Source organism: Ischnura elegans, chromosome 8, assembly GCF_921293095.1.
Source record: "Ischnura elegans chromosome 8, ioIscEleg1.1, whole genome shotgun sequence".
NCBI classification, from domain to species: domain Eukaryota; kingdom Metazoa; phylum Arthropoda; class Insecta; order Odonata; family Coenagrionidae; genus Ischnura; species Ischnura elegans.
The window spans coordinates 82695030-82958537 of NC_060253.1; the positions used below are offsets into that span (position 1 = coordinate 82695030).

Below are 263508 nucleotides of genomic sequence, written 5' to 3' on the forward strand. Positions count from 1 at the left end.
ATTGGTGTTATTTTATCATATATCGAAAACTCATACATATACAACAGGCAGGGTAGACAAGATATACAATAGACATATATCGAATTTCCAGAAAATTAAGCCTGAAACAAACTTATGCGTATAGTTTTGGTAATAATTCAAGCTAAGTTTAACGGTATGTATTCTAACTAACCCGCCAGTGGAATTTTGCGTCGTAGTTAGGGGATGTAATTTTTCGGTCGCAGTTGTCATCCTCGCCGTGATAAATGTGCGAGGATTCCCTCCTGCTGCATTTCGGCGATTCCCGGCCTGCCTGTCTCCTGATGCGCCCCGGCGTCTCCGCTTGCAGTTTCACCCCTCTCCACCGGAACGTTCGCCCCCCTTTTGACTCGGATGACGTCACGGGCACGATTCGCGAATATTTCCGCTAACGGAACACGTACATTGTGGTAACAGCGCTGTAGGAGGCCTTATCCAGAAAAAATTCGGAAGAGGCTTTTCCTGGTAAGGGGAATGTTTATACATCTGAGGTGTTCAATTTGAGTGGGTATACCTTCAAGGAGGTCATGAATATCTGGAGGAGCTGTTTCCGAGTTTTTTGCCTTGGTCACAGTTCCGCCATCTTTGTTTGACAATTTTTGGACTAAGTTTCCGACTGATATTTTAAGGTGGCTAGGTTTTGTTTTAAAAATGAACTACATTAAGTGAAAAAATACTACTATAATCATTAGCAGTTCACAGGTGATTGTCATATGATTTTTCTCATCATTCGCGTTACTTCTATTAATGTATAAACTCTACGTCCCGTTAGCCACTTTACTAGTGGGGATATCCTTGAAAATATACTTTATTACTGCATTTATTAGATTTCCGGTGGCTGTAATAAAATTCAATACCAGTATAAGTGCAGGGAAACGACTAGTTGACTCTCGTAGAATTTTATTTTCAGCTGAGCTGGTTGTAGAACGTAACCGTGGTGATTGATAGTAATTTTTCCCTGGGAAAAGATGTTTGAGTGATAACTTCGCGAAGTCTACCAATGAAGCAAGAAAAAAATGTTTACAGTGTGGGTTCCATATTTTATTTTAATGTATTAACGAGTTGTGACCAAATATTTCACCAAATAGTAAGCATTGACCCTTTTGGGATTGTCAATGTTTTGGTCAAAGTGGGCGTGGCTCGTCCTACCCAAGCATCCCCATTCCGGCCACACTTCGCTCCACACTCGAAACCTGTGGTGCCCCCTCCATTATATTTACAACCTCCTGCTTCTATGGGATGAAGATAGGCCTTCTCAATGTAGTGTCTTTGGTTTTAGCCTATTAATTCTTTCCTCCCTTCTACCAAACCACTCGTTATAAAAGACCATACAGCAGGCACGTATACAAGGTGGAGACAAATTGTATCACGTAATTTTAACCCTGGATAGCTGAGGCCGGCAGGGACCAAAATTACTATTGATATTTAAATTTAAGTAGAAAACGCACCATTTGTAAACTACGAAAAAACTTTCCTTGGATTTATCGCGATCTCTGACAGGCAAAGTATTCGAAGTCCGTCAACAGGCAAACTCGCGGCCAATTAGAGCGCTTAGCTAAAAAAATATGTGGTATAAAAATGGTATGTCTTCGACCTAAACGTAAATAGTAATTTTGGTTCCTACTGACATCAGGCTCCCACCCAGGAAGTTGCACCCACCTAATATTCCCAACCGTTGCCATTAGACGAAGTTTCAGTTTTCATACAAACTCAAGAACTAACCAAATACTTGATAAAGGATTTGGTGCTTTCCCGGCGAATCTTGTTGATGAAGTCTTCTCGGGAAATCGGCCGGGTCAGGATGGACATTGCTGCCAACGTTTCAATGGCCCTCTCTGCAACCGAATTCGCCCTGAAGACGATGGCAGAGAAGGCCATTGAAACGTTGGAAGAAATTTCCATCCTGACCCAGCTGATTTCCCAAGAAGACATCATACTCAAATACTTAGTGGACATGGAAACTTTAAGGCCGTTTTACACGGTACGCGGAATTGCGCAGGCTAGAGCTGCATTAATTTCTAAAATGGCGTGGAATTGCGCGAATGCATGAACGAAATTAGAACAGGGGCTATTTTGCCGTCTCGCATCCACGCATTCTCGCATGTGTTCTAGCAATTCACCGCTTTACACGACGCAATTTTGATTGCGCCTTCGCACGTACGTCAGATTGCGCAATTCCGTGTACCGTGTAAAACGGCCTTTAGAGCCTATGAAAAGAGAATTAAGAAAAGGGAAGGAATGCACTCAAAGAAAGAAGCATTTCAGTGCACCTCTTGCAGTGCCCAGCGATTGCATAATAAGAGTTATTCCTAGCAATATTTATTAATTTTTCTTTCTGGTGATTATTTTCTATCACTATTATATCTATTACCCAGACATAAAAGTGAATGAGACCATATTGCATCCACACGCTTGCCGCGTCGCCGTACTCTCCGCCGCCGCCGGCCAGAACCGGAGTCGACCGCACGCTCGAAAAAACGAATTAAAATTCGGGGTTTCAAGTTGGTACAAGGTTTGTCTTTAGATCCACAATTCAGAAGCTTCATAAAACGACGTGGTATTAGTCACTTGGCTGAAGTCCGTGGCAATATCTACTTTTTCTCTACGCTTATTTAAAAAAATGGGCTGAAAATATTCTCCACCATTTTGTTATATATCTATAGTTATTGATGAAAATAAATCTTTAAAACCCCCTAAAATGAAATAAAAAGAAGTGTCGATTACGATTGTATAACATTTTTGGTCATAAAATTATTCATGAAACAACTGCACGAGGATGAAGTTGGCAATTTTCAGAAACAATCGAGGGTGGTCGTTTTTCGCTAAATTTGTTCAACTTTGACCTCACATATATTGTTAAGGTGAAAACACAGGAAAGAAATAATCTGGAAAGTTATGAACAATTTATTTGAGAATATGTATACGAAGTTTCAATTTCCTAGCTCAAAATAATCGTTTTTGAGGTTTTGGCCAGCTTTTTTCGATTCTAGCCCACTGTGCGATAATCTGATCTCTGCATTTCTCCAGGGTTTTCTTCCGCGTCAGCTTATTTATAGACAACAGTTTCGCTGGCTATCCTGCCAGCGTCTTCAGGTCGAAGGTCATGTATTATTTTATTTTTCTGATTATCCGATTTTACTAAATTTATTAACTTAATTAAGAATTGTTTAGTTTTGAAATAAAGGGGGACTAAGCTAAATAATATGAACCCCCAAACATGTCAGTGGCGTAGCCAGGTTGGGGGTCCGGATCCTCCCCCCCCCCCCCCGAAATATGAAAACATAATTATTTTCCTTCACAAAAGAAAACAAAATATTTTTTTAAATCATGAATTAACAAAGTATTTTTAACAGATGAAGTTTTTTCGATTATTAAAAGTTTTTAAATTAGTTTAAAACCCATTACTTAGTACCCTGTTTTTCAAAAATTCTCCCCCCTGGTTTTGGACCCCCCCGAACAAAATTCTTGGCTACGCCACTAACTAATGTTATTAAAGGATATACTCTGCCCACCCTCGAGTATAGGGGAGCAGTTAAGGAGAATGAAATAGACTGAAATGCAGACTTTACATCTGATAACATTCCATTCTCCTTTTTTTACATCAGGCTAAAATTTCGTGACAACACTTTCTCCATCCTCATATGGCTGTACCAAGCGTTCCACCATCCAGGCATAAACAGGGATCACCCATCTCTAATCCTAAATCCCTACTCCTTCCCACATCAAATTCTGATCGTTGTGCGAGGGATTGCAAATTTGCCATCCGCCCCAGTCAGCGAAAACCCATACCACGCCTCAGCTACTCGTAGTCTACTCTTGACGGGGGGATGCCCTTCGAATGCCCATACTGAGAGAAACGGTCACCTGCCACACCCGTGAATGATCACCAAACTGGTGCTCGTCCATTGACCACGCCCACCCACGCTAGACCCTTAGCACCACCGTCGCCGCATTTCACGCATCTCGCTGACACGCGCGCCTTTGAGTGACGCGTGGCCGTGGGCCGAACTGCATGTGTCCATCGGAAGGAGAATTCATTCCCGTGAAACGCAATGGTCTGCGCCCTTCGAGAATTCCTCACGTCCATTTCATGATTGATTCCAAGCAGTAGTCTTTTTAATATTCTCGGCGAGTGTAACACAGCCTGAAGACGGACTTTTGTAGGGCACCGCATCGTAAAGGATTGTACATTGTCCGACGGTCGCATGAATATCATCATGGAGAAGGGATGTATCTTGAAAATCGTTGGATACCTCATTTTATTCTGTGGCCAGTGAGAATAGCTGCTTGAAGATTGGTGATAAACGTATTATTTGCAGTAAAACATACAATAAATGAGTAACTCCAATTTTAAAATGATTAATTATTGAGTTTTGATGAATGATTCAAATCTAATTTTTCTCAAGCCAACGGAACAAATGTCATATTTTCAATTTCCGTGCCATTTTACAGCCAAACAACGCATAAAATTGAGAATAAGAGGCATATAGATTATCGCACGATTTCAAAGAGGATAACAGAACGTAAATATCGCATCATGAAGTTACATGAATAAGAGCTACATAAATGTGAATTTAAAATTATAGCTATTTCTAAAGAACTTTTATTTACAAAAATAACTGTCATGACAATCTGTTATCAATCCTGATAACTACTTCCAGCTGAATATAGTTGGTATAAAATATTATGAAATGACGCATGATAGTTTTTTATTAATTGTTTCCACTGCACAGCAGTTAAAAGTCTCTAATTGATATTCATGTGCTCGTATAATGTTTTTATTCTTTGATTTTTAAATGTCGACACTCTCATAGTAATAAATAAGAACTAATATTACAATTCTAAAGGCATAAAGTAAATTACCTGTGAATTTAAAGTTATGGGAATTGCTTTAAGAATTTTTAATGACAAAAACAAACATCGGTGAAAATCACTTACAATTCCGATAACTACTTCCAGTGCATGACAGATGGTATAACACTCGTAAATATAAAACAAATGTGTCTTAGTTTATTAATATTCTTTAAACAGCAAAGCAGTAAAATATATATTAATGATATTTACATGAGCATATAATGTGTTTTGAGACCTTAATAATGTATTTATTTACACTAAATTACCTAAAATACTCATACTCATAAAAACAAAGCAATCCGTAGTTCACCACTAAAGCTTAAGGGCTTCTCAGCAATTAATAACATTTAAATATATAGTTTACTAGCAATTTTTTTCTTATTTTCTTTCATGAAATTTCTGCATTTTCATAGGGGCAATACTGAGGAACTAAAATTGCACATTTTTTACTTCTCAAAATAGAAATTCTCCCGCAATGTCGGGCTCTTTTCATGGCATCAATTTCTATGTAGTAATTGTGACTCCAGACGGTCTTTCTTTTCTGAAGCGATGCATGCAACAACTTCTCAACGTTCTTCTACTTTTAGGCTTTGCCCCGTCCAAGGGAGGATTCAGTCGCTATCCGCCGCAATCGTGCAGTGTGGTAGGCGAGCGCCTTTGAGTGACGTGTGGCCGTGGGCCGAACTATTGCACTCGGGAAAGACACGTGTCCATCTAGAGGAGAACTCATAGCCGACAAATGCAATATGAATCTTGCTCTGTCCTTCAACGTCTCCTCTCTCCCCATCTCACGATTGATTTCAGTGCGATTCAATGTGTTTTTTTGACCAGGTGGACTAGATTTGTGAACAAAAGAGGACTGGACACACGGAAATGTAGGCCAATGACGATAAAACTCACAATATTCCTTTATAGCAGCAAAGAAGTGTACTCATTTAGCTAACTTTTCTCTATTACGTATTTCATGCCATATTTAGCGGAAATTCAGGGCTCAGAAACGAGATATGTGGATATCTTTTTTTCAGAATTATACTCTACGAGTACTCTTTTACATTTCTCTTGCTTGTACTTATATATTTTTGGCGTTTAACCGTTAATCGGTAAAGAATACAAATTTTGAAGCGAAAATGTTATTTTACATTTACGTATACTAAGCACAACATTATAAATAGCACATATTACCTCATTTTCAATAATATCGATTGATTAATAAATAATGCAAAGTATCTCCTTGGATACATTGCCCATTTTTCCTGAAAAATCGAGTTGTACTGGTGAAAAATAAATTCAAAAGAGATTCCATGATAAAAGACAGTTTAATGATTGCCTCCGCATGTCCATAAAAAAATAAATAACATTGCAAAAACTCACCAGTTCGTGATCTGCTCACCGCCATGTTGAAATTGAAGGAGACTGCATAGAGTAGGCGCAATTCCATACCATAGAAGCATGATTTCTGTTTTTACTTCGGTCGTGTTTTAATAGGTTTTGAAAAATTTTTGAATCACTGAAATATTTCTGCCGTCGGCATTGGAACCCGAGCCCACGGAGTGAGATGCTATCACTCGGTCCACCAATCCAGCCCCGTGTATCGGATGAGCATACACTATTAGCTCCGTTGGTGAAAATTCTTGTTCTCTTGCCCCAAATTTTTACTTCCACTTTACATTTCTGCGTTTGTGTCAGCCGGAGTGCACCTTGGTAACCACTCATTCCTAGAAGAGAGAGAGATGATCTGTGAGATGCGCGTGCCCTCGCGTCATTTGTTTTTTTTCGATTTGATGTCGTAGTCAAGTTGTTTGTGGTGTCTAGGGATGCTGCTCGCGTAGGGAAGAGAGCAGTGAAACTTTCGGCCTAAAATGTGACTGTGATGGACTCGCGAAATGTTAAAAGAAATGTTTTTCACTTTTTATTAGTGGTCCCACAAGTTGCATCTTCGCTTTAAAAATTCGCCTTCATGTTCGCGTCGAAAGAAAGTAATTCATCGGGAACCTCTCCAAATTCAAATGCACTGCATAACGATCATATGATTGGAGATGCTTGGAGTATGAATGGGCACTCGTAGTTAGCATGTTGGTACAGTAGTGGATACAGAGAAAACTCAAGGGGGGGCGCAAAAGATATCTTGAGTTACATTTACTTTTATCGTAATGAAAAATAACCAAGTCATATGCAGAGCGTCAGAAATTTTTAATGAATGTGATCATACGCATATTCAAGACAGCTGAAACGAAACTCCCAGGGCGGACTCGCGAGGCTGTTTTTGAATACTGAAAGACATAAATAATTTTAAAATTAAATATTGCAGTAGTTAAGGCACACTTTTCATAATTTGGTGACGTCATTTTAGCCTCGGCTCATTGACTCGTTAGAGAGAACTGCTCCATAATAAAAAACCGACCTTCGCATATTGATTTTGTCTGCTATGACTTCTCAGAGTCAATTTCATTTGATCGGCTAGTGTAAATTGATCAAATTGACTATTTTACCCGCGTCAAGAATCTCAAGCAGGGTTTATAGAACAACAAACTCGTCCAAAGGTATTACAGTCCACCTTCGGAGAAAGCCGACAGTCTGAAAGATAATGGTCTTTATTCTCATCTATTTTAATTACAACGGGAGGCCGAATCGGGGTGATTCGTGAAATGCTCCATGTAGTCCTATCATCATCATCATCGCTAGCCAAAAATCTTTGGTTTCACGCAGCTCTCCATTTAATTCCCCTGTCAGCTAATCTTTTCACACCTACGTATTTCTTTTCTTCCACATCCTTCTTTACGTTCTCCATATATTTCATTCGAGGTCTTCCTTTTCCGTTCTTGCCATCTATTTTTCTGTTGCACCACATTCCGAAGGCCTCTACCCTTGATTTCTCCGCTGCTGTCATTGCCCACGCATCACTTCCGTAGAGAAACATACTCCTCGTCCTGCCTTATCCGGTTTAATATCTTAAATAACAAAAATAATTCCGTAGGAATAGTAGGAATAATGACTTTGCTTTTTCCATATGGTAATTTATTGAGACCGACCATGGTTTCGTTACAGCGTAACAATTGACATTGACAATCTTAAGCCTGAATCACACGATCATTTTCTTTCGTCGCGAAAGTGATCACTATCGCGATCACTTTTCCCGTCGTGAAAAGCGATCGCTCTAGTGATCATTTTTCTGAATCACACAGTCCCTCCCGCCATCAGCTTTAGCATCACTTCCGATATCACAGCTCGTGGTCATAGGACCCGCATCACGAAAATATATAGCGTGTTTGTTTATCTATGTCATTCCCACGATTGTCAAACGTTGCGCTGCAATCGCTCCATACGGGCATGCGTTCCGATTAGTTGATATGGGGTTTTAGGGACGGCTTTAGCGACGGAAAATGTGACCGGATGAGTGATGAAAAACAGCGATGGGAATCCTCATCGCGATCGCGAAAAACAATTGCCGGCAACGATCATTTTGCGAGTGATCACTCTAGTGATCGCGATAGTGATCACTTCCGCGACGAAAAAAAATGATCGTGTGATTCAGGCTTTACGCTGCAACGAAACCATGGTCGGTCTAAATAAATTACCATATAGAAATAGCAAAGTTATTATTCCTTCTATTTCTACGATAAAGGATTTTCACAAAGTTACGCCCGCTACTGTTAATTATTAATTAAAAATAATTCACACCCCCATATATTTCGTCAATATTGTACAAAGATGAGCCTGGGAAAATAAAAATCATAGGAATGTCATATTGCTGCTCTTTTTCCAGCCTTTATATCAACTCACCAACCTGTCTGTTTGTTTGTCTGTTTGTCTGGTACAAATCTTGTAACTCAAATTTGACTCACTTCCTGTGAAGCAAAAACGCTGAAATTTTGCACACTTCTTCATTTCCGATGACAATACATGAAAATATAACTTTTTCTCTCCAACCCCCCTTTAACCACCCCCCAGTCAACCTATAGCCCCCCAAAACATGTTTTTGATCTAAGAAGTTCCAAATGGTCGATTTTCGTGTTTTGCGACCACAGTAAAAGTTATCCACTTTAGGCATATCCACATAGTAGGCATTTAAAAGCATAGGGGTTTTGAAACATAGGGGGCTTACCATTCACTGAAAATTTAATAAATATAGTGACTTTTTTAATACGTCACTTTTGGTTTTTCGGGGTCATTGAGTTTTTTTGCTTTGTGTCATATATAAACGTTGCTCATCCCCTGTAATCTAAATATAAAGGCTGGTTTTTTAAAAAAAATTTTTTATAAGAGCTTATTCCTCTTTTTTTCCCTTGAACGGACCTTATCGGACGGACCAGTCGCCCTCCACCCTGTTTTCACTTGAGTAAGTTACTCATCTCCTGGCCTTCCTCGACAGACTTTCCTTTCAATTTCTCCCGCCATGATTTTTCTTACTTAATCACTGCCCATGTGATATCACCTATCCAACATCCATGAAGACCTAATCCTTCTTGTCATATAGTTCTTCACAGTTCCCATTTTTTCCCTTTCGAAATGTGGTGGTGCAGAAGAATGATGAGGATCAAATGGATCGACCGAGTTAGTTGTGAGAAAGTCCTAAGAGGAGTCGAAGAACAGAATAGAGAAGTCTTCTTAAAACCTTAGGCAGAAGACGGGACAACTTAGTTGCGTCAAACCTATCTTAGGATTGTTGGCCAGTGATGATGATGACATTCCCACGGTAGTATATACTATGCCAACTGTGTGTAATATTCAACAATTTTGGATCAATGAAAACGTGAATTAATAACGGAAATCCTTGTGTAGGCTTTGTCATAATTGTATAGGCTTTTATAAGGTATGATAAATAATGGTATTGGCCCGTTTTAACGCTAAGACGTAAGTATAAGTCGTTGGTAAAAAGATATTCAGCATGAACAATAGGCACTAAGTCCACAGTCATCAGAATTTACTGTGCTACGATTTGAACAAAAAACATGAACTTATTATCATTGAATTTTTTAGTAAATAAATACGTGGGACAATAGATTTTAGATAGCTAGCTCAATTAAAACAATATTAATATTATTTTTCCATAAAATTTACACCTTTAGGCGTCTCTAGGAGAAGGGAAACTAATACTGAGGGAAATTTATATTTGTTTGGTGTTGCACGGGAACGTTACGCCGCGCCGCTAGTCAGTTGTTTATTGGGCGTCGTAGCATGAGATCAGACGTTCGCAGGCTCCGTTCGAGTGTAGTCGTATATTACTTTGCCGCTCGCTTTTAGCGTGAACTGCGCCCAAATAGAAAGGCTGGAAGGGCGTAACGGCGAAAGCATGTGATGCACTTTGGCCGGAATGGAAAGGGTCTTTGCCGCTGGCTGCTTTGATCCCTTGATCGATGGAAGCGAAGGCTTGAATATTAAATTGAAAAGTTTTTTAATATGAATGTATCACTGAGGTAATGACTTTACAAAATTGACGGATTTAATGTTCTCCAGATGTAAAAATGGAATTGAGAAAGGTTTTATTTTCCCTTGAAAATGTGCCCCTATTTGGCAAGGTTTTACAACTTGAAATTTAAATTAGCATTTGGAAAAAAGTAATGGAGAACGGAATCAGATGAAAAAAGGATGTTTCATTTTTTAAAGTATGTATTGAAGGGAAATTATAAATAAATGGCTAGGTTATTTGAATATTACATGTTATATTTTTAAGTATACTTATCTTTCTAGCTTTTAAAAAAATCTGTGGGCATTTTACAATTTTCTACCATTGATAATTTTAGTTTTCTTTTTCATGTGTATAATAACTGCTTCAACAACGTGTGAATAAAGAAGGCGTATTGGTTTTATTTCCCATCGCTGACTGAACGATGATTCAAATTCATTTGCTTACCCAGTGCTTAAATCATTTCTCAATATGTTATGTCTCATTGAGAGCTGTAAAAAAATTTATTCTGACAAATATAATATTTCTCCGGACAGGTGTAAAAAAAAAGTTTTGAAAAAACTTTAAAAACCTCTAAAAACATTTGTGGTCAAAATATTTTCGTCCTGCGCATGCATTATATCTACTGAATTAAAAATTCGCACAAGCTTACTGAAGTGATGGAACTGCGAGAAACTTTGTAAGAAAGTAACATGGAAAGTGTGTAATTAATTGCACATTACCCATCCGTACTCCGAAAATTTTTTTTCTAGGCATAGTTAGCGACTTTATGAGTGACATTTCAGCTGTAAAATGTCACTCATTTCATATTTTAATTTCAATTTTTTCATATGACTTTCATTAAAAATTTCATCCTTACTGTTTCGAATTTCTTTCTCCTTCTCAATTTGATTTGAGTATTTTATTTTCACGCTTGCGTTTATTTCTGCCATTTTGCTCAGACTCACCGCCAATACGAGGTCATGCTCCAGGTTTATATTCTCACGAAATACTTCCGGGCATGTGCTCCATGCAAAACTCCTTTACCAATGAAAAAGTTCCTTTATTTGCAGTCATTTTTATTTTCCGCCTCTGGTGATCGTATTCCCCTTATATAGTAATTTATTGGAACGTAGTCGATGTGTATTGCAAATTCGGGACTCAAGTCACCGATGGCGGCGCTGATGTCATTTTCCAATATGGCCGACGCATCGAAGATAGTGTCGTGATCACAAATATTGCAAAAGAGGATCCTCAAGTCGGTCTCTAAATTTTTTGTAAACCACCACGCTTTAAAAGTGTTTACAAAAGTTACCACTCGCGTCGATGACAGACAAATTGATCCAAGTTTCACATCGAAATAAGGTGTAATTAGGAGTAATAACCGAAATTTATACACATGATGGTGTGATCTACCAAATGCATTAGGTACTTTTCAATGCTATTCCTCGCAATCACAAACATTTAACTGCAAAATATTGTGGATCGCATAGCACTCATCACCGCGCCGCGGACATTTTTGAAAAACGATTAAAATGCGGCAGAAATGGCAACAGAAATGAGCCTTCTATGCGATGGAATTGGGCCTCCTCTACGTAGTCCCCTTAGTCGTGATAATAAAATTGGCGTAATATCCGTCGAGCCAATGCGAAAAATAAAGTGAAATATGTCAAGAAAGATTTTTTCTCGGTTTTGAGGAAGTATTTCGACACCTAGGGGCATGGACTAGTAGTATTAAAGATTCAGGAAGTAATAAATTATGGCTGAAATATCCGCTACTAGCTAACGGCGATTACTCATGGGGTTCCTGATGACCATAAATGCGTGATTTCGATAATAAACTAAATTATTAGCAGGGTAGATGAGAAAATGTGTGATACGTTGGTTGCCTTAAACGCCTTAAACCTAAAGCCCACCGACACAGTTGATGATGAATTGTGGCTATGAATGACAATTAAAATACATATAAATTAATATGAATGCATAAAATATATTACTTAGGACGCCATGATAGCTTAATACCTACAAAGTCACAAGAGAAATCAGAAAATACCCATGAATACCAATAGAGATTAAAGCTAACTTTTTCATTTTTTCCTAGGCTAATACATTTTTTTGAAATCCGAATGAACTTAAATTACGAGCCAGGCCAAATTGCTGCTATGGCAACCTCATAACATTTCATGATCAAAAGAATATATCACGCGTGTATTGTATCATAGCCTAACTTTTCTTGAACTAAAAATATATCCGATGGAAAAGTTGAAAATTTCCCGAATACTCTAAATATTTCACATTCATTGGCGCCTAAAGCCGACCACGGAAGATGATGCATATTCACTCTGATATTCATTTAGATGTTGGAATGCGTATCCTGTTGATATTTTAAATGGATTATGCATCTACCATTTAGAATGAGTTTCCTTCCTGTTCATTTATAATATTTGTAGACTTGCTCTTGAAATATTGACCGATTTCCTTAAAAATTAAAAGAATAAATGTGCATTATATAGTGTACATGCTTGCGATTTTTTGTTAGTAACACGAAATAAATTTCAAACGAAATATGTGGAAATTTACCGAAAGATCCTTATTTATTCCGACCATAACTTTTGGCATTTCACGAGTAATGTATTCATCTCTAATCTTCTATGAACTTTATAGTATATTTAATTGTTCTGAATTAATACCTCTACTCTTACTAGTGTTTCACATTAATTTCTGGTTCGTGAGATTAAAACTTTAACTTAGTGAATCCGAATAAACTTAAACTAACACTCAGACGATCTTACCGATAGGTCATGTTGACATGTCAAATGTGTAGGTTTGATGGAAAAGTGTCAGTCTATGAACTGAAGGGGCCAGAAGCAAGGGTTACAAGTGATTTTTTTCTCAACGGGGTTAGGTACAAAAATTGATGGGAAAAACTTGTTGGCCAAGGTATACGAGTGAGTCTCTGCTCTGCGCTGACATCGAGTGGTAAATCAAATGCTATACTAAAGAACTAGCTGATCTCGTCAGCTTTCTATACCAAATTTCTATGCATGAGTTTGCTTATTAGGTGCGCAACTAATTTATCGCTGTTTTTTCAAATGAAAATACAAATATGTTGCGAAAAATTGTTAAAAATAAATCATTCTAAGTGTTTACCATCGCTAGCTACAACTTTTCCTCATCATTGTTGCAGAACTCGAATACGGTTACGGTAAAAATGTTCATCTTTTGAGGCAATCCAGAATTCAAGCCATTTTTTGTTGTCTTCGTATGATAAATATTAATAGAAAAAAATCACTTTGTAACGTTTTTTTATTTCCTCTTCAAACTTCAAAAATGTTTTTATTACACTTTGTAAACAAACTCGGGAGCAAAGAGACACCCGCACGCACAACTATTACAATCCAACTCCCTTTACACTCCATCCCGCGCCGTCAACAACAATTGCCCCACTCCACCTCTGCTGCTCATTACTACCCGCTTCATTTTCCTCCTTCTATCCATCGTCACACCAACATCCATTCCAAAACAACTCAAAATTAAGTATTACAACCTACTAAAAATGATGCCATGGAAATTTTCCTGATTCCAAATAGTTTTTCGTGAATGTGCTTCAGATAGAGTGCAACGAGAGATATGGTAGAAGGATGGTGGGAAGTGTGTGTAGGTGGAAACGATCCAGGACGAGGAAGACGTTGGTAGGTTCGAATTCGGATGCAGGCACGTCCCGTGATTCAACGAGTGCACTTCACCCAAGAACCCATGTTCAATGTACGGTGGAAGAGAAAGGCCTAAATCCCTCCCACGCCGTAGACAACGGGGCGCACACATATATCACACAATTCACGGCCCTGGAACACCGCCACCCAACTCCGCATTCCTCGAACGCTATGGAGAGAGATAGATGATTTGTGGGACACGGATGGCCGAATCATTGAATCGTCGAACGACAATGGGATGGTTCGCATGACTGGGCGCTTCTCATCAATGAACGTGAACTGAGGGCTTACCACGCATAGATACATTTAAAATTTCACCCCCAATAGGGTAGTTTACTTCATCAAAGAAAACGAAAGGCATTTATTACGATTCGTTACCCACCATTAGTGTATTCATAATATACAAATTATATGGTTTTCGAAATCCCAGTTTGGACGAATGGCAATGGTCAATTTTAACCGCATTTGAAAAAGGCCAGATAGGCGCCCTTGCGATGCCACTCCACGTGACGTCACAGGGACCTAGATGCTATACGAATAGTCAGGAGTTTTACATCGTCTGAGTTTACCAATGCGTGCATGTGACACAGAGCTCAGGGAAACATCTCTTAATAATCACCTATTTAAACTGCCTATGGTTGGAAAGTTTCCTTCGTTTGATAACATATTTATAATCCTTATTTAAGCCAAGCGCTGCCTGCTAGCAGGGTACTCTGCGCTACCGCCATGCTCGGCAGCAAATAGCCTGCATCGAGCGGCGTTAATTTTCTCGCACCCAGGTGGCCTCACACAGCTGCGGCCAGACGTCACACGGGCTTTTCCCAGCATTCATACATAGCCGTTCTGTTTCGTGCGCTTGAAATTTTTCACTTTTCATTTTATCGCGAAAAATAGATATCGATATTAAAAAATCTAAAAGCGTGAAATGCGTACTCCAGGAGTAATAATCTTTCCGTTTAGGCAATAAAAAATAATAGGAAACCACCCTATTACACCGTTACATATATAGTTTATTAATTACCACTCATTTTAAAGTTTTCATATCGATCATCATCATTACTGGTCTATTATCATAGGATTTGTTTGACGCAGCTCTCGCCTTAGTTATCCTATAAAGTACTCCCTTATAACCTACGTATTTCTTCTCCTCCATATCCTTCTTTACCCATTCCATACATTACACTTGAGGTCTTCCTTTTCCGTTCTTGCCAACCACTTTTACCTCGATGATTGTTTAAAGTACACCGGGACTAGCCACGGTGATAACTTATACGGGAGTCACCCGCAATACACAATCGTGCGAAAGATCCCGTGGCTAGTCCTGGTATACTTTAAACTAGTCAAGAGCGAACACCTCTATGTGTTCTATTTCCCGGCCTGCTCTCTGGCTGTGGCACCGTGCGTACGATTTGGACTGCTTGTGGCATCATATGCTCAGCAGTCTAGCAACACCTTGCCCGGTAGTGTCCAAAAATATCCACAGGGAAGATTGACGCCTCGGTAGCTTAACTGGATAAAGCACTCGACTGGAAATCGGGGGTTGCGGGTTCGAATCCCGGTCAAGGCGGATGATATTTTTCTCTGTGGATCTTTCGCACTCGATGATTGTCTTCATGAGGCAATCATGTCTCAAAATATGACCCATAAGGTTGTTCTATGTTCTTGTCAAGGTTTTTACGAGGCTTCTCCTCTCTCCTATTCTTCTTAGGGCTCCCTCATTACTAGCTCAATCGATCCATTTGATTCTCATCATTCTTCTGTAGCACCACATTTTGAAGGCCTCTACCCTTGATTTCTCCGCGGCTGTCATTGTCCATGACTCACTTCCGTATAGAGGCATACTCCTGACAAACTTTTTCCTTACTTCTGTGTTTAAATTTCCCGCTTGAAGTAGGTCTCTCTTTTTGTGGAATGCTCTCTTCGCTTGTGCTATTCTGCTCATAATTTATTTTTTGCTTCTCCCGTGGCTAGTGATCCTGATTCCCAAATAACAGAATTCATTCACCTCTAGTTTTTGTTTCCCTATTTTAATGCTAGCATTGACTTCTCTTCTGCTGCGCACCAATGACTTGGTTTTCTTCATGCTAATTATCAGCTGATATTTACCCATTACACTACTCATGTTTACCAGAATCTTGGTGCGAAGGCTTCCGCGGTGCGCTGGTACAGTAGGCAGCATTTTCCGGGTTTCACCGCGTAGTGGTTGCGTTGGTGACAACAGTTTCTCCTGCATTCCAGCAGGCGTCTTCAGGTCGAAGTGCCTTCGCCTTCACTGGAGAAACTGTTGTCACCAACGCAACCACTACGCGGTGAAACCCGGAAAATGCAGCCTACTTACCAGAATCTTTTTCAAATTCATCTCAGTCTCTAGTACGATGGCTATGTCATCTTCAAATCTTTTTTTATATATTTTTATCTATGTTGATATTTTGACAGAAAATTTTTTCAAACACCCTCAATAGTTCTGTTACCATATCTTTAACTCAGGTATCAGACCAATATGGAACATCCGGTTCTATGATTGTAACAGTACTGATCCTTTATTTTGGTTTTACGTAATTTTTTCCTGTCATTCATTGGCTCATCTGCCATTTCTTTTCTATTGCTCTCAAACTCAATTTAACAAGATTTTTTTATGCTTTTTTTCGAAAGGTTGCTAACGCGTCTTTCAGCATTGTTAACTGTGAACATGCGTTTTTCGTGCAAGTTTCTTGCCTTTGAACGACAAAGTTAGTGACTTTTTGGGAATTTGAATCGCTTATGGACTCATTACTAGAGCACACATGACACAACTACTTCTCTATCCGCATTACTGGACCCACTTGAAAACTTCAAGTGCTTAAAAACTCTTGGTATTTTATTGCTTCCCTTTTTTGAATGCCTAAAGATATTTGGGTGAAAGGAGATTAAAGTGGTGATTTTTTCATTAGAAAATTTGGAGCGCTCGTTATTATCAATGTCTATGTAAGAAAATGACAATTTTAGATGAATTTTATGATGACGGAGAAAATCTTCAATTTCAAGTATTTTAATCCCTAATTATTCCGTTTGTTTTTCAAATTTACTAAAGCTGAAAACCACTGCTTTAATAAAAGATCTTTTTGAACATCTCAGATTTTTAACAAGTTCGTACTTCCATGCTTTACAATGCTTCATAAACTTCGGTCTCTAACCACGTTTAAAGAACGTGTGTAAGTACAAATATAAATTTTAACTACGTATATAAATGAATGTAAGATGCCGGGTGTGGAATGAGGTGTTTATCGCTATACCTTTCGTAAGTCACCGCTCCACCCTCTAGCATCGAATTTTGGTGTTTGTAAGTCATTTGTCTGTAAGTAATATCCAGTCAACAAAATGATAATGGGGCCATGTTTTGTATGCAGGAATAACAAAAACAGGTTGTGAACGGATTGAGTAAATATTTAGGCAGTAAAAAAAATATTCTCGTTTTTCATGTTTTTCTTGTGATCGCTTAGTTAGCTACGGTTGAGCGTATCTAGGGGGGATCCCCTGGAGGAATGAGGCTGTTAATTATTCATTGAGAGGATGTGTATGACTTGGCTCGATGTAATGGTCGAATCGGAGAAGTCCTTTGCCTTAAGTAATTTGATAATATTTACTTGTAATTCATCTATCTTTGTGGTTGCTTGTTCAGGTGCTTGCTCAGAAAGAGAATGTTTTCTCTACCGGAAATTAAGTTAATCCGTGGATTTTTGATAGTGAGCGATCTCTAGACCCATCTTCAAAATATATTTGTTTTTAGTTTATTAATTGGAATGGCCACGATATTTATGATAGTGTTTTTATTCTTTTTTTAAATATATCTAAGTCTATTTCTCTAAAAACAAAGACCCCATTTTCTTAAGTATATTTTTTGCAGCTAGGTGACCCATATATGCAACATACTAATATTTTAACTGACCATGATATTTATATATATATTTGTGAAACTCAACCCTTATATTTTTAAGTAAAGACTCTGCCTTTATTTAAGCAGACTGTGGCACCATCAAACGTAACAAACGTGTTATGACTGATGTGCATTAACAATAACATTTGTGTTCTCGTAACTCAAATTGTAGGCCAGTGATGAAACCTAGCCTTACTTTAATCATGATTATTATGGTTTTACGAGCATTATAATTGCTTTTTGTTGATGTGGCATTGGTATCTTTGCATCAATTGGTATTTTTTTTGTTAACTAGGATCATGAACGCCGTAAAAAATTATTCAATATGTGGATTTTCAAAGCGAAATGAAAATGTAATAGTTGACATTGAAAAGACTATTTTTTGTTTATGATGTGACAGTTAAAAATACATATATTTATCCAATTTATCTTTCCATCGCAATTTTAACTGCCAAAACCCCCATGTACCTTGACTATAATGGCTGGCGACTCTTCAGAAGACTTAGAAAAAATAATTTTCCGGTCTTTATAGACAATATTGATGGGATAAAACTGGTTAACCTCTCACTTTACTCTTCAATCTACGTTATTGCGTTACACCAAATTGATTCAGACTCTCTTGAGTGGAAATATATTTATCTTCAAATAATTTTATATCTTAATTTATAAGAGACAGCTGCGTGCCTTTGATGATAAATGCATTGATAGTTTTGTTAGGATGAATATTTAATGCATATATTTTCTGATAAAATCCGAACTTGGCACACGCGTTGCCATTATATTTGTTCCCCGTATCGAGACAGTGGAATCAATCGTAACTGTTTTCCTTGGAGAGTTTTTGTGGCCTCCTTTAATCAAAAGATGGAGAAACACTATATGAATTATTCCCCTGCTTCACAGAATTCATGTTTCATGATGCGATATTAACATCACAACCATATTGAAAGACTTTCTGTGGCTTTGAACTCGAACATGGCAGACGCCGCCGAGGATATCAATTCTTCGTGTGTTAAGCATTTCCATAAGTTCATTTAAGGTCGTTGTGCGGTTGCCATGGAGATTCAACATCGTCTCCACCTCCTCCGAATGGACCAGGAAATCAGTAGCGTCTCAAATCGACGAATTCCTAGAAATTTATAAACTTAGGCATTCAATCGAATGCCTCTTTGAATGAGGTGCGCGAGGCATATTCGATGACGAAAATTGAGATTTATGAAGCTGGTACCTCAATTATCAATTAATTATAGTTGACGTTGGCGCAAAAATTCTGCTGAATGGCGTGGGATTTACGTTTGCAATGATTTTCTGGTTTGAAGATCTTATCAAGAAGTATATGATCCTTTGGCCGCTAGATCCTTCACCAATTGCTTAAATGCTAAACCGTGCCGAATTTTCAATGGCATCTCTCGAAATAATCAGACCTATTTCTGTTGATAATTTGAGAAAAAAATTCTGAGATTCCCAGTTTATTTCACATTATTGCGATTATCACAGTGAGGAAAAAATAGATTTGCTCACAAGCGTGTGAAAAACAGTGAAACGACGTGAGCAGGTACGCGAAGCCAACGAGTTAGAAAGCCAAACAGCCAAAGCTAGAAATCGATGACCCGCTTGGCTGAAGTGCGTGACGTCATCAACTTATCTTCGAAAGGGATAAAGGGAAAAATACGGGTTTCTTTACCCCTCAGCGTTAGTAACAATCAAAGAAGTTGGTACGAGAAGATTCCCAATATCTACACTCCTTTTCGACCCAACTTCTCCACCTCTTATGGCCGCATTGAAAGCCTTTATCCTGTCTTACTCTCACTAGACTCCGTTGCCACTTTGGCATTATGAGACCTCACTGGAATCCCGAAGGTCTCTCAGGCCGTACTCCACAGTTGATAAGTGGAGTCCCAGCTCAAATTTGTCGTCTTCGGTGGGGACGGGGATAAGTCCTCGTCTATCATACCCAAAATCGTGACATCCAGTCCCATCTGGGTAGGTTTCTCCTATCCAGGACAAAATGTCCGCACCGTCGCAATTCCGCGCTATTTTTTTTTAATATCTCTCGCAAAATTTCTTCTACGCGTGATATTGTTCTCCAGTAGCGCTAGTTTTTAATGAGTCGTGGGCCAAGATTGACAAGAGTTAAATGCAGGGGCGCTCTGGGGTGATTGGGGGCCCTCGGCTGGGGCTCGTGATGGGCCCCACCTTACCTGGGGGGGATTTCGGTGCTCCCTCCCTATATAAAGACATTTATATGTTTAAAGTTTATGAGATATTTAGTCCATAAGTTTATAATGACATGTCTAAAGAGCTGGATAAAAAGTTACAAAGATTACTTAATTCATGTGTAAGATATGTATTCAATTTGAGAAAGGATGTTCATGTATCACAGTACAGATTCAGCCTTTGTTGGCTAAATCTTTGTAACCGAAGAAAATATCTACTCGGTGCTCTTCTTTTTAAGATTTTCAGAGAGAGAATCCCTAATTATCTCCGGGAAATCTTTATGAACAGATCAGTAATCACTCACATGTCATCTCGCAAAAAGGACTATTTATATTATCCTACTCCACGTACAACTACCGACCAGAAATCATTTCTCGTAACGGCATCTAAATTTTGGAATTCTCTCCTTGAGGATCTAGAACAGAGGGGCTCCAACCATGCATTTAAATATAAATTATACATGGCTTTACTCAATGAAGAGCGAAAATAAACTCCAACAGAAAATACAGCCAACATATTCCGTGTGATGTCAAATTTCAATCCATGTTTACGTGTCTTTTCTTTATTATTTGTGTATCAAACAACTTTATTGTTATTACTTTATATTTTCATGAACTTTATGCTTTTGATGAGCCAATTATTGTAAATTGTGTTTTGCTCTAAGGGTATACCCAGAGCATGAATAAATATCTATTCTATTCCCCCCCCCACGGAAAATGTTTACGAAATGCATGCCTGGAAATGGATTTTGACGCTATTCTGGCACAAAAAAGCCAGATAAAAGTTAATAAAAATAGCACTTTCTTCAGAAATAAATATAATGAAAAGTGAGAATTTCACAGCGCATAAAATTTAGTAACGCATTATGGTTCTATTATCTATTATTTAGCGTGTTTTTTTCTTAGAAACCGTGCTGAAATCTAAAAAATGCTAAAATAGCCTTTTCGAATAATCCTTTCAAAAACGCACCAAGTTCTCTTTTATCTTTTGACACCTATATTTTATTTTTTTATATAATCTTATTACACAGAGTATGTCGTAAATAAAGGAGCCAAGGAAACGTAGGATTTTATAACGGCAAAAAAAACTTTGGTTCAAGTACTTTTGGGTCTTTTTATTACACTTTTCATACACGCTTCACGCGAGGACGCGATATACGCGAGCGTTGTGGGGGCCCCCTTGGCTCGGGGCCCTCGGCGATCGCCGACCTGGCCAGACCGCCCTTGGTTAAATGATTGATTTTTTTGTAAATTTTAAGAATGAACGCTACCACAATTACTCCTTCTCAAACGATTTAAGTTGGATTTTAATTTCTAACATACGAGCTCTATCTCAAACTCAACTTGAGTCTGAGATCTGAAACAGCGAAGTAGAGTGAGCACTCTAGATTGAGTCAGGTTCTGACTCCTCATTGTCGACAAATATGAGGACACATCACTCCTTTACAACAGGTCGACTTTTCGCCATCATCGTGACGTATTTTACACGCTCTTTCTTACCTTGCTTCGTTTGTTTGTCCATTTCATCGATGGAATCTTGTAAATGATTTTTAACCCTCTTCCCACGGAGGCTTGAAAATGTTCATTCCGGCATGCTTCTGATGGCAATGCAATATTCAACTTTGCTCTATTGTGCTGTGATTAATAAAGCCTGAATAACACGATCATTCGTTCCATCCCTCTTAGTGATCACGCGAGCGTTCGTTTTTCGCGACCGGAAAAGTGATCGCTCGAGTGATCATTTTTCTGAATCACACGGACCCACCCGCCGTCGCTTTTCGCATCATTTCCGATATCACAGCCCTTTGCCGAAGGAACTGCATCACGAAAATCTATTGCCTGAATCCTAAAATTTTAATATCACAAATATGTTTCAAATTTGGGATTGCCACCATGGATGATTTACATCGGCGTAGACTGATTTTGGCCGCAGCAGCAGTTATATTGCATCGGCGACGAAATGAACAACAGCGTCGTAGAATATGGCCGAGAGAATTGCAATAAAGAAGACGTACTGGCTACAGACTCATCAATATGGTGTATTTTCAAATATCAATGTTAAATGACTAGATTGCAAATTAGATGGCAGTCAATGGCAATGGCAAGATGGCCACTGCCAGCTGAGCGCATTCGTATTGTTGGGCTAATAAATGAGCGTATTTGATTCGGTGGGGAATTTTTGAGCGTTTGTGCAGTGGAGGCATTGAGTTCATATTACTATTACAGAGTGGTAAGGGAGTATATAGAGTATTTATGAGTGGAGGTATCACTCTCTTCAGCAGGTTTGCTATCAGTGGCGCCGACTCCATGGGGCCTGAGGGGGCCCGAGCCCCCTCAAAGATTCGTTTGGGGGGGCAGAGCCCCCTCAATGATTCAAGAAAATAATTTAGCTATATTATGCTTTGTGGAATTACAAAAAAAGTATTGGTAATTTTTATTTCCCATGTTTGACGATAGTTACCTTTTAAAATAAATTTAACCATGTGTTAAAACAAATAATTATAAGGTTAAGCAGGTTAACTGAATCAAGTGGTGTGAATCATGAAAGTGTTTCGGTGCTGCGACACACTTTGAATTTAACCTCTTCCCGGGGCAAGACCTCCGATATGGGCCCCCCCAATATTTTTTATAAGTCGGCGCCCCTGTTTGCTATTGTTTACTTCTCACAGTCGGGCGTGTTTATGTTTACGTATGTCGTTCCCACGATTGTCAAACGTTGTGTTGTAATCGCTCCATTCAGGCATGCACTCTGATTGGCTGATATGAGGTTTCAGCGACGGTTTTAGCGATGAAAAAAGCGACCAGACGAGTGATGAAAAAAGTGATGGGAATCCTCTTCATTGGAGACGAATGCGAACAACGGTTGCGTGCGACGATCAATTTAGACTCAAGTGATCGCTGGAGTGATCACTCGAAAATTACGATAAAAATGATCGTGTGATTCAAGCTTTAGTTTACCACGAATATAAACTTTGGTTTACCGACGTCGTTACAACTAATTTCTCCGTGGAATTAGGTACGCTCTGCTTGTCAGCGACGAAAGCGGTGACTTTTATGAATGCGTTCAAATGCGCGGTGGATATGAGGTATTGCATTCTTAATATTGGTATGCTGCGTGTGATTCGTGGCTTCACGGTTTAATGTTATTTAGGCTTAAATTAAATTTAGTAAGGAAAATAGTTTTATTTTCTAGCTCTCAATGGGAGACTTTAGTCATGATTTTTTACAGAAATTTCCCAGACGGGTTTGGTTTAATCCACTACATGACTCGCTAGTAAAAAGCAGAAAATAAAAATTAAATTAAAAAAGCATACTTTAACAAACATGCTTTTTTCAAAAACAGTGTAAAATGCGCTAAAAATTAAAAAAAGAAGATTTTCATACCTCGGAGAAATTTGTGTTGCATAGGTTTAGGTATTAATATCGCGTGCCTATCCTTACTCACCTATCAATTTCTTCTACATTCCCTTCTAATAAATCTAATCATAACTCACGCTCTATTCTCCGATTGATGAAAAGCTCATTTGTGCAAAACTTACCTAAATGTTATGAAATGTTCACGGTCCATAGCGTGTGCCTACCCCATAGCGACGCGTAGGATTCGGAAATACTTCCGAATCCGACTTCGCGCTCGCTTTGAAGGAGCTGTTCAGGAATATTAGAAAAGAGGATCCTCACGTCGGCCTCTAAATGTGTTGTCTTCCACCGCGAATTTGAATAAGTTTGCAAAGGTCGCCACTCGTGTCGCTGATGGACAAATTGATCCGAGTTTCACGGGAAGATGAGGTATAATTGGGGGTATATAAATAAAAGATAGCTGCACTTTTCCACAATATCGTGCTTAGTGGAAATATTGTGGAAAAGTGCTAGCATATTTTATTTAAATGTGTTTAAGTTCCGCCATATAACGCCTGAATCTGTTGACCATAATTCGGGGTATTAATCGAAACTTACTCAAATGATGATGTGATCTATCCAACTCATTACTTTTCAATACTATTCCTCGTAATAACAAACATTAAATTGCAAAATATTGGATAAAAAAAGATCGCATTGGACTCGTCGCCGCGCCTCGGACATTTTTGACAACCGATTATAATGCGACCAAAGTGGCAACAGAAATCACCGTTCTATGGGAAGGAATTGGGCCTTCTCTATGCTGTCCCCTTGGAGCTGTTCCTCTCGATTGGTGATCCTCGTCCGTGCTCATTTCTTCATTCGACTGTTTCCATATCGCACGTGATCCGACTCTGATGATGGACTACGGGGACGTCGGGAGGAAACGATCGTATACCTCTCACGAACTGATACGTGTCCAGACATATCAGTGAGGTGGAAATGATATGCGGAAAGATTTGTTGAATTTTTTTCGGAAGCTCTTTGCGTAAAAATGTTGGAATCCAGAGCTTTACTTCAAGAGGGGGATCGGGATGGTGTGATGGCTAGAGTGCTTGCTTCCCAACCCGTGGGCTCGGGTTCAAGTCCCGGCGATGGCAGAGAATTTACAGAGATTCCTGCTTGAGTGTTTTGTGGCGGACAATTCAAGTTCAACATTCCGTCCATCGTATGGGACGTAATATCGTGCTCCCCTTGTCGCCTTTTGTTACGAACAGGTTAAAGCCAACGACGCCGGATTTCACTCTATACTTCCTTTTTGATATGATTTTCGCGATGTCGATCATTTACCGTGCTTTGTGGGTCATACTTAAGGTACAGCACTCCATCCGTCGGATGGAGCGTTAAGACGTGGCGCCTTTCGTTAAGAACTGGCTAATTCAGACGCCGGGTTTCTCTCCATCTTCCTTCCATAGCATTCCTTCATGGCGCAAATGACCACAGCTGTCGCGTCGCGACCCGACAGCTGAGGCAGCAATTTTATTTGAAGAAAAAACACCTTAAATAATGCTGCATACAGATGGCTATACGATCCCGTTATAAATTGTGGTTCCTTGCGTCATTGCTATCTAGCAGGTACGTGTTATTGCTAGCGAGTCAGCCACCGTCTGGATATAGGCGGAGGGTAGGCAATCTCAACGCGTGACTTTGCAGCTGCATAATATTTTTATAACTTACATAAACTTTGTAAAAGTTAGCAATCATGATGAAGCATTTACTTGCGGATATCGCTACACCTACGGCGACTTTATTTTTAAAAGTTGCAAAACTGACTTTTGTCCCGCTAGATTAGCGATTGGGACCACTGTGCGTCGGTCGTATTCTCAAAATACCATACATTCACCGTAAGAGGACGTATCTCTTCCACTCGACCAGTCCTATTTTGTCTTCTTACTTTGAAGCTTGCCCGTAGTTCCTTCTTCCACGATGTTTGGTCTATGAGAGGATGAACTTTGCTCCTGGTCCCTCATAGCCCGTGACTCCGCCACGTTGCCCAGTTGGCTAGTGTCAAAAGGGTCTGCCCTATCTCCCATGAGTATACAGGATGGAGAAAAATTTTGTCACGAAATTTTAGGAACCAAAATTATGGATGATTTTCAGGGCAAAAACGCGCAATTCTTAAACTACAGAATCTTAGAGGCAAGCTCTCCGATTTTCCGTGAGCTCACTCTGTTGTCGGACGATCTGGACAACTCATGACTTCGCATTATACGCCTGCCGTAGATCGCGATGTATGGTAATAAAATATACGTATTAGAATTTAAAAACACCATTTTTATCAACAATATCCCACTGATATGATATATTTTGTTCAAACAAAGGAGCATAGGTGAAGTGGATTTTTTTTCGGTTGTCATTTTATTCATACATTTTTCCAATTTATTAAACGAATGCTGTTTCTTTATGCGTTTAGGCGGATTACACAATGAAGCTCCAGCAACCTGGAATGAACTTTCGAAGATATCCACATCTGCATAATACCCTGCGAGCCACCTCTAGGGTGTTTGGCAGGGGGTGATCAATCACCAGTATGCAGCATGCCATCGGACTCCCACATGCACACTACATGGTCCAAAAACGACACGCACACTAACAAATTATACTACCACATGCTGTTAGAAATAATAATTAAATCAGAAACATGCATTAAGTTATACAAAAGTTAGTAGGCTACACTATATGTCATCTAATATATTTGTGAGTTCTAACGCTGCCGTTATCACCTCTTCTTGACCGTGGAAAAAAAGACATTCAGAATCTGTCTGTTCTACATTCTATCTCTCTTATTTTATTTATATGACCTGATCTTCTATAGTATATTGGCGTTCGTAATATATGGCTAACTACGTTAGGAAAGAAACTGCTCTTTAATTTATCTAAAAGGTTTAGTCTATCTTTCAATCTACGGTCTGACAGGGATTCCCATCCGAGTTTATCTAATAAGTCAGTTACGCTAACAGGACTATCTAACGACTTTTCACGTAACAAATTTGCCGTGCCGATTGCGGTGGAATGTGTACTGTAGTGAGGACCTTGTTTCTATCATTACGATAGATTGTGTGATTGAGAAGGGTTGTAGGAGGTATTCATGATAAAAGTGAGGCAAAAAATAGGCAGCCCCTATTTCATTCTGAATAAAGTTCCGTCGGGTATCCAAGCTCGTGAAAGACCCTCTGAGTCGATGATTTCAGTATTCCCTGAAGATGAGGAACAAACCATGAATCTTCGGACACTATGGATGTAGATAGACACGACCACCTGAGAGAAGATCCAATAAACTGTATGTAGTGTATCCATGATCCAAAATCGTTCATATATTATGGTTGCACTGCAGTAAGAATATCAGGGATATAATTGCATATTGTTAATTAGTTGATAGGAGAATTGAGTGGAGAGCTGCGTCAAACCAATCTTAGGATTGTCGACCATTGATGATGATGATGAATTTCGTTAATAAATAGGAGGTTTATAAAATTGATAGAATTGATGAGAGGACTTTCGTGTTATTGCATTAACACTAACAGGAAGGAATGGCCCATACGTCATGTTCAAAATGAAATTTAACTCTCATTTTCCATCTTTTTCTTCTGGATTTCCAAAAAGCTAATTAAAAATGTTCTAATTTGCTTTGAAAATCCCATTTTTTGTGAATGATATTACTGTTTTCGGTCTTGAAAAATACACTAAAAATGGTAATTGAAACACTCAATTATATAACTCCACTACAGGTCATGGTTTCAACACCCTAAACCTTTTTGAGGTGAAAAAAATGAAAATGAAATTTAGTCTTGAAATTACATAGTGTCGAAACCATGGTCGATAGCTCAGATATATATTAGTGTGTGGAAATAACCATTTTTTTTATTTTATCATGGATATATCGCATTTCTACCATGTCAAGTCTGAAACGATTCACTATATAGTAAGTGTGTTATGCATAATTCATTCATATATTATAGCGTTTAAATTTGTCTGTGATCAATCGCCCTCCATCAAAGTTGTGCATAGCCGTATTTTGATAGCGAGTGACGAGGCGTAATCCTCTTCCATTTAACCCGACTTGTATGCCGAGAGAAACTTTCTATTCGATTTTGGTCATACATATCAGGACCCATTAGACTAAATTCGGGTATCGTAACGATAAACACGCGAGAAGATTGCTTGTAAATCATACTGCATTGACGCTTGTAACGCAATTATCATCCCACGGAGAAACGGATGGAAAATTATCATAAGTGACAAGTACCATGCAACCTCTTTTGCAAACACCTTGATATTGCGACCGATCAGGAAGAAGTTATACTAGTTATGGCGGTTGTGGTTGAACTGAAATTCCACAACGAATTTACTTATGGTAGTTTTTGACAGAGCTGGATGCATCTCACGTTTTAATCCGTAAAATTAAGCATAAGTTTTTGTTGAGGAATTCTTCTCGGGCTTTACCCCAGGTTAATTCAGCCGTATTGCCCGACGTTTCGGAAACCGACTTGTCTTCCATTTTCAAGGCGTTTAACTGAATGAATTTCACATTGAATCGAATCGATCGTTTGGCGTATACACAATAAGGCTCAGGTGTCGTCCGATGATCTTTTTGAGTTCTTTATGCGCTTCCCTTTTGTTTTTAATGCAACTGATCACAGGTCTCTATGTATTGCTAAGATGAAATCCAGAAATTTTTGAGATTGAGGCGGATCTCAATAGCTTTCTTAATTATGCGGTCCTGGTGTAGTTCCCGAGAATATTTCCTAAAAATTTGCGTATTACTAATTAGCTGATAGGAGAATTGAGTGGAGAGCTGCGTCAAACCAATCTTAGGATGGTTGACCATTGATGACGATGAATTTCGTTAATAAATAGGAGGTTTATAAAATTGGATAGAGTTGATGAGAGGACTGTCGTGTTATTGTATTAACACTAACAGGACGGAATAGCCCATACGTCATGTTCAAAATGAAATTTAACTCTCATATTCCATCCTATTCCTCTGAATTTTCAAAAGCAAATAAAAAATGTTCTAATTCGCTTTAAAAATCCCATTTTTTGTGAATGATATTAGTTAATAATAAAACGTTATTGTTCTTTTCCACACGATTTAATTAATACGACCGGTTTCGTCGCAGAGGCGACATCATCAGGTACAGAATCCGTTATAATAACAGTTATTTTGTTCTTGTTTATCTGGTTGCTATTACGTTGGTAGGGGAGGGTTGCGTTGGGGTTGGAGCGTCACTCAGCTTCAGGGGAATCTCCAAGAGCGGGGAATAGTTTACAAAAATATTTTCATTTGCTAAAATTCCATTTTTTATATGCTTCCTTATCTCCAACTCCTCCAAGCAGTCCATCCTTCTTCCCTTTCCCTCAAGGTGGAGAATTTCCGGAACAAAATTGCTCCTGTGGTCACTCTCCCATAGATGTTTCGCAAAATGCGTTTTTTCTAACTCCCCGTTTCTCAAATGCCTTCCGTGTTCCTCTGCTCTTACTCGGAACGAACGTCCAGTCTGGCCTATGTAATAGGTCTCACAGTCACTGCACTTGAGCCTGTAAATGCCACTTCTATCATTTAAGTCAATTTTATCTTTTGTATTGCATAATAACGCCCTTAAATTAGATGTGTTATAATATGCTATTTTAAAGTCCTCTCTGGGAAAAAGGTTTGCGGTTGCCTGTGAAATATTTCCATAATAACTCAGTTTGCACCAGCGTTTCTTATGCTCATTATGAATGGATGAATGGTATATCATTTTCTGTGCCCGGAGGGAGTATTTCTTCCTTAACAATTTATCTATGACACTTTCTTCGTATCTGTTTTTAACTGCAATGTTTTTGATGGTTTTGATTTCCATGGCGAGGTTCTCGGCAGAGAGGGGGATGTTGAGTGCTCTGTTTAACATGGCATGAAAGGCGGTTAGCTTATGAGAGGGGTGGTGGCGGGAGTCGCAGGGGATGACATGGTCGGTGGTAGTCTCTTTCCTGTAGATTTTGAAGTCGTAGCCTTTTTCCGAGGTTGAAATAGTGATATCGAGAAAGTTGATACTATGGTTGGATCCTTTTTCAAATGAGAACTTTATGTTTTTGGCTTGTGTATTCAGTTTATTCAAAAATATGTCCAGTTGCCTCATAGTACCAGTCCATATGGCAAACACATCGTCAACGTACCTGTACCAGCAATGGATAAAATTGGCGATAATAATAATAATTGGCGATAATTTAATAGCAACCAGATAAACAAGAACAAAATAACTGTTATTATAACGGTTTCTGTACCTGATGATGTCGCCTCTGCGACGAAACCGGTCGTATTAATTAAATCGTGTGGAAAAGTACAATAACGTTTTATTATTAAGAATGGATTTTCACAAAGTAAAGCCAGAAACACTCAAGTTTAATGATATTAGTGTTTTCGATTTTGTAAAGAATCGCGAGCAAGGAATATGAGACTAAAGGTAAAGGTGGGTGGGGAAATACTTGATCAGTTAGAGCACTTCAAGTATTTAGGCAGCACGTTAGAGGAAAACGGATACAGTAGCAAGGAAATCAGGAAGAGAATTGCATTAACAAAGGAGGCGTTCATGAACAGGAAGGAGCTTATGAGAGGATCATTATATAAGACTTTTATGAAAAGGTTCGTAAAGAGTTTGATCTGGAGAGTAGCGCTTTACGGTGCGGAAGTGTGGACATTAAGGAAGGAGGACGAGAGAAGACTGGAGGGGAGGGGATGTTGAAAGCAGTGTTAGAGGGTAATCAGTCGATGGAGTACAAATGAGGACCTTAGAAGCCAAGAGGGATAGGTACATGCAATTTTTTAAAAAATCACTGCACCTTAAAGTATATGCTTATCGGTGATTCACTTGAATCCGTTTGCCACAACAATATTGTGTACCTCACCAACCATTATCTGCAAACGGTGGTTTCCTATTATTTTTTATTGCCTAAATCGAAAGATTATTACTCCTGGAGTACGTATTTCACGCTTTTAGATTTTTAAATGACGATATCTATTTTTTGCGATTAAATGAAAAGTGAAAATTTTCAATCGCGCGAAAACGCGACGGCTAAGTATGAATGCTGGGAAAAATCCGTGTGACGTCGCTCTGGTTCCCGCTGCCGCAAGTGAGGAGCCCTTGGGGCGAAGCTTTGAGCGCTGATACGACGCAGGATGCTAGCAGGTTGCAGAGTACCCTAGTACTAGACTAGCGGTTAAAATTGACCCTTGCCATTCGTCTAAACCGGTATTTCTAAAACCAAATAATTTGTACATTATGAATACACTAATGGTGGGCAACGAATCGCAATCAATGGCTTTCGTTTTCTTTGATGAAGGAAACTACCCTATTATCTCCAAAAATAAAAAATGCACTTATCCCCTTGGATTCTAGGGTTCTCAAATATTGGAGCACATTAAGAAATAAAGAAGGCTAAAGAAAAGCGAAGTCCTCTAAAAACCTTGAGGGGAAGACGGGACAACTTACTTAGCCACATTACGAGGCCTGATACAAACGATCGTAGATGGGCAAGTGGAAGGGAAGAAGGGCAAGGGACGGCCTCGAATAGGTCAGGTTATAAAAGATGTGAAAATAAAGAAATAGGTCTCGATGAAAAATGCTAGCGGATAGGAGTGAGCAATGGAGAGCAGCGTAAAACCAATGTTAGGATTTTTTACTGATGATGATGATGTGGAATACTTTTTAGGGTTTTGATAATCTGTTGCAGTCATTTGTCATTTTCCAGAGAAAAATGGCGAAGAAATGATTAAAGCATGTTGCAACGATGATTGAAGTTTAGCAAATGGCCAAATGCGACAGCCGAGGGGAAATAACTATTTTTAAACTATGAAATCTTATTAAAAATATGAGGGGCAAGTACTTCATTCCTCGGGCCAACATCCTTAACTGGCAGAAGTGCTTTTATAATAATATAAATAAAATTCCGTCTTTCTCAACTACGCAGATAGTCCTTTGGCTCGCGGGTGCGGTTTGCATGTGATGGTCTGTGGACGCTACTCCACGGCTACCATCAGTTTTTTTATGCGGTGACGAGTTCGGGAAAAGTTCATACATATTATTTTTCGGACATACGGTTGCAGGACGTACAAAAGATAGGTTTTTCAAATCCAATTTTTTAAAGTTGATAAAGGCTTTGATAATCCAAATTTTTAAATAGTTCTCATGGAGGTATTTAAATTAGGGTACGAAAACATCTGTAGTATTTTATGGCCGTAAGTCGATGTGGTACAAATATGGGAGCATATTACGGAATGAAAATAAAGTGAGAAAAGAGAAGTCTTCAATAACTTAAATGACTTAAACTTTGTTTTCCCACAGATTTTTTTTATCACGACCAAGGTTTCCACGGTTTGACTCATCTTCTGGTGGAACTTCTAACTAACTCATCTTTCGTCTAACGTCATCTTACGATCAAACGTCATCTTTCGTGGTCGTGAGTCGATAACAATGATCGTGAGTTAATAAAAATTTCGGTGGAAAAATAAAGTTTAGGTTATTCATTCAACTCGCCGGATACCAACAACTTTTCTAAAGCGAGTAATAATTATAATATGGTTCGCCGCCTAAAGTTCCATGGTTATAATCGTGCTCAACGGCCTTCTCAATTACTCAGATGGTCGTTTGGCTCGCGGGTACGGTATGCATGTGATGCGGTCTGTCGTCGCAACTCAATTTGACGCGCCTCGCTCCCCCGTTCGCGGAGAAAGACGGACCCCTGCCTGCTGCTGCCTCCCCTCTTCCCCCCTCCTCTCCTCCATCGCCCCTCCCCTCCAGGCGTAAGCGTAGGTTCGCCCGTAGTCTCCTTTCCAGTCTTTCTCTCTCCTCCGCCGAATACCTCGACCGCTCCGCGCTCCGACCCGCAGTTGTTTCGCGAACGCCGTCAAGACGGGTCAGAGTTCGCATTCGTTCGGAGAGCCCCGCCCCCGCCCACACGAGACATCGTAACTTCTTTCGCCGCGTCGGGACGCGCTTTTGATCGCGGAGACCTTACCCACTTCACCGCAGAAACTGCTGGCCCTGATGCCGTATTCACTCAACGGACACCCCGCTAGCAGCCGATACAATGGGTCTGTGGCAGGGGATGTTAGGACACCTGTCGGAATTCTAGTGGCGCATTCGTGAGCTTCGAAGATTGCCGACTGATTGATTGAATAGCATACTTTTTGACTCGAACACTTTAGCTAGTGATTCGAGAGATCATACATGGGGCCGTAGGTAAATGGCTGCACTGCAGAAGGAGATTGTCCTCTGAACTGTCTGTCCTTCCCTTTTTTCCTTGGTCTTCTAGGAAGGGGAAAGCACAAGTTTTGAATCATCAAAGTCCCAACACTACATCAATGTAGTGATCAGAGAATTCAGAGCCCTAGCAGAATAGGACTGAACTGTGGCAGAATTTTGTTTTTTGGAACTCTTCGATGTTCCCTTTTTTCCTTCGTCTGCGAGGAAAACATAACTTTTAATTCATCAAAGTCCTAACATCAATGTAGTGACTATAGAATTCAGGGGCCGTGTTGAATAGGACTGAACTGTGGAAGGAATTCCTCTTCAGGACTCTCTGCTTTTCCATTTTTTTCTTCGTCTACAAGGAAGAGGAAAGAACGCGACGCAGGGGCAGACTTCAAGCGGTTCTTCCCACGCCTGTGTCCGTCCTTGCTCGTGGAGCCCATTTCTCCCGGCCAGCGGACCACCTGTTCCCCGCGAATTGAAGGCTCTGTCGCCGCTGGCCCTGAGCTGATCCTACCCGGCCCTGGAAGAGGCTCCGAACGCGGTAAGTAAATCGTCCCATTTAAACTCAAGTCGACCTCTAGGAGCATCATTCAGATTCAAGCCGTGAACCCCTATCTTAAATCAAACGGTTTAATTACCTGGGGTTGAAATTTACACGCCGTACATGTTTGTATGTGATGGAGCCGAAGCAAATCAATGCTCGCCTTATTTTCCAGTTTTCTTCCCAGTCATTGCATTTATAAAGAGTAATAAGGATTTCTAATTTCGTAGCGGAGTGTGAGGTTTGAGTCGCGGATAAGCCTCATCCTTATTTTCTGCGGACGAATGCGCCTTATATTTTGCCCTAATTGAATGCTACTCTGTTCAAAAAAATGATTCCGTTGGTTAGGGGTTAAATTTATCCAAGAGTTTCAGGAAACATCACCAGAATTAAAGGAAAATTTTTTGCCGTTGAAGTTATGGCTGTTTACTACCGAAATTTAGATTAGGGAATTTGTGTGGTGAATGTTAGTGACTTCTCTTTTGTAATTTATTGATGACAATTACTAAAATTTTTTTTTCCTTTTTCTACTGGGGGCGCATTTTATCTCAAATGTTGCGTTAGTATACTACAGCAATTTTATGACAGTTACTTTTCCGATAGGTTAATGCCTTAAGGATCATACCAAGTTTAAAAATAATATTATTCCCATATTTTGTATTGTTTAAAACTTTAAATATCGTATTTTTCACATCGTCATATTGCATCGTATCACCTATTACGGTGAATCTACTGGAATGTTAGGTAAAGTGTATCATTATTATTGTAAACAGATCGTGCAGCTAAAGGAAAACGACTCTATTCGTACGAAATTGCACACAAGTGACCTTTATTCTGAAGGTGTGAACGTCTTACGGCGCTTTTTCGGGCCTTATTCCTCGTGAAATTACTTAGTTCGCTATTTGATGTGTATTTTGCCTTGCAAAAATGCTTTTCTACAGCTTTCAAGACAGATTTTGTGCATGTGAAACTCTTCACACGGACTCTTGTTTAGACCATCTGTTGTCCTGTACTGTAAAAGCTCTGCTAAAAAGACACTTTCCTCAGGGCCTGAGGCTTAATTCGTCCTTAAAGAATATTTTTTTGTTACAAACTCCCTGTTTGTAAGTGAATTGCGTCAACAAAAGAGGCGTTAATGAATTGGGAGGAGATAGATAATGAGAGGACCGTCACGTAGAGTTTTAAGAAAAGTACTCCTGTTTCCAACTAAGGCTTGAGGCTATCCATTTGAGTCCGATCTATTTTTTGTGCTTTGCGGTGCGGAAACGTGAACGCTGCGAACAGAGGGCGAGAGAAGGCAGGAGATGTAAGTGTGAAGAAGAATGGAGAACTCCAATGGACGGAGATGATAAAGAACGAAGAAGTGTTGGACATAGTGGGTGAGGAAACTTTAGTGGAGATTTGGAGGGCCTGGAATCAGCGAGTATTTAGACGGGAGGGGATGCTAAAAACCGTAACGGGGAGATTGTTTGGTAATTAAGGGGTAGATGTAAAAGAATTGGAGTTATAGATGAAAGGAATTAGGCCTTTCTGGGAATTGAACTGGGAAGATCAATTTAGGGTTAAGTTTGAGTACAGGTGATTCGCAAAATGCTCCACATAAATATACCTTTATCAGTAAAAATATTGGATATGATACATTGTCGGACTCGGTGGTTGTGGGGATTAGTCCTCGACTACCATACTGAAGGTCGCAGGTTCGCGTCCCAACTGGATAGGTTGCCCCTTCCAGGACATGGGCTTGTGTGATCGTCTATTGTTTATTGTTTAAACTCCCGATGTAAAGGCCTCATTGTGCTGTTTTCGGGGGTGTTTGAGATAAATCAATTTAAATTGAATTAAAATTGAATTACCTTTACTCTCTGTTTTCGATGAACATAGTAGAAATTTTCGTCGTATCTGCAATTCATATGCGGAAGCACCTACATAGTAGGAATGGGGTTGGTGTGCTCGGCGGAGTGCTGGCTTTTCACCCACCTTGTGGGTCCGGGTTCAAATCCCGGAGGTGTTGGAGATTCTTTTCAGTGACTGCCCGATCTCGGCTTGAGTGGAATGTGGAGAGTACTTTGAGCAAAACACTCCGTCTGTCGGATGAAACGTTAAGCTGTGGTTGGCACCTTTTGTTAAGAGCAGGCTAGTTCCGACGCCGTGTTTCTCTCCATCCTTCCTTCTTGATATGGTATTAATGATGTCGATCCAAGCGATTGCTTCATAGGCAATACCTCACGTACAGCACTCCGTCCGTCGTATGGGACGTAAAACCGTTCTCCCTTGTCGACTTTCGTTACGAACAGGCTAATTCCGACGCTGGATTTCTCTCAATCCTTCCTTTGTTGATATGCTATAAACGATGTTGATCATATAGAGTGCTTTGTGGGGCATACTTAAGGTACAGCACTCCATCCGTCGGGTGGGACGTTAAGCCGTAGCACCCTTGGCGCCTTTCATTAAGAGCAGGCTAATTTCGACGCCGGGTTTCTCTCCACTCTACCTTCCCTACCCTTCTCTCATTCCGCAAATGACCTCAGCTATCGTTCGCCTCGTCCAAACACCATTCCATATCAGGATTACTGACTCCCGATGCATTTTATATAACTCCACTAGTTTTTGCGAAAGTGGCGAGTGCAAACATAATGCCAGCATTAATCATCTCAATGTTTTGCTCAAGTCTCTGAAAAGGCCGCTCCGTTCGAACATTTTGCGAAACACATCGTAGATTTGGAATGTGATTTCGTGATCATTGGTTCCGTCAACTACCACGGCGAAAAATCCACAGAGAAAAAATTATTTGCCTTGACCAGGATGATTTTTTCCTCTATGGATTTTTCGCACAATTTGTGCATTGCGGGTAACTCCCGTAAAAGTTATCACCGTGGTTAGTCCCGGTATACTTAAAACTACCACAGCGTTATAATGAATGGTATCGTTATTTAAGAGGATTTCAATAGCTCTGGTTTACGTTGATTATCTTCTGATTATCAATTGACTCTTTATCTTTTGAAAGTTTTCAAAAAATGCTTGACCTCTTCCTAATTAATATGGTGTATTTAATCCGCACATCTTGAGAGTTCTTTTCGTTAAAGTTTTAAAGTAAGTGTATTCAGTATTTTGAATCTTTTTCTCTTCACGATCACATTGTCTGTCGTTTAAGTAAGGACGTTATCTTTATGCAAAAACCTACCGTTAGCATTCAGTATGCTATCAAAAGATTATGCAAAGGAAAACACTCGGTATTTATGTTTCAAAACGTGCTGTAAATGGATTTACGTAATGTATTGCAACTACTATCAACGATGAATTGAAAGGAACCGTTAGAGTAATTTATATTTTGTGTTAATTTTGGCAATTTCTAGGACATAATGATCATGTCATCTACCTTTTGTTCACTCACTCAGTCCCTTAGATAAGTTGGTTTGGGTGGGTGAGGATGCAGCTCACCACCAAGTAAGTCATGGGCGTGTGAATTCCATGCAATTGGGTTAAGCGAAGCAGTTCTGTTCCCTGGGCTTCCTTACGCTGAGAGAGCTTTTTTCGGAAGTGTTCGAACCCTAGGCCTTCCAATCAGCATTCAACGCCACTGAGTTCCCAACTTCAATCAGAGTCAATAAGATATATTTCAACAAATACTTCTTATATTACCTGCCTGGAGATAATAGCATTTCATTTACTTTTCCTCGTTAGCCAATTTTCATATCACCCCATTGATTTGCGAACTGACGTTATTGGAAAATTATCTAGCTCCTGAAAAATGCATATTATTTAATTTTCTTATTGTTAGATTTTTCATTTATTTAAAACCTGTCGAAGAATATAGGGTCATTTGAATCTTTTCCTCTTCACGATCACTTTAAGCTTAAAAGGACGCTACCCACACAGAAGGACCTGTCGTTTGCACCAAGTATGATAGGTTAAAATTTAAGGGAAGACGGTCGGCGATTTTATTGTGAATCATCGTGTATCCACGTCTATTATAACTCTTCCGCTCTCGCGGCAATTTCCACCTTCACACCCAGAAAGCTCAAGCCCGATTCTATAAAACGTCAGGCGTTACATAGACAAATATCCATATAAAAAATTCTTTTGTTTATATAGAAAGCTAAATATTGTGGAATAAATACCGTTTCATCAGGAGGGATAAAAATTTATCTAGCCTCCAGTGTAAATGCGAAACTACCTAGAAATATTTTAAACAAACATTTTTACATGGGATTTAACTCGAGGCCGACATATTGGCACCTTGAGCATATTAGTTGGAATCAATTGTTATCAACCAAGAATTGAAATGAACCGTTATAGCATGTACTTATTTTTTCGTTTGCCTTTTTTCTCATCTATTAATTGATTTTGGGACTGCCGTCATTTGAAAATGCCCTCACTAGTGGTTTAATTTAAGGACGTCTCTAATTATCGCAAATGTCAGCACCCCATACTCAATTATTCGTCGCTTATTTTCTGCTCCCTCTATCAACGAGCACAAATAGATGGCCATCTCTTGCGGGCGAGCGGAATTTCGGAATGGATTCCCATTATAAACAGATGCGGAAATTTCGCACCATCGTTCGCAATCCCAAGGTTATATCCAGCCGCATGGAGTTACCGAATTGGGAATATCGCCTCGCGTAGCCCTGAATTCAAAGTTGGTTTCGCTCTTAACATTCATTCACTCAAGTTACTCAACCCTTAAGGTTTGTATGGATCGGTGAGGATAGTGCTCACCCCAGACTAAACTACAGGTGTGTGAATCGCGAAACTCGGATCGTTCTGCCTGTCAGCGACTCTAATGATGACTTTTGTATACTCAGTAGAATGGACGATTGATGACTACCTATTTAGAAGCCAACTGGGGAAGCCTGGGGTGTAATATTTGTGGGATATTGAAGTTTCGCCCACCTGTGTAATGTGTATGCCATATTACTGAAACTTAGGATATAAGCTCTCTCTATACCGCCGCATGGAGTTAAACAATGGGGAATACCGCCTATCGTAGCCCTGAATTGAATCTCGCCATCTCGTATTTTGAGGAATTTATTTTAAATTTCGGATTGCCCACCCGACTATAGAACCCGCGACCTTTTTGATAAATGTCCCAACGCTGATTCCTTGGGCCGTCACGTTCTTCCCGTAATAGGAGTGTTCAGTATACTTGTTGAGATCATCCTAGGGGACTGTGTAAAAGAGGCCCAAATCCACCCTGTAGAAGCTTCATTTATGTCGCCACTTTGGCCGAATTTTAATCAGTTGTCAAAAATGTCCGCTACGCGGCGTAGAGTGCAGAGTGATCCGTTCCTTTTATGTAGATCATTTAGTTTATTTATTTAAATCATTTTTCTCATGCAGCCGTGACGCCGATTTGTAGTGAAAATGTTTTTAAAAAACATGAAATTAGACAAAATACAATAACAAAATGAAAACAAAAATAATAAATCAGGGAAGAGGAAAAAATTTTTTAGCTGACAGATGGGACACAGGTTGTACGGTGAAATTGCTGCATGATTGGTAAAAAGGATCGACGATCGATCAAAAAAACCTCCGATAAAACGCCACAAAAAACGTCAAAACGTAAACTACTCCGGTTTAAATGATAAACACCGCTTTAAGGAACTTAGCTCTAAACTACTGAAAGGTCCGAGAAACAAAGTACATGTAATTATCACGAAAATTCTAAAATACGCTACATTACAACCAATTGCAAACGAGAGACAGGAAAAATTGATCAATAGTAGGATCCGGCTCTAGATCGCCACTAGATTACTTTTTGAATGATTTGCAAATAAGTGCTGTAGCTGGAGTTAAATCACGTTTGTCACATGAAAATGGCAATAATTTGGTTTCACTCTCAACATTCATTCATTCAAGTTACTCAACCCTTAAGGTTTCTATGGATCGGTGAGGATAGTGCTCACCCCAGACTAAACTACAGGTGCGTGAATCGCGAAACTCGGATCGTTCTGCCTAAGGTCAGCCTAAGTACCGGAACAACGATGGTATTAACTTAAAAGTGAAAGATTGCAGTTTGCACATTCTGTGCACTCTTGTATTGCTTTTAAGCCTCGAGTGAATCCGGTTTAGAACAGAAAAAATTGTGACGAAAAAAGCTTGGAATAATTCTTTTTTTGGATCACGCGGATAATTTTAACGACACTTTTTGTCTGCGGTTTCGCTCAGTCATTATAATTTTTAAAATAGATAGCCTCGTAGCATTTCATTTTCTCATCACGATATTTATTTATTGAAATCATTTTTCACGTGTAGGTAGCGGTGACGCTATTTTAATGTGAAAATTAAAGAAAAACATGAAATGAGACAAAATGTAACATCGATACAAAAACTAACAATGAATAAACCAGGAGAGATAGGAATGAATTCAATTAGCTGACAGATGGGACACAAATTGTACGGTAAAATTGTTGCATGATAAGTAAAAGGGATCTCGATGGTGGAAAGGAGTAAGTTTAGAGGACAGAAGAGGCAATGTAAAGGTGAGCACTTGGTTGGGGAGATCGTGGGAATAGGCAGATGGATTACGGAGAGCGAACGGGTGATCGAGTTGGTATTGTAAAATTCAACAAAGGAAGAAGTTCCGATATGGAGTTGATTCTCAATATTTATCATATAATATTTACAAGCGTGAGGAATAAAATTGAAAAGTTATAAATGCGGAGGATCACTTCAACATGAATATAAATTTCTGTTAACAATCCTAATTATAGCTTGGAATTTGATCGTTCGCAGAATTTTAATTATTTTTTAAGGTTGTTTCTTAAAGTAATAATAACAATTCTTCATTTAGATAAGGAATTCAAATAAGCTTTACAAAAAATCGACACCTGTATATGAGATTTATTTAGCTGGAACTACCTTCCCATCATCGCGCGTGGAATACAAATTTTCACTTTTGACGACTAAAACGTAACGATTACTCGCACGAGCATATTAATACTAAGGTATTTGAAGTAGGTGACCGACAGCTGAGATCATTTACGCCATGAGGGATGGGTGGAGAGAAACCCGGCGTCGGCATTAGCCTGCTCTTAACGATGGTCGCCAAGAAGACCACTCCACGGACGGAGTGTTGAGGTTGACTTGTCCTCCGCACAACGCTCAAACTGAGATCGGGCGTTCTCTGAAAATTCTCTACCACCGCCGGGATTTGAACCCTAGTCAAATGGATGGAAAGCCAACACTCATTCTACCATATCAACCCGATCCCCGAGCTTACTATTCATTTCTATTACTAGGAGTAGATTACACGTAGAAATGATTTTTATGTGTCAAGTAAAAACTGCCAATGATGTGATTTGCTGACAGCATTCCAATAAATTTTACCTCTAAGCATAACGTTACTTATAGAAGCAATCGTCAAAGTTGTATGTCAGTAGAGCAAGGAGGAAAACACCAGTATAGACGGTCTACTGGAAGCTAAGAATGAGGTAATTTGCTGAATTGGCTGTATTTTAAATTATTAATAAGTATAAAAGCGTTGTAATTTTTCCTTCAGCAAGAGATTTTATTTTAATCATGAAAATGTTATCGAAGGAAATCGTTCTATTGCTCTGAATTGCTTTCGATCCTGAATGAAAATTTCCTTTTGAAAAACTTTTGTGATTTATGTTGACTGATTTTACTCAATAGTATCTTGATTGCGAATTATAAAAAGCACTTGCAGTGAGGTCAAACCACCATTTTAGAGGTTTATCAACTGTAATTGAGTTAAATAATATATACTAATAGTAATTGAATAGCAACATGCGCGATATAGACGGAATAATATTAATTTACGATGCTCTTATGGCAACTCGCAAACTAGAATCAGTAACCGGGTAATTAAAATTGATTAACTGTAGAAAAAACTATGATGGTAACGCTAAATGCATGATGCAGGCATCATTTTTGCGGCCTAATCTCGTATGTGTACTTAACTTTGAGTTAATAATAAAATTTTAGGTTTTAAGTCCTCTGAAAACGGAATTTAGTCCCATTATTTACCAGCGTGCATGAAATGCACGGCGGGTTTGTTGACTGACGGATCAGCTAATGCGGGAAAGGATGTTATCGGCGCAAACGTTAAACCAAATGCATGGGATGTTGTGATTCGGAGGTAAACTGTTAATGAAGTTCAGGTCTTGCACATTATTTGAATTCAAAGTTAATAGAAGCGCTAAGTGATAGTCCCAACGAATCTACATCCGCTATATCATAGCAAACTAGTCTTGCATTTAGATTGCTAATTTGATGAAATAGTGCATCTATCCTTTGCGTTATCGTCATCAACACAACAATCCTAATATTGGGTTGGCGCAGCTCTGTACTCAATTCTCCTATCATCAAAAATTTTCACATCTGCGTATTATTGATTTTAACGTCCTTCTTTACCTACTCAATATTTTTTATTTGTTGTTTTCCTTTCTGTTCTAGCCATCAACTTGCACCTCGACGATTGTCTTAAGAGGATATGGTCAATTAAGATTATTTAATTTTCACGTTCCAATTCCATATCTTAGCGGAGGAATTGGAAGATATTTGGAGGAATTAAAATTTCACTTGAATGCATTTTATTCATGATAGTTGTGAGGTGGGCAACTACATTTTTTTTAAATTTCATGTATTTTCCGTTTACTGTTACCGTCGTTTTACTCATTCATTTCACCTTTTACCTAAGTTTGAGTCAACAACGACAATTTCAGCGGACCTTTTATCCATTTTTCATACTTCTTGATCAATTCCCTTCGGCCATGAACCATGTCGTCCATAAAGCTCTAGCTGAGTCCTGCTTTTCTTCGATCCGCTACTACATTTATAGCGCATTTTTTATTAGTTTTATCGTAAATTAAATGAGAATGATTCGAGATGAAATTCTTATTTATAAATGAATCATTACGCACGCGTTTAGATATTGTATCACATCCAGATAGTCTGCAATTTTCTAATGCATTTATCTTCATTAAATTTCAGATGACAAGTAAAATTTTGACGTCTTGTATGGGTATCAGGATGAAGTGATGGCTAGAGTGTTGGCTTCCCAACCGCTTGGTCAGGTTTCGAATTCCGACGGTGGCAGAGTACTTTCTCAAGACCGATACGTGCTTGAATGTTGTGTGGAGGACATTTCAAGTTCAACACTCCGTCCGTCGGATGGGACGTTAAGCCGTAGTCCCCTCGGCGCCTTTCGTTAAGAGCCCACTGATGTCGCCGCCGGGTTTCTCTCCGCCCGTCCTTCCATACCATTCCCTCTTGGTGCAAATGACCTAAGCTGCCGGTCGCCTCCTTCAAATACCATAGCAATAGTAAGCTCGTGCGAGTAATCGTTACATTTTAGTCATCAATCAATCAATCAAGTTCAAAATGTGCCCATAAAGGGATGAATGGAGGTTAAATTCCACGCGCGCTGCTACTCCTCACGTTTGTAAATATTATATGGTAAATATTTTGAATAAACTCCCTATCGGAACCTCTTCCTTTTCTGAATTTTACCCTCCCCTCATGGCGTCAATGATCTCAGCTGTCGGTCTTCTCCCTCAAGTACTAGAAATAGAAAATAGAAATTAAAGTAAAAATGGACTATAGCGCTAAAAAAACGTAAAAAAAACAGTGGAGGATATTGGTGTTGGCAAGTGTGTAGTAGGAACATCATCATCCTAAGTCAACAATCCTATGATAATTTTGACGCAGCTCTCCATTCCTCTCCCCTATCCCCTAGCCTTTTTATAGTGACGTATTTGTTTCCTCTTTTTTACATCCTTTATAGCCTGTTACTCATTCGGGGCCATCCCTTGCCCTACTTCCCTTCCACGATTATTTTCATCAGACTAACAAAACTCATAATGGGGCCAACTATATTTTCTCGTGTTCTCCTTATAGTTTTACGGAAGCCTTCTCTTTTCCACCACCTTTCTCAGCGCTTCCTCATTGTACAAGAATTGCCATGAGAAAAAATTCCCCTGGACCGGGAATCGAACCACGGACCTTTGTCTTTCCGGGCCACTGCGCAGACCACTACGCTATCCAGGTTCATTAATTCCCATGGCAATTATACCGAGACTCATGGTACTAGGTGTTAGGCCCTTGCGGTCCATCAAGGATGGCAACGCGAGGGAGAAAGGACTTCCAAGAAGCCACAACCGGTTGAGAGCCTCAAACCTGCGCTAAAGCCGCGCAAAGCGGTATTTGTAATATTTCTAACCCTGCCTCGTGAACGGCGGTGAAATATACAAAAAATATACGGAAAGCCAAAGGTCCGTGGTTCGATTCCCGGTCCGGGGGAATTTTTTCTCATGGCCATTGTTGTAAGTATATTTCACCGCCTTTCACGCGGCAGGGTTAGAAATATTACACTTCCTCATTACTTACACGGCCGATCCATTTTCTCTTCATCATTCCTCCATCGCAACACCATTCATATTCTTTCACTCTTTATTTCTCTGCTGCAGTCAACGTTCAAGCCTCGCTCCCACAGAGAAACATACCCCATATTAAGCATTCATTTATTGTTTCCTCACTTCTATATTTGCGTTTTCTGCTGAGAGTAGATTAGTATGAGCATAAAAATGTAAAAATAGATTGTAATTCATCATCATTAGAGATACGTGAAAATCGCACTTTCATTTTTATTTTATCGCATTTTCAAATACAGTTTATCGCATTTTGTAGCAGATATTTTTTATTTTCACAATGTGTTAGATGACGATAAAATGTAGTGAAACAGTATATGATAAAATACAGAATATTTTAAATAATTATGTTGTAGAACAATAATAAATTAAGGAATAAGACCTACAGTGGCGGAGGTATAGCTTGCCCGCGCCCACTTGTAGTTCGCGGCCACGTAGAGTCCCAGCCTACTAGCAGCTGGCCAGTCGCTCACATGCTTTAAGCGCTTGAGTGTCGGAGTGAGCTTGACACAAAATGTAATGAATTTTCCCGTCGAAAAGGCAAATTTGCGTAAAAATATCATAAACGTCCAGTCATCGCATCTATGTCGCATATATCTGCGCACGTCGCATCTATATCGCATTTATCGCATTTGCGATTTTCACGCATCTCTAATCATCAAGAAAGAGGATCTTTAAGAAGTCATCAGAATTACGCATAGATAATAGCTTTTTTCCACCCTAGCCAAGAGAGAAAACCTATTCGTGGACTCTCTTGCCCTTATGACGCAGTTCTGCGAAAGCGACGGGCAGAAAATTAAACCCAGAAACATCCGAACGGCGCATTCCGTTCCCTTAATGCCCCCATTTCCCATTCCGAGGGTCTCTAAAATGCCCTGCATTGCCCTGGCTAGTTACGCCTCCTCTCGCTGAACCCAAAAATTACGCAAAAAATTCCTTTAGTAACCCTAATCTAGAACCAGCCTAGATCCTAGCGAAGAGCCATCAGCTAGATAGGTATGCCTCCATGCAATTTGAATAACCCTATCTAGCGGAGCGACCTGGCCCTTCAAAATGTGCCCATAAAGGATTGAATGAAGGTAAAATGTATTCGACAGTTTAATTTACCTTCCTCCAACAACTTATGCTAAACTTAATCACCGTCGTATTCATCATCATCATAAATTAACTATCCTAAGATTGGTTGGACATAGCTCTCCATTCTCTAAATATTTCCTCGCTGCTTTCCTTTAGGTATTGTTTCTTTAGAAAAATCCTGAATATTTTCAGAACCTATTCAAAACAAAGCTTAAAATGCTACTATGACCACAAGATCAGATGCAAACTTCATCTGCCATCCCGCTCATCGTGCACCTTCTTTCCAGAAATCATTCCAGGTTGTAGAATCCAATCTCTGGAATAATCTACCAGATAAAGTAAAAAATATTCAGTTTTTGAAATAGTTTGAGGCAAAAGTTTATACCTTATTAATTACTGCCTCATAATAACTTATTCGTTACATGAAGAAAAATCTATAAGTATCTCTTATATTTCTTTGGTTGCTTTTTCTTTTCATTATGTAACTTAATGCCATTCCTAAAACTTCTTTCTCATTGGTTCTGCTCTCTGTGATTTGTCTCTGGGTAATTGATGGGCTGTAATGCTACGCATAGCTATTTTTCTAGAACTAATTGTAATCTTTTGTATACTAGTAATTAACATCTGTAATAGTGTGTAAACATTGTGTATGATATGTTTCTCCTTTCTTCTATGTTTATATTTACCATATGATTTGGTACAAATTATTGTTTTTTGTTCTTAGAGGGCATAAGTCGTAGAACAATAAATATCTTTCTAAATTCAAATTTCTAAATTCCATTCCGCTCTACTCCTTCCATCCGCTAGTCATTTCATGGTGACCTATTTCTTCTCTTTCATATCCTTTATAAACTGTCCTATGTGACTCATTCGGTGCCTTCCCTTGCCCCTCCACGTGTCCTTCCACGATTGACAGGAGGAAAGGAAGAAGGACATCGTACAAGGTATCTTAGACCGAAAGTGAAATATTAAAAATGGCGTCCAAGATGACGGTGAAGTTAATAAAATGCCATTTTTTCCTTAAATATTGGAGTAAATTTCTGTTTCAATTATCGTGTATTATAGTTAACGGTGTCAGAAACCTATACTATGGTATGGTATGGTATTTGGAGGAGGCGACCGACAGCTGAGGTCATTTGTGCCATGAGGGAAGGGGTAGGTAAGGAAGGGTGGAGAGAAACCTGGCGTCGGCATTAGCCTGCTCTTAACGAAAGGCGCCAAGGGGACCACGGCTTAACGTCCCATCCGACGGACGGAATGTTGCGCTTGAAATGTCCTCCACACAACCCTCAAGCAGGGATCGGGTAGTCTCTGAAAATTCTCTGCCACTGCCGGGATTTGAACCCGGGCCCACCGGGTGGGAAGCCAACACTCTAGCAACCACACCAACCCGATCCCCTAACCCTATACTATTTGGGATTTGATGGCGTTTGAATCCAATTTTACGAGATATTTGGAAATTTCGCGGAACATACGAAGTGCCATGTCGCTAAAATTAAACATTTTACGGAAATGAGTACAGAAAATAAGGATAATAATTTCTATCCATCTAAATACTACTCCGCAAGACAATTCTATGGGCGTGTGGTGGGAGAAAAAAAGTTCCCACGCCGGGAATCGAACCCGGGAGAAAGCCAGATATGCTAGCCACTAGACCACATAGAACGGTGACGTTCACTGAAAACCATTTGCAAAATATATTTTCAGTTCTTATTTATAACTAAATTCATCCTGGTGCGACCGTGTTAGGTCTCGTTATAAAGAGGAGTCCATCGCGCCCTGGGCTCCTAGCTCTGTTGCGCCCGTTTCTGGGAAAAGGCAAGAATAAGAAGTCGAACCCAGCGTAAAGCGAGGGACTAGTAAATTTCAAAAAATAAAGTAATGTACCTTCCCATTTTTATGTCATACTTTGATTAGCTGCGTACCCAAAATTTTCTCCTTTCATCCATGCAGCTCTGTGATGTATTTCCTTCGGCGAGAAAAGATGCAATTCGCCGCAGGTTTTATTTGCTTTTATTGTTTTCTTTGAGGCTGCGGTCTGGCCAGCATATTGACCGATGAACTCAGTGCTCTTAGGTGTGACGTAAGTGCAACAAAAATATTTTTTTGCAGATTCCAGTTGCATTGGCAGCATGTTTTTCATTGAAAGTAATTTTTAATATTTCGAACTCAGTTAAAATATGTGGAAAATTACTACCGTTGGGAACTGCATATATTTGCAAGAGAGCCTAATTATCCTATCACAGGTCTATCTAGGCTAGATCAGCCCTTTCTCCTTGCAATTAGAAAAATCCCGCCATGCATCTCCATCTGGTCCTTCAAAACGTGTGTATAGAGATTAATTTTGTTGTTTTTGTGCCAAATAATTATGTGAGTAATTTGGTTAAACTTATTATATACTTACAAAAATGATATGTTAGAATAACAAGCCCTGAAAACAGTGTAATTTCCACTATTAAACTTATGAAAAATACATATTGTAAAAATTAGCTAAAATGAATATTACGTTCAAATGGTCAAAAGCGGTGCAGTCAATGCTCCACTTATGTTTCGGTTATCTCGGCACTGTAGCAGTTGGGAATGGACGATTACTATATCATCGCAGTTATTCCTTGATTTGAGGAAAAAATTATTTTCGAATTATTCATAAGCCTGGTGCATTATCATTGTTTCTCGTTCTCAGAATGTTTAATCATTTTAGGATGAGCTAAAAACATAGGATACTATTAATTTCGTCGGAACTCCAGTCGTTTCCAGCCCTCGTGAATGCCGCTTGACTCATCAAAACCAGTTCCGCATGGTATACGGAAAAAAATGAAGTAATTTATCCTTTTGTGCGCCGTAAAATTCCTCCCCTACTCGAAAGCAGTTGGATGCAGGCACGATATTTTCCCCTCCTGTTCATTTCGAATTCCTCGCAGCCTGCGAATGATACTCCTTTTCTGCCATTGTGGGCGCTCACTTGGAGCAAACCCTAGGAAGCCTCGCTCTGCCAATTTTTTTATCGAAGCGAATTAGGTATGATACTCGGAAAAATATCAATTATTTATCAATCGTGGAAATAGGATTTTTTACAAATCAATTAATGTACTCTGGCAGAATTTTTGTGTCTGGTTTTCGAAATGTCGCCATTATTTTCTCATTCTGCATCAATATTACGAATAGGTTTTTTTTCGAAATCGATAAATGTAGTATGTAAGAATTTCTGTCTCTGACTTTCGAAATTTCACCATTTTTTCAGTCCCAAAGACCATATTTTAGTCCATTGAGGCCTTTGTAGCGATGTAAATGGGTATTAAAACTTCAATATTTGAGTGTTTGGCCATTTTTAATCGATAAGTTGACCAGTCACGGTTGACCAGTCAACTCCTCATGAGGCAAACCGCAACTTGCATTTGCATCTTTCTTTACATGTGTATATTCTTTGAAAATCCCGATCGAAGCGATCTCTAGTCGTAACCGTAAAAGTCACCGCAGATACCTATTTGTCGAGATAAACAGAAGAGACTAGGAAGTTACGGAATGCATCATTGCTGGTTAACATATTATTACTTTTCTTCATTTTTCCAGGAGCTTTTTTAAGCTCCAATAGGTATATCTATCCTCTGCTGTTAATTCCACATAAAATTCCATTTTCTTTTCCATTGCCGCTACCTATTCTTACAGGCAAATATCTAAATTCGTTTGAAAATTAAAGATATATTCAAGCATTTCTAAGAGTGGTGCTTCATTCACCGCCTTCCTAAACATTTTCATACACTGTATATCATCTTGGTTTACTATCATTCGAACTTAAATGGCTTCTAATGATAAATAAAATACGAAGATTTTAATATTTAAGTTTCTTAAAAATAAACAATTGCTTATCGCTATGCAAACGCTACAGCAAGAAAACTTTATGTTTTGATGGCTTAAAGACCTCAGTTAGATTACCAATTGAGTAGTATTTTAGTAATTTGGAATTTTTGAGTAAGAGGCATTAGTATTGATTGAACATGACATTCCTATCTCATAACATAAGTTTTATGCCCACTTTTTATCGATTAGTGGACTAAATGCTGTACCATTTAAAGTCACCGTAGTATTCACAAGGCAAAGCGCCAAACTTTCCAGAATAGTGTGAATATCACTATAAAAGCGATATATCCAGACGATATTATAAATTCTACGGAAGGAGCTGTGGAATTAAGATTAAGAAGTCGGGAATCAATGGGCTACACCATTGCAGGCTATGTCAATTTGCACTTTATTCACATTTCCCTCAGATTTAAGGACTGACCTTGGTGTAATAAAGCAACAATCCCCACTCCTCAACGTCAAGAGAAATTTTTTCCATTGAATCTTCGATTTGGGAGTGAAAACAACGCTTTAATCTCTCTATTCGAAGTTTTCTGACGACGCTGTCATCTACCGCGAAATTAGTGATCACTCTGACTATGAAATTCTTTCTTCTGACTTAAACAACGTACATTTGTGGAGCCAAGAGTGGGGACTCGAACTTAATCTGAGCAAATGCATGGCGGTACATTTCTTACGGAATTCGCCCAACCCTAACCATGTTTATGCAGTGGATGGTATTAACATAAAGGCAACAGACGAAGTGAAGTACCTGGGAGTTACGATAACCTCGAACCTCACGTGGGGAACACATATAAAGAATATTTGCGGCATAGCCCTGAAGAAATTAGGATTCGTCAAGCGTATTGTGGGACGATTTTCGGATGAGAAAGTAAAAGAAAGGTGCTTTTTTGCTCTCGTCCGACCGCACCTTGAATATGCAGCGAGCGTATGGGATCCGGTGAAGAAAGACGTAATCCGCGAACTGAATAAAATTCAAAGGAAGGCTGCGCGTTTCGTCAAAAACTGCTACGGGCGTACAGACAGTGTTACCCAGGTGTTAAGCGAATTAGGTTGGGAGCCGTTGGAGACTCGGAGGCTGCGCGCTAGGCTTAGATTACTTGAACAATTGAGAATGGATATCTTTAAGAGAGACACAGAGAACATATTATTAGAGCCACACTATATCTCCAGGTCCGACAGAAGCGATAAATTAAGAGAGATGTTTTGCCGAACGGGTAGATATGGGAATTCGTTTTTCCCCCGAACCATAAAGGACTTTAATAAACGCTAGTCCCAACCTCGTTAGAGCACTTCTTTTTTTATAGTTGTAAACGGCTGGTGTCCTAACACCCCCTGCCACACGCCTTTTAGGCGGCTCGCGGGGTATAATGTAGATGTAGATGTAGAAGAAATTTAGAAAAATGTGTAGTGCGGGTTGCATACTAGTGGCTTTGAAAATTTTTCCTCATTATGTCAATTTATAGATTAAAATTGACCCTTTTACTTGCATACTGAATTTCAAATAAATTTTGAACAAATATTCTTCAAGTCCAAGAAAATTGATGCTAGTGTAAAACATGTAATTAAAATAAAAAATTTTGAGCAAACATTTTTATACTTTTCATAGGGCTTTTATAATTTTCTTGAAATTTTAGTTTCCTTGGCCTTTTCTGAGTTACAACTTGAACGACCACGGCTTGCCCCCCTCTAGTTTTGATCCTGGGTACGCCCTTGTAAATGACCACTACAAAGCCAATGGATAGGACAAGCTAGCGTTGCTAGGATCCTAGGAATTATGTAGGATTCCTATTATGCTGTTTTTGAAGGGGGTTGCAATATGAAAAATATTATAATATCCAAGGAAAGCATTTTTTTGAATCACGAAGTCACGAAAGTGCCTCCTCAGTCCTAAATCGGAGAAGTGGTCCGTGAGTTGGATTGGGACGACAGGGAATTGAAGTAAGGGGTTGCCCTTGACGACGTGCAAAATCCTCAGAAAGGAAAAGGAAACGAGTCAAACTTGCGCTCACGTCAGGATTACTTTTCCCCATCGCACCTTCGACCTTCAACTTTTTCTTCCTGCTCTCTTTCCCTCATAAAGTTCTGATTCTGTCCTTTTTGAGCCCACCCCAACCCCATCTAAACCAGTCCACCTCCCAAATCCAACCTTCCTCTCGAGCAAACTTGTCCGACTTAAAATTCAGGGAGGGCCGGGTTCCTTAAGCTAATTGGTTTACGAAAAGTTGGTTCTCCCGCTGTGATAGAGTGCTCAAAACTGAATGTAGCCGTCAACTTAAGCCCCGTATGCCTTGTAAAGTACTTCAAGGTGTAATATAATAATTATGAGGTTCGATAAGATCCGCTGTGCGCTTGACTTTAATAGCGAGTGGTTCCAGTATACTTTTTTTTGTTCCCAGTTTTCAATGCTACTCCTTGAGCTTCACCGCTACTATAAATTGATTCTTCACTCTGCATTGCATTTCTCTTCATCCGCCGATTGAAGTCACAGTTTTCCCTGCATTTTTATCTGGGTTAATTTTTTTATGGGTTTCATATCCTAGAGGGACTTAGAGTCTACGTGCTAGGCTTCCATTGATGGAAAAAATAAAAACAGATACCTTTCAGAGTGACGCGATGAGTATCATTTTAAAACCTCGCTATTTTTTCCAGGTCCAGAAGAAACGATAATATAACAAAGATTTATGATTATTCCGTACTGATGATATTGAATACTGTTGAATCTTTTTCGGGCTTTCAGCCAGTTTATAATTGGATCCATGCCGACGTTTCGGCAGCTGACTCCAATGTCGTCATCAGGGACTGAGGTCCTCGACAAATCCGGTTTGTTTTCTTTAGTTTAGGTCGGTAGAAAAGACGCCGCCTGATTGGCTGTTCTTTCCAACGTTCTATTCATGTTGTTAATAATTGGTGTACAAGTGGCGTGGTTGGAAATCATTGTCGTGATTCCTACAGTTTTTCCTCCAATCTAATGTCATTAGCTCTTTGACTATGTGGTCCCAGAACCTTTACTCCTCCCATCTGATTTTGTTCCCGAGATAAGCAAACTCGTCCACCTCCACCTATCTTTCCCCTCCTAGTACCTGCTCTACTTTTGCTCCGTGTCTGCGAGCCAATTCACTTAAGTCTTCTTTATATTCATGAGTAGGCCTTTGAAATTGCTATCAATAAGTGATATAAATCATTCCAGGTGCTACAAGGATATTATTATTATATATTATTATATATTATTATATATATTAGGACAAGCATTCATCATACGGATGTGAGGGTGGTGTTGAACCTTCATAAAGAACAGCGACTTAGGGAAGTAAGAACAGTGCTGTAGTTGGGCCGGTACGGCGTACCCCCTAAAATCCAAACTCGTTATAAGCGTACCAGTTAAACTCCTTTTTTAAATCTGTAAAAAATAGCCCTATAGTAAATTGTTAAATGGATTTCAGAAAGAAAAATTGGAAATGATCATTTAGTTGTTCAGAGTTATCTCGTGGCGCACCTAGGAATTAATGTAAGAGTTGGACTTTGACATTTCAATCGCGGCCAGATGTATAATACATGTTCAGCTGTTGGCAATTTTTGGTGAATACCGCCTATATTTTTTCCCAACTACCGCACTGAGTAAGAATATATCAAGGAGTACGACAGGAGTGCTCTTTGTTGCCTACCCTTTTCAATGAATGCATACAAAATGGAATAGAAGAAATAAGAGAAAGAGCACTAGTACAACCGTGAAAGAACGAATTGAGAGGATTGGCATGATAAGGTCCGCTGACGACTTCGAGCTCTTACCAGAGACCGAGGAAGGGATGTTAGAGGAACTGGTAGATATGAAAGAGACTCTTGACACCAAGTTTAGCATGAAAAAATATCAATATTTAATAGTAGCCTCCTGATGAATAGGTTCCACGGGTGAAAGTTCACTTAAATGTATAGAAAATACTTAATTTTAAACGCGTTACATGATGCGCAATGAAACTGGTTGATTCCTATTTATTCATTTCCCTTCCAAGACAAACTACACATCCGAAGGTGAAGCTTGAATCACATGATCATTTATTCAGTTCTTTTTTAGGGATAGCTCCAGTTATAGCTCCAATTATGGCGGAAAAATGAGCGTTTCACGCGATCATTTTCAGCGATGGCTCCAGGGATGGCAATCCCATTCCCATTTTCCATCCGTCGGCACGCCACTTTTCCGTCCCTGAACCCGTCCCTGAAAAAAATTGCAGCCAATTAGAACGCATGACTACGAACAACGGTTGTAACGCCACGCTTGTATTTTAAGGTTTCCTCTTGGCTCGTGTCCTAAAGCTTGAATCAAACGGTACCTCCCGCCGTCGCTTTTCGCATCATTTCGGATATCGCAGATCGCTGTCGAAGAACCTGAAAATCTATAGCCTGAATCCTGAAATTGATATCATTCAAATTTGGGAGTGCCACTATGGATGATATACATCGGCGCCGACTACTTTCGGCTGCAGCAGCAGACATATTGCATCGGCGACGAAATGAACGACAGCGTCGTAGAATATGGGCGAGAGAATGACAACAAAAAAGACATGCTGGCCACGGACTCATTAATATGGAGCATAGGTAATTAAGGTATTTTCAAATATTAATTTTAAATAACTAGATTGCTAATTGGATAGCACACAAAGGCTATGGCAAGATGGCTACTGCCAGCTGAACGCATTCGTAATGTTAACCTACTAAATGAGCGGATATGATTACAGTTCAGCCGGCGAGGGTTGTCCGATGACACATTAAAAGGAGGGACCGAGAACCCTGCGCCAACATGGTTTGCAACTAATCGCTGTCCCGCAAACGCACCTCACACCCTTGCCTAGTCATACAACGTTGTCACATGCGTATGAGGCGCTGAAACAAGCCTGAACCACCAAAACAAGCCCTTTCTGCAAATCGCCAAAACAAAGGATTCTTCCTTTGGACCCTTCACGCTCGTCATCCCTTCTGACTGCTTTCTTCACGGAACCCTTTTGTTTACATTTGATGTGGACGTTTCCCTTTATGACCTGGCAACCTTGCCCCCAACCTTTCTAGCTGTCAACGGACAACTCTCGGCGTCCGGACCGTAGGTATTGTTGAGCGTTTGTGCAGTGGAGGCATAGAGTTCAAATTACTATTACAGTGTGGTATGGGAGTACATAGAGTATTTATGAGTGGAGGTATCACTCTCTTCAGCAGGTTTGCTGTTGTTTATTTCTCACAGTCGGGCGTGTTTATGTTTAAGTACGTATGTCGTTCCCACGATTGTCAAACGTTGCGCTGCAATCGCTCCATACGGGCATGCGTTCTGATTGGCTGATATGGTGTTTCAGTGAAGGTTTCAGCCAAGGGAACTGCATAGATGGGGCCCAATTCCGTCCCATGAGAGGCTGATTTCTGTTTCCACTTCGGTCGCATTTTAATCGGTTTTCAAAAATATCCGCAGCATGGTGATTAGCGCAATGCGATCCACTTTTTTCCAATATTTTGAAAAATCATGCCTGTAATTAGGAGGAATAGCATTGAAAAGTAATGAGTTTGATAAATCACATCATCATGTGCATTAATTTCGGTTAATACACCTAATTATACCTTATTTTCTCGTGAAACTCGGATCAATTTGTCTGTAAGCGACACGAGTGGCGACTTTTGTAAGCACATTGAAATGCGCGGTGGCTGACAACACATTAAGAGGCCGACTTTAGGATCCTCTTTTGTAATATTCGTGGTTGCAGCGACGGAAAAAGTGACCAGACGAGTGATGAAAAAAGTGATGGGAATCCTCATCATTGGAGTGATCGCGGAAAACAATCGTCATCAAAACAACGATCATTTCTGAGTGATCACTCGAAAATGACGAAAATAATGATTATGTGATTCAGGCTTTACACACACCGCCACGCACCCATTGCGCCGGTTTGCGGAGGTAATATGTAGGTGTGTTTGTAATGGAATGACAGTTGTAAGCAGTGGCGGCTTGCCCATAACTACTCTCGGACGCCGTCCCTCCCAAAGATTTGAAAAAGGAAAAAAATGAAATACCCATTCAATTGTAATTATACAACTATTAACCAAGTTGTTTTTTCTATCGTACACATGGAAAAGTAGGAAAAACACGCAAAAATAGCGCGAAAAGTTCGCATTTGTAGCCGCGGACGCTGGCCAGAATGTCCCAATCCATCACCATGCAGTTACATGAAGAGTGGTAGTGGTGGGGGCTGCTGGTGCTATGACTGGTCTGAGCTTGTGCCTTATGGAAGTCTTGGGACGCCGCCCGAGCATGCGCAGAGCGATGTATCTAGTGAGATGACATCGCCGCGCCGCCTGGCGTTCGTATAATCTTTGTGTTGCAGAATACCTTGTTTTGGTGACCAGTTGACTTATTATGTGTAAATTGTTTTAATGTAAATAGGCCTACTTGTATTTGAGTTAGTCGAGTTAGTGATTGTTGGTGTTTTAGTGTTAGTGATCATTTTGTGTATTTGTGGTATCTAGATTGCCAGAAAAACTTACTAAAATACACAAAATATTAAAAAATTTTGACACCCCGGTGGAGTTTGCCCCTTCCCCCCCCCCCCCCCCCCCCCCCCCCCCAGCATTTGACTCACGAGCCGCCGATGGTTGTAAGTACGAAAACCGACGAAAGAAGCTCTATGAAACGGGACGTGGGATTTACCGTGTGATTCACAAAATGATGGATCGAGCGATCACTCTTAATGTCCCTGAAGACCCATCGCTATCACTCTGAAGAAAGAAAAAAAATGATCGAGTGATTCAGGTTTGAGGAACGAGTAGGAATGGAGTTTAAGGTGAGACCTCTTTAAGTAGTTCCCTTTATTGTGTGTCCCTGGTCCAATGCGCCCACACACTGGCAGCATCTAGTGGGAATGAAAGCGAAGGGTATACCGTCGCACCACCCACAGCCGTCACCTCAGCGGTGGCGTCCGAAAATACATTCCTCGGAGAGAAGGCGTGGGACCGTATCGCATACTACACGCCATTCCATTCCACAGCTCGCTTCCCCTCTCCCCTCACTCCCGACCACTCCCCCTGGAGAGACACTCCCAGCTGTGAAAAGACGACATCGGCCTCAGAACAAACCTTGACTCATATCCGCCAAAAAACTTTCTGCTTTCATTTGCGAAGATATTTAAGTACATTTCTCTTGCGGTCGTCTTCAGTAGTCCAGTGATGTAATTTTGATGACACAACATTATGTTTCTTCAGTAAAATACACCAAAGGATGAAGTTCGCCATGAAAAAATATTTGACTTACCCGCGACCCGAACCCGGATCTCCCGATAGCCAGTCAGGTGTGTTAACTAGTTAGCCACCAAGCCATTTTCTCCGAATGTACTTCGGGATGGGTTTTACCATGGCCACCTTTAATACAGGCCGGAACATGCAATTTGGCGACAGCGCTTTACGCGACGTCAGGGGTGCTACTCTGCACATCGCCTGGGGTGCGGTGGTTCGGCCTCTCAGCTGTTGACGTTAATACGGTTGGACCTCCGTTCACCTTCCCTAAAGTTAAGCTAAAAACTACGGTAGGGTTGAGTTATTCGAGTGGTTGTATTTCGTATTATAACAGCTATTTATTTAAAGTAATCGTGAGAACTAATAAGAAGCCAAGGGATACGAGAGATTATGCACGGAAATATATTTAAGTACTGAGATCGACGACCCAGAAGTTCAGACCAAGAAGGAAATACCGTTTAGTTTACTACTTAACCCATTGGTTGTTTATTTGGAAGAACACCCTATAAAATTTATTGACTTAGAAATAAAGAGCGGCTTTTAAATAAACATCATTTCACCTCCCTGAATGCACCTCTTTGAATAACCTAAAAAATTAACATGTTAAAAATTAAAAAGTAAAAATCATTTCATCAGCAGTCTTTTCATGTTCCACTGATTCATACAATATTTCCTGATTTCATTTCTTAGAAGTACAACTCATCTACTTATTTTCACAGATTTTCATGGTTCGCTGATCACAATAAGAAGTTTTAAGGAGGGAGAGGGCCTGAAACACTGTGGGAGTAGCACCCGGGGACAACTTTAGGCGATCTAACTCGTAACTTTTCACTTCAACGTTCTTATTCATGTAAGTTACATGGTGTAGGATATCCCGCTCAGCAAAATGCTTGACGCAAACTATTGCGCTTGAAGAAATATTCAAATCCTTCCGAGGGATATTCTTCAGCCACTTCTGTCTACTGCGTTCATCTTTGGTGAAATGGAACACAGTCACATACCCCTTGTTCTTGGTGGATAGGTAGTTGCTTCTGCAATATGGCACACAACAACGCTTGGGCACCTTAAATGAAAACAATGGAAAGTTGCATGAATAAAAATAGTTTCGCTGATCACGGAAAAAAAGTAGTGTATTCATGATTAGTTTGGAAAATATTAATAACTTTAGTAATAGAGAACCTAGAAACATTAATAGAGTTAATGAGTAGTCATTCTTCCTTCAATAACTTACGACGTTATTATAAACACAACTACACATAGTTATTCATAAGGAAACCAAATATAGCAATCAATGTTAACCCAAGAATAATAATATTATAAAAAACAACGCAGCATTTAAATACCCGACAAATACACTTCGTTTCATTTGTGTACTCTCAATGTTCCTTCGTGGCCGGCCGCTAAGAGACGCAATGCTTTGGATGAAATACTGCTGAACATCCACTCACAATACACTGAGAATATCTTTAAACTATTTTACTTACCGTAAGGCAAAACACAGTACAGAAAAATAATTCTTGTTCACCATTTTAAACCAGTATTGTCGCACTCTCAATTCCCCTCCATTAATGGCCGGCCGGCATGTGATCGCAACACTTTTGAAGTAATAAACGTGATTTTCCTCCTTCAGCTCCCAAAAATTATCTTAAAACTATTGTATGTACCTTTAGCCAATGGGATATCCACAAAATAAGTCCAGTTCTGCCTTTTTAACAAGAGATTTAATGCTTCTTTGGTCACACGGATACTCTTCACGCATAAGTCGCCATGCTCTCAAACAAACACGATGGCACCCCGGCACAGCGTTGCCAAAATTCCATGTTCCGGCCTGTATTTAAGGAGGCCATGGTTTTACCGAACAAGACGTTGACGTCACAAGTTCACACTGTGGCACATGTGGCGATGGTCGTGCATACTAAGCCACTGTCGGAGACCCATTGCTTACACTGTACACAAGCAAGTGCTGCGGGCCGTACCTCAGCGGCGGCGCCGTGGTGCGGAGTAGCGCTCTGAGGGGGTGGATCGCATTGCGACGCACAATGTCTCGTAAACGCTTAGATATAGATCAAAACAAACAGAAATTCGGTTCTAATGTGCTTTAATTTCACGTTTTACATATAGATAGTATTTTTCTTTGCCCAAAAAAAATTTTAACACGTGAACATTAATCTCATTTGGATCATTTTGAGACTAGGAAAACATAACTTTTCCCGGTTCTGAAAAATGGGGACCGGCCTGCTGTACAGCAACCCTGGGTGGTAAGAAAGTCACAATCTGATGTTGTTAAATTACTACGAGTGACCTTGATAGAAAAGGCGAATCTTAACGGGAAACAATCTTTTGATGAGTAAAAGTGAAAATAATGCATGCATTGCCATTTCTTGTTTACTCTTATGATACTTGCATGTATTATAAACGGTGGGCGTTCATATTTCGGAACCCGTCTCTCCTTCGGTGAGCTTATTTCGACCTGCTTCAAAAATAAACTAATGATTGGATTAAGTTATCGCAAGCTTCAACAGCATATTAGTGAGAATTCGACAGCAAAAGGGAGAGCGGGTTTTCTTCAAGAGAGAGATCAGGACTCCTAGATGGGTCCTCTGAAGGATAAAACTCACCGGGGCCGGGAACCAAGTCAGAGACTTATACGTCCCCGCTCCCGGCAAGGGGTTTGGGTGGGAAGGAACAAGGAAAGAGGGGCCGCCGCGATAGGAGCCCTTCGACGCCTCTAGGGTAGGGAAAGGGTTGTAAGGGATAGGACGGAGTAAAGCACCTTAAGCTATAGAAGCAGAAAGGGCCCACTTACTAGCGAAACCCAGCATCAGCCATTAATATGCCAACGATTTTGGAGGATTTTCCGATTAAAGATAAAAACCCATCGGTCAAATCGTTGGATTTCTTCAAGAGTCTCATATGCTTAGAATGATAGGGTGTGGGCATATGGCTGCGGAGGGCGGAAATTGGTTAATGAAGATGGTTATATTTTGTGGAGCCTATAGACAGGCAACCCCTGAAATAGTCAATAAAACTATGAAGTGGTGGTAAAAATATGAGTGCCCCATGCATCTAATGGAGGTAGGCCGAACCTCTACTTCATTCATCCAGACTTCGTACTCGGTGTGTGGGTCGAAACTAAACTGTTCGAAGGTGAAGCACGCGATCCCTCCGGTCTTCCCGGAGTCTTCTTATAGCTGAAAATATACGCGTTGAAGTCAGGAAGCAAAATATTAGTTCTTATGTTTGAAGCATGCTTCTTTGTGGTTATGAGGAATAGACGATGACAGAAAACGGTGAACGCAAACTGGCCATTCGATTTTTAAGCTCAATGTTTTAACCTCTCTATACATATGTCGAACGTAATAGGTCGAAACTATTCCCTCTTATCCCCCTCTACCCAACTTCTGGGATTGAAACTTAACTGTGAGTTTCGATTAATTTAGTTTCGTTACTGGGAGTAAAGTTTCGTCCCGGATCGAAACTAAACTCCTTCGTGATTTTAATTTCGTGCGGGAGCGAAGCTAAACCTAGGCATTGAAACATTTTCGTTTCGTTTCACTTGCCAACCCTGGTCCTAAGTGGAGTGGGAGAGAAGGGAAGTCTATCGAAATCTTAGGGTATAAAAAGGGAAACTTTAATCGGCCTCATTATGAGATGCAATGGAATGATGACAATTATTGTTGACGGACATGTGGAAGGAAAGAATGGTAGGGGTTGGCTACGGATGAAATACATCGATGGTGAAGGAAAGTAGAAGCATCATATCTGTGAATAAATTTTTATATTTTCTCGTTTCTTTCCGAAATATTCTCATCGAAATATCACCGGAAAAGTCTTTCGGGGGAGAGATCTGTTCCTGAGTCACAGGCCATCACCGCAAGCAAATATTATTCTCCATACCCTCTCGAATGCCATGGAAACATGGACACAGTAGGTCACGCATATAGGAATGAGCATAAACGTGTAGAGATCGTATGGGAAACGTGGGAAAGGCATATTTGCGATAACATGTGGCTAGGGGTTGAGGGAGCGAGTGGTTCTGAAAGTATAACCACTCCAGAAATGGAAGCAAAATAAATTTCAAGATATCCGTCGATATTCGCACGGCGGCGTGGAGGGAATAGGAATTGCGGAGGAAGCGAAAAACATATTTATGGAAGAGAAGCGGGGTAGGAAATGTAGTTGGGGATGTTTTCGATGGAAGCATTCATAGCAGAGCGACACTGTAGGCAGTTGATGAGAGTAAAGATGGGAGAGAGTGAAAATATGATCACTATAGTCGGCGATGGTATAAAAGAGCATACACTCATCATAGTGACTAACTTCAGACATGATTTACACGTTTTTTTTGCTGAAAAACATCTCTATTTCGCGTCATTTATCGCATTCATAGCCTAAAATGAGGCTGTGTGCTGCGGGTTGGCTACCCACAAAAACTGCTTTCGGGGACACGATTAAAGGTCATTCTCTCGCTAAATAGAAGGAATAGAGCTGGCGTTTTTCGTCTAAAATATCAAGGAAAGACCAATGTTACACGCCATTGGGAAAAAATGAGTGCTTGCCAAAACCAAATTTAAATTATTTACATTTTTAAAGTTTTTCGTTAAAAATTTCGAAATTTCAAGACAAAATGGCGAACAGAAGATATTAACCGATTTTGAAAAAAAATCATATATTTAAAACCCTCCTGGGAACGCAACTTTTGCCGGGTATTACGATTCGCTCCTTAAAAAAGTGGCAAAACGAGGCACCCTAACCTGCATCAAAATACTAGCCTGCAAGCCGTCTCAATGGGCGTTTGGTGGGGGTATGCTTCAAGGTAATGGCGCTAAGTATTTATTTAAGCCTTTTATCGTGCGGGTAAAAAACGAATTTGCAAACCTGTCCGTTCGATAAAATATCTATCTTAATATATTGCTGTTTATAGTCATGTTTTCCGTGTAGCTCTTAAAGATATCCAGTCTCAATTTCTCAAGCAATCTAAGGCTAGTGTGTTGCCACCGAGTCTTCAAACAGAAAATATGTGTGCGTTCGGAATTTTAAGTATTTAGTCCGACGTAGTCCTATTCATTGAAGTCCTTTATTGTTCGCGGAAAAACACTAATTGCTAGACTTCGTAAAATGTTCTCGGGATCACCACCTGGTCAGGAACTGCATAACTGCCGACGCTTCGATGTACGCCTTGTCTATTCGCCGGGAAAGCACTAAATCAGATTTATTCACTAATTGCTACAGCTTTCCATTCGGCAAAAGATCTCTCTTATAATTTTGTTTCTATTGGACTTCGAAGCACTGATTTTCTAAGATTATTTTCTCTCTGCTAAAGGATCATTGAGGCATTTAAATAGGGATAATATGTGAAAAAGTAGCTAATTTACCGCCAAGTCAGCTTCCAAAAGGCAAAATGTGAAGTGATGTCACACCCAGCTAGGCATTTTGGGTACATACACTCAATCTGTTGATCATTCTCACCCATTGTGAAACCATAAAATTCTTCAGATAAACTTTTAACTTCGTCTACGCAATTTAGATTGCAATATTCATCAATGGTCGTCTGTAAAACTGAACTAGTTGTAGTGATTTATTTTCCATAGGTATTTGTCTCGAAATTCAGCCTGAATTTTCGCAAAATCTTAAATTTTAGGGATCGGGTGGCAGTGGTTGGTGCTTGCTTTGGAAGAAAGGCTTTCTAAGGTACCTTCGAATCTCTCCCTTCAACTGTTTCTGCGGCAGCGATACCTACACGTGATCCGGCAGTAACTCATTTCGAGGACTATGGTAACGTCGGAAGGACATTAATTCATATTCTATCGCTTATTTATGCGTGTCGTGACGCATCATCCTGCATGATATCACCAGTTACGTAATGTAACGAAGTGAAAGCAATCGAATTACTGTTAATGATAACATCTTTGGTAATCTTAAATGGTAATCGATGAATTTTTAAAGAGTAATTTTTACTTTAGCCTGTTCCAAAGCTCATGCGATCAATCGTAACACTTTTGTACCATCCGTGCTGATCGAAAAGCAGTTCCAGCTCCATTAACCTCATTTATAGCAAAAAAATTATGGTAGATCATAATCGTTTACTCCTGAAGTGCCTAAATCAAACATATAAACTAGAATTTTAATTATTTTTAGTCCTATTTCATAAAAAAATAATTAAAGTGCTAGTTTACGTGTAAGTAATCCCTGTTTGAGAAAATATAGACTGCCATTATACCATGCGCAGGAGCAAAATTAACTGTTATTGCAATGGAAATTCTAATCCTAATGATTGCTTTTTTCAAAGAGCAAAATTTTAATTTCCATTTGCAAAAAAATTGAGAGTGTACTTTCGATTTGAGCATTAAAATAATAATGCAATACTCTTCCTTTCACTGGATATCGCACAGGAGAATAATTTCTTTACAGAAGAGTTTTGTTAAATTTGCCCGAAGGCTCCAGTTTCCTAAAATCCTTTCGATCAGCTGTCCTTTGTCTTTTTTCGTAACCTATCTCTCGTGTATCACTAACACTTTCACTAACATTTTCAGAAATGTATATAGAAAGCCCTTATCAACCTGTGATTCAATTTTGATAATTTACCTCAGTGTTTTTCTCGGATGTAAAATGATTATATTTTAAACACGTCCCGCGGTGACTAAAATAGCAAAATGACGATTTTTGTCTTTGTGGTTTACTTTAAGTAAGAGGAAAAATATCAACATTTCCTTCCATGAAAACGAAATATTTTTTGCCACATGGTATACGAACTTTGATGTTCATATACTTTTCTACACCACGGAAATTGAAAACCACATTTCGGCCATATAAAAAAAGTAATAATGGGTAAAATTTAATTTTAAAAAGCAATTCGTAATGCAAAGACGTCGTTCTCTCTGTAAAAAGAAACAATGAAGTGCCCCAATCAAATATTTTGACCGAGACGAGATGAATAAGACGATCGTTTCGATGATTGTCTCATAGTTTTTTGCTTGTTCTCCTTCACTCTTTCTTATGGTAGTCGAATAAATAATAAGTATAACGATATATTACACGACACTATGGAGCTTAGGCTAGTTTCATACAAAGGCTTAAAGTTAAGTGTTCTAACTCTTTTGCGGCGATAGCAGTTAGATACTTGATTGCCATCATTTGATGCTTACCGATCTGATAAACGCAATCATGGATGGGCAAGAGGTTGGGAATAAGTGCACTGTAAAGCATCGAATGAGTTTTCTGAGACAATTATATTAACGGCATAAAGGACGAGACATAAAATAAGCAACAAAAGGCCATAAATATATATATAGTAAAAAAATATAATAAAAGATTAACAGAGAGGTGCGGGAAATCAATTTTTGTACAAAAACTGATGATGTGATGTATATTGAGTCTTCTCAGGATAAAATTTATTTCTTTCGCCAAAATAATAGTACTACACCGATTTTTGCACAATTAAAAGCAAAGTAATCGTTACAGCGATAGTTGATCTGCGCTGACCCGTATTTGTGATTGGTTTGGTGATAGGCCACTTCATTAATAATTAATTAATTGAAATAAATGTATATAAGAATCATTTGGTCATTGTCAAATTAATTATTATAAATTCTAGATCAGAACAGGAAGGGATCATCAGAGGTTAAAAGTTTTGCAACATTGTGATGAAGCAATTATGATGATTTTTTATCACAAACCGTTATAATTAATGTCTTTATTAGTTTAGTTGTCGTTGTTTCAGAGCGTATATTTGATTTACTCCAGCTTTTCATATATTTACTGATTTTTTCTTTCCATATGTACATTTATTTCCATCACCCGTCATTGGATTAATTCTGTCGAAAGCTCTTAGAAACTCTACGGTTGACGGTTTACTTTTCAAAGAACTTACCCCTTACAGCCCCATGCCTTTCCAGTGGAGTGCCTTTCAGTGATTCAAAGTCTATAGAAAACTCAAAAAATATATCGTCACCAGCGACAAAATAGCATTCATTCTCCTCTACCTCAATGAGCTGTCCTCTCTTCGCAGATATGCGCACTTTTACCGATTTTAGCTCCCCGCTAGCCAGCCATATTTCCACGGCTGACCCTTGGAGGTACCATTGGTTTAGAGCGCTCTTCCTGGATACTCAGAATTGTGGGATCGTCAGCATTGTCTAATGTGAACCGATATTTTATCACGTTATCATTCTCAACGCGATGATGATTTCATGATTTTCATTTTTATCCATTTTATCCGAGCGAGGAACAGGTTTGTTAACTATGGGAACGCTACGATGGTGCTGGGTGTATGTTCTGAAAATTAAAAATAGCGTGGGCTGTAAATACGAGGCTTAGAATTATAGACCTAGGAATTTTGAGGAGAAAAAAGCAATAAGTAGGAAAAATGCATATCCAGCACAAAAGTGGAATTTCAAGGCTTTTAGTTCCGTTTAGAATTGAAACTGTCAGCATTTAATTAGCTTCATTCTATGCACATACATGATGTTAAATTCAATCAGCCTTAATTATACACGGCGTGGTCAATAAATTAGCACATTTCTTAACCCTGAAACTCTGTGGAATCCATTGTAACGAAGAAAAAAAATAATAAATGTACTCCTTTTGCCATTGGACAATTTTCAGGCGCCAAATACATTATTTAGCAACAACACGACCATAATTATTTTCATGAAAAATCTTTTAAACAATGATAGTTCTCACAAAAAAGCTACCAACATCATAGACCTTCGTTATATGTGATGAAAAACTAAGCTGGCTAAACGTAAACATCCTCACAATTTAGTGCCTAATTTGAACTGTTAAGAGATTCCCAGGACACTTTTTTTCAATGAAATGGTGAACTGGTTAAATATTGAATCTTCCTACAATCATGTTGACCTTAGAGGATACATGGATGAGAACTGCCTTCTGCTCATTATTGTACGTGTGAAATCTCTTCTTAAAAGAGCCGTGTGCATGACTTCGCCCCGGAAGATGTTGAAGACACTCCGGCGTTTGCGAATCCGTGCGTGGGTTCGCCTATAATATACGAGAGGAGTTTAATATTCCAGTGGGCGTAGTATCGCTCGAAGACACGGAGGTTTATAAATCAATTGCATGCGGATAGCTAATAGGCCCCTTCTCTGTTGCCATCCACCGATGATTTATTTCCTCCAGCATATTAAAAGTTATCTCCAGAAATATGCGAATATCCGAATTTCCTGCAACGATTAACTGAAGCACATTTACTTCCTCGTAGCCGTTAATTTTTAAAAAGTTTCCATGGAAATTTTAAATACGTCTAATTGACTCGAACTCTGAAGTCATTCGTCATTCTTTTCATTTTTATGTATGAAGCCGATTTTTCTCACAAATTTCTTATGCATAATATTCTCGTGTCAAAGTGTTTGTAGCAAAACTCCTCCGAAACGGTTGGACCGATTCCTATGAAATTTTTGTGTATATTAAGTAGGCCTGAGAATAGGACGTTAACTATTTTTCATTATTCTGCAGGACACATTAGGCTCTGGTATGAGCCCTGAATCATTTCCATAAGAAATACATGTAAAATCCGTTATTAATAAATGAAGACCTTTTTTTCTTTTGCATATTTAAATTGGTGATAATGATCACATATAGTTGGAACATGTACCATTGGAAAGAAAAATAAATTAACATTCTTATTCTTGCTTTAAAATTTCGTTTTCTAGGTGATTTTTGTGAATTTTTAAAAAGAAACAATCATTTAAATACTGAAATTTTATCGTTTTTGGCTTACTGTCCCCTTTAACGACCGTTAGCATTGTTTATGTTGCTTGACATCTATTTCTAAGTTTAGTCACAAAATAATTGCTTTGTTATGATTGTTAAAATGTTCAATAAGATTTCTCTCACTCACTAATGTTAAGGGTCTAAATCGTTTTCGGCCATCACTAATATTATAAAACTCAGTGCGTGCAAAATTTAGCATTCCATGTTGTGGGACGAGGTATAAGCTGATCCCGAGCGCGTTTTAGAGAAATCGTTTTTTCCACTGCTTGCTGTTCAGCGTGCCTAAAAATCCTGATGTGTGACCATGAATTCCGAGTTTCTCTGTGTACTATTTTTCACGAGCAACGCAGGGTGGCCTGCCGGTTAGTATATAAAAGGAGATTTTTTACGCTGCAGTTTCAGCTCGTTAGGTAAGTCCGAGGCGAGCTCTATCCTCACCTCTTCTAACCAACCTTAAGTATGAATAAGTCCAAAGACAGAAATTTTCTTTTCCACGATCGCTCGACCCATCGTTTTCTGAATCGCACGATAATTTCCACCGCCATTTTTTCCATCGCTTTTTCCGTCACTTTAATATTTACAACTGTCGTTCACTTAAAATTTAAGCGTGGCGTTGCAATCGCTGTAATCTTCCGTACATTATGATTGGCTGAAAAACGAACTTTAGGCGGCATTCTGATAGGCAGAGACGGAAAAAGAAACGGCGTGTGGCGAGTTGTGGAAAAAGAGACGTAATTTTCATCCCTTGAGTCAACGCGGAGAATCATTGCGTGAACCAGCTTTTCTTTGGAAAATATAAATTTAAAAAATAACATATCTCTATTCCCTCAAATTAATGGGCGAACTGATTGTTTACCAAGTCCCATGGCTTGGATATTAAAGTGTCATAAAAACTATAAAACCGATAACTTTAGGTTCAAATATGTGAAGCCTTTTCATTATGGATTATAAAGGTGTGAAAAATTTGTCGCTTTCCCTTGTATATTTATGTAGGCCGGGTTTGAAAACAAGTTGCCTGGACATGCAAATGTGCTATGAATCCCGGTTCGTTCCCATTCAAATATACAAATGAAACCAACAAAGTTTTATGATTTCATTGGTCACAAAAACTATTTTTTAACTTATTGCTGAATGTGATGACCTCAGTAGCAGTGGGTGAAGAGGAATAATTCATTGAGACAAATTTCGCGAATGCTTCACTCGGCAAAGTGTCGGAATCGCTCGCGGCCCAGAGAAGGTGACGAAGATGTGAAAAGTTGTTGGAGAGTACACGTTGCCCGAGGCGCCAACGCCGAAATAACTTCGGAACCTCCTCTTTAGCGCGAATTAATTTCTTCCCGAAAAGAGCCGACGTGGCCAGAATACAGGGGTCTGAGGCATTCCGATATATATCCTCAACGCGAGAAACCCGTGCGTAAGGACAATATTTCCTTAACTAACACCTCTTTAAGAAAGTTCACGAGGGAAACTCGAATGAGAGAGTTTTCTAAAAATTTAGTTGCGTAATTTTATCCTTTCGGGAAACAAGAGCTTAACTAGTTTCGTCGACAAAGTTGAATAAAGAGATGGCGCTATGAATCTTATATTTCATCGGAATGATGATTGCTCTTTTGTTTCGTCGATTTTTCCGAGACTCGAAATGATCGTTTGTTTTGAAGGAAAATACTTTGTGTTGTTTTCCTTAAGTGCATCTTAATTTCCAGGCTTAATATCTCGAAGTTTTTATCAGTTATTACATCGAAAATGCCACTTAGTAGTCATATACCTTCTAACGAGCCCCATTCAAGTACCTGCGTGGGTTAAATGGATATAATTCCCTGACCATTGAACGACAGCAGGAATGGTAAGGTCGTAAGGTACTTAAATAGGGCGATGAGACAGTCATAGAACGTAATTTACAAAGTGGCAAATGTGTGTTTTTGTTGATTTTGAGTCGTGGGTCTTGGAAAGTCTTTAACTGCAATTTATTGATGAATGATTCGAGATGGAGATCGCAGTGAATTGGAGGAAATTTTGTTTTTTTAATTTCATACCAGGAAAATTTACCTTTTTTGAATACTACGTAAAAACTGCACCAATTTTTCTCCAATAAAAGAAACTTTTTACCTCGAAAAGGCCTCTTAAAGTTGGCGAAAATCTGTCCTAAAATCTCTACAATTGGCATAAAACTCCATGAAAGAAAAGAAAATGGGAAAAATTTCAAGGAAATGGTTGGTAATATTTTCATCAAATTTCAAAAACAATTTTAATGTAGCCAGGGTGTTAGTAAATATTATATAGTTTTCTTGATTGCTTGATGCAATTTATTTGAAGTCGAACAATTAATATACGTATTATAACGATAATTCTCCTTTATAGTAGTAATCACTTCACTATCGTTGGTGCAATGACTAAAAATTTGGGAAACCAGAAGACGCCGTGAATGAAATGCTATAACACTGAGCTGGGTCTTATATTATTTTATCTTATCATTTAAGTTTTGTAAAAAATGACGTCATGATATAATGGATAAATCGCTGGGCGTTTAGGCGTCATTGCTAAAGATTCGAAAACAGTGAAAATTTTAGATTTAAAGAATAACTTTGGCTAAAAATATTGTGGACATTTTCATGAAAACCATTTGTAACCACATTCTGCTAACTTCTCTACATTTTATAGAAATAACTCGCCCACGAAAATACAAAAATACTATTTTTCTGGTTGTGTATTTTATATTCCATGCGGCACATGGTATCAAATTTGCACGTAGTAAAAATTTCACATGTGTGTCCTCATCAAAATGAGCGTTTTACTTACCCGAGTATTAAAGACATTAACCGCACCCAACTGTCCGTGATAGTAACACTCCAGTACGTTTCCGTTACCAGGTGCGACGTGTAGTAATTGATAAGGTAATCGAATGATGATAGTGTGAAGCCACCTTAATGTGTACGTTGAGCTCAAAGTGGCATTTCTCAGGGGCTGGAGAAGGCATCACAACAACAGTGAATGATCATCGGTGAGGAAGGGCGATGCACAGCCGGTGGATATTTGTAAACGGACACAGAGGGAGCGCTGCTGATAGATAGGAATAGACGGCAATGGATAGCGATGAATAAAAGTGAAAGGGTGCGAAGGACGGATTCGGCCTCTGGGAATGAGTCCGTTGAAATGGCCACAGGGAGAGAGAAACTTCGTGTGGCCCTAGCAAAGTGAACAAAAGTTGGAAACGTGGGAGTCCTCTTGTGACGAGAAATCGTATTACTATGTAAAAGGATTGGTATATTTGTTCGTGATAAGCGAGAAAGCGTAGGAATCTATCGCAACCCAATTTCACTGATAAATTTCTGACGTATACGAGAAGTTTTATAGATATGTTTTATCTTGAATTATCATCAGCTTATTTCTGCGTGAATAGATTGAGGTTTTTCTTAGTTCGCGATTTCTGAGAAAACGACAGATTCTCTTGCAACTAGTTCATAATTAATATAACTTCTTTTTGGCCCAAAAATGTTGGTCAATCATCTTGTTCTATTTAAAATTAGTAGTATACTGGTTGACTAATAGATGGCACAAATTGTTGAAACTCGGGTCGGTGTTTGAATCAACTTTTTGTGGAATAAACTAAATTATATACTTTACGAATAACGCAAACTTCCGCAAAATTAAACCTGAACTAATAACATATATCGTAACCCATTTTTACTCATGTTTCTTTACATGGTTGAGAAGACTTACATATGCATTTTCTCCCAAAGTAACATCAGTTTCAATTAATAAAGTACAGCATTTATTCTTATGAGAATAAATGCTTAAAATTCGATCAGAGGATAGTACTTCTGCTTATTAAACTATTTATTTAATTAGACGGTCATGCGTCCTTTTTTGGTGAAAACTACTTGCAGCTTCTCATGTTTCTCACATTTTTATTTCATTTTAGTACATGATATGCCTCAAGAAATTTAGTTCAATAATTTTAGAGTGGCATTTTTTCTTGTAATTGACAACATCACATTTTGTTGTGCAACCGTGGTATATACAACACTAGTAACAGTAACTTAGAACCAATATCTGATTTTTAAGGGAATTGCTGTGCATTAAAGGTGTACATAGTGATATTTATCATAGCTAAGTCTTTTGTCTACGAAAAGACATATTTTTACGTAGTCAAAGTTATTTTTAAGGAACTTAACCTACGGTTTCGGGTTTTACACAAAGCGCTCATTTTTTAAAGCTAGTACCCCAAGAAAACGTTTTGGATATTTTTTGGCAATTCTAATTAAAAATTTAGTCAGTACGTAGTCCAAATGCGCTCAAAAAGACGACATCTTAATACGAAAACACAGTTGTATGTCCAATTTTTTCCTGTTAGTGTTCGATACCACACTAATAGCTTTTTGTACGTGTTATTGCATCATTATCTAACGAAAAGCATGTATTACTTTTATTGCTTCGATTTTGTTTATTGTAGAAAATATACAAATACTTGGTATTTATTCTCCATCATTGTTATTGTCCTGTGATAAAGTTTCTATCAAAACGAATAGAAGCTCTCAAAGTATTCTTCTCCTTCTGACACGTGCCAGTGTCTATCAAAACGGCATCACTTAACCAAGAAATAGTTTCTCTGGGATGACATGACATTAATATCTATGCTATCGGGGGGAAGGAATTTCATTTTGTTGCTCTTATGTACAAAGTAATGGGGAACATGCATGAAATTTGTTCATCATGCTAGTTAGTCTCAATGAATAGAAAATTTTCTCACGAGTCCAAATATATAAGACGAAACTCTCCTAGTACTCCGTAAACGTAAATAATTGCTAATTAAAAATGCTCGAATATCGCTTGAAGTCACGTGACCTGAAACGCCTTCTGACGTCATTGCACGGAACACCGTTCACTTCGCTAAAGAGGGTTGAGTGGTAGAGCCTTGAATGCAAGATATCGAAGTAAAAATCTTCGTCGAGCTTTGTAGTAGTTCCTTAAAGGGCAAATTGACTTAAGAGGGATTTAAGAAAGCAAAATACCTCAGTTAACTTTAGCTCGATTTCCTTATGGCGGCTGATTTTTTTTTTCTTACCAAATCTCCCCTAACAATCCCCTTTACTTATTTCAACAACGCCTTGGCAACCCAAAATATTCACAGTCTGCATTTTGTCGTTACAACAGCAATTATTTTCGCCAAATTTGCATTTGAGCCCTAGTAAATCGATTTTCTATCCACTCCTACAGTCTGTCATCAGTGTATTCCGTGCCGTGACGCCACGCTCCGATGACGTCGTGTTTTCAAGCAGCCGATGGAGATCAATTTTTAAAGACTCATAACTCAGCTGAAAAGCATTATTCATACGCGAAATTTTCGGCGAGCACATTTGAGGTAGAGGCCTTCTTATTCCAGTACTTAAAAAAAATTGTGCATGTTCCCCATTGTTGCGGATAGAGTTTGTACTCCTTCGTCCTGAGCATTTGCGCTGTGTTTACGATTTCGGCGTTATATTAGACAGAAGTTTTCCCTTCTAAACAAGCTCTTAACTTACTAGTACCCTAGTACCTTGCTGGCAATCCTCAACGGATTTGGAATTCAGGGGAAGATATTCTAGTTACCTAAGGCTATGATAGTTTGTAGAACAAGATTTATGGAGATTAGGTTGGTTTCTTCAAAATAGACACCGATATTGCACCTTATAAGAGTGCTTAGCTCATCTTTCTCTTCATGAAAGCAGTGATATTACCCTCAGCATGTTGGAAGTCAAAATCACGTCTCAAACAATATGAGATGTAGTTTCGAGTGTTTATTGTAAATAACTTGAGAGTCAGTGTTTCTCCTTATTTATCCCTTTTTCTTTTGTTATCATTTAATATATTTAATTCCATTTCATCTTTATTCTTCCACTTCTCAAAATATCTCATATTAGTATTCATGTATTGCCATTTATTCAAATATTTTTCCCATCATGTTGGTCGGGGAAGATCGATTATTGGCTGATTCAGACGATAGTACTGTTTGATTCGTATCCGCCAGTTTACCGATTTCTTCATTTCGATTTAAAAATTTTCTTTACGTGTAAGTTAAGACTCCGGGAGGGAGGGAAAGTTCTGGATTTTAAACCATTCCAGTCACAATAAGATGTTCAACCTTTTTTTTTACTTCCATGATAATATACAAGTTTTTTTATTTGATTTATCTTCACCACTCGGTAAACAGCGCGTTTTAAAGGCCTTAACGATGGAGGAATCTAACGAATGCATAACGTTGAGTGATGACAAAATACAAAATCCATTGATAGGGGCAACCTGCCATGACGGGATTCGAACCCACGAACTGTGGTTTGGCAGGCAAGGTTCTGTTTGCCCTGCCGCCACCGAGACCTGAGAAAAAAAAGTTCCCATACCGGGAATCGAACCCGGGCCTTCTGGGTGAAAGCCAGATATCCTAGCCACTAGACCATATGGGAGGTATAAGAATTAGCGTCACGCCAGCTGACTGTTTCCACTACATACCCGACTTCAGAAATGTATGAGGGTATTACTGGTAAATGGCTCTCTCCATATTATATTTATTACTTCATGGCGGTGAGAACAGGGATTTCCATAGTGTGCGATGAAATTCTTCATTTTCGGTTACCACCGCGTCGGTTGCTTTGGCGAAGACAACAACTTCAATGGCAATGTTGCCAGCGAAACTGCTTCTTCAGAGACTACTGTGTCTTCACGAGAGCAACCAATGCAGTAATAACCGGAAATGAAGAAGAACTACTTCATGGTGATGATTCAAGCATGGAATTCTTTCCGTTTATCGAGTTCCGATCGATTTTTTTTCATTTAATTTTCACGTGCTCTTCAACCCTAGGCAAAGGTTTGGATGATTGTTTTCATGTCACAGTAGGTAATGAAAGAAACTGTTTCATCATGAGAAATAAGCGATGCTTTTGACCTTGCAGTTATTTCACCTGATATCCCAAATTCTAAAACTATTCTGCTACCAACATATGATACGGCTCGCATGGTGAGAAAAGAAGATTCGGATGTGGAGCTGATTCAACCAGTCATAAGACGTGAACGTTAGTAATACGCTATGAGGCCGGAGGTGGGCTAGAACGACCTTACGGTGGCTTCAGCGTTCTTTCGGCGGAATTTCCAGGGCCCCGTGGCGCGGTGCCGAGCCGCAAATGAAAAATGCTGTTTGTTCTCGACGTGGCAAACGTTTTTCAAATATTTTAATAACCTAATAACCTAGATTCTATCTGAAGACACTGTTCTGGATAAGGATAATATAGCGTACTTTATGTAAAATTTTGCCTCGAAAAAGGGTCCTCTTTTATTTGACGCAATAGCACTGTGCGCGACGATTCTGCAGTTCTGCAAACGGAACCAGTATCTCGGGTTACGCTAGAATAGTTTAAGGATTAGTATTCTGTGGTTGAGGTAATCGAAATGAAATTCGTCGTTTCACTTAATTAAAAACTACTATGTTCGTGGTATAAAGATACAAATTGACAAAGCAACACAACGAAAGAGTCTTGAACATGTGACCGGATCGATGCCTTCTCCATCGGAGTAGTCGAGGCCACAGGTAATGTCTCTCGCTCCGCACAACCTTATACACGGAGCGAACGTAAGCTGATGAGAGATGGTCAGTCTGTCTGCCGTCGAGCAGCATGTGACGTGGCCCGAAGACAGTTGCGCAGCGATATTTGACCAAGCACTCAAATACTGAAAAAACTGTCTGAAACTTGTACACAGTATATACACAATAGTCTTTTTACGATTGGTAATTTTATTATTCCATTAATATCCTTCATTCACTTTTAAGTTAGCTTTTCAAATTTCAAGATTTTCGAGGGAAAATGAGAGCCGGCGTTTTACACTTGGAAATTTGGTCTTTGTCTCTAAGTAAGGGATGATATCTATGAGTTATGACTTACCATTTCCTAATAGCCAATTACATGTATATATTTGTGCATAATTTCAAGGAGCTGTATAAAAAATAGCAATTTTGGGCATTTTTTGTGCGGGAATTTTCTATTTGAGCCCACAATGCTTCGCACCGCACCAAGAGCGAGGATAATAAGTATCCGTCGGGTGCGAGTGGAATTTCGGAGTATACGTGAACAATGGAGTACTATAGGTGGTTGTTCAGTGGCAAAAAACTGAAATGTAGATATACTCCACTTGTATAATATCGTGGCAATCGGAATAAGCTTGCATGCAACAATGGATATATGTAATTAAATTCCCGATTCTTCTCTCTCACGAAGAGTGTTACATTCAACGGAAATAAACTCGCGTCCCACAACCGAAGGAACCTAAAACATTTGTTCAGTTCCACTGAAGACGAAATCAAAACTTTTGACAACATTGAATGAATGGTTCAATATTAAAATTGGGTAATCTGCAACAGCAAAGATAAGAAAATTTATGTCGTATTCCGCTCAGAAACAATTAAATGCAATTTTTAAACAAAAATTCACTGATTAGCAATTATATTTTTTTAGGTTTTAAATAAATCCCAAGTAATACTGTGAAGAATGAAATTTTTTGGCAGCAACTCGACAAAATATTCAATATCGGTGATACAAGGAAAATAAGTAGGTATTATGTTGTAAATAGATCGAACACTTATAAGAAAAGAATGTTTTGGAAACACCGAAAAAGAAAAAAGGTATTCAAATAAAGTGCGATTCTTCAAATAGTAGTATAATCTTCACCTAATGATTTGAAGTAAATCTGATGATTTGATGTTAATCGGCAGGGACTTCAAGAATATATTATAGAAGCGGTTAGTTGGAAAGAGTTGAAATTCAAGATTATCATAAAAGAATGGTGCTGTTTTGAACATGGTTTCTTTGAAAACAGAATAATAGTTTTTTCGATTTTTTAAAATTTGTCGTGTATAATGCATGGATTTCGTAGCAAAATACGTGGGTCAGCGGAAGATCGTTCAAAACAAGAGGAAAGGAACACCAACTAAGTTGCCTGTCGGGTAATATCGAACAATCTTATTTTGCAAAACATCTGTGTGATGCGGGATATATCACTAGCAAATATCATCCGGGTGACTACCCACACGGAATATAGGTATCTATATATTGTCTATTTTCATCTATGAATAGATATATATCTAATAGATGCCTATTAGACATCTATTAGATATATCTCTCTCTATTAGACATCTATTAGATGTACAGGTGATGAGGGGCGGTTTTGGATGCATCTCCGAAAGTGTCTTTCACAACGCGATTCATGAGCTATGGAAGCGATTTAAATTAAAAGCGATATTTCATTGAGGAACAATTTTTTTGGTTCCTTACTCGAGCGATGGCGGACTTAAAAAATTATGCCACGCGTCGAACGATGCCTACTGCATGACGTCAGCAATCATCCGTTCCCCCTAGCTGCCATTCCCTTTGCTGCCGTTCCCTCTATTAGAATTAATGGTTAGTACTAATAACCATAATTACTATAATTACATTTGATTTTTCCTCCCCTAACTGACTAGGGGAGACCACGTACCTTGCTCCGCCTTTTTCAATGACATATTTTTTATGGCATTCGGAATGGCGAACACATCTCTGAGCTGATATTGGTTCCATTGAATGGGCCTTAGTTTGGCTGTCATAGCAGCCCACCCGGCGTTGCTCGGGAAGGATAGTACTCGTAGAAGAGGGAAACTTGGAATTCATGCTCACGTGGCAGGATTTTTGGTAAAGGAACAAAACAGCTATGATATTGGTATACATATGCAGCAGGAAACAATGGAAAAAACTATTTCAGTACACCACGCACGAGATCAGCTTATACTCTGCTCCACAACATTGATCATTTTGTGTATCCGTACGTGCGCAGACCAAAAAGTCGTGTGAACGCATAACTTAGCAAAATGACTGGCAGCTATAGGATTAATAGTGAGATAAATAAGCGTAGAATCTATTGAGTTATGTTTTCCCTTGATCGTGCCAATAGGTGTGCCTACCCATCAGGATGTCCGTCGGCAGACGTTGCATGAAGTGACGTTACAAACGGTAGTGAGAAAACGACGCAAAGAACTCATCGGAAGCAACCGAAAGTAGTACTAATGAGTTTGATAGCATAATATGCACCTATGTACTAACTTCGTTCACAAACCGTACAGCCGTATAGAAACGCATAGAGGACAGACAAACAAACATAAAATCGTGATATATCGTGTACATATTATGTTTGGTTTTATGCTTGTTTTATTCTCCAACAGCGCTACCCGATTTCCTACATCCAGTTATCACCGTTTTTCCATTCCGCGGCTCCTACTACGAAATTTTGAGCGCTAATGGCTGTTTTACCGACCCCAAACGCTTACCACCGCATTATTTACTAACTGTCGCATTTTAATCTGCATCGCAGAAAAAAAGGTTCTGTAATGCATAACTGATGATATCCGCTGCTGAAGGAAACCTGTTGTAGATTAAATAAAATTTCAAAGCGAAAATCGTTTGCAAAGTTTAATTCTCAAATCAACGATGAGTTTTTGCAAATGTGAGCCCGAAAGCTTCCAATTCAATTGCGATGCGAGTTTTCGAATAGAATCTCGGATGAGGAAAAGTATAGTTGGACAGCAATATTTGTTACGGAAGAAATATTCCTATAAAAGCGAAAAAAAATGGAATACAAGAGGTTTATCAAATCCATATTAAAGAATGGTTACTGCATATTATTGCTAATCCGGACGCTTTTGGTAATCTTTTTCGGTTATTGCCTGTTTAAAAATTTCGTACCGAAATAAAATCAAAAGTTCGTTAATCGAATAGAGTTACAGGAAAATAGTGCTGAGACTGTAATATAGCTTGATGGATAAAATGTGATTAGGATTGATTGAAACCATTAAAAACTATAGATTAGGAGGATGGAGGTAAACGTAAAAAGTTGAAAAAATTGGCCCAAATAAACCAGCGTTCACGGTAACCTAAACATGTGGCGCGTCAAATGCTGGTGTTTTGGTTTTTTATCCCGCGGGAAGCAATTCATTTCCAGCATCATGTTTTCCCTAGAATTTCGGCAAAAGGGTGTGGATAGTAGGAGCGACGTCTGGAATAATGCGAGTGTTTCCAGGGAGACTGGAAACAAAGCGACCGCACGCGATTCATAACGGGCTACTTCCGACAAGATGGTCGGCACATGAATATAAATATTTTCACACCGGGGGACAAGAGGCGGGTCGGCCGAAGGCGTAAAAAAAACTACTGAGGTTGCGGCGAGAGAAAATACTCTACCAGGAAACACCTACGCGTGTTTGCATACAACACAATGGCTGATTGGATGATAATTAAATGGTATGTAAAACTCCCCTCCACTAATCTTACTAAATATTTAATTGCAGTCATTTGTTTTGGAGAGAATGGGGTGTATGGAGGCAGGAGATAGAATGAGAATAATTTGCAACATACCTTCAAACCAAAAAGGAGAGTTAGAGGCATAACTTTGCAAATGTAATGGGACTTTGAAAATACTATTCACCGTCCTGAATGCTGTTGGTTTTAAGGCTCTTTCCGAAGTTCTGAGAAAGTCTCAAGCAAACTCGTTAGAAAAACTAAATAAAATGGGAAAGTGAAAATTGAATGGATGCAGTACACAAGGAATACGATAAAAAATAAGACATGAAAACTATGAGATATTTGCCTCTCTATGACAAAGAAAGGAGAGGACAAAAAATCTAGCGTAATTATGCTTAAATTTGACTTATATTTGGTAAAACATCGTCGACTATTTCCGTCAATGGGAAGTATGAGAAGGTAAAATTAAATAACTAGAGGGGATCTTAAATGAGAGTTTTTATGACGATCTTCTGTATGATATGCTTGAAATAAAATGAAGAGGTAACACACTCAATGAGTGATACGGCCCTAAGGGTGGTATGCGTGAGGGTAAAGCTTGCCCGGAACCAAACCGAAGGCTTGCGGATTCCAGAGTAAGGGGGGCTAGCTCTTTTCCTTAGGTCACATCATAACTAGATGATTTTGTGCTTTGGCATTGTGTCCGAAGGCATTATCCTAAATTTGAACCCGGGTCCCTTCGAGCATCTGAGTGTTGCCACAAGGTTGCCACAATCGCCCACTAAAATACAACAGCGTAACAAAAATCTTTGAAATACGAGGCAATCCGGGAAAGGAACTACCGTGATATTGTATTATCTCACGTCTGATTGTGAGTCTTAGTCTGCGGTCAGCTTCCCTCACCAACTGCGGTCACCTTTATCTACATCTTCATAATAGCCTAAGCAAGCCGCCTAATAGGCCTAAAAGGGGCGGCAAAACATCTCTTAATTTATCGCTTCTATCGGACCTGGAAATATAGTGTGGCTCTAATATTTTGCTCTCTGTGTCGCTTTTAAAGATATCCTTTCTCAAGCAATCTAAGTCAAGCAGGCAGCCTCCGAGTCTCCAGGGGCTCCCAGCCTAAAAAATGTCCAAAACGATAGAGAAAAATGTACATAAAACTTTCCAAAAAAGCAATGACTCTTTGTCCTTGCATTTTTTCTAATTATTTATTACTTAATATAAATAATAAAACAACATTTTAGTCACTAATTTATATTATTTTTATCATTATTATTCATTCGTGTAGCGCCGAAAACAGTACCATTGGTCTTTTACACCGGAGTTTTTAGGTTAAAAATCAAACGAACACGAACATCCATGCCATGGACAGGGGCAAATTTCCCAGGAGGAACTCGAGCCCGCGGCCTTTTGTGTAGCGGGCAAGGACTTTACCCCACCACCACCGAGATCAGCATAAGGAAAGTTTCTGACATAAGAATTCCTTCGTTAAACGTGAAATTTATTTTACGGAGATATTACCTACTATCGTATATTCCTTCAGTTCATTCCTTTTCATCCTTCCCTCATTGCAGCTCATTCGAATTTCTTCTTCGGTAAATCCGTCGAAGGAAAACACCGACACTACTTTCGGGCTAACTTTCGGGCTAGGTAATGCTAAAATATTTTCGTTAATTAGTAACAAAAAATGGGTTCGAAAAATACGCAAAAGCCATTTTAGTAATCTGCATTGATGTATGCAACTTATTGTGGACGATGAATACTATAGACGCAGTCGTTTTTCCTTGGTTGAGTTACAAAGTTCATGAAGTTGACAAAACGGCTAATTTTACACTGCGCGGAGCCATTTATTGCACTGGCGTGTCTACATTTTTGAATTTTTCATAAAATAGAAAATATATCACAATTGAAAATAGAATTTTCTTTAAAATTATATATTATTTACTATAGCATGCACTGAAGCCCAGATATGAAGCCGCAAAGTACAGCGGCACATCATTTGGACGCCGATAGTAACCCACACGCACAGCGCGCACGAGGAAGTAACTATCTAACTTTTTCATCCTCTCATGATCTCATTGCCAGCGGTGACATAACATTATCTCCCGAGGGAACGTAATGCAAAGTGATACGCCCTTGAGTCATTTGTTTAGCGCGCGAGGATTTTTAACAAGGTCCCGAGAATTCAGTCGGCGGGTTCCTGGAAGGTCCCTTGGGGTACTCCTCGAAACGCTGTGAATGGAAGTGGGCGTCAAGTTTGGATCCTCCTCATCCGAAGACTACAATTATAAGGAGGGCGCTTATAATCCTCCTCGCCTCTTTACGAATGGAAAGTCCGTGAAGGTGCAGATGGGCAGCAGGTGGAAGGAGAGGTCATCCCACGTTCCGTTCACGCCCACCCATTCTCCTCAACGACTTCCCTCCTTTTGACGTCACAAACAAAGGAGCCGCGATTGGCGATTTCCTCCTTTTTCTTCCTGACGAGTACTTTCCCTGCGACTCGGTTGCTGGTGAAAGGCTGCTGGAACGATTCTGCCCACGGAGGTTAGATGGAATTGATCATACGTTTCTCTCCGACTCTGCAGTGGTTGCTCAAATATGAGTAACACGTGACTGCAGTGCCACGGATGCATAAATATGAATTGGATCTTCGATCGGGAGAGGATGCTGCATATACAAAGCGCCATAATCCCAACCTTCCAGCTTCTGACTGTAGATATGTCCAAGGTTCATTTTACCCCATTATTCCCCTTCATGCCCATTCGTTTTATTAAAGAGTTCTAAGTAACACTTTATTTCGAGGAATGAAACAGTACTCCTCAAAACGTTGAAACTGTGTTTACCTAATAGCAATGATTTTTAGTCAATGCTTAGAACTATGGAGTAACTAAGATCCTTATTTTTTGGGTTTACCCGTGTCACAAATTAAAATTCCAACAGTTTCGTCCCCGCTGCTGGAGACTTCATCAGGGCGATGACACTTTTTCTTCGTGCGCGTGAATATATATTCTCTGGAAGGTTGGGGTGGAGGAAGAGTAGGTTTGGGGCTTTCGAGAATGATTTGGCGATTATGGAGTAACTATCTCTGATGCATGTGTCTGTCGTGTTCGATTTATTGCAACGCTGTTTTGTGCCAATTCATACAAATTGCTGGTCATGGTGGAGAGAATTCTTTTTCGTGTTACATTGAGCCACAAAATATATTTCATTACCTGAAATGGTAACTGCTACACTGAAACCAAGGTATATAAGGAATGGCTACCCAAAATGAAGGGATTGAATTTTCGTTGACGCCCTGTTTTGTGTTGAACCTCTTGTTTCAGTAAAATTGGTAAAATATTTTAGCTAATATGAATTATATTTTTATTGCATTATATTCTCTCAGATACTCGTGGCCTTCGCATCACTATTAAAAAAGTGTGACAAAAGGTAAAAGGAGTTCAATAACCTTCGGAAAATAAATAAAATAAATGTCCAAGGAAACTTACTTCACTTGGGTTTTCACTACACGCGGAAATATTGGAATCAATTTCAGCAAATGAAGCTCGATTGAAAGGCAGGCAATTCATTACAAAAAAAGTGAAAGTTTGCCTTATTTTCTGATGCCTAGTGGAATTGGAAATACCGCATGGTACCTTGATGACGTATTGAAGCTATGGAGTAATGGTTCTTAGTTAAGGGAGTTCCCGATCCCGGAAAAATGAATGCAAAAGGGCAAGTGACAAAAGGTATGAGTTGACCACGGTAACGTAAGGATTTCGTGGTACCTCGTAGTCATTATTTAACTCATTCAGAGTTATTCATCGATTGTGAGCTAATTTTAATTTCCGAGTTAGTTGTTACTCCCGCATGTTTTATTTTTACTCTCCGGAGAAATGCAAATTTTCTCGACCTCGCCGACATATTAGAAAGTCAAGTTCAGACAATACTTAGGGATCCGACTGGTCACCATTTAGCAGCCTCGAGGATCACGTTTGACACTATGATTTGGGATTGCATTATTTTCAGATCCTTCAGAATTTATGCCACCTATTTCATAAATTTCAATGAAATGCATGCAGCAAATAACGTTATCTATGAATCTCCAGAAAAGTTTTTTTTTATTGTCCGTATGTTTGCAGCTCATCCAGGAAACTTTTCAACAACTCATGTGGATTTCGACTGATCTTGGCAATTCTAGTTCATAGGAAGCATCGTATTCACAAACAGCATATCTATAAACAAATTGGAGACGGGGTTCAGCTTTATTGTAAAGATGCTTTAGAAAACCTAATAATTTTGTTGATTTTTTTAAATTTCATAGATGGATTATGCATTTATTTTTTATGAACCTTATAGAAATGAATGTAAAAATGTGAATTTTAAGAAAACGACTTGGGAGTGTACAGAAAGTTTTGCAAGTACGTAACAACTTTCCAAAAATACTTCACCCGGAATTGATCGGAGGATATCAGGATTAGTTTATATTCGATCAAATGATATTCTAAGCTTTTGATAAAAAATGGAAGAAGACAGCGGCAGATCAAGAATGAAGTAAATTGAAAGAGTAATCAATTGAAATTTTGACCTTTTAACTCATAGCGGCAGTTAGCTCAGACTACGAGGGTGTTGGGGGTTAGGGAAACCGACAGAGGTGGCGCCATCGCATCACGTGAGAAGCTCCAAAGCGCGGAACTAACTCCCTGGCGCGTGAGCGAGACAGGGTCTGCGGTGAGGGAGCAAACACGATCCACCGACACTGTCAGACACATGTCGCTTCCGGAATGTCGCACGCTAGCGATGTCACTTGTTGCGTGAAAATTTAAACGTGCAGGTAGTTAGGCTAGAGATTAATCGGCTGGTTAGCCAATTTTTCAAAATGATAGATTAAAATAGATTTTGAAGAATACAGAGACTCGCACTCTTCCGTTTTTCAATACCTCACCTACTTCCCTAGCTGTTTGCGGGAAAAAATCATTGGCTTATCGATCGAACCCTATAGAATATAAGTTGATGACGTAATGCACTCCTACCAAACGGTTCAACTCTACTTACAATAGTTCCTACCTACTCACCTTGGTATGGTTTACCACTGTTTACGCTCTAGCGAGCGATTCTGTCCCTTAATAAGCGGCCCTCTGAACGAATTCATGAACTGGAACACTGACGTCACCAACTCATTAAAAGAGGGGACAACTTCGGCTGGTATTTTTTTACTATTTTGAACTATACACACAGCAGATTGTTTTTTTCCTGCACTCAGCTTCAATACTCCCAATTAATACTCCTTTTCGCTCATTCCTCATGTTTCCATTGCTATTTGGATTTTCTGTTTCCCATTCACTATTGGTCTTCCTCCTTTCACTTTTTCTGGAGTTATCCAATCCATTATTTCCTTGGGCTATATGGTGTCAATCGTATCCTATTTACATGGCCAAACCGTAGTTTTTTCTTCCTTCCAATCTCGTCGACTATATCTTTTTCCAAACCTCCATCTTCATTATTTCTAACTTTTTCAACTATACTGTTTCTGCAACTCCTTCGCATTTAATCTTTCTCAGTCGGCAATAACTGATTTCTGTTTTTTTCCTAATATCCCATACCTCTGCTCCATATATTGTCACATTTTCACCATTATTTCATTTATCCTTACTTTCGTTTTTCTGTAAATATGTTGGTCCAATATAATGGAGTTTAGCGCTTTTTTGATAGTTTTTCCTTTCATAATTCTGTTATTGACCTTAAGGTTATCCGATATCACACCTAACTACTTTGCTGTGGTTCCTGCCCTAAAGTACCCGGTTTCTAGGGGTAGATCTAGTGTTTCATCTCTTGATAACCAAGCCATTAACCAAGTATTCGCTCTTGTTTTTGTTATTAGTGAGCCTATACTGCTCATAGTTAAGTTTACTAACTGTGTGCTTAAGGTCATCCGCGTCAGAGAGTGTGCTTAAGAAAATTATTTTCTCATAAACTTATCCTTTTCTTCTCACATACCGAATTGTGTTTATGAATTTGCGATTTCGGTTTTGGTAAACGACCCAATTGTGGCCAGAGTAAGGGTTAAGTCTAGCGACAGCCATCTCCAGCTGCCTGGGTGCTGAACCACAGGCGGCGTCACCCGCTGAGGCGTCACTACGCCAGGGCAAAGGCGTCACGCTTCGAAACTAATTCGCAGACACCTGAGCGACTCTGTATGTGACAATGTGGCGAGGCAGGAAACACAATCCTCCAACAGTGTCAGTTACATTTCCTAGCATTTCGCTTAAGACCGATTTCGCAGTGTGCGTGAATGGTCATGTATGCTTGCTGCTGCCACAGATCCACAGTTGGGAAGCCAACGCAGGTTGTGTGATTTCATAACGAAATTCAATCATTCTTAGTAGCAGAATCCGAATATTGGTCATTTTCACCCATCGATTTTTTTCCATTCCCAAGCAATTTCCTTAATTTATTGAATTGAACACTTGCAATTTTCCACGATTATATTTTTTATTAATAATTTTAATATTGCTACTACATCATAATGTAAGTCATTGTCATATCGAAAGATAGGTCGAAATAAAAATTTAGTAATCGTGGAAAATAGCACGTTTTTATTTCATAAGGAAAAATTCCACTCCAGCAAGCTTGGATATTCGGATTTTCTTTAATTCTCATACCTTTCCTGCTGTTTTCCTTCCACCTAATTATCAAATTATAAGTAACTGCCTATATTAGTAAAAAATATATAAAAACACAATATACTTCAAAAAATATGATATGTAGCTGGAACTTGGTAAATACAACTTATTTGTTTTCAATAATCTTGTGAAAAGACGAAAAAAATATCAGAAGAGACACTTCTTTTCTTGATACCTACGCAACTGACTTGTCACTACACTGGTGGCCACGTGGAATTGAAGTTTGGTGTGCTTGGTGATGCAGGAAGTTCCAAATGCAGCCATTAGATTGCACATATATCGAATACACTGGTTTCTAGGATGGTGGTGCGATTTAGGCAACTCTCCCCCACAGATTTCTTTCAGTAGTAGGACTTCATTTTATCCTCTGAGTGCCAGTCGATTTTCCAGATACTATGCTAAAATTGCCGAGGCATTTTTGACGACTTTGCAGTTGGTTGGGAAAAATATTAGGTGTCAAAAACAACTTAAGGTATGTCTTCAAAAACTTCAGGAAATCTTTATTATATGTGGATTCAGCTTTTTAATGTATTATTTGACGAATTTTTTGTTATATGTGTTAATTTTTATAATTTAAAGAAAACAGTTTATGTTAAAATAAAATTAATGACGCCTATTAAATGATTAGGGAACTATCAGCATTTAAGAGTGACATTGCAGGAGGGGCGCTGTCGCGTAAGTTATCGCGCTCCCCGGCGCGATTGCTCTCTCGACACTACTCTCACCTCGTATTTAATATATGGCAATGTGGAGGACTCTGCTCCCCAGCACTTAGAGGGTTAAACGTGCTTGTAAGTTTTGAATTTTTATTAACATATTGTGTTGTTCGTTTAATTAGACGTAATACTGTATTCGTTGCATAAAACACTTCATTTTGATGAATTTTTACATAAAATTTAAATAGCGCAACACTATTAACTCGTTAACTTATTTGTTTTTACACCAATAATCTCATCAAAATTAATAACCATTTTATAGTGTCTCTCTGATATAGCGTCAATCAGTGGCGTAGCCAGGTATTTAGTTCGGGGGGGGTCCAAAACCAGGGGAAAAATTTTGAAAAATAGGTTTCTGGGTAATGGGTTTTTAACTAATTTTAACGCTTTTCATAATCGAAAAAACTTCACTTGTTAAAAAAATATTTCGTAAATTCGTGATTTCTCAATATTTTGTTTTCTTTTATGAAGGAAAATAATCGTGCTTTTATTTTTCGGGGGGGTCCAGACCCCCCGGACCCTCCCCCTGACTACGCCACAGGCGTCAATCAGTGGCGTAACTAGGATTATGCTCAGGATCGGATGGCCTGAAGTGGCGACCCCTCCCCCAGGCAACGGACGGTCCAGGAAAAGTTCTGAGAAATACATTTTACATGATTTTGGCTCTAAAAACTTAACTTTAAGCAGATAGTTACTATGCGTCAAAACTAGACAATAGTTTAAAATATTTTTTTTCTCTTAGACTGTATGGGCGGGATCTATCCACACTTCCCTCCACCCCATAGTTACCCCACTGGTGCCAATAATTGTGTGATCCCTTAAATGACGTTATACTTTATATCGCCATGGAATCACAAAAAATGTGTTGTATGCCTAGAGTTTCCGCTTCAATCATTTATATATACTATCACACACATATAAGGTTTGTCCTGCTTTTCCCTGCATACGACCCGCAAATGTGATTCATACGACAGTATAGTCACTTCAGTTAATTTTCCGCGTTATCTTATCCAAAAACTCGTGACGCTTACCACATTCCATTTGTCCTCAGTGTAATATCTTTCAGCTATGTTTGGTCTGAAAATCATTCAGCTGTTGTTAACAAATAGCGTGACCATTCACGCCATATCCTGCCAGTGATATGTTTTACTCTTGAGCTAATAATGCGCAGCAGGTTGTTGATGGGCCTTGTGCATATGATAGGTGAAGTGGATCGTCTCCGTGATGTTACGATGCTTACGATTGGAAGATTAAATGGTCGTATGGGGTGAGGAATGAGGAGATTTGTGATAGAAGTCGAGAACAAATATACCTTTCAAGCAGCATATGCCAGTGAAGGACACGATGGAGAGGTCATGTCATGAGACACAGCGATTGCCTGCGATATTTAATGGAGTGAAGAAAAATTCCACTGAGGAAGACCTAGAGACAAATGGGGAAGGGGGAAAAATAAGAATGAGACGAAGAAGAAGACCCTTAGAAAACTTAAGAAACTGGCTTAGGAGAGGGAGGAATATCGGGCTGCAGTATACAAACATTAGGATAGACATGCCGCATCCACGCTATGCAACAAAACACTTTTATAGCAATTTAATGTAGCATTCTGCAAGAGAATTTTGTTTTTCGAAATCGAGATGTTATATAAAATGTTAAACATTAATTTTATTTAACAATTTTTAGGAAATTACTTTAGCAAACCTAAAAAGTTATAAAAGTTAGGTATCGAAAATGTGTAATAGGACAGTGTTAAATGAAACCTATCCAGTGTCAGTAATGATCAAAGGAAGTTTTATAACAGTGTTATGTAAAATATGATTTGATGCTTTCCCGGCGAATGATGTAAGTAAACTCTTCTCGGGATTCCCACCGGGTTAATTTTTCCTTAATGGACAACGTTTCATGCTCCGACTCTGGGCTCATCGGGAGAGAATGTTGTTTTAGTTGTGTGTGGATGCTAAGTCTCAATGTTAAAATAAATTTAGTTAATTAAAATATGTATTTAAAAAATAAAAAGTATGATGCCAGTTCTTTTATCGTACCGATATGTAACTTATGAAACAATCTGTTTCCACATGCGACCTTTTTTTAAAAAAGATTGGTTAGCTCTGTGACGCTAGATGGCGTTAGTTTCGGATTTTCGCCTTCGCGAACATTCCCTAACTTCTGATATTTTATGTAGAACGGATCTCCAGGTATTGCTGTTGGAGTACCCCGAATCTCTAATGAAGTTTTTTTCCTCCAGATTTATTTCTGTAGCTTTCCTTCGTGTAATGTAACTTTTTTGCAGTCTAATATAGTTTTGACGTCTGAAAATGTGTCATAATTTAGTTTGTTTACATTGGTTCGTATTTTACACATTTACATTGTTTAATAGCATTATTACAATGTGTAACTACGGCTCAATAAAGTGAAACAATTAATGAACGATATCCGATCAACTTGACCGGCCAGTAGGTATGCATCGCATTGCAAACTGAGGGAACGATCTTGGTTTTAGCAGCTCTACAGTTCAGCCTCTTCCGCCTAAAAAAACGAAGATTCGTGGACGAATGAATATATAATGCCGTGGGAAATATGCCAAAATCATAATATAAGACGTATTTCTCGATTTCAAGAACTTTTTCTTTCGATATGCGACGTTGGCCCTATTCTGCAATGTGCCCTGTCTCAAAACAAATGCCATTCAATCAACAGAGGTCGTGGTAGAAAAAAAACTTTCCAATCTAAATGCTGCAATATAAAAAGAAGCTACAATAACAATTTACGATGATGACTTTTTACTTGGAGTGCTGCCATTTCGAATCCAATATTTCCAAGTATAAATGCGATATTTGAGTATTGCAACCATCTATCACTTTTGAGGTACTTTATTGTGTTTAAAATTGTTTTTCGTACTGTGTGTGTAATATTTATGACCGATTTTTTTGCGTATTTTATTTAAGATGAAACAATCTTCGTTAATACTCCACGCCTATTGAATTCAAAACGAAACATGGTTTCAGAAACCCAGTTGAATTTTCTAGGTCAAGAATCATAGTAGGAAAAGCATATTAATTAAAGTCACAAGAAGAATTAATGGAATTCATGTAGATTCCAGCAAGTTATATCCCTATAAGAAAGGCCCAGATTATTGCTCTAGTAAAAAATGTAATATTCTTCTCCGGTAATAAAAAGTACCTATCTCTTACATTAATGACTTTAAAATAGTATTTAAATTTTTTAAATAAAATAAGTGGTTGCGTATGTTGTAAATAAAACATAAAACTGATTAACCTTTTATCACGAGTTGCTCTCAGGAACATTTATGCATTTATATGATAAGTTGTCTTTTTGTTTGGAAAAAAACATAATGAACAATAAAATATTATTATTGAATAATAATGGAGTTTTACTAGTTTTTTCGTCACGAATGCACCATAATTCCACAAAGTGACGCATGCACCATTAATAACATCATTAGAAGCAAGCGTGGTGGTTTAGTGCTTAGCTTGTTAGGTAAGGTTGTACTTAGCCTGTAATCAAAGGATCCTGCCGGGGCATAGGTTTTGGACGCTCCAAATCCATAATCCTCAAATGCCTAGTGGTCCATAGAATGGAACTTCACTCCTTTCCCCTCCCCCCCCCCCCACCCACACTGTATGGCGTCTATACACTTGTAGCGGAGTAATCCCTATCCTTGCCTATGCGAACCATTACTCGGGTTGAATCACAGAATGAGAGAGTGGATCGTATGTGCAGTAGTATTTCCAAGGGAGGATTGGATCGGTGTGGTGGCCGGAGTGTTGGCTTGTACCCACCCTGTGTACTCGGGTTCAAATCCCGACGGTGGCAAAGAATTATAATTCCACAGGCCTGCAATGAAAAAACTTTTTTACTGAAAATACTTTATTTTTATGTTTTTAAAGTTGCTGAATCCAATTATGATGGGTTTAAAGTTGTGTCACCTACTATGTATTCACATGTTGCAGTTAAATTTATGAAATCAAGCAATATTTTTAGAATTTAACAGTTTTTTATGGTTATAATAAAATTGAAAAAGTAGGTCTAATGAACGAAGATAATGGGGATTACTGTTGGTACTTCACCGAGAAGTTCATCAAGCGAGTCATCGCAGAAAAAGCTACACAAGAAGCTTCATGGAAAAAAGGGAAAGAAAATGTAGACCAATTCCAGTTGACAAGTGAACCCTGTATTATCACGCTGTAGTAAATACAATAAATTTTATCACGATGTAGTGAACAATAAATACAAACAATTTTATGATGTAACACAGTGTTTCATTGATTTCCCTGTATACCGTATAGGGGTATTAGATTAAATATTAAATACATATTGCTTGGAAACTATGGGCGATACAAAAAACCTAAGGCCAGATTTGGATTCGGCACATCAAAATCTATAAAGATCAGCTATTAAAATAAAAAGATTTTCAAACAAAATTTTTTTGTTTGCCTGTGTTATTAGACTGCCCGATCCCTTCTTTTGTGTGGAGGACATTTCAAGCGTAACACTCCGTTCTGTCGGATGGGATTCTAAAGTTAAGTTCTTAAGTTAAGCTCACCTCTTAAAAAACTCTTTCTTCTGCTGACACTTCCATTCACTCGTAATGTTGCAATCCTATAAAGCCTGACCCTCACACAGTGGCGGATACAGATGGAGGGCACAGGGGAAAAGCCCCCCGCCCTTGTGGGGCCGACCGTATTGACAAACATTGTAGAACCACAATTATAACTTTTTTATATCATAAGATGGCATTGTCTTGTATATGTGCCTATCTACGAAAAATCGTAGGATTTTTCTTCCTCTTAGGAAAATATTTCTTTTTTGTGGAAACATTAAATTAAGGCTTCGCTAGTAGTAGGACCCGCTCAACTCTCTGGCGGTGCGGGATTCCTTTTCCCTTCCCATCCTTCCCTTCCTTCTCTATCCCGTTCCAGGAGGCGTCGCACAGTGGGCTAGAATCGAAAAAAGCTGGCCAAAACCTCAAAATCGATTTTTTTGAGCTAGGAAATTGAAACTTCGCATACACATTCTCAAATAAATTGTGCATAACTTCCCAGATTATTTTGGTCCTGTGTTTTCACTTTAACAATATATGTGAGGTCAAAGTTGAGCAAATTTAGCGAAAAACGACCACCCTCGATTTTTTCTGAAAATTGCCGACTTTATCCTCGTGCAGTGGTTTTATAAATAAATTTATCGACAAAACTCTTATACCATCTTAATTGACACTTCTTATTCTTTCATTTGAAGGGTTTTTAAAGATTTTGTTTCATCAATAACCATAGATACATAACAAAATGGCGGAGCCTGTTTTCAACCCATTTTTTCACATAAACGTAGAAAAAAAGTAGACATTGTCACCGGCTTACACTAAGTAACTTATATCATGTCGTTCTTTAAAGCTTATATATTGTGAATCTAAGGTCAAACCTTGCACCAATTTGCAACCCCGAATTTTAAATAGTTTTTTCGAACGCACGGACGACACCGGTTCTGGCCGGCGGCGGCGGAGAGTACGGCGACGCGGCAAGCGGGTGGATGCAATATGGTCTCATTCACTTTTATGTGCGGATAACAGATATATTAGTGACAGAAAATAATCACCAGAAAGTAAAATTTATAAATATTGCTACGAATGACTCTCATTATGCAATCGCTGGGCACTGCAAGAGGTGCACTGAAAGGTTTCCTTCTTTGAGTGCATTCCATTGGGAATGGACTTAAATCGCGTGCTTTACTAACTAATAAACTTTTTAACAATAACAGATAATATATTCCTTAAACGTGATGGAAAATGGCTCAATACAGTACTTGATTTTGCCGAAATTTGCCAAATCAAGTACTGTCTTGGTGCTTGAAGAGTTCATTATTTTTATCCAGTAAGGTTATTTAATTTATATTCTTGATTTAAAGCAAATAATAACTATTCCTTATGCAGCACAATTTACATGTTGCTCTAGTTTAGCCAGTGCAGATGGACGTCAATTCATGTTTTTAGGGTTGTATGAAGAGAACGACTAGGAGGAAAACGAATGCAAAAGGAAGATACAGTGACCATCCTCGGAGGCAAGAACTCTTGCCAAGTGGATAAAATGCAACCCCGAGTATTATGTTATGTCAGATTAAGAGGCCCTCTCACTAAGTAATTGTGTCCATGCAGCTCACAAAATTTCGGTGCAAGGGTCTTCGAAAATCTGAAATGGCAGGGATATAATATTAACCCCAGCGGTGAGAGAGTGACGCGAGTATATGATTTCATTTACCCGAGTGAAATTATTGTAGCAGAGGTTATATAAGAAGTTTCCAAAAATGGTTCTGCATCTTACTGCGACTCGAATCTTAACGTACATTTCCACAGATCCAAGTTTCGCGTCGCATATAAAGTGCACTTAAATTTGCAAACACGGCTTTGACAGCAGTTAGGACATGCGCAATATAATCACACGTGGGAACGAGGGCCTATGTCTCATGAATTATTGCTCGTGAGCACCTTTGTGCCTTCTTGTTTTGGTAAAAAATGCTGTTCCTTAGGCCAAGCATAAAACAGGCACGAGTATTCAAAAGTCATCACAATTATTCTAAATTTCCTCTCCAAATAATTTAATTTTCTCTCTCTCACACTGACGCTTTAAATACAATTATGGTATGCCACCAACCGTACATAAGGTCTTCATTCAAGGAGCTGACATTGCAAAAGAGTCCATTCTTAATTGCGACAACTGACAGGGGAAGCGATATAGGCACGGTATAAGGACGTGAGAAAGTTCCGTGAACGGTTGACTAGAAAAATGGCACGAGTGGCCACAAATAGGGATTTATTCCGAAGACAGCTCCTAATGTCATAACTGATAATGACAAAAATTACGCCAATTAAACTGGAGGAAACACACAGCTTGCCGAAAAATGTAATGGATCTGTTTTTGAAAAAGGAAAACAATGCTTTAGCTCAGACAGTGAAAGTGATAAAAACTCGTCAGATAGTGAATGAAAAACAGTAACCTTTTATTGCTGACAGTGATAATTGCAGTATGTTAGTTGGGAAAAGTGTAAATTTTGCTGCTTTTGTTTATGTTATGTTTGTATGGTAAAATATTTCTGAAAAATAACCATTTTGTCAGCAGCGCAGTTTAATAAGAATAATGACGTTGATATATAGGTAAGAGATTGAAATCAATACTTTAAATTGAGCATAAGGCATACATTAAAATAAACTGTATTTCTTAGGAAGAATACATTATTTGATGTGATTAACATGCCTTCCGAAACTTTTAAAGCTAGCAGGAGTTCAAACTTCAAACCAAAAACAAGTTCGAAGGGCTCGGCACTACAACAATACTGTAAAAAGACCGTGGTCAGAAGGCCTTTAAATATGTATGGAGGGTTAGAAAGTGGAGGCTATGGGTCATCGAAGGCTCTTGCCTAGAAATAGAGCTTGTTTGTTAATAAAAGAGTCCGTTTCCCCACTTTAAGCACGCGATTTAAGTCCATTTTCCATGGAATGCACTCAAAGAAGGAAACCTTTCAGTGCACCTCTTGCAGTGCCCAGCGATTGCATAATGAGAGTCATTCGTAGCAATATTTATAAATTTTACTTTCTGGTGATTATTTTCTGTCACTAATATATCTGTTATCCGCACATAAAAGTGAATGAGACCATATTGCATCCACCCGCTTGCCGCGTCGCCGTACTCTCCGCCGCCGCCGGCCAGAACCGGTGTCGTCCGTGCGTTCGAAAAAACTATTTAAAATTCGGGGTTGCAAATTGGTGCAAGGTTTGACCTTAGATTCACAATATATAAGCTTTAAAGAACGACATGATATAAGTTACTTAGTGTAAGCCGGTGACAATGTCTACTTTTTTTCTACGTTTATGTGAAAAAATGGGTTGAAAACAGGCTCCGCCATTTTGTTATGTATCTATGGTTATTGATGAAACAAAATCTTTAAAAACCCTTCAAATGAAAGAATAAGAAGTGTCAATTAAGATGGTATAAGAGTTTTGTCGATAAATTTATTTATAAAACCACTGCACGAGGATAAAGTCGGCAATTTTCAGAAAAAATCGAGGGTGGTCGTTTTTCGCTAAATTTGCTCAACTTTGACCTCACATATATTGTTAAAGTGAAAACACAGGACCAAAATAATCTGGGAAGTTATGCACAATTTATTTGAGAATGTGTATGCGAAGTTTCAATTTCCTAGCTCAAAAAAATCGATTTTGAGGTTTTGGCCAACTTTTTTCGATTCTAGCCCACTGTGCGTCGTTGGGCTCCTATCGCGGCGGCGCCTCCTTCCTTTTTCCTACCTTGCCCTCCCCCTTCTGTGGTGCAGAAGTGATAAGCTTATTGCTTCTGACTTCGGCCCTGAAGTTTAACCCCGCGAGCCCGCCCTAGTGTTCGCATCCACTGTCTTGTATATATGTGTAATAAATTTAATTAAAAATTTCTTAAACTATGCACTTGACTTGATTATTTTTTATTAGAATCTTTTCCTAGTAGCTACAAGTCCGAGGATACCAGCGAGTCGAGGATTTTCAGGGCCAAACCTGGAATCAAGTGGTCTGCATGAAGAAGGCACCAGTACCTCACGTTGAAGTTTGATTTACGTTTCCACTTTGAGCATATTTTAATCGGTTTCCAAAAATATCCGCAGCGCGGCGGTGAATACAGAGCGATCCATTCAGTATTTTCAGTTGATTACCTGAGCTCTTTAGGATTAGTACTGAAAATTTATGAATTCGGTAGATAACATCATCACTAATATGAATATCTGTTAACTGGCCTAACAATAGCATATTCCTCCGCGAAATTCGGTTCGTTATGCTCGTCAGCGATGCGAGTGGCGACTTTGGTCAACCCATTTAAATGCTTGATGGTTGGTATATTATTTATAAGCCTACTGGAGAATCCTAGATTGTTACATTCGAGAGTATTTCAATGAAAGACAGGGAAAACTATAATTTAGGTATATTTTTCGTGCCGAGGAGACTTCCATTGGGATAGGAATGGGGAAGTTACATGAAGTTTTTTATCGGAGTTTCTTATGACAATTTTCAACCGAAATCCATTATCACCAATCAGATTTATCGTGAACTATTAATTTTATCATTGAAATTCATTTAAAACAGTGAAGTCCATCTGCTAACGTGAAGTTAGCTCTGATTGTTGGTGACATCATTTCTCCCCACAGCCTTTTCGTTTTGCTTGCACGGCTACAGAAGCTACAATGAAGCAGTTGTTGAGTAAGTGAATATTTCTAATCAAATATTTCCATTATTCATTTTTTTCTGCTGACACTTCCATTCACTCGTAATGTTAGCGAAGATGCGGATGTTAATGTTAAAGAAGGAATATTTCCCTTTTATTTTGTAGCCAAAGAGCCACCAAGCTTGCTTTTTTTAATACGTATCAATAGTCCACACGTCACGTTGTGGCAGGATGGTAAATTCGTGATAAGAAAAATAGTAATGCCGCATATTTATTAAAGTAAATAAGCCAAACAGATTTCGCAAACTCAGACTTAGAAAAAACTTGGTATACGTAGATGAAACTTGACCTAGTAAATCCCACTGAGTTACTGAAACCCTGTTTGGCTCTGCATTAAATAAGCATGGAGTAATGCGAATGCTTGTTCCATCTTAAATAAAATACTTTGCCAAGACGTTCACAAATATTTAACGCAATACGCAAAACGATTTCAAATAAAATGGTGCATCTCATAAATGTTATATCACTGCAATACTCAAGGATTGTATTTATAATTGGAATGGCGTCTAAATGGCAACAATGCCAATAACAAGTCCTTTAAATTATAAATCGTTGCACTATTGTATAATCGGCGATTGTTGTTTTTTTTTCGAATGTTTTTAACGAACTCGGTGCGCTTTCAGTGCGCGGTGTGCTTTGTCGCCACTTTAATCTCTGTGCTTCAGAAATGCGTCAAGTGACACGTCGAGACCTTGATATTGCACCGTGAGGAATGTGTCAAGTTGAATAAAAAAGCGCCTAGCACTTAAGCATTTTTCATTTCTCAGTTAACAGCCGAATCCCCTCGTTGACATTTCCGAAAGGCCGTTTCCGAGGAGATAAATGTTCCACGCGGTCGCTTCGGTGGAAATTATGGCTCGCAGTCGGAAGAATGCGCTCGGCCACTCGGAGAAAAAAAAAACAATTTATGAGAAGCGATATGCGAGCCGCCACAATTTGCAACTTGAAATACAACAGCAAACCTCCCTACCTCTGATTGCTGTTGTGTTAACAGCTTCTGTGGGATGAATAAAAGATTAAAATATTTCGATAAAATATCTCTGTACCATTTTGCAGATTTATTGGACTATAAGGTGTGGTTCGTGGTCCATGTCTTTTAATTTTCCAGGGTGGTGAAATGATTTACGATATCGGAGTGAATGAATGGAAAGATAGAGGAGTTTTGTGTAATGTTATCTGAATTGGTAAAGTCTGGGAAGAGAGTAAAAATAATTATCGTCTGGAATTTCTTAAAAATACTGTGACGAGTTTTTAGGGAAGACATCTGTAATGATAATAACACATATTCTGAAAGCATTATAGTGTCCATAACTTAAATATGGAAAATTTTTTGCTACTATTTCATCATAACTAGGTATTTTCCTGATTAAATCATTATTTAAAATATGATATGTAAAATTTTCCGTGCATACGTTATTTTATGTTTAAATTAAAATCTTCCTTGATGCAAACTATGTCTTTCTTACGTTATTTATTTTCGTTTCTTACCTTTCTACCTCAAATAGCCCAAACTGAGTATTATAAACTTCTTTTCTTATTATCCGACGTTCTTTTCCATTTCCTTTCATCTTGTTGCTGTCTCCTTCAATCACATGCCTTGCGGCTGGTAACTTTCTCTTGGAACTTTTTCAATTCCCTTTCTCTACCTCATTTCAATTAAGGACCTCTTTTTCTCTTCAGCAAATTCCATTGCACATGATGGGCAATCATCAAGTGAATTCTCGACCGTCTCGAATTCTTGTCATGCTGTTCCTTTTATCTCCGTAAATCTCTGTAAAGCTAGTTTTGACGTTTTGGTCAAAAAAAAGTCACAATAAATTATCTGCGGCTACACATGCGTATTAATGTATACTCCAGGGCTCATGTAGAAAAAAGGAGTTATCATTTCTCCGGTGAGGTGTTTTCTCCATATTTGGTGTACAAAATCGTAAGCGCTGCTTTTGCGTTGGAGGTATTATTTTTTGTGGAAATCTTGTCTTTTATTATTATTTGTATTCCATGTTCTATTTAAAGCAACGCGGGTAAATGTATCGTGTAGGTTATTTATTTACTAAAAAAATTGAAAAATACTTCACAATTTTTCACTTATGCTTTTTCAGTGTTTTGTTGTAATGACGGAGTTTTTCCTTTTTTCCTTGTAGCCCTGAAGATCACATTAACACAATACCAACTTTTATCCACATGAATTTTAATGTAATCGATCACGTAACAAATATTGAAGATATGCAAACTTGAGATTAGATTATTGATGGTAGATTTCTTTCAGAGAGACACAGAGAAAATCATATGAGGACCCAGCTCTATTTCCAGGTCAGGCAGAGACAATAAATTAAGAGAGATATAGGTATTGCCGAACGGATGGGTATGGAAATTCTTCTTTTTTCCTTTTGAATAATAGAGGATTTCGATAAATTCTAAGGGGGACTTAGTTAGAACATCTACTTTTTATTTGCTCACGGCTGGTGTCCTAACAACCCATGATACTCGCCTTTTGAGGCGTCCTTTTGAGTATTGTGCAGACGTATAACAGAGAAACAAAAAAGCTTCTAAATGCATTTACAGAAAAAATTGAACAAAAATATTTTCTGTTTGCATAAAATATATGTGTCTTCCTAAACCTTCCCAGTCATTCAGAATGTTTCAGGAAAAATTACCAATGTATTCCATTATAATGAACGAAAGTGCCACAAAAAACACACATATATGCATGAACTACACTCGCACAATTCACATTCGCGTCTATCCTTAAAAGGGGAAATAGTGACAAGCAAGAGCTTATCCGGGATATTTTTCTGGGGGAGGGGGTCTGAGGGTCTGACAGGCAAACCATCTTCTCATATTTGGGAATAAAAAAAAGATGCAAGACTGTACGGAATATTCTATTTATTTCAATGTGAAAGTTATTAATATGAAAGTATATGATAGAGGCTCCGCAATGCACTAAGCAAAGCTGTAACCGAAAAAAAAAACTGCATTGAAAATTTTGTCTGTTTTTTATGCGTATGGGGGGTGCTCGTGCTCCCGTACCTCCTCCCCCTAAATGCCCCTATGGTGAGGAGAGAGGAGAAAGATGAAGGGAATTTAATTACATGAATAACTCTGATTAAAGTGTTCTGGTGTGATAGTGTCCAAGCGGGATAAAATCCCGCTTTTTACTATCCCGGATTGCTAGTGTACCCAATAATTTTAAATAAAGCCCTCCATAGCCGCGTCTTCAAAATGCCACTATGCAACCGGTTCCGGTTGCAATACATACCCTCAATAGGTAGCATTATGGCAACATCACCGCTCAACCTGATCTATGATAGTTTCGTCAACACTTTAATCATTTCCTCTTTCCGTAGAAGGCGCTTCCTCCTATGGGAGAGGCAGGCGAGATTTAGGTGAACTCTCAGGTTCAGTATTTCCTGGAAAACTCTCAGGTTCTTTGACAAATCGTTAATCGATACCTATGTGTGACATGTGGCTCCAGGTGTCGTGAATAAATTTATTTTATCACGCGGATTTCGAAACTTCTAACTTCATCTTGGCGCTGTGTTGGCACCGTATAAAACTTCCACTGGGCGGGAAAAATACTGGTTCATTTTCAAAGCTCTGCATGAAACAAGTAACATTTTACGCTTTAACGCGCTCTGGTGATAAGTTAAGGATGAAATTCGCCTCGAAAAAAATCATTTCGTTTAACCGGGATTCGATCCCGGATCTCCCGATTGCCGGTCATTTTGTGTTTTGGCCAATGGTTCCTTCGTTGCTGATTTGATCCTTGGTGTGTACAACTTTGCACCCGTGCGCTTGATTGCGTACAAAGTTACTTATTCAATGCTGTGCTTTGGAAAACATCCAGTGCAGAATAGCGACAAAGTTGGGTTGATATCGATTTTCATACCCTGGAGAAAGTGATAACATACTGGCAAACCACAGTGTTGCCACATTTCTGCGATGAGACAGCGCCCCTATGGCGACATTAGGAACTTAAAACAAATGCGTTATGAAATGCGGGAGGTGGAGAATCCATTATGGCGCCAATCATTTGACAAACACTTTCCTTCGGTGGATATATTAGTTGAAATAACGTTTATTTTGTGATTTTTTTTATGTTTCCGGCTATTTAATGTTATATCCATTGATACTATGCATTGAAGTACTTAATGTGCTCTATATGGTTATTCCGATGTGTTATGATAACGACTCGTTGATTTCTCCGACCGTGGCTTACAATTAGTTTGCACGACCTCCGTCTGCTATGCCACAGTTTGGACTTTAGACGTCAGCACCATGTTCGGTTAACCCAATCTGAGATTAGTCTTATGATTAGATGACTAGGTAGTGTAACTATTAGCATACCGGAAGCCCTAGCCAGTAACTACTTATTCTCGTTTCCGAGATTTCGGAATCGTTATTTCCGATTCCGTTTCCGTCACCCGGAAGCGCTTTTATGCTATCCGCTATGTCAAATTTACTGCCTTGATAGGCATTAACGCTTTCAATTGGTTTCGCCTGTAAATTTATATAATATTTCTCCGAGCATAATCATCCGTTTTTCATAATTTTTAACACGCATACCCTACCCGTATTACATATTACTTGTGACTTCTTACCAGCACCACTTTCGCTGTAAAAATGTTCCATAACTTTTCAGGTTGCTCATCACTTTCTGATTCCGAGAAACGGAAAGTCATTTTCCGGTACCCTCTGTAATATCGTCCGCTCTCGGACGAGATTCTGTGACGTAAAGTGAAACGTGTTGTTGCTTGCCATGCAACATGTTGTATGTAACTTCCGCTTCGTGTGGGAAGCCAAAAACTTGTTGCATGATACGATATTTTGTTTTATAACCCTATGTTACATGGAATATGTTACACGGATTTATAACTTTTCGTAAAACATATTGCATGTGAATTTTTTATATAACATATTACAAAGTGTAAACGCCCCTTGAGAAAAATCAAGGAGGAAAGGGAAAATACTATCGTGAGCCAACCTGACAATTTTTGGCACGAAACCGACCGCTATTTAGGAAGGCAACATTCGTGAATTGTCATATCCTGAGGACAATGGCACAGGCAGCCATTGAAACGTCGGCCTGCAATCAACTCACCCGGTGGAAAACCCGAAGAGACTTTTATAGCATTTTGCTAAATATCATACGTCATGAAATTAAATGAAAAAAGTGAGGATCGTATGAAGCTGTGTCTCATTTTGCCGGCGCTTATTTTATTTTTTAAATGATCAGATTTAAAAATTCGTGGTCTAAAAATGTGCGAAATGGTGAGAAAAATATATTTTTAAAAATTCAGGCTCTTGCGATGCCGGATAGCCGTGCCTATGGCACCTTAAGGCCCCCATAGGGGCTTAATGCAGTTATTTTGAATGTTGGGTTTTTCGACCCGGATTAAACATTTTCTACAGTAAACATGATATTTTATAGGGATTAGGGCAAAAATTTCAACAGTTTAGTCGTATCTTGATTCCTCCATGCCGAAACGCTGCCTCAAAGGTGCCCGCCGCACGCCTCTCTGCCGCCAGGCGCGCCGCTCGTTTCTTGATTCCTTAGTCCTGTGGATCTTCCCTCTTTCCTCGTTCATGCTGGTAGAGTGGATCTAGAGTGAGTGATAATGACAAGCCGGGGGCCATATGATTCAAAAAGCCATTTTTCAAAAAGTAATTAATATAATTATTAGTTGCGGGCGTGACTTAAATATTGTTATGTGTACTCATATGACCGATCGAAAATAACGGATAAAATTGATTACGAAAAACACAGGAACACATACAAAAGAGACACAATAACTGACAGACGTTTCAGCATGTTGAGCCGCTACCTTCGGTGCCTAAGGGGAACTGCCATATACTAATTATAAAAAGTACCTATAGGCATCCTATCCGGCATCGAACGAACCTGATTTTTTTATAATAATTTTATCTATAATATTTTTAATAATTATAATATATAATATTTTTTATAATTTTATATATAATATTTAATATTTTTAACAATAATTTCGCACATTTTGAGACCACTTATTTTTAAATCGGATCATTTTGAAAAAATAAGTGCCGGCCTAGACTGTCTCATGTCTCACACAATCAAAGCGACCACAAATGAAACAATAATTATTGTCCATATAGAGAAAGGGAAAACCCACCCATGAACGATATTTATCTAGATGATGATATAGTCCGCTTGCGATGGATGAAACTGATTTTATGCCTTGAACTCTATTTGTTTGCTCCGAGAAAGGAATGAAAATATTCTCAGGAGGTGCTTTCGCTGTGCATGTTCCCTGCGCGCTTCCGATGCCTGTCTCACCACACCGCAACATCATCATCCTCTCCTTTAAGCAAACAGTCAACCACGGCGCGCCGGCAAAATCGTTTCGTATGCATAAACACGGTCGTAGTAACGCTCCCGCCGCGAAAAAGTAAACAATAAATACGATACCTACGTCCCGGGTTTATTTGCGTTTTGCTATGTTAAGAGGGGGATGTGTTGAGCGACGCAAGCACGACACCGTACTGAGGTTTCGGAGCGAATAATTCGCAAGGTTCCGCCGAAGAGCGAATTTAATTTCCAGAATATTTTGTAAAATTGTCTTTCATACCCTGCAATTTCTGACGAGAGTGCAAATAATCTCACCGTGACATTTTCACTTGAATATCTCATTTTTCCTCGCGTACGAATGCGTTCATTTCTACAAAAATTGGGTAAAAAATCTGCGTGAGCAAACGCACACTGTTATCGTTACAAAGATCCATAGTGTGACTGGATGAGTTTTAAGCTCAGATACAAAAATATTTCAATACTTATTTGCCTGTATTTGAAGTGCTATAATTATAATTAAAGTTTCCCAAAATCCAATGTGAATGCAAATAATTTTCACGGGAACATCTCATTTTTCCTCGCATACGCAATTATTGTTTTCAGCAAAAATGTGCAAAAAAAAACTTTTTCACATTTTACACAGTATAACCATAATTTAAGTTTCCCAAAATCAATTGTGGCTGCAAATTATTTCCACGTTACATGTTCGTCGGTATATCACGTCTTTTTTCTCGGGGTAGGCGTACACAGGTAGGATGTAAATTTAACTGTGGTTCAAATAAATACATAGCAAGCACTATCTCTCCGTAGACATTCTCTTATTTCTCCCAAAATTAATTCAAATGTTTCTGGAAAGAGCCCTTACGTTCGGAATGCAACAAAAATATTAAAAGGGGCAACAAGTATAAGAAACGATTGTAAAAAGATATTTCAACGTATCAACTCATGCCGTAAATTACAATCTGAAGAATAAAGTAACATAAAGAAGTAATTGGAAAGGATTAATGTGTTATAATAGTCGTTAGCCATAATAAGTAATTATGTTAAAGCACGCTTTCTTCTCCAAAACATGGTCAAAAAGCTGGTTGGATACAATACGTGGTAGCAAACGTACACTATTTTCAGCAAAGATCTAACGTGTGACTTGAGGCGTTTTATGCTGAGATAGAAAATCTTTCTAGATTTTTATTTAATTTAACGCAATAGTCGTTAACATTCAACGCAAAATAATAGTAATTTAAGTTTCCCAAATCTTCCTTTTTATTTCTTTTGCAATCAATCACTGAAACTTTGGAAATGAAAGTCACTTTCACCTAACAATTAGAGCTATTCGTTGAATTATGCAGCGGCAAACAGACAAAATCCGCTTGTTTTGAAGTGCTCATTAAAGAGAGGAAGCCAGTCTGGAGAGGAAATCGATAGATGCTTACAAATACTTCCAGACTTGAAGTTTTGCTATTCAGGTTTGGTTTTCTAACTAAAGTCCCAAATCATATCCAGTTGACAAGAATTTTCTCATGAAAGAGCATGAGAAAGGCTCTTCTCGAATCCCAAACTATCTAATTGGATTTAGGAAATTCATAAGCGAACAAAGATTTTGAATTCTCTCAGCGTGCATGAAATTTGAAGTACTCACGAAGGTTTTGCTTGGTTATCATGCTAATTTTTTTGTTTTCGTTAGAAGTACTCTCTGATGTTGGGGAACTTAAAAAGGTTGGGGCTGTGCTATCTGCAGGTAGGTATTAAAAGAGCTCAGTATGGAGAAAACGAGGAAGTTTGAGTTATGCGGAGATGAAGCTATCGGATCAAGTGGTGTGCCGAGCAATTTTGATGGCTAATGGCACAAAGGCTCTCGCGAGAGCCTTCGAAGTGGTCCTTCTAAGCACTGGGATTTGGAGGAAGCTGGGGAATGAGGAAGTATCGATAGAAACCTCTTGATCTTGGGAAGGGGGCTGCTTCACAGGGGTGTTGAGGCACGAGCGGCAGAGGGAATATCGTTGAGGGGTCAAAAACAGCGCTCGTAACTGGGCGTATTATGCAGCGACGAACTGGTTACCCAAGGACCCTGGCAAGAACGTGGTCAAAGGTCCGGACATTTTTCATCCCCTCGAATAAAAAAATGCCGAGAGGACTCATTTAGTTAAACAGATTTTTTATTATAAACAAACGAAGGAAAGAAAACAATACCATTCGCAATTCAAAGTAACGGTGTTAACTAAATAACGCGATATAAAAATTAATTTTTCCAAAACAATTTTTCCTGCGGAAATTTTTCAATAAACATTGATGTAAACAATTTTTTTTCATGATTTACCATCATTCTCCTTCCTTAAAGCGATCGCAGCGCTGCCATCGCCTTTTTCTCTAATCTCCGTATTTTTTTTAATTCTGAATATATGTCGAGATAGAGTTCCATTCATAATAAAACTGTTAGAATATTGCATTGTCAAATGGTTTTGAGTTATCATGAACATTTAAACTAGATAGCGAATCGGGAAGTGGGTTAAAATTGAGTTGCAAGATTCGACCTGGAGAAGACGGCAAACAAAAAAGCGAGTCTATAAAAACGTTGTAAAAAGAGATAGCACTTATCCAAAAGTTTATCGTTAACCTTTCTACGCGTTTCGACCGTTACGTTGGGCCAATCTCAAGTAGTATTTCTTGAGTGTAGTTCTCTCGGGAACTCCATTAGGTGAGTGCTTTCCCTACAGCCAGCGTTTTTTGTCGTGAAGTGAATTTTAAGTATTAGTGGAAAATTTTCTATTACTCTAAATTAACGTACATGTTAGAGTTCCACCAGATTAAGTCTGTAACATTTCTTTGTACAAAGCAATTCTCTTGATTTTTGTGAGCAATTAGAATAGATCTTGGTCAATATTTTCCTGCATCTTAATTACTAAAAAATTGGAGAAAATTGCGGTATAATAAAGTTTACCTTTGTAACTACGACAACGATGGAGAAAAAACAAACAATATAGGTATTGAAACATGTCCACAAAATATTAATATATTGTTCCTGAATAAGTAATAACTCACTTTTAAAGTTCAGTTCAAATGGCGGAATAAATGTCAATGTTTGGACATAGGCAAATCTAGTGTTGATATGGGGTTAAATGTATGCCATTAAAATTTCAAGATCATAACATTAGCTTTAAAAAAGCAATACGTAATGTGAAAAAACTGGGAGTGATACGTTTGTGAGACGCTAGCTACCGAGGGAGTTAGTACGGTCCTTAGTGGACCCCTATCATATTCTTCTTTCGCTACGAATCACTTTTTTAAAGTTTCGTCTATATCTTAGAATTTCCAGGGGCACGGATTGTGGCCTTGACAAAATTTTCCGATGTGTCAAATTCGAAAATTTACAGCCGTATTTAAAGTAGATGCGATTTTTAAAAGTTTGAATTAGAAGTGCATGTTGGAAAAGTTTTCATCTTTATAATAATAATAACTTCCGGATTGCAGCGCAAATTTACAAGGAGTTATTCTTCGAGAAAATACAGAATACGACCGGTGTGAAGAGAGAGAGCTTCCATTTTTTATCTTTTTAGATTTTTATTGGATACTTAAATAATATTTTCTTGAAATCCGTATTAAGTTTTCCCCACTTCATCTGAGTTACTTCGTTGACTGCAAATTTAGCGTTAACTTTCATTGTGGCTTGCCAACATACGCTGATCCCATCATGTAATTCGCTATTTTTTTATATAAAGTTTTGTTTGCAAATTTGAATTCATTTTTATGCTTGTTGAATCTCTCTAACAAAGTTTACCTCTGTAACTGCTGCAATAATCTAGAAAAACAATTTATTGAAGCAAAAAAAGTAATATCCGCATGATAATAAATAATGCCCGCAAAAAAGTAATATTTTACTCCTAAATATGTAATAAATGCAATAATCGTATGCCAGTTCAAATTAACTGTATTCGCATATCTCATGGTACTGCAATTAATTGCTACATTCTGCAATATTATTTTTGCAAGTTCTCTTTCAGCAGAATTATTAAATTTTCTCTGTGCCACAACGGTTCTTATTTCTCTTCAAGTTGTAGGCTTCATAAGGCACGGTGCCCTTAAGTAATAAATCTAGAATATTTTATACTCTTCAAGGTTAACAATCGATCATGGAGGTAAGGAAAGTGTTCGTTTAGATGATGTAAGGACTATGAGCTGACAAAGGTTAAATTCATAACTTTTCAGTACCGAGAGAATCTGTCTTACTTAACATGAATCATTACACCTCGTACAAGCACTAGAGCTTAATATAAAGAAGTGTCTAATGATGAATAATAATGGCTAAAAAGAGCTCTACGTTAAATTTTATTTCGAATCTTGGAAGCTAGGAAAAAGCCGACGAAAATTCTATTTCTACCTCGATTCCTTGCCACTTACCTAATGGATTTTGCAACAGCTGATCCCTTTGATTCATATGCAAATTTGAGTTCTCAGGTCTGAACAGTATAAAATTTAATTTTCGACCTTTTTATTACGTGACAAGGGGAAATAATAATCTTTATTCAACGTTCTTGCTATAAAAAAACATTCTTTCAAACTCTCCCCTTCGGGCCGACTGTATGCTTAAATGAAGAGACTCCGTCGAGATATTAAAATACAGATTGGCCCACCGTCGAGCAGAGGTGAAACCCTTTATTTTCATTTCTACTTATATCAAAAATAGCAGGAAACTTAAAGAGTCTCTTCCGGAGCAATTGCGGTTTCGGTACCCGGGGAATCTTTATAATACTCATGAAAAGCGAGAAAATGAACTCACCCCTGGCTGTGGGTATTCTTCTCTCCTTGAGAGAATTTTCATTCCATTAAGTAGTTTAGAAGGGGAAACTTTTCGGAAGGGAAATTTTATTTTTCGATTTCATTTTCTTTTCAATTAAGGCCTCCCGGGAGAGAGAGAGAATTCATTTCTTGCATCGGACCGGGAAGAGATAAAGAATCGCTCAGGGTTATTTTTTGTGAGTCTAGCCACGCGGAAGGAAGGGACCGTTCCTCTTCTGTGGGAATGAGCCTCAAACCTACGTAGAGTTCTCAGTGAGGTGGAGTGGGCATCGAATGGGTTAAGATATTCCTGGAACAGTTCGAAAAGATTCCGTAATTGGAATCGCGGAAATGAAAAATGAAGTGCAGATTAGTCATTAACATTTTCACCGGTCGCGCCGGGTTAATTAAATTAGAATCTCCGGTGGAGATAAAAAATTCTTTTTTAAGTGAGATTCATTCATTTTTCTTCTTCAGTGTCGGATAAAAAAAGGAGGCGCTTGGCGATATTTATGGTTTTCAACCGATGGCTTACTAAGTTTATTTAGCAATTTTCTAAAACGGCTATCTTGAAAAAGAAACTTTGCTGTTCGTTAATTACGGTACTACAAATACATCGGTACTGCTACGAGTAGATAAATGCATTGACGGATCCAGATTAGGGACACAGGGGGGGGGGAGTGGGGCTCCGGGTGGTTGCGGCTGTTATCGTTAACCTACTAGCAGTAGTGGGGGTCGGGGAGGTTGCAGAAATTTTGGGAATTACCAGTATTGTCACAACACTTTAAAAAGTTGTTTTGGGGCTCTCCTCTTCTGTATATATTCTGCAGCTCAACAAAATTACCATTTTATCTATTGTAAATTGGATACCGCTGGGGAGGGATGAATGTAGACTCCTATCCCCTCCCTGCAACTACTACTGGAGATAGATAAAAGATACAGTGTCCGGCGTGATGCGGGGAAAACCTTTATATTCAGCTTATTAAAAACACTTGTCTGTTTCCGCACTCTTTTGTTTTTACCGACCACGGTTTCGGCAACCTTGATAATGGCACAAGTTGCCGAAACCATGGTCGGTGAAAATAAAAGAGTGTGGAAACAGACAAGTGTTTTTAATAAGCTGACTACTGGGTAAATGATTAATTTTTCTTGGTGTTTTTACTTTTAATTCTTAAACCCTTCCTCATCACCACAAGTAAACAATCCTAAGATTGCTTTGACATAGCACTCGATTCCGTTCTCCCACCCGATAGCCTTTTCATAGTGACGTGTATGTTCTTTTTTACATGCTCAATAGCCTGTCTATTTTACTCATTGGGGAACGTCCCATTACATCCCATCTGTTCTATGGCGATTGACTTCATTAGGCCATTATGTCTCATGATGTAGATGATTAAGCTGTCCCGAGGGTTCATAGAAGACTTCTATTTTCTCCCACTCCTCGTAACACTTCCTCATCATATCCTCGGTCGATCCATTTATATCATCATCATTCTTCGGTAATAACACATATCGAAGGCTTTCTGTTTTTACGTCTCCGCTACTTTCAGTGTCCTAGCCTCGCTTCCATACAGAAACATATGTTGAATCCAACGAATTGTTCCCTTACTTCTACGTTAGTATTCACAGCTGTATGTTCATTCTTCTTTTCATTTTCTTTCTTTCTTTTCATTCTACTCTTCGGCTGCGTTATTCTACTATCTAGGCTATTCTACGGCTTGCTATTCTTTCTTGCTTCGTCCAATACTAATTAATCGTCCTCCTAGGTAGCAAAACTCTTTTGTGTATTCAAGATCATTTGTTTTCCTAGTTTAATATAAGTTCCAGTCTCCTCGTGTTTTCTAGATACTTATATCCTAGTTTTCTTTTTCTATTTCTCGCTTGTATGTGGCCATTATTCTTTCCATATGCATCAGTTTTGAACTGCTTGGATATGAAAAAGTCTTTTCTAAGCTATATTTACTGATTCTGTTGGAATGTGTTCATGGTGTGAAAGAGGAGAAATATTTTATTATTAAAAGGTTAGCTGATAGGAGAATTGGGTGTAAAGCTCTTGCATGCCAATCGCTCGATTGTCGACCCTTCTCTAAAAAATGTTGTCCTTAAAAATCTGATGATAAGTCATAAAGGGGATTCAATCATTCTATTTAAATAAGTTAGGCAGATAAAGCAAAGTTGGTAGCAGGATATTCTTTGTGACCAGTTTTATTAGATTGAGCGGGTTTTGCTCGAGGAATTAGTAATTGAGCCTATATTGCGAAACTGCCTCTTCTTCGATTCGATCATTTCAAAAGGTTTTCCAAAGTTAAAAACTCATTTGTTACAGTCACCCTTCCTTCTCTTCCTTCATTTCGGGATTAGCGTCGGCGTGGTGGCCTCCCACCTCGTTAGGACCGGGCTCAAATCCCAGCGTTGGCACTTGGCAGATATTTTTGAGAGATTAGATATTCCGTTTAGTGGAAATAAAGTTGCAGCTACTTGTTATCTTGAACAGTGCTTAGTGATGAATCGGTGATTACGGTCGAGCAATGATTGAAAAAAAACATTCATTTTTTATTAGATAATTTATGATGTGCTTCATTCAATCCTTTAAATATTGATAAATACGTAATGACATGATTTTTCTTATTTTAATGGTATATAAGTCCTCCTGAGATGTTATATAGAATTCCCACGGCAACCATACCGAGGCTCATGGCACTAGGTGCTAGGCTAAAGTGTCCCAAAAAAACCGAAAGTTTGGAAGTTGAGGGGGCATTTCCATTTTCCTATTCGAATGCATGAAAAAACATTCCAAAAAATTTTCAGCCCAATCGGACCATATTTGACCCTGCCGAAACGCATTCAACGTTTGAATTTTTGAGTTTTCCAAATGTCATGCAATGTTGCCTACCCTGCAGGAGGATCGAGTGTTAAAAAAACAACCAATTTTAAGTTCAAACCATCTCCTCTAGCTCTATAGTCGTTCACAGCAACACTTGAGTCAAAATGAGCTTCATAGCCACAACTCGGTGTGTTTATAAGACCCGCTCGCCGTTGCGGCCGCCAGGCGCCAGTCGAGTGCATACTGCATATTGCCCCGCCGCACAGTGGGCTGAAATCGAAAAAAGCTGGACAAAACCTCGAAAATGGTTTTTTTGAGTATGGAAGTTGAAACTTTGCACAGTTGTTGCCAACACATTAGTGCATTTTTTGACGCAAAATATTTTTCATAGGTTAATTTTTTATATAAAATACATAGCCTCAAAGTTGAACAAATTTGGCGCAAATTGCCCGCTTTGAATTTTTTTCGAAATTCAGCATGTTTAAACTAATGTCACACCTTTAGTAATAATTCAATAGCAACAAAAATTTACAAAATTGTTAAACGGTTTATTAACATTGATTACCATTAAATTTTACTACTTTGTTGTTGTATTTGTGACCAATACGATACAAAATGGCGGACCCTGTTTTTCGTCGAATTTTTGTGTTTATGTAGGATTTTAAAAAAAGGATCACCGAGTTACCTCGAGATATTTACACCACATATACTACAAAGTATATAGATTACGATAATTGGAAGTACAGCTGCGACCACCTGCGACGCCGAAATTAAGATCGATTTTTCGAACGTGCGGCACCGCCCGGAGCTGGCTGCTGGCCACGGGAATTGCCGTACTCGACGGATGTTGGATAGTGAATCATTTTAAGCAAATATATTGTATAAAAGCTATGATATATTATTGCTACATTTATTTTCCTTTTTTTATAACCTGATTTCTTTACTGTCTTGTAATATTTATCGTCGATGCAGTACAAAATGCCGGACGCTAATTTCAGTGACATTTTTGCCCGTGTGTGGCTGTATAAAAAGAAGGACACCGAGATGCTCTCTGATATTTACATCGTAATTGCATCAAGTCTTTTAGAGTCTCCATCTACAGGAATAATCTGCGACCGTTCGCAACAAACAAAATAAAATCGATGTTTTTACCGTGCCGCGCAGTCCGCGGCTGCTCCCTGGGCGCATGGAAAGTCGTGACGCAGCGTACATGATAAAGCGCTATGAAGTCTTTGCTGTGGTTATGTTTGATTCCAACATAATTATTACTATTTCATTTCAAGTTTGCTTGTTGTCACTTTAGGTAAATGAATTTGCTCCTCTATCAATTTTTACTGACTAGTGTTTATTTACCAAATTCCCGAATGCATACCAGCTGACTTGAAACTCTAACAATTCCGCACGTGCATTGTACCCCTTCGATGGGTAAAACGGCTCTTTAGCCTGCTTCTAACCTCAAAGACGAAATAGATTTTAAAACCAGCCGACCAGCCCACATCTGGTTGGTATTTGCCCGTCCACCCCCTACGGTAGTCGCGAAAATGGTATTTTTATGACCCCACGTTGCTCGTGTGCGGTCCCTTTTCCCTTTTTTTATTTACCATGAACACCTCAAGAATTGACCCTTTCTTTAAGTTTCATGTATGTTACTTGTTATTGGTAACTTGTAGAGCTGAAATAGAACCAGTGTTGAAAAAAGGCTATTCGGGCTTCCAGCCGGGTGGTCTCCCTCCATTCTGCCGACGTTTCGGAACACGAGTCGGGTTCCATCCTCAGGGCTAATGGTGAGTGGATGAAGTTTGCCAGCTTGTTTACTTTTCAGTTGGTTGTGAGGTCTAACGTGATTGGCTCGGAGGCAGCCAATCTTATTTTCTTAAGTGCCGGTTTCCATGCATTACTCAGTGAATACCCTGTGTCACGATTGAGGGTGTTAGTTGCCAGCCGGATCTCGATGGATTCCTTAACCAGTCTTTTCCAGAAATCAGTCTCGCGGCATAGAATTTTCACGTCATCCCACTTTACCCTATGATCGGATTCAATGGCGTGTTCTACAACCGCGGATTTTTCCGGTTGGCAGAGCCTAAGGTGTCTCTTATGTTCTTTTATCCTTGTATTGATAGTTCTCCCCGTTTCCCCCACGTAAACCTGCCCACACTCACAAGGAATTTGGTAGACCCCTGGAGTTTCAAAACCACAAGGATCCTTCGCTTTAAGAAGTGGATCTCTTAGTTTGGAGCATGGTTGGAAAACGGTGTCAATACTTTGTTTTTTGAGGATCCTTGAAAATTTCCCGGACACCGTAGACACATAGGGAATTTTGGCAAAAGCGATGGGCTTTGGTCTTTCTTCCTCCTTTAAAGAGCCTAGATTTTTAATGCTCCTTTTTAGGGCCGAGTGTATCTCCTCATTACTGTAGCCATTTTGCTTGAAGGTGGTTTTCAGATGTCTTATCTCTTTTGGCAGGCTTTCTTGGTCCGCTATGGCTTTGGCTCGATAGAAAAGGGTGGACAAAACTGCTCTCCGTTGGGCGGGGTGGTGATGACTTCGCCCATTTAAATAGAGGTCCGTGTTGGTCGGCTTGCGGTAGACGCTGTGACCGAGCGTACCGTCGTTCTTTCTATGGATAAGGATATCCAGAAACGGGATTCGGTTGTCTTCCTCGATTTCCATCGTGAATTGTATATTTGCATGTCGACTGTTCATATGGCTCAGAAAATGTTGTAAACTCTCCCTCCCATGAGGCCAAATGATGAAGGTATCGTCGACATAGCGATAGAAGCATCTGGGGTTGAGGGTTGCTGATGAAAGTGCTTCTTCTTCGAAAGACTCCATGAAAAAGTTGGCTATTACGGGAGATAAAGGAGAACCCATAGCAACTTCATCTGTTTGTTCGTAGAAGGTGTCGCTGTACTTGAAGTAAGTCGTGGTAAGGGCGTGATGAAAGAGAAGCACTGTGTCATGGTCAAATTTTCCCTTCAATAGCTCCATCGTATCCATGATTGGCACACGTGTAAAAAGAGATACGACATCAAAGCTGACCATTATGTCCGTGCTCTCCAATCGCATATCAGCAATTGTTTTCACAAACTTAGATGAGTTTTGGATGTGATGGTCGCCATGGCCAATGTGCTCGGATAGGATACCCGCGAGGTATCTGGCTAGTTGGTAGGTGGGCGCCCCAATGGAACTAACGATAGGCCTTAATGGTACGTTGGCCTTATGGATTTTCGGAACACCGTAGAGCTTCGGTGGAGCCGGCGCCGGTGGATAAAGTCTCTTGGCAGCCTCAATAGGAAGCCCCGATTTCTTAATTAGTGCTATCGTCTTCCTGGTGATAGAATCAGTGGGATCCCGTGATAGTCTTCGGTAAGCTGGGTCTTGTAGGATATCAAGGACCTTCCGATGGTAATCGTCCGTATTCAATAAGACGGTGGCATTCCCCTTGTCTGCTGGCAGTACCTTAACCGTGTTGTCGTTGCGAAGGGCACGAATGGCGAACCTCTCTTCTCTGGTTGTATTTGGTTTCGGAGGAATGGCCTTCAAAAGGACCAAAGAAACCTCAGAACGAACTTCCTCCGCTAAATCATTCGGCAGTTTTCGGACGGCTGGTTCGATGCCCCCAATGACATCTCGGTATGGAATGATGCTTGGAGCCGGAGCAAAGTTAAGTCCCTTACACAAGACTGATATAGTCGGCTTGTCAAGAACCTTATTAGACAAATTTATTACCAACCGTTTAGGATCCATACATGCTGCGGCAGGCCGTGAAGGAACAAGTTTGTCAAACTTCTTCTTCTGCCGCTCCTTTTCCTTATTCAAAAGTAATTCACCGCTGGCTGCAGTGGCTCGATCAATATATTCCCAGTCACAGGGCCGGATGGTGACCGTTAGATAGAGATGAAGTTTAAATAATTTGTTTGCATTGTTGTCAAGGCGTCGTCTTTTGTCGTGTATACGTTCGCGAACTAAAGCATGGCTCGTACGTTTAAGAATGCGTTGAACAGCTGGTGAATCGAAAGATGCTTTTACAAGGGCAAATGATGGTACTGCTTCCTCCTCTCGACATCTCAAGAGAAAAGCCAAGGAACTAAGAAGTCTTGATCTTTCCTTCCGCAGCTTCTCTAGTTGTCGGATGCTGCGATGAACTTTCTCCCCGTAGAGGTCTGTGAAGTAAAATCTGATGCTTTCCCGGCGAATATGTTCAAAAAAGGCTATTCGGGCTTCCAGCCGGGTGGTCTCCCTCCATTCTGCCGACGTTTCGGAACACGAGTCGGGTTCCATCCTCAGGGCTAATGGTGAGTGGATGAAGTTTGCCAGCTTGTTTACTTTTCAGTTGGTTGTGAGGTCTAACGTGATTGGCTCGGAGGCAGCCAATCTTATTTTCTTAAGTGCCGGTTTCCATGCATTACTCAGTGAATACCCTGTGTCACGATTGAGGGTGTTAGTTGCCAGCCGGATCTCGATGGATTCAAGCAGTCACAAGGCTGTTTTGACTGAGAACCAGTGTTGTATTGAACAACAAATTTGAAGCAATTATAAAAATGTCTGGTCACGAGGTAACTCGTCTATTGCTTCATAAAACAAAGTTGTCAAATCCGGATGTAAATCCTTTGTTGAGAGATTTGAATTTTTAATGAAATATCTGACGAAAAAATTTCACGCGCAAGGTTATATTGAAGGCGCGCCGTATCGCGTTGAGATTCGAGTTATGCGCTTTCAGAACATCGCTCTGTTTATGTTAAAAGTATCCCGGCTTAGTCTATCAGTCACTCGTAGAGTTTAGTGTTGTGCACTAACTGATAACGTGAGGTATTGTCGTGTGTTTCGAGGTCGAGGCTGTTTCGGCGGTGGCCAGAATGAGCGTGAAGTCGAAGGGTACGCCGGTTATGCGAAGTGCGACAAGTGTGTGGTTGGTGGGTAATGAGTCCAAACATTTGCCCGGCAATGGTAAACTCCCAACGCTGCGTGAAGTTTTCAAAGTTTTCTTTTACAACCTACACTTTTCTCCAGGATCGATGTCAGCGGCAGATGCAGCAAGGATTGCAATCAAAGAGTTGCTTGTTGTATGGGAAAAGTCTAATATTCCTACGCAGGAGGTTCGAGCAGCCATTAAGAAGCTCCTGACAGCTTACGAGAACTACTGTGCCCTTGGGAAAGACAAAAATAAAACTAGTGAGAAGTCAGTGTCCGCAAGAATTCAGCAAAGTTCTCGACCGTCTGTTTGACATCGGCTGCAAAGACGCCCTTTCAAACATTACTGTGGAGGAGGACAAGTTGTTTTACATATCTATGAAAACTGATCGAAAAGGATACATGGCGAGTATTGATATAAAGCGGTGTAAGTGTTTAGAAAATCGTAAGAGACTTCAAGAAGAGGATTTTTTAAGGAAAAAACGGCATGAGAAAGAAAAGGAAATATTGGATGAGAAAGTGGACCTCGTTCGACAGATGTCTGCGGGGAGTACGACAAGCTCGTCGGATTCGGAAGAAAGTAATTTTTTTCGGGTGCGGGAAGGGTGACCAATATGGCGGAAGAAAGGGAGAAATAACATTTTGTTACTTTTACAGAATTTGAAATGCGGACAAGGTCCAGAAAGCGCCGTAGAGTAAGTATAATGTCCGACAGCCTTGTGACTGCTTCCCTAGATCGGACTCAGACGTCCTCTGCCGCTGGGTCTATGATAGTCCAGGCTGTTGCCAATGCGACAGCATCATCATTGGGTTTTAAAGGGGATGAAATCCATTTCGTATCTTCCAAATCTCATCTACATAGAATGAGAGTGAATAAAAGGACCGAGACAACAAGGCTTATCAAGCAAGACTTTCACCCTCAAGTTCCTTTAGCAGTGCACTGGGATGGGAAATTACCTCCAAGCAATGAGGACGACAAGAGGCTGTTTGAAGGATATTTCAAATGCAGATGAAATTATCAAATTTTGTATTCTTCAGCTGCAGGTTCGTAAATGGTAAATGTCAGGATGTTCAGTGTGATTTAAAGTCCATCCTTAGGATTAGTATTTAAAATGATGCCCCATATTATTTTAGAACCACCATCCTCGAGACGACTTCAAAGGACTTTTGGATTTTTGTATAGTGTGGTTGGGTGGTGGGGTTCCCAAGAAAGAGAAGTATGTGGTTCGCCCCCCAGGCCCAACTGACAAATCACGGTGGATGAATAAGAGCTCTACTTTTAAAACGTGGAATTTTGGCAAGAAATTGCGTTTGTCGACACATGACAGTGACAATTTATTCAAATTGTGTTGCTTCATTGCAATTGCATTTATGAAACATTGGTACACCTGTCCCGTGGCAGTGAGCGCTCCGAGAATGGATCTTGAGCTACTTAAAAGTCCTTGGTCGGAAGAAAGACCCTCACTACGCAGCAGCTTTGGCCAAGTTTTGTAACCATGTATGGTTAAAACTTTCGAAAACTTGAATTGTATGACCCTCTTCTTAACTTGAGTTGTATGAAATGGTTTCTGACGACGAGAAAAGAGACATTGCGGAAGCAATCAGAGACAATGAGGGGTCTGGTGATGACGCACCTCGGGCTACTCTTCCGCCTAATCGACCTATTAGTGAGCTGACTCGCTGACTTCGCTTCGAAAAATTCTGTGAAGTTTTTCAAAATCATTGGTATTTCGCCGATATTATTTTGCGAGATCCGTGCACATGGAAAAGTCACGTATACTATCAGAAGGGCAAATCTATAGTTCAACACCTTAAGGTTGTTAATGATACTGCAGAGAGAGGAGTTCAATTAATAAAATATTCTCTAGTCAAGAAAAAATTGACAAATGATGAGGCTCAGAGGCAAAATCTGTTACTAGTTGTTAAGCAGCATAGGAAAATGTATGAAAAAAGTGGCAAAAAACTAGTTTTTCATATTGCGTGTTGTTCACAGTGAATTTGTATCCGCATTGTGACCGTATAATAATAAGAAAGCATTTTCTTTCAGAGGTTTCTAATTTTAAATCCCCCCAAGACCCTTAGAGCTAGGCAACATTGCATGAAATTTGGAAAACACAAAAATTAAAACTTTGAATGCGTTTTGCAGGGTCAAATATTGTCCGATTGAGTTGAAAATTTTTATGGGATGTTTTTTCATGCATTCGCATAGGAAAATGGAAATGCCCCCTCAACTTTCAAACTTTCGGTTTTTTTGGGACACCCTAGTGCTAGGCCCTCACGATCCATCAAGGATGGGAACGCGAGGAAGAAAGGACTTCCAAGAAGCCACAATCGGTTGTAACTTCTCACATTCTCTATTTCACCTTCTTTTGTCTTCCCTCTCATATCATCTACATTGTTCACTTCCATCACTTTAGTCTTCTTAACATTTATTTTCATTCCATATGTTTCCATTCCTTCCTCCAACCTTGTTATCAATATCGGCAGTGACTCTGTGTCATCGGCTAAAACCACCATATCCAGCAAATCTAATGCATCTTATTTTTACTCCACCAATTTTCTATTCCTTCTTCTCTTTCATTTAATATCTAACTACATAATGTCTTGAACATGCATATTGAACAGAGTTGGTGACAGATAACATCCTTGCCTAACCCATCTACCTAGCTCCACCTATTTAGTCATGTTTTCATTCACTTTCACTGCTGCCTTTTGTCCCAAATACAAATCACTTATCAGTCTTCTTTCCTTCCAGTCTACTGTTGTCAGCTTTATAATTTCCATCAGTTTCTTCCTATTTACCCTATCGGAAGCCTTTTCCAAGTCTCTAAAACTCAGACGTACTCCTTTTCCTCTTTCCATATATGTCTCACAAACAATCTTCAGTTGTCCTATTGCATCTCTCGTAAGTCTTACATATTTTGTTTATAAATAAATATATTCATTTAGGATTCACTTAGATTGTGAATATTTAGTCAAAATTGTCGTCAACGTTAAATTGTGCTAAGGTTGGAAGCAGTGTTGAATCTAGTCAACTTAACTACTATAAATACTTTTTTTTTATTGTTGGCGTTTATATTGTTGGCTGAGGCGCAAAGTTGCGCTCAAATTTCATTCCTAATAATTTTTTTGTTAAATTATTTGTGGCGACTCTTTTGCGATAATAATATGCAGCCCGATTACATCACTTTACTTCAGCCGATGTCGCTGTAATTAGCTTAAGGTTCCAATCCACGTCGTGGCGGCGTATCTTTCTGGTGGAGTTCAGGGGTGTTTTGTCATGAGGCAGTCCATGAATTGTGGCCGCGGGATAGTGTCTTCTCGAGCCCAATCCAGTGACTACGTCTCCTCGTTTCCGAGATTTTGGAATCAAACTTTCCGTTTCCATCTCCGAGTCCGTCTCGAAGACGCTTTTATGCCATCCACTATGCTAAATTTACTGCCTTTTTGAAAAGCGTCAATACCTTTCAAGGCACAAACGCTTTCAACTGCAACTTTATTTGATTTCGAATTGCGCACATAATCATCCATTTCCCTTAATTTTTAGCACATACACCGTGCCTGTGTTGCAAATTACTTGTGACCTATTGCCAGCTTCTGCAGCACCACTTTTGCGGTAAAAAATATTCGAAAACTTATCAGCTGGCGCATCACCTTCCGATTCCGAGGTACGGAAAGTCATTTTCCGAGACCCTCCGAAGTCATTTCGGCCGCTCTCGGATGACTTTCCGTGACGGAAAGTTCGGATGGACCTTAGTGGATGGCTTATTCCGAAATTATGACGTCTTTCCGACAACCAACCACGAACTATCCGAGAGATTGCCTTGGGCAGAGGGCCAGATTATTTATTTATTTCAACATGTTTTTTTATATTAAATTATACCCTAAATTAATTTTACTACTGTTCCAAAAAAACTAAGATTTTGTATTTTCGCAAATTTTTACATCTATAACTGCGCTTGGTAGTCCTTGAAAATATATTCTTACTCCTTACTGGAAATTTTCGGTCGTCGGTGGAGCTGTAGCGCCGCGTGTCCAGAATGTATTATTCGCTTTGCCCTACTTTCAGCGGCAGATTATATTCATGGTCGATTTCCTTGGAATGAATTGGAGTCCGCCGCTGGCTGGAAGAACTTTCCCGTTTACTGTGGAGACATTGTGTGGGTTTCATTCCGGCATTCCTATTTCACGCTGCGCAGTGGTTCCAGATCGAAAAAAAAAACTCGTCTTTAGTCCAATTTTCGACTTTTTGCCATGGATTTTTACATACCGTACAAGATACGATTATGACTCACAATATTTGGTATCTGATAGGTCACTGTGATTATTGAGTTGACCTGTGTAACGCGTCAAGCATGGACATGTCAAGAGCAGAACTCCAGAAGCATGCAAATAGCCGATTTTTGGTATATTCACCTTAGAACACGACTTATTGTATTGCATTTGATTCAGTTTTCAATTTTTTACGGTAGCTACGTATATAATTCATAATATTTCGGTCCATTTAATTCATATATTTGGTCCGTTTTAGTTTCTTTTGGAACAATATTGAAGTATTTATAATTTTAGATATTTTGGGCTATTTTATACCAAATGTAAAGGTACGGTATTTTGCTCAGTGCTCAACGTATATTTTTATGCAAAGTTCTTTATGAGAGTGTATACCATATGAAAAAAATTAGCATATTCTGGAAGTTCCAACACTGCTTTCCATATCGCATTTATTCATAAGGAATCAAGATTTTTCGAGTTGGGACCACTGTGCGCTCTGTATTTTAGTCTATCTCATGTGACATTGGAAGAAGTATAAATTATACGTAAAATTAGTATTTTATCACTTTTACATGAGAGTGGCATTGTTAAACAGCTCGCATTGGTCCCAATTCGAAGAAAGTTAGATTCCTTTAGGGTTTACTTTCCTTCCCTGTCCATTATTAATTCCACGAATGTTTTATTCGTGGAATCATGTCCGCCGCTAAAGTGGTGGCTTCGCGCGCATTATCATCAGTTCTCAAAAATCGACACCCACGACACTTCCGAGTAACTATATCTATCTTTTACGAGGAAATAATGGGAATTTATATGTAATTGAGCCAATAAATCATATGAATCACACATTTAACGCATGCGAGACGATTTTCAACCAAAATGGAACACTCCACAATGTAAAATAAGAGCTGGGAATCAAAGTGAAGTCAATAACTGGCAATTCTTTTGGGACGAATTCACATCAAATGCACCATTAATTCCCCTATCATCTGGCGTATTGATCACCCTCAGAGCTTTTTCGTCGTGCCAGCCAAGAGCATTTAAGCATCAATATTAATTCTAGCAGGGAAACAAATTTTGTTGCCCTTTACTGCGTCTAATGGAACCCAGGCTGTAGTGGAACCCTTCTCTTCAACCTAGCGGAGACACCTCCTAACACCATATTAGTCAGACTCCTCCCTATTTTTCGAAGCATTAGTGCAAACACCTCATGTCTACTCAATAACCAAGAGGGTCTATAAAAAAACAACTATTACATTACTGGAGGTGATTCACTGATAAATGAAGCTATGATCAGAATGAGCTATGAATCAACAGAATATCATATAATAACTCATGCCATGAAAATTCAATCGCATTGAGAGCCCAATACAGTTTTCAAATTTTCAAATACTTAGAAATTATGGCATGCGAATCATACTTGTTCACATTGCCAGTCCAAGAAATCAGAGAAGGTCATTCTGTAAATTTCATGAACACGACATTTGCTTCGTTTCCCTATACTTAACTTCCTTCAGTATTTTCCGTCTATCCTGTGATAGGGTGTGCTGAAAGCCTATCCAATTAAGGCTCCATCGCAGACCCTTGTCTCGCCTTCGGAAGTGGGTTGGGGAGGGCCCCTTGGGAAAGGCCCGAGGGTCTTTCGATCGGGCGGAAATTAGCGAGCGGTCGGGTCAAGGGTCGTGCCTGGCAGCGGAGGGGGCGTGGTCTTCCTCCGAGGAACGTTACAGCCCTTCCGTCCCTTTACTGCTCCTGAATTCGCGGCGCGGGCCACGTTCAAAGGAACAATGGGGGGAGAGGATGAAAATTCGGAAGAGATACGAGACCGTTTTCTGCAGCTGCCTTCAACATGTGGCGGCATCACCTCCTAAGGCGATACTTTATCTATGCCGTGATACGTGATACGACCTATGCCCTGGAAGTTCGCTTCTATGTCCGCATCGAAAGAGAGCAATTCTAAATTCACTTATATAGCATAGCATTCATGTGATTGGGTGCGCTTGGAGCATTCATTGGAACTTGTAATTACCATATGAAAATGTTAATGGGTTATTTCACTTTGTTCCGGAATCACCACATACAGTCTACCTCCTTATCGCCTTCCTATTCGACGAAAACATCCTGGTTCCACTTCCCTATATTATGGCAATGTGGAGACGCCACTAGCACTCAGTAACTCATACTCAGTCACTGCTCACTCGTCTCTCGTTAATAGTCACAATGGAGCCGTCAGTTGGAGTCGAAGCGCGGGCCGTATGGCACGTGCGACCGAAGCGCCTCACTCCTTCCCTCTTTTCTTTCTCCTCCCTTCCTAAGTTACAAATGAGCGGATGAGGCGTTCATAGTAGTGAAGTATTACGTGACACCTGAGTGTATTTAATTCATGTTTTTTTCTTGTAACACTTTATTATTTGACCATTTGTTTAAAAATCCAATGTAAAAGGTCTCGTGTACTGTTTTTGGGTTTATTGCAAATAAATAAATAAAAAAGAAACTTATTCGGCGGGCGCAGCCAACCCATAACAAATGGGCGCCAGAAGGTGCGCCGATTGGTAAGCCTTCGACCGTGCTCAAAAGCATCAATCACTAATACGAGTATTACAGTGGAGGATTCTTCTGTCTGCCTCTAAATGTGTTGTCACTCACCGAGAATTTAAATGGGTTTGCGAAAGTCGCCACTCGCGTCGCTGGGGAGCAGAGCTATCCGAATTTTTCTGAGTAAAGAGCAGCATTGTTCGAATTACATTAAAAAATTAAAGTTTTTTTCTGCCACGAGTCATTTCCAGCTTTCAACTATCGGGACCGATGCACTATCAGAAAGAATATATTTTAGTTTCGAAAAAAATGACTGGGTTTTCAGGAGCCCTAGGCTTCATTTTTTTCAGGTGGCTTTGAGGAATATTATGAGTCATGTTACCGAGAAAAAATTACTTTTTAATAACAATTCCATTTTAGTTTAAATAGCCTTGGTTGCAATGTTGCACTATGGGTAAAATTAACTGGAATGGCTATCTGAAATTAAGGAAGTGCTGATTGTACCTGAGAAATTGTGATTTTCTAAGCGCCAACTAAGGCCTCATTTTAACTGAAGGCAAAATGTAGCACTAAATTTAAGTTGCTTTTACTATGCTTAAGTTGAAATGACTCAGTTACGACGTCTCAGTTGCGATATAAGAAGGTTATGATCTAAGATACATAGGAAAATAACGTAAGGTAACTAGAATATATGCACGCAAGAGGTCCAATTTAAAATACTGCTTCTCCTGCCAGTGAATATTGACGTAATAGGCTATTTGTGAATAGGGCCCATGGTTTGTGAATAGAAGCAACTGCGGGAGGTATTAGACTGTGAAGGAGAGAGCTCTTCCCCTATTCTTGAGGAAAAAGCTGAGGCCACAATGCCTTTAGCGCGGTGATTCCTCTCCTTCTGTTACGCGAAGCTCGAAATTGGGTGTGACTTTAATGTAGTAGTTGTGCTGTAATGTTACCTTTACCTTGCCATTGATATCTGCCATCAAATAAGACTATTTCCTTGTAATCCATTTGAAGGACCAAAATAAGAATGTCAGTTTGTAATCATTGTTAAACTAACTCAGCAAATTGTGAAAGTATGATCCAGAGCCCAGAATAATTATTTATCGACCATCACTCGTCGCTGAATCTCTTTCACAGACTTTATTCCGCATTAATCACATGCTGAGTCATAATAAGAGTATATTGCATAAAATTTTGCCCATTCTAATCCTATGCATGAAAAATTATTTCCCACCTCCTTTTAGAAAAAAAACTTTTTAAATAGTATATGGCGTGACGGTAATTCAATGATTTCATTTTGAGTAAAATTATCTTGGTGATAATAGAGTATTTAGAGTAGCAGCGGAAAGAGTTACCATAGTGATGAAGATACACTTGTACTCTTGAAAGCGAGGGTTGGAGTGAAGCGCTTAAGTATTGTAAGTGGATTCATCGGTGTAAGGCTTATACTAATGTGGGATGGTTAATTTAAGCGTAATCGTGTGGCGGATCATCTTTTATTCTTTTGAATACACAAGAGCTAAAATTTAAATGCTAAAATAAATTACTAAGTCGAACATTTCCCCACTTTTGTGCACCTTTTTCAGTGGCCAATAGAAAAATAGGTTGTGATCCAAGCAATTGGTGGAATTACATTTTATTATTAGAATGGACATGTACTCTTTCTGAATTGGAAATAGGATTGAATCGACAGTACTGTTTTAAAACACTATATAGTATCTTTCATTAGGTTTGGAGGTGCATAATTGTACAATGGAGGAGCTTTTGTTGGCAGAAATATCAACTATCGAATATATAATGCTCTCTGAGACTTCCACTTGATATATTCTCGTGAGCATCTGTTTGCGGAGCAGAAGAATGCTTATTCTATCTTCGTCTTCATTTTTGTGCGGGTATAACGAACCGTAGGTATTCTTACGGGAAATTTCGTGCGACGCGAGTCAAATGCAATCATTGCATTTGACTCGCGTCGTCGCTCCACGTACTGGGAATTGCTTGAAAACAGCCTTGGACACGATTTCGCATCACTGAGTGGAATAGAATTGAGTTCGTGGAATGGAAGTTGCGTTTAGCTGGGCCAATTTGCAAAACACCCTATCCATTCCCTGCGAGTTCGATTTTTTGCCAACAATAATGATCCCTACGACTGCATGAGCTGTTTCGTGGAACGAACTTTGCAATGGAGACCTGCCTACTACGCCGTGCGTAAAATAGTTTTCTTTTGTTTTTCAACGCGCCTCTTTCATTTGTTTTACTGGGTGTAGCTGGCTCTAACGACCGACGAATGCTGTCGTTCCAGTTGCAATAAAGGAATGAAAAGGGGCTGCATATAGGTGGCTCAATCCCATCCCATAGAAGGCTGATCATAAAGAACGAAATGAGTTGAAGTTATTTTTTACCTGTTATACTGTATTTTTTGTTTTAACTTTCGACCATTTCGTTATTCATGGTCGGAGCACTTCGTGCTTTATATCATTCTTTTTAGCTTTTTTAGTAATTTACAAATATGCTATTTAGATTGAGATATTATGAGAAAGTAAAAAAAATTAATAATTCTATTAGAGGTGCCTTCGTCGGGGGGAGGAAAGAGAGGGGCGAACGGACCCGCCAGCTACCTGTGTCGGTCCCATACTGTTTTTTTGTCGGTCCTTTCCTCCCCTCCTTTGCTCGCGGCTCAGGCACTTCGCGGGCCCGTGCGCCAACTTACGGTGTACACACTATAGTTCCCCGTGAAACTCGGATCTTTTTGTCCATCATTGACGCGAGTGGCGACTTTTTTAAACCCATTTTAATGTGCAGTGGGTGACATCACAAATAGGCCTACGCAGGCCTACTTATAGATCCTCTTGCCGAATGCTTCGTACTGCTTTTACCAGGTATGTCGATCCCGTGACGAAAATGAGACCCATTCTGTACATGACATCACTTGTGCGCAATTTGAGCATAATTTCAAAAAAGGGGTATTTAAACAAATTTGGAAAAGGCACTTCTAAGGTTTTTGTTTACAGTAAGTAAATGTTTATCCCAGCGTAAATTACTCTCCAAAATTACTCCCAATAATTTCATTTCATTCACTCTATTAATAACTGGACAGATACAGACACAATTCAAACAATTTTTACAATGAAATATAAGTTTACAATTAAAAATACTTGTATTACATATGTCATAGCACCTAAACTTCGTCTTTTCACTTAACTGACCTCTTAATAGAGCTTGTAAATACACACCAGTTACCTTATTTTCCGGTCGCCTCCTCAAAATACCATAGCGTACGAATCAGTCGTCTCATTCTGGAGTGCAAAGGCGCATCTTTGAGTATCATTTGTCCTCCGTTGCAGTAACGTTCTTTGACTCTACGCCTCCATTATTTCCAGCTCGGATATTGCTTTCGCAGTTGGAAGAGCAGCGCAGCGAAGGCTTCGATTGACTCGTGGGTTAGTCGGGGAATTATTTCCCCTCTAGCCTTTTCCCTGTTTTTCCTGCATTCGTTCACATTCTGGCGACACAGTCCAGGCGTTTAGGAATTCATTTCCCAGGGTTGGAGGAGAGCTTCCCGTATTTCCATTTCCTTCCACCGATTGGCGAATACAGCTCGCAAGGGGAACTCACTCTAATCTCTCCGCAAGATTGCGATTCAGCAAGCTATGACAAGACGGCTGTTAAAAAAACCTCGGTGACATTTTAGAGTTTGAACTCGTACGTGTATTGGTGCCAAAAGGTTGGTGAACGACAAAAAAAAGGTCATTTCGAAGACCATTCCGTGTCCGAAGCTAAAAACTGCTTACTTGAAGCATTTCTTCTTCGAATCTTGTATTAAAATTTTAACAATAGATCGCTGTCAGACGGGAACTTAAATACGTTACGTATCGGGGTATTGAAAAAAAGAGAAACTACATGGGTAGTAATGTTGATACTGAAAATATGTGCCAATTTGGGCAAAATGCCTTTGGTTCAAACATGTTTAGAAGCTAATGTTTAGAATATATACCTTTACCTCAAGAACCATTACGATACTTCCATTCATAATAAATAACGAACTACAGCTAAAAACGTACTTTCAAAGACCTATATCTATCTAAGAAGATCTGTAGTATTTACTCAATAGTTGTGGCCTTTTCTTAAGAGAATTCCATTTTAAGTTTGGGAAATAAAATTTAATACTTTTCTCCCTACAAGTTAACTTTTACTGTCTACTATTATATGGCTGTTTTTATAATTTATTTTCTGAATGACTCATTGCGTACGCAGACCTTTAATTTTCCTTTCCCGGTACACAGTATTACTATAGCCTTGGGTACCATACATGCCTTAACAATCAAAACATCTACACAGGTAAGTAATTAATTATCCCACACACCACTCAGCAAAATAAAAAAGTACATTATTTTCAGTTTTAAGAATAGTGTTCGGGAGCAAAGTTTTTATTTAATTTTCCTAGCACAAAGTATGCTTTAAAATTATTTAAGTTGACGCGCCTAAATGACGAGAAATATTCGTCTCCCGTCCGGAACGCTCGAGGGAAAAAAGACGAGAATTGTGGCCATCTGCACACAACGTGATAATAAACGGAATGCGAGAGAGGTTTTTTTTTCAACCTCTGCTCGCTCTTTCAAAAACACCATACAAGCGACAGGCGGGTACTGCGCAGGTAGGGCAATTGCGCGTCCTCCGTACCACAGTGGGTTCGGGGGTCCCAGGGCGGGCCCCGCAAAGGTTACGCTCTCGAGGACCGGGAACCAAGTCCGAGACTTATACGCCCGTGCCTCTCGAGAGGGGAAGGACAGAGGAAGGAAAAAGGAATGGAGGCATCGCCGCGATGAGAGCCCGATGACACCTCCAAGGGAAGGATAGGAAAGGAAGGGAGGGGACGAGGAATCCCGCACCGTCACAAAGGCGGGCGGGCCCTACTATAAGCGAAACCAAGCATACGCAATTAATATTCTACCAATCCCAGTAGATTTTCCTATGAGGAAGAATTTTCCTATCGATCGAATCGGTAGATGTCCTCCGTACCACACCATCAAGTCAATTTCTGACCCTAAGTTGCTGGTTTAAGGTTAGTGGCAATGTCGTTAACTACACTGCCTCAATTGATTCTCCCGCCAAGTTTGCGCTGCGGAGAGACATCCGGAAAAATCGCCGAGAGTCTGCAGCATTGACAGACAAGTCTTTACCTTAATGCCGATAAAACTGAATTTTTTAATGCACCGTGGCTAGAGTGTAAAGCAGTGTGAAACGTTATCTTAGCGCTGATGCAGCCCAACTGCTCCTGAAGCAATTTCGATGGGACATTTTCGATCACCCGCCGTGTGATATCGACATATTAGGCAAAATTCGAAGGAAGTCATTGGCGGAAACATCCTATGAATAAGATATAGTAAAGCTTCTCCACAGGCGCGGCCAATTTCTCGATCACCGAGGCGATCATGTCGAAAGGATACCACAAGTGTGCCCAACATTTAGCAATGAAATAATTTTTGATCAATCACTTCGTCTTTTGTTCATGACCCATCGGAGGTTGAAAAAAACGGCCCTCATAGATGTTGATGAAGTCTTCACGGGAAATCAGCCGGGTAAGGATAGACATTGGTGCCAACGTTTCAATAGCCTTCTCTACCATCGCCTTCAGCGCGAATGACGGACCTGGTTATTGCGGGGCTTCTATACACCGTTGGGGCGGTCAAGTCGTCTGTGATTGATCAGTTTTAGGTTTCCTTCCTCCTCTCAGCTTACTCATTCTTTTGATCATGGGATTCCACGATTTGCTGAGGTTGAAACCCGCGTCCCTATTCATTTTATTATTTGCGATTCTTATTTCGATGGCCACTTTTGTAAGACGGTCCCAATATCCCTTTGCCTTGCTAAAGGCAATCCTTTTACTGTGACTGTATTTAAAAATTTTCGGGAACAATTTTTATTGACAGTAAAAATATTGGTAATCTTTTTTATTAGCTCACTTACGAGTGGTTGTATTGAACGAGGTATGTTTACTATCAATTCCGCCCGGGTAAAGGCGTTAAGTTATTGTTGTTATTTGTTATTATTTTTTTCCATTATTCGTCGATTCATTCATATGCAAAGTCTGAAGATGAATCTTGACTAACTATTAAATAAAAATGTCCGAACATATTTGTAATATTTAAGTTCTTTTTTGCTTACCCTTTCAAAGGGAACAGTACTTCTCTCTCACGCTTCCTCCCTAACCCTATCCTTAAAACTGAAAATGTCTTTTTTGCTGCTGCTGTTTAGCGAGATAATTAATTACCTGTGAATATGTTCTGTTTGTTAAGGCATGTATGGTATCTAAGGCTATACTATAGTCAACTTTGAAGTGTAACTGGATCGGTTATAACGATAACGTTTTACAAGAACATTCACCTAACTGAGACACTTTAAGTGATAAGAAATATGGTTTAGTTGCAAGGAAAATAGAAGATCGAGAACTTTCACCTACATGAGAACATTCACCTAAGGGAGACACTCAAAGTGATGAGTAATACAGTTTACCTTCAAGAAAATTAGAAGATCTGCATGCGCAATGTGGCGTTCAGAAAATATATTTTTTTTAACTGTCATATAATCGTAGACAGTAAAAGTTAATTTGTAGGAAGCAAATTATTTTATTTCCCTGACTAAAAATGGAATAATCCATCTTGTGGCGTTAGTGTTAAGTGGGATAAGTAATTACTCACCTTTGTGGATGTTATGATTGTTAAAACATGTATGGAGTCTGAGGCTATATTATGGTCAACTTTGAAGTGTAACGGGATCCATTAAAACGACAACATTTTGCGAGAACATTCTCCTGATGGATACACTCAATTTGATGAGTGATACTGCGCACTGGCAAAAAAAAAAGATCTGCGTGCCCAATGAGGCATTCAGAAAAAAAATTAAAAAACTGCCATATAATTGTAGACAGTAAAAGTTAACTTGTAGGAAGAAAAGTATTAAATTTTATTTCCAAACCTTAAAATGGAATTCTCTAAAGTAAAGGCCACAACTATTGAGTATATACTATAGTAGACGTTCTGATCTTTAAAGCATTTATTATTGTATGTAATTCTATACTGTAGCAAACATTGAAGTGTAACGGGATCCGTTAAAAAAGATTAAGTTTCACGACAACACTCACTCAACGGCGACACTCTATAGTCTATATGATGTAGAATACAGTGCACTTGCGAAGAAAGTGGAAGACTCGCTTGCACAATGAGGAATTCAGAGAAATGACAGTTGGCATAAAATCTTGATCGACTTTAGAACGGCTTTATTCAAATTTTACCACTTTAGTACAACATGAAATAAGTAACTTATAGCGAAGTCACCTGCACGGGTGTAAGATTTTTCTGAACAAAAATAAAATTTACTATAGTAAAATCCTTCGGCTTAGCCGAGATTCGAACCCTAATCTCCTAATATTCGGCCAGGTATGCTAACGGAAGCAACGCCACGGTAAATATCAGACCAGGTGGTTAAGAGATCACCATACAGGGTCATAGAGTAAACAAGCACCATGTAAGCAGAAATACGCCGTCGGTATATATACGTTTTTATCTTCACCTCCGAAAACGGCATAAATATTTCTGTATTGACTGACGTCAATGAATGAATGACTAAATATCAAAGTATATGTATCAAATGTAAGAAATGGACTCATTTGGGTTGAGTAGGGTTCGTTTACCAGCTTTATTTTATTATAGAAGTTATTAAAATTTGAAAATTTTGGAGACTTTCAAATTCTAACAACTTCTATTTTTCCGTTTCTCGATCGGTCGCCTCCCTTTCGCGCTCATCGCGAGGAGAGATAACCTTATCCCTCTCGCAGACAAGTTTATGACGTCACAATTATTTTCTCCGGGAAACATCTCGTAATAATCACCTATTAAAACTGCATATGGTCGGAAAGTTTCCTTCGTTTGATAAGGCATTAATAATCCTTATTTAAGCCAAGCGCTATCTGCTAGCAGGGTACCCTGCTACCTGCTAGCAGCCTGCATCGCAGCGACGCACAATATCGTCGCCCCAAGGTCACCTCCCACAGCGACAGCGGGAACCAGAATGACGTCACACAGGCTTTTCCGATCATTCATACTTAGCCGTCGCGTTTTCGCGCGCTTGAAAATTTTCACTTTTCATTTAATCGGGAAAATAGATATCGTCATCTAAAAATCTAAAAGCGTGAAATGCCTACTCCAGGAGTAATAATCTTTCGATTTAGGCAATAAGAAAATAATAGGAAACCACCCTATTGACACTCCAGTAAGTGATTCAATCTGTCAAGGATGTGGTCTCTGAACGATTTAATGAATTACTAAAAAAGTAAAGAAGTAGTATAAATTTAGTGACGACGCAAACTCATGAAAACAAAGGCGGCAACTTTGACGGTTTCTTTGTAAGCTTTTATGCTCAAAAATCTCTCAGAATTTCTATTGAATCACAAACAAATAATATTAATCTTCTGTGTTGCCTAGCGTCAATCATTTTAATTCCGATTCCGAATTGGAGTAGAAGATTTGTCCTTCTTTCTCTCCATACGACTCGTAAATTTTATTCATACGGCATTACCGGCACGTCAATTAATTTGGCGTTATCTTCTTTAAAATTGTGACAGAAACCGCGTTCCTTTTTTTCCTCAGTGTCCTATCTTCCTGCTCTTTGCAAAAAAAACGTTTTTTTCGCAATTAACCCGAGCGCTTGCTCTATCTCCCGCCAGTATTATGTATTACACTTGAGCTGATAACGCGCAGCAGATTGATGGCCCCACATGCTTTTCATGACATTCGTAAGGCCCACTATCACAGTAGGAAACGAAGCTGTCCTACAGAACTAACTGGGTACAATCACTCACTCAGATGTTCAACCTGAAGGTTGGTTAAGATGGGTGATGGTAGAGCTCATCCCAAACTAATACATAGGCGTGTGATTTTAACAAATTCACTGAAGGAGGACTAGTTCCTTTCCATGGGCCACCTAGCACTTCGAGGGCTTTATTTGAGGATGTCCGAAGGCTTGGGTATAGTACAATAACAAATTACTGAGTCAAAATTCTAATGACGTCACTAACTCTTGAAAAGAAGGCGCCAGCTTTCGCATTATTTATGGCTGAATGAGGAATTCTTCGAATTTTTACGTCGCTAATTCTATTTTCCTACCATCTACCGCTTTATTTTTATTAATTACCATTTCGGATCTTAGTGAACAATCAAATTATTTAGCGAGCGTATTAGGGTCTTTCCGATTATTGAACACTTGCAATGCTAATGACGCGATAGTACGCTCTCGCGAAACTTCGTGTAACTGCGGGCTATTTAACATTACGCCTGTTATATTGCCGCCGCAATATTAGGGTCTAATATCTACCTATAATTTTTCATTAGACGAGTTATTGCATAGAATATACACTAAATAGTAGAGTCTTATATTTACCCTATTTTATTTCTATTTTCTACGTACGTAAGCAAAATTATTAAGTTTCTGAAGCTTAAGAAAACTGCTTACAACTGGTGTTATGGGTTGGAATATAAAGGGCCAGAACTATTTGTGCTAATTCGGGACATTGTTTGATGGCTACCTTCTTATAGAATTTCACGAAAACGTTGTTTAAGATATGTTAGCGTTAGTTAGATGATATTCCTTTCCTCACTCGTTCGAAGCTCGTTGAGCACATTACTTTAAATTTTTGACGGCGTGGTCATGGGAATATTTTCACACCTTGGAACAATGGTCGGAAAAGGTCGAAATCGTTAGATATTTTAATAAATACTGTTTGGAATATAGAAAACCTTATTTTTGAATCTATCGTTGGTTCAGAAACCCGGGATTCTTTTTTGCTATTCCTTTCAACCTTCGAAGGAGTTTATGTTTTTTTTCAAAGCCCATTTCTTTTGTGAATCATGAGTAGCATGGGCGAAACCGGAAAATAGGAATCATGGCTTTTTTTTAGTGTCTATCCCACACTCATTTGATGCACAGCGTGTGATAAGTTGCGATATGTCTTTAACCTATACACGCTTTTCGCCACTCTTGAGGGCTTTGATCTTTGAGCGCTAAAGCACTGGTCCTTCCTCATTTGACGGAAGACCTGCCACCAGTCCACTTGCCGGCGTCGGTACGAGAAGATTTTTCTCATCTTCGCCTCGCGGACAGTTCTTTTAACTCACCCTCTTCTGTTGACTTAATCTTAGGAGTTGATCTTCTCCGTAAGGTTCCCCTTGGTGGGTGGAAGACATGTAATTCAGGGGATCTAACTGCGTTTCATTCAAATTTTGGATGTACTTTAATGGTTAACTTATCAGCAGCATCATCAATATCTGTTATCCCGATGTCTGCTGCTACGATTGAGAATTTTCCTCTAGAAACTCTAGTAAAGCGGGAAGCTTGGGCTAAAATATGACGTTAATATTCGAAAGCATAGTAGTATTTTTAGTAAAAAGTCTGTGGGAGACCAAAGTTTAATTTTATCCATCCAAGTAAGGCAGTTTTGGAAATGGAAAGAATTGTTTCATTAACCCAATAAAAATCCAGTTTCCCGCCAATGTGAAGTATTTTTCACGAAAACTCATCGCATGAATGACACGGACAGATATGCAGTGTCCTTGCCATTGAGAAACTTTCCTCTCTTGTTAGGACAATATTTTGCTCAGCCATAGCGACGATGATTGAGCGTGGAGGCTAAACTTTACCGGCATGTGTAGTTAAGGAAGGAATATACTCGTTCCCTGTATGAGTATGAGACTATCACATTTCATGAACCGAATCCAGAGCAATAAAGGGCTTCAATAAAAGCAAGGTAGAACTTCGTTGGATAACTTCATCTATATTTGCTGATGGTTGGTGTCCCATCACCCCCGCCACACGCCTGTTGAGGTGGCTTGTGGGGTATTATCTAGATGTAGATGAATTTCACGAAGAAACAAGTTATAATTTATGGCTTATAAAGATAAAAAATAAGCTAAGGGCTTTTTGCCCACATTTATAGTCGTGATGGTGCGATATATAATATCAAATTCACTAATTTTCAATGGAATTTAACATAATAAAAGAACATCTATTTCCACACTTCTTCATTTTTCTACTGACCCAAATTTCGGTACATAATGTCATTTTCAAGGTGGTTTGAAAATGGCATTATGTGCCGTAACCTGGATCGTTAGAAATAAAGAAGTGTGGAATTAAAGAAATGCTTTGAAACATCAAAGATTTCCACCGAACAACGCCGGAAACTTGCGCACTTTCAATGCTATTCCTTGCAATAGCAAATTCTAAACTAAAAAATATTGGAAAAATGTGGATCGCACTGCAACCATCGTCGATACGCGGATATTTTTTTTAACTGATTAAAATGCGCCCTCAGCGGCAACTAAAATTGAAGCTTCCGTGGGACGGACTGGTGCCACCTCTATGCAGGGGCGCAGCTAGGAATTAAGGGTAGGGGGGTTTAGGTGCAACTAATACCGGGGTGTGTGGGGGTATGGAATACCCACAAGGATAAGCGGTATGTGCGAGATTAATAAATTGCGGAAGTTTAAGTTAAATGGTTCAAATTGGTGAGTTTTCCGCCTTTCTGAGGGACATTTTATCAATCCTTACACTATTCCATTAGTAATATCAATCCAATTAAGTAAAATGGATCAAACTAAAAAATTTCTCTGAGTTCTGGGTGGGGGGTTTATCCCCCAAACCCTCCCCCCTCGCTGCGCCACTGGCTCTATGCAGTCGCTTTAGTTTTTTTACATTACCTCACAACCATTCATGCCTGTCATTTAAAAAACCCCACTCTCCTTTCAATTGGATCTTTAGTAATCACATCAATCTCCTCTTCCGTTGTAAACATTCTTGGAGTTCCGTAGTTTCAAACGAGGATGTTGAATTGCTCCCTCATGGAAATGAAATTGAATCAAGCGGCGGTGTGCTTCTCACTGTGTTTCGCGTATCTAGGGACGAGCGACCTTCTTTGTTTAAGGTAGGTGAAGTTGATATCTCTGGTCCCTAATAGTCCATATTAATTATTAATAATTGTTACGGCAATGCCCATAAACCTCGAGGTTCTTGTGTAATGGTGAGAAGAAATTATGTCAAGTTGTTTCTCAAATAGTGCGAAAAATCCACAGAGGAAAAATCATTCGCCTTGACCGGGATTTCCCGGTCCCGGTCAAGGCGAATGATTTTTCCTCTGTGGATTTTTCGCACTATTTGTGCATTGCGGGTGACTCCGTAAAAAGTTATCACCGTGGCTAGTCCCGGTATACTTAAAAAAAAAAAAAATTGTTTCTCAATTATATCACAGCAATGGATTCCTCCAGGAATCCTATTTTATGCTTTTGCCTTCTTTAAAGGATATTTTAAATGCAACCCACTGCTGTAATGTTATTGTATATTATGAAACAATATTTTTTTAATACTTTTCTTGGAAAATTTTCAAATTATGTATTGTTTTTTTCGCATTTTTTAAGAAGACTAGGCACTGTATCATTGGACTATACCCGCTATTTAAAACTAATCCAGCAAGATGATTGAGTGGCGTTTTCACAAAAACAATTTTGTTAATTGCATCAGTAATTTTGTGAAATCGACCCTGGTTTAATTAACAAAAAGTTATTACCAGTTACCTTATCGATCTCTGCTTGTTTGATTTAATTACTATGGACATTCAAAAAAAACTTTTTGACCTAACCTTTTATCTTAATCCATTAGACTACTCTTTAAAATTACGTCGAATTACTATCAAACTCGTCAGTCGGCTGTAATTTTTTCCTCTCAGCTTTCCCATTCGTTTGATGCTGGGACCCAATGTTTTTCTCAGGTTGAAACCCGCGTTTCTATTCATTGCATTATTCGAAAGTCGTATCCCAATCGACTCTTTGGTAAGCCGATCCCAATATCCATTTGCGTTGCAGAGGATTTTGGCTCCATTCAACGTAATGACATGATAGTAATGGTTACATTGGTCGGCTACGGCATATTTCTCCGTGAAAATAAGGCGCCAAAAACGGATCAATCAGAGAAGACTTGGCCACCACAACGGATGTATATGTACCCGGCACCAACCATGTCCAACATTCGCCCTGATGACGATGGATAAGGCTATCGAAACGTTGGCAGCTCTGGCCATCTTGACCCGGCTGATTTCCCAAGAAGACTTTTTTTTCGTCGACTTCATCAGCAAAATGCGCCGGAAAGCAACAAATCCTTCAATTGTTAGGAAAATCTAGATATAGACGTCATAGTGATCGGCGATAACTAATTGTGCATGTGAAACTTCAAACAGTATGGTTTTTTAGGTAAAATTGTAATATTCATATAAGTAATAATAATTGTTGTTTATCTATACGTATTTTCCAGGGGGATATCTGTATTATACACTGGAATACTTTTACTCATTCTTGGGCCATACATGGGAAATGCACATGATACAGTTCATGGGGAATATATGTATGATATATGGAACATATATACTTATGGCCAAATATTGGAAATATGTGTATCATATATCTGTAAAACGTTTAGCTAAAATGGAAAACGTGTGAATTAACGGAAATAATTATTTTTGTGACGCTTTATTCTTAAAATATGGTATTCAAAACAAATAGGGACGTACAAAACACAATGCATAAGTGCAATCGATACATTTATGGCTTTATTATCCTCTTCTTTCTTCGCGTGGTGGTAGAATAAACGATATTATCTCCTGATGACAGTTCCAGTTGCAGAAGGAGTGATTTCATGGAGGCGAACCTAGAATGCACCGAAATATATATTTATAAATTTTGCGAAGTAATATCGATTGAGGATGTACATATGTACTTTGAATAATCGTTTTAGTTTCAAGTACACATTTTCGTTAGTCTTAACTAAAGCATATTCTGCTTAACACTCATGCTATCACCTGGAATTTTTAGGGTTTACAAGATTGGCCAAATTTAAACGTTTGCCAGTAATTTTATTACAAATTATCTTTCTGTTCTTCTTTCGAAGTTTTCCTTTTGTATTCGTGATATTGATACGTGTTAACTAGGTGCATTTATCTATACTTAACCTGAAATTTTCTTGATAAAACGCTTAAGATTTTTAAAAATATTAAATAATGCGCCGCGAAAACGAAAAAAAAATTCCAATGAAAGCATTTTTAACCCTAAATAACTCAGTATTGTTTCTAAGTACCGTGAAATTTCAAGATCCACCACGAAACAAAATGTGTGCTTTCTCGGCTTATTAAACGCAAATCTGAATCACTTGTTTCTCTGTGCTGCAGGCAATAACTGCTCACATGATGGTACCAATTTTTTATAATCGAGCCGATAATTTAGAAATTTATTACATGATAAATATGTATACAGGTTGGGCTGGAAAGGGTTTATGGGATAGGTTTGCGGGTGCGCCTTGCAAAGGGAATACTTTTGTCATGTCTTATTACAAAAGGAATTTGCAAAAACCGTATATAACATGCAACTAGGTTAAAAGGAAAATTAAGGGAGCACAGACTGCGGATAATTCAATTATTAAATTTTACTTTTTCCCTTTTTCCAGCTTTTTGATCCTACCTACCCTGATTGTATGTTATTCACACACCTGTATTTTTTTTGTGTAAGCTCTATTCAAAGCATTCTTCCGGTTGGGGCAGTGAATATTCAATTAGCTGCAGTTTGCACTTTGATATACTTCAGTGTTCTTTAATCTTTCCCTGTGTTTGCTAGTTTTTGGAATTCCGTTATTTTCCAAGGGAAAATAAATTTTTACTGTTTTTTGTTGTACTTTATCGACTAATAAGATGCTGAAATTTTTAAACTATATTTTCAGGAAATAATACTTGAAAATAAAACTTTTTTCTATGGCTATACTATTCTAATCATAGGAAAAATAGTTGATAACGGCAAAAATCAGAATCACGTACCTACGTTGCATGGACATGGTACTGCAGTGTTCACCGGCACCGCATCGACAAAGCGATAATTTAGAAATACAAGCATAGCACCGTTCACATAATTTTCGACATTATTTTTCTTTATGGGTGCCCTTCATTTTAGCACTTCTAGTAGTATATTCTCCTTTGGTGAGGAATTATAAAACTTCTGTTCACTAGATATGCGAAAATAATTTTTTTGATTAGTTGAGTGGTGATGAAATTTTCTTAGTAAAATTAAGAAAGGTTTTATCGTTGGCATTGGGAATATTATACGTCATTGCTATTTTATTTTAATATTTTAACATATCCACAATTTTTCTTACAGAAGAACCTATTTTTATTTTAAAACAAACAAATTTTGTATTATTGTCACAATTTATTGATGAATGAATACATTCTCAGCATATTTAACGCACCGTTGAATTTAACTTGCTGCATCACCGTCATCCATACCGTGAGAAGAAATGTGAAACATTTGAAAAAGCAATTTTATTGCTGCAAAGTGAAAGAGATTGTAGATAAGCTTAAAATATAGAGGCAATATTTCTGTCACCTTTTGCATATGCTCTCCGGGATTAATTTTCGATGCGTGTATTATAGAAACCGCTTTATCCGTTCACGTGATAGATCAGAGACGAATGTAAATTTATTGGGGCAGAATGAGGAGAAAGAAAGGGGTTTATGTTTCACGAAATTTGAAAAAGGCATAGCGCTGTGGAAGATGAAAGATGGCCGTAAATCCACGTTTTAAAATAATCCCGGCTGTTCCCAGGATTGAATCGTATGTTTGCGCTTCTGAAACTGTCTGCCGTTATTCATTTTTCACTCTGCCTTTTACGTAGTCATACGATGTCTTCCGGTTGTACCTCTATTCTTACATCTATGCTATCACACATTTATCCTACTGCTGTATGTCATGAAGATCTTGGGAAAAATTGGCTGTCATTAAATCGTTACTTTTCCGGTCAAATAAAATAATACTTTTCTGCATATTTTCCTTACGTATGTATGCCTTTATGACAAAGTCACCTGGTGATCAAGCGTTACATTTCATATATTAATGCCTCACGGTGAATGTGTAAATTATTTCTTAGTTTTTCTGATATCAGGTATATTTATAAAGCTATATGTCACCGCGTAGGGAGTGGTCTTAACAGGCTGTAATAAAGACTACTTGAAGCTGAAATGTTAGTTTTAGAGTCATATTTTACTACTTTTATACGATCAGGCTCATCAAGTTAAATAAATTCTTTGTTTTAATACTATTTACGAGCTATGTCTTAATCCCATTCCATTATTATCTACTTTTAAAATGTATAAGGCACACTATTTTCAGCTAAGCCGACGGAAGGGCTTCATGCATTTGAATTCGGTTTTCACTTCGTCACAGTTCCGAATCATGTCTTGAGTCAGAGCGTAAATTTATTGTAATGTGATTAGTGCAAGCATTGTGGATGCATTAAAATTTCCTAAGCTCGCTAGGGAATCCGATTGTTCCCAATATAGCTTTGTATTTAATAGACTAAAATACCCTAATTTCCATCTATTCCTTCGATGTTTCCCTTCTTTTCAATATTAACATTGCTAGTTGTCTTTTTTTTTCTTTTATGTATTATTTTCCAATTTATACACAATTAACAGTAGTAAATTCCTACTGTTAATTGTGTATAAATTTTTAGTAATTTGTAGCAACTCTATAAAAATTCCATTATTTTATCAAATACTGAATAGTGAAGTCACTTTTGATTTGCGGTATAATATACTGCGCTATAATTGCGATAATATATATAATTTTACATAAATATTTTGAGTGCGGTAAAGTAACAGTATTTATTTCTAGGAGTATGCATTATTTGCTAAAATTGTTTATTCGTATTCGACCGGAAAAAATGGTGAGTAACCTGGTAACAGCTATTAACAAATTCAAAATACGTTTGGGTTTTTTTTCTCCTGGGAAGTTGTGTCTGTGTAATATGTATCTACCAGAATCTCATCTGAATAGGCTCATTTAAACAATCGTGTCAGCAACACTCTTACTTTTTGAGATACTGAGGAGACAGCGGGTTTGGTTGGAGAAAGTGGTGGGCGGGAATCGGATTTTGGAAACCGTTGTACAGGGAAGAATGCTTCGTAGGCGGGAAATGATTCATTTCTTCCTTTTCCTTGGTCAGCTCCTTCATTTCCCTCGTGTTCTTAATCCTTTTGTCTCTTTTTATCTTTCCGTTTAATATTAGATATACGGTGAGTGGGGAAGAAAGGAGAAGGATTTATGGATGGATGGAGAGAAGGTGTAAGCCTCACTGGAAATTCATGACGGAATTACTGTTGGAAACAGAAGACAGTCAGGCTGGCCCATGATATGATCCACGAATATTACAAATGAGGATCCTCAACTTCGCCTCTAATTGTGTTGTCACAAGGGATGGCAAGTGAAACAAAACGAAAATGTTTCCTTTCGACCCGGAGGGAAACGAAAATACGAGGCCTGTGTTTAGTTTTGTTCCCGCACGAAATTAAAATCACCAAAGAGTTTAGTTTCGACGCGGGACAAAACTTCACTCGCGGGAACGAAACTAAATTAATCGAAAATCCGCTGCTCATAGTTAAGTTTCGATCCCAGAAGCTGAGTGGAGGGGGAAAAGAGGAAATATTTTCGACCCATTACGTTTTATATACGTGTAGAGACGTTAAATCATTGAGATGAAAAATCGAATGGCCAGTTTGCGTTCACCGTTCTCATGTTAGTGATAAAAATGTGAGTGCCCCATGCGTCTAATGGCGGTAGGCCGAACCTTTACTTCATTCGACCACACTTCGTACTCGGTGTGTGGGTCAAAACTAAACTGTTTAAAGGTGAAGTTCGAGGTCCCTCCGGTTCGAAACATTATCTGCGTTTCGTTTCTTCCCAGAGTTTTACTTTAGTTTCGATCCGAAGTAGTTTTGACTCCGATTTCGTTTCGACCCTGAGTTTAGCTCCCTGGGTTTAAATCCATATCGTTTCATTTCTACATTTCGCTCCTGGGAACGGGTACTATTGAAATTTCACTGGTTTTGACTTTCGTTTAGTTTCACTCGCAATCCTTGGTTGTCACCCACCGCGCATTCCAATGGGTTTACAGAAGTCGCCACTCGCGTCGCTGACGGACAAAATAATCCGAGTCTCACGGGGTAATATGTTGTAATTAGGGGTGTCAACCGAAATTTACTTTCATGATGATATGATTCATCAAACTCATAACTCTTCCGTGATATTCCTCGCAATAGGGTGGTTTCCTATTATTTTTTTATTGCCTAAATCGGAAGATTATTACTCCTGGAGTACGTATTTCACGCATTTAGATTTTTAAATGACTCTTTCTATTTTTCGCGAGTAAATGAAAAGTGAAAATTTTCAAGCGCGCGAAAACGTGACGGCTAAGTATGAATGATGGGAAAAGCCCGTGTGACGTCATTCTGGTTCCCACTGCCAGCGAGTGAGGTGTCCTTGGGGCGAGAATATGTGCGCCGCTGAGATGCTGGCTGCTAGCAGATAGTAGAGTACCCTGCTAGCAGGTACTGCTTGGCTGAAATAAGGATTATTAATTCCTTATCAAACGAAGAAAACTTTCCGACCTTAGGCAGTTTTAATAAGTGATTATTAAGAAATGTTTCCCTGAGCTCTGTGCCGCATGCATGCATTGGTAATCTCAGATGAATTAAAACTCCTATCTACTCGTATAGAAACTAGGTCCCTGTGACGTCAAGTGAAGTGGCATCGCATGGGCGCCAATCTGGCTTTTTTTCAAAGGAGGATAAAATTTACCATTGCCATTCGTCTAAACCGGTATTTCTAAAACCAAATAATTTGTATATTATGAATACATTAATTGTGGGTAACGAATCGCAATCAATGCCTTTCGTTTTCTTTGATGAAGGAAACTACCCTACTACATACATTATAATGCAAAATATTGAAAAAGAAAGTGGATCGCATTTCATTCAACACCGCCCCTCGGACATTTTTGAAATCCAATTAAAACGCGACCGAAGTGGCAACAGAAATCAGCCTACAATGGGATGGAATTATGCCTCCTCTATGCAGTCCCCTTGATATAATCCATGCAAACCTACCTGAGCCGGTAGAATAAATTTTTATTATCTTTAAATTCAACCGATTTACGCGTGATGTAGTGGAATATAGGCATATTGAAATAAAATGTAATTACATTTTTCCGCGATTGCACAATAATTGTGGGAAGTGCAATCACATTTTATTTATATGTGTTACCTTTATTTTCAAATTAAATCTGTAGCTACTTACACAGCAAAAAAATCTCAATAGGATGGAGTGTGCAATATGGTGAACTCAATCGCTAGCGGTTCGTGTGAACCTGGCCATTTCTTAGAATGCATTTGCTTTCCATATTTTGCGGTAACTTTTGAAACGCATGGCGCAGGTAACACATTTATGTACGATGTAGTGAAAGCAATGTGTGTAAATGAAGCTAGAGCAATCTAATAGCAGTGTGAAAATAAAGCACGAAAGTTTATCTCTTGAGGTCAGTATCTATGGAATCACGCACTGTTTTAGGCCTGGCTTACTTCGTAATATGCATTTATTATCTGTGTTTGAAAGTAAATTGTTGAACAGCGTACGATGAAACGAGTAATATTATTGATAAAATGAAAATTCATTAATTCAATAACGAATTAGGACTGCCCTGATCTCCTTTCTCTATTGTATTTTACAATACCAACTCGGTCCACCCCCTCTCTCTCCAGACTTCATCTGCGTATTATTCTCAGGATCTCTCCACCAAGCGCTCACCTTTACAATCCCTCCCTCCAACGACTATTTTTATTAATCATGGAACAATTTCACCGTATAGCTTTGTCATATCCATTACCTAATTGAATTATTTCGTCTGGTTTATTCTCTCCTCTGGTTTATTCCTTCTTAATATTTAAATTGTTTTTGTTTTTGTCTCATTTTATGCTTTTTCAAAATCTTCAATTTGTACTGGCTTCACGGTTGTGGATTAATAATGACTAAAAATTAAATAAATGTGTAAAATTCAAAGCAGTTCACACAAATTAAAATAGTGTAATTGAAGAGCATTGTAAAAAAAATCGAAAATTTTTTACCTCGTGGGGGTGGTAGCTATTAAATTTATTTAGGCCTGAGAATTTCTTAGTTTGCATTTGTTTTTTTTTTTAGTAAATTTTGTAAGTTCACTTCGCAACGGAGTTAGCCCTTGCTCCACGTGCGTTTATTTAGGTTATAGGGTCTCTTGTAATTTGCGAATCATTGTCACTAGGAACGGATGTGAATAGTGTATGAAATTTTCAGGGCGAGATCCCCTTTTCCTCCATTGAGTTCTGTTGATTCCATTGACCCTCGGCTCTTCTGCTGAATAAACAGGGTCCTCTCATTAACCTCTTCCCACTTTCGACCCAACATGGCCTCCGTGCGTCCCACGACCTTTCGCGGACGTTGAAAGCGAGAATTCCTTGAAGAGGATGCACCGATCCCGCCTGACCATCCTCTCTTTCGTGACTTAATCCCGGATTAAAGCTTACATCTTTAAATTAACGGTACATATGGATGGGGAAGGTTAAGTGCACGGATATGGAGGGGAATGACGTAGTCCTAGATATGGTGGACGAGCAAGGAAAGTTTCTGGATGAGATAAGGAGAAGAAGGAGAGTTTCTATGGATTAGGTTCTGAGCGGGGAGGGTTTCTTTAAAATTGTGTTGGAGGGTAGAATGTTGGGAAAACGAGGGAAAGAAATAAAGATCTAGAACGGGATTTACGTAAAGAATGAAAGGAAGTAAGCCGCATTGTGATTTGAAGACAGTAATCTAGGTCGGGAGTGGAGTCGGCCGTAGTTAATTTCAATTTTTTTATTATTATTATTACATAAATTTTTGATAGTCAACCATGAAGTCGGGTGGTAACGTAAAGTCAGGAAGTACATTAAGACAAACATATAAAATACAAAGTACCGGCATGTTTGATAGGTTACACAACCAAAATGCAAAACAAAATACTAAGTATTTAAAAAATCAAAAAAGCCCTCAAAACACCAACTTTAAAATTCAATAAAGCTAAAGTTGAGAGAGACCCCATCCTTGGTGGAAAGAGTCGCTCACCACTGTGTTAATGGCAACAATTACTTTGCGTTGTGTCTTCCTCGGAGGACTTTCTCCTACAATAGGGTAGTTTCCTTCATCAAAGAAAACGAAAGACATTGATTGCGATTCGTCACCCAACATTATTGTATTCATAATATACAAATTATTTTGTTCTAGAAATCCCAGTTTATACGAATGTTAATGGTCAATTTAAACCGCAATTGAAAAAGGCCAGATTGGCGCCCATACGATGCAACTCCACGTGACGTCACAGGGACCTAGTTTATATACGATTAGATAGGAGTTTTACATCGTCTGAGATTACCAATGCACGCATGAAGCACAGAGCTCAGGGAAACATCTCTTATTAATCACCTATCAAAACTGCCTGTGGTGGGAAAGTTTCCTTCGATTCATAAGGTATTAATAATCCTTATTTAAGCCAAGCGCTACCTGCTAGCAGGGTACTCTGCTACCTGCTAGCAGCCTGCATCTCAGCGGCGCACACATCCTCGCCCCAAGGTCACCTCACTTTGCGACAGCGGGAACCAGAATGACGCCACAAGGGATTTTCCCGTTCATACTTAGCCGTCGCGTTTTCGCGCGCTTGAAAATGTTCACTTTTCATTTAATCGCAAAAAAATAGGTATCGTCATTTCAAAATCTAAAAAAGTGAAATTCGTACTCCAGGAGTAATAATCTTTCGATTTAGGCACTAAAAAATAAAAGGAAACCACCCTATTTGTCCCTCCATTACATTTCTGACGTTACCACTGCGTCTTATGACATAGCCTATCCATAGAGTCCTCCTCTGGTTTATGGTACTCCGCAGTTCTCTTCTTTCCTCCATTCTTCGTTAGACCATTTTTTCCCACCCTTTCCGTGCATAAGACCTTCGAAAATCTCTTCCAACACAAAATCTCGAAAGTCTCGAGTTTTTTAAGGTCAACTATTAGACCGATTCGCGATTTGTGCATATCTGCTATTGCCACTACCAGCTGTTATTATCACAAGGAAGGAATATTATATGTATCGCCCGTAGAACCCAATTTTATTGATCATTTTTTAAATTTCATCGCCGCCGATAATAATAAGTGAGTAAAAATTATGATTTCCTAATGACGATTTAAAACTGTAAAAGTCAGCATTATCTAATTTACTTGTAATAAATGCATATCTGCCACAATTAGCTGCTATGGTCACATAGAAAACCATGTGTATTGCCAATAAAATCCTATTTCACTGTCCATTTTTTTTATTCTTGGACACCTATAATAATGCGTAAAGAAAAAATTTTATCTATTAAAAATGATATCTTTTAATTGTTTGAATTTGCATGGGGAAGAAAACTACTCTTTGTTAGTCATATTGGTGCACGTAGTACTCGTTTGAATTCAGCTCAAATTTATGCATTTTACTTCGAAACCACGGTCAAATATTTATTTAGATTTCATGCAACCTATTCACTGCCACAGAGAAAGAAAAGTGGGGCACTTTTCCTCATTTCGATATGAGTATTCGTGGTCATCTCGGAGTTGGAGAGCTGCGCTCCTGTTTACTTTATGAGAAGTAGTTTTTTATGTGAAAGCACGCTAGCTGCGAGCATATGAAAGATCGCAATCGCCCCGCGGGCGGAGTTATATCACACATAGAGGGCTCTTGTGTTTTGGTTGCTACGGTGCTGCCACTCGTTGGTGGTGGTGGACTCAATGCGGCCTCTTTCTGCGCGATGATCTGAGGGCCGGAAGTGCGGGTTCCTTTGATGGCTAACGAGTGGAGAGCAACCTCTGCATGTTGCGAATCTAGCGTAAAAAAAACAAGCGAGAAGCGAAAAGCGCTGGCGCGTCAGACGATCACGGAGCGTGATTTACTACTGTGTTCGCGTTCACTTTTTGCGTCTGTATGTATATTCTTCGTCTCCTTTCTCTTCATCTCATCTGGCCTATCCTGCTCTGAAGTGGATGGGCTCATCTGATCCACGGATCGGATCTTTTCTCTAAGGGTTGTTGAAATATTACATCTGCATTCAAAAAGTGAATGCGGAAACTTTTTCATGTCGCATGAAATTCATTTGCGACCAGCTTCATCATCATAAAGCACCACTAGAGTCGACTGCTCATTCTATAGGCTCACTCATCTCGATTTGTCTCTAATTATGACTTAAATAGCTTAATCCAGCCGCAAATAATTCTTATTATTAAATAACAAAGTTTTTATAGGTAATAATAATAGTATTATAATAAAATATTTATTATCTCAGGGTACAATACCTCTAAAAGCGCCAATCTTACAGTGGTGATCAGCTTAAGGTAATTAGCATTCTCTTGAGCAAACAATAGATTTAAGAAATTGTGCAAAAATAAAAGCATTGAAAATGAGATGTAAACATACAATCTAAAATATATCATTCAAAATAAATCTAAGCGAACATTACAATAAAGAAAAAAATGACATAATCCTTTTAGCGTGAACATAAAAAAATAAACTGAGCTAAATAAGCGAAGAAAGAATTTTTAAGCACATTTATAAATATAAATTTACAATCAAAGACATTTTTATGAGCAATAAACCAAAAATAAAAACAACAATAAACAAAATCGTCCCAGATTCTTTTTTATTTAAGCTGAGACGAAAAACTAATTCTGAACAACAGCAAAACAAGTTCATTTTTTGTGAATACTTAATAAATGCTTCTCTTGAGAAGGTAAGAATAAACTTTTGATTTGAATGTCTCCGTATTTAAAATATTCTTTAGTTCAATGGGGAGGGAATTCCATAATTTTGTTCGTTTGATCAGGAAAGAGTGATAGCACTTGATGGTTCTATATATACTAATTGGAGGAGGCGACCGACAGCTGAGGTCATTTGCACCATGAGGGAAGAATAAGGGAAGGAAAGGTGGAGAGAAACCCGGCGTCGGTATTAGCCTGTGCCTATGGAAAGGAGTATAGAGGACAACAGCTTAGCGTCCCATCCGACGGACGGAGTGGTGTACTTGAAATGCCCTTCCAAAAGCACCCAAGCAGCGATTGGGAAGTCTCTGAAAAATTTCCTCCATCGCAGGGATTTACACAGAGATCTTCAGGCAACACTCTAGCTATCAAACCGGCCTAATACAAGGGATCCGATATCATTTTTAAATGTTAAACAAATCCCGCCAAGTTTCATCCTTGTGGTCTCATCTTAAGTTCATATAAACTATGCAATCTATCATATTTCAATCGTTGGTCATTTAGGTAGTTGATCGAGATTTTATTTCAACCAAATTGTTGTGATTTTTTCAATCATCACAAATATATCTCGAAGCGATACCATAATATCAGTATTTTACTGCACTCTTTTATGAGTTATTAGGCCGTTAATATGAGATATTTACATGGAAATTCACGTTCTCTCTATTTGCTTTTATTGGTAAATTTTATATTTCTGTATCATTAAAATCTAAAAGTATAAACTGAAAGGAAATATCTCGCTCAAACTAATTTCATTGGTCGTTACTCAGGGTAATTATAAATATTTTCATATCCAGGCACTTTTATTGTGCTCTTCAGTTTTCATTAAATATTTCATTAAATATTGGAAAATAATGAGTATATTAATATTTTTTATCTATATAGTTTCTTTATTGAATGTTGAATTAAAGATTTTCTTTATTAAATCGATGTCCGTTACTTCCATGCCGAAATTACCTCTGATAAAATGTATTTTTTTTAAATATATCCAATGAACGACTTTTAGAACGATGTGTGAGGCCTGATAACTACCATCATTTTCCACAGGCCAGCTTAAATATATTTCTAAGACATGATTGTCAGTTGTTGCACTGTGATAAGGGCGCAATGCTGGTACACGGACGTTGAAAGTTATTTTCAATTTTAATGGATAATGGGCCCCCAATACCAACACTTACTATCGGGTTTTTCGTTGATTGGGAGGAAAATTTATGCTTTTTCATCGAGTAAAAAAGACGCAATATCTGCCTTCGTGGACTGGCTCCAAGGATGTTTTTTTATAATAGGGAGGTTTCCTATCTTTTTAATTGCCTAAATTGAAAGATTATTACTCCCATAGTACGTATTGCACGCTTTTAGATTTTTAAATTACGATGTCTATTTTTTGCGATTAAATTAAAATTGAAAATTTTCAAGCGCACGAAAACGCGACGGCTAAGTATGAATGCTGGGAAAAGCCCCTGTGACGTATGGCTGCTGCTGTGTGAGGCCACCTGGGTGCGAGGCTATGTACGCCGCTACGATGCAGGCTGCTTGCTGCCGAGCATGGCGGCAGCGTAGCTTATCCTGCTAACAGGTAGTGCTTGGCTTAAATAAGGATTATTAATGCCCTATCAAGAGAAGGAAACTTTCCGACCACAGGCAATTTTAATAGGTGATTATTAAAAGATGTTTCCCTGAGCTCTGTTCCCCGTGCATACATTGGTAATCTCAGACGATGTAAAACTCCTATCTACTCGTATAGAATATAGGTTCCTGTGACGTCACGTGGAGTGGCATCGCATGGGCGCCAATCTGACCTTTTTCAAATGCGGTTAAAATTGATCGTTGACATTCGTCTAAACTGGGATTTCTAAAACCAAATAATTTGTGTATTATGAATACACTAATGTTGGGTAACGAATCGCAATCAATGCCTTTCGTTTTCTTTGATGACGGAAACTACCCTATTACCCTTACCGCTGAATTATGAAATGTGGTGAGTTTTTACATATCTTTTTACAGTTATTTTTTAGCCGTAATACTATATGTTTTGTTTTACCTTTCGATCATTTCGTTATTTATGATCGGAGCACCTCGTGTTTTATATCATTCTTCTTAGCTTTTTTATTACTTTACAAACATGCTATTTAAGTTGGGATATTATGAGAAAGTAAAAAAAGTTAATAATTCTATTATAGGTGGTAGTTGCCCTCGTCGGGGGGAGGAAATGGACGGGCGAACGGACCCGCCAGCTATCTGTGTCGGTCCCATACAGTTTGTTTGTCGGTCCTTTCCTCCCCTCCTTTCCTCGTGGCTCAGGTACTTCGCGGGCCCGTGCGCCAACTTACTGCGTACACACTGGTACACACTAAGGCCGTTTTCCAATTCGCAATTATTCACCCTTCGTGCACTTTTCGATCGTCAACTTCCGGATGTGACGACAGCAAGGGTGGATCCAATCGGTTGAGGGCGCAAGGGAACGAAGGGTAAGTGAACTAGGGAACGGGGATGCTCCCTCGCTCCCTTCCCCTCGTAGGAAGTGGACGTCAAAATGGCGGCAATGGAAAACTCAGAAATCTTGAACTGGAGTTTTAAGTAATTTTGTGTTTATTATGTGAGCTCTTCTACGTTATATTATATCGGCATTGTGAATTCTTGCTCTTCGCATGCAAAAATATAAGTATAAAGGTGAAATTGATTCTTAAATCAACCACCAGATATTCTAACACTACCCCGTGCGTCACATTTCGTTACTGCCAATAGTTCGCATTATTTCCGTTCACACTTTATGGCGCCAGTAGAGCATTAGTAAGGGAACAGGGTGCAAGGGAGAAAGGGATCAAGGGAATGAGTGCATACTACGTGGATTGGAAAACGGCCTAAAGAAGGAAAGCTAAACTACTGTCGACGCAAAAAAATGGTAGAGCGCGGAACCTTAAGCATTTGTTTGAAATTCTGCCTAAGCTCTATACGGTCATGTGATGTATCGCTTTACTCGTTGTTTATTTGGCTACAACAATACATCACTAAACATTATTTAAACGTAAACATTTTGCTTCAACGGTGGAAAGAGTGTTAGAAGAACACTCGAAAAGCTGTTAAAAGTGCGAATGAGTCATCTTATTCATCTCATCAAGGGAAAAATATTTGAATGGTGTATTTTATTGTAATTTTTATATAGGGAACGACATCTTTGCATTACAAAAACCTTTTAAAAATTAAATTTTACCCATTTCTTGATTTTTAAAATGGCCGTAAGGTAGATTTCAATTTCCAAGGTTTATATGAGTGTATTAGTATTGAAGTTACGTATGCTACTTGTAAAAAATATTTCTAAGCTTTTCGTGTTAGGGAATGTTTATTTTGTTATAATTAATCATATTACGTAAAATAAACCAAAAAGACGAAAATCATTGTTTTTCTAGAGTGCGTTGCCGCTGGGTGTTTATCATCTTTTTGATTTATTTTAAGTAAGAGGAGCAATATAAACATTTCCTTGCATAAAAAAAGCTTAGAAATATTTTTTACAAATAGCATACGTAACTTCAATATTCATGTACTCTTCTAAACCTCGGAAATTAAGCTCTACCCTTCGGCCATTTTAAAAACCAAGGATTGGGTCAAATTTAATTTTAAAAATATCTTTGTAATGCAAATATGTTGTTTTTTCTATGAAAATGCAATGAAATGCACCATTTAAATATTTTGCCCGTGACAAGATGTAGAAGACGACCGTTTCGCCGTATTCATAGTTTTTCGCGGGTTCCTCTTCGCTCTTTCCATCGTTGAAGCATAACGTTTCATTTTGAACAGTGTTTAATGCTTTACTGTTATAGCCGAATAAACAACGAATAAAATGATATATGATACGACCATCCAGAGTTTCGGCAGACTTTCAAACAAATGCTTAAAGTTCACCGTTCTACCTTTTTGCGCCGATGGTAGGTGCTCGCAATCTTGCGAGCAGTGCAGAAAAATATCTGCATTGTAATGAGAAACAATCCACCTATACCGAGAATCGAACCACGGACCTTCCACTTTCCTGCCCACTTACCAGACCACTACGTTCATTGAATTGCCATGGTAATTTTTTTTCATGCCAATTCATGTAGATTTCTCCACGGTTCACACGACAGGCTGAAAATATTACATATTACACAGTGCAGAAATAACTATTCATCCTCACAGCCATGTAAAAATTCGTTACTCCTATCTTAAATAATCAAGTTTATTCTTATGATTTTCTCTTTTTTGAGAGATATTTATGTTTCACTTACAGTAAATTGAGATACCTAGTGATTCTTAAGACTCACTGTGATTCACTCCAGCCTTATTTACTTCCTCGCTTCTCGTCCAACTACTCTAAAACGGTGTGGGGAAACAGTTTTCGCCTAACTTAATGGTAATTAGTGCGGGCCCTAGGTATCAAATGGGTAAGGTTCCGTCAACATTTACCCCACTCTTGTTAAGAAATGCCCCAGAGGGCTTATGTGCTCAGTCGAACTTCCTCCGAAACTTTCAGCCGCATAGATGGAGCCACTAAACTTTGTTACACTTTGGGGACGCCATCTTTTAACGGATGACGGACGACATGCGAGAGAGGAGAATGGCTCGTCTGACCCACTCTGCTCGACGCGTGGATATTTTTAGTTGACCGCGAAAACTTTCCGTTTATAGTTTTTTTTGGGCACAGTGTGACTCTCCAGTATTATCTTCGATTCGCCCGCTATATACTCGTTTGAAATATAAAGTTTATTTTTAAAATTTGGAACTCCGATAGTCAACAAAATGAGATGGTAACCAACCAAACTGCGCTCAAAAAGTATATCGATGGCTAAGTTCTAACAACACGTATCTTAAAATTTGGCCGGTCTGAGTTAACACTGCTAATACTGTTAAAAAACAATAAAAGTCAAGCAAAAAACAACTCTTTATTTGCAAATGTATGCTTCTTTTTCAGTTTCATGCACTTTTGGTTTTTAATTTCAATTAAAATTATATACTTACCTACAATCAAAAATGTAAATAGTTTTTTTTTTGCTCTCCTGAAAATTTGCTTTTTTTAAACATATTTTGCCTTTATTAGCATATGCAAACTTGGTCCTTCTAAGCCACATGGCTTGTCAGAAGGTTCCATTTATCCTAAATAGTGGCAACATTGAAAGCATAGCATTTATATTACATTACAAGTTACAACTTCATATGCAAGAAAAGCAATAACATTGCACAAAAAGTTTTAGGAGCTTTGAAACAAAAATATGTGAATTTTATTATAATTTGTACATCTCCGATAAAATTAAGGAAATTACAAGTTTACAGTTCACTTAAAACCATTCTTTCACTAATCTTTTAATGTCGGCCAAGGATTTTAGAATACATAGGGCCTTTGGCATACAACTAATATACGTGTATTCGAGATTTTGAGATACGTGTTGTTAGAACTTAGTCATCGATATGGAAACATAGAATCAGGACCCGATGGGTGTCCTCTGTGGGTTACAACGCACCGGGGCCGGGACCCAGTGCTACGACTTATACTTCCGCGCATCCGGGGAGGGGAGTGGATTGGGAAGGAAAAAAGGATGGATGCGCCGCCGCGCCGCGATAGGAGACCAACGGCGCCTCCAGGGTAGGGATAGGAATGGTAGGGCGGGATAGGGTAATACTCTCGGCGCTACGAAAGCAACCAGGGCACACTACCCGCAAAACCATAATTTGTTGTGCCAACGATTTTGGAATATTTTTCTATGAAAGAGAAAAATCCAAAGATCAAATCGTTGGGTTATATGGGAAGCAGTACGTGAAATAATTCCTTTGGGCAGTGGCACTCTACGGGGCAGAAACTTTGACTATTAAAAAATAATGTTTGGAGAAGAATAGAGGCCTTTGAGGCCTGATGCCTTAGAAGTATGCTGAAGATACAATGGACACACTCGGTGAAAAACGAGGAGGTGAATGGAAGAATTGGAAAAGAAAGGACACTTAGGACACTGTATGCCAAAGAAGAACTCGGCGGATTAGCTCCGTGATGAGGCATAGCAGTTTCGTGGGAAATATAACGGAAGGAAAAATTGATGGAGAAGTTCCCAGAGGAAGATCAAGGGATAAGTACCAAGGACAGGCACAGCAGTTGCGTAGGAAACGCAATGGAAAGAATAATTGATGGATAAGTCCCCGGAGGAAGACCAAATACCTTAGGCGGATCAAGAATAATATGGGAAGAAGAGCCACAAGGAGGTAAAATTAGCATTGGTGGAAATTAGCGTGGGAAGCCAGTTGAAATTTTGGGCTGCAGTATACCAAAATTAAGAATGCAAAAGCTCATGCCCACCGCGCATTTGAATTCATTCACAAAAGTCACCACTTTCGTCGCTGACAATCAAAGCGTACCTAATCCCACGAAGAAATAAATTGTAACGACGTCGGTATACCAAAATGTATATTGTTGGTAATGTATACCCTGAATCACGCGATCATTTTTTCGTCATTTTCGAGTGATCACTCGGAAATGATCGTCGCGCGCAATTGTTTTTCGCGATCACTCCAATGATGAGGATTCCCGTCACTTTTTTCGTCGCTGAAACCGTCACTAAAACCCCATATCAGCCAATCAGAACGCATTTTCGTATGGAGCGATTGCAGCGCAACAGCGCAACGTTTGGCAATCGTGGGAACGATATAGGTAAACATAAACACGCTATATATTTTTGTGATGCAGGTCCTATGACAACGAGCTGTGATATTGGAAATGAAAGCAGTTACAAATTATGCCTCAAAATATTCGATAAAAGTCTATCTCTCTGAATCCATCGCCGCGCTAGGAATACTTTGAAAACTACTGTGCGAAACAATTGACTTTGTACGCAGTCAAGCGCACCCAATGCGAAGTGTATAAATCTAGGATTTAGTTCACCATGAAAAAAGGTTTGGCTTTACCTGGATACGAGCCAGAATCTCCCGATTAGGCGTGTTAGCAAATTATACCACCAAGTCATCCTCTCATAGCGAACTTTGGGATGAGTTTTACGGAACAAAGTGCAGGCCAGATATTTTTTTTCATATCGAACTTTATTCTTGATGTATATAATTTTGTGAGGCGTTTCAAAAGCGAATTTTATCCTTGCAGTACAATTTATGCGTGAACAAATTCAACAGGGAGTGTGTTTGCCATGTGGGTTGATGATAAAAGTTTAATCGGTTCAAATCCTGAGTGAAGCCTTCTTAGGTTCCCATTATCTTCGAATTGCTAGGCGGTGGCTAGTGTTGACTTCCCAACCAGTAGTTCCTAGTTTTCACACGCATTTTTTAAGGGATTAGGCTGGGAGCCACTTGGGCTTACTTGAGCAATTGAGAATAGATATCATTCAGACCGACATGGATAACGTCATATTAGAACCTCAATATTATTTTCAGGTCCGACAGAAGGAATAAATTAAGAGAGATATTTTGCCGAACGTATAGGTATGGGAATTCGTATCCCCATCCAAAAAATAAAGGACTTTAATAAATAAGAAGCGTAATTGTATTAGAGCATTTACTTTTTATTTTTAAACGTATGTCCTAGCACCGCTCATCACACGCCTTATATTTAGGCGGCTTACGGGGTAATATTTAGATGTAGAAGAGCAGGCTAATTCCGATACTAGATTTCTCTCCTCCCTTCATTCCCTACCCTCCCTTATTCCATACCCCTTCGGCGTAAATGACCTTTATATCCAATACCGGGAAATATTATTTCGAAGCGATACGTCGATACTGACATTCTCGCTGTTTGTTTTTCTGACGGCCTCCTCACGCTTAGATGCTCTTGGTGATGCCATTTAAGTGAACTTTAGACGGAGAAGCTCGGTCCGTTTGCTAAAAGGTGTGAAAAAGCAAAATAAACTATACTCGGAAAATAAACAATGGGAAGATTATTATTCCCAAAACAGGTCTGTCCGTGACTTTGCTTTTATTCCTAGGATTTAAGCTTTTCTCGCTCGCTATGTGTATATTTTTAATTATCCTTTTATGGTTGAATATAGGCTACCCTTCTCTCATGACGCAAATGACTTCAGCTGTCGCTCGCCTCCTGAAACTGCCATGCCAATGCACGATCCGGTGGCTAGTCTGGAGTAAGCTCAATTCTCAACGAGATCCAAAAAAAAACATTCGTGTCAAATCATTCAGTGAGTGAGAGGTTCACTCCAACCCCAATTCGATGCTGAATTCATGAAATTGATAGTTGAATTCGAATAGATTTTCGCCGAGGAAAAATGTTCTATTTAATTTACCCTCCTAATTTTAGCTTCAAAAATAAATAGCAACAGTTTCCACCAACGGCAAAGGTTTGTAACTTTATCCAGGGAATATGGGGGCTTCTGGCCCCCTAAAATTATTTTCTCTTGTAGCGACTACCCAGGACAAATCTGCTGAGGAGCCCACTCGCCCATGATCACCAATTCTCTGATACTCTATTTTTCGATATATTGACATTTAATAATCTCTGTCAATCAGTGGCGTAACTATGGGGGGATAAGGGGATAGATCTCCCCCAAAGCATCAGAGAAATAAAAAAGTTATTTAAAAATATTGCCTAGTTTTGAAATATAATAACTGCATCTGCTTAAATTTAATTTTTTTGTGCCAAAATGATGTAAAATATATATTCAGGCATGTCATTTTTCAAAAATTTTCCCGCCCCAGACCATCTGATCCCCACCCCCCGAAAGCATATTCCTAGTTACGCCACTGCTGTCAATAGCCAACAATGAATTTAATTTTCAATAGTAATAATAATAATACTTGTAATTTCTTTATTTTAATCTGAAATGTACAAAATATATTAAATTATCATAGTTTTGTTTAAAATCCCCTAAAGTTGAAGTTGAAACTTGTAATATAAATGCTATGCCGTCAATGTGCCACATGTTGTATTGAATAACTGGAACCTTCTGACAAGCCATATGGCTTAGAAGGACCAAGTTTATATTTGTAAATAAAGGCAAATATTATTTTTTTTTTTAATAAATAAAATAAAATCAATGGTTCACGAGTTCACTTCGTCAAATGATGGATCCAAAAATGAACCATGTTGTATGCCACAGAGTACTACTACGACTGTGAAGTATAGCAAATTTTATTTGTTAATCTTTCAGTATTTATCCTGAATCACTCGGATAGTTCCGGAATTAGTGGTGGAAAAAGGGATGATGAAAATGACTTAGTGGTAGAAATCATTGGTGTGTGTGAAGTGTTTTGTTTGAATTATAAAAAAAAGGCTAAAGTAAATATTTTATTTCACTTTTCAATGGTTCTGACCAAAATTTCTCCATTACTTTTTAAAGGAGAAATTTTCCTTTTGGAGCCCGGACATGGTCGCCCCCGAGGCCCATGGGTAGCAACATCGACCCTTTATCTATTTACGAAGGCAAAATAAGGTTTCTGGAATTCCGTCCGCTTTCTCACTCGTCCGGCCAAACCTTGAATATGCAACGAGCATTTGAGCTCCGGCGCAGAAAGACTAAATCCGTGAAATCTATTAAATACAAAGGGAAGCTGCGCGGCTCGTCAAACACTGCTACGGGCGTACACAAAGCGTTACGCAGATCCTAGGCGAGTTAGGCTGGCAGCCGCTTGAGCAATTGAGAAAAGATATCTTTTAGAGCGACACGGGGAACATTATATTAGAGCCTCACTATATTTCAAGGTGCGACAGAAACAATAAAATAAGAAAGATATTTTGCCGAATGGATATGCATGGGAATTCGTTTTTACCCCCGAACCATAAAGGATTTCAATGAATGCCAGTCGTAATTTCCTTAGAGCACTTCCTTTTTATTTGTTAACGTCTGGTATCCTAACACCCAGGTGCGGTCTGGCCAGGTCGGCTGGTCGGCGATATCCGAGGGCCCCTTGCTTGGGGGGCTCCACAGTGCTCGCGTCTATCGTGAAGATGCAGGGTTGCGCTGAGACGCTGGCAAGGAGGTTGTAAATATCTGAAGGCACTTTCCGAGTTTTTAGCGTGGTCAAAGTCCCGCCATCTTGTTTTGACAATTTTTGGACTTGAGTCTCCGACAGATATTTTGAGGAGGCTAAGTTTTGTTCTGAAAATTAACTACATTAAGTAAAAACTTGATCTAAGTACCATGTACCATGATCCTTAGTACTTCGCCGGTGATTGTCATCGCATTTTCCCATCATTCGCGATACTTTTATTAATGTATAAACTCTGTGTCTGTTTGCCACTTTACTGGCGGGGATATCCTTGATAATATACTTTATTACTGTAATTGTTAGATTTCCGTTGGCTATAATAAAATTAAATATCAGTATAAGTGCTGGTAAATGACTAGTTTACTCTCGTAAAAGTTTATTTTCAGCTGAGCTGGTTCTTGAACGTAACCGTGGTGATTGATGATAATTTTCCCCTTTGAAAAGATGTTTGAGTCATAACTTCGCGAAGTCTACCAAAGAAGTAAGAAAAAAACAGGGTAAACATTGAGCGTTCCATAGTTTATTTTAATGTGTTAACGATTTATGACCAAAAATTTCACCAAATAGTAATCATTGATCCTTATGGGATTGTCAATATTTTGGTCAAAGTGGGCGTGGCTCGTCCTACCCAAGCACCCCCATTCCGGCCACACTTCGCTCCACGCTCGAAACCAGTGGTGCCCCCTCCAGTGTATTCCTTGGGATCTGGTCGCGTCTCTTTTCTCTCACTTCTGACGCACGCTTAGCCATTTTTTCCCTCCTACACTCTTACGTAAGTCTCCAGTTCACCACCGAAACCCGATATCCCCGCAGCTGTGTTTCTGGGTAGTTGAGAGTGTTGAGACCACAATTAGGTCACCGAGAAAAAATATCAGATTACAATGTATGGGTAATATTACACATCTGACTTGTCTGAGTCTTTGAAAAAGGCGTATCGGGGGTATCGTGGAACTCACAGTCAGTGCCGCGGTTAAGCAAAATAAGGAAGGAAGCGATTCTTGAGAGGGAAGATGCACGCGCTCGGTGCATCCCTTCTATATTCTTCCTCTCATGCATCGCAAAATCCTAAGTGGTTCAATGATGTGGAATGTATTGGTTAGTAAGAGAGTTTTATGTTCTTTAAAGTGTTAATATGAAACGTGTATAAAAGAGCTATTCGCAGATAGTGCGAAAAATCCACAGAGGAAAAATCATTCGCCTTGACCGGGATGCTCTAGTGTTCAAAGTTCGGGCTTTGCTCTCCGGCTGTGGCGCCATGCGCACGACCTGGGCTGCTAGTCGCATCATATGCTCAGCAGTCCATACTACCTTGTCCGGCATAGTCCACAAATTTCCACAGGGGAGAATGACGCCTCGGTAGTTTAACTGGCTAAAGCACTCGGCCGGAAATCGAGGGATCCGGGTTCGGATCCCGGTCAAGGCGAATGATTTTTCCTCTGTGGATTTTTCGCACTATCTGTGCATTGCGGGTGACTCCGTAAAAAGTTATCACCGTGGATAGTCCCGGTACACTGTAATAAGCTATTTGCAGAGTTACTTCTCAATGACAGTTTAAACACAGGATCAGGATCGTTGGAATATTCGTATTCTCATTTAAGAGTGGTTAAAAATATCCAAAATTAAATCAAAGAGCAATATTCCACGAAAAAAACTTACATCAAAAATTTTAAAGGCAAGACGTAGTAAGTACAGTTTTAAAATAATGTTCAATAAAAAGAATAGCGTGAAATAAATTGCCAGTCGTCATCAGGCTTCGAAACGATGACCTCCATATTGAGTATAAAGGACTTATTCATGCTATCAAATTATTAAAAATTAAAATTAAACAATAATCCAAAAGGTGAGGACAGCGTGTATAAACCCTGAGTGCGTCCAATTGGAGGTTGGCAGAGTTATGCATGCTGACTTGCCTCTCGCAAGAGGCGGTGCCATTCCGCTATCATAAATCCCTCCGCACTCCACGGGACACTCACCCTAGGCCAGGCTGCCCTCAAACATTTTCTCCGATCAATCATAAAATGTTTATAAAGACCGACCCATGCGATCACCATGGTGATTCTCCCCAAGTAAAACGTCTGGTGGAAGCGCCTGCGTTTTCGCGTACAAAATACTTTATCTATCTATGCCTCGGGCCAAAAGAAGTGAGAAGGCCAAAAGAAGCGACCATAGGGATATTCAAATTTACTATAGTCTGTATACGGTAAGGTGGCGCTCGGGCCCGCGAACTACCTGAGCCGCCCTTTCCTCCCCCCGACGAAGGCAACTAGACTTCTGATAGAATTATTAACGTTTTACTTTCTCATAATATCTCAATCTAAATAGTATATTTGTTGAGTACTAAAAAAAACTAAGAATAATGATATAAAACCCGAAGTGCTCCGTTTATAAATAACGAAATGGTTGAAAGTAATTTTTTAACCGTTATACTGTATGATTTTTAAAATGTTTTATATTTCTCATAATATCCTAATATTGATACAATATTATTTTAAGAGTGCTTTGAAATAAGGTTGAGTAATATAAAACGATGTTATCGCATACTATGTAATCAGCCAAACATGAAATAATTTTATTAATATCTACCTACATTATTTTATATTTCTCCCAGTACACATCTTTAAGCCAAGGTATACTTTCTAGAAGCTGAGCGTTTTCCATTTATCTGCGATGTTATTTGTGACTCTGCAATAAAACAAAATCACGCTAAATACAAATCTAAAATATTTGAGTTACTTAATTCTTTTACCAGGCGTAATTTTTTGAAGCATACATTGAAATGTTACTGTACTAACTATTTCGTAATCCTGACAACCTTATTGTGATCACTGATAAAGAGGATATAATACCATATTACTCTTCGAGTATCAAATTAAATCTTTTGAAGCCGCTGTAAATTTTAAGATAATGTCTTTGTTTTACTGTACTATTATCACATTTATAACCTTTTTAAAATAATATTAGGTTCGATGAAATGTTTGATTGCATTTGAAATTATATACTGGTTTATTATTTTACCAGATTACTTCAGAGTTGACCGTCCCAGACCGTTATCGCCATCGCTGATATCCCAATCACTGTCGTCCGATTCTCTAGAGGCCAGATTAATTAGTAGTTCTTGGACACTGATGTTATCAAGTCCTTCGTTTGTCCCGTCTGTCTCGACTTCTTTCTTGACGTGTTCAACGAATTTGCGCCAATCGTCTGAGGTGATGGAGTTTACAGCTTCCATCAGGGGCTGATCCAGGATTTCTTTCTGGGGGGGGGGGGGCACAAGCAAGGCCGTAGCCGGGATTTTGTTCTAGGGGGGAGCACAACGATACCTCGTAATACATTACGCACGCAATAATAATGGGACCGTATTAAAAATCATGCATATTTATAAGGGTCTGGGGGGGCACGTGCCCCCGTGCCCCCCACCCCCTAGGTCCGCCTATGGCTTCCATAAACAAATCCTGAACATCAACATCTACATAATACCCCGCAAGCCGCCTAAAAGGCGTGTGACAGGGGGTGTTAGGACACCAGCCGTTTACAGCTGTAAAAAAAATAAAAAATGAAGGGCTCTAACGAGGTTGGGACTAGCGTTTACTAAAGTCCTTTATGGTTCGGGGGAAAAACGAATTCGCATATCTATCCGTTCGGCAAAACATCTCTCTTAATTTATCGCTTCTATCGGACCTGGAAATATAGTGTGGCTCTAATATTATGTTCTCTGTGTCGCTCTTAAAGATATCCATTTTCAATTGTTCAAGCAATCTAAGCCTAGAGCGCAGCCTCCGAGTCTCCAACGGCTCCCAGCCTAATTCGCTTAACATCAGGGTAACACTGTCTGTACGCCCGTAGCAGTTTTTGACGAAACGCGCTGCCTTCCTTTGAATTTTATTCAGTTCGCGGATTAAGTCTTTCTGCACCGGATCCCATATGCTCGCTGCATATTCAAGGTGCGGTCGGACGAGAGCGAAATACCACCTTTCTTTTACTTTCTCATCCGAAAATCTTCCCACAATACGCTTGACGAATCCTAATTTCATCAGCGCTATGCCGCAAATATTCTTTATACGTGTTCCCCACGTGAGGTTCGAGGTTATCGTAACTCCCAGGTACTTCACTGCGCCTGTTGCCTTTATGTTAATGCCATCCACTGCATAAACATGGTCAGAGTTGGACGAATTCCGCAAGAAATGTACCGCCATGCATTTGCTCAGATTAAGTTCGAGTCCCCACTCTTGGCTCCACAAATGAACGTTGTTTAAGTCAGATGATAGAATTTCATAGTCTGAGTGATCACTAATTTCGCGATAGATGACAGCGTCGTCAGCAAATAAACGTATTTTACTGCTAATGCGGGAGCAAAGATCATTAATGTATATAATGAACAACAGGGGGCCGATTGCGCTTCCTTATGGAACACCTGATGTAACTTTTACTACATCGGAGCTAATTCCGTCAAGAACAACTTTTTGTTTACGATCTCTGAGGAAGTCGCGTATCCAGTTTACAACTGTCTCGTTTGATCCGCATGACTGTAATTTGTATAAAAGTTTGTTGTGAGGTACAGTGTCGAAAGCTTTCTTAAAATCTAGAAATAGTGCGTCAACTTGCCTTTTCGATTCACCAGATTTTATAACGTCGTGAAGAAAGAGCGCGAGCTGTGTTTCGCATGATCTACCTTTTCGGAATCCGTGCTGACGGTCATGGAGGAAGTTACGTCCTTCCAAGAAAGTCATGATATTGCTAACGACGATATGCTCAAGTATCTTGCCTATAATCGATAACATCGTTCAATTTAAACGTAGTAATCCTTGCTGCTACATACCTTTTCAAAGTTGACCAAACAAGCTCCATTGGATTGTAGTTGCAGTGGTACGGTGGCAGTCTGATTACTTTAAACCCAAGTTTAGAGGCCTCCTTATCTATTGCGTACGATTTTCTTTGTTCGTTATGCAGCTTTACAAGGCTGTATAGTTCTGGCTTCCGCATGTCTGGTGAATATGCAATGCCGCGAGTTTTCAGCCATTCCAAACCTTCTTGGCGCTTTGTTGGCTATTTGAGAATGATAAGGTGCGTTGTCCATCACTATTGTCGAACCAGCTGGAATAGAATTCAGGAGAACTTAAAAAAAAACAACCCTCAAAGACTTCGGCATTCATTTCCTCGTGATATTCGACGGTTTTTTTTACTGGAATATCTGAGGTGGCGAGTCGATCCAGCCGTTGAAGCCTCCCGCGTGGCCGTACAGCAAACAAACAGCGGGTTTGTTTGTAGGTTGTATATGATCAGTGGCAAAATATTTAAAAACTATCGGATTTAAATGGAAGAAATTAAACAATAGAAAAGTACTCATGAAGAAAGCCTCAGTTGCTCTTGCTAGGTGTCGATATTAGCGAAAATTCGGGAAATCGACTATAAAAAAGTTATGAGGATGATATATAATGATAATGATGTATAAATGAATGAAAATGATATATAAGGATGTTTGTTTCTTTGTAGTCTTTGTACCTGATGATGACGCCGCTGCGTTGAAACTAGTAGTACCACAAAAATAAATTGGTGGATTTATACATAGTTTGTTCGCTTTTATTTATTAGAATGAACCTCCACAAAGTTGAGCCTGTTACGATAGAGATTATAAAAAAGTTATTTTTTCTGGATGAAACGTGGATCAACGCCAACAATTCGAAAGACTCAGAATGGACGAATGAAAGTGTAAAGTGTTCTCTAAATTCCTCTTTAGGTAAAGGAATACAACTTATAATTTGCCACCGTCTTTTTGTGCATTTGTCCTGACATCGTGCTGTTCAACTCTTTTTTCCTGCCTGTGTGCTGTCTAAATCATTCAACTATTCCACCAATTTTTTAATCAAATTTGTAAAAAAAAAAAACATTTTCATCAGGTAATATGGACTATTTATGTCATTCGTTCGGTTCGATATTAAAATTATATTTGATTCAATGAATTGCAACCTCGTATAATTTTCTGCGATCAGTTGTATTGCACTTATTAGTCTTTCCTTACGTAGTGAAAAACCTAATGCCTTCGATGCACACTATCTGTCTCTCAACTGCTTTTCGTTGTGTTTTTCCCTGTTATTTACAATTTACAGTTGATTATTTTTCTCGTGAAAAGTTTGACTGGTGCCTAACCTTGACAAATTGCTTTTTCCCAGGGGCGGAAAAAGGGAAACCGGAAGTCCATTCCATCCATCACTTCCTGCGGCGCCCGTTGACAGCCTTCTTTCAAGCGCTTTTGCGATCTTCAAGCGACAGCTGCCGCCGCCGAATAAGGAGGTAAATCATTCGAAATTCATTTTCGCTTATCGGCTGCGAGCGAAACCGCTTTGGGTGCGGCTTCTTCTCGTTGTGATTGATGGAGCGCGGCAAGTGACAAGTTTCGGCCTCGCTAATTTTCGGCGGAAGTTCTTTCTTTCGCGATAACGTCGCCAGTCATTTTACTTAAAAGGCTTTTGCTTCCACACCACTGTTTGGAGCTTTCACTCACACCGCGTACGTCGAGGTTTGGGACTTTTCCATGTTCTTTTGGAGGATCATTATCATCAAATTAAATCTCAAAGGCACGTTTAAGTTTCCGCAAATCATGATCGAACCTCATTTGCTCAAAGTGGTTCCAAAAGTAATGAATGTCAAATTAGTCAAGTGAAACATTGCGATAGAACAGGTAAAGTGAACCCTATGGCTTAAATCGTGAAAAAAGTCTCCAATGGGATCCGTATCGTAGAGATCATGTCATAGGTACAAAAAAAATGTTTGTGATCCCTACGTTACGGCCATGGGAGACTTTTTCCTTAAACATTACGATATTTCATTTAACTACCTGATATTGAGAACCTCCACCACATACTGCCGCATATAATACAAAATAATTAATCGGAAATGTAAAGGAGACTTCGTTGATTTCCACTGATTTATTTCATCCGTACGACATGTTTCGAACCATCGAGTACATCGTGATCTGGGACATATTGGAATGCTGTCTCAGGGTCCCATGATTAATAAAAACCCGACCACCATAAGGTGGAGTATATCGGACTATTTACTGGACTTTTAGCTGAAAAGATTAAACATGGCAGTTCCGCTAAAAAAATTAAGGACTGCTGGCTGTACATTAAACGACTGGGAATTAAAATAAAGGCGAAAAATTAAAAAAATGTTTATTTTCATATTACTGCCATGTTTATTTTTTATCTCTCTTTACACTTGAATTCTGCGCAAAATTGACATTTCGCTTGTTTGAAAGTAATGAATGTCACATAAATTAAATGAAAAATTGCAATATTTCATTTAACTGCCTAATATTGAGAACCTCCACCACATCGTGACACATATCATACAAGATAATGATTACCATTATACGAATTTCCATTGAAATCAATAAAAATTATCTATGTTGGAACTTCTCCAAGGTTGAAGCTCTTTCAGGGTCCCGTGCTTAGGAACGTGTAGGGGTGCTGAACCAGGGACCCAGGGGCGGATCCAGGATTTCTTTCTGGGAGGGACACAAGCAAGGCCGTATCCAGGATTTTGTTCTGGGGGGGCACAAGGATACCTCGTAATTACAAAACGAACGCAATGATAATGGGACCGCATTAAAAATCTTACATATTTTTAAGGTTCAGGGGGGGCACGTGCCCCCGTGCCCTCTTCCCCCCCCCCCCTAGATCCGCCTATGTGGAGACCCATGATTATTATCATCCAAATAAATGTCAATGTCATCTTTTTACCGTTCGTCCCCAAGTTTCTGCAAACCATGGTCAAATCTTAATTGCTTAGAGTGGTAAAAAAGTAGTAAATTTGATTATTCTAAATTCCATTAAATAAAAATAATAATAAGCTATACTGGAACTTTTCCCAGGCTCAAGCTGTATCAGGGTACGATGATCCCATTATCAGAGACTTCTAAGGATGCTGAATCAGACACCCATGATCATTATCATCAAATTAAATCTCAATGGAACGTTTTTACCACTTGTCCCCCAAGTTACAGCAAAACATGATAAAACCCCGTAGTCTCGAAAGTAATGAATGTTATTCAACGAAATTCTATGGAAGCCATATTGGAACTTCTGCAAGGTTGATGCTGTATCAGGATTCACTGGTGAGGGACCAGTAGGGATACTGTATTAGGGTTCCATGATTAATAACAAGCTGGCTACCAGAAGGCGGGGTATAATGAACTGATGACTGGATATTTCACCGAAAAATAATTGGGAATAAAACAGCTGGACATTCGCATGAATTGGGAATTTAAAAATTAAAAATGGCAGCTATACTGCCATATTTCGGCGAAAACTCTGGTGACACTTGAATTCTGCGCTAATTTGACATTCGAAATGCTTGAAAACATATCAGTCATACAAGAGAGTTAAACAAAGGGGATTACGCGCTTAAATTTGGGAAGCAGGCAGGGATACGGAGGCCAAATTCAAAAATTTCCAGTGTTATCAACTGTTTGGCGATAATTAATTCAATTTCACTCTCTTTTGTCGCCCGTTTGTTTTTTGCCCCTCTCCCTGCCCGCTGCGAGTTTCGGTACCCCTGTGGAATCAGGAATTCTAAATTCAATTCCCATCCCATTTATTTCGGTGAATGGAACAGAGCTTGTGAATGATTGATGAGAAGAAAGTATTTCTGCCTTTTTTGTTCAATAGCTCGGCATCACACGGCTGATTGCGCGTTAATGGCGGCGTGGTAGCGAGTAAGGATTTGAATTACCCTTTCATTTTTTCAGTCTATATGAGCGCGCGTTTGGAATATTATATCGCACGTGGTATAATGTTTATACGAGTCGTATCACAATTAAACGAAGTTGCTCATGAAGAGCCGACCAAGCTTCTGAGGAAGTATTTGCTAGAAAAAGAAGCAATGGATTGAATATTTGAAAATAGAATAAAAGAAAAGCAGTTTTCTGGACCCAATGCGTTCAAAAAAATTTAAAAAAATGATACATGCCATAGAAGTTTCGAATCATTTTTCTAAAGGATTTCTAACGCTCAAACGTTATTTTATAAACGTAATTCCTTTATATTTCCACAATATCTTCGGTGGCGCCAGCCAGACTTTTTCCATAATCTTATCCTTGAGACCGCTTCTACCATAATAATTAGGCTCTCTCAAAATATCTTGAGCATCAGGAAAAAAGTATTCTAGTTGAAATTTCCGCAAAAGATTTAATCTCAATTTTCTCCGTAAGTCCAAGGAAAATGGAAGGTACTAAAAGAGTTGATGGCTCCCCAAGGTCGTGCGGGAACTTCAGTTCTGGGGCCCCGCAGTGCCGTGGACCCTGGCGGTAATTCTCGCCGTTCCGCCCCTGCCAGTCGGCACAAGGCTGTCTGAGCTGGTGAGAACAAATCCGGTGAGATGAATCGAAGACGAACCTCGCCCCCAACTCTTACCAAATGGGTAAACGAGTTCTCCGATTTGCTCAGTTTGACTCACAGGCTTCCATTTGTTAGTAGCGATCAACTGCGAAGGCATCAGGCCACCCGGAGTCATTTTCACGTCGCCCACTCCACCGGGGACGGCTAACTCAATTTGGCCTTGGATGGATAGCCGCTCACCCAACACTGATTGGGCCAGGAGTTGGCGCCTTTCCTTCGACATATGGACGCCACGTGTCAACGTTACCATCCCCTGAATGATTTCACCGTCATTTCTATACTATCCTCTCGCAGGCATTATATGCTCAACTAAAATTCCACTTCTCACGTGTAGTCTATTTAATGAGATACTAGGAGACTTTGGTCATCACTGCCAAGCTCCATCGTATTTATCGATGAAGCCGAAGTTGAATATTTAATTCCACGTTGTTTATTTCGGTTAAGGTTTCATGGGCGCTTCACCGAGTCAAAACTTCCATTAGCTATAGCGTTTCTTTTAATGATCGATGAAGTCTATTTCCGCTGATATTGCAAGTGTGATATTTTCTTTAAGCCATAATTTAAATGATCCTGAGTTGCAGTCAAGAAATAATATAGATATTATATACTTCCTTTGCTCTTGACCACTTCTTCATATGAAAATATGAATTTTTAAAGTTTAGGTCATTTATAATAACATACTTGCCCACGTTACAGAAGTTTATTTTCAATTTTCAAGGCTTATTACAGGAAAAGATGAGAGGTACAATAAATACAATGGCTGGTCAAGTATTAAAAATTAATTTTACAGTGCAAAAATTTCGGATAAAACATTTTAAAAGAGATTTCAAATGTAAAAAAACGAAGAAAGAAAATTGATGTTATATTCTTTTCGTAAGGTCTTTTAGTTTCTTTGTTAGTTGCTATGTTGCTAAAAAAACAATCCAACCAACAATATAAAAGGTATTGCCTCGTTCAGATTACGATTTTTCCAGCAATAGTTGGAACTATCATGCATTGACACAACGTTGGTAAAAATCTGTGCTGCCCTCTAGTGCTGACATATTAAGTGAACGAGAAATTGACGGTTAGCAAAGCTGCTGAGGTATGCAGGGTAAAGATATTACTGTGTTCAACGTGTATTTAACGAATAATTTTTCTTCCGCCCATATTCTTCCTTGCTTGGACAAATTCATGAAATTAATAGAGCGAAGGGAGCTTCACGAACTTATCGTCTTTCTCTTGTCGCTTCCCTTAGCGAAAAAACTGTTGAAATTTCAACAGTTAAATGGGACCACTGTTGAATCCAACAGTAACAGTTCAACTCAACAGTAAATTGGGGCCACTGTTAAAACTAACAGTAAGTGTTAAAACTAACAGTAACTGTTAAAACTAACAATAACTGTTAACTCTAACAGTGACAGATAAATCCAAAAGTTATTGATGAATTCAGCAGTTACCGTTGGATTCAACAGTGGTCCCATTTAACTGTTGAAATTTCAACAGTTTTTTCGGTAAGGGTTCCTCTTCCGGTCTCCCAGCGTCTAACCATCGTAAAATGGCAGCGTTCGTAACTACGGTAACTATTGTCAGGACATACATTCACACTACCAGTTCGGCCAACTATCGTTAGGACGATCGCTCGGACAATCGTAATCCGAGCGAGGCATATGTCACCTCGATTTCTTCAAATAATTTTTCTTTTATATTACATTAATTCAACTATGTTGTTGGTGGTTTTCGGGTATTGCTGTGTACAAAACATTTTAACTCGACGTTTCACTCCTCCTACTGGGAGCGTTATCAAGAGAATGAATCTTTCTCAATGAATCGTGAAGAGAATGAATGATTCTCTTGATAACGCTCCCAGTAGGAGGAGTGAAACGTCGAGTTAAAATGTTTTGTACACAGCAATACCCGAAAACCACCAACAACATAGATAAAAGAAGCTGTGGAAGTCTTCAGACGAAAATTAATTCAACTATTCATATTTGAACAATTTCATATTTAAAACACTCAACGAATATGAACGATTATTTTAAGCTCAGGTAATTAGTGTTGGAGCCAATGACTGCAAAAATCCGAAGACACGGTAGCGTGCGATCCAGAATCGGCATTAAATTCATTAATCGAATAAGTAGCGTTGAATAGTATAATGCTTACTTCAGGAAAAAATTTTCCCGGGCCGAGAATCGATCCTCGGGTGTTTTGCTTTCCGTGCCATTACGCTTATTTATTGTTCATTTAGAAGGGACTTATTCTTGTGAATAAAGGATCGTATCCTGGGAATTCGCCTGTAAACCTATGCGATTAATTGGTAATTGAATGTAAGAGCGCTCAACATGGCTGCGTGGTAATTAAAAGCTGAGACTAGCTTTGATACTTTATCTTCAGTTTAATATGGGAAAATTAAATTCCTGTGAAGTGAAATACTGAGAATGATATGTTACCAAATTTCTTATACACCTCCGTCTTTGTGAGAAATTCAATGGAAAATAAGTCAAATGGAATTAACATAAATGCTCTCGTTGTCTTCAGCCAATGAATACCCATCAGTAAGCATTAGATTTTATTCAAATTAAGTATTAAATCGAAATTTATTGTGTAAATACGAACGCTGCTGTTTTCTTCAGTCAATCAAGGCATCAATAAGCATTGAATTTTATTCAATTGCAAATCGAAATTAACTTCGTGACTGTGAACGCCTCAGTCATTTAGACCATCACGAAATCTCAGATTATATCCATATCAATCTTAGTCTTATGCACGGAAGCGGAAAGTCGCTCTTGAGCATGATTATTGTATAATTGCTGTTGTGTTGTTGCTATGTAGTGTTGGTGAAGTGGTTGGAGCAGGTTACTCAGAAGCTTTGGGTTATGCGTTCAAATTTCGCCCACATCGTTTGCTTTCTACTTATGCTTTTTTAAGTTCTAGGAGGTGGCAGACTGAAGTCCTCGCCTGCCAAACTGAAGGTCATGGGTTCTAGTCCCGCCTGGGTAGGTTGACCCCATCCAGGGCATTCTCAATCAAAATTGGTGCTTCTGATTGTCTTGCGGTGTTATTCGAAAGTTGATGAGTGAAATCCCACTCTGCGAAGGATTGAATGCGCTGGTTTTGGGCCGATGAAGACAAATAAAATAAATGTATAAATTACTTCAAAGCTCGTTTTACACAGTGCATGTAATTGAACAATCCAACATACTTTCAAGAGTCCATATCATAATACGTCGTTAGAACGCATGCCCCTGCTCTAAATCAGTTCATGAATTCGGGCTATTGCACGTCAGTTTGAGGAAAAATGCAGCCCTTAGTTGTGCAAGTACTTGCCCTTCGTAAAACTGCCTTGATAAAGATTTAGTATCATTCTTTGGCCGGCTAATTTTTTTCCAAATTCTATTGAGGGCAAATTTTTAACCAATAAATACCCTAACGATTAATCATTACTAGTTGCTAATTTTCTCCCAAAATCAGCCAGCGGTTACCGCTGAAAGTTTGTGTTCATTGGAGGGGTGTATTGTCCTTTTGGGGTGATGAACCCCGTCGCTCAACTGCATCACGCCCATCAATCCTCCTCTGTCTTCTCGGTCCATCACATTTTCATCCATCATTCATGGACCCCATCAAATTGAACGGCTATTTAAAGAGTGCCCGGTCACATCCCAAGAGGAAGACAACCAACGTCAATATTTCATTCACTATTATACGAAATTGCTTGTCAATTTTTAAATAACAATGGCATCGTCAGCTCCCTTTGTGCGGAATATTTACCATCAATCATTTGCATAACAGTAACGATGTTGAAAGTTCTTGTAAAAGTCTGGAAGGCATTTAAATCGTAACCTATTGAAAATAAGTGGAGGGAGCATGCTAAACAATCAGTTGGTATTAAAAGGCTTATTCAAAGTTTTGGTAAATGGAAATTATGGTCAAAGTGGCGATTTTATTATGTATACATGTTACCGGATGTTTTGCGAATAGCTTCTTGTTTTGGCTAAGAATCAACAAAACTGACTTCTGATTGGAGATTGGCCGCGAGAAAATAGAACCTGTTCTAAATTCCAAATTGGGCGAGAAATTGTGTCCAATATTGTGAAAAGGATATTGGACACAATTAATAAAAGGATAATTTGTGTTTGTCAGTTGGGCCTCAATCTAATATCCAAATCGATTGTCAAATAAAATGGGAAGTCATACGGGCTTTAGGCAATGGGACTACACAAAAGAATCACCAATTCGTCCCTTTGAAGGTTGATATTTTGTCGCCACATAGATCAGTTTTGAGGAATGATAGAAGAGGAGTGTCATAAGAGAGAGAAACGGAAGCTGTGTACAGGAAAACAACGACAGTCGTGAAGAACCTGCTGTGTATATTTAAGAAAATTTTCATGGTAATACCGGATGGACCCCCGTAGGGACCAGTGGCGCAGCGAGGGGGGGTTTTGGGGGATAACCCCCCCCCCCCCAGAGCTCAGAGAAATTTTTAAGTTTAATCCGTTTTGCTTAATTAGATTGATATCACTAATATAATAGTGCAAGGATGAATATAATATCCCTCAGAAAGCCGTAAAACTCACTGTTTTGAACCATTTATCTTTAAAATTCCGCAATTTATTAATCTCGCACCTACCGCTTATCCTGGTGGGTATTCCATACCCCCACACACACCGGTATTAGTTGCACCTAAACCCCCCCCCCCCCAGCCTTAATTCCTAGCTGCGCCCCTGGTAAGGACGTACACAAAAATAGGCAATTCTGATTTCAAACATATGGAAATCGAAATGCGGATATTCAGGCCCGTAAATGTCGGAGGCTTCGCTGCCAACAGGCAGGCGCCTCGCGGGTCTCAGTGACATGGGCGCGAAGCGCAGAAACCACGAGCCACTGAGTGCGGGTGTCGATCGCTGTCAGTCACTTAAGCCCTTCGAAGCGCAGTCATTAGCAGAGGAGGAGTCACTGCGTTGCGCGTCGCGTCGTGGAAAATTCACAGTTCGGAGTTGCTTTCCGCGGCGTAGAGCCACCACGCCAGCCAGGGGGGTTAGTCACAAGGGTCTTAAGGCCGTTCTACGCGGTACACGGAATTGCGCAATCTGACGTGCGTGCGAAGGCGCAATCAAAATTGAGTCGTGTAAAGCGGTGACTTGTTTTAATACATGCGAGAATGCGTGGATGCGAGACGGCAAAATAGCCCCTGTTCTAATTTCGTTCATGCATTCGCACAATTCCACGCCATTTTAAAAATTAATGCAGCTCTAACCTGCGCAATTCCGTGCCCCGTGTAAAACGGTTTTTACAGGCAAACAGTCTTCCCATGTTTGAAATTATAAACAACGTGCAAAAATTACTGTACGAAATACTCGCTTTATTTTTATATGAAAGTTATTAAAATGAAATTGAACGATCGAGGCTCCGTAATACACAAAACAAAACGAACGTAATGATAACCGTGTACAAAATCTTATTTATTTCTATTAGTCTGGGGTTTGGGGAGCACGTGCCCCTTTGCACTCTCCCTAAATCCACCTATGACGCCAGCGATGATTGGGAATTCCAACGAGTTTGAGATGTTATCCCATTGTTTGTAGCGCCCTTCACATTTCATTTTTCCCAAATGATTCTTCTTTATTTCCGGAAAGTTCTATGGGTGTTATCGTGTAAGGCGTGAAGTACTTTAAATATTCAATTTAATTATACTAACTTTGCATTTCAAACATTCATCCCTGTTTCAGAAACTTTGTTGTGTTTAAAGTGAAAGGTAGTTGCACTCTTATCCATAATATTTTAATTCGTTCGACGCGTTTCGGCGACTGTTTTGGTCCAAAAAGATCTTGTACCTGTCTTGTCTCTGAAATGTGACGAGTGCAATGGGGTATGCATTGGTCAAACTTAAATTTAAAACTCGTGTCGACGACCATAAAAGAAGTGCCACATTGAAAGACTTAAAGTAACATTTTTTCAACCAGCTCGTCGAATCCGGCCAGTGTGATTTTAACATTAAATTTTTACGTTTATGAAGCGTTAGAGGTGCTGAAAGCGGGATCTCGTGATAACGGATTAAGACGATAAGTGATGGTGGTGACGTCATCTTATGGAGGGGATCTACAAGGTCCCGTGCTCAGAAGAGGCTGTTTGCAACCGTATCAACGATGGGAGAAGTGACGTCACGGGATAAGAATTCGAGAATCCAGACGATCAATACGCCAACTATCGGCCAGATTCGGAAGTAGAGCTCCGAGGATGCCAATCATTTACCAAAGGAAATCACATCAGCAAATCATTGGGATTTTTGGGTATTTTCTGATTTTTATGAATATATTTTTGGCAATAAGCTATCAAAACCTTGTAATAAATATATTTTATGCATTCATATTTATGCACAATGCCGTTTAGTTGCCCTTCATTGCAACAATTCATCATTTACTTTTACGGCGGATTGTTGGTTTAAGGCGTTTAAGGTAACCTAAGTATTCAACTTTTCTTTTCTACCCTGCTAATAATAGTATTTTTACGGGAGTCACGGTCACTAGGAAGTATTTGAGTACTCGCCGTGAACTAGTAGAACCATGCATAATAATCGTGCTCAGAAAATAATATGTATTATACATAATATAGTATTTATGTATCATAAGCCGCAGCCTGCGAATATAATTCATTTTTATCCTAACACAGGATTTCCTAAAAGCGTCCCTATATACTCCCTTCAAAATTTGATGAGTTTGTACTTTCGGAAATTGTGTACTTTGTTTGTGGAATAACAATTATCTTCCTGTCTGACGTGTGCAATGCTGCCCTACTAGGAAACACTCTAATATTCTCTTTCCCCATTGATCATTTCGATTGCTTAAGATTTAATGTCAATAATACTCTGTAAAGATCAAAGATTACGCGTTGCAATGCAAAGTCATAGCCTGACATTTTCATCCCCTCACTCAATGGAAGGGGCCAATGCGGAACACCGTGCATAACTAACTTCATAATTACAAGATGTTAACCATTGATGTAGGGCGAATGTGCAGAGGATTTGGCCTATATATACTAATAGGGTAGTTTCCTTCATCAAATAAAACGAAAGGCATTAATTGCGATTCGTTACCCACCATTACTGTATTCATAATATACAAATTATTTCATTTTAGAAATACCGGTTTAGACGAATGGCAATGGTCAATTTTTATCCTCATTTGAAAAGGGCCAGATTGGGGCCCATGCGATGCCACTCCACGTGACGTCACAGGGACCTAGTTTCTATACGAGAAGATAGGAGTTATACATCGTCTGAGGTTACCAATGCATGCATGAGGCGCAGAGCTCAGGGAAACATGTCTTAATAATCACTTATTAAAACTAGCTAAGGTCGGAAAGTTTTCTTCATTTGATAAGGTATTAATAATCCTTATTTAAGGCAAGCGCTACCAGCCAGCAGGGTAGTCAGCTACCCGCTAGCAGCCTGCCTCAACTCGCCTCAAGGTCACCTCACAGGGCGGCCGTGTGACGTCTTTCTGGTTTCCGCTGCCGCAAGTGAGGTGACCTTGGGGCGAGGCTTTGAGCGCTGATGCGACGCAGGATGCTAGCAGGTAGCAGAGTACCTTGCTAGCAGGTAGCGCTTGGCTTAAATAAGGATTATTAATTCCTTATCAAACGAAGGAATCTTTCCGACCTTAGGTAGTTTTAATAGGTGATTATTAAGAGACGTTTCCCTGAGCTCTGTGACTCATGCGTGCATTGATAATGATAATTTCAGACAATGTAAAACTCCTATCTACTCGTATAGAAACTAGGTCCCTGTGACGTCACGTGGAGTGGCATCACATGGGCGCCAATCCGGCCTTTTTCAAATGAGGATAAAATTGACCATTGCCATTCGTTTAAAGAAGGATTTCTGAAACAAAATAATTTGTATATTATGAATACACTAATGGTGGGTAACGAATCGCAATCAATGCCTTTCGTTTTCTTTGATGAAGGAAACTACCCTATCATTATTGTATTGAATCATCATCTCTTGTGATGTATTGAATTAAGTCAAGATGGTATTCCTGAATTTTTCAAAAGGATTCTCATCTCACCCACTCTTCTGAGCACTTCCTTGGTTCCCACATCATCGAACCATTCCTCCCAAACTTATGTACTCAATCACTCAGCGATTCATCCCTTAAGTTGGTTTGTATAGGTGAGAGTAGACGTCACCCCGATCTAAGCCACATGCGTGGGAATTTCGCACATTTATTAGAGGGGGGGCAGTTTCTTTCCCTGGGCCACCTCGCGCTTCTAGGATTTTTTTTTTTTTCTTTTTTTTTTAGGATGTCCTAGATGAATGTTGAAACACGTAAAGTAGAAGGATAATGTAAATTTTGAAAATCTCCGGTAAGATCATTGCCGGGTTCGTAGTTCGTAGAAGTAGTTCTTACGTCAAACTCATTACAGGACTGTTAAACTGTGTTGATAAGGAAGAATAACTTATCCAACTAATAAGACAGTTATATCTTTCGAAATAAAAAAATAAATATGATTTGGATGAGTAAATCAGAGTGGAAAGCTGTTTTGGAAAGTGTTTGATTTCCGGGACTAGGAAATTTTATCCGGGTTTTGAACCCAGGACTCTTCGATCATTAAGTCGATCTCTTCGATCTTCGACATATTCAATCATGTACACCAGAACTCTTGGATGATTATCCTAATGCTCTTTCCTATAGAGTTACCACGGTTACCACGCTCCCAATAAAAACAAATATACGGCATATAACTTTCAAAGCCGGCAACAACAATTATAAAAACACAATCTCGCCAGTATTAACCTTCCACCATCTGAGACCAAAGGTTTTCAGCGAGCGGCCTCATTCTATTTCAAAAGCGCTCCACAGAGCAATGCCGTAAACTTTCGCGAGAACTGTGCTGACAGCGTATTCCGAATGGAGTAGAAGGTGCTCTACCCTCATGGGATGTAGAAAGGGAGGTTGGGGAGGAAAACAGGGGGAGGTTTGGGCGGGATGGAAAGGGGGAGGGTTGGAAGGTGTGAATTTTGCAGTGGTACGGATATAAAGAAGGGTGAGAAAGGGAAGCAGTGTTATCCACCCGAGGGGTCGCTGGTTAATGAAGGAGAAACCCCTGGAGGACATGGGGAAGGCTTGGGAATTGGATGAGTAAGATGGGGAAGGAGAAGGCAGGCAGACGCAGTGGTTCAAGGCGGGAGGTGCTCTATCCCATTGGTGGATTTGCAACTTTGAGCAGAAAAAAGTGGAGTAAAAATTTTAGGCTGAGGTAGGTATTATACGGTCATCATCACTGTCAAAATCTTAAAATTGGTTTTACGCAGCTCTTCATTCCGCTGTCCTACCCGCTATCCTAATCATATGCCGTTTTCCAATCCACGTAGTATGCACTCATTCCCTCATTCCCTTTCTCCCTTGCACTCTGCTCCCTTACTAATGATCTACTGGCGCCATAAAGTGTGAACGGAAAAAATGCGAACTATTAACAGTTACGAAATGTGAAGCGCAGGGTAGTGTTGGGACATCTGGTGGTTGATTTAAGAATATATTTCACCCTGCTTCTCGGTTTGTTTACGTTTGTAATTTAGACTGCTTAATATTTTGACTTTTCTGGCACCGATTGGACGCTCTCTCTGCACATAATAAACACAAAATTACTTACAACTCCAGTTCAAGATTTCTGAGTTTTCCATTGCCGCCATTTTCACGTCCATTTCCTACGAGGACACGTTAACGAGGGAGCATCCGCGTTCCCATGTTCACCGCGCCCTTGCCGATTGGATCCACACTTGCTGTCGTCACATCCGTAAGTTGACGATTGAAAAGTGCACAAAGGGTGAATAATTGCGAATTAGAAAACGGCCATATTGACGTATTTATTTTCTTTTACAACCTTTCAGTATAACCTGTCCAATGTAACTCATTTGGGGCTGTCCCTACCCTTCTTCCCTTCCACCTGTCCTTCTACGATAAAAACTATCACGTCATCATGCCTCATAATGTGGTCAACTAAGTTGTCCCGTTTTCTCCTTATGGTTTTTGGAAGGATTCTCTTTTCTCCCACTCTTCTTAGCATTTCCACATTGCTAACGCGACTGATTCATTTTATCTTTGTCGTTCTTTGGTGGCTCTGCATCTAAAATGCTTTCACTCTTAACTTCTCTTCACGTTAAGGTTTTTAGAAGAATTCTCTTTAAACCTTTAAAATTGATACCAACCTTCGGGTTGGCTCACTAAGTGAGATGAGTTCAGTTACATTGTATTTATCAAGTTTCTGGAGAGGCCAAAAACATATGAAAAGTGTTGTTGAGCCAAAACTTTTGGGTTGATTGCGTTTATCATCAAACAATCACATTATCGCGAGTGTCATTAAAATATGGTAGTGCAGGTGTATATCATGCCAGCCATATTGGGTTTTTCTATCATCTCTCCCATTCTTGCAGTATAATTTAGCGCCGATTCGGCGTCTGCCATTTTGTAAAGTGGTTCTAAATGACGGTCCTAAATATCGCTGGTGCTTTCAAAAGAGAAGTTATCCTGCTGTTCACGCGATGTAGTTACTAAGCTTCCGTGACGAACAAACAGGCTCTTCCTCGTTTAGTTTCCTCTTAACGAGATAGAGACTGCCCACCTTTCTATTTCTTCTTACATCCAATATCATTAATGACATCTGGACATTTTTAGGAGTAAACGCAAGCCTTTTAGCTCGTTGACAGGGAATGAAATAAAAACAAATGATATTTCTCCATGGATTTTTTTCAATTTCCTGCACTAAGAAAGGAGAGAGATTATCCCATTATCGAAATTGAAATTATTTCAGCAGGTTATTCATGCATGCATTTACGTAATAATAATAATAATAATAATAATATATAATTTATTCCATTTACAATCAAATATTACATTTTAGAACATACTTAAATATTTTGGAATATATAGGTACCCCTTTTAGTAGTTTTGGGGCTACCATCATAAACTTTTTACATAGGTCTGGTGCTAGCACACATGAGAAGTAAAATTTCTTTGTATTCAGTTATTTGTTCTATTGCCGATTGCATTCATTATTACAAAACGTATTTCAAATATTTGGACAAGGATAACTATTTTTCTTATTTTTCTTATATAAACGCATAATTACATACATAGAATATACAATATACCTTTTATTGTAAACTTTTTAACCCACCTTTCTTAGTAGAAACTCTACTTCCTCACACATCATAAGCCATTTTTTAACTGCGGATTTAAATCCCCATCTTTTTTCCGAGTTTGCTACATTACTCGGCAACATGCTAAACAATTTAGGCCCTAAGTAATTGTATGACTGTCGATAAATTTCGGTCGTCGGCCTAGGTATATGGAAGTTTCTCCAAGCTCTAATGTCATAGTTTTGTGGTCGGGCCTTTTCACCACTACGGTTATAGAATATTCTAAGGACTTTATAAATGAATAAATGCCTTAGTGGGAGGACATCTAATTTTTTGAATAGAGGAAATGAGTGGCTTTTCCTATACGATCGTGTTATAACCCTGATAACCCTTTTTTGCGCCACTATCAATGGTTTAATGTTGATAAAATATGCTCCACCCCAGCAGGCTATTCCGTATTGCAATCTTGAATTAACGAGAGCATAATATACCATTTTTAACACTGATTCAGGGCATATGTATCTGAGGAAGTAGAATTTTCTTACAATAGTAATCATTTCTGATTTTAATTTATTTATGTGAGACTTCCATTTACAATTTTGGTCAAAATATATACCTAAATATTTTATGTGACTAACCTGTTCGATCAAAATACATTTATCACAGGAAGTAACATTATCTTTTATACAATTTGCACATTGATAGTATAGTTTACTTTTGTTTGAGGTAGATTTACTCATGCTAAACATAATATATTTCGTTTTTTCACTTAACAACATATAATTAGCCGAAAACCACATATTGAGTGTTAATAGATCACTTTGTATGTGTTCATATAGATCATCAACACTATTAACAGAGTAACTTAGTGCAGTGTCATCTGCGAATGACGTTAATTGACCTTTAAACCTGCCAGCACATAAATTGTTTACATATATTAAAAACAGTATGGGTCCCAACACAGAACCCTGTGGGACACCACAGGTGAGTCGAATCTTTTCACTGTAGCAATTTTTGAGACGCACACATTGATCTCGATCACAAAGATAACTTTGAAACCAATCATATGCGGTTCCACGTATACCCGCTTCCCATAATCGATTCATTAGTATGTTATGATTAATGGAGTCGAAGGCTTTGGTAATGTCTACAAATAAGCCAGCAACTCTACAGTTCTTATTCAGTCCGTCGTTCAGCTCTGAACAGAATTTTAATAATGCATCCTCTGTACTCTTACCACTCATAAATCCAAATTGGTTTTTATTGAAAAAACTATGCTGATTTAGAAATTTAAGAAGTCTGACTTTAACAACTTTTTCTATTATTTTAGCAAATACAGATAATAGGGATATTGGTCTGTAATTATTTACGTTCATTTTATCACCTTTTTTAAAAATTGGTATCACTATTGCAGTTTTTAATTGTTTAGGAAATATTCCAGTATACATACTTAGATTAGCAATATGGGCAAGGACCTCCGAAATATTTGCATTTACTTCTTTTATAACTTGTGTGGAAATATTATCAACACCTTTAGATTTTTTAGACTTTAATTCCTTAATAATGCTGCTAATTTCTTTCGCATCAGTAGGAACAAAAAACAGTGAGTCAATTGAATTGGAGGTTGGGAATATTTCTTTGTATTTATTCGTATTACTTTCAAAATAATTGTTCTGGGTCAATTCTTGAATTACTTTACCATAATGTGAACTAAATTCGTTTACAATGTCCTGGCACTTAGTGACAACGATACCATTACTAGTTCTAATTTTTACACAATTCTCATTTCCTTGCTTTCCTCCCGTGAGTGAATCTAAAATGCGCCATTGAGCAGCGGTATTATTGACATTACTATCAAATAGGTCCCTGTAATACTTTTCTTTGCGCTTTTTAATATCATATTCTAATCTTTGCGTGTACGATACGTAGTACCTATTTAGCTTTTCATTTTCAGGGTGTTTCCTCATTTTTTTATACAGAAAATTTCGCCTAGAAATTCTCCCGCACAAAGCGTAAGTCATCCATGGCCTCTTCATTCCTCCCGATCTGTTACTGTCTGACACGTATTCAGCTTTTTCAATGCAGCATTTCAATTTATTTATAAATATTTCATAGGCTTCATTGACATTTTGTTGTGAATAAACATCATTCCAGTCACATCTTAGCAAACTATTATTTAGATGGTCAAAGTTTATCCGGCAATGGCTTCGATAAACTCGTTCGTATATATTAATGGGTACATTAATATTTAAAGAACATGATACAGCATGATGGTCTGTTAAACCCCAATCGTCCGCTCTTCCCTCATACTTATAGTTATCTCTACTTCTGCAAAAAATGTGATCTATACATGTACTACCCGTTTTGCTAATTCTAGTTGGTACTCGAATAAGCTGGTCCAGTCCATGACTAGCCATAAGGGTTTGATATTCAAAGGAAATATCGTTGGGTTGTAATATACATAAATTAATATCACCAATTACAATTAAATTCCTCTCACTAGAGATGGTTAATACATTCTCCAATTCACTCAAAAAATGTTCAACAGGATTAAAATTAAGTCTATATACACCAATAATGCTTATCCAAGAAGAATCATTTATCCCTACTGATATTTTAACCATATCAGCAGTTTTTAATTCACCCAGATCAATAGAAGAACACTCATAAGTATCTGCTACATATGCAATAACTCCTCCAGCCCTATAGTTATTGTTACACACATCAAAACTCCGATAGCCAGTTATTTGATACATAGATACTTCAGTGTCATTGACCCAAATTTCTGTCAAAACAATTACAGCGGGTTTTATATCGAGATTAATTAGTTGAAATACAAATTTATCAAAATTAGCTCTTAGACTTCTTATATTTTGGTGCAAGACAAGGAACCTGCCACCATTAAATCCACTATCATTAACAGTACTCTGCATTTTGTTAGTAAAGATAGGTTGAAGACATACATAACTCACTCACAGAATGCTTACAGTTTCTCCAGGTCATCAGAGGATTTCAGAGTGATTACTTGATCATTCTCCTTCTTCCTCATGAGTATTGTCCCATGCCTTAGCCATAAATATTTGTATCCCTTTTCTTTCTTCGCAAGACGCGCAGCAGCGAAGAGTCTCCTCCGACCTGGACTCAGGCTCTCGTTTATGTACACCGGAGTATCGGTCGCCAAGCCCAGGTGCCGTGTGGAGAAGGTCCTTTTCACTCGCCTCTTTTGAAGAATTTCTTCTTTTGTATACCTACGGACGAATTTGACTATGATACCTCTCGTTCCGCCTTCGTGTCCCTTCTTTCCCAATCGGTGGCATGTGTTCACCATATCGTCGGTTATTTTAACACCAAGGGCGTCCCCCACACTTTTCACGATTTCTAAGGTATTTTCATTTGGTTGCTGGGGAATGCCGTGTATTTCAAGGTCATTAACGCGAGAATATTGCTCTTGGTCGTCTAACCTCTTTTCTAATTCACTCACTCGAGATTTTAAGCCAACATTTTCTTGCCTAAGTAAGTCTATTGTCGCTAAATATTCAGCAATTTGCGTTGAGTTTTCTTGAAGCACTTTAGTATTTTCATCTAATCTATTGTGCACAAACTCAATAGCCTTGTTCAAGTCCAATTCCATGCGTTTCCTGTCCTCTTTAGCTTCTTCTAGAAGGTTTATAATATGAGAGATACTAGCAGTGTCCGTATCCGCCAGTGGAACTACTGACATGCTCTTACGTTTTTCCGCAGCACAGGTAGGACAACGCCAACTTTGCTTTTCAGCGCCAATATACTCGATATCCTCTTTGGACAAGTGGACGCAAGTAGCGTGACACTGAGTTTGACATTCACTGCAGGTAATCCTTAGCTGGCGCTTAAGAACATTCACATTACATACACTGCAATTAGCCATTTTAAACTGCGGTTTCCACTTAATATTAGTAACTCGAGCTTCTAAATTGAGTAGGAAGTTATCCTCGTAATTGAATGCACTTATACTCTGGACGCAACTGAACACATCACTAAGGCACCTGCCTGTCTCGAGCGAAGCACCAGCCCACGTCTGTCTCGCGTGGAAGCTCAACCATGACTCAATGCGTACCTAATTCTAAATGCCTTGGCATTTTTTCCATTCAAAACTTTTCCTTAATTACACTTGTAACGTTTTAACAGATATTTTTATTCCTTTCATGAAGTAGTAACACCGCTAAAAATGTATTGCTCATGAGGATTTACATTGAAAATACGGAAAAAGATAAAATTGTAACCCATTTACTCATCCCAGAAAATCGATTTTATCTTTTCAAATAATAAATGAATTACTTAAATTTTTAAATGTAATCTGCTAATTATCTCTCGTTATTCCAAATATCTTAAATCAGTCTCTTCATACATTTTTGACTCAGTGACGCCGAATACTCGGAATTGAGTTTGTCAGCAAGTGATGAAAGATTTCCGGTAAAATCGGTTACGCAAAGGATAAATTTTCCAACATTCAACTTCTTCGCTTTTTTAATTCGCCTAAGTGTAGCATATCCGTTTATTAATTAATCTGGTAATGTTGGGCGTATATAATTACAATAATGACCTTAAGTTCATGGAGTTTAGGCCAAATAATTCAAAAGTGATTTGCCTACGTTTCGGTTTATTACATCCGCAGGGATTTAAATGAAAAAATGATTGTACAATATTGATACTTATATAAAAGGTCAGCAATACATTTTTACAATAGTATAAAAAACAAATAAAAATATATAAAAAGAGGGAAGACACAATAATTTTGACATACTTACCTTATTTTCACAGGATTGATTATTTATAGTTACTAAGTTATTACCTAACTTAGTTACCATGAATTTCCATTAATTAAATAGAAATAAATTTTACTTAAATTCTCGAAGTCTGATCTTTAATTACAGCTATCATTGGATTTAGATACTTGAAACATTTCTTTGAATAATCTTTTTTTCAAATTAATTTCATAATCTAAAATTTCGGTGTTGTCAAAATCGAAAGTATGGCTATTGTTTATGCTATGGTTAGCAAGGGCACATAATTTTATAGTACTATTTTTTATTGATGATTTATGTTGGGAAATCCTGTTTTGTTTAATATTCTGAAATATATAATTACGAGGGAATTGCGATGATTTCAAACATATCGCGGGGAACACAAATGAGAAATGTTTTGTGGCAGAAGTCATGATTCATTAAGCGTGTTATGACAAGATTTTCAGCTGAGAAAGTGACAGAAAGGTGCTATTTTGTACTCATCAGACCACACCCTGAATATTCAGCGAGCAAACAGGATTCGTCGCAGAAAAAAACAATTCGTGAACTTAATAAAATACGAAGGAAATCTACGCGATCCGTCGAAACTGCTACGGTCGTACAGAGAGCATAACACAGCTTCAAGACGAATTATATTTGGAGCCGCTAGAGACTCGGAGGCTACGTGTTAGGTTTAGATTGCTGGAGCTATAAATAAAATATATCTTTCAGAGCGACACGGGGAACGTGTTCTTAGAGCCTGACTATTTTCCTCGTGCGACAGAAACGATAAATTAAGGGAGGTACTTTTCCGAACCGATAGTTGCGGAAAATCTCTTTTCCCCGAACAATAAAGGACGTAATTAAATGCTAGGTGGGACTGAGTGCATGCATCTATTTTTCTTCATTTTTAAATTTTATTCTATTCACGGCTGGTGTTCCAACACTTCCAGCCACTCATCTATATATCCTCCTACGTCGCGAGACATATATTCTTATTTATTTTTGGTCTGAATTTCGTGTTTTCTGGTATATTAGATTTTAACCAACTACATAAGCAATTTCTGTGAATAATGCTTTTGTAGACAACTGTCATCGTTCAGGAATTACTGAACAAGTTGCGATAACGACGTTTCACTTAGCCCAGTCGGAAAAGTTTAGCGTCGATGTATTGTATATAATACGCCAGGACGGGTGTGGATATGCTGGTTGTGTACAGATGAAGGTTTATTAAGTGCAGTGAAAATTCTTGTAGAATACTAATAGATTTGTCCAAACGACTGTTCGCTTTTGATTTTCGTCTCTCTTCGACTTGGAGAGACCCAAGCGGATTACTCGAGGCAAGAATGCGATAGGTTGACACTTGTTGTTCACATTTCTACTGCAGTCTCTCCAGAGCACTCTACAGTTCCGCAATGTAGTATTCGTGGGAATGTTACCATGAGGTGTCCTCGTATTTCTTTCATCCTTTGAGTGCTCTAGCGGTTAATAATTCATATTGGGTGTCGGTGGCTTCCCTAAAAATTTCAAGGCTGAGATCAACTCCGGCTAGTATTTATGGGCTAAAAGCAGTCATCCGTTGGGTTTTGGTCACGAAAAGCCATCCATATACATCATTCAGTGCTATAGAAAGACGTTTTGCATTGCATTTTATTTAAATTCGTATATGCTCTCCTGTACTTAATATGTCTGCCTAAAGTTTTTCTTTCTTATTTACTTTAGTAGAAACCATTTTCGAATGGCCTGCTACGAGGAAGTAACTTTATCTACTCAATGTTCAGCTATCGCCGTTCATTTCATGTCGGAATCAGGGCGCATAATCCTCCTTACTGTAAAGATAATATTAAGTGAAATACTATAGAAATCTTTGGGACAGAAATTTCCCTTGATATTGTCATACTGATCCGAGAAAACATTAATATATGCTAGTATTCTATAAAGATAACTATTGTATCATTTCGAAAAAATTCATTGACAACTATAGTGCCAATAATTCTTACCTTTTTTTACAGTGCTACATGAGGCCAAAGTCTTAAAAAGAACACGGCCGTATCATCCACGGCTTATTAGAGATGCAGTTGAGATACTTAAACAGCTTTAAATGTTAATTGGGATGATGACTTTCAGTGGAGTATTGTGTGGAAAGGATGTTTTTCCCAAAATATGAATGTGTCAATCAATCCTTGGTATATTTTCTGTTTTTTTCTCATATTCGAATTATATTTCCCCTTGCGATCAGATCATAAAAATAAAATAAGAGATATAGACAATAGAACAGATAGATTCAGAATGTCGTTTTTTTCCACGATCAATGAGAGACTATAATGCCAGCGTTAGAACTAACAAATGGATAAGATAACTTGTAGTGTATCCTACTAACTTGTGTATGTATAGCTTAATTCATGTTTCCGAATATTCTTATTATTTCTAACAGCATGATTTGTGTATGCTAGGTTTACCGGCAGTTTACCTTAATAAGTAGTAGGAAAGTTTTTCTTCTGCATGAATGTGGTAGTATAATGTGTTATTATGCGTAACGTTTCTTGGGCCGTATGACACGCATGTGGGAATCTTATTGCATGCTGCATGCTGGTGATTGATCACCTGCATGCATAATGCAATAGGACCCAGCCAAGCACCCTAGAAGTGGTTCGCAGGGTTTTCTATATATGTAGATATGTTGGGGTTTATTTTTCATTTAATAGGGTAGTTTCCTTCGTCAAAGAAAAGGAAATCCATTGATTGCTATTCGTTACCCACCATTAGTATACTTATAATATATGAATTATTTGGTTATAGAAATCCCTGTTTAGACGAATGGCAAGGGTCAATTTTAACCGCATTTGAAAAAGGCCAGATTGGCGCCCATGCGATGCCACTCCACGTGACGTCACAGAGACCTAGTTTCTACACGAGAGGATAGGGGATTTACATCGTCTGAGATTACCAATGCATGCATGAGTCACAGAGCTCAGGGAAAATTCTCTTATTAATCACTTATTGAAATTGTCTAAGGTCGGAAAGTTTCCTTCGTTTGATAAGGTAGTAATAATCCATATTTAAGCCAAGCGCCTGCTAGCTGGGTACTCTGCTACCAGCTAGCAGCCTGCGTCGTATCAGCGCTCAAGCCTCGCCTCAAGGTCACCTCACAGGGCGGCAGCGGGAACCAGAAATACGTCACACGGACTTTTCTCATCATTCCTACTTAGCCGTCGCGTTTTCACGCGCTTGAAAATTTTCACTTTTCTTTAAATCGCGAAAAATAGATATCGTCATTCGAAAACCTAATAGCGTGAAATGCGTACTCCAGGAGTAATAATCTTTCGATTTAGGCAATAAAAAAATAATAGAAAGCCACCCTATTGTCAAATCCAAGACAACAATGGTCGGGATCCCAACGGGACGTCTTACGTTTATTTATTACTGATAAATATCGACCAATTTAGACCGTATTGTAAAGTTTAAGTCGCATTGAATTCTTTTATTCTCTTTAACGCGCTCATAGAAGTTCAATTGAGCTTCCCTCTGACTGACTATCCTGTTTTTTTCTCTGAAGTTTAAATCCCAATGGATCCGCGTTTGCTTAGTGCTCTATCCTTATCGGGCTGTTGCAGCATGTTCTCTTACGATGGACGAGGAGTTAAATCTCTTGCTCCTCTTGTCAGCCTTGAAATCCTTTTACCAGTTTCATAATGAAAAGTAAGTAAAATCGAATTAATTGTATGGATCGTTGCAATTCGGTTGACGCATTAAATTTGGAACTTTGTGGTAATTTAAATGATATTTTTCAAACCAGTATTTTTTTGTAAAAAATCAAATTATCAATAGATTTTATAATAGCTCTTTACGTATTGTCGTTAACGCAATTTATTTAAAGAAATCTACAACCTATTTTAGCCACCAATTTGGGCATTGGGTATGAATGTATTCAGTCTATAAGGAAATATGTCACTTTCATAAATTTAAAATATGGTTCAAAAAACTATAAAACATTTGTATTATAATGATCTATATGTTAAGTCTACTTTTCATTTATATTCAGAGCCCTATTTGAATTACTCTAGGAATCAAGTTTGAATTTAGCATTGTATTAATTCGATCTCCTGAACGTGCTCATGTTCCAAATTCAATGAGCTTCCCTTTGAGTAATTATCGTATTATTGCCGCTGAAGTTCAGATCCCTATGGAGACCCGTTTGCTTAGAGCTTAATAGTTTTCGAACAGCATCGAGGAATATTCTCTTTTGGTGGACGAGAATTCGAATCTTTTGTCCCTCTGCCTGAAAATACCCTTCCCTATTCGATAATGAATATTAGTCAAAAATATAATATATGGTTATAAACCAAACTATATCAACTTAATGGCTGTTTGTGTACGTAAAATTGTTAGCAGGTTAATAACCCCGATTTAAAAGGCCGTATAGAGCTGTTTTCGGTGGTATGGCAAAAGATAAGCTTTTAAAACTGAAATATATTGGGTCATGGTAATTTGTGCGGCGTATAAGGGAATGCACCGTGTGGTAATCTATAACAGTGAGTAACGTCGGCTTGCATAAAAGCATTAACCTGGCTGAAAACCCGAGAAATATTCGTCATATATATCAGTGAGCTTTGTGCCAATTTTGTCTCAAATTTTTTAAACATAATTGGCAGTTTTTTCTTGAAAAAATATTCAAATTCACATTATATTACATAATGGATAGTGAAAATGTATTTCCTATGATTAAACTAATTTAAAGAAACCCACAACCTGTTTTTCGCCATTAAGTGGTGTTTTCGAATGAGACATTTAGATATTAAGTGTATTATAATTATTCATGAAGCTAATAGGGATTGATCGAGTTTGTAATGACAATGGGCCTGGAGGAGTGGGATAGCATCATATAGTAATATATAATATACGTAATAATCAAGCTTCATTAGCGTTGTATTAATTCTATCTCCGAACCGTACTCGTGTTCCAAATTCGATGAGCTTCCCTTTGAGTGATTATCGTATTATTGCCGCTGAAGTTCAAATCCCTATGGAGCCCCGTTTGCTCAGAGATTAATCCTTTTCGCCCAGGATAGAGGAAGGATCGCGTCCAGTGGTGACCGAGAATTCGAAGCGGGCGTTTATCGCAGCAACGGTGACGACAGAGCGTAGCTTTGTCGTCAGGGAGACAGGCGAAACCTCAGGCAATCTGATGTGGGCTCCATTGGGCCTCCATTGTAATGCAATTGCACGCATTGTGCCGGTGCGCTGTTGGAGGGGAGGAATTTATTGGTTCGTCGATTGGAGGGAATGATTGCGGAAGCTTTAATTTTCGAACGAGTGAGATCTAAGAACTTTTCTCTCGTGCAATTACTGCTTCTATGATTGTAGCAGACTATTCTTCATTACACATACTTTTAAAACTTTTATAATTAAAATTAATTAAAATTATTGATTATTTAAAGGAATAATATAGCCATAGTGTTTTTCCTAGAAATGGATGATTGTTACGGATCAGTGTGCTGCCCATATATCTGAACCCTGTGGTAATTGAAAGAAACTCCTTCAGGTGTCACTTGCTTGAAGTTTTGATCTGTTGATTTTATATTTATTTTTAATAATTTTCAATAAGGTATGATTCGTTCTTAAAAATTTCCTAAATAATAGGAACAAGAAACGTCTGAAGTGAAGAATCGTCTACCATGCTGAAAATCACGGCGGTATTTATATTTTACTGGTGGCTAAATATTTCATATTGCTTTTGACAATACTTTATAAAGTATTAGAAAGATTTTTTTCTGTTGACCGTAGTTTCAGAGAATGGACGTCATGGTTAAAAAAACTTATGGAAATGAAGTACCGACCAATATGGTTAAAAATTAAAGAATAACAGAGAAAGAGGGAGAAAGTTAGTTGGAGCCGAGTAGTAGGGGGTGTGAGGGGTGATAACAGTCACAAATTGACTGTTATCACCCCTCACATTGACACAGTGACAAATTCCGGCTATGCAAAATGACTTATTGTTATTGAAAATGTTATCCAAGTTTCAGGAACATGTTATTGAATTCATATAATATTGAGGATGACCTCTCCATACTGCCCGGACACCTTACGGGATAGGGAAGCCTGTTCTGCACTTCTCGAATTATGAATGGAAGGAACTCCTTCGGAAGACATTTGGTGGTCCCGTTTGTATTTAAATAGAGTCACACTTTGTATGTTTCACAAATTTTTATTCAACAAAGACCGTGGTTTCAACTCTTGACCGTCATTTGCAGCCATGGTTGAAACAACTGCATTTTTTCTTTAATTTTACAATTTGGTGGTTTTAGCCAGCGTATTCCTTCCGCCTCGCTTGGCTAAGCACTTGTGATATCAATGACCAGCTTATGGACGTAAAGTCAAGGAATATACAAAGGAGTAAAATATGTAATAAACTAAATACAATGGATTCCTGCTAATCCGAAAACGTTTAATCGGTAAAGCTCCGAGAAAATTTTTATTGAAAGAAAATTAACAAAGAATCGGTAGGGCGAATACGTTTTTGTCCAGTTACGCAGTCCTATGCAATGTCTACGCTTGTGATCCGTTCTTCCGTTTCAAACCGGTTTTTTACGATTTTCAATGCACATCAGAACGATCAAGTTATCTGAATACTTTTTATGATGTTTCATGGAGTTTAGGTTAAATTGAAACCAAGTAATAGCCAACGTTTCGATTTATGTAAAATCATCCTCAGGGCTATGAAAGTGAAAACATGAACAGTATAAAATACAAAGATGACAACGATATACAATAGTTTTACATAAAAATGTTACGATCGCGTTTTTTTTACAGTAATATAATTTAAAGTATACACATATATATATAAGAACAGAATATAATACACAAAAAATTTTGACATACCTCTTAACTTTGTACATATTTATTTATGTTATGTTACTAAGGTATTGCAACACCTAGTTACCATTAACACTACTTTGTAGGTGTTACTACTACTACTACTAGGTGTTGGCTATAACTTGGTTTCAATTTGACCTAAACTCCATGAAACATCATAAAAAGTTAATTGAACAAGGTCAAGAATAGATGAGGAAAAGTAGTAATATACTAGTTATCTGAATAGGGATCCGTCCCAATTATTTCGGATTTTCGGGACTCCATAAAATTCAATGTGTGGTGACTGATTGCAATGATGCTTTTAAAGATATGTAGCAACAATTGCATGGAAAACAATTTTCCAAGATAAGTTGTATTGAAAAGTAATAATTTATATATTGGCCACACCTTTAGTTATAAAAAGAGAATCCTCCTCGAGCCGTTGACAGCGAAATGCATTCTTCAAAAAGTGTCTCTAAGTGCTGCTGCTTTTTTTTCCTTCTTTTATTTGATAATTCCTCGAATCATATAGATCCAGGCTCATTTCAGGCATGTTTGCGTTCTAGTTTTATTGAAGATTTATCTTTTCATTTTTATTTCATTCCGCACTCCCCATACGTGTTTAAGAACGTCTCGTTTTGAGGTATTCTGTTTACTTGGCGTTCGTCGTATGTTCTCACCTATAGTGTGATCATCGTCACTTTGTAGCGTATACACTTTTTGTATACTTTCGCAAGCGGGTGTTGTAATTTCGTCCTTATCTGCTGGCACTCTCTTTTTACCGCGTGCTAATTACACATTTATATTCTTCCCATTGCGTAGGTTGATTACGGCTCTAATTTTGTATTCTTTCCTTCGCCGCAGTTTGGTGCGTTAATGGTTCTAGAGATGTGCTGGAATCATTTCAAAACGTTTATTGCTTTCTCCTCTTCATTTCTTTCCTTGAATCTTTCACCTTCTTCTACCGCATCTTTTTTTTTACCTCCAGCAACTGTTTTCTTTTTCTTAAACTAATTTGGTGGTATTAGGGCAACGTATTTCTTCCGCCTTGCAGGCTAGGCGCTTATGGTAGCAATTACCTTTTAATGGTCTCAATCACATTATAACTGTCGACAGTGTTAATACCCATTTTATTCAGGATTTCAATTCTTCGCCACGTTCCTTCATTATGTCCACCGAAAAGTCTACGCACATAACTTGTGAAGTTAACCCTCTCGCAGATAAGTTTATGACGTCACGAACTCTTGCTGAACGGGTAACCTCGTCTCAAAGTCGCTTCGTCTTCGCATGGTTTGTAGTTTACTCATTTGTTTTGTAATTCCTTCCCTTTCTTTATCGAGTTTTCCCAGTCTTCCCGGTTTTCCCCGAGCAAGTTAATGATCCCGAACTCGAATGACGTCACCAACTCAAGTAAAATGGGCAGCATTTTCGCATTTGCATATTTTAAACTTCTTAAAGAATGCCTAATTGGGGAAGGTTATTTTTTTCGTCTTTAATTCCCTTATAGCCATCAAATCGTGTGAATTAAATGCCCCATCGGGTCTGAGTAAACGATTCCCTGGTATAGGTAACCTACGGAACCTTAGACTTGAAATGTTTTTAAAACTAATTCAAAATACCCTGAACTCGACTACTGACTGCTGAAATCCATTCTCTTTTGAATTTTAGGATACCAACTCGATCCACCCGCTCGCTCCCCCTACTACATCTGCCTATTCCCAAGATCTCCCCAACCAAGCGCTCACCTTTATACCGCCTCTCCTCCCTTCTAAACTCATTCATTCCCTCCATCAATCCTTTTTACTTATCATGCAACAATTTTACCGTAAAATCTGTGTCCCATCTTTCAGCTCATTGAATTCATTCCTATCTATCCTGGTTTATTCATTGTTAGTTTTTGTATCGATGTTATATTTTGTCTCATTTCATGTTTTTCTTTTATTTTCACATTAAAATAGCGTCACCGCTACCTACACGGGAAAAATGATTTCAATAAATAAATATCGTGATGAGAAAATGAAATGCTATGAGGCTATCTATTTTAAAAATTATAATGACTGAGCAAAACCGCAGACAAAAAGTGTCGTTAAAATTATCTGCGCGATCCAAAAAAAGGATCATTCCAAGCTTTTTTCGTCAAAATTTTTTCTGTTCTAAACCAGATTCACTCGAGGCTTAAAAGCAATATAAGAGTGCAAAGAATGTGCTAACTGCAACTTTCATTTTTAAGTGAATACCATTGTTGTTCCGGTACTAAGGCTGACCTTATTGCCATTTTCATGTGGCAAACGTGATTTAACTTCAACTACAGCACTCATTTGCAAATCATTCAAAAAGTAATCCAGTGGAGATCAGAGCCGGATCCTACTATTGATCAATTTTTCCTATCTCTCGTTTCCAATTGGTTGTAATGTAGCGTATTTTGAAATTTTCGTGATAATTTCATGTACTTTGTTTCTCGGACCTTTTAGTAGTTTAGAGCTAAACATTCCTTAAAGCGGTGTTTATCATTTAAACCGGAGTAGTTGCGTTTTATCCGAGGTTTTTCATAAAATTTTTAGCCTTCCATTGTGATATATTGATGACGCCGATAGATTTAGACCCGATTTACTCCGACTCACGGCCTGTTTTTATTCCAAACTGGAATTCTATCCGTCCCTAATGGACCTCATTCATTTAATTGCTTCGTCGTGTTTCTGCTTCTGTGATCAAATTTTACCACCTCTTGTTTGCAATTGGTTGAAATGTAGCGATAATGCTTGTGCTCATTCGCTAATTTCCGTGCCATTGTGCGCCTTAGAATCTAAAGTGCTTCAAGAGTGAGTGGTCCATTCGATGGTGTAAAATATGCTCATTCTCTTCAGTATGCTTAAGGAAGAAGATTTTTTCTTCCCGTCATTTTCAATCTTTTTTTATATTATTACAGGGTATGATTAATTTCAATATAGTTAGGGTTTTTAATAGAGCGCGCATTATACTGCTTTGAGGCGTATTATATTTTATTGAGCCATTATTTTCTGTTTCTTTAATTCCGGAGACTTCAACTTCACTGTTAGTGAAATTATAATAATACTCTCGTGTGCTTGAAACTACAGTCCGATATTTACTAAGCTGGAGCTCCTTGGTGAGAAATGCCATGGTTCCTTTGAAGCGAAAGACGTTAATTACGTGTTGTAGGATCATGCATGATATTAAATTAAAGTGACTGGAGCAAGGGCGTACCCAGGATCAAAACTAGCGGGGGGAGGCAAGCCATGGTTGTTCAAGTTGTAGGTAAGATTTAAGCATGGAAAAGGTGAATGAAACCAAGAATTTAAGGAAACTAACAGCTCTTCATTAGTTTTTAAAATTATTTCCTTGGAAAAATATTATTTTCCTTATAGACATTTGCGATTTTTGCTCCTACCTCCTACTTGCTGCCCTCTCCTGCCCCTCGCTGGGTACGCCCATGGACTGGAGTGAGTCAAGGAAAATGCGTTATTTACACACATGCCAACATGAAGGTGCTTTTCGATATGTGGATCACAATAATAGTCGATGTGTTTTGATTTGCAAGGGTTGGGTATGTTATCTTACTAAATCTGTGAATAGGGCAGCCAGCCCCATCTTAGGATTGTTGAAAAATGATGATGATGGTGATTTGTCTTTTTTTATCGGTCATCATAATTATTGGTGATTCCGACCGAAGGCAGGTTTCAAATTTGGTTTCCACAGCATTCTGTCCTGGGTCTATCTCTTCATCTCTGTGTAATTCCTTCCTTTTTTGATGTCCGTCAGCATTCCCTACCTCCTCTTCCCTCTTCCTCTCTTCCCTTCTATTTTCCCCTCCATTATTAACTTCTCTTCGCAATTAATCCTTAAAATATGTCCTATCCATTTTTCCTGCCATTTTTTTAATTTCTCTCAATATACTCCTTTCTTCTCCTATTCTCTTGAGTACTCCTTCATTCGTAATTTTATCTTTCCATCCAACCTTCTCTAGTGTTAATATTTTTTTAGGTATGGGGACCCAGATTTGTGGAGTTGACGGTTTGAAATGGTCAAAGAGGCAAAACTATTTTAACCGAAATTTAAACACATGATTATGTGATTCATCAAACTCGTAACTCTTCAATGATATTCCTTGCAATTTCGAACACAATATTGCAAAATACTGGTACAAAGTGGATTGCATTGCACTCATCACCGCGCCGTGGACATTTTTGAAAAACCGATTAAAATGCGACCAAAGTGGCAATAGAAATCAGCCTTCTATGGGATGGAATTGGGCCTCTTATATGCAGTCTCCTTGGGTCCATGGATCCATCCCCGATCCAGGAGAATTTTTTCTCGCGGCAATTCGTGTATATTTCAACCCATTCACGCGGTATGCTTCGGAATATTACCAAAAACAAGTTATTTAAAAATCTTTATCGAGTATATATATGTGGATACTGAGAGAATACCTTTGATTTTCTTCAACGCGCTATTGGTGGTTACAGGTCTATTCAATTATATCCAGCGACCAAGCAAATGGTCGGTTGGTGGTGTAGAAGTTCTTCCCTTTGTCAGTTGAGAGCTGTAAACTCCCTCTCATACTTTCGGTGGTAGATCAAAATATTCATAAAAATTTAACGAGCTACCATGACATCAATTTGCTCAAAGTCTAAAAGATAACGGCTAATTTAATAAAAAATTATTATTATTTTTTCAACAAAATTACATTCTTGGGTTGCGATGGAAACATACCAACTTTGATGAGAACAAAATTAATAAATCATTGTTCAGCCAATATAATCCACCACAAAAAAATTTCATTTTCTCATCGATTCTAATCATCATGGAAAATGGGGTCGTGTCTTGTAAAAACAAACAAGTATTTTTGCGAATATTGCTACTCCTCGCATTCTTTTACCTAAAAAAGTTCTTTTACGAAAGAAGGGTCGATTTTTAATTCCACGGATGCCAATATCCAATCACGTATTACCTTGACGCTGGAAAGAATGATAAGTCGGATGAAATTCAGAGGAAATTGGAATTTCGCAAAGGAACTCTTAAAGAGGATAGACATCAGATACGTATCAGTGAATTCGAATGCTGGCAAAGACCGAAAATGTTGCGAAAAGTTGGCTTATACCTTCTTCTTTTCAACCAAAGAGCTTGTCACTCTCACAAGCTTTCGTTTTTCAGCAAAATAGTTTACTATTTAAAATGTGTCATGCATAAATTGCCTTCCGGAAAGGTTATTTTGCTTCATCTATGAATGTAAAAAAAGACGAATGATTGTACCTTTTTATTTGAAAATTATACTGTCGGGTGTACGTTATGATAGAGAGAAAAGGATCCTTTTTAGTTCAAAACTAATCGATTTGAAATGTGTACGTTTAGTTTCTAAGAAAAATAATCCCGATTTTATAGGCAAATGGTGCTATTTTCGGCGGTACAGGAATTAATAAATTTTACCTTATTAAAATTACTGTACTCATTGCAGTTTTGTTATTTTTTTATTTTCAATCAAGGTGGAGCGTAGTTTTCTGGTTTTCAAATGTTAGCCAATGGGTGGAAAAATATAGTAATTCTCATTGTTTATAAATTAAATTTTGTCCACGCCTTATTTTTGAAAAATCTTTTGATCCCAGAGCAAAGCAGTTTGCCTTTTTCCAGAAATAGTCCCTCGTAACCGCGGTATTGGATATATATGGGCCTCTCTAATCTTGAATTTATAGGGGGATTTAGTATCAATAAATGAGAAATACCGCCAGATTGAAGGCTTGTGCGATATTTTATCGATTATTATCATAAAGTATTAGCTGAATGAGGAAGTAAAGAAAATTATTGATGGCGTAATATGTAATATTTCATATGCTTACCCGAGTAGCGGATCGATAATTTTAATGCTTTTGTTATGTGTTTAGTTTAAAATTTAGTGTCCGACTGGTTAATCCTCTATTGTAATATTCCTGGAGTCGGGACTGTGACGCTTGAAGACTATGCTTCCTAATAAATAATTCTCGAGTTTCTAGTGGAGTGATAAAATTTTTCGTTGACGTTTCAATGACAGAGCGGCAAAGCAGTGTATATTACTGCTCTGAGGCCAATGGAAGAGAGTTCCATTGAAAAGTAAGCCAAAAATTTTATCACTCGCTTAGAAACCCGAGAATTATTTATTAATATAATTCGCCTATAAAAAAAGAAATCTTATAATATGCATCTTGTGCACTGTATGTCTGGAATAATATATTGCCTTGTCCACCAAAGTAAACAGAAACAAACGAAAAGGATTATTCGGGCTTCCAGCCGGTTGGTCTCCCTCCATTCTGACGACGTTTCGGAACACGAGTCGGGTTCCATCATCAGGGCTAATGGTGAGTGGATGAAGTTTGCCAGCTTATATATACTCTTCAATTGGTTCTAAGGTCTTACGTGATTGGCCCGCAGGCAGCCAATCTTATTTTCCTCAGTGCAGGTTTCTATACATTACATAGTGAATACAGGCCGACTTACTAAATGAATAGTGGCCCGAATAGCCCTTTTCGAATATATTCGCCGTGAAAGCATCAGATCTTACTTCAGAAACAAACGAAGTATATATATATTATGGGATCGGGTTATTGCAGTAGCTGGAGTGGTGGCTTCTTGCTCAGTGGGTCCGGGTTCAAGTACGAGCGGTAGAGGTTTTTCAGTGACTATCCGATCCCTTCTTGAGTATTTCATGCAGGGCACTACGAGTACAGCACTCCATCCGTCGGATGGGACGTTAATCCGTGATCCCCTTGGCGACTTTCGTTATGTTAGCACACGCAGGAAAAAACCTTTTATTTTACAAGAGGTTATAACGTACACGTCCACTGCGAACAAGAGAAACAGTTACATCTAAAACATAAACATAGCCTTGGCAACGCCTTTCCGAATTCCACCTAGGCGCTGCTTATTTTGTTAATAACGTACTCTAACACCTCCCCTCGGGAGTGACAAAATAATAATTTGAAATATAAATCTCTTAGCACTCCTTAAGATTTAACATCTTACAAAATTCTTTTGTCTTAGTTCCTGACAGTGGCTTTGTCAACATATCAACGACATTATCATTTGATCTGACATACTGGAATGAAACCTCCGCTGTTTTTACTTTGTCCAATTTCCTGCAAAAACTCTCTCAACCACACAAGTTCAGTCACAGAATCATATAAAGACAAATACTCAGAAAAAGTAGATGAAGTAGAAACACAACTTGCTTTTTAGATCGCCATATGATACATAGCCTTGGCAACGCCTTTCCGAATTCCACCGAGGCGCTGCTTATTTTGTTAATAACGTACTCTAACACGTTAACCCTGTAAAGACCGAACTAACTTACCAACTGATTTTATAAGTATTTTGCTCATCCTTTCTATTTTACAACTAATTAAGAGATATTATGAAGGAAAACCCAAACAAAAATTTTTAAATGCGTTTTCAAGCATGTGGCTAAATGGGAACACGCCACAAAAATTTTCTATTGCTTAAAAAATAAATATAGGTACTCTTGACCAAAAACTAAGTTTGACTTAAGTACGTAACGTATACATGCTTATCTTTTGAAGAAATGAGCAATTGTCCCTGGAGAGCGAGTGTAGGGGAAAATATCGAATAAACCGTATACTCAATATAGAGGGGAAGAAAATAAACAATTTTGAAAAGGCATAATTAACGACCAATGCATACTCAAGTCATGCGATTCACTTTAAAAAATACTTCCATACTTTATTTATACAACAAGAGCTATAAAAGTAATCACAGATACGAAGTCTAATTTCCATGAATATTTGTAAATCTGTTCCCTAATGGGGGCATTTGACTGTAAATGGTTAAGAGCAGGCAAATGCCGACGCCGGGTTTCTCTCCACCCATCCTTACCTACCCATATCCTCATGGCGCAAATGACCTCTGCTTTCGATTTCCTCCTCCAAATTGTATACTACACGAATCATTTGTCTGTTTTGTAGTGCAAGATACTTATTCGTGTATCGTTTGGCATCCGTTGCATGGACTTCCTTTCACCTAACACCTCTCACCAGGTCGCGACACGACTAAAAACCATACGAAGAAGCTATCCTGCTAGTTCTAGTTAAAGGACACCTGTCGCGAATAGGGAGGTTTCGTATTTTTTTTATTGCCTGAATCGAAAGATTATTAGTCCTGGAGTACGTATTTCACACTTTTAGATTTTTAAATCACGATATCTATTTTTCGCGATTAAATGAAAAGTGAAAATTTTCAAGCGCGCGAAAACGCGACGGCTAAGTATAAGTGCTGGGAAAAACCTGCGTGACGTCATTCTGGTTCCCGCTGTCGCAGTGCGAGATGACCTTGGGGTGAGGCTTTGAGCGCTGATACGATGCAGGCTGCTAGCAGGTAGCAGGGTACCCTGCTAGCAGGAACCGCTTGACTTAAATAAGGATTATTAATACCTTATCAAACGAAGGAAACTTTCCGACCATAGGCAGTTTTAATAGGTGATTGTTAAGACATATTTCCCTGAGCTATGTGCCATGCTTCCCTGAGCTATTGGTAATCTCAGACGATGTAAAACTCCTATCTACTCGTATAGGAACTAGGTCCCTGTGACATCACGTGGAGTGGCATCGCATGGCATCGCCAATCTGGCCTTTTTCAAATGAGGATAAAATTTACCATTGCTATTGGTCTGAACTAGGATTTCTAAAACCAAATAATTTGTTTATTATGAATACACTAAATAATGGTGGGTAACGAGTCGCAATCAATGCCTTTTGTTTTCTTTGATGAAGGAAACTACCCTATTCGTTGCATTTGTGCCCTAGTTCCGGACGAGGCGAATAATTTTTTATCCGTGGGATAAATTGACTTACACTCGTTCGTATTTTTAAGCTGCCTCAGGTTCGCCATAGGATGTGATGCCGTATTATGGCTGCAATTTCAGCCGAGGAATTTGTGCGGTGCCTAATGAGGCGTGGTTTGCCATGAATTTGAAGTGTTGCGTGAGAGTCCTTGCCTCTTCTCCTCTTGTTTTCTGCCAATTAGTTCCTTCCTCTTGTTGCTAATGAAGTTCACCTCGAAAGTTCTGAGTTCTTCCGTTCCTCGGACTTTCATTTTTCATTGATTCTCTTCATGCCAAACGTTCTTCTAGTGCTTCTCATAATTCCCCTGGTTGTTTTTCTTTACTATAAACCGCTTTCTTTGTTTTTCATGGTATACCAAACGAATATTACGAAAGAGGTTCCTCAAGACAACCTCTGAATGTTGTTGTCAACCACCACGCATTTAAATGGGTTTACTAAAGTCGCCACTCGTGTCGCTTACGAACAAGTTGATCCGAGTTTCACGCGGAATTAGGTATAATTAGGGGTTATTACCAAAATGTATCCGCACGATCATGTGATCAATGAAATCCATTGCTTTTCAATGCTATCCCTAACAATTACAATCAGTATTACGCAAAGTATTGGTAAAAAGTGGATCGCATAGCACTCATCACATTGCCGCGGACATTTTTGAAAGCCGATTAAAATGCGACCGAAGTGGCAACAGAAATCAACCTTTCATTGGATGGGATTGGGCCTCCTCTATACAGTCTCCTTGGTATACAATGTCAAACCATAATGCACGAAATTATACCACATTTTGGCGAAAGGCATACACAGACCCCAAACTTTCAAGAGTGAAAAGTCGAAAGTGGAGGAAGACGGATCGTTACTCTAATTTCACTCAGCTCCTTGGTGATTTTCATTTCGTGCGGGAACGAAACTAAACCCATGCCTCGTACTTTCGATTCACTCCGGGTCGAAACGAAAAATTTTCGTTCCGTTTCACTTGCCATCCCTTGCTATGAATGACTACGCACACCAAAAAATTAGCCGTTTTGACAACTTGATATTAAACACTGTAACTCAAGCGAGGGAAAACCGCAAAGTCCACAGCATTTATCTCTCGCAATAAGTTGCGAAAATTAATGGAGATGCATAAAAAGCCTTTAGCGTATTTTAGAATGCATAGTTTGTTGTTAATTAACGAAAATGTTTAAAATTTATATAAACCCAGACCCCGTATTTTCATTTCGTTCCACTTGACATCCCTGGTTTTCTCATTGAGGTAAACGAGGAGGAGGAACTGCAAGACAAAACCCTCCGCCCTTGGGAAAGATTACGAGAGAAGGTGGAAGGGCCTGGTTGTATTGTTGATAGCCCGAGACGAATCGTGTGCGTGGGGGAGGCACTAAACGTCCGCTCAAGTTTGGCACGAGGTGAACCGAGAGAGGAGTTTCACTGCCAACCCCGAGTGTCGGGTGTCCGAACCCATTAGCAATATTGCCCTTCCACCCGAGCCGCGGAGGCATAGGTGAGGGTAGCAGCGTGGAAACGGGGGCTTCCATCATCAACGTCCTTCGACCGCTCCCGCCCCGCCATCTGCCGCCGAGATGGCGTATCAAACGGGTGCAGGGGGGGATGCGCGCACACCTCATCAACCCCTTATTGCTTCCACCCCTCTGCTGCTCAGAGGGGTGATTTGCACCCCTTTTCCTCCTCTGGACAAGGAGAAGGCCGAGAGAGAATGGACGGGAGACACTGATACCCTTGAGCGGCGCCCCGCGGGGCGGATACTGATATCACTTACGCTCAATTTTTATGATTAATTTCCCCTAATTCCTCGTGGCTCTTTGAAGACGTGCGTGAGTGCTGGATGTCTGGCGGCATACACCGACCGTAACATGTCCTCTGATGCCATGAAATATCGTCTGTAGAAACTTTATCACATTAACTTTTACGGTAATTTGCTAAAAAAATCGAATGTGACAGCTTGAGCTGTTACAGTTATTACTTCTATAACCACACTTAAATTAAGGTTCCCGTATAGATTGGTAGGAGCAGGTTCCCTTTTGGCCTGATTATGAAAGATCCTGGTTCGATTCCAGGTTCACTTTTTCCTCTATGGAATTTACGCATCTGGGGGTGACCCCGTTCAGATTTCCGATGACTTGTTTTCATTTATTTAAAACTTTTATTTCATAAATGTTGCAGTGTCATTTCGAGCAATACTAATCCTTTTCATTCTGTTTTTAATTTAATATTGGTGAAATTGGTGCTCAATGTAGCGGCGATAATTTTATGCCGAATGAGGATTTCCTCTCATTTGATTGTACACGAGGGATAGAATACTTGTTTATTCTTTGAAATTGGACCCGATGCGACTTGGCGTGTAAAACAAATGGTGGTGAATTAAAACGTTTGATGATTACTCCTTTTAATAACCTACTTATTTACGTCTATTAAAAGAATTAACGTAATGATGTTTCTGCAGCTTGAAAGTTTTTCTCTAATTTATTTCTGAAATAGCATTCCTCCATATGTTTGGCTCCTCTGTTTCACGATTCAGATGATCCTTACTAGTCATTATATCCGTATCTTCATTCATTTTCTTACAATTATGCATTTGGAAGATTAAGTTTCAAAAGCTTTATTTTCATCGCAACGCATATTGTAGTACAGCCTAAATTATTTTTATGTAAACGAAATATGGATGATATTGTTATAAAATACTTTATTTGATTGAATTGCTTTCGTGAGAAGCTAAATTTTAATTTCTGAAATAATGGCATAGAAAAAACCAGTTTTTCTATATAAATTAAATTTAAAATATTTTTACGGGCTATTCTGTTTCACCATAAATCATCCCCTACTTCCGGCGTCAAAATGATGTGCCGCTGTACTTTGCAAATTTATATCTGGAATTCAGTGCATGCTTTAGTAATAAATAATACGTTATTTTAAAGGAAATTTTATTCTTAATTCTGATTTATTTTATGCTTTATGAAATATTCAAAAATGTAGACACTCCAGTGCAATAAATGACTCCGCGCACTGTAAAATTAGCCGTTTTGTCAACTTCATAAACTTTGTACCTCAACCTAGGGAAAACTACTAGGTCTACAACATTAATCTTCCACAATAAGTTGCAAACATTAATGCAAATAAATATAATGGCTTTTTCGTATTTATGTAACGCATATTTTGTTGTAAAATAACGAAAATATTTAAACATTATCTGGTCCTACAGTTTACCCCGAAAGAAAAAAAAATTGATAGAAACATCTTAATTCATTTGCAATTTTTCCGTTACATGAAAATACATTATTTATATGTAGTATAGATTGTAATATATGGGCATTAAAGAAATACGAGCACGAGCGAAGGAATGCTGCGTTGCCTGGTCTTGCGCGCGAAACTTTGATTCCCGGCAACATGGCATCAATAGAAGTCATCAACATTCACAAATATCAATATTTTTATAGATTATGGATCATATAATAATTATTATGGCATGTACTGAAGTCCAGATATAAATTTGCAAAGCACGGCGGCACATCATTTTGACGCCGACAGTAGTCAATTAGCAATGCTACTTCAAGCAGTTCACCCATTGCTAACCGCGGCTATTTTCTGGAGGATATATAAACTTAGTTCAGATCTGTCAGTTCGCTTTGAGTTCTTTGACTTTGAGTTCGCTTTACTTTCCCAAAAACTAATCATTTTGCGGGTGCTGTTTTAATTATAGTTGATGAGTCTTAAGTATCCTCGGAAAGAGTTGGCACCTATTTAGCATTTACCTTGGTGCTTCGATGGTTTAGGATTTACTGGTGACAGTGAGAATTTAACTTCGTCCATTCCAGTCATCATAAAAGAGGAAAATAATCCTACTCCCTCGCAATTCGATTTTTTTGTGAATAATTTCATGATAATTTCAAAAATAATAATTAGCATGGTCTTAGTGTAAAATCACGGCAACAATTCAGTGTATTATCAATGTTATTGCGGTTTTTTTTATTTTGCACATAAATAAATTTCGGATTTTACTGGACCGTAGTGTGTAGTTCATTGCCTTCGAGTTGGCGTCTTAGATGGGACGATGTTCATTTATTAGGCTAGTCTTCCTCCCAATGAAAATATGATCCCATATTCCTTTGAGCAAATTAAATGTTTAACTGAGCCTTCTTTCACATTTATTGAATCAGATTTTCATATTTTGGTCGAATAGCCGACTTTCGGCTCACCGCTACGCGGCGCCACCGCCGCAACCGCCGCGGGAGCACCTCTCAATTAAGTGCATTCGAGGTAGCAGCCCGCTCTTCACTTGTTTCCTGGCTTATCTCCCGCGAGGAAGGATTAGAGGGCCCATGTAGGATGAGTTGGAGATAAGAGGAGACGAGCATGTGCTATTCGCGGGATGAGGAGGAGATAATTGCTATCCCATTAAAATTAATTGCCACCATTAGAATAAATGCCACACTCTCATCCGTCGTATTTTACACGCTTAAAATTTTCGCTCTTCATTCATCATTAGTTAATTGACCCTCAAAATAGTTCATTCATTTCCATAATGCTGCCATAATGGTTTTGAGTTTTTTTAGGGTATTTTCTCAGATTCACGGGCTTGATTAAGGCTGTAAAGGACTCGCATGACATTCGAGACAGCGGAAGGTTCCATTTTTTCATTAAAATGAAAGTTTGGTCGGAAAAAAAAAGGTTTTTGCTTAATCCTTCGCTAGTTCGCTTCTCTTGCTAAGAGTCAAAATTGGTTCAAGGCTTGATAAGACATGTAAAATTAAAATACGAAAATAGAATAAAGTGATATGATTCAATCGTAAATCCTTCGTCAATTCACCAAAAAGGTAGAAATCATAAGGGATACACTTAAACTTTTCCCTCCTTTATTCTTGTATTATTAGAATTTTGTCCGATTTTGATATCCATACTACCGTAGTGAAATCGGAAACTAAACTATAAAAAACTATCCCCTAACGACAAATGAATGGCAAATAGATGGTGCTGGTATTGCAGTGAAATTCCTACCGAGTCCTAACCGACTTCAAAGTATTACGAAGGCAAATTTCACTGGGGGATATCAAACACGTGGTCTCATATTTTCTCTTTTGATCGAGTTGTCGAGTCTCTGTCAGATCAGAAAAGATTATTTCACTGAACGATCCTGGGCTCCATGGGACCGACACAGGAGCTTCGTATCTTCACAGAGAATCGTGTGGTTTTCATGGATGCTGTGCTCGACCAATGCCGATTTTTCTGGCTGTCCTATCCGGAGGTGTCTACGGTGTTCTTTCACCCCGGTCTCTATTGTGCGGCTAGCCCCTTCAATCCCGAAAATCCGAGGGGACTGGCGGCCAATCAGATTACGCAGAGAGAGAAACAGCACATCGGTGCCACCTTCTTGGCGGCCATGCGAAAGCAGTTTCCAAAGAAAAGCATTAGTTATAATAAATTTTCTGTTACGCAGTGGAAGCAGAAACTCACATAAATATTTTTTTTAAGTCTCTAAATTTTATTTTAAAGTATTTATATTTAAAATAGAATTTTACAAATACTTTCACGATGTCGCAAAACAAGAAAATTGTTTTTTTTTCTTTCTAGTATTTACTTTCTAAGGTACGCAAACTCACAATCAGAAAATAAATGCACCGTAATGGTGTGTAACTCCTAGCCCTAATTTTTACAAAAATATTGTTATTGAAAATTAAAAGCCAGAATTTCGTGATTTCACATAAATTTATTATACCGACTTAAGTTTCGACGCAGCTAGTCATCATCGGAGATACACACACAATTGTTCGCACAAAAGTAAATGTGCACATTATTGTGTGTTTAATGCGTAACCGCGATGATGACGTGCAGCGTGGAAACAGAAGTCGGAACCTTAACCCATTTACGTCCAGGAAAAGTTCTGCTAGCGATTTTGAAGACATTTAGGTGTTTCGATCCTATGGCCCTCCGTTATCCTTTAAAAATATTTCGTTGATTCATTCATCAAAACATTTTCTCAGAATGATCCGTGGCCACACTGGGCGGGAATGATGTCAAAATCTAATCTGATCTACTTTCTACCAGCGTAAGGAGGATCAAATCTTCAAGGAAAGCATAGTTTTGGATGAAGGAATGCTAAAATCACCGTTTCAATGTCCCTCTATTTTTACTTTTCATCCCGTCTCTTTCAGCAAGAGGGATTATTTCTGCCATCTTCAAAAATAAACAAATAAATGGTTAGATTGACAACACCACAAGCAGCATATTTTTGACAATCTGAAAACAAAATACTGCGCATTTTTTCATCAAGAGCCTCATTTGCCCAGCACGGTAGGGTGTAGCCAAATGGCTTCTATGGGCGGAAATGGATAAATTTTATGGGGAAGTCCGAAGTCCAAGCGAATTCCTCCAAGTCATGCCGGAGGATACCTCGAAAACATTGCTATTTATTTCTTAAGCAGTGACTCATTCGTATCTGGGTCAGGTCGATAAGGCCGCCATGTATCAGTGGAGGCATTGTTGATCACCTCTGTAAAGGGACATAATTCAGGCTCAGCCGTAGACGCGGGGCGGTGCCCGATCTAGAGTGGTATGTTTGCTCGCCACTGCCCCTAATGAGGCGCTCGATTCGCCGTTTGAGAGCCGAGATGCGTTTCATTATTCTTCCCACGCTAAGAGGACTGGTTTTTCGCTGCGTGTTTGCGTCCCTGGCCGCGGGCATATTACGTGTGTTTGTTCGTACCAAGGCGATGGGAGTCAGGGGCCATTTCAAGGTGCTTCCCGCGCGTAACTGGGTCACCCTCTATATGCATTTCTCTCCTCTCTTCATCATCCCTAAGCACTTCAATTTCCCTGGACTCGCCGGTATCGCATCAAGGAGCCCTTCCACGCAGGTTATTATTCTCATATGCTGATTTTACTATTATTAGTTACTATTAGAGGTGTTGCAATAATTGAGGGACCGTAAGCTTGGAGATGGATAAAGGGTTTTAATGTTACGCGCGTGCCCTTTTAACATCCCAGATTCAGTCGTCAGCTAACGGCGGAATTTGTGTATAAAAGATTATTATATCCAAAATAAAGTGATCAGGTTACACTGGAATCGGATTTTAAACCGTATTTTCGGTTTATTTTTTACGTAAGAGAAATGGTGGTGTTAATATATGAACCAATGTATTATTTACGGCCAATAGGAGCTAATATTTCGTACTCATTGGGAGCAAAGAAATTAAATTGAGTAGAAATAACCGTATTCCATTTAGAAAATGGTGCATGTATCGAGACAGTTTTTTACTTCTAGAATAAATGTTAGAAAGTGAATAAATAAAATCTGGCAATTGATTCTGAAAGGGATTAACTAGAATAGAAAATATTTACTTCATTATTCTTTTACAAATTCTATCGTAAACAGTGGACTACTCACAATTTTGTTTTTATTCAAAACTGTTGCATGGTTACTGGATACGGTTTACGAAAATCCATTAAAAATCATATAAATTATTAAATAGCTGATTTTACCGTAAGAATTTTGCAAAAGTTTGGGCAAAATGCAAGGAAAATTTTCCGAGTATTTTGCGGAGAGAGAGGTGGGGTTCAGTTAAAAGGGGGTACGCTCAAAATTGTGTCTCCAAAACGCATAAGGGAATTTAATCCCCTCGTTCGCTACGGCCATAACATAATGTATGGCACGTTTACTCATTTTATTCAGCTCATGGCCAGCCAGATTATATTTTCTACTTCTTTGATACAAGCATTTAATTGGTAAACAGGTGTGTAATTGTTGGCGCATGAAATGATTAAGCTTTTTTTTCAAAATTTATGGGAAGATATTTGAGAACAATGTTGCCAATGACGTGATGGTAGATATAATTCAGTGCCGGACAGTGGTAAAGTATGTCATTTCAGGGAGGCTAGCATCTAAATTATTTTCCAATTTTATATAAATATCTTTATTCCCCTTTGGAAATACGGATACCTATTGAAACAACGAAGTTCTGGTGCAAGCAATTTGTATTAGGGAATTTACAATCATGTATCATTCGAAGACAGTTGGCATTTCTTGAAATAAACATTCGTCCACACGAAAGTCACTATATTTTCACGACGTGCTGAATGAACGTCAACGAAATTGTATGTTTTTCTTACAGATTTTGAAACGGGACCTATTTTTCTTTCAGTCATGTTCATGCAATCGCGCAAGCGATGGTAAACTTTACCGTGTGCCTGATGCAATTTTCCTAGTGCAAGCATCAACGCAAAAGGTAGGTACATACATTGTGAGGTTGAAAGCACGTCATAAATTGGCCTTTGAATTCGAAGAGCAGAGCTGCATGATTTTTTTCCTCTTTCTCGCATTCAATTCACCGTCCAAAGTCACTCATTCTCTCCATCAACGCTCCGAAAAGGCGTAAATATCGTTACCCAAGAGACCGTATACACGTGGGCGTCACGGAAAATTCATCAATGGTGAATTGCTGTCGATATGAATCGTTGTATCAATGGGTTATAGCTCTTAATTTTGCTCACGGTCGTCGGGCCATTTGCGGAGGAAATGTTGCCTGGTGGTCGTGGGACGTTAAATGAGCTAAATTGCCTCGGAGTGAATGCATGAAAGCCCGTTCAAGACGACAGCGCTTGTTTGATGCTGTTAACTTCTATTGCAACTTTAATTTCCACTGAAAGTGACACTCAGGAAGACGAAAATTAAAGCGATTTCAATGAAAAATATTTATGAGTAGAGAGAGCAATTGCTTACTATTTTCATTTCCCATAAGAATAATAATCTGGCTCCCCGGAAACTGAATGCTGAAGCGAAATTCCAACTCCAACTTTGGCATTATTATGGGTAATGGAAATAGTTAGGAATCGATGCATACATAAATATTTTTCATCGAAATCGTGATAACTTTCTTCTACTTGAGTGTCACTTTCAGTGTAAATTTAATTTGTAATAGAAATTAACATTAGCTAGCAAGCGGTGTCGTCTTGGTCAGCCAATCAAACCCATTCTTAACTCTCGAACTTAACCAATTTAATCTTGGTTGCATGGTCAAAATTCAATGTTAATTGTCCTTTTTTTCACATTGACAGATAGATTGAGATACCGTTAACACATTGGCATCGCTTGAATACATCAATTTTGAATAGCTGTCGATAAATGAGGTTTTAGGGCACTTGATATTACTCCTCGTCGGGCCATTGTGAAGGAAATATTTTTAATTGTAGCCTGGAAGATGCAAATAATGAATTTGCGAAAGTTTTTATATGGATAAAGGATTTAATTTTCGCGCGTACCCTGTTCAGCATCCCAGATTGAGTCGTCAGCTATCGGCGAAACGTTTATTAAAATTCCGAAATATAGAAATCAACTTTCAGAGGAATCGCAGTGTAAAACTTTATTTTCAGAATATTTTTAAGGGAAAAGGTGGTAAGACTACATGTACCATTGTAATATACAATGGCCAGTTGATTCTAATATTTCGCTTAAATGGGGAACGAGGTGATGGTTGAGGAAGGTTAAATCTCCAATATATAAATAAACAATCATAGTGGATGCGCCGGAATCAAATGCGGAGGCCAACGTTGAAACCTCAAAAATACAGGAATCACAAATTCAATAGCCAATTGTGGTAACACCTTCTCTCCCATGATTAAAGCCTGTGAGCTCGTAAAATTCATTGATATTGGTCTGGAGAATTCGACTTAAGTCAAGTGATCGCTCTGTTGGGACATGGGATTGTATGTTAAATAATTATAACTCAAACCCAATGTAAGTTAATATATTGGATAGTCATGGTTATAACTGCGGGGTATGCTGGCAACCGGATGAGTGAGCATGAGCACGTGTCCCAGGAACGGCTTTGCACTCCAAGCCACCTAGTGACAGACCCGTCAACTAGCGCCCATTATGAACCTAACACGCTCAATTTCGATCAAGTAATAAATTACGTACACGGTATAAGTGATAGCTCATCTGCAGGAGTGCCTACCTGTCGATGGGTACCTAAGTGCTCCAGTCAGTTTAATTCAGCATGGCACCTCATGATGTTGAATTCTCGATATTGTCAGCGAAGGAACTAAAGAATCAGTGTCAACATCTTATGGAACATTTCGTGCAAGTCTAGGTAGAGAGGGTTTAAACATGTTGTTGATGTCCTCAAACGGTCCCTGAAAGTGCATGCTTATCGGTTGCTATCAAGACGTTACTTTAGCCGCATTAAATTATCAATATATGATAGTATATTTCCTCGAAGACATCTCATACAATGTTGATGGTATATATTGAACTCTCGAAATACATTTTGTTTAAATGTCGAAAGCACATGCGATCAAACAGCTTTATTTACGCGTTAGAATTTACAAAGACTTGATTTTTGGCTTATTTTTTATTATTTTTCTATTTTATTTTTCATATAAATTGTCCATAAAAATACACAACCCTGGTAACTGTTAACTGGATAATTATTTATTGGTACGACGCGTTTCGACGCTGAGGAGTCATTCTCAAGTACCTGAGAATGGCGCCTTGTTATTAATATTATTAATTATTAATGTTATTAATAATTATTTATTGGTACGCGTCGTACCAATAAATAATTATCCAGTTAAAAGTTACCGTGGTTGTGTATTTTCATTTCAACATGGATTTTCACAAAGTAAAAGCCGAATCGATTGATTTCATTTTAAATTGTCCAGATTGTACATATTTAAATCATGATGCTTCTCTTTCTACGAGAGCTATTAATTTGTTTAAATAGAATTTCTAATCTAAATAAGCCACTTGAAGATAAACGCTATCGTTGTAGGAAGAGTTCCGGCTCGGCTATGAGGACATCGGAAATCGGAAAGTCGATAGTAATGCAGTTCCTGACCCGGTGGCGATCCCGAGAACTCTTCACGAAGTCAATTCAACGGGAAAACACCAAATCTTTCTTCGCTATCGTCGTAGTCAGCCAATCAGACGACGCATAAAGAGAAAAAAATCGTTTGACTTAGTTCTAACTTTTCATTTTCCATAAGTGCACAACTTTTTGTTTTCTTTTGTTGTTTATATAATTCAAAACTAATTTCTTTAACCAAAGATAGTCTTAGAATTTTTTAAAACCAGTATAAAACACAAAGTTCTGTTCTTAATTAAATCAGACCCATAGAGTGATCTAGGATTTTGCAATTTCCGTCACGCATGCGCAAAACTCATTCATGTTTTTTATATTCACTCGAGGTTGAGGTTCAAGAATCGTTAATACGTATACAAGAAAATTATAATGGAAGATATTGCAGTCTGCCTTTAAATAAGTTGTCTGCAAACGCGTCTTTTAAAGGGTTAAATAAGACGCAATATGACATAACGTCACTCGCGTCGCTGACGGGAACAGCGATCCGAATTACATGGAGGAAAGAGCTATAATTTGCGCTGTAAAACTAAATTAATATTCTTAATTATTACATCCATTGGGTTCGTAACTCTTGAATGATATTTCTCACAATTAATACCATCGCATATATTGTAAATACTGAGAATAAACTAATCGCTTCAAGCTCATCGTCGGGCGTTGGCCATAATGGCATAAAAAATCAAGCTTCTGCAGCACGGACTGGTTGCTCCCATGGATAATCCCATTTTACGGCGGCTTCGCCGAAATTCATCAGTGGTGAATGGCTGTCGATGCAAGTCGTTGCATTAATGGGTCATGGCTCTTAATTTTGCTCTTGCTCGTCGGGCCATTACGAAAGAAGTGTTCCTTGCTGGTTGAGGCACTTCAAGCACGTTAAATGGCGTCGTTCGGAGTTGAGGGACTTAATAATCCCCGAATTAAATAAAGGCAATCGGTGGTGAGCTACTTTAGTGGTCGTAAGGGGGCGGTTCAAATTCCTGATTGAATGAAATCGAGAAAATGGCCCTTGGGAAATTAATGGAGCGGCAGGACGATTAAACCCGTGGCATTGTCGGATGTTCTGGGGCATAGATTTGAATCAAATTTCATTCTTCTTCTGTGCGTGGATGTAATATGCCCACCTGCTTATCGTTTCATCAAAGGATTTTCAGTATCAATCTTTTCAGAATACCAACACGTCTTTCAGTACAGTATTTGTTATACGATGCACTGATTTGACATGGTTACAGTAGACTTCTGGGTGATGATGTTGTGTGGTAGAGCTCGTATTTTGAAGGAAGGTGACAAAATAGGGAAGAAACCAGTCCGTCCGGTTAAAATAACATCTCCTCTTTGCAAAACGATGGATAATATCCCAGTCAACACAACAATTATGGCCACACTGTGGCCGAATTGTGGTTTACCTGTGGCAACTATGGCTATGGCTAGCCATAGCTTGCCATATTATGGCCAGACTGTGGTTGCTTAGCGGCAAGCCATAGTTTTGCTTGCCAAACATGCCAAACTATGGCCACACAGTGGATCGTCTCAGGAATGCCACAGATTGGCAAACCAGGCATTGGTAAACATAAGTATATTACGGTTGCTATTTATACAGGTTAGTTGGTAAGTTATTAAAATGGAAGTTGGGGTTCAATTGATTTAAAGAAAGTGTATTATCCACACTTAAGCCACATTATGGCGAGCCACTCTTTGGCCACACTATGGCCGAGGGTGAAAACCACTATGGGGCCATAATGGCAACCCACTATGACCACAGTACGGCCACATTGTGGCCACAATTGTTGCGTTGACTGGGATCTTACTTAACCATAATGGCATGAGTAAACTTGGAAACTAAGTCAAAGATGACGTATTATTTTAACCTTTCGTCAGGCGCAATATTGGAATTGCTAAGTTCAGGAGCAATGCGCCTGACAGGCACAGATGTAAAAATACATTATTAACTCTTAGCATGGCTCAGTGGTACACCTTTTAAGTTTAAAGAACCATTTTTGGTGTATTTTAACTCTTTCATTATGTCTTCCGTGCTATGCCTTTACATGTCGTCATATGGCCCCAGACCGATCCAGCAAGGTGCGATTAAACCTTTTAAGTTTAAAGCCTTTAAATTTTAAAGCACCATTTTTGGTGTATTTTAACCCTTTCATGATGTCTTCCGTGCTTTTCATATGTACATTTGGATGCCCCTTTACATGCCGTCATATGGCCCCAAACCGATCCAGCAAGGTGCGATTGAAAGTGCTCTTTAGGCTATTAAGTATTATTATATGTAATGTATTTTAGCATGTGAATTCTATAAGATCATTGTTTTTTATTTTGCTAACTAATTTATCAAAAAATGATTTTATTTTGCTTTATTGTGCCATTATTTTGCATAATTATGCTGAATAATCCGCCACCGATATGTCGGCATAAATGCAAAAAGTGAAAGGCTGTATAAAGCGTGTCAAAATAAAGAGCTACAATAAACATCAAGGGTCTATGTCTCAAAGTGGTCCGGAGAAATGGAAAAAAACCAAAGCTGTGCCAATCAGATCCGCGCCCCACGGAAGGTTAACAAATTGCTCATAAATTCCTTGTATATACATAGCACCAACACACTGACATTCATTGTATGTTTTTACTGGTCGTTCCGGAGGAATTTTTAAACTTTGATATGGACATAACAAAAATTAAAAATGTATCCTGGTCCCATTTTGTACTAACGCTATCGTAGATGACGGTTTCAGGCTTCCTTTGGAGGCAGAACCACGTGGCTATACATAGAAAAATTATATAGAAATGAAATCACTTTGTCAAGCTCAACTGATATTTGTGACACCGAAAACGATTTCAACTTAAATGGTCATAACTCAAGTCGATAAATTCAATTTGTGTAGAAATTCACGGCGTGATTTTATTTCTATCTATCGTTATAGCCGTAGTGAGTCAACCAACCGTGATCTGGGATTTTGCCATCTCAATCTTGGTCGCATGTGTTTAAGTCGGAAACCTCTCAAGCTTGTGTTTACTCTGTGGTGTCGTCTGTTTCTTAATTGACCAGTAAGGGTCGCGGATCACGTTTTCTCTACGCAAGGGGTGCAATGTGTGGGGGTTGAGGGTGAGATATTGGAAACGAGAGCAAGGTCAGCGGTCCTACTTTATGGAGTGGTCGGTTGATGAAGATCGTGACCGCCTGTACTGTTTCCATGTGAGCCCTCGAGGGTCAATCAATCGGTGGTTAACGTGAGACCACGTCCCCTCCTTAACGGTCCTCCACCAAGCGCACCCCTTAATCCACGGCAGTCGTCTCCGCGTCTCGGTAATCCATCGGAAGAACAAATTACGATCGCTCTCCAACTGTGCCACTGCCTTTTCCTCCGATGCTCTCTTGTTATCCCTCAACGACGCAGCGACTCAAAGAGTGCGGTAAGGATATTGGAAATAAAAGGGATCGCTGGGAGTTGGAAAATAATGGGAATTTTAGTTTTTTGAAAAACACATTTATTTATTCGTCTAAATTATTATTCAAAATCCACCAACTCTTGGTTTACTTTGTGGTATTCCATTATAAGTTTTTTCTGGACATACACAATTATTTATACCACTTATTTTTTATCAGAGCGCGACCCGGGTTTCAATGAAGTATCATCATCTTCAGGCGCTAATTATGATTTGTTTATCTTATTATTGTTACCTGGTTACTAGATGAATTTTAAAACGGACACCAGAATAGGGAAAAAGGATTGGTGGAGATATTCATTTATAAGAGTACTGTCCTGACTTTCAATATTTTTTAAAATTTCTAACTGTTCCCTAGAGTCCAGTTCACGGCGGTCATTGCAAAAAAATTGTATATCCAGGAAAAACTTTAAATTATTGTTTTCACCTTCAAAATGGATTCCATTAGGTATTATTGACTCGTATCAGCGCTTCTTCCAAATCCTCGAAACACTTCTCAAATTCGAACTTTGGGATTAGCCCATATAACTGTCAGCGATTTCTTTTAATGCCATCAATGCTTGTGAAACGAGGGCCCTTTAAGGTTCCCTATATTTTTGAAAATAGGAAAAAGTCACACGCAGCCATATCTATCGAAAATGGAGACTGGGGCCTCGTTACAATTTTTTTTGGCCAAAAATTAACGAACAAGCGATGAAATGTGAGGCGAAAATCTCCGAGCTCATAAGAACACCTTAGCGGCTGCCCCAGACAAAGCCAACAATCAACGCAGCTGAAAAATCATACTGCGAAGGAATTCATGCCAACGAAATTTAAAAAGATTGTTGCTGATCTGCGTCAAATCATTCGTAAGATTCTTGACTTGGGTATTTTTTATCTTCTTCTATGTCAGTCTGTGCCTTCTTTTGCATGAGCCCAAACGACCCGTAGATTTTTTTGCCGGATACGAGAGCTCCTTGATGAGCGATTCTAACATGCGGTGATCATATTCCTAGGTTTGCGGGACAGCTGGAACGAGACTCCTAGGGCGGGCTCGCGAGGATACACTCCCGGGGTCAGGGTCTGTAAGCGCGAGTTTTTCACCTCTGCACCCAGAAGGGGGAGGACAGGAAGGAGAAAGGAAGGAGGCGCCGCCGCGATAGGAGCCCGACGACGCCTCCTGGGTCGGGATAGGGAAGGAAGGGAAGGGACGAGGAATGCCGCACCGTCACAAAGGCGGGCGGGTCCTGCCATCAGCGAAACCAGGCATCAGCCATTGCTATTCTAACAATTTTGAGGATTATCCTATGAGGAAGATTAATCCAACGATTAAATCGTTAGATAGGTTTGCGGGACAGAGAAGAACTTAAATATGAAAGAGTTGACATTTTAAGGCACCTCTGAAGATTATCACTTCGTCGTTCCTCTTCAACTCCGTCCTCGTCACCTTCTGCAATCTTCTCCGAACCCACATCTCGCTCCCCTCCAGTTTTCTCACGCTTTCCTTCCCAATTGTCCACGTTTCCGCCCAACACTTCAGATCTGATTCTTCACTTGCCTTTTCTTCAATCTCTTTACTAACGATAGTCTCATAAGCCCCCTCCTGTTCATGAACGCCACCGTTGCTAGCATTCTCTTCCTGATGTACTTACAGCTGTGTCCGTTTTTCTTCAATGTGATGCTGTACCTGCTTAAGGTTATTGACCACCTATTTTTACCTTCAGTTCCACATTTCCAGCTAGCGATGCTTTTTAAAACCGAATAACTTTGGTTCAATCCACTAGAACCTGCATCCCTCTCGCTGACTGGCTGATCAACGCCTGATTATCCGCGAACTTCACTGTAAACATCATTCCCCCCACTATTACTCCACATTCCAACTCATCACTCTTACCATTTCTTCAGAGTACACGTTAAAAAATTAACGGCAGTAGTGGACAGCCTTGCCTCATAATAAACAAATTCCTATCAGAGGCACAAACATTATGCATAGATGTTGAATGAATAGAAAACAGTCTTCTGGGTTTGAGGCGTCCGGCGAGGGGTGTCCATGGAAGGTCTCTTCTGCTTATAAATGCGGTGCCCCCTGAGTCTGGGAGCCGGCATTTCTTGTGCCCCCAAAGAGTGCCGATCCCTAATGATCAAGGCTATTAGCGGTAGATAAAAAATGAAAGAAGAAATTTCTTACGGTTTAGGCTGATGACTTTTTAATTAAATTTAAAAGCTTTTAAACACGCTTTATCATGTAAATCCTTCATTCCAAGTTTTTTCTTCTGTATAATGCATCTCCCCTCTCAAAATTCGTCATTTTCATAGTTCGGTGAAAAAATAATTTTCCGATCGATACATTAATGAATCGCAATTTTTTTCGCTCGGCATATTTTTGAAAATATAAATAATAATGATAAATATTGACCTAAATTACCAACAATTAAGTCCCCAAGATTAAAAAGTTTGTATTTATTTCTATATTTAGAGAAGAATATGGTAATGAAGGACTCCTCTTTTGCTGCGACTATGAGAATCTTTTGATGCACTCTGAGGCAAAACTTTTCGAGGATAAAAAAATATACCCATTGAATTTATTTTTTAGGCAAACAAAATCAACTTACTAATGGCGTTTCAAGGATAAATGAGAGTGGGTAGGCTTTTAAATGCTAGTCTTCAGTACATGTAGGAGGGTAACATAAATATATTCTCAATGGATTAAGAATTTTAGCCATCCGGTTGATCAACCCATTTGGTCTAATTACAATGAAACCATTGTGAGCGGATTCTGCGGTAACAGTAATTGATATAATTTATGCATGGGATTACAACCACTGCCTCATAAAAAGTTGCATGTCACAGCATTGCATCATAATGGGTGCATTTTTCAACCAAAATCTAATGAATGTCATGCAATTAATGAAAAAATCAAAAAAGTATTTCCAAAAAAGTCTCTTTTTGCATGAGGTCAAACGACCCGTAGTGGTGTTTTTGTTACCGTATTCGAGCGCTCCTTAATGAGCGATTGTGACATGCATTGGCAATATTCTTAGGTATTTTGGACAAAGAGCCACTTAAATATGAAAGCATTGGCGTTAAAAAAAAACCCTCCGAGAGGCAAATTATAGGTGCGCTACTTTAAATTACTATAAATTGAAAGTAAGAGGAGAAAATTACTTTTAAGTGACGCCTTTGGAGCAATTGCGATATATTTTCACTGTTAAAATACTCGTAAATCCATTCTGCTTTGCCGTTGGAGACCAGTAAAAGTTTTATGGATGAATATCTGCCGTCCAGCCATTTACGTTTACTGCTCTGATTATTCTCTTCGATATCAAGTCATTTCCCAAATGCATCCACTCAAGTCGTTTGAATGAACGGACAGAGTACGAGGAAAATGACCCGGCGAGTTATTTTAGGGGAACAGATTTTATGGCGCCTGACGCCCAATGCTGATTTATGGCCCGTGCGACTCCAAAATCATTGAGCTCCACTTTGGTTTTATGAACGGCATGGATATAACACATATACACCCACTCAGTGTTTCAGCTCGGAGGTTGGTTTCAATAGGTGTGTGTAGAGCTCAACTTTAATTATTAACTCGAACTATTAAGGATGGGTACTCAATTATATTGGATCAGTGAAGATATAACATAATTTATCCACTTTTATTGATTTTATAAGCAATAATTTCATGATTTTTTATAATAAAATCTGTTTAAGTCTATTGCAATAATTTAAATAGACAATACTATTTACCACCTAGGAATGCAAGTAAGAAAATATGTCATAGTAAATTTTCTTGAAAGTAGGTATATGAAAATAAAATTTTATTATAAATATTTATCTGTCAATTAATAAAGTAAATACCATTTTAATTAAAAGAGACACGCTTGCAGATACATAGAATTTTATTATTTTTTATATAATAGTTGCTATGAGATGTTTTTATGACTATGAATGGTTACTCTGTGATGTGAGGCATCATTAATAAATATATTATCTTATGCTGAAATTTGCTAGGCATGTGACCTTCAAGATAAGCAAGATAATTACCCATTTTCATATGATCGCCTTCTCCTTGTTGTTTATGAGGTTTAAGCTTATAACCTAGAAACAGAGATCATCCATGTTGTTACAGAGTTGCAAACTTCCCCCGTATCCTTTGTCGTATCGCTACTAAAAAAAATAGAAATATTCTCTTTAAAAGGACATGAAATTTGAAAACTACCCAATTTTTATATTTAAAAAATACGAAGTTGGCTTCCAAAAGGCAAAATTCGACGTGGTGCCACAGTCAGCCAAACAGGTTGGTACTAAAAGAGAAAAAAAATTTATACAGTTGCGAAACTTATATTATACTTCCCATTTAAATTAAATTAATTTTCTCACTATGTAGTGAAAATAATAATAATAATCACTCTAAGATACAGGTATTTTAAAAATTATAGTCTCACTGTTGTCCAAATTATAGACATTCAAAGAAAATTGGATATTTTCCCCGGGCTTACCAGAGTGGCCATTTTTGGTGAATATAGTCACTTAGAAGATTGTAAGGAGCCATTCTGTGAATCTTTCAAATAATTCTGCATGTATATTTTATAAAAATGTACGATAGTGATCCCGCTCTTTTCATAGGGGCCTGCATGAATTTGAATGTTTATATACTTCTGAAATCATTAACCCCTTGTAACCCAATGTTGCTTCTAAGTAACATCAAAAAAGTATATATTTTCTGCTCTATTCAGAAAAGATTTGAAATTCGTGTTCTCCTGTGCTTTAACGTTTAATGGCAAAATATGTAGCTGCCACAATAATTATGATTGAGAAGAAAATTTCCACATTTTTAAAATGAGAAGCATTAAAATTTAATTTCTCCCAGAGCAGTTTCGGGTTAGAAAGGGTTAAACTCCTGTGGGAGAACTTTGCTAGGCATTTTTCTATGCATTCTTATTTTAGTCTTTGTAAGTCACCTGTTTGTGAAGGAAAAAATAATATTTTTCGGAATACCATCTTGACTTGGATGATAGAAGGAGAACTTCCTCTTTGGAAGGCAGTGATTACTTGAATATCGATAAATATATGTATTTATTAACGTCACCCACTTCAACTTTGATTGGAGAAGTTGTGAACTGCTGCGAAGTTTTCATTGGCTTCGCCGGTAGCATGTCATGACCAGATATATTTCAAAGATTGTATTTCCGCAATGAGTAGTTAATATCCGCCTAGCTTTATTTTTTAAACGTTTTTTTTTATTTCTCGTTCATAAAGTTCATTCCTGTACAAGTTCTTATCTTACCTTCCATCAGCAATTTTCTGCGAGGAAAAAGATTCTTTAAATTTCAATCTATAAATCATTTTACTAATCATTTTGTTTTAAGATTGCAGATACCACTGTATCAATGCGATGATCTTGCTTCAAGTCCTCTCCCATCAAATAATGCTGCGAAACAACGAAATGTCCACTCAGTTAAAAATGCCCTTATTCTTCACTGTTTCTGTTAAATTTCAAATTTAACAGAAACAGTGAAATTATAAATAAATTATAAATAAAATACTGCTAAATTATAAATTAAAGATGATATATTTACCTCTTCTATTTGCGTGAAAAATTCATTTTTTTCCAATTCAAAGTCATATTTCATAGCAAGGCAACAATATTAAGGAAGTCTTGAAAATAGTGTAATGACAAACCCACAGAATTGACTTTCGGAAACTGTCGAAGAGAGTGAAACATATAACATTTGATGGAAGGAGGTAGTCAACAAAAAGCGTTTTGCGCTCATTGGTGATTCTTATGACGCCTTTAAATGCATCTCTTAATAATTAGTCGATTAGACAGGCTATAATTAGTCGATTCATCCTGGTCGAGCAGTGAAGAAGCTTTATGCTAGGAGGTGAATATCCAGTTTTTAAAGTAGATGTCTCTCACTCGGTGATACAACCCGAAGTCTGGTTTGGATAATTGAGGGTAAAGCTCACCCCGACCTAAGCCATGAATTTTTCTTTCCATCCTTTTTATTGTATATTCTCATAAATTATGCGATGAGTTTTTTATGGGATTCTTAGTCCTGTTTGAAGCTGAAGACCGTGATCTTATTAGCACTCGTGTTGTCAGTATTGTTAGGGATATGGTACGTAAAGGCGGAAGCTGAACTTCACGGCGCTAACGTTCCGTGTGCAATGTAGAAAAAAATATATTTCGTGCGGAGGCTCAAGCAAAATTTCACTCACTCAAGATATCAGCCATCGCCCCTGCCAGCAAACAGTTTACACAATTAATGATTTCTTTGCGCATTTATTTACTTTATTGGTGTAAAGGGTGTTTTTTTGTGAAAAAGGAAACGTGCATCTAAAAACTTGGCAGTTGAACAATAACACATTTGCATAAAATGTAGGGACATTAATAACTTGCGGTTTAATAGCTTTTATTCAATGGGATATTATGGTTTTTTTTCTTTTCGATGTGTTTTCATAAAATGATTTTATTCCGAACGTTTTTTTTTAATTTTTTTGTTAGTCGAATTTGCAATTGCGGAATCCAAGATATTTTTAAACCATGAATAGAATATATTGATGAGTTGCGGATAGCTGAATGGAAATTGAGTTCCCAAAACCTATCTTTTTTTTGAAAGTGTATCCCAGCACTTTTGTTTCTATGAAGTTTATGCCGTAGCATCTAGGGATCATTTTAATGTAGGCTCACATGTATTGATAATTTTGTCTCAGTTATTTGAGTGAATTTATTTAGCTCAAATGACTGGAAAGCCAAAACGATAAAAAAGGTAAAATGAACTCAACGGCCCTGGTAGTGAAACAAAAAAGTTGTATTCAATGGCCGTAGCGTTATTGGGTATTTTTAAATTAATAACGTTACAGCCATGGGAGATAACTTTTCTGTTTCGCCACTAAGGCCGTAGAGATCACTTTACTTGTTCTATGTTGTAGTTTACTCAAAGTTTGTTTATTTATCGTGTCAAAAACCTTATCTAAAGAGCAGAAGATGTTTCAATAACAAAATTTGTGCATCGCAAGCGCGGAAATTGATAAGAGAAACCATCAATATTCGCGCAAGATTCTCTGTAAACCTTGACCCCGCTAATGGCGATAATTTACTTCGCTATAGTGCTCTTACTTCTCAAACTAAGGCCTCTCAAGTTCCTCGTTTCTGAATATGTTAAACTGCTTGCCTACGTGGCGTATGAGGCTGAAATATAAAAATCTAGCAATAACCTCTTCAACAGCGTTTTTAGCGTGAAATTGTACACTTCTCATGAGCATTTTCAAATGAAGCATGAATGACTTGCCGTTTATCGCCATCGACAATGTTTCTCCTTTAGTTGATTTCGATTACAATAACTTGAGTTCATACAATTGGGATATTGTGGTGAGGATATTCACTAAAACCAAGAAAAACATTCCTGTCGTGGTTTATCTGTGAATATATTTGCTGTAATTAAAGAAAAAATTATTTTAATAATGACAACGTTATTAAGTTTTCATTAACTTCATAACGATATGGCCATTGGAGACTTATTTTCTGTTTCACTATTGACGCCGTAGACCTCACCTTACCAATTATATGATGTTGCTAGCTCAAAGTTTTCGAACTCCTGTGGCCGTAACGCTATACCATTAAAAATAACTTAGCAACGCTACGGACATTGGAGGCTGCTCTTCCTTCTAACAAAATTGCTGATTCTCTACGGTGATATTAGTCTCTCGAAGCGGTATTGAAAAGTCTACCTACGCCAAGTGAAGTTTACACATAGAAGCCAGTAGCCAAAGCAGGTAACGCACCATATTTTGCTCAAAGGACTTATTTTGGGAAAACAGAAATATAATATAATTTTACAAATGGGATTATTTCGTGCAAAAATAATACGAGGAAATGACCATTGTCTACCCTAACTGTCGCCAAAACTGTGGCTTATGGCGCTTGTTTGTTTCAAAGTATGTACGCAAAAGAGTTTTGTAAAACATTGATTATTTTTCCCAGTTATGTTTCTGTGTTAATCTTTATTTTTAATGCAATTAATGTAGTTTGCAGCTAATCTCATGACCTTGTGTAGCTATGAATCATGTTAAATATATAATTAAGCATAGTATTATTCAAGTGAAATGAATATCGTGTTGCATGCGCAGTTCATAAACGAGAAGGATTTGTAAGTAACAAGTTTCATCACAGTTGGAAAGAGTCGATGCAGGTGCTCGTCTATTGCCATGAAATGAACCAAATAAAAAATTTGTCTCCCGTAGGGAAAATAAATCTCCGTTCAGCATCAAATTCTAAGTATTCCACAACATTTCCTTTCCCCATTGGTACCGCCAAAAAAAAAAAGTTTTCATCCACCTAGGGTAGTCGTGGCTGCAGAAGTGTTGAACTGTGAAACTATGCGCGTGGAATCTTACGATGGTAAGAGGCCAAAAAGGACTGGAAAGGAAATGCCAAAGAGACTCTCCGCAGTGGAACTGTCGCAGCTAATGGGCTTTCCCCGGAAGCGAGCAATTCACGTGGTCTCCTTATTTCTCCCGCGGCGAAGAAGTTAGCTCTTTGACCGCTCTCCACTCCTCTGCTGGGGGAATCTGTGCGTCTATGGTCATCAAAGGACCCTCATTTCCTCGCGTGGCGACCTCCCAAGCAACCGTCCCTCCCCCCTATCTTACCTCCCCCATCCACAACGCGCTAGAGTCAAGGAAACTAATGCAGTAGGAACGAAATGAAGAAGCCAGTAAAGTAATTAGGATCAACAGGATAAAATGCCAAAGCTGGCTTTCTATGTTCTTACTCTTACTATTTTGATCATGGGAAACCTAAATATTCACCAATCACACGCCCCCATGTTCTTCTGACTTCCGCTATGTCGCTCTAGTTGGACTCCCAATTTTCTGAAGTCCTCCTTCACTTGATTGCTCCAGCACATTCTTGGTCTTCTTCGTGGTCTTGTGCCTTCCAGATCCCCCTTCCATATCATTTTTACCATTTCACTGACACCTCTTAGAACATGTCTTCAACATCTAAGTCGTCTGGTTCTGACTATGCCCACAATTTCTGAACGTTTGTTCAATTCCCTTAAGTCTTAGTTGTTCCTTAATCTCAATGTTACTGTTTCTGTATTGGGGCCGAATATTCTTCTCAGCACTTTGTTGTCAAACGCTATGAGTTGTTCCTGTTTTCTTTTTGTAGATGATCGTGTATCATATGCATATATTTGGGTACTTAAGTACTTCTCTTTAACCAACTAAAAATGCTCAACGTATTTGTAACTTTTAATTTGTAACTATTAATTGTATTCCCGACAGAACAACGGTTGCATACGTGTTACTGTGGTTCAGTAGTTACGGCGCTCAATTTCCATGCCATAGTTCCAAGATTGATTCTCATCTGCGGTATTTTTTCATAATTTCCTTCTACTTCATCTTTTTAGAAGCTTGCTATTCACAGTTAAATTTAATAGTGCGATTTAACCCGTGGAGAGCGGATTCACATTAGGACTCCTACTGCTACCTAGTGGAGCCTCATATGGTAATATAACCTCTATGAGCGCGGAATTGTGAATGTACGTTGGTCGGATACCGAGGTACACAGAACGAGGTCGTACGAACAGGGTATGAGTTGAAATTAGTGGTTTGCTAGACGAAGGAACGTTAAATTCATGCTTTTAGACTGAAGATGCCGCTAACGAAGGCGAAGGATATGTACAGCCTGACCCAAAGTTCGTGTGTCATTTTTGGCATCTAATTTTAGTAACTTCGCCTCGAGCAATATTCATGAAAATTGGTATAACTGCTTATGGGGAAAGATCATATGTTATTTTGAGTGCAAGCAAACTTTAACAAGTTTGACCTTTTGACCTCACAATGTGGGTCCAAACAAACATTTTTAATTTGCCATATGGGGTTTCAATGTTGAAAATTTCGAGATAGAAAAAGTGTGAATTTAATTGACCAAGCAGTCAATTCTTAGGTTTTCGGACACGAGAAAACAGAAAATAAAACTTTCATTTACGAAAATTCAACCGTTGACCCAATGAGGTCGTAGTCAAGGTCATAGGGGTGGCAAAAAGAATAGCATGGCAACATAGGTGTCGATTCATGGGTTTTAAAGGGTGCCCAAGCCATTGCAATTGTAGAAGGACGTATCTGTTAAATACGTATGCTTAGAGGGTTGTGAAAGGGGGAATTTCTGAACTAGACGCATTTTCAGCGCTTCACTTTTTTTCTGCTCATCTCTTTGAAAGGGCTCTCTTGTGAAAAGTGTTCCCTGTCTCTCCAGCGCCTCTGCTTCTTCGCATTAGGCTCTCACATTCATTAATTCACTTCATTATACGTCTCACTTCAGCAAAATCTTCTCCAGATTATCTCAAAAATGAGATCAAAGTGTTCGCTCACGGCCACGAAGGGATTGGCTACTCGCAGCTGCATTTCCCCCTCATTGAGTAAATACATTAATCTTATAAAAAAAGATTTTGTGCATAATCCGTACATTGAAACTAATACTCCATATTGTTTCAAAATTAGAAATATATTAATGGCTTGGCAAGTTAACTTAAGATAGAAGATTCCCAAGTATCACCATTAGTTGGCGTTCAAAGTTCGAATTGTGGCATAAATTGAATGTTTATGCTATCTTGGTTGACCTTCCAATGGGATATATCGCTTCGGTTTCGAGATATATCGATTGAAATTACGGGCAAAATTCTTAAGGCCGTTTTACACGGGGCACGGAATTGCGCAGGTTAGAGCTGCATTAATATCTAAAATGGCGTGGAAATGCGCGAATGCATGAACGAAATTAGAACAGGGGCTATTTTGCCGTCTCGCATCCACGCATCCTCGCATGTGTTCTAGCAATTCACCGCTTCACACAACGTAATTTTGATTGCGCCTTCGCACGTACGTCAGATTGCGCAATTCCGTGTACCGTGTAAAACAGCCTTTAGATTTATACAGCCCGCGACACACCAGTATCGCAAAGACGAATGCAGTACATTCCGCGTTCTTCATCGAGCCTATCAACGGAGTAGATGGGTCTCCGTAAATGTCTTTCGATGGGGTATCTCGAGCTTTCCAATGGGATACATCGATTCGATTTCGAGATGTATCGATTGAAATCACTAGTGCGAACTCTAGATTTATGCCGCCCGTGACACACAAATATCCCTTTTTTAAAACTAATGCAGCACCATCCGCGTTCATCTTCGGTGTTAGCAACAGAGGCTTATTTCCGTCATAATGTGGTATATTTTATAAATCGAGTTGCTTGCATCATATTCCACACCATTCAGATCTTCCACGCGTTACAGGATTTGTGCAAAGAAAGAGAGGCATGTTTAAATAGTCAATTATGGATAAAAATCATTTTTTTATATATTTATTGTAAAAATTAGGCACGATTGGGATTTTTATCGATAAGTCGTCAAAATTATGGCGGTGGTTAAAGCATAAGATTTTACAAAAAATGTTGGTGCTAAAAATTCTTTTAAAAAGTATGGATGTAAAATTCCGTAAGCGAGGTTACTCCTCTTCATCATTACCACTTCTATTCATACCGGTTGCTTTACTCCATCCACTGGTCTCTCCATTTCGTAAAATTGGCCCCGACGTCTTGTCAAGCACCCATTTATCCCATCCTCTCCTCCCCTCGACTTTTTACTAGCTCCCCGCGTATACAGGCTGTCCCATTAATCAATCATTTTTGGTCTCTGATTTTAGGCACTAAAAGTTGTGCGATTTTCAGTGAATTTCGCTCCGGAAAAAAGTTGTAAGTTTTGATGAATGAGATACAAATCTTTTAAAAGAATTTTAATTCATTATGCTGGTCCAATCGCAAATTTCAATTTTGTCTAATGGGATTTCCATGTTGAAAACAGTTTATTATTAAAATGAGTCAAAACTTTACTCTTGTCGCGACCTGTGCGCCAAAATACACACGTCGAAGCGCAAACATCAAAGTCATCACAATCGCGCAATTTTAAGTGTCTAAAAATTAGAGATTAAAAATGACCCGCGATAAATGCCGTCAAATTAAGGACAGTTTGTAAATACCGAGACCGATTATCGCCGACCGATTACGAGACCGATAGGGATGTGCGAGTACTCGAAAATTCGAGTCGAGTCGAGTAGTTGGTACTCGACTCGAGTGATTCGGGTTGCATTACGAATGTCGAGTCTATTAGTTTCGGTTTCAGAGTTACCGAGGCCAATAAGTTCAGAAATCTGCTGACAGGTAGCGTTATCATGAATCATTATTACAGTAGTGCAAATTATTTTACTCAGGGATGTTTCTGTCAGTTTGGGTACGTATATATTAATTAAATTGACCACATATTACTTGAGGTTAATTCATTTCAACAGTGCTTATGGAACTTTCCAAGACACTTTAATATTCATTCATCTCTTCATAATGACAAAACTACCATCAGTATTCCTCATTATCTTTTCCATTTTACATCAAGCTAAGAATTCAGAAAAAAATTCATAAAGGGACTTGAAAATGAGAATGTATTGTGGCATAAACTATATCATTGCCAGATCCAAAGATAACCGAACTCGACTCGACTCGATACTCGCGAGTAGTTTTCAACTCGACTGGATACTCGATTCGAGATCAAAAAGCACCAGTCGCACATCCCTAGAGGCCAATTTTGGAAAATTACAAATATCTTCTATAATTTTTATTGTATCTATCTTCTCTCATTCTACAGGTTGATTAGCATCACTGCTAGATCGTTTGTGGAAATTCGGCTATGAGGATGCAAATTCCAAAATACATGGTGCAGGAATCTAAATTATTCAGATCGATTGTCGATTAGGTAAACATTTTCCCGTATTGCCCATTACATTTCTCCCTGGAACATCGAAACTTGAGGTTTCTTGGGAGAATACCTGGTTCGGTGGAAATTCGCTATCGCATATTTGCTCCTGAACTCAATAAATGATCCCTTAACGACTCAAAACTATACAGCCCTTCTGACATTCTGCCCTTGCTTAAACAGAGCCGGGGATCGGGTTGGTGTGGTGGCTAGAGTGTTGGCTTCCCACTCGTTGGACTCGGGTTCAAATCCCGGGGGCGGCAGAGAATTTTCCAGACACTGTCCGATCCCTCCTTGAATGTTGTATGGAGGGCATTTCAAGCTCAATACTCCGTCCGTCGGATAGGACGTTAACCTGTGGTCCTCCTGGTGTCTTTCGTTAAGAGCAGGCTAATGCCGACGCCGGGTTTCTCTCCAACCTTCCTTTCAAACCCTTCCCTCGGCGCGAATGACTTCAGCTGTCGGTCTCCTCCTCGAAATACCATACTATTACTAGAATAGTATGGTATTTCGAGGATGGCGCCTTGTATCTGGGCCTTTCATGAGCATCCAGCGAGCGAATGCTTATTTCACTACTCAGAGACGTAGCGACAAATTTTTCGCATGGGCATCAACTCTGGATCCAGGCTATAGGTTTTTACTTCCGACAGAACTTTGCATCGCAATTTTTGCAGTGAGTAGATCATCAACTAACATTAGCTATCAGTTATTAATAAATTACACTTTCTCATCATCACTACTGAACATTTAATATAAAAGGTTTTCGTGTGATCAAACTTAAAAATACTCTCTTTCAAAGGAATTCTATTTTTGTAAGGTATGGTAAATTTACGAAGCAGAATTTCAGTATCAACACTTTGGGTAGAATCACTGAGCTAGTATATCTTCTAATTTAATTATACCGAGAGTATTCACGGTGAAAACTTTTAAGAAGTCACCCTCAACGCGCAAATTGTGCGAAAATTCCACAGAGAAAAAAATCATTCATCATGACCGGGATTCGAACCTGTATCCCTCGATTACCGGTAGAGTGCTTTAGCCAGCTAAGTTATAGTATCGTGGCACTACATTTGCCACATATGGAGTTGGACCGGTGGATAGTTTTTCGACTCCCAATCGGACCGTGTTCGAATCCCGGCGCCGAACGGAAATTTTTCTGTCTGTTTCCAGAGAAATTCCAGAATGTTCGAGGATGTTCTGGCGCGGATTTCAAGAGAGAGCCGCTAATACGTAAGCAAGCCACCTCGGCTACCAAATCAGTCTGTATTATGAAGTGGTAATAAACGGTCCTCTACAGCAACTTCATAAGAATTTCATTCAGCGTAGCAATCGCTACAACTTCATTATTGGCAAATTTTCTCGATTGTGGCACGCTCTTGGGTGATCTCCACTCTCGGCTTTTCAAATAAAAGCCTTTTTGAGTGAATATTTGACTGTGAATGACTCCTAATCTTGGAAATATGATTGAATTGAGAACTAAATTACGTTTGGTCCACGTTATTTTTTTATTAGGCTCTCTAATTTTTTGCCGTAGGGCTGTTAACTTTTTTTTAATGGAATATTAAGTTCGAATGGCTTCCTTTTAATATTCACACGTTAATTGATTTTTCATCTTGCGGCCCCACATCTTATCGTTTGCTCTGAGCATTTATTAATTCACTCCCTTATTCCTTCCCAGCTACATTTCCAGAATCCTCTCCTCACATTCATTCAGGTGTGTGATCAAAGCGTTCGTAATACGGCCGCCGAAAAGTTAAAAGTTCAACTCCAAACCCTCATCTTCTCCGGTTGCTTATTCTTGACGAAACCTTTTTAAAAAAAGAAGAGTAATGCACTTTCAGAAATGTTTTCATTGCTCATTCGTGAAATAGAAATTTGCACCGGTGCGGAAAATTTTTATTAAAAATTGGGATTTCTTTTAGTTTTATAGAGGAAATGAACGCAACTGAGAGCTCTGATGGGAAGATATCTTCCTTGGTACCTTTTCTACACGCTTTTTCCGTGTTTCATGAATGTAATCATGCCTTGATTTAGAGCCCACGTCCCATTGACATAATTGCTTCAATTTCCACACACTTGCATGTTTCTGATGATCAATTCAGTAATCAGGATTTGGAAATTTGTTAGTGCATTCATTCTTTCCATTATACTCTAATTAATTCACTGAACTTTCATGTGAAAAAATTGTCTTCAATTTTCTCAATAGAGTCGTTAGTTATAATTCCTTTGCACGAATATCTTTTATCATCTTGTGCTGTTCCGCCCGTCAGCATGTCCCTTGCGCCGACACTGTCTCCATTCTTTCCTGTCTCCGGCCATTTCTTTGAAGTTTCTAAAATTTCCTATTTTTAAGTTTTCAACAAACTTCAGCCTTCTCCTTCCCATTCTTCTTATCCCTTCCACCGTTCCCTCCTAGGCAACCTTCAAAATACCATTTCCTCTCATCACCTGTCCCAGCCACTTACCCTTCCTTTCATTTATTTTATCCATCAACGTTCTTTCCACATCTATCCTATTCAACACTATTATCTTTTATAGTTCTGGTTTAATTAATTCACCGATAAAAAGTAGATAGGAAAAAAGATTTTTCAAACACGCTTTTTTCAAATGAAAGTACGAAATTCACTAAAAAGTGAAAAAAAAAGCTTTTTATTTCTCGGAGAATAGAGCGTGGGTGCTGGTTAGGTTTAGATTGGTATTAATGTATCGTGCCTACCCTTTATTCTCCTAGTGATAACGCTTGTCTTTCCTTCTTAATGCATTTTAAACTCTTTGTTAGAGAAAACGTGTTTTTAATCTCAGACCTTTGTTTGTTCACGTTGGTGTTCATATTGGAAGATGAGTAAGGATTAATAACGAAGTTCAAACCAATAATCGATTCCAATTTCGAGTTTGGCGAAATTTTCAATCTAGTCTCTCATCCTAATGGTACTTTACAGGCTGTCAGTTAAACTAACATAGCTTTCCATGCCTTGTATTTGAAATTTTGATTTCAATCTCAATATTTTTATCCAAGACTTTAGTAGCGGTGCCTGTATACGAGGTTTTTTTTCAGAAAATAACGGGAACTACATTTTTAAATTTCTCGCGAGTTTAGGTAGACCGATTGTCAATATTTTTATTGTTTTGGTAGATATATATGCCCCTGAAGTATCTTAAAGTTGTCAGCCATATTCATCGTTTACTTTTTCTGTGGTAGCCACTGAGATTAGACATGTTTTTATCAGCTCGGCAATTTTCGGCTCGCACCACATTGATTGTTCGTGAATTTTTGTCCAAAAACAATTCTGTACCAGCACACCGTCCGTCGGATAGGACTTTAACCCGTGATCCCCTTGGCGCCATATGTTGAGAGTAGGTTAACGTAGACGTCATGTTTCTCTCCTCCCTTCATTCCCTATCCTTCCCTCATGGTGCAAATGATATCACCTCTCGGTCACCTCCTTCAAACACCGTAACATCATTCTATGTCCGATCGCTCATAAAATTAAAACCACTGTGAAATTTAATTTTTTCAACATTTGGTTACGTCATCCAGCTACTTTTCTGCATGCCCCTTTCTTACCTGGACATATTATGTGGCATAGTAACAACTTTCCAATATCCCCGTCGAAGAAGCTATCCACCTGAGCTTTTAGCCAATAGGGTAATTTCTTTCATCGAAGAAAACGAAAGGCAATGATTGCGATTCATTACCCACCAGTAGTGTATTGATAATGTACAAATTATATGGTTTTAGAAACCCCATTTTAGACGAATGTAAATGATCAATTTTAACCGCAATTGAAAAAGGCCAGATTGGCGGCCATGCGATGCCACTCCACGTGACGTCACAGGGACCTAGTTTATATACGATTATATAGGAGTTTTACATCTTCTGAGATAACCAATGCGTGCATGAGGCACAGAGCTCAGGGAAACATCTCTTAATAATCACCTATCAAAACTGCCTAAGGTCGGAAAGTTTCGTTTGATAGGGTATTAATAAACCTTATTTAAGCCAAGCTCTACCTGCTAGCAGCGTGCATCGTAGCGGCGCTTATAGCCTCGCACCAAGGTGGCCGTACACGGCAGCAACCGCTACCAGAATGACGCCACATGGGCTTTACCAGCATTCATACTTAGCCGTCGCGTTTTCGCGCGCTTGAAATTTTTCACTTTTCATTTAATCGCGAAAAATGGATATCGTCATTTAAAAATCTAAAAGTGTAAAATACGTACTCCAGGAGTAATAATCTTTCGATTTAAGCAGTAACAAAATAGGAAACCACCCTATTGTACGAGGGAGGGGCTTTAGGAAAATAGCGGGAATTTCATTTTTTTTTTAAACATATTATTTATTCGTCTAAATTAAAGTTTTAGCCTTCAAAATAGTTGCCATTAGATATTATTAACTTGTCTGACCTTGTATATTTCCTATTCTCTGCGCTATCTTCAGCTCTTAGTTGTTGCCAAAACGCAGTACTCTTTGCCTCCGCTACTGACCTTTTCACATCCATATCAGGAAATATGCTTTTGATTCGATACGATGATACTAACATTCTCACTTTTTTTGACGGTCTCTTCGCGAATATATGGTCTTGGCGTTGCTATTTAAGTGAAACTTAGACGGGGGAACTCGTCGTGTTTGCTAAGAGCTGTGAAAAAGAGCGAAAAAAACTGGGGAAAGAAGCGATAGGGAGGTGTGAAAGAGTTACGACCAAGGCCCTGTCCCATGTTAAGAGCAGTGCAGCCTCTTAACTTTTTAGCTCTTCTTCATTGCCGCATTAAAAGGCTTCCGGTGGCGTTATTCATCGTGCCATTATCATTCCCGAAGTGGCCTCGTCCGTGTCTTTTCTTCGATTTCTAGGATTTAAGCTTCCCACTCAGAATATATATCTTTTCAATTATGATTTTATGATCCAGTATAGGCTTTATGAATAATTTTTTTCTGTTACTTGAAAGAATTTTTCTGTCACATTTCAAGAGATAATTTTTATGTTGAAATATAATGAGATTCAAATTCAGCTCGAAGTAAAACTTAAAAAATAAACTTCATCTGTCTATTACACCGCCAGTTAACTCAATTAGCGTGCCGCGTGGGATGTTGTAACTTCAGCTTGTAATAGTTAATGGAATACTAATGGTATTCTAGGCTTTAAGATGTGAAATATAAGACTTTCTAAGAGCTACAAATTAGTTATTTAAGTCCTTTCTTGTTTGGTGAAGAATTCCTATAGCTTACTTATATCTGTAAATTCGCCGATTATGTTGGAAATTTAAATATGGTGTTGTTCAAAGATGTACTCTATGTCTTTCTGAATGGAATCTGTTCTTTATTTCTCAAGCAATCAAATCCAGCAAGGGTGGGTCTGTGGTGGCTTTCAAACCAATTCGTAATCATCATTAACAGTCACGAATCCTAAGTTTGGTTAAACGTAGCCCTTCAATCATTTCTCGTAAAAGCAAATCTTTTCAAACCTACATAATTTTAACAAAAATAACCTACAACCACTTTTCGTCACCAGGTCTATGTATCTTATCCGTGGCCTACCTCTGCCGTTCTTCCCTTTCTTTAGCCGATAAATTTCTTTAAACCAATGTGGTGTGGCCGTTTGTGTGTTAAATTTTTAATGTGGTATTTAATGTGACCGATTAAATTGCGCCATGTGGTGACCAAGGTTTTGAGTACGTAGGTATACTTAATGTAAAATATTTTCGACTTTAACCATTTACGGTCTATAAAGATTTCAGCCTTTAGATTGCATAATAAAATACGTTTTAGGCTAATAATAATCTGAAGATTCCAAAAAAAATTATATGACAGCGATATCTATAATGGTTTCTGAGATACAGTCCGGGTCGTGAAATAATATCAATTCTCGCTCCCTTATATCTATCCTTAGGTCCATAGGGACATATGTGTCACATGACATGAAAACACTAATTCTGTGAACATTGAAGCACAAATGCAGAGTTTTTCGTTCTAACTCCACAGGCTAGGTACACATAATGGATAAACCGAAAATCCTGTTATTACAGACAATCTCATTGTTTTGCTATAAACTATTAAAACTTCCACTTCGTAAACGGCATTTCAAGTGAAAGTTCTCAACAATGTGGAAACGACAATATCTAAAGTACATCACTAAAATAATTTAAAACTTGAAGCCTATAGCCTATTCTTCGATAGAAACAATTCTTGAAATCATACACGTTCTCATTTAATTTTGAGAGAATTTAAAAACAAATGGGACATATATATCCCTCGGATCTTAAAGGATTAAGGTATGCACACGTAAAAATTTTGTTCAGAGAAAAGGTAATCCGGTAAAATTTTCAAAATTGAATTACAAGCGTATTTATTTCCTCGGGTGCCTTCTTCTTAAGAGGACTCTTCAAATCCCTCTCGACTGTTCTGTTTTGGTGACGTTTGGGGGCGAACAGTCAACTTGAACCACATCGCTTTTAGAAGCGATTCCGTGTCTCTCTGCCTCTCCGTTGTTGTATCAGATGACCTCGCCTCGTCCCATTGATTCCTGCATCCCTGATACCTCCACGAGTGTTTGTGCTGCTCTCTACGACGTGGCAGCACCTCCGTCTCCAAGCGCGTAAGAAGTAAAGCTTCAGTGGTTGCATTGGATTATCGCGAGTTTCGAGGGGAAATTGCTAACATGTCACCACAAGCTCACCGAAAATTCTATTCGTAATTTGATTAGTAACATCGTTTAGAACATGTGAAATATGAGTTGATTAAGAGACTTATCTCCACAAAAAATGATAAAGTTATATTGTATATAATAAATATCAATTGCTCAAAGATTTCGATTTCTTAGTATTTAAATTTTTCCAAAAAGTTATTTTCACTGACGAAAAGCCTGCGCTTTTAAAATAAGGATTTGATAATCCACCATTCTTTTTTATTTATTTTAATTTTGGTATCGTTGGTTTTGTCATTTTTTCCCCCAAGATAGGGATACCACCTCCTTACATGAGACACATTTGTTTTCTAATGCCTGTACCATGTAGATACTAAAATACTATTAATTGGAACACAGTAGTAGATTAGGAAAGAAAACTTGCCTGAAAAAACGCATGAACACTACTCTAATCCTGAACACTGAACTACACTAATCTAACTCTGAAAATCTAATAACCCAACACTACTCTTTGAAGAAGAGTGTGCAACAATAGAAACCACTCAGAGCACTCACACTGTTTATATCAGGGTTGCCAACCTGAAAAAGTAAAAAATCCCCCTTTTATTCTAACAATAAGATAAATCCTTGTACAAGGTATGGGCTACTGATTGTACGGTAATATATCTTTCCACAGAAGATATTATACTTTTATTTTATAGTAAGTTTAAAAATGGAGTATTCATTGTGTGTCTGCGTGCATTTGTTTGTTATATTATCGCCAACATCACGTGCTACTTAGGATCACATATATTCTGTTACCCGTCCTTGAGGGCCAGAGACTCTACAGCAACCTCATCCGCACCAGCCATCCCCTTCTCTTCTTTTGTGGTCTTCCGCAGCGGTCTACTCAGGCATCTTTGGACATCGCACAAACGAACTCCCTTCCCTTCGTAATGCAATTATCCTTGTAGGTATAGCTCCCTCCACGCGCAAGGTGAAAAGGTAGTGCTCGCCATAAAAGATGGCGCTGGTCCACGGGGTGCCTCGACCTTAAAGGGAACTGACTGGTCCAGGGAGGGATACACCTACGTGTACATGCTAACGTCCAAGCCTCTTCAATCGGCGTGTGGAGGGGGGTGTTAGGACACTAAGCGTTAATTAATAAAAAATTAAATGCTCTAACGATGTTCCGGCTAACATTTATTTTAGTCTCTTATTGTTCGAGGGGGGGAAATCGAATTCCTATACCTATCCGTTCGGCAAAATGTCTCTCTTAATTTATCGTTTCTGTTGAATCATGAAATACGAGCGTGCTGCGCCCGCTCCCAGCGGGCTTCCCCCGCTCTTTTCAATGCAGGTCCACAGAGGGATAGGCGCGTTTATAATTTTAAAATGTAGAAAAAAGGCAGGGTCTTGTGTACAACTTTAATTGGAATGTTCATGTACAAATTGAGGTCAGAGGACCTCTTTAAACACAGCATTGGAAGTAATTACACTATCCTCTGTTAAACGCACATGATGATTCATACTTACGTATCAACAGGAGACTTGAATGTGGAATCAGCCGCATTTTGATAAAAGTTATTTAAAGCCTCCGAGCATCTGGCGGCTCCCTGACAAATTTGTTTAATACCTGTGTAACGCATTATGGACATCCGCAGCATTTTTTGATGAATTACGCAGGTTTCCTCAGTATTTGATTAAGTTGACGGATTTAGTCTTTCTGCGCCGGATCCCACATGCTCGCTGCTAGTTCTGTAGTTGGGAAAAGAATTTAGGCGGTAATCACCAAAAACTGCCAAGAGCTGAACCTGTATGTATTATTCTTTTATTCGTATGTATTAGTCTATCACTTCTATTTGGTGTTTCTTGTTTTTTTTTTACTTTGGTCTTTGTATATCATTGTGTAAAAATGGATCTTGAGGTCAATTTAAATGTAGACATGTATTGTTTTTTGCTGATTTGATGCGGACATGTATTGTGTGAGAAATGGTATTTTGAGGGCTTTTTAAATTTTTTTGTACTTAGTATTTTGATTTGTCTTTTGGTTTATAAATATTTTTTTGTGTGATGTAACCTATCAACCAAGCTGGTGCTTTGCATTTTATATTTTTGTCTTAATGTACTTCCTGACTTCATGTTACCACCCGACTTTTTTGTGAAAATATTAGCGGCTTAAATCAATTGTTTTGCAACCCTTAGATGCATTGAGCCTTCTAAGTTCCATAGAAAATGGTCGACTTGTAACAATTTATGTAATAATAATAATATATCCGGCCGTGATTGAAATGTCAAACTCCAGCTCTTATATTAGTTCCAACTTGTACCACGAGATAACTCTGAACAAGTAAATAATCTTATCCGATTTTTCTTTCTGAAATCCATTGGACAATTTCCAGTAGGGCTATTTTTTACCGAGTCAATAAGGTAACCGGTACGCTTATAAAGAGTTTGGATTATACACTTTGCGTGCCATGGGCGTAATATTACGTCCTGCTAATCCTACTGAGGATTGCCATGGACGTAATATTACGTCTATCTATTTTATTGACTTTGTTTGCTTGAAGCTGTAATATTTCGCCCATGATACTTTTCCAGTTTACTGCTTAGTGGTTCTGTTATTTCAAAAATCAACTGCTCGATGGAAAAAGAGTTCTTTAAATGTCTTGTGGACGAAAAGTCCTCTGTAGCTACCGGCACCCTTATCTCAGCCTACTTTGCGTGAAAATTCTTTGGAGGAAAGAACCGTTCGTTGAGAGTGACCCTTTTTGTCATCCAGGATTTTGAATGATTTGCTTGGAACAATGCTTTTGTATGATTTCCATGATTTAAATAGTTCAAATTGAGCATAATAAAAAATATAATGCATTTTATGATTTGTTGCAACTTTTTTATTTTTCAAAGACAGTAGGTTTTCATTATTAAAATACATATTTAAAAATTAGCCATAAATGTTATTCAACTCATTCATAAAGAAGAGCAAAGTCCACTTTTTATTGAAGTACACAGCGATATAAATATATTTTTGATGCTAATGTTTTAAAAAAATTAGCGAATTTAGTAAAAATGGCTGGATTTTTCAGTAGGGCTTTAAAAGTAGCGGCTGGCACTTAAAGTTTTAAGGGGTACGCCGTACCGGCCCAACTACAGCATTGCTCGCAGTATATTCAAGGTGTGCAGTGGCTTTTATTTGCTGACGGCTGTCGTCGTCATGCTGGTTAGTATGTACACGTAGAATATAACCTCGAAAAGATCTGATGCACTGAATTGTTGAGGCCTTTACTTTGTAGAATTCCATATTTAATGTTTGGAAGGAAATTTCTTAGCTTTTCTACAAAAACACACACTTTATTGCCGACTAGTTTCGGTTACACTGTACCATTTTCTAGTCTTGAAAATGGTACAGTGTAACCGAAACTAGTCGGCAATAAAGTGTGTGTTTTTGTAGAAAAGCTAAGAAATTTCCTTCCAAACATTAAATCGAAAAGATCTGCCTACACCTCAAATGTTAATATCATCAGTAATTTCTTCTATCAACTTTTTAAATATTTGAGATACATCCTAAAAACAAATACTTTTCGTGAGCGTTAAGTTAAAAAAAAGTTCTTCATGGACGACATTCTTTTACGTTAAAGTGCAAAATAAGGGCTCCAACAAATGCGAATAATGTAATCCTTATGTTTGTAAGATAACACCTCGACCAGCTATAAGAAGGTCGTCAAGCCCAGGTCGTGTCACGCTCCAATGATGTATTCTGATCTAGCCATATTGGTGTTCTTCGTCCATTTTCAGAGTCGTGTATTGAAACGAATTGACATTTTGTTGCAATGATCGGTTTTTGTCAATAAATGAATGTTTGTTAATGCCCTAGAGCAGGGGTCTCCAATTTACTAGGCCACGAGGGCCACATTCCAAGTTCCGAATCTCCCCGCGGGCCGGATAGCAAATTTGCCGATGACTGAAGTATTCGATTCCAACGTCTACTGAAGTATCAAGTGGCGTATTTCTTATTTACTAACAGTTGAAGGCGACTTTGACGTGTAGTACAGCGCTGCAATGCTCCTAGCGGCGTCTCACAGAGTTATACGAGCGAGAATCGCGCGCTACTTGAAACGAGTGTGTGGGCCGGATGAAAACCCTCCTCGGGCCGGATCCGGCCCGCGGGCCGTAGTTTGGAGACCCCTGCCCTAGAGTAACCTGTAAGAGTAAATCAAAGAAATTACAAATCGTATTCTACTTAGAAACAATTCAATATCATTTTCATATAAATGTTTTTTAGGTTTTAAAGAAATCGCAACGAACGTTCACAAGAAATGAATGTTTTGACAGCAATAAATCAAAATATTCAGTGTTAGTTATCCAAGAAATATAAGTTTTAAGGTTTACTGACGGTTAATAAGATTTTGATACGAACTAGTTTTCCTGGATATCAGACAATTACTTATACCACTTATTTTTATCGACCCGGGTTTCAGTGAATTATCATCATCTTCAGGCGCAAATTATGATTCCACAAGGTAACTCAAGAGTTAGTGAATTTTGTTTGTTACGAACACTCATAAGAATGGAATGTTTTGGCAACACTAATAAGATAAAATTGTAAACAAACTTAAATGCTAGTCTACAATTAATAGTATGACCTTTCTTAGAAGGACTTAAGGGATTATGATGACTAGCTATTCATCGGTAGGGAATTCCAGAATCTAGAAGCAGTAAGTTGAAAAGAGTTGAAACGTATATTGGTGCGGGCTTGAGGAATACGAAAGAGGTTACGATTAGATCGGGTGGAATCGCAGTAGCTCTTTAACGGATGATGAGTTGCTCGCACAGGTATATAGGAGTCTGGTTTTGGAATATGGAGAAAATTAATTATCTTAAGAAGTGGTTCCTTTGGTATATTAATTTAAAAATTGGACAAATGTTCCTCTTCACTTAAGCCAAAAATGAATCTTACGCAGGGTTTATTTAGCCGTTGAGAATGCCTTTTAAGTACACTAGCATGAAACTGTAATGTACAGTTATTAATGATGGGGAAGGTAATGCAACTAACAAGTACAATTCCAGTAGACACAGGAACATTTTTTCGCAACAATTTGCTCGAATAACTCTCGCGTGTGATGAGATTGAGCTGTATGAGCCGATCGCAGCGCCAACTTCATGTAACTAGCGTGAATTGACTTAATTCTATTTCTGTATTATTTTGTTTATAACTCAAAATGTAGTCCGAACCGAATCGACCGAAATCTTGTCAATCTTTTGATAAAATGAAATTTTAATAAATAACTGCGGAAATAAAAAAAGTAATTGCAAAAAAATTAATATTTTATAAATAATAAATCCTTAATACAGACACAGATATATTTGTGTTTTCATAGTGCTGTGCATAGCAGTATTAGTCAAATTATGATTGTTCGCAAAGGAGCATGCGCGATGATTTAATTGATTATCGACCGCTTGTAGAACTTTTTCGTGAGACGATTGGAAGCCAATCAATGCCCAATCAGGTTAAGGGAAATCAATGTTCACTTATTGGGAATGGTTCCCCGAACTAAAGTCTCTTCGATCGTTTCTTCTGCATATGTCGATGAGGCGACAATGAGTGTGTATGGTACGGAGGAATGACGGTGCGCGGCGTCGGCGTAGGAATCGACCTCAGAGAGGCTACTAACGAAAAAGATAAGGCGTAAAAGGTAATGGGCTTGATTCCTTCAAATTTAACTGCGATGATACTATCTACGTTACTCGTTAATTAGTTTGAAGTCTTTCCGAGCAATTTAAAAGAGAGGTTACTTATTCATGCCGGAAAACGGCCATTTTTATATTACTTTTTTTCAAGCGAATATACCGATTATTTTCTGTATCAGGGGTGCAAAAGTGACTCTAGTTCCTATTTTAAATAACTTTCTATTGAAAAGGTTACAGATTAGGTTTGTAGCTCGTGTACTTCGTCGTATGTCTTCGTATGGATTTTGGAGTTTCGCTATTCCTTGCGGATGATTTGATTATATATTTCCAGGGATGTGGTTCATAATGTTTATCAATAGCCGAGAGATAATGTTGGAATTTAGGGACGGTGACTTCGAGTTCGGAAAGAATAGGGTTTCTTTCATATATCTTTTAGGACTTCTCGGCTCCTTGGAGCTCACGACGTTCTCCGAATAATGTTGTTTTCGCGGGGAAGCCGAGGTTACGAGCGACGACCCTTATCCTAAAGGAAGCAGTCCCCAGAACACCATTTCATTCCATTCACAATGGAGCAGAGAAGACATCGACCGTCGGAATTTCTGAGAATTTCGAGCAATTCACAAATGCGGCAGTTAGTAACGTTTCTCCCGTAACAGTAGTATCAAGGAATAAGGATGGGGTAGAATGCTTCGACTTCATCTATATCTACAGGATGCTCTACTAGCTGTCTTTCCCTCTAGTTAATTGCAATGAGATGAACTTTTTCACAAGTCTATTGCATAACGTACAACAGTGTTTCGTCTATTAGATCATCCTCAATTACACGTAGATATTTATGGAGCTGTATTTATAATATTTGGTTGAGTGGAGGTTAGAATAATCCAGTTTTATGCTACTCCGATTTAACAGAATAGTACGCTCTGTTTTTCGCAACTTCAGAGAAAGTCTAAGAAAGAGCTTTGCTTACACTGTAATGCACGCATTCCGAATAAAAATAAATAACTGTGGAAGGCGAGATATTGAACGTAATTCCAATCCCCACTCATCCGATTAGTTTACATTCAGAATCAGGTATTGGCAATATTGCAGTGTACCTGAGAATGACCTAAATGTCGAAACGCATTGTACGTTGCCCATTAAATCTCTGAAAAAGTGCCATATCTCTTTGTCATTAACTTAGGATGTCCTTCCACTATATCTCGCCAGGATACAACAGCCTATATTTTTACCTCTATAGAGCAAGGGTCTTCAATCCGCGGCACCCTGGGTGTATGCGGCCCGCCGGCTAATTTCTTGCGGTCATTAGAGACTAAATAAAATATTGTATCGCGGCACAAAATATGAAATATATATCATCACACTCGTTAAAAATAAACAATGCCAAAAATCGCATTGATTGATGGAAATTTTTAACCAATAAAGATTATTTCGCTTTGAAATTATGTATGTTTTATTTATTTTATTGATGTGGTGGTAAAATGACATGGAGCATCGTGGCCCTCCGGACGATGTGAAATCGATTTTTGGCCCTTCCGTTTAAAAAAGGTTAAGACCCCCGCTTTAGAGTTTGACAGGGGGTATTTCTCCACAACATAGAACGGCATTTTATCTCTAGGTTCGAAAAAGGAAAAATGATAAAATTGATAGATATTAACCATAGCTGATACTCTTTTTTTCCCACGAACAGACTTGGATTTCAATTAATGCTTGTTGGAAATCAGTCACTTGAACAAAAGTTTTCTTGGATATCACGCAGCTACTTATACCACTTCTTTTTTACAGAGCGCGACCCGGGTTTCAATGCATTATCATCATCTTCATGCGCAAATTATGATTTAATCATGATTTGCGCATGAAGATGATAATAATTCATTGAAACCCAGGTCGCGCTCTGTGAAAAATAAGTGGTATAAGTAATTGTGTGATATCCAAGAAAAATTATAATGGAATACCACAATGTTAATCAAGGGTTAGTGAATTGTGTACTAGAACAAAAACCTGGGCGGGCTCGCGGGTATGCACTCTTTGCGGCCAGGCTCACAAGTCACAGACTTTTAAGATCCCGAACTTAGGGAGGGAGAGGACATGAGGAAAGGAAATGGACAAATTTTGCCTGTTTTATTTATAACTTGATGCAATAATGTTGGTAGTGAAATCTCATGAGTTATCCAGCGCGCGAGGAGCATAGCATTTAAAGAAAAAAATAGGCTATGCACTACCATGCATGTAAAAATAAAGTCATAAGAACAAATTATTTAATTATTAAATGAAAATAGAGATGGAACTTTTCCACAGGTTTATTTAACGTACGACGCGTTTCAACCGTTAGGTAATTATCAAGTACAATGAGGATTAGTTGGTCACGGAGCTGTATTTATACAGAACTTATCGGTGGCGGGTGGAAGGGAAAGTTTAGGTAGGGTATGCGTCATTGGGTGGTGCGCTTTGGGAAACGAATGTCAAGGAGTGGGGAATGTCCAAAAAATATTTGTTCGTTAGTAAGAGAAATGGCTCCTTCTTGCACAATTTCCATTTTTTCCTAAGTGTCCAGTCTTCGGCCTCCGCCTGCTTCGGTTACTTTAATTATTTAATTATCGTTGTGGAAATTAAACCGTTGATTCATGACAGGATTTATTAAAATTTAAAATTCAGCTTTGTATTACCGTGCACTCTATTAGAGAAAAGCAATTTTTGTATCCCTAAAAAAGTTTTTCCTGATCAGCCAAAATTTAACCTTAGTCACCTGCCTCAAACCTACTCTGCCTGCTTCCACCTTTTATTTGGAGATTGATATTTTTCCGAATTTTTAGGGCCCTTAACCCTGAGCGTAGTTTGAAAATATTCTTTACTTTAATTATTTGCCCTGACATGCCCTATTTAACAACGTTTTTAGTAACTCGCTCAGTGTTTGTCGTTTTGTCCAGGTCAAATCTTGCCACTCAATTTTAGCCCACTTTCCAATTAGCAATCAAGCTGATATTTTCAGGATATTTCACAGCCAGATGACAATGCGATATTATAACATTTTTATTATGATCGGAATTGTATCTAGATTTTTATTCAGAATATAAAGTAAAAATTGATATTAGGTCAAAAAAATGGCCATCAAAACCCGATGACGGCGCTGCGATCATTAAAAAAAAGGAGAATGATAAAAATCAATGCAAGTTTGTTTACATCAAAGTTTCTAGAAAATTTATTGCGATAAAGTCATTTTCTTATAAAAATTTATTGTTATACTGTAATATTATTTAATATATAAGTTATTTAATACGCTAACTGCTTCACATCTGTCCACATTAGGGAGTAAATGAGGGACGCAGAATAAAAAAAATTCTGATAAAAGTGAACAAATGCAAGTCAATTAAAAAAAATGCTTTTACAAAATAACATCATTTTGTAAAAGCATTTTTTTTAATTGACTTGCGTTTGTTCACTTTTATCAGAATTTTTTTTTATTCTGCGTCCCTCATTTACTCCCTACTGTGGACAGATGTGAAGCAGTTAGCGTATTAAATACTTATATTTGATGGGTACAAAATTGGTGAACTGGTAAAATGGAGTCATCTTCTTCACTCCAGTTTAACACATCATTGACACGTCACATCATTTCCACGCATCATTATGAAGCGATTCCTGTGCGCGTCACGCAGTTGTGTTTGGAGAAGTCGCTACTTCGTCAGACGACGCACGGTGAGTTTCACCAGGAAACAAGGACAAATAATCTAAAAAAAAATTCTTTTGGAAAAAGTAACTTTGATGCGACCAATTAGTTCTGTTCTCTCGTGCGAAGCAAGGCGTGCGTCGCACAAAGGATGCTGGAAAGCTTCACAGAAGAAGAGATCGGATGTGAGTCCCTACGGGCACGCTATGAGGAATATACGGCGAAGGATGCCGGGAAATTTCCTTCCCGTCATCATTCGTTCGTGCGAGACATTTTTTAAGGACTGCCATCGTTCGACGCATCACTGCTAATAATTTCCGATAAACTGTGCTTTTGAAGTCCAACTTAGGCCCCCGTCGATTCTGCCTTGATGGATAAATATACGATACGAGGAGTGTTAACAAAAAATAACGGGAATTTTGGTTTCTTGAAAAAATATTTATTAAATCGTCTATATTAATGTTGTCGCTTCCAAAATAGTCCCCATTAGACGTTATGCACTTGTTCCAGACCTTCTTCCAATCCTCGATACACTTCTCAAACTCGATCTTTAGAATAGCCTTCAGCACTGTCTGCGATTTCTTTTATTGTCATCTATACTTGTAAAACGATGGCCCTTTAGGCTATAAGGGCTGGTCGTACACTGGAAGCTTTTTCAGGCGGCTTCGCGGTCACGCGTACTCGCGAGGCTAGAAGCGGCAACAAGATGAAAAGCTACAAGCGTATGGCTCGTTCATTGCAAGCGAAGCTACCACCGGACGTGTGTATTCGTTACACACAGACGTGAGTTTGGCTATGTTTGAAAAACAACGTTATCAGTAAATATTGATATCTAGGAATCATCCCTGCTTGACAGTACTTACCTCTTAATACGTCGCATACTACCTGGTAAGAAAAGATCTTGTCGGGTGAACCAAAGAAGAAGAGGACGATGTGCAAGTATGGGCATTTTCATATAGATTTGGAAAATGAACCACCAAAGTTTTTTTTACTACTACTATCGGATGACGCAAGGCACTTTTCGCTTTATTTTGAATTGTAAATACAAAATTATACACAAAGGATGTCTCAGGTCAAGCGTCTACGAGCGACGGATCCAACTCAAACAGGACGTGTAGGGCGAGTGTGAGTACGCCTGAAGCAGGTTGGCACCTGCAGTGGACGAGGGTATGGGATTATGGGATTTGCCGCGCGAAGCCGGTGTCGCATTATCGCGAAGCCGCCTGGATACGCTTCCAGTGTACGACCAGCCTTAAGGTTCTCTTATTTTTTGGAAGTAGGAAAAAGTCAAGTCACACGGAGCCATGTCTGGCGTTTATAGAGGCTGGGGCATCGTCACAGCCAAGGGGATTGCATAGAGGAGGCCCAATACCATCCCATAGAAGGCTGATTTCTGTTGCCACTTCGGTCGCATTTTAATCAGCTTCCAAAAATGTCGGCGGCGCGGTGATGAGTGCAATGCGATCCAATATTTTTCAGCATAATGTTTGTATTTGCGAGGAATAGCATTGAAGAGTTACGAATGTGATAAATCACATCATCATGAATGTGAATTTCGGTTGACACTCATAATTATTCCTAATTTCCCCGGATCAAGTTGTCCATCTGCGACACGAGTGGCGACTTTTGTAAACCCATTTAAAAGCGTGGCGGCTGTCAACACATTTATGGGCCGGCTTGAGGATCCTCTCTCTGCTTAAGCTTTATTTTTGAACAATAATACACGAATAAGCAATGAAGTGAAGCGGAAAATAGCCGAGCTTATTAAAACACGATTAACCGTAGCGGCTTCCACAGACAAAGTAAACAATGAATACAGCTCAAAGTTATATTATTTTAATAATTCATTAGACCAACGTAATAAAAAAACTTTTGACAATCGGACATTCCAAACTCACGAAAAATTTCAGGGTTTAGTTCCTGCTATTTTTCTGAACACACATCGTATGTCTTCGCTGCATGATGGTACCTTTGGGTAGACTTTGAAGCTGTATATTTTTTTGTTCAAACCTTACTTCCAGGAAACATTGCATGATCCCTGAACTCTTTTCTCGATACACGCATTTCATCATCCTTATCTTTGAGTTGTTTTTTGCACCCTGTTTCTTGGGTTTGAAATATATACTGAAATTCGGTCAATAAACTCTATCTGGGAAGATCAAAAGGTTGGACCAAAGGAACTTGTTGAATTCCCACGCCATTAAATTACGCTGCTTCCCTTGAATAGTTTTCTTTTGAATTGAGCCTGTGTGTGCGATTGTCTTTTCTGTATCGCGACTTTATATTTTTGCTTTGTAGTCAGTCACAACTCACAAAGAATGAGCCTCACAAAAATAAGTTGAAATACAGAACCAAATGAGACCCTTAACCAGGGAATTCAACCGATGTAACCTACTCGATAAGCCTTTTGACTGTTTGGTGCTTCATACTCTCCATTTTTTTATTTTTTACAGCAGTGTATCTTCTCTACATAAAATTCCTAATATCCTTGTTCTTTATGCTTGAGGGTAACTCAAGCATAGTGACCTAGAGCTATGTAAGCCTACCTCTGCGACATTTTCATGTAACTGGCGGTATTTGACTTTCAATTTTATTTCTATATTCTTTAGCTATTTAGTCAAAGTGTTCAATCTAGTCATGTGCCGAATTTTTTTTGCACTGTGATTCTTTTTTTCAAACGAATACTTGCCATTTTTTGTCAAAGGGAAATATTTTGAGTACGGAAATTTTATACAGTTCAGAATAAAAATGTAAAAAAAAAAACAATTAAAAAAAATAAATTCAAAAAATTTTTAATAACATGTATTTTCTAATTCCTTAATAATTGATGTTTAAGCGTTCACATTAATGAGCATAGCAGTGTCAGTCAACGTTTTATATTTATTAATATATGCTGATAATTTTACGCTTAGTTATAGTACTTATGAGTCATTGTTAAATAAAATATTCAAAAATGTTATAAAATGTTCAGCATTCCCTATCATCATCGCCATAATTCAATAACTTTGAGATTGCTTTGACGCAGCTCTCCATTCCTCTCTCCTGTCCGCTGGCTTTTTCATAGTTCCGTATTTCTTCTCTTTCACATGTCCAATAGCTGAGAAAAGTAACACAATTTATAGCCATTTTAATTGAAAGATTTTGGAAGTAACGAAAGATTTAGATTTTATTGTGTTCTTCTTCATATTTCATAGCAGTAAATTTATTTGCATTTTTCCGCGCCTTGCTAATTGCTGCTACGGAATAGCTACTCCTTCATACATGCTTTTCAAAGTTTGCTGCTTTCAATCATTGCTACTACCTCAGGAAACTTGTTGAATTCTCTTCATTCCCCATTCTTACTGATCCGCCGCCTTCCTCTTACTTCTATAGGGCTAAAAATATTTTTCTATGTTCTCTTTTTCAAAAACACAATTAACACGTAATTGCTTTTTTTTAACGGTAATGCATTGACAATGTTCTCCGAATGAGATAGCAGCGGGGAACTTATGGGGATTCGGAGGTTTGATCCAATCTGAAGGGTTAAGGTTTTTCCAAGTTTTTATGTGCTTATATATTTATTTGATATATGGCATAGCATAGCAATCGAAGCATATTTATTTGAACTCATATAAATTTGCTCTTTTTTGCTACCATATCGAATAGGCTAATACGAAATAATATCAATTTTTTGGCAATCGGTTGAAAGCACTAAAAAACTTTCTCATAAACGACGCTTACGTGAATATAGGTAGAATTGTCTTACAACAAGACACGAATTAAATTCGCACATATTGTATATACTGAATATAGAAAATAGAAAATAACATGCGTATGAATGATATACATTTTTAAAGGTATGTTGAAGAGTAGTGATTTTTTACTTAAATATGTGTTTTACTTTCAGAAGGAGCAATCTTTGGAGGAGGAAGTAACGCCAGTGGCTATTACCTACCGCAGAATCTGCAAAAAACATTCCTTGAGAGCCATCTCAAACTTGCTTGACTGAGGGTGAGTTTTTTTCACCAACAAACTCTACTTCATAACTTTCCATCCACTTTATTTAGTGTGGATTACTTTTCTAAGAAATTTTTAATGATGTGGTTGCTTCATTAAACGTATCACCTCACATATGTCCATGACTACACATCCGGGAACTTTTAAGCCATGTTTGTTGTCTTTTCCAATTTTAGCGATCCTATTACTCCTGGTCTAAAGCGTGTGTTATAAATCTTCATTGATCATTTAAGGCATTAATTAAGGTAGGCGCGTAAATAAGGGAGGCCAGGGGTAAAGTTACTCCTTTTTTATCAATTATTTTCTTAATTATTCAAGCAAGCTAATACAAGCACGTAGCCTACGCATAATTAATGGTTCACAACCTAATCCATGTAAAGTTATTGTAAAGCCCTTTTTTTGCACGGAGCAGTTTTTTTAATGGATCGCTTAGCTTTATTTTGTGCATTTATCAAGTTCGCGTACGTGATTTTTCGATGTCGAAATTACGAGTGTGAAGTAGCACCTTTCTTTCGCTGTTTTGTCCGAGGACGTTCCCGTCACACGTTTGAGGAATCATAATAGGCTCTTGCCACAAATGTTTCTTTTACTGGCGAAAGGCTCCTATTGAATTACAACGGTTAGTGAAGGCTAAATCACTGCTTTGCATTTATTTATTCAGAGGTTTACTGTATACAGTATATTTAGTACATTTTCGCCTCTCTACATTCTTTGAATGGAGGTTCACGCCAGGATTCTATTACAGTAAATTTCTATTGTCGAACTGGAAAAAAATGGATACGTATTTGGATCTGCAATGCATAGAAACTGCATTAAAGAGAACAGAAATGAGAATAATTTAAATAACTGAAAAATAATTTTTAAACATTCTTTTTCCGTGTACTAACACAATTTTTGTACAATATATCGAGTTTAAGTAATTTGAAAAAAAATGTGTTCACGGAATCCAATGATATCCTGATGGGAGTCAAAAAATTAACATTGATGCTGCATAAACAGCTCCAAAAATTATTTATCGCAAAATATCCTTCCTTAGAGCGCCTATATTTGACATCATCATCATCAGCTTACTTGAGCCCTTTAAAATCCATAATGATTGCAGCCAATAGATTGAGTAAAAAATACATTATTAGGCTAATATTATGCGTAGATTCCATAACCATTTCAAAATGATACAAAGTGTCAAAACCATGGTCGGTCGTTTTGTGTTAAATTAAATAGAATGGAAATTACCATTTGTGTTTTATTCATGGACTGTCCTATGTAACTAATTCGTTGCCGTCCCTAGCTCTTTTTCCAATCCACCTGTCCTTTCACTATTGTTTTCATCTGATCACCATGCCTCATAACGCGGCCAACTAATACGTCCTGTCTTCTGATTAAGGATTTTAGAAGACTTTTCTTTTCTCCCACTCTTCTTAGCACTTCCTCGTTACTGAGACGGTCGATCCATTTTATATTCATCATTTATCGGTAGTATCACCTTTCGAATACTTCCAATTTTGACTTTTCTACACCTATCAGCCTCCAAGCCTCTGGCTCCCATAGATAAACACTATACTTGACACAAGGAATATTACTTGAAATTTTCGTCACTCTATCTTCAGAAGTTTGGGCTGCACATCTTATGTGCGTTTCCGTGAGTGAGTGAATCAGAGACAGGACAGGACATTATGACCAGACCATGACCAGATCAAATCATCACAACCATGATCAGGATGAAGTCTTCACGGGAAATCAGCCGGGTCAAGATTGACATCGCTGGCAACGTTTCAATGGCCTTCTCTGCCATCGTCTTCAGGGCGATCGTATTCGCCCTGAAGTATTAATAATAATTTTTGGAGCTGTTTATGCAGCATCAATGTTAAATGTTTGACTTCCATCAGGATATCATTGGATTCCGTGAACACATTTTTTTTTAATTACTTAAACTCGATATATTGTACAAAAATTGTGTTAGTACATGGAAAAGGAATGTTTAAAAATTCGTATTCGCAGCAATGTCAATCATGACCCGGCTGATTTCCCGTGAAGACTTCATCAACAAGATTCGCCGGGACAGTACCAGATCCTTCATCATCAAAACATGTTGACTTGCTTTGTACATGGGAAGATTCATAACCCGCGATGGATTTGATCGTAATGTGATTCCCGGCTTTACGAAAACGTTCGTCCACGTAATGCCATCGCATATCAATATGGCTGGCTGACTTTCTCTGCTAGCCCACTAACGTGGCAAATATTCTTTCCCAGGATTCTGGACGCGTATTCCAAATGAAGTCTAATTAGGGAGAAGGACCTAAGTTCCATAATTTCAAACGCCCTGGTTCGCGGAGTAGTCTCTCAGCAAATTGCAATTTACTATCGGTGTCCTCTGTAATTTTACGAATGAGTTCATCCCACGAGAACTCTAGATTCCGTCTTATCCGGGTCTATTAAAGCAGGGGAGTATATAAGAAGGAATGGTGGATCGAACCCCCCTTAACCCCCCGGAACACGCATTGAAGAAAATGAAGAGAGATTAACCGCACATATATTCATGCTTCATGTGCCCTCGTTTAAGGGGAGCACCTTGTATTTGTTTGGGCAATGAGTTTAGGAAAATAATGATTTAAAAAAAAGTAGACTGAATGAATGTATGGATCGAGTAAGTACTGAGAAAGTCCTAAGAAGAATAGGAAAGGAGAAACTATTCCTAACAGTTTATTCAACCTGGGAATAGGTCCGGACGGAATTATTTAGTTGCGGAAACTAAATAGTTACTTTAGCAAAGCAGATAAAGCAACTACGCACTGGCAACTTTTTCAAAGCAACTAAAGAGTTGCTTTGAAAAATTTGTCATTGCGTGGGATCCCTAAGTTGAATGTATAGTATATCATATTGTTTCCACGACAACCCTCTCGTTAGTGCAGGGAGTAACAGGGAGTAATGCGAGCGAATATCAGCGCTCGTCACGTAAAAAGCGTTCAAAACACGTTCAAAGACGAAAAAAAAACACATTTTTAAAATGCAATCATTGTATACAAGTTAGAGAATATTTAGTAGTATCTAGTTTAATCTGGCCTTAGGTTTCCTAATCCGGTTACGATAGTATCTTGGATTGACAGCTGGGACTGTTGGTGGTTATGCAAGCATATTGGATGAATTCGGAGAGTCGGAACTGCAACCCAGCCTGTCAACTGCATGTATTTGAATTTGCATGAGCTTTCGTGTGCTTCAACACCAGATTGCAAATCAATTTCCTGGTCTGCGTGCCGTTTCCAGCTAATTTCCTTATTCTAATTGCGCCAAATTGGCTACATGTCATAGTCGCTTTGTACTTTTTGTGTTTCAATTCATGAATTTCTCCCCAATTTTATATTTGGACCTCGGTTATCGGCAATTATGAAATGAGAGGAGACTATTAAGAAAACTGCGTAAATTGTATTCCGTGAACATTCTTTTGACTTCTCACTGTGGATTATTTTTACTTTACATCTCCATAGTAACCACAATGATATACGTTTAAAAACATTGCCGTTAATTTCAATGTTCGTAATTCTGCAGAAAATAAGGTTGTTCAGCGCGCCTAATTTTCGTTACCATAGCATGTATATTGACTGCTGTCGATTGTTGATCTACTCTCTTTTGTTTGAGGGTGACAAGGCTGAGTTGAATATTCGCACGGAATTCCAATGGCTGGTATTTACAAGCTCACTCGGACGAAAAACCGCTCTCTTCGTAATATATCCGAGACAAATGTGTCACAAAAAACACTCCCTGGCCCTCTGTTTGAAGAACGACCACCACCCCTACGCCGTCTGCTGTGAATGAGAGGAAATAACAAATGAAGAGCGGGCCTCGCGAGGAATTCCAATTTCGAATCTCCACCCATTCCCGTCCGTCTCCATGGTGAATCACCAATGGGCTCGGCAGGAAGTTCAAATCAGCATCACTTGTTTTGTATTGTTCTGTATTTTAAGATGTCGTCCTCTTGCATCAAAATCGACAGTTTTTAATTCAGCTCACTATCCGAATTCCCGGCAGAATTATTATTTTCGTTTATTTTTTTATTCACTTGCGGATGTTTTGGAATGATTCTGAGTATCGTCTGCTTTCAGAGAAATTTTTGCAATTCAATGTTTCTCCTCCCGACTGTTCCGTGATCTAGTGAGGAAATCAATGGCATTTTAAAAAATGCCTGCAACAAGGCGCCCTGTTTACATGCGTATTTTTTGGGATTTCCATTAAATTTTGATTTGTATCGCTCACAACCGTTGATACATTCAATTACAATAATTCAGCCTCCATTAATAATTTCCTAACCTTCACCTTGTTTGCCATTTCTCTGAAATGAAGCTATCTTGTACACGCATGTTCTTTTATATCGCTTGGATGGAATCTAGTAATTGATTTCGCACCCTCTCCCCATAGTCGGATCGGTATCAAGTTTTGCGAACTTGCTTGCTTTTGATGACTACAAAATTCAATGACCAGACATTTGAAATTCTGTTCCATTGTCTCTAATTAATTAACTATATTTCCTTGTGGATAAATAGTTTTTCAAACTTCAAAATTTAATATGACGTTGGATATAAAAGTTTTGGCAGAATTTTTTAATAGTGGGTCTGATTTAATTGATTTACCCAGATGTTATGCGAATTAGGCTGGAAGCCGCTGGAGGCTCGGAGGCAGTGCGCTAGGCTTAGATTGCTTGAAAAATTGAGAATAGATATCTTTAAAAGCGACACGGAGAACATAGTATTTCCAGGTGCGATAAATTAAGAGATATATTTAGCCGAACGGATACATATATCGGAATTTGCTTTCTCCCGAACCATGAGGTATGGTATGGTATTTGATGGAGGCGACCGATAGCTTAGGTCATTTGCGCCGTGAGAGAAGGATAGATGCAGAAGGCTGAAGAGAAACCCGGCGTCGGCAATAACCTGCTCTTAACGAAAGCCGCCAAGGGGACCACGGCTTAAAGTCCCATCCGACGGACGGAGTTTTGCGCTTGAAATGTCCTCCAAACGACATTCAAGCAGGGATCAAGCTGTCTCTAAAAATTCTCTGCCACCGCCGGGATTTGAACCCAAGTCCACAGGGTGGGGAGCCAACACTCTAGCCACCACACCAATCCTATCCCTCCGAATCATAAAGGACTTCAATAAATCCTAGTCGCAATTTCGTCAGGGAATTTCCTTTTCATGCGTAAATGACTGATGTCCTACCACCCCCTGCCACACGCCTTTTAGGCGGCTTGCGGGGTAGTAGGTAGATGTAGATATACACGTTTCACCACTGAAAATTATAAATTAAAAAAACAAAATAAAAAAGATTAATAAACACGCTTTTTCCAAATTAAAATATGAATGCTCTAAAAAGATTTTTTTTTAATTGCATCTCTCGGAGATTAAATCGCGGAGCTGATTAGGTTTAGATATTAATATTGCGTGCCCATCATAACTCACCTATTAGGCTCTTCTAAACTCATTTCTAATAAACTTAATCTGCACCTACGCCTTATTTTACGAGTGATGAAGAGCGTGTTGTTTTACTTTTTAGTGTATGTTAGTGTTTTCGGAGAAAGGGTGTTCTTTTACATTTGCTGTTTTATATTCAGCTGCATGATATTAGTCGTCGATATTAAAAGCAATATAATGGAAATTAATTTCAAGTTAGAGCATAATTGGTCGCAAATAAGTTTTTTTATTTAATTTTTTTTATTCCCAAACCACGAATACAGCTCTACAGCTATAGACCATCTAGGGTTATTATCCATTGTTAAGGCCTGAAACTTTGGGGAAATACATAATTTTGGATGCACTTCAAGTGTATATTTTTTATTTTTCAAAACATCGGGGGGCACTTTTCACCATCTTAACCGGCTAGAGCCTTTAACAATTACGGACAACCATGTCCTAGATAGGGGAAAACTACCCAGACGGGACTCGAATCCGCGACCTCTTGTTTGGCAGGTAGGCAGACTTTACCCCACCACCGAGGCCGCAATTCTTTTATTCTTACATTTATACCAATAAGTTGTTTGAATGTCTTTAATAGGGTGGTTTCCTATTATTTTTTATTGCCTAAATCGAAAGATTATTACTCCAGAGGTACGTATTTCACGCTTTTAGATTTTTAAATGACGATATCTATTTTTCGCGATTAAATGAAAAGTGAAAAATTTCAAGCGCACGAAAACGTGACGGGTAAGTATGAATGCCGGGAAAACTCCCGTGTGACGTCGTTCCGGTTCCCGCTGCCGCAAGTGAGGTGACCTTGGGGCAAGACTCTGAGCGCTAATGCGATGCAGGATGCTAGCAGGTAGCAGAGTACCCTGCTAGCTGGTAGCGCTTGGCCTAAATAAGGATTATTAATACCTTATCAAACGAGGAAAACTTTCCGACATTAGCCAGTTTTAATAGGTGATTATTATGAGATGTTTCCCTGAGCTCTGTGCCTCATGCATGCATTGGTAATCTCAGACGATGTAAAACTACTATCTACTCGTATAGAAACTAGGTCCCTGTGACGTCACGTGGAGTGGCAATCGCATGGGCGCCAATCTGGTCTTTTTCAAATGAGGATAAAATTGACCATTGCCATTCGTCTAAACCGGTATTTCTAAAACCAAATAATTTGTATATTATGAATACACTAATGGTGGGTAACGAATCGCAATCAATGACTTTCGTTTTCTTTGATGAAGGAAACTACAAGAGCATTCATATCTCTCATCGTAAAGGAATTATTGGGATAGAAGAAAGTGCGGAATTCCCGTAAGATCATGCACCAATATTTTTCAGAATAATGTAATGATTTGATTAAAAAACAAGCTTTACTTACTGTCAGTCTCACCACGGGTCAGTTTCGTTCGCTCATGATCATCCTTCGAATTTTTCTAGCCTATTTCTATTTAAAAATTTTCCGACTGACCGATATGTGCTGGAAAAATTGATGTAGCGTTAAATAATAATAATACAATTAGGCTAGCACTCTCCCTGGAGGTGGGGTAGCTGCGTTGCCAAAAAGAAAACGTTTGATATTTGAAAAATTTTAGATTGATATTTTATACTTTATTAATTTTTTTAAATTTAATGGAAAAATCTACTATATTTCATAGTTTAAGGCCTTTAAAACGAGCTATTTTATTGCTTATATCCAGAAATATCGCATTTAGTTCGAATGTTCTTTCGTAATTTTTCAGATTTTACAACATTGCAATATCTTTTCAACAGTTGCACGTACTGCAATAAGACTTCAGTATTTTCGTTTTCTGATCAAATGAAGACGATTTGTCAAATTCAGTTGCAATCGGTAACCCCAAGGGTCAATTTTGCAAATATTTGATAGAATTTTGGTGGAATGACCAGCTTCAGCCATAATTGTAAATCGTGCTGTCTTGCGAACTTAACCTACTAAGAACGCGAGCAAGCCGTCTTGGTCGAGATTCGACAATACACGTATCTCCGAGAATTGGGGTTCCTATTGCGTCAGGATCCTTATTTCCCTGAGGTTTCATGAGGAAGAGAGGAAACAGGTAGCTATATACTGAGAGCGGAGCTAAAATTGGTGGGCTTACGTTTGTCCGTTCATGTTGGCGACTCAGCGGTGACTGCGGGATATTGCCAGCCGTCCATCTCGGCGTTCATGCCTACAACGTGGAGTTCAAGCATTACCCGTTATTTCTTCCTCCTGTCTTCATACCGCGATGACTACCGAGCACGTAGACCCTTAAGCGACGCCCGCCCTCTCAACGTTTCGCAAAACAAATGAAAGGGGTGCCGCACAAAGGCAAACATAATCGTCTTTTGCGGGAACCCATCTCGCCTCACCCTCAGAGGAAATACATCTAAAAATGCGCGCATCGTCTTCTGCGCAGGAGGCCGAGATGCCTTTGATCACGTGATCTCTCACTAATATACCCCTTGTCAGCGTGAAGAAGCACATAGGTGACTGTACACCATGTTTACTATTTGGTTTGTTTCCTTTTGTAGCGATGAGCAACGAGCAATAATTATTTCTTTTTTCGTATTTAATTCGTGAAATAGGCTTACCGAAAAGGAAACTCTTTTTTAAACTTAGCGGTTGGCACTGAAATTTACATCCTTTGTGATTTTGAAGCTATTTCTTTTCGCTTACTATTATCTCTGAGATTTATTACTCAACATAAAAATTTGAATTTAATACAAAAGGTTAAATCTCGCCGATGGCATCAATATTGCACGAGCTAAAATAACTCGTTTCTGCGGAAATGTAAACAAATCTCCCGTTGATGCCCACGTCACGTGACACACGTTTTATATGGTTAATTACAAAGTAGTTGGCCGCGTAAGGAGATCCCGGGCGTGTATGAAAGACACTAATTTTCTGTACATGCGACCAAGATTAAAATGGCTAAATCCGAGATCACGTGATAGGTCTGATTGGCTGACTGCGAACATGGCGTTCGCATTCATGTTGTATACTTCTATTGGGTATTTCATCTCCATAAAATTTTAATGGTCATGAATAAGTAGAATTATCAGTATTTTAGCTAGTACTTATATATTTAATGCAGTCCAAAATCAGCCCAAGGCCCATTACAAAGGGCTCATGATGGCAAATAAAACAATTAACAAATAGTTAACAAAACGCAGACAACAATGAGTAATTCATTATCTATTTTCCATAATAATACAGAAGTTGGGATTTCACTGTTTGCCTCTGCTTGTGGTACTACGCAGCCATCTTGAACGCATACATTTATTCTGAGGCCTGCCCCCGGCTCAATTCCTTATATTTCCTTTAAATATGTATTAGAGCGCTCCTGGTGCAGCGGTGCTGTCACCAAAATCTGCAGCCAGCATTTACACCCAGTAGCTTTAAAACAACCGAAGGAATCAATGTTTGATCATTGGAGATGGTTCCCAGAAATTAAAATTCCTTCGATCAAGTTCTCTTTGCAGGTCGATGAGGCGATATTTAGTGTGCGCTGTTCGAGAAATGGCGCTCGGTGGCGCACTCGTCTGGGTTGACCTCAGCAGTGCCGACCCTCAGCGTTAGTTTGGACTTTTATAAATAGTAGATTCGTTCATCACAGAAACCAAACTTTTTTATGATTAATCATCAGTAGAGATACGTGAAAATCGCACTTTCGTTTTTATTTTTTAATAAACTACAATAACAGTTTATCGCATTTTGTAGCGTCTATTTTTTTATTTTCATAATGAGGTAGATGACGACAAAATGCAGTGAATCGCAGTTATATGACAAAATACAGAATATTTTAGATAATTATGTTGTGCAACAATAATAAATTAAGGAATAAGACATGTAGTGGCGGAAGTGTAGCTTGCCCGCGTCCACGTGTAGTTCGTGGCCACGTAGACACCCAGCCAATTAGCAGCTAGCCAGTCGCTCTCATGCTTTAAGCGGTGAGTGTCGGCGGGGCATTTAAACTGCGCTTGGCATAAAATGTACGAATTACGCAAATTTTCCATCGAAAAGGCAAATTTGCATAAAAATATCATATAAGTCCGGTCTTCGCATCTATGTCGCATTTATTTGCGCACATCGCATCTATATCGCATTTATCGCATTTGCGATTTTCACGCATCTCTAATCATGAGGAGTATTCCCTGGGCCATTAGCGTCACCATGGTTCATTTGTCGCGCAGGGCGTGTGCAGTTCGAAATTACTAGCCGAAAACCACATCGGCAATTGATGTCATTATTGGCGGTCTCATTGAAGGAAGGACTATATTCGTTGATCTACAGCTGTGGCAAGCGTCTCAATAGATTTTGAAACAACGTATAAAAGTATATTTTCGGCTTATTACTCCGGTCCATGTTGGCCGACGTTGCGCTAAAATTATTTTCTAGCATCCCCAGGGCTGAGGTTAGTTTATAAAGAGAAGAAAATTAGAAACAGAGAAAAAGTGATTCTTACCCCTGCCCTGAGGATGCCAGAAAAGGCTTCTTGCGAAACGTCGGCCTACATGGACCATATGACCCGATGTAATAGGGGGGTTTCCTATATTTTTTTATTGCCTAAATCGAAAGATTATTACTCCTGGAGTACGCATTTCACGCTCTTAGATTTTTAAATGGCGATATCTATTTTTCGCGATTAAACGAAAAGTGAAAATTTTCAAGCGCGCGAAAACGTTACGGCTAAGTAGGAATGATGGGAAAACTCCGTGTGACGTCGTTCTGGTTCCCGCTGTCGCCGTGTGAGGTGACCTTGAGGCGAGGCTTTGAGCGCTGATACGATGCAGGCTGCTTGCAGGTAACAGAGTACCCTGCTAGCTGGTAGCGCTTGGCTTAAATAAGGATTATTATTACCCTATCAAACGAAGGAAACTTTCCGAACTTAGGCAATTTTAATGGGTGATTATTAAGGGATGTTTCCCTGAAGTCTGTGCCTCATGCACGCATTGGTAATCTCAGACGATGTAAAACTCCTACCTACTCGCATAGAAACTAGGTCCCTGTGATGTGGAATCGCATGGGCGCCAATCTGGCCTTTTTCAAATGAGGTTAAAATTGAAAATTAACATTCGTCTAAACTGGGATTTCTAAAACCAAATAATTTGTATATTATGAATACACTAATGGTGGGTAAAGAATCGCAATCAATGCCTTTCGTTTTCTTTGATGAAGGAAACAACCCTATTCCCGAGAAAATTCATAAAAGCCATCCACCGGGAAAACCTGAAATCTTTCATACATATGAAGGGTGTTTCAGGAGAAATCTGTAATACTTCAGGCAGGGATGGCAATCGAAAATAAACGAAAGTCAAAACCAGTAAAATTTCAATAGTTTCTTTCCCGGGAGCGAAATGTAGAAACAAAACGAAAAAGAATTAAACCCTTGCAGCTAAACCCAGGGTCGAAACGAAATCGGAGTCAAAACTACATCGGGTAGAAACTAAACAAAACCTCTTGGACAAAACGAGACGCAGATAATGTTTCACACCGGAGGGATCGCGTGCTTCACCTTCTAACAGTTTAGTTTCGACCCACACACCGAGTACGAAGGATGGCTGAATAAAGTAGAGGTTCAGCCTACCGCCATTAGATGCGTGGGGCACTCATATTTTGACCACTAAAAGGAAAACGGTGAACGCAAACTGCAAAACTTTTAATTTCGTGCGGGAACGAAACTAAACCAAGGCCTCGTATTTTCGTTCCCATCCGGATCGAAACGAAACATTTCCGTTTCGTTTTACTTGCCATCCCTGACTTCAGGAGGTGGTAAGGGAGGCAATTTAAAGCATTTATTGTCCATAAACATGGGGTTGTATCTCGTTTGTTACTAAGCCATGGCAACGCAAACATTTTTTTGAATGCACTTCGCAGTTACCATGAAAACGGTTTTCCTTGATTTTGACATTTTATTAAATATTCTAGATTTTTAAGGATACTAAATAATTAAGGTTGGAAATTCTCAAAATGGGCGAGATTGCGCAATCGTATCATTGGTACTCGCTCAAAGCTCTCGTTTAATTAAGCTCAAAGATAAGCTATAAATCCCCTGTTCCAAGTTCCCCACTTCTCTTGTTTATAAACTTCGAGAGCAACGCCGGGTGACCTGTTAGTCATCTATAAAAGTAGTTAAAAATATTTTCTTTCATTTGCCAAAATAAATATCCAAAAAAAAACATTTTACTATATAATTTTTTTCAAAACGGTACTTGCTTTCTACCGAAACTTGTAAAATCGATTACCACATTGATATTTTATGGAGTTATTGAGTGATTGGTAGAGGTGGGGTAGCCTCACAAGAGTTCAAAAAAAAACAATAAAAAATTGTTCAAAAAAAATTTTTGCGAAGTATATATTTTTTTCAAAACGGCACTTTATTTCGGGATACGCGTCGTAAATTGTGAAATCGATTATCACATTGATATTTGAGGGAGTTATTGAGTGGTGTGGAGAGGTGGCATGCCCTCACTACGGTTCAGAGGAATCTAATATAGCGCCCCGCAGTTCCTACCGATATATAATATCACTTTCCACCCCCTCCCTTTTCCACCCACCCCATTTCCCCTCCCTTTACCCAACCAACTCCCACTCCACGACAACGTATCCACTCCGACGATTTTTACATTTCGCGAACTCCTTTCATAATACTCGAAGGAATTCCCGGCCGCGCGTCCCGGTCGTGAAATAACTATTTACCTTAGGTATTCTTCGGAGCATACACCTGCCTATTTGAGTGGCGTTCGGCTGTGGCTGTGTTCTATGTAGCCGAAAGCTGAGGCGAATATTGGAACGCCTGACTTTGATGCTAAGAGCTTTCGATGTCGTCAGATCATGATAATGTTTAAAGAGGAGGAATATTTCCGCTGTGCGAGATAAAACTACCGACGCAATCCCTACCAAATGTTTACCAGGACTTACGAGAAAAGAAACCTTTTTTTATTATCCCCTTCTACGCATGACGAACTATTATTGCATAAAAATGCATTCTTTTCATGAGGAGCTTTGCGAGTATACATTACGTCAGGCTGCGTATTTTCGAAGGAAATGCAGAACATTAATACTTTGAGTTACTTATTTGGATACTTATTGGCTAGCTACGGCAATATCGTTTGCTAATTGCTTTTATCTTGTGGGGTGTATTTCAATTAGAAATATTATTTCCGTTAAATTTAATAATCACGAAGAGATTTCAAGGTTTCACTTCATCAATACATTATTTTACACAATACCACAATATTATTAACAATAATAAATGCATTAATAAGCTTAGCATTTTCTAACTTTTTCCATTTCCCATCCACCATTACGGTCTTTGGAGATTTCAATGTTGGGCGCGTCTTGTGGCCACTGGATAGCCATCATATATCTTGTGTTTATTTCCTTTGAGATATTTTTGGGGGCCCCCAGGTGTTTTATTTTCAGACGAAGAATATTTTCCAAAAACCCAGGGACGAATCTGGATTTATCTGAATGTCTATCTGGCAAGGTGTCCCCGGACCAAATGCTAAGGCGAGGTCAAGGAAGATTTTATTTGAGGTCGCTAAGCGGAATTCTACCACACATTGAAGAAAGGAAATATCGCACACAATATCAGCGCATCTTAGGAGGAAGGACGCGGATGATGTATCAGTGGTGAGAGGGAAACATTGATACAGAGAGAGGAGGATAGGGATATCGCTTGAAAGAGTATATTGAAAACCTATTTAAAAGGAAAAACCCATTGTGAATCGGTTTGCTAAAGGTATATACTAGCAGACGCTACGTTGGCGACATATTGTCCATCTTTGACCCCAAAAAGTGCAATTTATACGATTTCTTAAAATCTCATTAATATTTTCCCAACATTAAGAGTCACGTTGGAATTAGAAGGAGACGCTTCCCATCCTTTCCTCGAAAGTCCATAATAATTGGGCAAAACTACTTGCATTTTCAAGTAGACATTTCATCTCTGCTCAACATTCAAATCGGAAACTACACCATATCATATAAAGAAGCAGTAAAAAACCTTGGTGTAACATTTGATAAATTCTTACTTGGAAGCAACAAGTGCAAAGTACTAAACAGAAAACCCTAGGTTTATTGCACCAGCTGTATAGATCAAAGAATATTATACCCCCAAAAATACGCACCATCCTTGTACAAGCACTAATCCTTCCAAACCTGGAATATCAGATATATTTTTACACGCATTTTCAAAATTATGAACAAGTGTAATTAAAATATCTATGAATAGTATTCAATCCTTTTTAGAACATATTTATCAGCAATTAATTGTGTCGAAAGTTAAAAAATGGATTTCAATAATTTCTATGATGTAAGTTACATTTCAGGGATGGATAAAGCTCCAGAACATTAGTCTTTATGGAACCGGAAGCCCTAATAGCACTTTTTCAATTAATACTTGCTTTTCATGGAGCTATTATAGACCTTTCTTGGGAGTACTTGGATCATAAGATTTTATGAACTCAGTGGCTTCTGAATGAAGCAGAGGACGATGTAGAAGAAATGGAAGTAGTTGTGCCAGCAAAACAAGCAGCCGCTGAGTAGCTGGAGAAAATTGAGAAAAATCTTCACCTCATTAGACTAAGAAAACATTAAAAAATAAATAAAATGTGATGCGGCTATTTAATTAACGGAAATTACTTCTTCGTGGGATGAAAAAAAACGGGCTTTTTGTTTTACTGGGGACTATAGACGAAAGCAACGTAGAAAATTAGATTCATCATCTCTGTGAAGAATGCCATTGTGGTGATTGATTATTGCTTGAGAGTATTATGGACATATTAAGACTAGAATATTCTGAGAAAATTTACCATGCTTGCGTAGGCGTGCCCGAGGTCTCGAATTATAAAGCGTGGATAACGTGAACATGCAACTGCTACATTTCTACCTCAATGTCACTTTGATCTGAAGACGTCTGTTTAAAAATAGAAACCATTTTCCTACTCGGAAACATGAGTTTTTCAGTATTTTTAGCTGTTATTGATAAATTATCAACTAACGATTGTAGGTAATGTTTTGTATTCGACAAATTGGTCTGTCCATTTTCACTCGTATGAAAGAACGTAAAAATTGTCTATATCTTTTGACACTATTAGTTATATAGGGGACTGTAATATTTCTACAGAAGTTCGTTTCGTTGTTTTGATTACATTTTCAAATGAAAATGTAACCACGAAACGCGTCGTGCGAAAATAAATTCAATGGAAATATTGCAATGTGTTCTTTAACTAACATTAATAATATTCACCACTTGCGGGGTATTATGTAGATTATGTAGATGAATATTCTCATTAAATTCTCTCTTCAGTATGAAATATTACTTGGATTAATTATTCCTTATTTGCGATGGACTAAAATAATGTGCGATTTCTTTCGCAAGTTATCTGAATCATGTGTGTAAAATATTAGGATAATATTTTATTTTTGTTAAAGTTCCCTATTAATTCCCGATTTTGAACTTTCCCTGCTTCGAAGGCAGGGATAGCCGCCGAAATGGCAATAATTGCGAGTGTTATAAGGAGTTTTCATTTTCTTTTACATCATGTCTGGTATTTAAAATTTCCAAATATTATTGCTTTTTCTTGCTCGGGTAATTCTGATATTTTTGTTCATTCTTATTTGCCTTCATTATTAGTACATAAATTCGATGAATGATTGGTCAAACGAATGCATTTTATCCCAGTTTTAAAAAGTGCTCATTTACTCAACTTCTTAACTTGAGCCAAAAATTTATATTCTGGATCATGAAATAAATTAATCTCGTGACATCATCAGCATTAGTAGTGAAAGAAAACCCTGATTTAGCCCTTTCATCTATAAGATTTTTTTGTTCTATTGACGCCATTATCGCCGTAAAACTGTTGAAAGAACTTCAATTTTTGTTTCAAAGCCATTTTAGCGAATTACTACATCAATGGATCCATCCAATTTTTTTATTCCAATTTTAATTTATGCCCATTAATTCAATGTTCCGTCCAAAATTTACTCCTTTATTCGCCAAATAAATTACTCCTGAGGACCTCATGTCACCATGGCTGGTTACTAACCGTGAATTTAAAGCCCAGTTGAGTTATTCCGCCGGGCTTTTAAGAGTTTTTTTTAGAATTTATAGACGCCCTCTTCCCGGGAATCGTTGAACAAACTTCAGTCCACGTCTCTAAGCCATTAATGACGACATGAAATGGAGACGTGTTGGTTTGTAAGTAAGCCAACTCTCCCTACGCCGTTTCCATTCAACCCCTCGGCGCTTCCGACATCTTGTCCCGTTTGTGGTGTATGTCGCCTCTCTTACATCAATTCTCATGCAAATTTATGCCTCCTCGCCCGCAGCGCCAGCGGCGAAAGGCGGAGGTAAGTTTCCTCCCGTTTTGGCTTATTCGCATCAGCGCTCCGTTCCCTACTCTTGCCGTAAAAAAATAACGAAACGGCTTTGACTGTCCTTTTCTCACTCGGTGTCACGATCCCAAAGGTAATTTCCTGCATTTCCTAGAAGCTTTAAAGCCAGTGGGTACACATTTGAAGCATGTTGCACCTCGCGGTACGAAGGAAGTGCCACATTTTCGTGAACACTTCAATGAAAGCACCTCTTTAGTAATGCTCTAGGCCCATTCAAAATATAATTGGTTTCTCGTTCTTCAGTTCCCTGGTATTGTAAGTTGAGCCAATCGAGTGGATGAATGTTTTAGCTATTTTTTTTGCGTGATATTGACCTTTATCGTAGGATTGAAATAACCTGCAGAAAAAAAGAAGAAAATTTTCTGACAAATATTTCTCGGGTTTGCATCCAGGTTAAAGCTTTTATGCCAGCCGACGTTTCGGAAGACGACTTGTCTTCCATCCTCAAGGCTGTGTTACTTTATCGAAGTTCAATTTCACACTGAACTGGATCGACCGTTTACCGAGGACAACAATACGGCTAAGGTGTCGTCCGATTGGCTGTAGGTCTTTTGAAATTCTTCACGTTTAACCCTTGTGTTTTTCATGCAGCTGATTACAGGTCTCCATGTAGTGCTTAGATGAAAGCCGGTGTCCCGATTGAAATTTTTGGGATTGAGTCATTCCGTTTATAGGCAATGTATTAATCTCGCACCTACCGCTTATCCTGGTGGGTATACCATACCCCCACACACCCCGGTATTGGTTGCACCTAAACCCCCCCCCCCCAGTCTTAATTCCTTGCTGCGCCCCTGAATAAGACATCCTTTACGAAATATACAGCTAACGGTTTGATTATGTGTTAAATGTGTTAAAAATGCCGACGGGATTTTAATGATTGCCACTTACCATATCAAATTTACTTAATTATCGCAATATAAACTCAGAATCAGAAATATTCCCTCAAAAAAAATATTTTGCCTAATTTTCAAATTTTCCATAAGTTTATTCGTTCCTTGTGCGGAGATCTCACTCATTGTAATTGGAGAAAATAGCAGCGCCACAATGCACGCCTGACTTGTAAGAGTGATTCTCCTCGGTAATCGCAGTCACAGTTAAGAATCATCGTTACTGATGAGTAGCAATCACAGGTAACGAAGTGATTTGAATATCACAGTTCCGCTCGTCACTAGTAATAAGTTTCTTTGTAAGGGTCTAAAGGCCGCTTATACGGTGAATGATCATGCGAATGATCATGCTGAATGATCACGTGATCATTCAAAGTATCATGCGAGCAAAATAGAACATGTTCTAATTTTCACTGAATGATCATGCGCATGATCATGCTGAATGATCATACGAATGAAATCATTCGCCGTGTATAGCGGCCTTAAGCCTCCGAGCCACATAAAAATCAACCCAAACAAACATAGTGCGAGATCAAGTATGTATAGTGTGTTTTAAGCAAGGACGGTTGCTATCATTCTAGCTTTGGTCCAGGATATCCTCTACTCGAAACTTGTTCAAGGTCAAGCGCCGTGCCGCGTCATAGGTTTAACAAGTGAAGATCATGAAACACGTGTCACGAATAAAAGGATTTTCTTTGTCGACGAGGTAGTCCTAGTGCCCTATAAATTCACGATGCTTGATTTCACGAAGATTTTGACTGTGCCTGCGGAAGCGTATCCGACTATTGTCTTGTGAAACTCGGCCAATTCACCTCACTGCAGATGATTTTTTTCATCTCGGTCCTAGACGCAGGATAATTCGTAGTTTTCATCGAAAGAAAAAAAGAAGAATTGAAGAGACTGGCGCGCTGTGCCTCCCATCTGCCGGATGGATATTGAGTTAAGAGGGATTTCTGCAAACAAAGCACGGGCTACTCGCGTGCTCATCCGCGCGCGTAAAATGCCTCTTCGGTGAGTGTGTGTGTTTTTTTTTATACTTTTTGATGCGGATACGAGTCTCTGCATCGGGATGATAGAGATGCGAAGCGCCATCCGAAGCATTGTTGGACGGATTGGAGGACTTCACAGCGCCATCATTTTTTTGTAATGTATGACATCCTTGAAAGCCAAAGTGATTCTTCCTTCACTTCTATTAACCGAGTCATCTCTCAGTGCAGTAAACTTAAAGTGCTAGTTCAATGGCCAACTCAAAATAAAGTGATATTAATAATTAAATCAGTATCTTGAAACGTAATTCGGAACAAAATTGACAGGTAACTATGAATTATATTAGCTTAGTTACCATCAGGTAATACTGCACAATGGTATTTTAAAATCTTTGTCCCTTCTATATTAATATACAGCTGCATTTGTTTCTTTTTCATTATATTATTGTAAAAAAATATTGTTATTACCATTTATATTGTTTATGTTGCAAAATTATTTATCCATTTAATTTCAAGCCATGTTGAAGGCTTATAATGAAACGAAACTTAGGAAAAATTGCATTTCCATTTTTCAAGACCTATATTCCGAGATTCTGGTTTAATATTAAATATAGAGGTCATAAAAAAGAAAATAAACTAATTTTAAACCGATAATGTTACATATATATAATTGTTGTCGTTCAGTTTTTCTGAATCGATTTTTATACATAGCGAGTACTTTCCATTGCAAATAATTAATGAAAGTGTTTTATATTAAGCCATAATCACACGATCATTTTTTTTCGTCGCGAAAAGTGATCACTCGAGCGATCACTTTTACAACCGGAAAAATGAATGCTAGATTAATCATTTTTCTGAATCCAGCCGTCACTTTTCGCATCATTTCCGATTCCACAGCTCGTTGTTCTAGGACCCGCACCACGAAAATATATAGCGTGTTTATGTTAACCTATGTCGTTCCCACGATTGTCAAACGTTGCGCTGAGGCAGTTGGTAAAACTGTAATGGTTTCAGACGATTTCATAATTCTGTGAATTTTTGTGTTTACTCGTCTCGTTCACTCCAAATGCCCCAAAAAGTTAGAGGCATAGAGGTAGTAGGTAACATTGTCATAAAAAAATGTGGAAAATTAATTTTTCCATTTTCCTAGAGTTTCAGGCAATTTTAAAGGAGGTCAATTCTATGACTTTTCGGCTTTTAGCGTCTCGTTCACTCCAAACCAAATGTACTTAAGAGTAAGTCAGTGAGTGAGTGGTCGGAAGTGGGTTTTATAGTGTCTAAATAAAGTTGTCAAGGGAAACGATTTCCCTATGCACATTGGTTCAAGGCTTAGTAAAATAATTTCCGAGGTTTCGCTAATATGTTTCATCATTCCGCCCGGATGCCATGATCTTTCTATGTCTGACAACCGCTCTGCGATAAGTTCGATGACCCACCCCCAGGAGCGTTTATGTGCATCGAGTGAGTCAAGGCCTTTTACCGACCTTGGAGTGAGTCGATAGGATCATGTTTTCACGAGCTCGGCGTCCCGGTATGTGACGGAATGGGTTCCCCGAATCCTCTGCCGTGTTCTGTCATTCCGTCCTTAAGAAAGCAGGACAAGATTTTGGCGCTGTTGACGGAGCGTGACGTGCAATCTTGCGATTCCCCAAAAGATGAGTGATCTGATATTGAGGATGTAGGATCGTGACTACATAACTCAAAGGAAGTTCTATTCGCTCATGTTATTTTTTTTTATTCTCGCCACCGTTGATGACATACGAGGTTTCCCAGGAAGTAATTCACCGCATTTTTTTTCGGCCGACAACAATGGTGCGAATTCGTAACGTTACGTATGCATTATGTGAAAAAAATTCTGACTCTGCCGACGCATAGCGTAGCTACAGGACTGTTTCAAAATGGCTCGAACTAATTCCAATGAGAGGAAGGCCTCCAGTCTTTTCTCGTAATATCTTTCTCAAGTGTCCACGTTTCCGCGCTGTAGAGCGCTACTCTCTTTGAGTCATAACCCTTGTTTAGGCCAGTGCGATAGTTCATATCCCTTCAACCCTTCTCTCTTACTAGGACCGTGCAGGGGGCGGATCCAGGATTTCTTTCTGGGGGGGCACGAGAATTTGACTAAGTGGTTTTTAAATTATTTAAGAATAAAGGAAGTGTTGCGTTCACGCAACGTTGGGAGAACCCCGGTAATCTAGGTAAACGGCGCGCCGCGGCGGTAGTCGTTTAAAATGTTTCCTTTTGGACTGAAAAATGAAATCCTTATCAAGAATATGTTACCTTTTTATGGTGAAACTTTAGTTTTAGGCAATTGTACAGTATTTTAGTCCTAAATATACATCTACATAAGTGTTGAAGGGTCCCTACTAGGATGTTTGGCAGGTGGTGAGTTATCACCGAGTTGACTGTTAGATGTTTTTAACTTCACGTATCGAGCAAGATTAAATCAGCGTTTACTTGCGCTATAGTGGGAATTTACTGTTTTCTGTTTTTGAGTTCATTTCTTGTTTGTTTTATTTGTCTGTGAGCATGTTTGTTTTTATTTTGATTTTATTTTGCTGATTTGATGCTATGGTGATGAGAGATAAATAAGAGATTGTTAGGCAGAGAGCCATCTTGAAGTGAATGTACATTAAGATTGAGATTAAAAATACAGTGTCTAGTGATATTTATATGGAATTTAATCGCTGTGATACGTTAGGCCGTATCCAAGATTTTGTTCTAGGGGGGGGGGGGCACAAGGATACCCCGTAATACAAAACGAACACAATGATAACGGGACCGCATTAAAAATCTTGCATATTTTTTTAGGATCTGGGGGGGGGCACGTGCCCCCGTGCCCCCCCTCCCCCCAGATCCGCCAATGGGACCGTGCCTTTAACCTTCTTCTCCGCCCCTTTTTGTCGGCATGCGCGCCACTCTTGGCGGAGGCGGCGGGGACTCGAACTAATTTCAATGAAGAGACTAGGAGGAAGCTGGTTCCTATATTGTTCTCGTCCTCTTGATGCGAGGAATGGGCCATGAAGGATTTTCGCCCGGATCACAAAAGCCAGGAGATAAGGAGGTCTCTCGACCGTATCATTTCTCAAGATTTACTTCTCCCTCCCTCTGACTGCTACGGAAGGGAAGAAAAGTAATTTCTTCCGCCAGTTGAGACATTTTTCTTCTCCCGACAATTTTTTTCGCTTTCACATAGACATGAAAGAACTAAAATGGCGCGTCCACTTTAAACATGAAATTTTCCCGTTTCACTTAAGAGTTCCACCTTATTCGCGCTTCGAGAGAGTTTTAGGTAAGAAGTTGTTTCATCATCATCACTTGTCAACAATCCTAGGATTGATTTGACGCAGCTCTCCACTCAGTTCTCCTATCAGCTAATCTCTTCACACCTACGTATTTCTTCTCTTTCACGTCCTTCTTCACTTGTTCCATATATTTTGTTCGAGGTCTTCCTTTTCCATTCTTGCCTTCCACTTGTCCTTCGAAGATTGTCTTCATTCGGCCATCATGTCTCAAGATGTGGCCTATAAGGTTGTTCCGTCTTCTTGTTAAGGTTTTCATGAGGCTTCTCTTCTATCCCACTCTTCTTAGGACTTCCTCGTTACTAACTCGGTCGATCCATTTGATTTTCATCATTCTTCTGTAGCACCACATTTCGAAGGTCTCTATCGTTGCTTTCTCCGCTGCGGTTATTGTCCATGTGTACCTAAATTAAGATAGGGAAACATAAACGGGGCGAGGTGGATGTATTCTGTTATTTGGGAAGCAGAATAACAAGTGATGGGAGAGGTTAGAAAGAAATTATCAGCGGAATAGCCCGAGCGAAGAGAGCATTTTACCAAAACGGAGACATGTTGACAGCGGGAAACTTTAACATGGAAGTAAAGAAACAATTTATAAGCACCTACATTGGGAGTATGCTCCTGTACGGAAGTGAGGAATGCACAATGATAGCCTAGGAGAAATTGTGGGTAGAGGCCTTCGAAATGTGTTGCTAAAGATGAATTATGAGGATAAAATGGATCGACCGAGTAAGTAATGAGGCAGTCCTAAGAAGAGTAGGAGAGAAGCGAAGCCTCATAATAATCTTGACAAGAGGACGATAATTTGCGGAGTAAGTGATGAGGCAGTCCTAAAAAGAGTAGGAGAGAAGAGAAACCCCATAATAACCTTAATAAGACGACGGAACAACCTTATAGGTCACATATTGAGACAAGATGGCCTGATGGAGACAATCGTCGAGGGACAAGCGGAAGGCAAGAACGGAAAAGGAAGACCTCGAATGAAATACATGGATCAGGTAAAAAAGGATGTGAAATACGGTATGAAAAGATTAGCTGATAGGAGAATAGAGTGGAGAGCTGCATCAAACCAATCTTAAGGTGCGTTTACACTGTGTAACATGTTATATAAACATGTTATAAGTAACAAGTTACTTGTAACATTTGTTTTTCATAACATGTGTTTTATGATAAGAGTCCAGCGGAGCCAAAAATGCACAAATAACATGTTACAGAATCAGTCGCAGCCCACCCGTCAACTGGCTATCCCCACCATGCACCTCACCTCTTTTCTGGAACATGTGATACATTTTCCCACTTCGTGCGGAAAACCAAAAACTTGTTATATGACACGAATTTTTGTTTTGTAACACAATGTTACATATAACTTGTTACACGGATTTGTAACTTTTTCGAAAAACATGTTATATGTAACTTGTTTATATAACATGTTACACAGTGTAAACGCACCTTTAGGATTGTTGACTAGTGATGAGGATAATGAACGTAAACAAAATATGTCCAAAGTATGTGTCGGTTCCTCTTGCCGATCTAAAAATAAATTTTCTACAATACTTTGAGCTTTGAAAACTGGTACATTAGACAGTCAAAATATATTATAAGAGAACACGAG

At 38.7% G+C, this 263508-nt stretch overlaps 1 long non-coding RNA gene and 1 other non-coding gene across 2 annotated transcripts; one reads left to right on the plus strand and one right to left on the minus strand.

Annotated features, from left to right (window-relative positions):
• The first annotated feature begins 32323 nt into the window (after positions 1 to 32323).
• Positions 32324 to 240812, plus strand: LOC124163872. The gene is made up of 3 exons (XR_006865859.1): positions 32324 to 33261; positions 159028 to 159148; positions 240763 to 240812. It is a non-coding gene; the product is annotated as an uncharacterized LOC124163872 (long non-coding RNA).
• Trnae-uuc lies at positions 71945 to 72016 on the minus strand. The gene has a single exon. It is a non-coding gene; the product is annotated as a tRNA-Glu (tRNA).
• Positions 240813 to 263508: the final 22696 nt, after the last annotated feature.